Here is a 250374-nt window from a genome sequence, read left to right as displayed (position 1 = left end):
TAAATACATTTACTCCAGTACCAAACTTAAGTACAATTCTGAGGAACTTGTACTTTATTAAAGCATTTCTATTTTCTGCTACTTTATACTCCCCTACATTTCAGAGACACATACATATACACACATCTGACAGCTGTAGTTACTGTTTTTTTTGCAGATTGTTTTTCATACAAAAATATAATAAGCCTTTAAAACATGATGCATTGTTCCATGAAAAAAAATCCCTCTTATGAAGTCATTTTAGGTCTTAAAGTCTTATTTTCTCTTCTTTTTTTAAGTGAAAACATCTGCCAGTGCAGTAAAAATCTTCCAACCTGTTTTCAATGCTAATTAACTTGTTTCAAGAATTTTCTGTAATTAAGTTTCATTTTTCATTCATAATTATAGTGACACAACATTCTTTTTCTTTCTTATATCAAGATTCAGACAATCATTTCTAGAGCATTACACTAATAATAGTCAATATAAACAATATAAATAACACTAAAAGGGGCTATTCTCCATGATGAGTACTTTTACTTTTGATACTTTAAGTACATTTTGCTGATAATACTTGTGTATTTTTACTTACGTAAGATTTTGAATGCAGGATTTTTGCTTGTAAGAGTATTTGTACATTGTTTTACTGCTACTTTTACTGAAGTATTGTTCTAAATACTTATTTGATCAATGTCAACTGCTTTAATCATATGGTTGTCATTGTTGCGATGCTATTTGGTATAATTTAAATTCAGTTCCAGTACCAGTGCCAAGTACTGATACCCAGCCTGGTGTCCATGCAGACAGGGCTTTAAGCATGACAGGCTTTGATTTGCTAAACCACAAGATGCTTATGAGTCCATTGCTGGGTTGAAAACCTTTCTTAAGATTGTGTGTGCATGTGTGTTTGATGTTAAAATCAGCAACCTTTATCTTTTTTTAAACAGCAGCTTATAGGACGCTGTGTTGTCTTCTGAGCTTTGTGTGCAGCTAGTTTACCAATCTGTGTGTTTGCATGATTCGTTGACCTCTGTCAGGTGCTCTGACCCCCTCAGCTGTGCTTCTGTGGTGAATGGTGAGACCTCTTTAGCAGAATACTGCTGTCACTTTATTTGGTCTGGCGTCGAGAGGCTCCAAGAGTCTGGAAAGACTCTCTAACCCCCCTCCTAGTCAGCCCCACTCCTTTTTAATATTCCACCCGCCAGCCAGCAGCAGCCACTCCCAGAAACTCCACATTGCCCCGAGTGAGGGATCAGGGTTGGGGGGAAGGAGAAGACAGGAGTTTGGGTGTAACAATGGGGGAAGAAAGGGTAAAATTGAGGGGCGAGGAGGTGTTAGCACGAATATGAAAAAGCAGCAGATTAATGGTAATGCTGGCAAGGGTAGGACAGGAGAGAAAATGAGGAGCTGACAGAAGGGAACGGCAGAGTTTTGGAGCTCTACAGCCACAAGTTTCAGCACTTTGACATTTAAGACGGTGTAGTCCCTCATTCGTCCAGGAGTGTTCTATCGTAGAAAAGGTTTCAGTCGTAGTCATCTGGACACTGTTTTCAGAATCAACAGAATCAACTGAAAACAGTGTCCAGATGACTACGACTGAAACCTTTTCTACGACACTTTGACATTTGCATGTTGGCAATTGGGGGTTAGTGCGCTACACACCTGAGGCAAGGGGAAGCTACAGAGGAATTCCATTGCTCAATACGAATGCATTTATTTGAGCTCTGCTTGAGGGCAAATGCATTTTCAGTTTGCACAACATTTTAAGAAAATAAGATTTATGCTTGCTAAGACACATTATGGCATGAAAAAATTTATGATGCCCGAGCTCTTGATCTTTTTTGAAATATTTCTGCAATGGCAAACATTTTAGCTTCTGAATTCTCACCAAGGAAGCTGTAAAGTTCAACAGAGTGACTCAAGTGGAATCTTGGTAAAAGTAAAGTTCACATGTATGATGTCTTTTGAAGATTTCCTCTTTGAAAAGGAAAAAACTATTTGAACTCAGAGGACATTTCACAGGTACTTTCATTAATTCTCCATTCCTTCTGCATCATAACCTGCTGTCCTTTCAAACTGGTGTTTTTTCTACATTAAGTTTGTCATGTAGGCCCATTCCAAGCACACTGAGAAGCACCGTTTGTTTAAGATAGTGGAAAGTCTATTGGTATTTTTAGTCTCTGTGGTCTTTGTTAAAAGTCAGTCATCTTTCATTCCTCAGACTCTGTTTTTGGAGGATTGGTATGAACACAACTGAAAGAGCTGGTAAGATAACAACAGCTGTGGAATGATGCTGTAGGCACACACACTCACACACTCACACACATACATCTACAATTAAGCACACATGCAAACTTTCAGTCTCTCTTGCATGCACACACACACATGCACAACAGACACATACACACACAAAAAGTGGTAGATACAGACAGGTGAAAATTGTGTCTGTCACACAAACCACATCACTGCATCATCTGCCATATCAACTAGCAGACAAATTAATAAAATAATGCCAGTCAGAGGGAAACATCCGCCAAGAAACTCACGGAGTATCGAGATTTAAAGGAACATTATCTCTGAAAGCATATTGATTTAGTAATTGAAACTGGCAACATCTGATATTTGAAAATGAATAATAGGTAAATGGAAATCTTAGAACTGTGTGAGTGTGTTTCCATTTTTATTGCGACCTGCAGCAGGTTGACATATGAGATCCAATGCTCATCATCAGGATTTGGAGGTAAAAACTCTAATGCTAGAGGCAAGATATTACAAACACACAGACACTGCACACATATGAACCAAACTACTAGAAGATAAAGAGAAAATTAGGTTTTCAATATCAAAATAAAAAGTGAAACTAAATGCATATGTTAGAACAGGAGGCTGTTAGATTGCCACACACACACAGCTGCTTTATGGTGTTTAGGCCACTGATTTGTCTCATCTCCATATCAGGTTTCATTCTGGACCCCTCAGGCCAGAGGTATCAACTTCACTTCATGGTTAGCTTCTGCAGGACACTCTTATCTGCAACAACTAACTAAATGTTCATAACTGTTCTCTGACCTGGGGTGAAGGAACATTCCCAAAATGCTACAAAATTTAGATATGCTTAACTACTTTCTTGCCAAGAGTTAGATGAGAAAATGCACTGTCATGTCTGTATGTTCAATATGAAGCTACAGCCAGCCCGCCAGTTAGCTTAGCTTAGCATAAAGACTGGTGGAAACAAGGGGAAACAGCTAGCCTGGCCCTTTCCAAAGGTAACAAAAATCCACCTACCAGCACCTCTAGAGCTCACAAATTAACACATTATATCTCATTTGTTTAATTCATACAATAACAAAAATGTAGAAACAACAAGTTGTGGTTTTGTAGTAGATTATGTGCCAGACAATTTCTTTTGTGGACCAGTAGAACCAGTAGAGACTCAGGAAGTAGTACCAAGAAATAGTAAACCACATAAACCACAACTTATCTTTTTTACGTTTCTGTTTTTGTACGAATTAAACAAACAATATATAACATATTACTTAGTGATCCAGGTTAGCTGTTTCCCCCTATATCCAATCTTTATGCTAAGTTTAGCTAATCATCTGCTGGCTATAGCTTTACATTTACCGTACAGACATGAGAGTGGTATTGATCTTTTCATCTAACTTGTATTTCCCAAAATCTGAATATTCCTAAATATTCCTAAATGTAGGGAGTTTCAAGTTTCTACACATAGATTTTTCTTACTGTACTGGCATGAACTAAACACTGGCTGCTGGGGAGGTAGGAAATCAATCTAACCGAGTTCAGAGAGAAAATGAGTCAAATTTTAGATGCGGCGCAATTGCATACAAAGTTAATGGAAAGAAACACTACATGCTAATTCGCCCAGGGCAAAAAAAAAAACTGCACTTTTCGTGGGGTTTTATTAATGTTCTTCATAAACATACAGAGACGAGAGGGAAAGGTGAAAATTTGCTTTCCTTTCTGTCTGAAGACCTCTTAAGACCACGCGGCAACCTCCAGGGCTGAATGAAACCAAAAACTGTAGTTCCTCCAATGACCACTTGAGGCTGGCTCCAAAAGCGAGTCATATCTCTCATATCTCCATAGGCCTCCATCTTAAAATGCCCACAGCAGAAATAAACATGTTTACAGCCTGGTACAAAAAACAGTTTTGGTCTCTACAGCTAATTTCACCCTTCATGTCAACTGTGAGAGGGGGAATTTTTATATAACTCGCCTGTTTAAATTTTATTAAGTTATGCTTAATTAGGGATGTGGCCGCTTTGAGTGACAGGTGGGTGCCGTCACAGGGGGCTGGTTTCAGTAACCAGGCTTCATTCGGCCCGCCTCAGCCATTTTTGGATTAGCCAGGAGCCGGTGGAGTCAGGCACTGGCCGGAGCCACCACACTGAGTTTCACACTGGCTCTTCAGAAACCTATGGGTGACCTCACAGAGACTACGTCCATATTTTATACTGTCTATGCTTAAGACCTATGCCTTTGAAATGGTCATCAAACATTTAAAACAGCTGGTTTATATAGAAAGGCATACCATAAAACACATCCATCTCACAGTAACTCAAAAATCTTTCAAAAAATGTCTACCCTGCTCAAGTATTCTTCAGCTGTATCCCTGCCAGCTCGAGCAACATTATGAGTGAAAAGTTACTTTGGCCAAAAAGAATCAGTGAAGCATCGAACATCATATCATTAGTAATTTTAATGCAAAATGTATATCTGCCAGGTGAGCTTGCGCTGTCCCCCGTAGCCTCAGGCCCCTCGACACCCTGGAGAAAAGAGAAAAGCTGAGCCTGATATTTTGGTGAAAATTTCCTGCAGGCAGTAATACTACACGCAGGCAGTGTGGGTTCACAGCAGATACAGTACAGCTCATATTCTCCACAAAGAGACATGTTATTGCCGGCTGGCATCACAACAATCTGCTCTTTATCTCCGGCAGAATGGGACGCTGTTGTGATTAAAGGACAAAATGTTCCTTAGTGTTTCAATTGTTTGTATGAGTCAAATGTAGGTGCATGATTTTTTGGGTGTGTGCCTGTAGTTGTGTGTGTCTATACAATCTGTTACATGTCAGCATGCAGTATCAGTGTGTATACAGGCATGAATGTTCACTTGCGGGTCAAAGTCAAGTGGAAGATGATGGCAGCGGTGAGAATATGTTTCTGGTAAGTGACACCCATTCAGGCGAGTGTGCAGGTTTGATCAATTATCATTCTTAAATGAAGCAGGAAACACTTCTCTACACATCCTTTCCTTTCCCTAACGATAAACATCTGTCTCTCTCTTCCACCCTCCAGTCACCCCTCTCCATCCCTCCTCCTTCTTTTCCTCATCCACCCATCATCCCTCTCTGTCCCTCTTCCTCTATGGATGAGTGGTGAAATTCCCGTGGGATAGTGGAGATGGAGAGCTTTCCAGGGTCTGTTGTTTCATCATCCCAAATAAAGCAGGGAACATGTTCAGACCACCTCACCCTGGGTTCAGTGATGAAATCCTCAGACAGAAACCCTTTTTTTGCAGGCAAGCCCTCCTTGTACACATATTTCCTCTTTTTTTTTGTATAATGTTGTTTTGCACTTGTTCATTGTATCTCTCCTGGCACAATTCCCTGCATCTTCTTATTTTTATGTCACTTTTTTCTGTCCTTCTGCTTCTTGTGCATTCTGTAAATGCTGTGATTTACAACAAAAACTAAATATAAGGGTGTAAATATCAACTTTTTATTTGCATCGCTTCTGTCATTTTTCTTCTATATATTTTCTCATCTCAAAAAAGAAAAAAAACGAAACATATCTAAATAAAAAGATTAAAATATACCACTTTCTGAATAAAGTTTAGGCTACTTTGACTTTCACCCAGTGAATTATTTTTCCATGTTCACCTGTGATACTTCCCCATAATCTATTTCTCTGTCTCACCCTCCCTTTTCCTTTCTTCATCTCGCGCCCAGTTTCAGTCTACATGTCTCGGCTCGTCTGAGATTTAGAGGAAACATGCACTTCTTTTCTCCTCAGTCCTCCAGAACAATCACAGCGTGCCCTGCTCAAGGGCCGCAGCAGGGTGCGTCCCAGCGCAGGCCGGGAACAAGGAAGATTGACGTAAGCTATTGGTGCACAGTCCCTGCGACCTCTAGGCTTGGTCCACAAGTCTGTTACCATAGAGATACATTTATCTGTTTTTCACTGTAATAACCTACCTGCTTGTCACTTAGGGTTTTTTTTACAGAAACCTCCTTCTTAGGTCAAAAGTTAACATATTTTGAGTCTGAATTTATTTATTTTTTTTACTTTTTTCAAATTATTCTTCAAAATTTAAATTTTTGTTTTGACGCAGTGTTATTTTTCTATATTACTGGTGGGTTATTTACACAAACTAAAATATGATTATTTTGACACAGTGTTAGACACAACAAGCTCAAGTTTTATATTAAAACTGTCACAAATGTATTGTTAGTTGTACAAATGATGTGGATGTGACATTTAAAACTGTAAAGGATACATTATTAACAATTGTTAACAAATAGTGACATGAGAGTTTAATTTAGTTTGGGCAAATAACCCAACAGTAATAAATAATAATAATAGACCAACACTGGGTCAAAACAAAGCATTGTCTTGGGTCTGTTTTGATTTTTAGTGTGTAATTTTCTCAATTGACTGAGTAGAATCGAAGTAGAAATTTATATGAATTGTAATGAAATACAACAGTCTGAGGATTCTGTCTCTTTAACTGCCTTCCATCTGTTCGACGTCTCATTACTGAGCTTGGTGTTCCTGGGTATTCCTGCGTATTTGGGTCTCAGAGAAGTAGAAATGATCTAATGACATTTAATCTGATGTATAGCAGCATTTTATATTGATGGGACATATACATTTTATTTATCCCCTAAATTGCAGAGTCATTATTGCTGCAAACCGCATAAATTACTTCCTGGAAAGTGTCACGTTCTCAAAGAAGGAAATGACCATTATTATTGGTGAAGTGTCAGATAGTGCGGGAACTGTGCCAAAAGCAAAATGAGCAAAGGTGAAATACTACTCAGGAATAGAGATCTGTCAGAACAATTTTAGGGCACAAGTAAACTGACGTTATTTGCAGCAGTAACCGGCAGCAGGAAACTGACTAGGTTTGCATGCAGAAAGGTAGTGGTGTGCGCAACAGATTCACTAAATGAAAAAGTGGAGAGTATCCAAACACTGAATTAAAACTTTTCGCTTTACTGCTTTAATGTTAAGTTCAGTCATCAACAACATGTAAATGGGAACATTATATGCAAGGATAAACAGCGTAAATGAAATACTGTTTCTTGTTAGACTAGGGTCAATAGTGGGATTATTTCAGTCTATCTAAACAGTCTTTTTGAGTCGTATTCGGCAGACATGCACCTGCTATTGTATGACTTTAGTCTCTCCTGAAAGAGAATTCACCTGCCAGTGCAAGGGGGGAGAAATAGAAGGACAGAATGAATAGAGGAGGCAGGGAGAGACAGTCATGCCTTCAAGACAAATGCGGCTTGTCACTCGTTTAAAAGAAAACGCAAATCAAGGAAGAAGTGTGAATGGAAGACTGGAGAAGATGTGAGGACGAGGTGGAGAAGATGAGGAGTGTGCAGGAGACAGAAAGAGGGAGGGGGGGAAGGAGGAGAAGGAGGGAGGAAGGGAGGGAGTTGTCTCCTGCAACAAGTTTAACCTGAATCCAAAGCTAACAAGATGCCGTGATTGCAGGGTGCTGAAAATATGAAGGAACTACCAAAGACAACAGGCAAAAAAAAAAGAAAATTAAACACAGGCTTTTGTTCGCTCTTCTCTCCTCTCTCTCCTCAGGTTTCAGACAAACGAGGCCTCTCTCTCCCCTGTCTCTCTCTCTCTTTGACACAAACAGACAAACCCTCACTCCCAAAAAAGACCAAAAAAGAAAAGGTTTTTTAGGCCTGAAAAGAGATGTGACAGACAGGATAAAGTTGTGGGCAGTCGCTTGCGTCTCAGGTCACGCTGCATTGCCAGCCAGTCAGGAAGTATGCGGGCAGCATCTGTAAGGTCAATCTTCATGAGCAATCCTATACACACACACACACACACACACACACACACACACACACACACACAAAATCGTCCTGGTTGAAGAGGTACTTAAGTAAAAGGAGTAATGAAAATGTGAAAATCCTGCATTCAAAATCTTACTTATGGAAAAGTTCAGAAGTAATATCAGCAAAAGTAAAAGTATGCAGAATGACGCCTTTCAGAGTGTTATCATATTATCCGATTATTATGATTGATGCATTAATATACAAGTAGCATTTTAATGTTGTTTCTCTACTGTCAACTATTTAATAATGCTAAACATGCCAGAAAAACAGCCTATAATTACACACTGATGCGGTTAACTAAATCATGTACACTCAGAACAACAGAATTAAACTAAGTCCTCATAATAATCCAAAACAAAAAGTGTACAGTTATACACATCCACGCATGCACACACAGTAATTCAGTGCGACACTCTGGGATGTGTCACGTACACAGTACATCAGGGTCAACAGTTGATACAAATTGTTATCTTACTTTTCTCATAACTGCGGGTGAGAGACACAAACCATGAGCAGTGTTGAATGTGGGTTCTCACAACATTGTCTTTATGTCACTGTCTCAAAGTTTGGTATACAGGGTTTGGGTCAAATACATGAAAATGCACACTGTTTATACTGTACAATAACTACTGAAATAATAGTACTGTCATTTTACATTTTTGATCATCATGTGTCATGGAACATGCTGAATACAAAACATCTAGGGTAGAATGATTCATTTATCATTGCATGACCATCATAATGCATCATGAAGCATTATGACTCTGGTATGAAGCTGTTAAGAGATTGTTTAAAGTCAAGCATCTGCTACTGAAGCCCTGACTCATAATAATGTGTCATCACGCAAATATGCTGTCAGAAAAACTTATATAAGTCATTAATGAAGTGAAATTTTTAAGTGCAAATTACCTTGTACAATTTATAATTTGTACTGTCAAGATGATTTGGGATTTATTAGGAGATGATGTAATTGATGATGTGACTATTAAGCAAAAATGATACCTTGGTAGTCAATTTTATTTATATAGCCCAAAATCACAAATTTGCCTCAGAGGGTTTTACAGAGGGATAAGGACTACAGTGGACAGTAACAATAGTAAAATCATACTATGGAGCAAAAGAATGGCAATATTAGGATATATATAATAGTTTATAGCAAACATGGAATCAGCGACAATGTCAAGGATCTTCCAGGTGCAGCCAAAGCTATTAAAAATGTATGTGTGAGTGAGAAATATAAATGTCTAAAATGCTGTTAAAGTCATTGTGGGGGAATAATCATCATTTATGTATCTATGTCATTTTTATGTTATATCTGAAATACAAATAATATCATCTTAAATTGTACTTGAAGGAAGAAACACAGTGTGTGTGTGTGTGTGTGTGTGTGTTAATCAATGATGACATTTGCTAAAAAACAATCACATTTTCTTGTCTCATTTTGGAATAGATTTTAATGGCTGTATAATGTCCCGTGACCACAATTTAAAGAACCATATATGATCTATATTTGTATCCTGATTATTCTTGAATTCCACTCCATCTGACATGCCCCCTGTCTAAAGTCTTAAATGGAGTTGAGGCAGAAACGTCATTTACAGCCTTTGTAATCTCTCATCTGTGCTCAAGCTTAAGAAATCCCTAATTACAGAGATTAGCACACAGTAATTCTTCTCTCACACATAATAGCCAGGTATGGCACACAGAACAACAAAGGTCTGACTGAGCTGGGCATGCACAGAGCCACTAGGAGGTAAGACGGACACAGTTTTGTTGTTTTGATTATTATCTCAATAGTCCGATGTTTTGGCGCACGCTTCCTTCATGAAAGTGTCTGTACATTTGACAGAGTTTGGAATAATCCAGTTGGCTAAAGCGGATAATCACTGTGACTTCAAACAAAGCTGGAAATTGTTTTCATGTAATAGGCGGAGGGCTGGTATGAAAGAGGATTAGTTACAAGAATTGATTCTCTTATCCTTCTAAATTTGACATTAGAAATTGTGCTTGAGATGCCCCTCATCAAGGAATTACTGTTTCACTAATGTGAACAACTTGTCACATGTAAAACATGTGGGCGAAATTTTTAAATAATGATATTTTCTTCCCAGCGTTAAGCCCAGCAGAGACTCCAGATACTCATGACAGCAAACAGGAATGAGAATGAATGAAAACAAATGAATGAACAACCTTTTCTCATTGTTGGATATTTATTTTCACCTATCCATAATATATCACTATGTTATTATTGTGACTAAAAACTGATTCTGAGTGTATCTTTGTCACACATCATTTCTTCACCCTGTTTGGCTGATGGTTAAAAGAACACACAATGTCATCGAAACCAGTATTCTGGAGGGATGCCCAAAAATCACACTAGTAAGTTGATTTGTTAACACAATCGGCATTACACCACCCACAGTCACAAGCTGTGCTTGTACTTAAATATTCACTCCAGCATGTATTTATAATCAATAATCATTGTCACTTAGGACTCATCGCTAGAAATGTTCCTGACAAGCCTGGACTTGCAGAGGATTTAGGAAAAGCCTGCTCTTCCACCACCACTTTATAACGTGTTAACATTCCTTCACGAGAGCATCAACTAATGGAGAAATTACTTCCTGTTGCATGGTGCCATATAGTAATGAAGACATTCCCTTCATCCCCTGTTCCTATCTAACGTACACACATTCTTCAGTCATTACAAATGGATGCTGGTCTGTTTGGTTTTTAGAACAGGCCTATCAGTTATTAAATACACACCACCATGCTTGTTGCTAACGTTTGTGCATTCCTCTAGAGATGGTGGACGGCACCCACATATCACAACTAACTGGTAGAAGAGACAGAAACTACAGATATTTTGTTGATAAACAGAAATTAACTATAAAATATATAATCTTTATGGGTGCCGAGAATAACGTTCCTTTTTTGGGTCAACAAAATGGAGTTGAAGGTAAGAAATGTAAATTATAGGATGCATTAGCTGAGAAAGCTCCTTGTCTCTTGTAAATTAGAGGATACAAAGGCTTTTTTCTTTTAAAACGCAGGCAACCCAGAGGTGTAAAAGTTTAACAGAATCAAAAGATGTCAGTTGAAACTTCTTTGTAACCTGAAGCAAGAAAAAAAAGAAAAAGCCTGTGACTTAATTTCTTCTTTGACCTGCAACAGACACCGAGGGAAGATAGGTTGTGTTGATGATGCTGAGAAAAACAATTAGTCACTTAAATGATTAGTCGATCAACAGAATATTTAGCAGCTACAACTTTGATAACTGATTAATCGTTTAGATCCTTTTTTAAAACAAAAGTTCACTGGTTGCAGCTTCTCAAATGTGAATCATTTCTGGTTTTCTTAGTTGTCTATGATAGTAAACTGAACATCTTTGCATTGTTGGACAAAAACTAAACATGAAGATATCATCAGGGAGTCTGGGAAACTGGGATGGCCGTTTGTTGACATTTTGTAGACTAAATGACTAATAATAACTAATAATAATTAGTCAAGAAAATAATAGGTGAATCGTTAGCAGGACTGAAACAATTAGCTGACAAAAAAATAATCAGCTACAATTCTAAAAGCCAATTAATCACAATTTTTCCAGCAAAAATGCCAAACATTTGCTGGTTCCAGCTTTTCAAATATGAGGATTTGCTGCTTTTCTTTGTCTTATATAATTGTAATATTATATATGATTGGGTTTTGGACTGTGGACATTTGAAGATGTCACCTTGGGCTCTGAGAAATTGTAAAGGACACATATTACTATTAATCAAGTAATCAAGAAAATAATGAATCAAGAAAATAATTAGCAGATTAATTGATTCTCAAAATAATTGCTAGTTGCATCCCTATTGATGCTAAAATTCTTACCATCAACTCTGCTTCTTCCACTGATTTATCCACACAACCACCCACACATCAGCCTGTTAATCCAGGACACACACACACACACACACACACACACACACACACACACACACACACACACACAGGTGGCAGTGAACAGGTCTGTCCACTATGCAGGGTGATCTAATGTCCTGAGGAAGGGACACACCTTTACCTGACAGGACTTCATGAGGCATGATAAATAACTGTTTTATAGTAACAGTGTGAGGGTGTGATAATTACTCTAAAGGGCTGTTTCTAATTTAAATCCATCATAAACAAGTGTTTATAAAAATATTACTGAAGTGACATTAAAACTACAATTCATCAGTATGTACTGATGATTCTTTATGAGTAGTGTGTGCTGACTGCAGTTCTATTGTGGGAACAGGTTGCATCAATTCACTGGGAAATGTTTTTTTTTCTTCTTGTACTGTTTTCCGCATTGTTGTATTTAGATATTTTCTCTGAATTTCATTTGCTTTTCCTCAAGTACCGGTTTCTTTTTCTTTTATATATTTTGATGTTTTCAAAAGAGCCTTACATATGTATCTATCACATCAATGCATTTGTCTTTTTTAAATTAAATTTATCATCACACTGTATGTAATAGCTCTGCAATTAAACTGAACTGCATAAAACAAACTAAATTACAACTAAATTAATCAAACTCAGTCAACATAATTCAATTAAAACTGAAACTAAACTGAACAAAAAATCCAAGCAAAAACTCTTCTGAATGTTAAAATAAAAAACATTTCTCAAGTTTTGAGTTAATTGAAAAGCAAACTATACATTTACAACCTTATGCAAGGTTTCAATGCCATCATTTTGTTTGCTATTGCTATTCTTGACACTTTGATACTGAAGTTAACTGAAAGGTGTCTTCACCTTGAATAACTATGATTCATATTTATTCACTTCATATGAGTTAATGCAGTGGAAAAAGACATTCACCTGCATACCTCCACACACCTGTTAACACCCTGAGGAAGAAGCACCTGTGTCTCTATTTATCTCCCCCCTAAACCAAAAGCCAGTGAGCTGTAATTGGTGTCTGTGTGATAAATATCTACGGGCCATAACGCCACCTCTCATTCCAACAAGTCGTGAAGGACATCAGACTGTAACAGGCGGGGCCAGCAAGGAAGGCTTTGTAGTTTGGAAGGAGATTATGTTTTAATGACACCCATATCGTCTGAGACATGGTCTGCTTTCTGTCCCCAGAGTCAAAACTAAACAGAAAGAAGCAGCATTCAGTTTTTATGCACCACATACCTGGAACCAACTCCCAGAAAACTTGAGGTCTGCCCCAACTCTCAATTCGTTTAAATCAGGGCTTAAGACTTTTCTGTTTGTCACTGCCTTATATTAAATCAGTTTGGGGCTATGTATTCATATCTTGCACTGCACTGTAGCTGTGTCTTTTTATATTGGCTTGTGTTTCTTTTACATCCTGTCCTAATGCCTTTCATGCCTTACATAAGATACTTTGTATTGCCTTGGTGTTGAAAGCTGATATATAAATAAACTTGCTTTGCCTTAATCTACAGAAGTAAGCTTCTATAGAATTAAACCAGCGTCTATAATGCATTCATGAATGATCTGTATACTATGCTGCATATTATGCATGCAAGACCTAATTGCAATCCTCTTGAAGAACATGCACAAGTTGTCCTGATAACTCTTTTGATGAAAGGAAACAACAGGTGCAACTGTTGTCACTGGATGTCATGACAATCTTATGGGCTTTCTGGATTCTGGAAGAAGAGGGAGAATACATCAATTTCCAATCAAAAAGTATTTAAATGTATCTTTTGATGAAAATGCAATCTTCAGCAGATCATTTGAGCAAACAACTGCTCAAGACAAGCTCTTGCAACATGCCAGTCAGAAAAAACAGGGACAGTTGGCCAAATATACAGACTTTATCTTTCATATTACTTTCATAAGAAACATGCATTCAGGTATTCACAGTGTCAGATCATTGCTGGCAAAGAGCAAAATTTAATGCCAATCAAACATCAAATGACACTGGAGAATTTGAATGAGCTTTGATTTGAACACAATGGGACTAGCTGACGGTTGTTTCCCAGCTGTGGTTTTTCGCTCCCTCTGCTGGTAAATGACATGTGAAGAGCAAATGTTATTTCAGAGTTTGTGTCAAAAATGAAACAGCTTATTTTTGTTAATTTTCCTTATATCAAGATTGCGTTATCAAGTTAACATCTGAGACTGTACTACAATAATAAACAACTTTATTTTAGTTGTCAACTTCAGTTTAAGTTCAATCTTGCCTAAAGCAGTGATGCATAGGAAACTTTGATAAATCACTGCTCGCTACTGTCACGCACAGCTACTGCACTTTGCCATATTTTTTGCCCAAAGCCTATTGCATGTTGAACCAATGACTCATCAGTTGCTCACATGATTTCCATCTGCTTTTGAAATATGAAAAAAACTGCTGTCTTTTAAAACAGCAGCTAACACCCTTCATTGATCTACCATTTGTTTTGTTCCACAGCCCCTGTTATAGAATCACTGTTGCTGACGTACTGTACTGTGTACCTCTTTCACTGCTGCAAACAGAAAATACCATGAGTGTTAGTCAGGATTATAATATGATGCTATGGTGAGAGAGTAATTTTTTTTTTTTTGGGGGGGGGGCTGCCTTCATTCAGATAAAGATTATTTTAGAGATGACTGTGTGTATGTGACAAAATAGCCCATGTGTCAACTAATTCATGAGCATATAGTCTGATTGTGATGGATATGAAAGACTTAAAAAATAATTAGACTTGGATATGTCCTAATTGTGTGGCTAATGACACCAGGGCAGTGCTCTAAATGAGACCTAAGAATTTACTGGCATTTGAGTACTAGTTAAATTGATCAATATCTTCCTCCTCAACGGTAAATGCTCTTGGATCTATCCCAGCTCAATGGTACAGCCTACTGTCCTCAAGTGGTACTGCAGAATACAGGCTACACTGCAGCAAACAACAGGAAACGCATTAAAAATTGAGGAATACGTTTGGAAGTCAAGTCAAGGATTTAGACATATAAAAAGAACAACACAAATATGAGCTCTCCGTTATGTCATCTTAATTATCAATTGTGTAAATAAAAACTCGTCACTGTCCACGGTCACGTGATTCAAGCGTAACTGTCGTGCGTCACGGCGCTGCCTGAAACAGGTGGAATCCGGAAGTGAGATGCTTCTTGTCCCAAAGATGGTGTTTATCTCAGCGTACTGCCAGATCAAGACAAAAAAATGAGTGATGAACACATACTGTCACAGCGACAAGATGAAATATCTGGTATTTGAATGCCTGGTTACTGCTGATAATTAATAAATTGCCTCTGAAGTGGAACAGGATGGATAACAGCAGAGCCGACGGAGGCTCCTACACGGTGAGACACTTGTTATAACGTTACAGTAGTTTACCTTTTAATCGTATGTTAATGCTTTAGTTTTACTTTTTCTTCTCTTAGACGGTGTTAAAACACTAATAATGATGTTTTGTGTATCTGTATTCTGTCTTTTTACGTCTAATAATTCATATTGTAGCAAAACTTTGAAGATACCATATCAGAGAACGTTACTGTAAGTTAGAAGCTGATTAGGGTGATAGTCAACAAGAAATACCAAAATGTCCGATTTTTCTCACTCTCCATTCACCACAGACAAAATGCGAATGGGAATACAGAAGGGAAATCTTTTATTATGTAAAGTTGTATAAAGCTACAACTAAGTATTACATATAGGCTAGTAAAATGTTATTTAATATAACTGAATTCAATGTTTCTGTCTTTCTTCTTTAGGATAATCTCATTGGGACTTTACTTGCTATTTTTGGAAATGTGCTTGTCAGCATCTCCTTAAGTATTCAGGTACAGACTACAAAAACTTCTTTAATGCACTTTGTTTTGGTGTCTGATAATGTCATCCAAGCACCCTAATAATAAGGTGTTAGTTTAAAAGTGAAAGTTATTATGGATAACTGTATGGAATAGTTTTGTTTCTCTAATTTCTGTGTATCATGTCCTTTTATTAGAGCTCTGAGCTGTGTGTCAACATAGCATTAGGGTCACCTTGTTAGGATAACACTTTAGAGCTAAGCTGTCAATACAGTATTGTTATTAGCCTTCAATAGAAACTGATATGGATGAAATAATACAGTTATCATCTCGTCATGGTACATCACTGTCATTGTTTTTGTCTCTATTACTTTGTACCCTATTATTTTGTCACTGTGTTTTGCCTGCATGCTTTTCACTCGCAGAAATACAGCCATTTGACGTTAGCAGGAACCAAGGACCCGCGTGCCTTTTATCGCACTAAAACCTGGTGGTGCGGTTTTGTACTGACCTGTCTTGGGGAGGGAGCCAACTTTGTTTCTTATGCCTTTGCCCCTCTTGCTCTCGTAGCACCTCTAAATGCTGTGTCTGTCCTTAGTGAGTAGTTGTTCCACGTTCCCTAATATTTTAGTAGCAGATGTTTGGAGATAAATGATCGGTATAATCATTGATACACAGATTAAAAGGAAAATTTCTATTAACATCTTGCGTTATGTTTTTGTTTTCAGCAAGCTCAATTTTGGGCCTTATTTTTCTGCGTGATAAATCGAAGCCAAAGGACTTTGCAAGTAAGTTCAGCATATGTGTGTAACTGAAGATGTAGCTGCAGTGGCACTGACACTCACATGCAAATAACATGGAACTTGTGCCATTGTATGCTCATTTTTAATTAGCCTCAAGGCACTTGGCAAACTACATGCTGCCTGCACAGCTGCTACAGTATAATGACTGAATTAACACAGTCAAAAAGTTTGTCCATGCACAGGCCATATTTTGTTGAAAATGTAATTTTGTAAGACCTTGAAAGTAAAATTGTACTCTTTGTATCGTAAAAAGTACTCTATGTTGAGTTTCACTGTGATATCCAATAGTTTTTCTACTATATCATGTTATATTAAATGTCCCAACACATTTCCGACGTCACTGGCACTGAATGCATGTCATTTGTATACTGTGTGTTATTTCAGAGCGCTATGGACTGTCCTTCCTGGGCTGTATCATAACCATAGGCGGAACGTACCTCTTTGTAGCATTTGGACCAAACTCTCATGAAAAACTCAAAGCAGAGAACATTGTGAAGCACATGGTTGGATGGCCTGTTCTCTTGTATCTGGTAAGATATTTTCATCTACTCAAGAAGTTCAGAAGGTTCAGTAGTTGACTCAATTCGTCCCTGCTTTCACATCTACTGTGCTTAATTTCCACCCCACACTCACTAAACAAATATAAAACAAGTGATTCAGGTGTAGCAGCCAAATGTGACAATGTGTGACATTGCTAAATAGCACATTACATATAGACATATTGTATATCCTGAACAAAATCAAAAAGTCTAACTGCATAACTCCCCAACAGTTACAGTACTGTTAGAAATGTTCTCATCATTTATGTTCAGCAAACATAACATAAAATGTTACAGAGGTAAGAAGAGGCCAGATAGTCACTCCCTGAATTGCTGGTGCATCAGTGACAAACACTGCATCATTATTTCTTGTGGCAAGGGGTAAAAGTCTTTAAAACCATAAATAAATACAGTAGGCATTAATTATTTGGTCTTCCCATTTAGGTACAAATTGTGTTCCATAAACTTGCATTGAAGATGGGAAATTTCCTTCTTGACCTGTGTTTATATTCAGCGTAAATACTTGTCTCTGGCTATAAGATTAATCGTGCCATTATTGAATCTGGCAACGACTGCAGTCAGTGCTTCCTGTTTTATTTATTTAATATTTATTTATTGTTACTTATTGACAGCTCTTGGAGATCATCACGTTCTGCCTGCTTTTATACTTCTACAAACAGCACTGTGCTAACTACCTCGTTATTATTCTGCTGCTGGTTGCTCTACTGGGTGAGTGTCCGACATTAAAGCCAGTCACTTTCAAGTCAAGCTATTATACGTTATTAGAATACGTTGCCTCGTTTCAAAAGGCACCTAAGCTGTTTGCTCTGTATTTAACTGTGCTTTTGACTTTGGTGCACAGGCTCTGTCACAGTCATTACAGTGAAGGCGGTGTCAGGCATGTTGGTTCTCACCATCGAGGGCACCATGCAGCTTCAGTACCCGATATTCAGTGTCATGTTCGTGTGCATGGTGGCTTCAGTGGTCTTCCAGGCCAGGTGAGTGACAGGAACATCAAAGACCATTTACTGAAAAGAGGGGAGAGTGTGGTTAGCATGGTGGCTGCAGTTGGCTAGAGTGATGTCAAAGATATATATTCTATTCAAGCTGTTATTCTTTACAGGTGAACAAAATGAAGTCATGGATCTTTCAATAAGTTTTCTTAAATAGTCATTGTTAACCATTTTTTGTGTGTTATGGTCTTCTTAGATTTCTCTCCCAAGCTTGTAAGCTGTATGACTCCTCTCTGATTGCCAGCGTCAACTACATCCTCTCCACCTTCTTTGCAGTGGTAGCTGGTGAGTTATGAGATTCTTTGCTGCTGGTTTTCTGTTTTGACATGTAGTTTTCAATCGGACCTGGATTGACCAGTCAATGCGAATCACCACCGGGCACAATAGAAAAAGAGTAGTGCTCTGGAGCCTGATTAGCAGCCTGCTTTGCTCCTGCTACACCTTTTAGAGTCACAACATAGTAAGTCATCAAAGAATTATTCTCTTCTGGTTTTCAGGAGCTGTGTTTTACTTGGAGTTTAAGAATGAAGATGTCCTTCACATCTGCATGTTTTTGTTGGGGTGAGTTATCATCCACCATAGGCTTTTCTGACAAACATTTTGACACGTCACGGTAGGAAAAGCAAAGGTGTAAATAATAAAATTAATGATGACTGAATTCCATTTAGCTGCTTCAGTTTCAGGGTCCTGGTATTGTGCATGCTGGCTCAATGTCACACTGTCATGTCTCACTGGGACACTTGAATAGAGCAGAGCCATCATTTATGTTATTAGTAGCACCTGCATTTTTCCAACTACAAGTCAAAATGTCTGCTGTGAAAAAGACCTGTTACATTATTTGTAGTACTGTACACAGACAGACATTTGGATATGCACATATGAAGCCTGAGTCCTTACCGCAGCGATCTGGATTCGAATCTGGCCCCGGGCCCTTTGCTGCATGTGTTTCCTTCTCTCTCCCTCTCCCCACCTTTCCTGGCACTCTCTATCCAAATAAAGCAAGAAAGCCAAAGTCATTTGATGACTTGCACTGAAATATTGTAAAAAGCAGTTGAACATTGTGATGTTCTTTTGAGTAAAGGGTGTTACTGATTATTTTGTGCTTTGTACAGATCTGCATTCTGTTTCCTGGGGGTCTTTCTCATCACCAAAAACAGGAAAAAGACCAAGACATTTGAGCCGTATGTCACTATGGATATGGCTAATGGTTTGTATAAACTTTACATAAATACTGAAAATTGTATCTGTATTGATTTAAAGCTAGAAAGGGCAAGATTTTGAGATATTTCTTATGTAAAACAACAAAATAAGTGTGGCTACAACAGACAAGACTCTGAAACAATATCAGCTGAAACTTCATCTTATCTTTAAAGTTTTGAAGAATGAAGTTATCTTTTGTTACAAGTTGAAATTGTTAAACCTGCCTGGCTGACCTTTAAACACTAAACATAAGGGCCAATACACATACACCATACATACTCAAACCTTATCCTACCTGTCCTTTCCATCATCAGGTGTCCCAACTATTCATGACAAAGGCGTCATTGTGCAGCCAGACTTCAGTGGTTCTTTCTCCTATGGAGCTCTGGTCAACAATGATGGAGTGGCTCCTGCTACTCTACCACCCAACCTGGAACAACAACCAGGCAGCTCCACATCCACTGATGCATCTCATGGCCTGCCTGACCTAAAGAAAGATTAAAACCAAGTATTTCTATTGTTTTACCTTTACTCCATTCAACTATAAACAACATTTAAGGACCTTGAAAGGCCAAGGTTTGTATGTTCAGTTCTTTTCACATATACACAAAACCAACCTTCAGCCCAGTAGGGGTTGTCCACTGGGTGTTTTTAGATGTTCTCCCCACATGCTTTCCTTTCTGAAATCTCTAAACCAAAATGTGACCTTGAGAAGCATTCCTTTTTTTTGGGAAGATGTCAGCTGTATTAATTCCAAAAATGAACGCAAGAAACCTGAAGTCGCTGGATTTTGTGGTGGATTCACAAACATGGCTTCAGAAATGTGACAGCAGAGACAGTGTTGTGCCTTGAAGCTTAACTGCCTGTTCTCTGTGTTAGCTTTGAGATGTAAGGACTCACTTTCATGACTGTTAAGCAATTTTGTTCCCATTCACTCATTAATGGGAACATACAGTGATCTGTTCTTCCATCAAGTTACTCATCAAATCCAGGTTGTTACCAACAATGTTATATAATGTAGCTGCAGACTTTTTCAGAGAACTTGCCAATGAACATTTTGACTTTCAATATCTGTCTTATATGAGCGGGTTTCACTCAGTTTTCTGCCTCTTGTTCTTGGAATTTCATTGTATTACTGCTTTTCCTGATGACCAAAAATATGTTCAATTGTCCTAATTTATTGTAATGTATTTATTAATTTTCAAGTTTGCTTTTAGTGTGCCTTAAAAAGTAGCCGTACACTGGATAAATTAAGGCAATACATAACTCAGGTAGGTGAGTAAAGCATCACTGTAGCAGTTATAAAAAGGCAACTGTAATCTGTCAGTGCCTATTGGAATAAAAATCTGAAACCTTTGAAAAGAAAGATGATAACACTTTGGATGACTCAAATAGAAGGGAATTGAATCACGCTTGCATCTTGAAATTACTGATAAACTGTAAAACTAGTTAAATGTGTACTGTAAGTATAAAAAAGTAATTACTATAGAAAGTCTAAATTTTGTTTTTGCCCAAATAACTTAAATACTCTTCATTTTACTTTCTGTTTCTAATGACAAACACATCAAGAAATAAATCCGAAAGTATGTAGTAAATGTTGCTAAATTGTTGCTAAATGTTTTTGTAGTACAATGTTTTTCAAATGTCACCTTCCTGTCAAATTTTTACAGGCTGAAAGATAATGCAGCAATAAGCTAAATGTCTATTAAGCGATCTATGATTAAATACTCTATAATAAATGAATGGCTGCATAAATTGGATACACTCCACCTCAACATGTGTGGCAATGCATTTCTACAGTGTTAATAAAACAGAAAGCCTTTCCACTGTATTCAGTACATAGTTATTTTAGTTAAATGGCCTGTGGTTTGTTGTGTGTGTATAAGCTCAACATTAGCATCACTGTGTAAACCAACTGAAGCTTGTCTTGTTATTAAAACTGCCTTCTAATGAAACCAGAACAGCTTTTAGAACAGTTCACTGATGCTGTCAAGACTTTTTCCATTGTAAATTATATGCAATCTTGTGTCATATAAAGTTTATGTAACCTAGTTTTAGTGTATTTGGAGTCATGCCTCCTGTGTTTGGTTGGTCAAACTTTGCAGAAACGTGCATGAAAATTTGCAGTGATGCTTGCTCTCTAGTTTTGGATGTGATTTGGATCTAGTGCTCACTGTGTAAGATGAGCCAAAGGCACGAGTTTGGTGTTAATATTAGGTGGTCAAACCTTGTTTTCTCAGTGTTTATAATCCTAAATCACACTGACACCACACCAGACAGGACCTGGCTTTTGTGTCTTAACTGCTTATATCTTTTATGAAAGGTGCAAACAATAAATGTGCATTAATATACTGCACTATCAGAGTATAGTGATGAACTGTGTCATAAGATATTGGCTCGTTCTACCAGAAGGGAAACCTCCAGCTCTTTGAGAGGGATAGGGTGATAGAGTACGGTCTAGAACTGCTCTATAGGAAAAGTGCAATGAGATTACTTCTGTTATGAATTGCCGCTATATAAATTGAATTGAATTTAATTGAATATCTACTTTAGAAGCTGCACACAGCCAGTATTGGAAAGTAACTAGGTGCATTTACTCAAGCCCTTTACTTAAGTACAATTAACCCCAGTTGGGGTCCAGATGTCTATGACTTGTTAGTAGTTCCACCAAAGAGAGATTTCCTCTTCAAACTTCTCAAATGATTGCATTTAAATAATTGTTTGAGGCTCACAGAGGGAAAATGATCTAATATTTTACAAAAAAGCAAAGATCTGAAAAAGAAATACAAATTTGCGTTGTAGAATTAGTTTTTTTCTTCTTAATAAATAATAAATAATAAAACTTTATTTATAGAGCACTTATCAAAACAAAGTACAAAGTGCTTCACAACAAGAAAAATAAAATAACACAGTGAATGACGAAATATAAAGAAATAAAACACATGAAATACAGAAAAGCAATAAAATAAATAGTAAAATAAACAGCCAGTTCAGGTAAAATCAGGATATGCTTTCAGATAAAAATGTGTTTTGAGACGAGATTTAAACGAAGACACTGACTCAGACAATCTAATTTCTTCGGGCAAGTTGTTCCAGAGCCTCGGGGCCCTGATAGCAAAAGCTCTGTCCCCCTTAGTTTTCATCCTGGACTCAGGAACAGACAGGAGACCCCTGCCCGAAGATCTCAAACTACGTGAAGGTTCATAAGGGATTACAAGGTCTAAAATATAATCTGGGGCCAGGCCATGAAGAGCCTTAAAAGTAATCAACAAGATCTTAAAATCAATCCTAAAACCAACAGGGAGCCAGTGTAAAGAGGCTAAAACAGGTGTTATGTGGTCATACTTCTTGGTCCTGGTTAACAGCCTAGCAGCTGAGTTTTGTACAGTCTGCAGTCGTGTCAGAGCTTTTGATTAAGACAAGTGAACAGGCTGTTACAATAATCAAGGCGTGAGGAGATAAAAGCATGCACAACAGTTTCTGCATCACTAAGATTTAAAATAGATCGTATTTTTGCAATGTTTCTGAGGTGATAGAAACATGATTGGACAAGCTTAGTGATATGTTGCTCAAAACATAAATTGCTATCAAACAGGACACCAAGATTTCGTGCAACAGGCTTGATATGTTGTGACAGGTTACCAGTGGATGGCAGTATTTGTTTAGTGATGTGTTGGGGCCCAATAACAAGGATTTCAGTTTTATTTGAGTTTATTTGAGTTATTTGAGTTCTTCCCTACCCCATTAATCATCTCACGACCCCTCAGATTTATATTGTGACCCTTTGGAGGGGCCCCAACCCCTAGGTTGGGAACTGCTGGACTAAACTACCTCACTGTATATAAAGTAAATAAAAGTAGCTCCACCTCGACCAACTAGGCCACAACAGTACTTATGTGTAGATGCATCAGTATTAATAATCTAATAATATAATATATCAGTCACAGGGGCCATTTTATTGTGGAACTTTTATTTTGTTACTTTTTGCTGATAATATCTATGTGCTTGTACTCAAGTAGGATTTTGAATGCAGGACTTTTACTTGTAATTAAGTATTGTTTACATTAATGTATTGGTACTTTTACTTAAGTAAAGGATCTGAGTACTTCTTCCACGAATGCACACCTCTATGCCCCAGAAAGATTTAGGGATGTTGATGATGACGATTTGGAAGTCTATTCTTTATTCTGTGACCATAAAACAATACATTTAGTGTTTGTGGAGTCGTTATTATCCTATAATCCAGTATGCAATTTGGTGCGTGAAAAATCCTACCTGGCTTGTTTTTGAAAACCTGTTGCCTCAAAATATATAAAACATTGCACAAAAAAGCTTTTTAAAATGAGGAACTAAAATTCAACTTTAAACTGTTGATCAAAATTGAAGTACCTTATTTAGTGTGTGCAACAGGTGGATCAAGAGAACTGAACTGTGATCTATCTACTGTAGAAACATTAAATATATGTAGAAATGTGACCACCTCATTATCTTTACACAGTGGGTGAGATAGTTGATTGGTACACACACTGGGTGATGTGGCTCTCTGGGACGTCCTTGTCAAATTAAAGCGCAGTTTTTACAGCAGAGCCCTCTGTGCCACTTTGCTGTTTAGTCGCCACCAATCTTGAAGCGGAGCATCCTCCCCTTGCTGCAGCCTCATTGGTCGCTGCGAGCCTCCGACGGCATTTCATTGGCCTCACCTGCGGGTCCTGACGCCGGAGTAGGCTGCATCAAATAGTGTCCAATAATCCAGTACTAACAAACGCCGACGCATTTGACAGCAGTCTGCAAAACATCAGAGCTGCTTCAATCTGTGTGGTCAAACAAAGTCACCTGAAAATCCTGCTTTTAGTCCCCTTGCAATGTGTCGTTTCGGCCGCTGTCACTGACAGTAGTGAGGTGAGTAATACACACACCAATTTTCGCATTTGAACCGGTTAGAAAGGAAAATTAAAACAATAACTTCGTCCGTGCTCGTGCAACCATGACTCAGTGCTAACTTTCGAATGAATACCCTCTTTATTATAGCTTTAAAAACAGTACTTGGCTTTGGAAACAAAGTGGTTTCGCGAGACAATCCGTTACTTTTATGAGAAACGCCCGTGCAGCAATCTTGTACGAGCCCTATACGTAATATCCAGGGGTTTCCTTGGTGTACACGCGATGCAAATTTTGATGTGACGAGCCTATATTGTGGACATGTGATGTTATTGGTGTCATTGCCTTCGCGTGTTCTATTTGCACGTCATTCTACAAAGATCAGATAACAATAGGATAAAGTTTTTGGTCTATAATCAATATCGATACCGTATTTCTCCTATATATTTGAGATAAGGTTGATTTTCAGATGGTCTTGTGATTAATATATGAATGAAAAGCGTCATTCCGTTAAATGCCCCACTAGATGGCACTCTATCCCCAATAAAATGTTGGAAGTTTCACATTAGGGGTCAGTGTTAACAATCAGTGTTTTCATGTTTTCCCACGTGTTGCTTCATTTTCCAAGTAAAATGATTAAAGCAACTGTTTTCATGATTAATTAATAGTTTTTTTTAAGCAAATATGAAGAAAGTCAATAAGAATATTAATTACTTTCTCTTAGCTGTCCATTAGATTTTGGACTATTGGCTAGACAAAACAAGCAATTAAAATACATCACCTTGGACTCTTGGAAATTTTCTGACATATTATGGACTGAACAGTTAAGTAATATATCAAGAAAATTATCAGCAGATTAATCTAAAATGAAAAGAATGATTAGCTGCAGCCCTAAAAAATATTTTTATGACTTAATCTATAGGTTTGTTGCACAAATATTTTTGGAAGTGAGGCTGAGGCTTATAGAGACTGGGAGCAGGTGGTAGATGTTCTCATAGTCACCAGCAAATGGCCAGTTATAATTGAACCATGAAAAAAGACAATGTTTTAATCAGGAATACGGACCTACAAGTAGATCTAAACATGAAACTTCCACCTTTTTCCTCTCTGTTTTATATTTCTTTTTCGTTTGCGTCATTTTTGCTCCTGTTTATCTTTCTCTGTTCTCGTGATCTTTAACTGTCACTTCATCTTCCTTCTTTTCCCTCTCCGTTCCTCTCTTTTATCTGTCCCACAGCCTCTGTAGTATCATTAGTAACACTTTAGTGCAACCCTGTAATCTTCATGCTCCAGTGTCTCACTATCACATCATTCTCTCTGCCCTTTTCTACAAGCATCCAGCCAATATATTCACCTTATCTCCCAACTTCCAATCTCTTAACCTCCTCTCTCCCCAGTTCCCAGCCTCTGTAGTCCCCACCTGCCTGTCAGCTGCCTCCTAAAAGGCTTTAGCATGCTGAGAGAGAGCTCCAAGGCATGGAGCAATGGCTCAGAGGCCTACAGCAGCGATCCTGAGGAGGACGAAGAGGAGGAAGAGGACATGGTGTTTGGGGAGACTGATCAGGACGGCATGGCGGAGGAGATGATGGATCTGAGCGACCTCCCCACGGCGCTCTTTGCATGCAGCGTCCATGAAGCCGTGTTCGAAGAGGACGTACACAGGGTGAGCACTCACATTCTGGGTCAAATTGTGGTGTGTGTGTGTGTGTGTGTGGGTTGGTGCGTCAGTCTGTGTATGTTTGAGTCATCCTGCTGAATGTGTCAGCATGTCCAAGATTCAAAGCCCAGCAACTTGTGCATGATGTCATCCACAGCTTTTGCTCCTGTCTTTCGAAGTCCAGTCACGGTCTGAAGCAGCACTGCTGATTGCTCAACCGCAAAGGCGCACACACACACACACACACAAACACACACACACACACCTGATGCTTGTCTATATTTACCAGGGAACATGAATGCAGGGCAGCAGATCATAATATGACTTGCACAGAATCGTGAGCCATACGCATCACCTCATGCAGTGTGTTATTCATGCCCATGTATGCTTTATAGATGTGGCAACAGGCCTCATACAAAGCCGCCCCCCCCCCCCCACACACACACACACACACAGAGTAGAGTCTCCCTGTAACAAAGAAAAAGAATACTTGGGATCACTGGATCCTGTTTGCTGGATGGGTATACAAAGAAAATACTTTTAATTTTCCCTCTAATCCAGTTTTACTATCCTACCATCCTTCCACCCTTCTAGCTGGCATATCCATCCCTCTCTACTGTACGTCTCTAAACGCTATCCATACATCCTCTTCATAACATTGTTCTCTCCTCTTTCTGATCATTTGCTTGTTAACTTCCTTCTTCTTCCTCCATTCTTTTAATACTCAGCGTCTGTTTCCCTCCTAAGCGTTCTTTATTTATCCTCTGTATGTATATAAATGCAAAGCAGAGAGCAGGCTAAATCTGGCGTATACACAAAATCCCTTTAAATGAATCACTCCTGCTTTGTGAGGTTGCTGTTTGTACACCCGTTGCTCCCAGCGGTGGAGTCTGCCCCCTTCCCTCCCTTTCGTTTTGCCTCCTCACTTCATTAAGATTCACTCGCCGGCTTTTAAGTGGAAATGCCACCCACGCACCCTTCAGTCAGAGCATGTCAATGGATTTTTCTCCATATGGCTCAATTAAATGAGCTTCACTAAAAATAGAACTTTTGACATTTATTTAAACTCAAAAATGAGGTATGAAATAAAAAAAACAAAAAAAACGGTTGCTTGTGATATTTTCAAAGCATGAACAGACTTTATGAGGTTGTTTCTTTGCTTGTAGCAGTACTGTTTGATGCTGCACACGCACATACACCCACACAGTCTGTAACTTATTCTAAAATTGCAAAATTTCAGCATTTTCCTAAATGCTGAAAACTTGACATCTCTAAACTCAGTGTCTACATCCTCAGTGAAGAAACAGGGACATGGCAACCTACATTTTTGTGTCTTTGGGCTCTTGGCTCCCTCCCAACACCGACATTACCTTCTGTTTCTGTTCTCAAAGGCCTGCAGGAGGATGGGCTGTTTCTGTAATCACACTGTGCTGAGAGAGAGAGAGAGAGAGAGAGAGAGAGAGAGAGAGAGAGAGAGAGAGAGAGAGAGAGAGAGAGAGAGAGAGAGAGAGAGAGAGAGAGAGAGAGAGAGAGAGAGAGAGAGAGAGAGAGAGAGAGAGAGAGAGAGAGAGAGAGAGAGAGAGAGAGAGAGAGAGAGAGCTCTTAGCAAGCTGTAAAAGCCTTTTCCTTTCTTCTGCATTAGTGAAAAGAAAGTAAAACCTAGTGGCACACTTTTCTCTTTTATCTGCAGTATTTTGTTCCCTTGACCAGCTTTTAGATAAAATGGAGAGACGCCTTAAAAGCGCCTCCTGTTTCTTTAGGAAGTTCAGCTGAGGTCTGGTCAGATTAGCCCACCTCTCCTCTGAAATGATTGGGTTTATTATTCATTTACTAATTAAAATTAAATTACCATCATGATTTGAATGATCTCTCATAGAGTCCAATATATCGGTCTCTTAATTAAAATATCAAATGGGTATTGTTTTTCATTTGCCATGTGTCATTATTACAGACAAATGCAACATTTAAGTGAAGAGTAGTGGCACACTTTTCTTTTATGCTAAATCTCAAAAAGGTCAGGAGCATCATAAAGACTATTTAGCTGACTATTTTTAAAGCATATTGAAGCATTTAAGATGAATGAATGTGTTTTGCCTATCTCCTTCTCCACCATTCACGAAAATAAAAACTTGCCTGAGAAAGATCATTCTTCACAATGAAGAGCACATCAGCATCATCCTGTTGCATATAAAACACCTTTATAAATGAACTGTACTTATCTAGTGCCTTTCTGACTACTCAAAGACTATTCACACACAGATGGCAGTAACTAAGCATTCACACACCGAAAGCACAGCCCTCGGGAGCAATTTAGGGTTCAGTGTCCAACCCAAGGACACTTCGATGTGTGGGCTGGGGGAAGCCGGCATCGAACCGTCAACCTTCCGATTGGTGGACGACCCGCTCTACCACTAAGCCACAGTCATCGTAAATCATATGGCATTCTTTGAAAAAACTTCACACTGAACATATCGTTCATTTTATTTTCCTTTCTGAAAAAATGTATTGATTGTTTGAACATGATTCAATTATGAGATCATAATCATAATATTGCAGACCAAGTTTGAAATATGTTGTCATTTATGAATTATTAGAATGTTGTCATTAACCAAACCAAACTGGGGAAAAAAATCTCCACCCACCCAAATCAAACTGCACTGAATCTGAGACATTTCAGATTTGACTTGGAAAATGCTGAGTCGCCTATACCTCTGATTAGCCTCCTTAGACTGGTTCTCATTGTGGCCTGAGGCATGGTCGACAACATTCAGTAAATGAATGTGGTTAACAGCATTGCATAGAGTGAACACAGCTGCAGCCAGTGTGGCTTCTAATTTTGACATGATTCATTATCTATTGCCCCCACAGAAAACAAGTGTGTACAAGGAGTGAGGGAGGTGTGAGTGGGCAAAGTAAGGAGGCAAAGTGGTTGTCAAGAGTAAGGTCAGAAAAGCCATTATCGTCGTCCCTCATAGTGCCCAGTGTATATCAGGCCTAATCAGCACAGACCAAAGCTTTCATCGCTGATCCTGCTGCTGTCAGACTGAGCTCTCCTCAATCCATAACCAGTGCAATCAAGCAAGCACCAGCTGCAAGCTTAAAACAACGCCAGCAAAATGTTTTTATCTTACAGGCAGAAGAAAACCAAACTAAATGTTTTTATCTTACAGGCAGTAGAAAACCAAACAAAATGTGTCTGCACCGTGTTGTTATAGGATGATGCTAAATGGATTATGTCAGCTTAAAGCTGCACTAAATCAATATTTTTATATTAACAATGTGTGAATTATGAGTTGACGCTGCAGTTCCTTTCAGCTCTACAGAGCATTTCAGCATCTTTCAGGTAATTGTTTTGTTTCACTTTCACCTCTGTCATCAACCTCATTTCCAACCACAGTATGCAACTGTTGTCTGCTAAAATAACTCATATAAACCCACTCCACGCTACCTGCCTAGCACCATAGCTAATGTTGCTCTGTCTTCTGGATGTGGAAATAGGCAATATGAACCTATATGAAGTAAAGGGGTATATCTCTCTTTTTTCAATTTAACACAAGCAGATGCACAAGAACTTTGTCTAAATAAAATAGTGTATACAATTGAAAACATTCATTTAAATCAGCAATGGTCTGATCCAAGAGTAGTTAAAAAAGAGATTTGATGTCAGCTTGCAGTTGGTTTCAGTAGAACATTCTGTTGCTAGTAGCAACCACTACTGACAGAGTTCCATAGCAGTTGCTGTTTAGTTAAATTACATTTTTACATCCACCATTTTGTTAGATATGTGACCAAGCAAATATTGAAAGGCATTCTTTAATGTACTCCCCTGGTTGGAGCTTTATCTGTAGGTACTATTTTTATTGTAGCTGTTTTGTGATTACTGATTTGTAATTTGTTAGCTTAGTTTTTTCTGATAAGTTTACTGCTAACCAAGCTAGCCATTATACTAGCTGTCTGAGGCTAATGTGTTGCTAATACAGCATTCTAAGCACCTGTTCGGCTAACTGTTATGTATTCTCTTTTTACTTTTACTCATGTGGACTCTGTGTATTTTTACGAGATTAATTACTGTGTTGTGGTTCCTATGTGGACTTAATGTTGATCTTTTTCTGATGCTACTTTGTTTCTTCCTGGCATGGACAGAAGAAGGTACTTGACAATTTTCAATACTCAGTACTATAGATACATTTTGGTCAGGACCAAAAAAGCATTGAGTTTCGATTCCTAGTCCTACTTAGCAGCAACACTTTCTGTTTTTTCCAGAAACAGTGTCCCCCTTGCTGTAGATAATACACAGAACACTCTTGTCAACAAATTTCACAGGGACTATTTCAATCCACAGTGTTGTGTAAATAAGCACATTAAACCAAAACTACTGCAGTAGCCACTAGATAACTTGTCTTTCATGTTTACTGCAGACAAACAAACATTTTCCAAACTGTCCCTTTTAGCAATGCATTAGCAGCGATACAGTGCTTGCTGTAAGTATGTGAAAAGTTCAACTGCTTTGGTTGACACAGCTGTCCCACTTCAGTCTAATGTGTTTGATAGTGTGACTCATACATATATCGGATGATAAAGTAAGACAACCCCTGCGCAGAGTGGAGCAATGAAACACATCAGGGACTAAAGATAGCGTGATAGAGGATGTGAAAAGTGAGATGTAAAGTGAGTGTCAGTGTGTGTGTGTGTGTTGTATGTGCGCACATGATGCATGTACATACAGTGTGCATGCATGCGCGTGGTAGTGATATGTTTGCATGTGTCAGACTACAGTCTTTTTTTGGGTGTCGGTCCCGGGGGTGAACGTGAGGGAGCGGGTGCTTGGCAGGCTGAAGGTCAGACATGATGCAGTGCAGAGTGAGTGAGTGCTGCAGGCCCCTGCTCCTGCTGCGGCCTGGATATTATTTTGGTACGGTGAGACAACACCGACCTGGTGTTAGTGTGCTTGTTTTGCCTTTATTTATCAGAACAGAAGAAAGCAAAAAGTAATTTAAGAGAAACAGACAACAATGAAAAGCACAGTTTGGTTAAATTGAGCTGTTGTGACACTCAGGGTGGCAGAGAAAGTATTTTGCACATTTGACAAAATGACTGTTTTCTTCTGCAATGACAACTACATTACCTTGCATTTCGATGAGTATGTCAAGTTGAAGTCAGCTACTAGGTTTTCCAGTAAAATCTGACCGCATATATAACCGAGCAAGCTAATACTGTGACATGATTGTGCGACAAAATATCTGTATTATCTTTACTATCTGTATTATCTGTAATTATAATTTCTGTGTTTACATAACATTGTTGATCATTTTCTGCAGATGTTGAACACATCTATTAATAAAAGGTCTTTGTGCCTGTGCAGAAGTACTGTAAGTTAAACAGGAAGGGGATAAGGTATGTACGGTAAATGGTAAAGGCCCTGCACACCCATTGTGAACCCACACAGGTGATTTTGATTATTTGAACTGATTAGGGCTCCTCTCAGGACGGTATGGGTTTGTACATATTGCGCTTGGTTGACATCTCCCTCACGCTCCTGTTTTACCTGTTAGAACAGAACAAATTACACCTTAATAATTGGGTGTGCACAAAACCCAACCGGCGAAGTGCCGGTTAGTGCCAGTCAGAACTGGTTTCCACTTCATTTCAGTTCAGTATGCAAAACAGCCTGGCAACATGCCACTTTTGCCATCTTGAATTGACAGTGCTGTGTAGCACATTAACAAAATACCACGTGTACCAACAGCATTGTAAACAATAGAGACTAATAAACACATATTTGACATGGCTTGCTGTGGCTGAATCCAAATGGAAAAAGGTACTGTACTGTCTTTTCCAGAACTTAGCAGCTGTGAAAAGATTAAATTAAAGTTTACCACAGCATCTCCATTACTAGCTGCTGTTGATTATCAAATGATAGAGATTCAACGTCATACCTGCTGCCTCATATGCAGCCTGCACTCCATTTAACCAGGTTTCCCACTCTCGCCGCTATGTAACAAGCTGCATGCCGGTGTGGCCAAATGGAGGCCTTTTTCACACAAGACATTTTCAACAATGTATATTCACTGGAATCATACATATATATATCAATATAGTGATAACTTCCATTTAGCCAAAAAAAAAAAAATACACTTGATACCTTTTATTCAATTCAAAAAAAAGTGCTCACTACATATATTATACAAGTCTGGACAGACATGGATGTAAACTGCATCAAATAGATTTGAGACATCAAACATCCTTATATCCTCATCATGATAAAATAGTGTTTTTTCTTATACTGATACTCATGCAGTACCACTCCTACACCTTCAGTGTTAGAGCTTCAGGGAAATACATTTTTCCTCTTTGATGTGTTCTTTTGATTGGTTTTGTGTACGGTTGCTTTGATAAAAGAGACATTTTGCCCACAGACTCATCTTGCCCCACCCTTGCCTACTACACAGGGGCTGATTATGAAACTATAAGATTTAGGATGCTATGTACTGTAAGCCACTGTGTTATTTGTTCTTAGTCGTGCTCCTGTGATTCTATTTAAATCAAAATTATTTTCTGGTTCAATCAGTCTAAAAAAAGAAATGTTCTGTGGGCGCTTTCAAGAATAGCAGCTCACAGTACAACAGAATATGATCTCTTATTTGACTGATGCCAAGTATAAATTGACTCCCATTTGAGGCATAACTGCAATCATACAGTCTGTGAAATAGAAAAATGTTCTGCAGATGATTGCTTTTAGGTATGAATGTGTAAAATTAAGTAGCTGAAATGAACCCACAGGAAACAGGAAGTTTAGAAGATCAGACTGGTGATTTATGAGAACCAGTTTTGGATCTGTCTGTCTGTCCATATTCTACTTGTACTTTATATATTTTAAAATTGGAAAGTTTATTTCTTTGCAGAGAGTAGGTTGCTCTGTGTTCATCTAAAAGTAGTTACTTGTGAATAGACATTGTACTTCACTGTATAGTACTAGCTCCACTTTGGCTCGACTCCTGCCCTTATTTCTTTCTTTTACCTTTCTGTTTACTTACAGAACTTTGTTGACGTCTTAATGTTGTGAGTCTACAAAGCCCGCTCCCCTGTGAGGCTGCTTCTTGGAGTTATTTTTGAGGTGGGGAGACTGGCATCCAAATCAATTTCTGCCTGTTGTCATTTACAGAAAAGGACTATTGACAATCTGTTGTTGTTGCTGATTTTTCTCATTTTTCACTGTTGTTGCTTTGCTAGAAAAGGGAAATACAATCATGTATGTGACTCTCCCTGATTCAGTTTGGTTTACTTTGGTTCTTGTTTATTCCTGTTTTTCTTTAGATCTTTCATTTTGTTCATTTCTCCCATGAGTGCTTTTCTCTCCTGTCATTTAAGTCTGTCTCTGTGTGCATCTCACTGTCTCTATCATGTTGCTTATTGACAGTCTATACCCAGTCTAAGTTAATGGCAGTCTGGTGATCTAGAAGCTATAGCATAACCCTTTTTTTCCTTTTTCATTTAGTTTTCTTATGGGCCAGCCTCATCCTTTAAAGTTTGCAATCTCATCGCACCATTTCACCACTTGGTCTCATCACAGTTGCCATGAGGATCCCATGGCTTTAAATTAGATCTGTTTGAAGTGAAAGAAAAGGGAGCTCTTCCTATCCTCTGGTGAAGAGTGTCAATCATTTCTTTCTCCCTCTTTGTTTGCCTGCCTCAGAAAATGGCACCCACTTCTCAGAGCCTCGTGTTCGTCCCTGCCCCCCCCCCCCCTTTTTTTTTTTTTTGGTTATGTCTGGTATTCAAGCAGCGGTGATGCCTGCATGCGGGTCGGAGAGTCCTAACCCATCCAAAGATTTGGCCTGATTTTAAAGCAATCAGTGGAACCATCGGCACGTGTCGCTCTGTGCTTCCTCGTCCATCCCCCTCCTCTCCCTCTGTCTCTGTCCCACTCACACAGCTATAGAGCAACTCATCTCTCCAGCGCCTAAGCTGCTGGACTGGGTTAAAACACTGAACAGCTGCTGGTGGCCCACCAGATGTGGGCTGTGAACCAAAAACATACTATGCTGTCAGCTCCCATATTTGGACAGTGTTTGTGAGGCTGTTTGTAAAAGCACTCTGTGCATAAAGCAGCATTTTGGTATTTTATTTATTTACTTATTTACCTAAATCCATATTACTGAAAGGTATTCTCACAGCAGTTTTTATACCCTACAAAAAGCATTTTTTTCCCCACTATACCCTACAAAAACATTATATCCAACACATAACTATGAAACAGCCATCATACCTTCTCTATATTGTTAGGTCTTTTTGGCAATAACACTAGGTTTGATTATTTTGTTTAAGGTGAAGTTTTTTTAACTTGTAGTCGGGTCTGGACTCCATATGAGGTCACCTGATTTCCAAACTTGGGAGGCACTGATACTGATAGGACTGCAACAGTTTTCTTTATTGATGAAACTAGTTTTGTGTGTTTTTTATGATTAATCAAATAATGATTTAGTCCATAAAATGCCAGAAAATAATTAAAAATTCCCACCGCTGTTGTCCCAGAGCTGAGTTGACCTCTTCACATAACTTGTTTTGTCTGACTCACAGTCCAAAAAATAAATATATTTAATTTACAATGACATGAAGACAGAAATAATCAACAAATCCTCACATTTGGGAAGCTGGAAATAGAAAATGTTTGTCATTTTTTAAGAGAGAGAGTTATCAAAATTGTTAATATTTTTTTCTGGCGATCATCTAATTGATTAATTGACTAATTGTTTTATTTATTTAACAGTGGATCAGTATCAGTTTGATACTGACCCTGTTCAACTGATTGGGGATCAGACTGACTGATCCGCATACAGTTTCTTAGTGACTGTCAACAACAAACTTATATGAACTTTGAAATCTTATAGTATTTCTCTATAACCCTAAATATCATTCATTAATATTCAGATTTTGGAGGAAAACATCATTAGGTATTATTTATTTAGAGTTAAACTCTCAAAAATCAGCTAGCCTGCTTCATTAGGACTGTGAGGGTGTAGTTTGATCAGATTTGACGGACAGTGGATTGGCAATGTAAGCAAACAACAACTGTCACCAGATTTTGATTCAAATGTTGCTAAATCTTGATTGGTGCTTAAAAGTATGTGACATCACCTTTTTCCACATGAGCCCTGCACGCTTTAAACCAGTAAGAAGACCACAGACAAAATTTCTCAATTGAAATAACTAAATCTGTTCTAACTTTGACAAACGTTTTGTGATGTCATAATAATAGTCTGCAAGTTTTTCAAATAGGAATATGAGACATTCTACTTGTACACATTTCCCATGATAACAGACTCGTTTTAGTTAATTAGGAGAAAATAGTTACAGTCAGAATTAGCCTTTGGGAGTTGTCTGTCACTATTAATTAAAGCTTGATTGCCAGAAGTCATGTAAAACTTATCTGTCAACATTTTTCACATCTAAATCACTAAACGCTGCAGCAGCGACAATCCCTCCCTCACATTTCATCCTGTCAGCTTGTCTGCAGAATTCAAACCACCAGATAAAACAAACTTTGGCACTTTGAAGGAGTGTTGATTGAGGCTACTTGTGTTGTGTCTTTTACAGTTGATGGCTGGTGTCTGCTCGTCCTCAGGTATTCATGCTGTCCTTTGCACCTTACTGGACCTCTCTCTCTCTCTCTCATTCTGTATCTCTTTCTACTATACTTTCTACTTTCACACACCCTCTCAATACTTTTATTCCCTCTATGCCATACCGCCTCGCTGTGCTTCTGTTCTCCTCCGCACTTTCTCACCTACACTCTGTAGATCTGTGTCTCTGCCCTGTAGACACTCTTTTATCCTCCCATCCCTCTGTCTCCCCCTGGCTCCCTGCGCCTGTACTTGGCTGACTGCTTTATAAATAGCTTGGCCTAGATTACAGCAGCTGCATTGGCGCTGGCACCAGGGGTTGGTTTGGCTGGGCCAAGTGAGGTAGCCTGGTGTGTAACAAGAGGTTGGCAGTAAAGGGATGGAGCATGCTTGTTTGTTTGTTTGTTTGTGTGTGTGTGTGTGTGTGTGTGTGTGTGTGTGTGTGTGTGTGTGTGTGTGTGTGTGTGTGTGTGTGTGTGTGTGTGTGTGTGAAGATCATGAGCATAGTGCAGCCGAATGCCTGCAGTGGCCAAGCTCCGGAGTTTATTTTCATTCCTTCCATTCTTCTGTTGTCACATCACACACACACACACACATAAATATATATACAGACAAAGCTCATATCACTCGTGTGTCTGTGTGAACTATATTTTTATGCATTTGTATTTTGGGTGAATTTTACTAGTACTAGAAATTTACTTGTGTGTGTGTGTCTATGTATGTGTTCAGTTTGAATTCACAGATATTATAGCACAAATACAGTATATTTTTGCATCAATGGGTTTATGCGTTGCGTTGTTTGGTTCTGTGTGAGCGGGCGTGCATTAACATACGTGTGTATTTTGAGCACGCGTTTATCAGCCCTGCGTGATGATCCACTGCCCTGATTTCCTCCCTCCTGCTCCTCTGCAGAGCTCCACTTCAGAATACAAATTCTGCTCGTCAGTGATTCTGAGACACAGCGTCTCACCCTTTGAGCATCTCTGCTGCCTCTCTGCCTCCTCCTCTTCTCATCGCTTGTGCATCATGCACGTTAGAGACTCTGCAACACCTAGATTTCTACTATTCATTTAACTGTTTGCCTTATCTGTGAATTCATGCTGCATGTACAGTATATTCATTTATTTTTACATGCACATGAAGAAACAGCAAAGATTTCCTAAATCTAACCTTCTCTTTGTGTTTTTATTTGCATTTACAAATTTTAAAACCAAAATAAAAAAGGCAACTTCACTGTGGCTTTCACTGCATCACTACAAAATTAGTTACAGTGTACAGCAGAAACTTCTGGGTTATCTTTGAAGGAATAGTTCGACATTTTGGGAAATACACTTATTTGCTTTCTTGCCGAGAGTCAGATACGAAGATCTAAAGTAGGCTTTGGGGTGCTGGTTGCCTTTGAACATGCATATACAGTGTACTGCAGTACACATTTTAAGTGTGTATATTTATTTCTGAAATAAGATACCAACCACTTGAAAAATTTACATCCTTCTATTTAAAATAATAAAACACGTTCTAATGCTGTTATTAACAAGTCTTACAAGGTAGCAGCATTTGAAAGGTTATAATCATCTGCTCTTCGTTACAAATTCTTATTTGAAATGGCTACAGAGTGTGTTATATTTTCCTACATGGAGTCTTGTTCGGGGCATGCTGACTGCGAGATCTAACAGAGGGAATTGTGAATGAGGAGTAGAGAATTAAGAATGAGGAGGAGGATGAGAAGAGCTGCAGAATGAGGCCAGAGAGAAGGAAAAGTGCTTCATCATCCACAGCGATCCATCCTACTTATCAGCACCGACAAAAGAGATGCGAGGAGTGCATCGACACGGTGCTTTGATAACCGAAAACATTCAAGTATACATCCAATGCACTGTATGTCAATGTCAAAGTACTATACAGCGGTGGTTCCCAACCTTGTTTTTTTTTTAGACGTACCCCCACAGCCCTATTAGATGAGCTTGATTTTAATGTTATTTAACACTATTACTTATATAAATGTAGATAATGTTACAGTTTATTTATTTTTTTCATAAAATTGAATTGTCAATGTTTAGGTCAGTTTGTTCAAGTTTGCATTCGTACTACAAACACTTGGAGTGGCAGAAGCTGGATGTTGAAATCAGTTGTCTATTACTTTTAGCTAACTATTTCAACCATCTACCCATTATTTATGGCTATTTCAGTCATTTATTATTATAATAATAACAATAATCTTTATTTATAAAGCACTTTTCAAAATCCATATTACAAAGTGCTTCACAAAGCAAAAAATAAAACAAACAAGTCATAAAACCATCAGGTTATAAAAGAGAACAGATAAAAACATTTATATCCATTAACATGAAGCAGCCATTTCTTTTAGCTAACAATTTCAACTTTTCTGCTGGCTTGCTAACTTCATGTTTTTTTGCCCTATGAATCCCAGCACGTTGTGTTCAGGTGTTACAACTGACTCAGGCGGAGGTTTGAACTGTGCAGTCAGCCTCTCGTAGCTATAGCTTGTTATTGTGACAGTAAATTTACTAAAGACCAGCATCACACCAATTTGTAATCTATTTGTGTGTTTATTTACCTCCTAAACAAAATGAATGGACATATTTTTGATTAAATCCAGATTTTTTTTTTTTTATTATTAGCTGACCTATCTTTCCACATATCCTATGGCAACGGCGGTCCCCCATGTTGGGAATCACTGCTATACAGTGCAGCAGTAACACTTGAGAGGAACAGGCTAGACTAGATCGTTAGACTAAATTAAACTAGTCCAGACTAAATGTGAGGTTAAGTACAGGCAGGACTATGCATCAGTAAAGCATCTGCTCAGCTGAAGTTTCCTTCAGCAAGATAGTGAATCTCTACCATCTTCTGTTGACCCAAGGCTTTGTAAATAGGTGCAAGTGAAAAGAGAATTTTCCAACAAGCCATAAATAAATGATCACAGCGTTTGGCGAGCTAAAACAACATTAGATTCCAGAAAGAGTGGATTTAGAAGAAAAGGCGACACAGGCGCACTGATTTATCACTTCTGAGTTTGTGATTAATGAGCTGTGGGGGTGATTTTGAAATAATATCTAGACCTGTCAAGTAACATCTTATATACTGCCTGCTCTTACTACCATGACTTGAAAGAATTAAACAGATGACGCTGTACGAGCTCAGGCCGACATGTTACAGTGTCTGATATGTGGCTTTTTTGGCATTTAGAGGCGGATTGTTCCAGACTGGGTGACTGACTGATGCTGTCTGGTGGAGGAATGTCACAGTCATCCTCACATATCTCACTCATGTTCTCCGTCTGCACAGCGTGGACAATGCCTGACACACACAGACATAAATAGCCCTCACCGCCTAGAGCCTTAATATTAATGGCTTATAGGGGACTTAGCTGTCTCGGCCAGCCGGGCAATTATTATTATGAAACGGAGGGAGCAAGAGAGAGAGAGATGGTCTGAATGATGGAAAGAAGACATGGTTTGTTAGGATATTATGTAATGGTCTAATGTCTGTGGGAATATTTTAAATGATTGGTCTTTAGCTGAAGTGGAAACTCGCACTGTATCATCATAATTAAGAGGAAAGGAGCTGTGGCAGCTGCTTCACTGTGAGTGATAAAGAGTCACAGTACAGTTAATCCCCAATCAACAAGTCAGCACTAAAAGTACAGCACAGCTCACTTAGAAGTTCTTTTAAAGTTTTCATATCGGAGTCTTTCTAGTATCAACAAGGCATCTGACCTGAAGACTCTAATGCCCGATTTAGATGTCTATTAATTTTTGGTATTTGCTAACAACATGTAGGGAGACTGTATAACCATGTTGTTTGTCTGTTATTCTTAGGCCCATGAAGCCACAAACCATGTCAACTGAAGGCAGCACTAACTCCGGAGCATGCACTGACAGGCATGGTTATGCAATTAGTGTGTGCTGTAGATGCCTTCACTGGGCATTGTATTTTTGACGCACAGTACTGTGGATGTCTGTCAGTGAGCCAGGAATTTCAGCTCATGATTATACAAAACAATATTTTATGGTATATGTAATAAAACAGCTTTTCAGATATAGCAACCCCCCATCACAAGGTGCGTGTCTTTAAGTTGTGAGCAGTTGAATCAACGAGTGATTTCCGCTTAGTGTTTAATTCAGTTACTTTTTTGAGGCTCAAAGAGATAAAATATCACAGTATGACATAACATAACATTATGTAGCAAAATTTAGATTTTTTTATTACACAGGTTGGGAACCACTGGTCCAGGACTGATATGATTAATCGATTAGTCGATTGACAGAAAATGAATTGCCAACTATTTTGAAAATGTATTCATCATTTTAGTTTAAGTACAAATACCATACATTCTCAGCTTCTCAACTTTGATTTGCTTCCTTCTCAGTTTCATATAATTGTAAACTGAATATCTTTGTGTTTTGGACTGTTAGTATGACAGAAAATGTATGTGTATATATGTCAACTTCGACTGTGGAAAATTGTGATGTGGATTTGTCACTCTTCTAACATTTTGTAGTCTGAAAAATGAATTGATTAATTGAAAAAATAAGTGACTAGTGATTAATCGATAATAAAATAATTGTTATTTCCATCCCTACACTGATCTAAGGCAATCTAATAAATATGAACTTGTAATGTTCAATGTTTTTGAACATTACAATGTTTTTGATGTGACTGTGTTGCTTAGGTGTTGATTTAACTTGATGGGGAAACTGTAATACATCTTGTATTAGGTTGCATCATTATGAGGTGTTCTTATTATTTTGTCCACGTATCACTGCAAACTAGGCCCCCAGAACTGCCTCCACACCTCTCTCAAACAGCCTACAAAATTCTACATGATCTATTCTACAGCACAGTTATTGTAGGGCTTTTACACAAGACTTCAATCATGTGTCTGATATTATGTTCACCCCCCGGAAGTGTTGTGTTCAATGTACTGTATGTATATAAGAGCACCATTCAAAGGCATGAAAGGTAAATAACTGGCTCTTTGACGGAATGCAGGGGGTTATTCAGGGTGACACTGATACTGATATTTCTTGATGTACCCATGTACAGTTTGGCTAATAAACTGAATTACAGGCTGTGACACATTTTTCTCCAGCAACTCGGTGAACATGAAACACACAAAAATACGAAAAAATAAATAAGAAAAAGCGGAATAAACCGGACCGTGAATTCTGCAGTGCCCCCTGCCCGGTTCGTCAAGCACTGTAGTGGCGTAAAACACGACGAACGTGAGGATGGTAATGACGTCAATGTGGAGCCGGAGGGGAGGGCAGGCGGGGGGGTGCGTGGCTGCTGCCGCAGCATCACTGTCGGCAGCGCGTCAGTGCAGTGAGCAGTCCAGCAGCAACTCTGCTGAACCAGAACAGTCTGTGGACTTAACCTCAAGTTTCTGGAGGAGGAACCTGATAGACTCTTTCTCTGTGACCTGCTAGAAAGGAAGAGAAAGACTTTTACTCCATTTCGTTTTTTTCCCAACCACGAAGGGGAATGCCATCGATAAATATGAAACTGGAGATGGTGACCATCATCGCCTGCGAAGTAGACATCGAGGTGTTTACGTCAGACAAAATGCAGGTACGGTTTTCACCAAAAACGCACGTTGCAACAAACCATTATGGTTGTGGAGCAATTTGTTCAGGACTGGCTGCATGCTGCCCTGTAGAAATGCGTGCATGTCCTGGTGACGTTGAATGCAGCCCTCTATCAGACGAGGATTTTTATCAATGGGAGCCGCAGCTCGCCAAGACGCACGTCCCGCGCCGCGCGCACCGCACAGTGATTGACGCTGGCTGAATTGCAGAAATGGGTAGACACGGCAAGAATGGGCCACACAAAAAATATCCTTAATGCGCCAATTGTTGTATCATTGTTTTAGAGCGTGAGGTGTTGGGAGATGATGCGCAAGTTGAATGGGAGGGTGTGATGAGTTGAATTGCCCATGCAAGGCACAGAAGTGAGGCAGTGTTAGACGCAGTGGCGGACAGATCCTCTTCTCCCTCTCTTTATCTCTGCTCTCTCATCCCAGCAGCATTGCAGGTGCACTAGGTTAGATGGGATAAAGAAAAAGAGCCATAACAATCATCCAATTAATATTTTCAGAGAAATATTATACAAACATCACATTAATGCTAAAATACTGTAGTATAAATAATCTGTAATAGACCATAATGGTCTGAAGCGTTGCAATTGGCGCCATTCGGAATAAAAATGCAATGCAGGTAGAGTTTTTTCCTCTGTAAATAAAAACTGACTTAGCTCAGAGTACATTTAGGTCACTATAAACTCAGTATTGACTAACCTAAACACTACCCACAGTAATACTTTATTGGGCAGGTACAGGTATTCGATATGCTGCCTATCAGTCACAGGCCAGGAAAGCAGTTGCACCTAAATGTGTTCGTGAGCCTGGGGACCCCACCTTTGGCACTGCAACGTGCCAGTTATAGGGCTTAAAAGGCCACACAGATGGTCTGCCAAAGCTTGGCTCACCCACTAAACCCTTTGGAAATTCCATGTCAGAATATATTCCTTCACCTGCTGGCTGCTTGTCTGCCTGTCTGATTTGACTCATCACCAAAGAGACGGAAAGAGACGCAGGAAGCGAGTAAGAATGAAAGCGAGCTACAGTGCAGCTCGGGAGTCTGACACATGTTGGATCACCTGAAACCATGATCAGAGTATGTTTTCAGAGAGACACATACACACATGGTTCATCACAAGCAGCCAGTGTATAGGTGGAGGGACATTTTCTGGTGTGGACACACAAACACACAATCATATTCTTCTTCCTCTGTGCTACATGCTCCTCAGTGCTGCTCGTGTGGTGAAGGCTGAATTCAGCTATTGCAACCAAAAGCAGCAGCTGCAGGTTTTAAGCACCCAGTCACCCCACCCTCATCCCCACAACACCTTGGTCAGCCATATTTTATCACTTTTTTTGCAACTCCATGTGTATAACTAACCTTACACTAGCTGCCCAGAGGAATATGTGTGTCCATATGAGATGTCCTGCTTCTTGTGTCTGCAAGAACGGCATGTGATTGTAATTTGATGTTACTGAAAAATGTCCTGCACATATGAACACAACAAACAATGCATGTCAACTACTGAGCCACCATGTGGGCTGCGTCCCCCAGCGAGCCAGGCAGCTGCTGTGTTTTGCTCCCAACTCTCATTACACTTTCTAACCACTGCAGACCAGCCAAGGTGAAAGACACCAATGTGTCACCCTGCAGTTGTCCTGTAATTATAAGATAGCGGCCATCATCTTTAAGATTTCCCAGGGACTCTGGGTGAAAGAATATAAGAGTTGTTGACTGTGGAGGGTTTCTGCTGTATACAACTGATGATACTCCTGATCATGACATATTGTGAATGTCTCTTCATTTACAACACAGGACTTGTGCTAGTTTGTTGCAAGTTGAGACTCGGGGCACATGTGTCATTTATTTCTTTGTGATTTACTTTTGTTAATGAAACCTGGTCAGCGCTTTGAGATCAGCCATCTTCCCCAAACAGCCTTGACAGTTTGATCAGGTCTTCACTAAAGCTTCCTGTCGGCTCTTATCAGCCCATCTCTCCCAGACTCACCCAAAGAAAAGGTGGTCTGTGCACAATTAAAAGAGCAGACAGAGGGCTGACTTTCGAATGACACAGAGAACACCACTAATCCTGGTTTCTGGCACACAGAGAGCGATGGAGAGCGCTGGGGGAGAGGGCAGAATAAAGCAGGGCACGTGGGGAGCGGCCTCTGATTGAGCTCACCTCCCTGACAGCCCCACTCTTGTTTTTATTATCATTCAACAAGATCTGAGCCCGTCTAAGGCCCCTGTTATTATTAATATCTCCAAATTTGAAGATGCCAAACAATAATCATAAGAATCCTGTTTTGTTGCGAAGCACTTTGGGTGAACCAATATGTGGATTGCTGCTATTTATAGACACAGAAAAGATTAGGCGATGGCAGTGGTGCTTGAATAGGAGCGCCATGAAGAAAATCAGCGAATGGTAGGTTTTTAATTAGAGGAGATGCTGTGTGGCTGGCTGTGGTGCTTTGGAGCCATTGTTTTGACACAGTTGAAATGGCTTGCCCACGCCTTGGCTCAATCCCTGCTGGTTACATCATTAATGAGCCAAACACAGAGGCTGTGGACAAGGCAGGTTGTTGTTGTAATAATGGCAGAGCTGGTGGTACAGTAGGCTTTCATACCAAAGTGCTTTGTATCAATTTTGGAGAAAACAGAAGGACCATTGAGGTTTAGTGAGGCCAGAGCTGTGGGCAGACACTGGCTTATGTGTATGTTCATCACAGCACTATCATTACCTGTAAAATCTACCAGCATCAGCAGATGATAGCACAGGACACATGGTGAAGGTCATAGCACATTGGCAGGCAGTGAATGTATTACAGAACACAGAGCGTGACGCAAGGCTTTACAGTTACCTCACATGCTTGATTTGATGCTGGTATTTACATCTAATTTATTTATTTATTCACTCGCCAGTTTGGTGGTTGCCCATGTATGTGCTCTTTTATATATGTATAAATATTGAATCAGCCTGTCAAGCTGCTCTTTCTCTTGATAAGTGGCTCTCTGGCTTCGGTCTGTCACTGAGTTTAATGTGTTTTAATTAGGAAGCATTGGGAACAGGATTTCCAGGACATTATGACCCATTCACACTTTATTATAGAGAAACTTGTCATAAAACACTACAGAGACTGCATTGAAAGCCACAGAGGACAACTATTTTCAACTTAATCTTGCTCTCCCACACACAGAACACTGTAGTAACACTGACACAGTCACACACTCCAACCACAACAGTGAGTCAGCAGACTCACAGACCTACAGACAAACACCTCTGTCAGCAAACACACACAACTCCTCGCCGAGGACGCCTGGAGAAGTTTCCGTCCACCTGGGTCACTTTCCGTTCGTCCTCCTGTCTGCCTGCCTGTCTGTCTATCTGTTCATCTGTCACTTGTGTCATATGTCTGTTCTCAGGCTTTATCATCACAGAAATTATGCTTGTTATGAGGAAGGAGGAGAGATTTGATGACTAATCTGCTATTTGTATTTCAGCAAAACGAGCAATGTTTTCAGTCTTTCCCTCTGCCTTTTTTGATATACAACCTTATATAACATGTTGCCATTCCCTTTAATTTGTGACAGTTATTTTGAGCATCTTAGCAACAAAGCAACGTTCAAAACAATGCACCATTGTATCATTTTATGTTATTTATTATAACTTATCAAATGTGGAATGTTTAACACTATTTTGCAATCTGGGTAGAATGAATTAATGGCTGTGTGGAGGGTAAAGGTTAGATGAATGAATATAATTTTTTTTATTAATCTGCAAGTTGTAAAAAATGCCCATCACAATTTCCTAAAGCCCATGGGTGATGTCTTCAAATAGCTTTTTTTGTCCGACCAACAGTCTGAAACACAAAGATATTCAATTTAATATCACATAAGACAAAGAAAAGCAGAAAATCCTCACAATTGAGAAGGTGACATTTTATGAAAAATGACTTAAAGATTAATCAGTTAACAAAATATTTGCCAGTTCATTTTCTGCAGATGGACATTGATTAATCGTCTAATCGTTTCAGCTCTAGAACACACATTTTCTACATTAAAATCAAGTTTAGAGCTGGGTACTGAACATCGAAACTTTTATGGCACCAACCAAATTGCTAAGATACTGTCGAGTATCAAAAAATGCCTTGTCATTCGGTACCAAATTTCGATACCTAGGGAGTAAATCTCATCAGCATCAGTGCGCCAATAAGCATGCAGCATGCATGTACCAAGATCTAATAATTCTGGTGATTGGCTGTGTAACGTTACACGTCATAGAGGCATGCAGGAAAAACATTAAATTACGTCCAGAGACGGGGCTCACTGTTTGTTTGTTTGTTTGTTTTATCGCCTGCTGTTTATCTGCACAGATAGCTAAGTGAAATTTGTGCACGCTGCTTGTTTGTTAGGCAATGCAGCTAACCTGTATCTACTTGTCTGTGAGTCTGTTCACCACATCATCCACTGGGATGAAAGCCCCGGTGCATCCTCTCCTCACCACCGCAGGGATGAGTATCCTGGAGCCGAGGTGGAAACCGTTTCTGACGACAAACCATGCCGTTGCTTACCACCGCTTATACCGGCGAGAGCTTCAGAATTCGAGATTTGTGGGCGCTCTGACGTAGATGAAATAGGAAGCAAAGTGCGTTTGAATGCTTGGTAACAAAATACAAGCGCAAGACTTCTAAATTCTGATTTGTTGCATTTGTTGAAAATGAATGACTTCCGGTCACTTTGACACTCTTGCCGGCAGCGGTCTGAACGCCCAGACCGGCGGATGGTTGTCAGACCCAGGCTAGCTTCTCTTTAGCGCAGAGAAAGTAAGAGGTCTCACTCTACCACTATTTCCTAGTACCACAAACGTACTTCACCCACACAGTCATTCCTTTCTTCTTTGGATTAGGCAGACTAGATGCTACAATGGTGTACTGCTGCTATACTGTTTGTTATTAATGTTCCTTTCGACATTTATTTATATTTTATATAGTCTAATAATGTACAGATATTCCATCATTTTCTTTATTTTAGTCCAGTTATCCAGGTTGAGTAAAGTGCGCAGAGTAAAAACTGTTTCTCCAGCTGCTCCCAGGTCCTTGAACGGCTTCCTGCTTTGAAGTGAGTAATTGTACCGTAATGTGTATTGAATTTTTGTTTCGTTAAAATGGATTTTAGAAAATTGGTATTGAAAAAGGTATTGATCAGGAGCCGGTATTGAAGTCAAAGAACCAGTCCCGATATCGGAAATTTTTGAACCATACCCAGCCCTATGTTTAAGTATCATCCTAGTTGAGTCTTGACAGATTTATTACCTGTCTCAGTTGATTATCTGCTATTATCAATCATTTGCCATTTAGTTAGTAACCCATTTTTTCTGCAATGTTTTTATTATTTAGAGAAAGGACATCGACAGACCACTCCATACTCATCAAACATAAATCAGGTCTGAATTTTTATATGATCCAAGCCCATCATTTAAAAACACTGTTGTGAAGCACTCCAGTTGTTTGGGGTGAAAGCAAGAGGCAGAGGAGCAGAGGCAGGACAGACAGGGTGGATGTAGACGATGACAGTATCATGTTCTGTGCTAGGTAGGAAACAAGATCTGCATCTTGGCGAGGTTGAGCGATCCTGGGCCAGAGCAGTGGGCTCAGGTGTGCCTGCTCCCCCAGTCTGGGCACTAGGCAGGTGGAGATGGCCTGAAACCCTAGAGAAGTGCCGGGGCTCAGGTGTCAGCTAAAGGTTAGTGCTGCGTCCGTTAGGGTGACGTAGAATAAAGGACAGTCTCCTGGGTGAGGTGTCTGGTTACCACGTGGCCAAGATGACACGACTACAAAGCGATAAGATTAGAAGCAAAGAAAATGGCCTCGCAATGGAATGTAGAGGCCCACAATTTACTCACTAAGGAAGAAGATGGGGACACAGCGTCATACAATGATTGGCCTTTGTTATTGAAATTACTGGTTGAACATAATTTCCAAAACAGTTTCCAGTCCAAACAGCTGTAGAAAGACAAAGCAGTTTTAGTGCCTAAAATAGCAATGCCAAACCAGTGACCTTAAAAGAATACAGTAGGGCTCCAGACCATTGTGTCTACAGCATGCTGCAAGCTGAAGGTGAACTTTATTAATGTTGTGTAAAGCAGTGTTTTTTACGTGCATATATAAATATATATAAAAATGATAAGTCAGTTAGTCAATCCAAAGAAAATGAATCGACTACAATTCAGATAATTGATTATTCATGTATTAAATCATTTATCAAGCAGAAATGACAAGCATTGGCTGGCTTCAGCTTCTACAAACAGGAGAATTTTCAGCTTTTCTCGGTTTTATATAATTGTAAATTGAATATCATTAAGTTTTGGACTGCTGGTTTGACAAAACTAGTAATTAAGATATCATTAGGTTCTGGGAAATTGTAAGGGGCATTTTTCACAATTTTTTGTCATTTTGCAGGGTTATCAGAAACTTTTGTTTCTCAAGTAGTGAAGAAGAAATGACTTACTTTTACAAAAGTAATCAAATGAATATGTATTAAGTAACAGTTAACTATTGTATACAGTTAAACCTGGACAGTTTAGATATAGACTAGATCTATATCTATCCATATCTATCCATATGCAGTGGTGGAAGAAGTATTCTGATCTTTTCCTGCCACAGTGTACTCTGCATTCAAAATCATCCTTGAGTAAAAGTACTTTCATCAAAATAGTATCAAAAGTAAAAGTACTCATTATGCAGAATGTCCCGTTTCAGAGTAATATATATTATAATTATTGATGCATTAATGTTCATATCACCATAATGTTGCAGCTGGTAAATGTGGGACTAATTTTAACTACTTTATATACTGCTGGGTAATTTAATATTTAACAATACATAATAATGTATTACTTGATTATATTTTGTTTTAATAATCTGAATCTGCAAAGTAACTAGTAACTAAAGCTTTGAAATAAATGCAGTGCAGTAAAAAGTACAATATTTCCTCCTGAAATGTAAAAAAGGAGTAGAAGTATAAAGTAACAGAAAATGGAAATACTCAAGTAAAGTACAGGTACCAAAAAATTTGTACGTAAGTACTGTACTTTAATAAATGTACTTATGCCTGTACGTTCCAATACTGAAATATGACGTGCATTACACTTTGCAAGCTGTGCTCATGCTCCAACCTTTGCTCCATTAATGCTTAATTATCATTAGAGCTGGGTGCTGCATCACCACCAAGGTGATGCACTGATTGCCAACAGACAGTTAAAGAAAGAGGGTAAAATGCAAGAGAGCAGTAGGGAGAGACAGTGGTGAGTAAAGAGAGAGAGCTCATCTGTCTATATGCTGTGGTGGCCTAAGATAAGAGCTGTAGCATCTCTTAGCCACCTTGTGTAATGTTGTGTAACTCATTGGACTACCGTCGCCTCTAAAGTGTGTGAATCTACATGGGGGACTGTGTGGACATACTTGTTAAAAGTGTGTGATGGAAGGAAAATGTGTGTGTGTGTGTGTGTGTGTGTGTGTGTGTGTGTGTGTGTGTGTGTGTGTGATGGAAGGAAAATGTGTGTGTGTGTGTGTGTGTTCAACTGAGGCCTAAGTGCTGCTGACTAGGAAAAGCTCCTGCCTCAATAAAAACCATAACGACCAGATTGGTGGTAATAGGATTAATGTGTCCCCTCATGCTGTAAACTGATTTCAATCTCCCTGCCGTGGACACACTGTCCTCGAGGGAGCGGCAGTGTAGCGCCGTAGCGTCGGCCCCTGTCGATACCGGTCGCCGCTTGAGCTATTGATCCCCCTGTAATAACACTTGCCCCATTCACATGCCTCCCCGGTGCTTATGCAGCCCTCACAATGCACACAAAGCTATTAATCATTTGTTTTGTAATACTGAGGATTTGCTGCTATGCTAATATTAATGGCTGCTTTGACAGAATCCAAGTTTGCCTATGTGTCGTTAAGTTTTGGGTCACCACACACAAAACCTCTGAGTTTATCCACTGGTATTGAGTCTGTGTTTTTTGTGACAACATATTATCTTGTCCTAAGTAGTCAGCAAGCTAACTGTAGGTTACAGTCTTTCCTAGTGCTAAACCACTGGTCACAAACTTCCAGGCTAAGTGTAGAGCCAACAGTTGTGTAACATCACTGAGCAGACTATCTGTACATGCCAAAAGCATATTTGTATTACTCAATACAGAGAAGTTAATTACTCTTGTTGTTCCAAACTCTTTTAATAGCTCTGGGGGTCTTCTGAAGAAATAAAATGTCAGGAAACGTAAATACATAACCAGATATTTTTGTAGTAAAATTAAAAATAGTTATAACTCAGCTATTTCTGGAGTTAAATTGACTTTCAAGACAACATTAATTAGTTTCTTCTGCCCTCACTATGCATGTAGGACCACAGCTATGCAGCAATCCAAACACACTTAAAGGTTGAAGACAGGAGTGGTGCTTTTAAAATTTTTACTGGAAGCAATTGTGAAAGAGTGAAAACCATTGGACCACCAATGACAGTGATTACACATCAGAAAAAGATGATACCATAAACAATTGTAAGACCAAAGCTATTGTCTAAGCTAGCTGTCAAATCAGTTGTGTTGTCCCTCATGCCGGGAAGAAACAAAGTATCATCAGTGAAAGATCAACATTAAGTCCCCATAGGAAGTACAACACAGTAATTAATCCAGTACACACAGAGTACACAAGAGTAAAAGTACAAAGAGTAAAATACAGTTAACCAAACAGTAAAAACAGTTACTTAGAAGGTCTGTTCAGACAGAAAGCAGAGCGATTTTTCACCTTGCGTCATTTGCACAAATTTCACCGCTTGCCCGTTTGTGTTTACATTTATTATACAGATGTTAGCTTTCAGCTAGCTTACAACGGACTCACCAACTGTGTGTGTTTAGCTTAGCCTCTAACTGAACTCACCAGAAACTCTGGTTCTTTCTGTTATTTCCCTCCAGTCTCTCTCCTTTTTCTTCTTGTCCCTGAAAAGTTTATGAAGCAGATTCATGAAGTCCCTGGATAGGTACAGATTTTTTGCTCAAGTTGAAACATTTTCAACTCACATAGACGCAAATTCGCATCTAATCACGTCTTTCCATTGTCCTTGTATGTAATTGGGCCGCTGTAAAAGTACAAATAGTAAAATTAGCAGTTAACTGATTGCAGAAAAACAAAATTAACAAATGACAAACTAGCTATAATAAAAAGTGCACCTACAGATAATGCTCTAGAATGGGTATTTGGGGAGTAGATACTTTAGATGCTAGTCAATATCTGCTTGGTCACAGATCTGACAAAATCCTGAGTGTAACAGTGTCAGTTAAACTGCTATAGAACTGTAAGTAGTCGGTGCTTTTAGCAACAGAACATTTAACTGAAACTACTGGCAGAATCCAGTTAATGTGAAGTTCCACATTAACCACTCAGTGACAGGTTGATTGAGATGTGTGTGGTTCTGTGTTGTAGAGCAGGGCTGAAAACCTGACAAACGTAATGGAAACATCTTCATATTATGAGTATTTGTTTTACTTTTCGACAGTGTTCGTAGTAATGTTTGGCAGCTGAAAGGTCTGCTGTGTTTTAAACATAATACATTTTCATGTCACAAGTGATAGTTGTAACTGCACACAGACATGATTGCAATGGAAAGTTGGCTCTGTTTTATGGAACAGTCATGGAAAAAATGTGATAAGCAAAATGTGCTGGAGCAGACATGCAGGTATGAGATTTATCATCCAACTCCGTCTGTTATCTCTACAATCTGCCTCTCTTGTTCGGCCTCATTAGACTGGTTCCAGTTTGGCCCTTTAGGGAGGATGGTAATTAAAAAGGATGGTCCACACACTTCAGAAATTAATTTTGTTGAATTATTCCAACATGATGTATTTTTGGTGTAACACTGTCACTGACTCAACCCGAGGCTCCGTGGCCTAGTTTGTTGGTTTTCACCCAAATCCCATTCAAGCACGAGGGTCTGGATTAGACTGTGCTAAAGCCATGCACGTGTCGCAGAGAAAGATGAGTGATTTGCCAAACAGGGGCGGAGGGGGCAACGAATAACCCTTCTTTATGTCCCAATTAGGCTTGGTTAATCTTTTCATTGTGATCCAAAATGCCAAATGGTGTAATTCAACATAGAATTGAACTAGCTTGTGGACTACAGTCGTGGATTTTGGTATCAGAGTGCCAATGTGATTTAAATACTGTACTAGCTTAAATGAGAAACCAGATCAAACTCAGTCAGTGACTTTAAATGCTCAGGCTGCAGATTTCTACACAGGCAAAGCATGCTTATAGATATGGAATTAGGACTGCAGCTGGTTATTTTCATTACTGTTTAATCTGCTGATTATTTTGTCAATTAATTAGTTAACCATTTGGTTTATAAAATGTTGGTTTGTGGAAAATTGCTATCACATTTTCAGAGCCCATTCAGTAGAATTAAAGACTAAGAAAACTAGCAAATATACATTTGAGAAGGTCAAACCTGTGAAATTAGGGCATTTTTGCTTAAAAAGATTCTTAAACAACTACTTGATTAATTTTATGTCGATCAATGAATCAACCATTGGTTCATCTCTATGCTGAATGCTTTTTGGACTTGTTATAATACTATTATACAACATTCTACAGTATATTAGATCTCTACATGCTGGCCGCTCGCTCTGCCCATAAAATTAAAAGATTTTTTTTTGTGAGTGTTTAGTGTATTTTCAGACACATGGCTGATCAAAGGAATGATGGGACATGTCAGTGTTTTTCAGCTGATGTGACTTGTTCACTCTCACCAGTGACAGAGAGCAAACAGTTGAATATGTGAGCCTTATTTAACTCCCTAAGCTGCACAATGACTTGACAGCGTCAACAATGAAAGCCAACAGCATGTTGGAGCTTTTGTAGAAGATCACAGTTTGAGCACAATTTGCTGAGAATACATTCAGAATCTAGTGTTTGTGTTGCAACTGAAGTTGGATTCAGTGCATGTTTAACCGTCATTGTGTTTACCGCGCTAACAGAACAGGATGGACCTGAAGCTCCACTAATTGACAGTGATCGCTACACATTGAAGAAATTTAATCCTTCCTTTACATAAGATGATAACACTTAGGCTGTATTCAGACCAAATCAGGCGTTGCAGCGAAAATGCCAGTCCTCCCATTCATTTGAATTTGGGTTGTGCGTTTAGGCTGCGGCGGTGGGGGCCGCACCCAATAACCCTGCGACTCATCCCTAAACCGAACCGACCTGAGCTGCTGAATGTGAGTCGTGCCCACAGACATGTCCTGTTGCCACCATGATGACAGCCTTTCCAGTACCGTCAGGAACACAACTGCCGCATTATCCAAGAGGCAAAATGCTGAAGGATGGTCCTGCAGCCACCATCGGAGTGGCTCAGTAGCATTTTGCAGTTCAGTTCAGGAGATGGATCCAAGAGCAGATACGACTCACAGGGACTGGAGAAATAAACAAAAGATGTTTTTATTTACCTACTGAAACGGAAAATGACACAGCAAAAGGCGGCTGAGAAGTCCAGGTAAAAGTCCGACAAAGAATAAAAGAAGTCCAACAAAGGTAAATCCACAGCGAATCCAAGAACACAAGGGAAAGGCAGGAACACAGGGGCACTGGAAAAATGCGGGGCTGAGGATAAAATGCAGAACTGGAGGTAACAAATGCAAGATAACACAAGATACTAAATACATAAGAGACTGATTAACTGATGTAACACAGGTGACACAGAAAAGACTGCGTTTAAAATCTGTGGCGCCCTCTATGGCCAAGTGCAGTCGCTCCAGAAAAGAGCTCACCTCTTTAAGCTCCTAATGTCTGCTGGGTCCATGTCTGGTCAGATCGTACTATTGCAGTTCAGTTCTGGAGATGGACCTTCACTTTCTTCTACCAGAAGCATTTTGTGAGCTATCAAGAGGACTTTGTTTACTGTAAACTGTGGTGATTATGGCATTGTACTCTTGCAGCAGGAAACATGACAGCTTTTTGGGTTTATGGGGAAGTAATATCCAGGTAGAAATGACTCCTTTGAAAATAAATCTTGGTGAAAATCTGTAGAAACTGAAAACACAGAGCTTAAAGTATAGTATATTTCCCTCCTAGCATTACGCTTCACAAATAGTTGCCGCTCGCAAATTTCAGATACATTTGCGAGTTCTACCAGGCTCTCGCATGCTCATGCATGGGTCGCAAGCATGGTAATTGTTTTGATTAGTGAATGTTTCTAAATTAACGAGAGAAGAAAAGATGTCATGTTGCAATTTTGGTGAAACAGGCCCCAGGCTCAGTTGTGCAACAAAAGGGCCGAGATAAAGAGACCATCTAGGACAGGAAAGGAAGGGAAGGGAATTTAGCCTGTTGAGATACACCCCTGGGTGTTATGTAAAGGTGACATGGAGAAACTTGCGGTCAGCAATAACGACAGCACTTGCCGTTTCAATCAAGCCAAGTTGTCTGCTATTTGAGAGCTGTGACTTAACACCTCCGCCTCTCGACTGTCTCCACTGTAAACACATCAGATTTCTCTTGTTAGGTAAACAAAGCCTGTGAGTAAAACATGGACTTCAACATGAGAAGGAATCATGAGGATGATGTTAGGTGTATACATTTCTGTTACCTAGCTACTCTATGTGAGATAAATCACATTTTCTTCCAGCTTCTTCAATAGATGTTGAAGATCTCCTTGTTGATAATGAAAAACAAGAACATGCTGTTCTCTTCTCCTCTCTCACCTGTTGTCCTAAGAGCTCTCACTCACTGAAGATACAGTAGAAGCAGGTGCTGGATCAAGCTGTGTATGTGCGTGTGTGTGTGTGTGTGTGTGTGTACATGTGTACATGTGCGGTTAACAAGACTATCTCTGCTGATAAGGGAACAGTCGTCCTTCAGTTGTGCTTAGATACTAATGGTGCTACCGCTCACATTATTTTATCATGCAGATATGCCCTCTGTGTGGGTACAGTGTGCATGTGGATACCTACAGAAATATCAGCTAACTAATTGTGGAAACACTGAAAAGAATCCTGAACACACAACTGTGCACATCACACACATGCTTACTCACTTGATAAGTCTCTTTCTCTCTCTCACACACACACATGCACTAAGAGAATAAAGGGAGTGGGTCACCACAGGGAACATTGCGATGGCAGATGAGCAGGCCACTTTTCAGCCCTGTGTAACTCAACACCCCTCTCCTCTTCCTCATTTCCCCTCCTCTTCCTCCTCTCATTCCCTCAGGATGTCCGCTCATAGAGACCACATAAATTAATGATCAAGCACACTCACTTGTTACACACCAATCGGCCGTGGGTGTATCAGCGCCAGTGTGCCAGGTTAAAAACAAACAGTACGTGTTATTATGGAACATGACCATGGCGCTTTCCCACATCTCCCTTCATGCCAAAACATCAATTTAGGTTAAGGAAGTACCCACTGTGTGTGTGTGTGTATGTGTGTATGAGAAAGACTACCTTATCGGTTATCACACATGGAGTTTGATGACATGTGAGTCATAGTAGCTGACTGAGGCTCATGGAAAATTCACGGTTTGAATAAGGGCTTAAGTGGGCTCTGCAGATAGGCCAAACAAGTGCTTTGTTGTCATTCTCAAGCTACTTATGATTAAACCCAAATCAGAAGAGTTTGCAAACAAGCAAAAGCTCTAAAATTTAAGTAGGAGGTTGATTGCAATGCTGCTACATAAGCTTTTGATTTTTTTTAAATATTATTTTTATATTTGAGAAAATAGCAAAACAAGCAAATACCAACAGAATTTTGGCCAAGATTGTACAATGATATTTTTATGCTCCCATGCACAGACCCAGACTTTTTCCCCCCAAATTATTTATCTAAAATCGTTAAAGCTGCACTAATCTATATTTTTATATTAGCAATGGAAAGCAAGTTTCACTTCACAGTTTTGGTTCACTCTCACCGTTCTCATCAGCCTCCTTTCCAGATGCAAAAGGCAGCTGTTTTCAGTAAAAAAGCTCTGATAAACTGGCTGTACGCTACCTTCCCAGCACTAATGAGTTAGCAACTAGCCGGTGACTAGTGAACTTAGTGGAGAATTCAGCAGCTAAAGAGCCAAATATTTTTGTCAGGACTTGGGGGAGAGCAAAACAGAGCTAAAAAGAGAGTGAATATTGCATCGGGGGGACAACAATACGACTTCAAATGAATGATAATGTTGCTCTGTATGTGCTAGACATTCAAATAAGCAACTGTTTGCTAACACGTTCTCCATATCAACTTTTTAAGCTAATAATATGTCAATGTTGTGTTTAGAGCTTGTTGCACTTCCCCCAAGTGGCCAAAAAAATCAATTAAAACAGATTAAACAGCAAAACTGTCCATTTTAGATAATGCAAAAATTAAAACTATGTCTTATTGGGTCACTGAAACTGCTGAAAGTCGCCCTTTAACCTCTTTAATACAACATTTTGACATTTTGTTTCTTGTTTCTGCTGTTTACACACAATTGAAGAAAGGGAGCTATTTGGTTAACTACTATTTTGCAGTTGGCTGTGTTGTCTGTGGGGGTGAGAGAATCAATTTTAAATGAGCACACTTAACACTTGGCTGTCCCTGTATCATGGTGAGTCACACCCTTCCCTCTCCTCTGGCTTTTTGGGATTGTAGCTTTCTAATTGCAAAGTTAGTCTGTAATTCTAAAAACGCATAAAAGGAGTCAAGATAGTCACACATTCCTGACTTGACCTCTTTTCCTTGCTTCTTTAGAATGCACCTTGTATGGTGAAGTACAAACCTGACTAAAAATGGTATCACGGAGCCTGGAGGTGAAGTAAGCTCTGAGGTTTAGCCAGCTACCCCGAGGCGTTTAGCACGGGAGGACCAGATGCACTTACATGGGGAGAAGAACTGGAAATAAAACAAAAAGGGAGGGAGGCAGGGATTATTATGAGTAAAGGCGTTAATCTGCTTATTCTTTAAATGCAAATTCTTTTACCACAGTGTACACCACACTACAGCATAACCGTGGTTCACAGCTTGCTCAGTCAACATCTCTGCATGTGTCAGACAGGGTGATGATGTGATTTCTCTGCAGAGATGCATACTAGCTATTGCTAAAAGTACTTAGTACTTAGCTGTAGTGAAATAGACATTCATCAAGAACTGCTAAATAGTAGTACCTTAATTCATCATTGTAAAATGTTTTATAAATAAGCCTATAGCATGGCTTTAAAACATATTTAATAGTTTAGTAATCACTAAGGATAAATAGTGTTACATCTGTTTGGATTTTATTTCCTTGACAGTAGTAAAAGTGAGTATGTCATTAGGTGATGCACGGTATAATAATATACAGCTACTTCTAGCTTCTTACATTGCATCTTACTTTTAAATGTTTTTTGTTTTACATTTAGTGCTTACTTTACTTCTAATCCTGAAGTAACATATTGCAATGTAGTATTAAACAATTAGTTGATTAATCAATTAATTGTTAAAGTCCAAGTAAAATTGCCAAACAGCTTGTCCTCAAATGTGAGGATATTCTGCTTTTTCTTGTCTGACATTATAGTAAACTGAATATCTTATATATACTGTATATATACACTATTTTGATGGCCATTTTTCACTGTTTTGTGATGTTTTATGTTTGTGATTAATATGGAAATCAAGGCACGTGTACCCTTTGATTACAACTTTTGATTATTTATTATGACTTTTACATCCGTTCATATGATAAGCACACACAAATCTTTGCAATGTGTTTCATGATGTGCAGCATTAAATCCTAATAAGTGATAACGTTATCAAATAGAATAAGATTCTTTGAATCACAAAATGTCAAACAAGTTAAGACCAGATGAATATGTGCGAGAGGTTTTTATGGATTCATCAAAAGGACACAGGACTAACAGGACACACAGTCAGAACCGAGCACTCATTTCAATGTGCTGAGTTCACAGGTACCTGGTGTCTGCCATCACTAAGCTGTCACTAATGTGCAGCGGCAGATCTCACAGCCAACATGCTGCCTGTGTTCCTCCAGGTAACACGCACCCTTTCCATCCTGGTGAGAGGTGCTGTGTCAGCCGAACAAGCCAAGTGTTGTGGGAGTATTTCAGTCTTATGTTTCTCACTGCCTGAAAGAGAAAAGAAAAAATATTCAGACAAACGCTGTCACGCAATAACACAATTTGATAGGCACGCTTACCAGTTGATATTGATGCCACTGACTGCACACATGTGGCTCTCAGGGCACATGAATAAATTAAAGGGAATAGGAAAAGGAAACAGTATGATCATTTGCTTGGTATACTGTGTATGTCTTTGCATGAACAACTTGATTCTTGGAAAGAAGACTTGGTTTCATAGTCATATTTCTGCCTGTGCTGGGAGATGGCTGGCTAGGAGACAAAGAATAGCGCTACTGATTACTCAGAAACTAGCTCTCCTGGCAGCCTTTTTCCTTTTCCTTTCGCCCTCCTACTGAGCTGCTTGATTGAGTTCACAGCTGAGGAGGCCAATTTGGTGCCCATGGAGAGGATTGAGTGAAAAAACATAGGAGATGTGTATATATCATGTGGGTATAGTTAAAGACAAAGTGTAGTACATAAGGGGGGGGGGGGGATTATTTTAAAATAATGCAGAGATGACATCGTTTGTGTTGGATATTTACACAAAATACACTTATTAAGATGGTTTGATAACATTTTCTTATGGAATTGGAAGTTTTATTTACAAAATAAAGCATGTAAAATAGAACATGATATTGACTGAGCAGCTCTAGGGGACATTTTACCAGAAAGCAACCACTCAGTCTGTCAGTTAGCCTAATCAATTGGGCGATTCAACAGAAGCTTAATCAACAACAATTTTGACAATCGACTAATTGTTTAAGTAATTTATCAAGCAAAAATGCCAAAGATTTGGTGCTTCCAGCTTCTCAAATGTGTTGATTTGTTACTTTTCTCTGTTTTATATCTGTGTAAATTGAGGGGTTTTGGACTGTTTGTCAGACAAAACAAGCAATCCGAAGATGTCACCTTGGGTATTTTTGGACATTTTTCGCCATTTTCTTTTAGAGAATACACAATTAATTAATACACAGATAAGACGGTTCTTCAAAATAGAAAACAGTGTCCAGATGACTACGACTGAAACCTTTTCTACGATAATACACAGATAAGTCAATAATGAATATAACTGTTAGTTGCAGCCCCATTTGTCTACTTGCTATTGATATCCTTTCACATTAGTATTCACATAGTGTGTGTTTTATTCAGAACAGATAATGGGAAATTTCTCCTACAGTATCTTCACGAAATCTTCAAGACACAAAATGACAACCTGCTCAATCATTAAACATAAATATCTTCAAATCTCTTATCACATTTGTACTTTTTTCTGTTTTTATTCTCTACAGGAGAGGTTCGAGGCATTGTTTAGGATCTATGATGAACAGACGACTTTCCAGATGTTCAAAAGCTTCCGGAGAGTCCGGATCAACTTCAGCACCCCAGAGGCCGCTGCCCGCGCTCGCATTGAGCTGCACGAGACTGAGTTCAATGGCACGAAGCTCAAACTCTACTTTGCCCAAGTGAGTGTCAGTGAAGGGGTCTGGAAAAGGGCAGGCAGGGGGCCTGGGACATGGACCATCTAAGGAAAAGCAGTTCTTATATACATGTGAAGTTATGTTATAGTGCATCATTCAACTCCTCTCCTCTTCCACAACCCACCAACCCTCCTGTCAAACCTCATCAGTCACACGACTGAACACATGAACACCTAAATTCTTGATTTCTCTTCCATCGTAGCTGCGTGTATGTGTTTGTCTGTCTGTTACCTTTGGGGGAGAAAGTGAAATTAAAACAAAGTGAAGTGTCTTTCTAATACAACACAAAATAAGAAGAGCATATATCTTCAGTACTGTGATGATACATATTATACATATGCACTCATATCTACAAAAATACGATTGGAGTAGGCATGGATTTCATAATCTGTAGGTGAAAAGATAGATATTTCATTTTGGTTAAAAGTGGACTAAATTTGGTTGCAAAAGTTAGCAAAAGCAAAAGTTGAGATATCTAACTGGTAACATATAGCCATTGTTTCAACAGCATTTAAATGACTATATTTCATTGTGTAGCAAGTCCAGACAATTCATTGAAATGTAGTCATCAAAGGTATGTTACACAGTTATATGCAAGCTAGATGTCTTTAAAAGAAGTAATTTAAATACATAAAAGCCCAGATGCCTATACATCATTTGGCCTGCAAATCATCAAATTTCTGCTTCCTGGGAAACCATGAGTCAACTTATAATTGATGCCCGTTTCATCACAAATACATCACTAGCCATGACCCCTGCTGCATCTCTCAGTACTTTGATGTTAGAGGATTAAGGATTTTACTGCTCAGGCAGATACCACATGTAGGTATTGTAATTATGGCAATTGGCAGCTATCAAAATGCCAAAATCCCTTCATGGGAAGGAGCCTGCAATTTGAGACTAAAAGACTGAAGCTGTAACTTTTCTTGCTCTTAAGTATCAGGATTTCATATGCGTAAAAAGTACAGGAACTTCAACAACTATCCCAATGTGACCCATCTTTGTAGAGCTTTGCGCAATTGTTTCAAAATAATCACTTTGTTTACTCCCTGTATAGAGATCCAGGCTCTTGTCACTTTCCACAGGCAGTATAACATGAAGTTAGGTTGCAGCCATGTCCTCTATCCAGTGTATTGAACCAGTGAACCATGAGACAGGTGTACAGATTAGAATTGGATACATGAAAATTCTTCCAGAGGAATTTAACAGCTTCACCCACTTCACTTCATTACTTTGATCTCCTCTTTGGAGCATTACAGCCTTTATCATTTGTCATCTCTTCTCCGATAGGTCCAGAACGGCGACGAGAACATTGACAAGTCGTACCTGGCCCCTCCCCAGCCTGTCAAACAGTTTCTGATCTCGCCGCCTGCCTCGCCACCTGTGGGCTGGAGCCAGAGCGAAGACGCTACGCCCGTCATCAACTACGACCTGCTGTGTGCAGTAGCCAAGCTGGGACCTGGTCAGTACTCAGTAACTATGTTCAACAAGCTTGTGCAGTATACATTAAATACGTGTCAGTCATCTCTGAACAGTCACCCAGATACAAACAGGAAATCATTTCACACTTCTCAGCAGGGTGTTATAAAAGGTCTAAGAAGCAATTTGACAAAGGAATTGAGGTTGACATTGTTGAATCAACACTGTTATTCTTGACTTTAAAATCCACAGTGCTGGCCAACATTCATCAATGTCAAGGGTGCTTAACCCCCACTTGCTCTATTCTGACATCTTTAAGGAAATGTGCATCGATGCCAATATTTGTGTGCCTGTGATAATCAGAATTTAAAGAGTTCGTGTTACAGTACAGACAGGCAGGGGACACCGAGATGGACAAAGAATGTTCTTTATTGAATAACAGCCAGATATAGTGGGTATAGGGAGATCGCTGAAGACAGGAGAACGCTGGAGACAGGAGAACGCTGGAGACAGGAGAAACGCTGGAGCCAGGGAGATCGCTGGAGGCATGGCGAATAGGCGTAATGCCGAGTAGTGTGGAGAGTCCTAGTCATGAACGAGGTTGGACATATACTGAGGTGAGTGCAGGGCTTTTATGCTGCCTGTGATTGAGAACTAATGTGGAGCAGGAGTGTAACTGGGAGCAGGTGTGGCTAATTACTGGGTAGTGGAGCCTGGAGTATCCGTGACAGTACCCCCTCCTCCACGGCCAGCTCCCGAGGGCCGAAAAACCCCACCGACGTGGTGGTCGTCCTCCACCATGGCGAGCGGGTTGATCCGGGCGGCTGGCCGGAGCTTGGGCATGTATGGAGCCGGGAGTCTCGGGCTTACGCCCAGGAGCTTGGACAGGTGTGGAGCGGGGAGTCTCGGGCTAACGACCAGGAGGTTAGACAACCCAGGGACTGGCCTGGCACGGGGTTGAGGACTTCCGGCAGACGACCCGGGGACTGGCCTGGCGTGGGGCTGAGGACCTCTGGCGGACGACCCAGAGACTGGCCTGGTGCGGGGCTGAGGACCTCCGGCGGACGACCTGGGGACTGGACAGGCACAGGGCTGGTGACCCTGGGCGGATGGCCTGGCCGAGTGCTGGTGGCACAGGAGGAAGGTCACAGGAGGCCGGCTGCGGTAAAGGCGGGCACCTCCTGGAGGTCTGCGGTAAAGGCGGGAACCCCCTGGAGGCCTGAGGTGAAAGCAGAAGCTGGGACCCTCTGGAAGCCGGAGGAGGGAACCCTCTGGAGGCCGGTGGCGAAGACGAAAACCATCTGGAGCCGGTGAACCAGATCAGGGGCAGGACAGCAGGACAGGACAGCAGGACAGGAAGCCGGCGGCGGGACAGCAGGACAGGGAGCCGGCGGCGGGATGACTGGCTGAGGAGCGGGCTGGACCGGTGGTGTCCGGGAGTCCGGAACCTGCTCCTCTGCCTGAAAAGGAGGGTACGGCTGCTGCTGTGACCTCACCGATGATTCAGTGGCTTGTTGCGACCCAGCAGTCAGTCCTGCGTTGATCCAGAGATGGTTGCGATCCAGCATCGGCCAGGGATTGGTGCTGCTGCGATCCAGCCGGGAAAGGAATCGACTGCGATCCAGCAGGGAGTCCAGGGAGCTGCTGCGATCCAGCAGGGAGTCCAGGGAGCGGGGAGCTGTTGCCACCCTGCAGGGGTTGCTGTCTGCTGCGATGGCTGCTGCGATCCAGCAGGGACTGGAGGCTGCTGCAGATCTGGAACTGGAGGCGTTGACGGAGCAGGCGAGCAGCTGGGCGGCGGAGTTCCGGTGCAGGGAAGTTGTGGGTTGCTAGACTGAAGACTGGCCGGTAGAGGTGCAGGCTGAGGACTGGCTGACGAGGTACTGACTGGCGTGCCGAACTCTTTCCTGAGGTGTGATATGAAATGGCGAAAAGATTGTGGTCCGTTGCCGGTCCAGGACACCAAGAAGGTCACCTTGGATCGCTCGGTGGGGTACTGGTGTGGATATAGGCCGATGACCAGGAAACACCGCAACAAAATCCCTCGCAGTCCTCTGCTGAGCCTGAGAAGGTCTGTAATTGATTAATCATCCTGATAGCCAGAGGGGTTGAAGGAGTGTCTGAGGAAGCGCTGGTGGGAATGAGGTGAGGGTGAGGAGATATCGCCAGATAACATCCTCCAGGTCCGGGAAGGGGTCATTGGGGCTCAGGGCTGTCATTTCGGTAATGGTCCGACCTTCTGTTACAGTACAGACAGGCAGGGGTCACCAAGATGGACAAAGAATGTTCTTTATTGAACAGCCAGATATAGTGGGTATGGAGAGAGTGTAGTCTGTAGGAGGGAGATCGCTGAAGACAGGAGAACGCTGGAGACAGGAGAAACGCTGGAGCCAGGGAGATCGCTGGAGGCATGGCGAATAGGCGTAATGCCGAGTAGTGTGGAGAGTCCTAGTCATGAACGAGGTCAGACACATACTGAGGTGAGCGCAGGGCTTTTATGCTGCCTGTGATTGAGAGCTAATGTGGAGCAGGAGTGTAATTGGGAGCAGGTGTGGATAGTTAGTGGGTTGTGGAGCCTGGAGTATCCGTTACAGTTTGGAGGATGGTGTCTTCTTTTTAGCCTTTCTAAAGCCAAAAACACAAGAGAAAAAGTGTTAAGAATTAATTAAACACTGTTAATCTGCTCTAACACTTGCTACAATTGTTAGTATGTCTAGCTAGCTAGCTTACTACATGCAATATAGCAAACAAACTTCCATGGCCAAGGAGCACACCATTAACTAACTACATTTCAATCAGGAGAGACAGGTGAATAAATTAAAGGTAGTGTTTATCTAAACAGTTGATGTGAGATGTTAATGTTTACAGTCCACGGGGAGACTTTGGTAGTGGAGGGCATCTGCCTTGAGCAGTGGCAGAATAAATCCCCCCATGGAGTCTAGACACTGGTGGTGGCGGCTGATGACTCTGCTGAGGCTGATGGCAGAAGAGGTTGATGGAATGATGAGCTGATGGAGATGGAGAGATGGAGATGGGGAGGTGGAGGGGTGCGCAACCGTTGCATGAACGTACTGAAGGCAGAGAGAGAATCATATTTAAACAGACGGTAGTAGAATGATAGGTTGACAATTAAAGTGTGTCACTGTGCTATTGGATAGATGAGACCAGCTGATGGAACAGCTGATGTCCTGATTTGACAGCCCCGGATAATGTCAGCAGGAGATATAAGTGAGCATGCGTGAGAGGAGTAAATGGCAGAATGGTATGAATATTACTACACGTAAGCATGCAGAAGTCAAATCTTCCAGGCTGAACTTTCTCTAGTGCTTCATTCGAGCTTCATTTGTGGGGTTACAGGTTAGCCGATCCTGGACACTGTCAGAGTTTATGGTAATGTCAATTTGGGGACATTTCAAGCAATTCCAGCAAATGTTACCCGAGATAGCGCTGCTTAATCTTCATTCTAAAGGCCTTCTCTGGTAATGTTAAAACTGAAGACATACAGTTTGAAAATATGAACAGGTTTGTAAACTTAACTCCAACAGTTAGAATGAAATAACATTTTTCCTTATCATACATAATACTAGGACTAACTAGTACCCTTCAATACAAGAACAATGCTGATTCTTTAATTTCATGTCTTCTACATGGATCATCAACTGGTTTAAGAAGCAAACTTTTTGCCTGGGACCTGTTAGCTTTAGCCTCACTCTTTTAGCATGATGCTATGTAGGCTACAGTATGTGGCCATTACATAAAAACACGAAAGGCCTAATCTGTGTGCTAAATCTGCCACTATTATCATTGTAAATGGTGTATTGTAAGTAATTTGAAATTCAAAAATGGGAATCATGACAAATTTATGTAATGATTAAAATGTAGATCAATTTCACTACAGATCTTTTTGCAGTTCCCATCCTATTACAATTTTAGCAAGCGTATGAAATGTGTAGGCATCTCAGCTTGGCACAGTTACATTTTGAAGGTTTTAAGATCTTTTTCAGCAACCTCGCTCCCTGGCAGCTTTTCTGCTCAGAGATAATGTCACCTCTGTCTGCCTTGTCGACAAGATTTTAGATTGCAGCAACCTTTATAAAATGTCACCTAACACACATGAAAAGGTGTGTCAGGTCCACAATGTCGTTCCATGTTTGTGTATGTGGGTATGCTCATGCTGATAAAGTGGAAAACATTACTTCTAAGTCTGTATTCACTTGAGCACTATTATCTTTTTTTATCATCAACAAAAACATGATTAAACTTTCCACATACTTACAAACATACACACACAGTCCAGCCCAGAGGATCACTTTTGACACATTTGGCTGTTATCATAGCAACATGAGGCATCAGGAAATGGCTTTGTTCTTCGCTTCACATCCTGGCATCTAAAATCAGATTAGTACTGGGCTGCAGCACAGCGCGCTGACTCCCTCTGTCAACTCTCTGCGGTAACAGCACGACTCTATTCACTGTCCATCTTTCTGTTTGGCACCACAACGAAAAGCTACTATACCAATTTCCTCCTGTCTGCCAGCTGTCTGATCTCATCTCCATGGCAACTGTGATACAATCTAGTGTATGTTTTCAATCTGAGTCTGCCGAGTTCGGCATCTGGACAAATGGCAGGACAATTCCAAGGCAAGTCTTTTTGTTTTCTCTTGAAGCCATGTCCTTCCACCTGAGTGCTGACCTGATCTTCAATGCAATGGACAAACAGTAGATTATTTTATGCTGTAAAAAATATCCTCAATGTTTAATAAATAGTAACAATAAATAAATAATAAACTACATAGGCATATTATTTCAACCAGATCTGCTCAAGCCTGTCTCACTATACTCCTTTACAGGTAAAAGTAATAAACAATATTTTACTTTAGTTGAAGTAAGCAACTGATAATACTCAAAATTTTATTAGCAAAATGTACCAAATGTACCAGAGTATCAAAAGTAAAAGCACATATGCAGAATCTTGGATGATTATACATATTATATTAAATTATTTTTAATATTACCGATGCCTTGAATTTAAATGTTCTAACTTTATGTACTGTTGGGTAGTTTAATATATAACTGATCATCATATTTTATAAGCTGATCAAAGGTTATAAAGTCCTAATCTGCAAAGTAACCATTGACTGTAGCTGTTAAATACATGTAGTGGAGCAAAAAGTACAATAATTCCCTCTGAAATGTAGTGGAATGAGTTTAAGTACCATCAAATGGAAGTACTAAAGTAAAGTGCCTCAAAATTGCACTGAAAGAATAAGGCTATTGCTATACTATATTTTTCTCGTTATCGGCAAATTCCATAAAACGACCAAAATCAACAATGTGGCAATCTGTCTCGAAATACTTTTCAAGAGGAGAAAATGTTGGGGACTGTTTTCAGACATGTATTAATACACATTTGGTGCTCTAGTGAGTAATAAAATGACTCAAAATAAACTACAATGCCTTTGTTTGTTGTTGTCTTTTCATGGGATATGTTGACAATAAGATAAATAAGACAATAATCTTATTCTTTAAGTACAGTACTTGAATAGATGTCCCGAGCACCACTTGCACCACTACCTCTTAAATCTCGTATGTCAGATAGGGGTTTTTAATGTAGAAAAAAAATATTTGTAACTCCTGCTCCCTCCCACCGTTCCCCTCCCTCTTTCCATCCCTTTCCTCCCTTCTAGGTGAAAAGTACGAGCTCCATGCGGGGACAGAGTCCACCCCCAGCGTGGTCGTCCATGTGTGCGAGAGCGAGACGGAGGAGGATGAAGCAGCGCGGCCAAAGCAGCAGATCGTCCAAACCAGACGTCCCGACGGACCCCCTACAGTCTTCAATTAGAGAGGCCTCCACCCTGACACCGGCGCGGCCCCCGACCGCCCCTTAAACCCGCAACACACCTGCCCTCTCTCTCTCGTCTCTGCACTCACAGAGAGCGTCGATGCCCCTCATTTCAGTTCAACTACAAGCAAAAACAAACCAACAAACATTGCTCGAAGACGGTGTTTGTGGGGAGCGTGGCGATGGAATGAGGCGGCTTGAAGGGGATGGATGAGAATCACACACACACTCATCACATTCTGCGGACAGCATGGGGAGCAGCGGGCATGCTTGCCTCCACTCCACCAACCCCCCTCGTTTTCAGCAAGAGGGGTGGAAATACCTGTCCCAACGCAGGCACCTGTCACTTATCACACACACTCAGCTCTCATTGCTAGTCCTGCTCAGTAGCTTGCTAGTTAGTTAGCTTGTTAGCTTTTACCTCTCCTTTTGTCTCACAGTTGTGTGTACAATAATCTTCAGCTGAGGTATATGCGATACTTCTAAACAAAGACATTTTTCTTCTTTTTTTTAATAATAAATTGTGTTTTCAGGATATATATATATATATATATATATATATATATATATATATATATAGTTTTTCATCCATTTTCACATCTTCTGGTTTGTCGCCGCAGCTTGCATCAAGATTGAGTGTGTGATGTTCCCGCTCTTGTCTGCATGTATATACTGTATTACAAAAAATACGTACAGAAACACAAATAATAAAAAGATATATCAAGAAAAAGGAACCTATTTAACATCACACACAGCACGAAGCGCCATATGTGACTAACAACGTTGTGGTGGTTGTTTGACTCTTTTCGTTTTGCTCGTTTTTGCTTTTTGTCTTTTTTATTTGGAGAGGTGTTGTTTTTTGCTGAACTACTAGATGTGTATTCTTACTATGTATTTGATACCCCAACACTTTTTGCATGCTTAGTTACTTCTGTAGATGAGGAGCTGAGGTGTTTTTTTATTGTTATTTGTGATGACAGGGAAATAGTGTGACGCTTTTGACGCAAGTGCATATCCCCGTGCAGAGTTTAAAGTGACGTCTTAGGGGGAAAAAAGCTGAATGGTTTTTTCGTAAGATTGACAGTTCAGTCTTCAACTTGATGGCAAATTTGCATTTGTCGCTTTTGTTGGAATTTGATGGATCAGAGACAGTTCATCCCCCTCATTTTCTTCAAGGGGTTTGGGATGTTGATTTTATTTTTTCTGATTCTGTTTGTTGTAATTCACATCTTTAATGTCTTGGTTATGTCGTTTGATCAAACCCACTTTCTATGTGTCAGGTTTTCTTCTGAAACCTTATACTGCTTGTTTTGCACTGAGTATCTCTTGATATCTCCACGCAATTGCGGGGCTCTCGACCGTCTCCTGCTGCGCACCAGAATACTGCGCTGCTTCTCGCTGTAAATAGCTGAGTAGTAGATTTGCGGAAAAAGTCCTTTTAGATTTTGTAGTTTACCTAAAAGCATTTTGCTGAGAAAATGTAAAAGTAGCTAGCCTCATGAGATATCAACCAAAGCATTCAATCACCTCATTGTGTCATGACAACATAAAACGATTTTTCTTACTCTGAGACACTGATGTATATTGTTAAAGTGAGCAGAAAGAAATCACATTTTCCCAACACAACTGCAGCACAACTTTTTATTGCATTCTTTTTTATTTCATATTGGCACACATACTTTTTTGGAAGAATGAACAAATCACCACTAAAATTCATAAACTCCTTACTTAAATATATTCCTTTTTTTGGTTAATTCTCCCCACGGTCCCATATCATATCAGTGTTTCACCTACTTATTTAATGAAATATTTCAGTGCTTTAGAAGCAACATGAACAAATGTTCCTAACAGGGCTTTTTGGGTGTCAGCGTTGAGTCTAAACCTTATTTGTCACTAGACAGCATGAAATCTAAAAAGACTTTTTTTGCTATGTAACAATATTAGTAAGCAAAAGACAGTCAGTCTGCATGTGAGCACTTTATTGTCAGTGTTTTGTTTATTTCCTTCACATAAAAATAGTCTTTCTTGAGACAAAGTAGGAAGCACATTGCATTTCTTCTCTGTTTCTTTCTAGTGTTTTTTTTTCTTTTATCTCAAGCTGAACACCTGGTTAGCCTTTTCACCAGCATATTGCAGTGAGTGAAACACTCCACTTCCTTTTTGCTAGTGTGAACCTCGGAGAATTTCAGGCCTTTTGGATCTATTGGAGTGTACTACTGTAAAGATGTAAGACAGCGCAGTACAGTTATAGGTTTTAAATGAGGCAGGATGACACTGCAAAACAAAATCAATGTCTTTGTTTTCGTGTTTGTCAACAAGAAACATTCATCTTACCTTCTGAGAAAGTTAAACAGCACCATGTTGGCAGAGTGCAGTTTTATTGGCACTGAAGTAAAGCTGTCACAGTTATCTAAGCAGACAGCAGATTGGTGGAACTACTGAGGTGGATTATGATAAAGAGGAAGCAGCGAGCAGCAGGAGGAAGACACTCGTGAAGATTTTTTTACTCTCTGTGGTCATGGTGTTTAAAACTGGGTGCATTTTGGTCACAGTTGAAATGAAAATGTATATTTATGTACATATGCCAAGTGTTTTGTTTTTTTTTGTTGTTGCTGAGGCCAGTCCCAGTGTGCAGTTTGTTACGGCTTCTCTTGGCAATGTTGTAATGGGGGAAAAAAATTACAAAAATGTGTAACAATAAGTCGTAAAGATGCTCAATCAAAACCAACTGTCATTGTGTTGTGTTCAACATGGACTCTGTTTGAATGTTTCTTTTATTTCTGGGGAACGTCTACTAAAAAGGTCAATAATACCGTTTGTCACTGTTGTACTGTTTCTGTTGAAATATGAATATTGTGTCTTGTATTGTAGGAATCCAGAAAACAAAGTAGCAAAACAAGCAATAATTTACAGTTCTATACCGGTATGTGTATTTTCATGTTCTGTACTTATTTCTCAGAGATGGTCTCTGTCTCTTACAGTATCCGCTTCTATTTGTGTAGTATAATAACCATTTGTTTCACATAGAGAAATACATAAAGACTTATTCTTAAAAGCCACGTTTAGTGTTGTTTATTTTAGGGGTTACACACGTGGGATGCAAATATAGGTACAGGAACAGAATCTCAAGCTAAATGTCCAATGTAGGCTATAAACATAGCACCTGCTAGATTTAACATGTTCGGATTGCATGACATATATTCATCCAAAGATATTCCACTTTTAGCACAAGCCCTCGTTTGTGCCTTTCAAAAATGATCTTTACATTCGAGTCACAGAGCTGAGCATCCGTTTTTTTCAAAAGGTAAAATCATGAAAATCTTTGAAAATTCTACGTTATAAAAAAAGATTTTAAACTTGTTTAGCAAGTTGTGGCTATATTTCCCAGTCCAAGATAGTAGTTGGAAGTGAGCTATATCTCTTTGCTTGATTTTTACCTGAACCAAAAAGTTCACAAAGTTCAAGTTCAGTTAGTTATCTAGTAAATTAATGTTATTTTACACTATTTTATATTTTCATACAAAACTAAACTTTATATTCAATATAAGGATGTCACTTCGGGCTACCATATTCTTTGAACTAGGAAATAAAAAAAAAATTAAGCAACTGAATATTTTTTATCCAGATGAGCAGAAGCGTCTTCACAGATTGAAATATCACCAAAACTAACTAACTATTGAAAATCAACCTTCTTGTTTTTTAGCAACATGTGATTAGGTTGCGTTTAGCACTAATTACTAAATATTAGCATGCTAAACTAAGATGGTGAACATGTTAAACATTATACCTACCTAACATCAGAATGTTAGCATTGTCATTGTGAGCATGTTAGCATGCTGACGTTAGCATTTCTCTTTTCTCTCATTTTCCAGTGAAAATGAAAATTGTGATGCAAAAATGAACATTCCCACTAATGGTGCAATCGTAATATCTGTCAAAATAATCACAATATGATTTTTTTTTACCATATCATGCAGCCATAGTCTGAATTCCCATTGGTTTGGTATTGCCTTGTGTTCCACACAAGGCTATTAAATACACAGAAAAGCCTTCATCACCTCAGTGACATGTATTTAAATCCTGCTTTATAATGCTAGAATGGGGCAGTGGTGCTGCCACTTGCACTTTGCACCTCATATTTCCCCCAAGGACCTAACAACAGTTAATATTCTGTCTGGTCGGAGCCTTGTTTCAATGGTAAAGACGCTGACAGCAAGGTTGAGTTAATGATTCTTTGTGTGAGCCACACTGGACATGACATTTATAACATGAAAGGTGAGTTGACTGTGTGGCAATACAGCCATGACCTACCACCTATTGAATTTCACGGCTGCAGTTTCCTCATGTCAGCCATGAAGAAAAGACAGATGATTACTCATGAATCCATTAACAATAGATTTCTCTCATCCATTTACTTCTGACAAACTTTACTTCATTATCATGTGAGGGGAGAAAAACAACAAAGCCAAAATGGTGGCACACTGTCAACCCTGACTTCACAAAAACAATGTTTTGCAAATACAGGTTTGCGCACAAAGGACAAAAAGATATCTATCTCAGTAAAAAAAACATTGATTATTTGTGCTTCCTGACCTGTACAAAACACTACATATTTAACATTAAGACGCAGGTATGCAGAGGATCCAAGGTCGTAAAGGTTACCCGTGTCACTGCTGATGTGCTTAATGGTCTAAAGGTGAAAACAGTGGACGGCTGTCAGTACTTTACAGGTACAAAGGACTGAGCAACAGCTGCGAGATGAGGCATACTCTGTGCCTCCCTGTGTCTTCCTCTCCATGACACAAAAAGGCCTCTCTTCACGGTGCTGGGAGCGGGGAATTCCTCTTCACAATGACCCTTACTGTTGAACGTGATGATGTGTGTGCACCTGAGGGGAACAGATCAGGTTACATGGCCCTTGTGGGTGTTAATGGGGCAAGTAGCTCCAGATTCCTTTAAAATTTGTAGAATTGTCAGTCTGTCAGTCAGTCCATGACTTTGGTCCAGACTGAAATATATCAAAAATTAAATGGTTTGCCCTGGATAAGTAAATTATAAACATTTGTGGTCCCCAGAGATTGATAGTCCAGTAATCTGTGGTTTTATCCAGGGAAAATTGCAATAGTAATCATTCAAGGTTTTATGTGATCCCTAGGGACATCCAAATAACATATTAAAAGTATACTGTTATATATTTAGTGGATCAAGGTAATTCCAAGGGTCAAAATTTGGGGCCTTCATGTCACAGTGTCACACAAAGAAGTGCGTATCTCTGCTTCTGAACATACGTTTTTCATATAATTTTTGTCTATACATTGGTCTGCCTTTGTAGATTACTATCATAGCCCTTTCCCCTGCAGCAGCAATCCTTAGCATCCTTAGTAGCAGATTTTTTTTTTAAATGCTGGCCTGTACTCTGAATGAGTCGCTTTCTCAAACAAGACGCAGAGATACCCCTTTCCCAACTCCAAACAGTCTCTTTCTGGCACATCATCATGAGGCACAGCATGTTGCTTTTGAAATTTGGGGTTTGTTCGTTAATATTTGTGAATACATTGCTTTGAATTAACAAATACGATAATGATAAAACGAGTAAAGATGCTCAAAGTTGCCAGTAGAACCAGTCAGCCCACACACACACTCTGCATCTCTACGTCAACCCAACCCTTTGTCTCCCCCGCGCCGTGATCCCCTACACCAAAAGTAGTACTGTAACTCTGCTAACGAACAGTCTTGTCACCCTGCCAGCTGGAAGACTACATTGCATTGCCAGCTTCTCTCATTGACTCGAATACAGAGCTGCAAACACTGGTTGATGTCACTGCAGCTAGCTGAGGGCTGATAAAATTAATATTATTAATATAATTAAAATAACATAGTTGTGTTTACAGTGATATATTGGAACAATTTATACCCAGTGTAGTTGCGGATACGCCCATAGGAGCAGTGTGGCACAAACTGTAAGTGGAAAATTGTGTGTTGGGGTAGTAGTACAAGACATTAGAATATCCTCTGAAAAAGTGTTTTATTGGAAAGATTGACCCCGAAAACTTAGGAAGACACCAAATATGTTGGATAGGTGTACACAGACCCTCCAGTCTTAACATAATTTTACCCACTCTGAAACATTGAAACTTTGTTTTTGACCTTGAAAAAGTATGTTCCACTAAATCCATGAAGGTATACTCTTAATATATGATGCAGGAGGGTATTAGGACCAATAAAAACTATGAAACATTACTATAGCAATTTCTCCTGGGTTGGGGCCCAGATTGACTGGACTATGACTGGTTTGCAACTTGAAAAATTAAGGACATTCCCAATAGCCTCAGCTGTACTTTGTGTTTAGAGCTATTAGCAGATGTTAGCATGCTAATATGCGAAACTAAGATGGTGATCATGGTAAAGAATACACCTGCTTAGCATCAGCATGTTAGCACAGTCACTGACATGTTAGCTTCATGGATGTGGTTAGCATGCTAACAGTTAGCCGCTGTGCCTAAGCACAGCCTCACAGAGCAAGTCTTGTTGAAAACATCTTGAAGCTTGTAGACATCTAGAGAGCATTTAACCCAACAGGTAGGGAATATCATTGTATCAGTCCACAAGCTATATACAAGAATTAATTATTTTCTGGTAGACACAAACCTCATACCTCATAGATTGTATATTCAAAATACCATAGTATAATTATTTCAGACTATGGTCACAGTACTTTTACATTACAACTGGACGTAATAGGAAAACTGACAAACTATTGAGACCAGACCCTGTCTTTACTTTCAGATAAGGAGTTCAATAAAAGGACACTGAGGTCTTCATTCTGACAAATGAAAATGTGAATACAATCCTTATGTGGGAAACTGTCAAAGCATATATACTGGGCAGTATTTTCTTTTATACTAAGCTACCCAACGAAAGAAAAATTTGATGTAACAGACAGACTTACACAATTAGACAACTCAGGAGGAACATGAGAACATTCTGACATACAAACCAAATAAAAACATGACATATTTGTAAGTTTTAGATAGTATTCATTTTTCTTCACCTATTCTAATTCTAAGTAAGTAGCCTAATTAACAAATGATGATCCAACTGCTTTTTCCCCTTCAGTAAAATCAAATACATTTTTGCACACAAGGTGTTTAAACCATTTGTACTGAACTGACACCAATACAATGCCGGGATGCCATTTTGAAAGACGTCTTCTCTATGAGACTTGATCTCCAGCTTTCAGACTTATGTAATGGTCTTCCACCAAAGCTGAACGTAGGGACATGGGGACACCAGCATTGTGCACGTTTGCAGGCCATTGGGTGAAGCAGAACAATGTGTGTCTGCACAAAAGAAGTTTAGTTACACTTTCTCACAAAGGCACAACACTGACTTGCTTTATAGTCGAGGGCACCACCCATCCTGTGGAGGTAACATGAGGCGAGATCCTGACAACTTGTTTGGGAAAGACTACCATGACGGGGGGTGTTACAGGAGCTTGTGTCCTACAATAACAGTAAGACAGATAATAGGACAGTGGGGAAGATCATTGCCAGCAAAAACATTTTTCCTGTTTAGTGGACAACTTTCACACAGATATTGCCAAGTGTTAAAACGGAGCTCATTGTCATATAATAAAAGAAAAGGCTGTTGCATACTATATCTTTTCTTCAAACACACCCAGCACCCTTTGGACAAGTATTGTAATTCACATTAATTAATTTTCAACTACATACATAAAACGTGTTCGTGCAAAGATGAATGGATTTGTGCTAAGTTCTGAAACCACATACTTTGTCTACACACTCACACAAAACATGCACATACATGCAGTCTTATTATGCTCCATAAATAAGGAGTAATGATTTGATATTTTTTTGTTCATTGACCACTACATGAAGAGACAAAAAAAGGCGCACACACACACACACACTCACGCATGCATACATGTATTCAACATATATCCTGGATTCTAGTATATGAGATGTTGTTTTTGACTTATTGTCATCTTCTTTGACAAAATGCACAGAGCCCCACCCTCTGCAGCTCATGTCCTGTGAGACACAGCAGATCTGATGGTGAGAGCCAAGCAGAGCAGACAAACTCTGGAGAGGAGCCGAGCTTGTTGATCAGTGGCCACAGCACGCCTAAGGGCCAGGCAGTAAGACCTGAAAAACCAGCTGCCTGAGATTATTACTCCCAGCGAGGAGCAGCTCTAGAGCAACAAGTGAGCAAGCGTGGAGCCTCCTCCTCCTCTTCACTCTCCTCCTCCTCTTCACATAAACACTGATTCCCACAGAAACCGCACACATAGAGGCATCTCTGCTTTTTAAACTCTTTGATGCCTTTGTTTGTCTCTGTCCTGTCTGTTTGTTCCTGTGGGACTGTCGCTTTAGCAGCACCTGGGACTTATATTCCTCTCTTAGAGTAGCTCACACACTCGCTCGTGTTTATCTCCCCAGACCTGCTGTGACTGTCAACCCTCCACCAGTGGACTATGCCCCCCTCAGTCAGCTGAGGGAGGGAGTTCTGCACTGCTCAGGCTCCCATCTGGAGAAGGCTCGGACTGACATCAAAGAGGAGACGGTTAGGTAAGTCACAAGACAAATCACTGCTTTTTGACTCCTTCTCGTCAGTCTTTTGTGTGTGTGTGTGTGTGTGTGTGTGTGTGTGTGCACTGTGATTGTGCCAGTGTGTGTGTGTGTGTGTGTGTGGATTCTCCCAGACAACATGGCGGGACAGCAGGTGAGTCTCAGGTGAAAGAGAATAGCTCACATTTCAAAGAAATCCACTGGAACGACACGGATTTACATCTGAGATAGCTCCCAGCACTATCTGCCTGTGTATCTCTTATTGATTAGTGACTGACACCTCTACTTATCATCTCATTACTTGCTGCTACGTTGTAGGAAAATATGACTGCGTTTGTACAGTACTGCTGCACTAATTCAGAGCTCACCCGTGTTAGTTCTCATATAATGTGAGGCATGATGATGATGCATTCAGCATTTTGGACCTTTTTAAACATCATCATTTGCAGTTGATCAGGGGGGTTATCTGTGTAGTTCTAAGAATAAAAAGTTTACCTGTTCTTCTAGTGTGTTTTTACTTTTCTCTCTTCGCTCATTAAATCAGGCTGCACTCATTCCTGTAAAGGTTAATGACTATGTTTGCATACCAGCTGCACCTAACCAGCTTAAGTTGAAATTAGGCTAAAATTAGACTTTGGATCATTTTACACAGTATGTATAAGTTTTAATTTTTTCATCAGGTCTACAGTAGGTGTTTCTGTTTGAAAAGTTGACGTAAGAGTTAAAAGACAAATGTGAAAAGACAAATTTAGCCCCCAAAAGAGCATAAAAAAACATAAAAGTATATTAGAGTGCAAAATACAATCAAAAGGCTTTTCACTCCATCAATGTTAAACAATATAATATCCATTCATTTTAACTATGAAATTATGACTATATGAATGCAGTTTGAATGAGGCTAGATCACAAACTACCCAACCTAAGAAGCTGAAATGAACAGATATTCACATGAAAAAGAAAATGATCTTCTGGCTGGCTCTGTAGATGATAAGCAGAGTGCTATTGTATGTACTTTCTTTTGTTAACATTTTCAACTCCGATAAACATTGTTTGAAGATATGCTTTATTATCCAGCCTTAGAAAGCATACTGTACATACCAGCAAACAAACTTTTAGATAAAAAAATACAATGCGAAAGAGTCTCAATCTGCACCTTTTACTTGAAATGAGCAGGATGCTAAACTCTACATGAAAAGTAGAAATCTTTTTTATCAAATGCTAATTGGAAAATGGGGGTTTTAAATGCATTACAATGAGAAGGGCAACTCAAAAGGAAACCCAGCTCTACTACATAACTTTATTCTGACTAACATGATGTTAGTCATTTAATGTGGTATTTAAAGGATTAGTCCTATTATTGGATTATAATACTCATGGGAAATCAGAATATCCTACTGGAAAATTAAAACCCAGACAATTTGAGCAGGTTTCTGTCACACTAATATCTATATTAAAGGGGATTAATCAGACCCCATCAGGTCTATAAATGCATTCAAAATCCCTGATCACAAAACCACTTCACTCCAGTCTTGTGTCCTTGTGACACAATGGTAAATGTCAGTGAACACCATCCATTTTATTCCAGTCTTTTGTGCAGACGCTTTCTAACTCAGCCAGTTTAGACAATGACTGGCCATCACACCACAGCACTTTTATTTTTGTTGCCTTTCTATAAATATCATTTTCATAAACGCACAAACAATACATTGTGAGCTAAGAAGCTGTTGTGTAACCCCACTGCACCCTCAATGAAAATAGTTTTCTTCTTCCGTCTTAACCCTGTTGTGTGATTTTTTAATATAATTATTTGGTCCTAAAAATCATACTTTTTATAACCCAGTTTGGTACTCAGATGATCGTTGCACATTGAAATGTACATGTACAAATCATGAAGGGAAAAAGTCCCTTCATGATTTGTAGATATTTCAGGGACAATGCAGCCTGTGCTTTCACTACTACACGTCAAGTTCAACTATGACTTAACTATACACTATGAGCTGAAACACAGTCATCAAATATTACCTCTTTACTACACACATCTTTTTAATTAGCTAGTTTTTAAATCTCTGATGTCACTCCATCATTTACGTGAATAACAGGCCACTGTACACTGTGCCAAAGACCTGTCAGTGCTGTTCCAAATCCCTTGGCAACTGATGGAGATCGATAAAAGTCATAGTTCAATCCCTCTTTAGTGTGACAGCTGGAAAACAAATAACATGGGAAATTTACATCTGACGTGATACAGATGACCTCTCTGCTGTGACTGTATGCCTGCTCTTCCAGGGAAAGATGAACTAATACCTCCACCTGTGTCTTATTAACCTGCTTCAAATTGACTGCTCAAATATTGACTCCGACCGTCATTTGATGAAGGTCATACTTTGAATGTGTTTATGAATGTGTGTGCGAAGCCTGTGTTATACCCGATGTGTGGACGAACACGTGTAGAGGGGAAAAAGTCGAGCCAGTCATCAGCTTCGTCTGGTTTTTCCTCATATAAAAAAAGAGGAAACTAAATTGTTCCTGTTCTGCTTTGAGGGTCCGCTCTCTGAACAGAGCAATAAATGATTTATTTACTGAGGGTGGAAGAAAGGACATTGAATCTGCAGTATGAGCGAATAACTGCAATTTGTGGAACAACAAACAAACTATTGTTACAGCAAGAAGAAGACCAATATCTACTTCCTCCCCAATGAGGAAGTAGATATTGATGTCAGAACAAAGGGATATGATTAGTTGTAGTTACAAATTCCTTTGCCTAAAAACATAAAAAGTATCTTCTATTCTGCATATTGATGATATCTTTGACTGTAGTTAGCAGAAGCAGGCTAGTGATGAGTACTATTACATCACAGGAAGAAGATCCTGGGTCCAAATCTGCATTTTTGTGTACAGTCAAAGTTGAAATGTTCACGTGGATTTTAACAATTTGTTTCTGCCATTGTCTTTTCTATTTCCTGCCATTGTCCTCCACCACTGGCCTTTACTGGCACTCACATTTGAATTTCCCTTCTGTTATCGTAACAATAAAGGATGTATGTTTATTGCTTATGGCATTTCCAATCTGTGGCTAACTAAGTTGATCAGTTGATTATACTGTTTGGTTAGTACCCTCCCTAGCTATGTAGCAGTTGATGTGATTCTGTGCTGTGTGGTTGAATAGTTCGACATTTTGGGAAACATGCTTATTCGCTTTCTGGAAGAGATAGATGAGAAGATTATTACTACTCTCAAATCTGTGTGGTAAATATAAAGTTACAGCGAGTAGCCGGTTTGTATAGCTTAGCTTAGCAATAAGGACTGGCTAGTCTGGCTCTGTCCAAAAGTAACAAAATACGCCTACCAGCATCTCTAAAGCTCACTAATCAACACGTTATTTCTCTTTGTTTAATCCATAAAAAAAACATGTAAAAACAAGAGTTCAGTGTTTTACGAGGGGTTATTTGCTGGACTATTTGTGGGCTGGAGACACCAGGAAGTTACTGCTCCCAGCCAAGAAATAGTCAGACACATAACCCCCCAAATCGGCATTTTTACACGTCAAACTATTCCCTTTAAGAAATCATAAAAGTATCTACTTCTGTCTTATAGGTAACTGCAAACCACACAGCTTGTCTTTCTTCAAAATCATTTGTGATCTGGTGAAGTGCTATTATACATGTGGGATTTTCTCAGAGGTCTGTGTGTCCAAACAAGTGTTTTCTTTTGGCTGGTTGTGCCAGGTCAGATTTTACTGAATTTGAAATTTGAACGAATGTGAAGAGCAAAATCAATTGGCAACCGGCAGCAATTCTTTCTAGTCATCTTTCACATAGTTTTCCACTAATGTTAATGTGGAGCAAAAAAAATGTCTTTGTACGTTATACAGATGTAGATAGATGCCCACCTCGCCTCCCCTAACATCTAGGAGGGGGTTGAATGCAGCGGAAACATTTTGTGTTAAAATGTAGTTAGCCAATGAAGTGAGCCAATTCTCTTTTAACTACATGCTTAAAAGGAATATCTTTCAAGAATGTATTAATTAGCTTATGTTCATGTGTAACACTTTTGGCAACGTGTGCTGCTCAGGGCAATCACGGTTTGTGCTAACTAAGCAGCACCAGGCACAAGTTGTTTATTCCAGGAAGTCCAGTTGAAGTCATGAAGTCAGGTAGGATGCAGGATGTAGGGTGGTGAGCAGTACAAGGGTTAGTCGCATATTGGAGTATGAGGTTTGTTAACTGAAGGTGTTTCCTCAGCTGAAGGCTCTTCCGATCATTACGTGACCTATGTCACACATGTATTACCCACCTCTGTCGGCACACCCCATTCTGTGAGAGTTGACACACCCTCTGGCACATGGCTCTGCCAGGGCTGCAGTTTGCAATGCTAATCCATCTCTGTACATACCATGAAGAGGCTGGTGATTTTCTATCCAGAGTGGTTCAATCAAGGAATTAATCAAATATTTAGGTCAACATTTTGTCTTAGTTACAATAACTGTGTCCTACTGCAGCAGTTTCATGTTGACAGATAATGAAGTTTTTAATAACTGAGTTTTGCTAGAACACACTCAGGCTGTGAAAACAAATATCCCTCTTGGTACAATAAAGACTATCTCTCTCTCGTTTGCTTACTCCAATCATGCCCTCACCTCTTCTTGATAAAAGCTGGTACACATAATCCCTGGCAGAATCGTGTTGCACTGGCCAATATAGTTTTTGTTTGGAGACAGCAGTGATGCCCTCTGCAGAGGCAGCACTGCTACTGCTCCGGCACACAAAACATGAGATGAGCAGCTCAAAGTCAAGCTCATATTAGCTTGATAGTTTCCAGCTGGCTTTGGGTGTTTTTTTTTCCTTATGGGATAGCTTGTTCTGTCATCCTGTTATACATCACCAAAGGTTTGGCAGAAGTAATGATAAAAACGTTCTTGTAGTAACAAGGAACATTTCTAATATGATCATATATACCTTTTTGTTATAAGAAGAAAACTGTTTATCAATCAGCAAATTAACTGCACCTCTCTTCATGAGACATGCTGCTGACCGTGCGACAAGATGATCAAGTATTGTCCCAGCGGTACTGGTCTTTACTGCCATAAATATAAAAAAAAGGTACAATATTGTCCACCAGAATTCTAATATTGTGAACATTATGTATCTTGTGCACGTAAAGTTATCAGCACAAGGGTACAAAGTCCCTTTTGTCTGTACAAAAGTGAATCAGGTGCCCTTTATGTAGTAAATTGATGTCTTATCATGTTTTGTTCGTTTTCTTGTTGGTTTGTTTTATTCCTGCATCCATCTCTGTGTTTGTTTGGATTTTATGTTTAAATGCTACATTCAGCCTGTTAAACCTCAGGCTTTATATATTCATATTTGCTGTACATTTACTGTAAACAACTGACAGTGACTACAAATTCAGGTTTAAATATCTGATAACTGTACTGTAAATATAGGTATAAATAAAAATACATAATTTACTGTCCATATTGTGCAAAGCCCTTTAAGGCAAATTTGTGATTTTAGATTTTGGGCTGTATAAATAAAATTGACTTGACTGTTAGTTACATAACCTTGCCAACATCAGCTGCATACTGAATCCTCCACCATGTTACCAAAACAGTGGTGTTACCAACCTTACACAGCATATGATCACTTATCCACTTATCAGAAGCTGTCACCACTGCAAAGAGCAACATGATATATGTCACTACTAATCTCGACGCTCAATAGTATGTCAATACTGGGAGAGTTGGCTGTGCAATGTTTGCAGTTGAGCAGGAAGCTGGATAAGACGTACAGTGTACACAAGTATCGAGTACTACTTCCAAGTGTCAGCCTGTAATTAAAATTCTGGTTCGGTTTTTCATCACATCTCAGTGAGAAAGAGTCAAAGTCCTAGTTTGTGGAATATTTTCTACAAATCTTATTACCATATCACAGGAAAGTGCTCTTTGTCTCTGTACATTGTGTCACATGCATGGGGTTGTAAAATGGTCCTTTCACAATGCCTCCAGGATACGCACAGCTTGGATGCGAAATGTAAACTTTTACGCTTCATTAATGATTAAGGCTATGTACACAATCCACTGTATTTGTCCATACATTACATGCTGAAACACAGTATCCAGATATCATACAAAAAGGAGCCAAGAATGTAATCTCATAACCTCTGTGAACTGAAGTTGTTACAAGGTACATTTTGAGTGAAAATTTATATTAAAAAGCAAACTCTTACAACATAACCTTAATTAAAAAAACATATATGGAATGAAGGAAATAATGTTTTTAGAATAACTGTTTGATATTTTGGGAGTTAGATGAGAAGATCAATACAACTCACATATTTGTCTGGTAAACATGTAGCTGGAGCGAGCAGCTGGTTGTCTTAGCTTTGCATAAAGACTGGGAACAAAGGGAAACAGCTAGCCTGGCTCTGTCTGAAGGTAACAAAATCTGCCTACCAGCACCTTTGAAGCTCATTAACTAACACGCTATATCTCATTTGTTTCATCTGAACAAAAACTAAAGCTTTAACAATTCACGGGAGCAGTTGCCAGGCAACCAGCGGAGATTCCAGGAAGTTACTCCTCCTAGCCAAGAAATACTCAAAACCTAGCATAAAACAGCAAATTGTCATTTTAATGCTTTGGTTTTTCTTTGGAGTCAATAAACAAGATATATTGTATCTATTACTGCGCTTTAGAGGTGCTGGTAGGCAGATTTTGTTATCTTCGGACAGTGCCAGGCAAGCTGTTTCCCCCTGTTTTCAGTCTTTGTGCTAAGCTAAGCTACCCGGCTGCTAGCTATAGCTTCACATTTACCGTACTGACGTGAGAGTGGTATCAGTCTTCGTATAATCATATTTTCCGTATTTTGTATTATTGAAAATTATGAACTATTCTTTGAAAGTGTGTGTAAAAGAGAAAGTGTGTCCACTTATCTTTCATCAGCCATTCATTTATAATAACAGGTTCTTTGTAACAGCACCAGCTACATGAACTGTAACAGTGAAGTTTGTAATCTTTTATTCTGCCTTGTTCATAAACTTTATCATGTTCAGTGGTTTCTTCACAGGCAGTGATGCTATAGAAGTAAAGGTTTTGCATACTTTCTTGTGAATTTGAATATCAAAAGAATCAAACTTAGAGAAAAAAAGACAGTGAGGGATGGATGTGTCTGGGGCTGCTCTTCCTTTGGCCAGGGTTTCCAACTTTTTATAGCTGATGCAAAATTTGTCCACTTGAAGCAGCTGCTCTCAATGTCACTCTTAACTCATGTCTTAATTGTAACAATGTTTTAATGTAATGCCTCTTTCTCCATCTGTCTCCTATAATTAAAAAAGTTATTTCCAAAAGGAGACATCCAACACAATTGTAAAGCCTGTCATTTCACTGACAGTTTAACAAAATAATGTTAACACAATGGGTTATTTAAGGATTAGTCATTGAAGCATTGAAACGAAAGTGAATAAGCACAAAAGATGACTGACCACACACAAATTGTAAAGAAAGATGCTTTTGGATAGAATCCACAATTCTTTTGTATTCTGGGGTGACAAATCAGGTGATATAATTAAAGATGATCATGATGATGATGGCAGCTTTTCTAATTAACGACCACATTGCTGAGTCACGCTTGAATGACTCATTATCTACCCTTTGTTTTACGTCACACTACGTGAAAAGAAGATGAGGAACTCCCATGATTACACTTGTACGGCTCTAGTGTGGTAGAGGTGGAAACTGAAGTGCAAGTGACATTTTTAAAACAAAGGCGTGACCCCAAGTGTAATGTGTTTTATGTGAAGTTTGCATGAGTTTCTGAGCATGCGAATTCGTAGCATCCAGACTCAGGGGAAGTATCAGTTATAGGGGACAGCCCTGACCTACAGCTGTGTGTGGATTGTTACCTGAACACTATCAGGGATTCTCTTAAATGACAGAGGATCTTCGCATGACACAAAACAATTGCGACACAGTACATTAGATCAAGATTACAGTGTGTTAAGATCTATGAAAACATAATGAAGCTGCCCTGAATGTCTGCCTGAAGCAACACAACATCTGAGAATATGCATTGTTGATGTTGCATGATTAAATGAGTCATGACTGAGATCACAAATCACTACATATTTATATTAGGACATGATTAATTTCCATTATAGGCATTATTCGAACAGTATGACTAAATTTAAGATACATTTTTAAGGAGAATGTGCTGCCTTATTGCACCTGCAATTTTTCTGTTAAGATATGTATGTGGTATTAATTTAAAATAAAACACAGTGCCCGTTTTCATGGTAATGAAAGAACATGTCACCCAGAGCAACAGTGTGGCTCACTGATGTTTTTAATGTTTTTTGGACAACAATGGAGGTCTATGGCACAGAGGAATAAGTTATATTAGGCTTTGGCTACAAACAGAATACATTAGTATGATCAATTCATTGTTGGTTTTGGTCTTTTCATGGGATTTGTTGACAATGAGAAAAAAGTGTCAAAATATGGGGCAGAAAAATAAAATATTGCCAGACATTCTTTTTAAACTACGCCGGAAAATAATTTATCCCTTTTAACAACCTATGAACTTATTGCTTCAATCATAATTGGACACTTGAAACATGGTTTGTCCTGGCTTGCATCAGTCTGTCTGATATATACACTAAAACCACAAATGTTTTTGTAATGCTTTAGCAGACATGACAATGATGTGGGGACCTGTTGTGTGATCTTAAAGTCAGCTAAGAAAGAGCAAACTCAAAGTTGTTCAATTACATCTTTGCAATCAGTTTAAGGTCAGTCGTATGGAAACAGGTTTGTCATTGCATGCACGATGATTGATGTAGGCATTAACACATGTTCTGCTTTGATTTTTTTTAAAAGTGTACAGTATAAACTGTACTTAAAAAGATCTTAATGATAGCTGTAATCTGGTCAGCACATCAGTCCCGTGGTAGGAAAGTCGGCACTGATTAGTACTTCCTACACAGTGTACTGGTGAGGATCCTCATTCCTGTGGTTTCTATACAACATTCATGCAGTGGTTCCACTCCCTCTGCTTTAATCTTCAAATCTCCATATTCTTTCCTCAATCTATTCTTATCTCCTCGCTTAATCTGTAGTATGATTGTGATCGGTTTTATCCTGGAAAAATATTTCCCTCACATATTTTTGTTTTTCTGTGCAGGTTATTGCTGAAGATGCAAGCCTCAACTGTCTCACCTGTGACCAACACTACAGTTCCGTCAAACACAACCAACACCACAAAGTCCAAAGAACAAGTACTCATCCAGAGTAAGGATATCGCAAGTGTATGTGTGTGTGTGTGTGTGTGTGTCTGCATTGTGTGCAGAGTTTCGCCCTCTTTGTCGACTTCAGAATCAGAACAAAAACTTTATTGATCCCCGAGGGTAAACTCTTTTGTTACAGCTGCTCACTATCACGTCAGTGCACACAGGAATAGAAGAAGTACTAAGCAAATCAAAATATAATACACTATAATACAGGTAAGATAAATTAAGTTCAAAGTGGATATAAGTATAAAAGCTAAAATAAGTTTAAGTACCAAGTGGATTTAGAGGTTGATAAACATGTACAGTATAATACAATGTAATAATATAAATAATAAGTAATAGTGCAATAATGAGTTCTGTCAAGTTAAGTGTAGCTTATTAAGATGATTATGAGACGGTGGATATTGCACAGCAGTAATAGAAGTATGAATAAATATCAAATTTAAACTGAAAACAGAGTATATTGCACAGAGTATTAAACAGAGAATATTGCACAATATTTCAAGTATTGCAGTGATGTTAATGATCCAATGTCCAGTTTAGTGACTTAGGGTCATATAGACTGACACTTAGAGGGAGGAGTTAAAGAGTTTGATGGCCACAGGCAGGAATGACTTCCTGTGGCACTCTGTGGTGCATTTTGGGGAAATTAGTCTTCCGCTGAAGGTAGTCCTTTGTCCAGCACGTCATGGAGTGGGTGGGAGACACTGTCCAAGATGGCATGTAGTTTGGCCAGCATCCACATTGGATATCAATAAAACTCACCCATGAATGAGGTGTTTGTTGTGGACACCATCAGATCTTAGAGTGTCCCCTATGGCAGAGATTAAAATCCAAACAAATATGATATGATTAGCCAAGCCTCATAAATAACAACCTATTTAGTCATGCGGCCTAATCTAGATGGTTTGTACAGGAGTGGCATCTATGCATTTAAGAGGAAATATTTGCCACATTCTGTTTGCCTGTGAGTGATGCCGTTGCCAAGCTACTACACACTACTTCTGGAGGATACACAAAATAAGTGCCACCGCATGGAGACAGGGAAATGTGTAAAATGTAACATGCTAATTTTTAATGAAAAACAACTATTCAACATGTTAATCTCTCATTCCTCCTCTCTCTGTGTCTCTCAGGTTCTGGGGCGATGATCGCCATCATTGTCATAGGTATCATAATCATTCTCGCCATTCTCCTGATCATCCTGAAGACGTACAACAGGTAGGGCCTCATTCCTGTCTGACAAGACAATTCCTGCATAGTGAATGTCACAAGCGGTGAAACAATCTATTGCTTTTTGTATCCACTTTAAAAGGAGGACCAGACACCGGCTGCTGCTTTTAACCTTTTTATCAGGCTCTGTCTGTGAAATTGTGTAGACAAACAATCACGTATATCAGCATGTTCTTACAGTTTACAGCCTTTATAGCTTGTGACTACTCACAGCCCCATGTTCTTACAGTTCACAGTCCCATGTTGTTACCTTCTTAGATTATTATTTGAATCATTTTAGAGGTAAAACTATCCAGTATTACCACATACAGTATTATCTTTCTGTAGAAGTATAAAGTAGTATAGAATGGGGGTCTTACCCAAGGGGTTGTAGCCCACCATAAATCTGAGGGGTCACAAGATAATGAACGCGATAGAGAGAATTTAAAAACATATGTCTTCTACACAAAATTTGATACATTTTTTCTTACTTTTCTACAATAAATAGTTTTTCTTTGCTCTTGCAGGCATCTTAAAGTTATTAAAAATGAAACTGTTCAAGAAGGGAAAATCACTTTGGGTAAACTGCTCACAACTAATAGACATATTGAACTTGATATGAGACATGGAATGATGAGAAGTCATATGTAGACAAGGCTTCATTTTATGAGGAAATAAGCCCAAAAGGTTTGAACTTAGGCGTAAATGAATGAGTAGAAGAATGGGTTCAGTTATTCATTATTTTCTTTCTTATTTGTCTTCTTTTTGTCATTTTATTACTACTGTGCCTGGTACCTTTGGTGGTTGAAGTAATAGGCCTACAAGCAAAATTAGATTAGAAGGAATATCTGCCATATTTCTATGTAACTGTTGAGTACACCTTATGGATACACATCACATGCTCATTTGCTAAATAATAGCCTACTATATGGTATGTGAGTGAAGTGAGAGTATTTTTTAACATCATAGTTTAATCGTTGCCAGGCGGACACATGTATCCAGAGTCCTGGGAGCCAGTGGTGGCTCTAAACCCCGTGCAAAGATGTCACAATCCACAATTCAGAGCAGCATGCCGCTGAGCACCATGGGGGTCAGCTCTGTGTCGGGCAGCATCACCAATTCAAACCCAGCCTCAGGGAACGGCTTCCGGCTGCCCAGAGCGGAGCTGAACAGTGTGGAGGAAAACCACATATTGCAGTTCAGCACCACCAGTGGACCCACTGTGGTCACCATACATGACGCTCCATCGTTAGGAAACACATAGCATGTGGTCTAGTCTCACAACAGGCATTGACTGATGTGTTGCCTTCGTCCATGACCACATACTGTGTCCTGACTGAATCCTGTGGAAACTCAATCTGTGACGATAGTGTTGTCACTGTCAGTCTCCATTAACTGAGCCACTGCTAGTGACTACATGGATAACAAGATGTCCTTTTGGTGTACAAAATATACAGCATGAACAAAATGGTATTGTAAACAGACACAACAGATTGCATGAAGGATGTTGCATGACAGAAAACTGAAACTTTCCTGTGAAGAATTGCTTTTTGGCTACAGTGTTCAGAGTATAGATGCCTTAAGTTTCTTACTGTTTGTACTATTTGCAGATGTCCCATCACTACTAAATTCAAGGAAGATAATGTGTACCAAAGACTGTATTGGCTTGACAACATTTATCTTAAGTGTGTACATTTCTGTATTAAAGAGGACCACATAGGTTCATGAGTAGATGTAGAATTAGTATAAACTTCAGAGAAAACAAACACAGTATGAAAGAAGCTAACTCAGTGTGAAATGGATGCCAGTATGTTTGAGGAAAATATATTGATATTGCAGATTTTACAGTAGGGTGAGTATTGTTAAATTGGGACACCTGACAAATTGGGGCCGTTAAGCTTTGCAATGCATATCTTTTCAAGGAATACACAAAATGACCCAAAGGTCACATGAATATGACGTCATATAAGTGGGGGTAACATCACGTGCAGTGACAGTGATTCCAAAATCACAATGGAAAGTGAAATGACAGAATATTGATACAAAAATGGTTTGGTAATGGTTAAGTTTCTAAAAAATTTAAAAACAAATACTCACTATTTTATTCCAATACATTTTTAATGGGATGTAATTGTGTATCAAAATTACTATGAATCAATTCTATACTCCTTTCACCCTTTTGAAAAATGTACATTTTGATGGTGTCGCATTTGGCCAGTTGCTTACTGTCAAAATGTGTCACTGCTATTAGTCATTTTGACAGGAAAAAATGTTTTTCAGGATCACGAAATACATGCTGTCTTGAGAGAAATCAATTTTCTAAACTGGATCAAATATAATTTCTCTTAAATAAGTTATCAGCTAACTTGCTGGAACTAAGTTAAGAAGAGCTAGCATAGCTGTGCTTTAGCTAGTCTACTTAGAAAATATTACCACACCAATATAAGCTCTAGCTAGCTATTCCTAGCTACTTTACTTGTTCTCCTATCATGTATTTTGATAGATACTAAATATATAAATATTTTTAAAATAATAAATAAATAACCTAAAACACTTACAACTTAAACTTAATATTTCACATACGTATCTTAATTGTGTTGTTGTATTTTCATTATTTGAAGACATTAAAATGTTGAAATTATTTAAACTCTTCAATTTCTCTCTCTTTTTTTTTTTTACATCAAAATATAAGGTGTCCCATTTTGCCAGTAGCGCCTGTAAAAAAGTGTTCTCAGGACATATTGTGTTTGAGATGGAGTAATCGATTCTCTGATTACTCTTTATTTTTTCTGTATGTGGTAGTAAGGGGGTTCATGTTTACAGAATTGCATCAAGTTGGGAGCTAGGGCATTGGGATGATTCAGTCAGTTGTCCCATTTAGTGTCAGTTAGTACTCACCCTATTCCTTAAATCTGGTTAACCTTGCATTATACTGTCTTTGTCTTCTGGTCACAGATTCACTCAGATTAGTTTTTAAGAAATCTAGAAAATGTCTGTCAGTTTTTTTAAATGTTGTATAACAAAGAGACCACAGAGATATTTTGTGAAACATCTGGGTATCAGCCTAACATGCTGATGTAAATTCTTTTTAGTTTGACACCAAAGGATTTTGCACTTTATTTTTGTTGCTCCCTGTATTTGTATGTTTGTGGTTCTTTAAATAAAAAGTAATATTTCTAATTGCGGCTGACCTGTCTGTCATTTGTACAGAGGATGAAATAATATGAAGTTGAAAGGAAGTTTAAAGTCATATGAAACCTCAGAGGCTTAGAGTGAGCAAATGAAACAAGAAAACAAAAGAGTGAGGTGAATGTTGCAGAATCCTAAATACGGTATTGTTGAGTTATTTTTGAACAAGTTATTGCGCCCTCAGCTGGTACCCTTTGATACCATAACATTGGAAAAAACCCGGAGCTGCATTCAAGATGGCAAGAAAGGTTGCAAAACCCTGCAGTTTACAAGTGAGACTGTCGTCCAAAAGATCGTTCGGTGCTTGGATTTCGTTTTAATTCATTTTAAGTCCTGGGATAACTTTAATGAATAAATAGGTTTGAAAGTGTTTATTAATCTGGCCATTTAAATAATGTTCACTAGTAACTGAGCTGAAGAAGAGTCTTGAACGCGACTTCACAGTTACTATTTACATTACGATGGTGACCGTAGGTAAGTGGCTAATTTATCCTCTCAAATCACGACAATATTTTAAAGATTGCTTTTGTATTTTGAGGTCGAATATATATTCTTAAGTATCTGCTTCATATTTAGCACGAATAACACAGAAGCAACCCAAATATAACTAATATCATAGAGCTAATGCTAAGGAAGTAAGCTAGCTAAAAATGATCAGCGGCAACAACCGGTATTTATAGCTCAGGTGCTACCTGCACTATTCTGCTGTTTGCCTTGTTTTTGTCGGGTCTTGGTCATTGTTAAACAGATGGATTGTATAACAATATTAGCAGCATATATAAGTAGAATATGAGGTGATTGTCCTGTGTTGCAGTGGAGCTACTGAGTCTGCTGCTGGTGTCAGTACTGTGGGGCTGCACTAACCCTTTCCTGAAGAGAGGCACAACGGGAATAGAAAATGTGACAAAGACCAACAGAGTCTCACAGCTATTGGCTGAGGTCAAGTTTCTTTTCCTAAACCTCAAGGTAAATCCTGAGATTCGTTCTTGTTTGCCAGTGTGGATGTTTGAAGTTATTACCTTTCCTTACAATTGGTTTCAATTGATCCTCCTTCCTTATGTTTCTGCCCAGTACCTGGTGCCATTTCTTCTGAACCAGAGTGGCTCTTTGGTCTATTATTATACACTTTCCACCACAGGTGAGACACACACTTCGAAATCAACATCGTCACTGTCTGATGGTAGCCTCTACAGGGAAGAATGAGTTCAGTTGTAACACAAGTTAATAGACCTTTTCACAGCTGCTATTTTAACTCATCAATGCATGCAGAGCACAGGTGTAGCTAACAACATTAATGATAGCTCAGTAGTTACATTAAGTGTGCCAGCAGGCATAATCCTAGAGGCCTGGAAGTGGCCAACATAAATGCAATGCAGCCATCATTAATGTTATTATTTACACCTGTGCTTTTCCTGCTATGCCAAACCAAAATGTCTGCTGGGACAAGGCTCTGTCACTCAGCCCATATGCTCAGGTGTATGTGCTGCTTGCCCACCCAGAAGTCACACATTTTATTGATACTTTTTAAAGAGACAGATGCATTTTAGAATAGCTGCTCTTTATGAGATAAACTTATGAACATTTTTATAAACTAGTACTAAAATGTTAACTCTACATGCTGCATAACTTTCATTGTGGGAGAAAGCAGGAGGGAACCACTCTGCACCACACCTTATTTGTGCAGTAGGCCTGTTTCACAGCAGACATGATTTGTCATGGTAGAAACGTTACTGTTATTAGGCGTTACGAATAACAGTAACAGTAATATTGGCTCTGTGGTATTCATGTGTCCCAGTAATTCATGACAGTGTGACAGTGAGCCAGCATGCACAATGCCAATACCTGAAATTGAAGCCACTAAATGGAACTCAGCCATCATTACAATTGTATGATTTTCATCTGTGCTTTTCCTGCTATAACATGTCAAAATGTGAAAAAGGCCTATGGTGCAGGTGAACTATCGATTTACAAACATGGGTCTCGTTGGAACTGGGTTATATGTAAACAAATTATTCTTCATTAAGAGCACAACTTACTCTTCTGGTCATTTTCCATTTTGTGCAGAGATTGGCATCATCTGTGCATAGCAGGACACACAGGTTTTTATGTTCATTTGTTAGCAAATACTATATCCAATTTTCCCCACTTTTCTTATCCAGAGTTATCGCTTGCTGTTCCTGTGGCCAACTCTCTCACCTTTCTTTGCACTCTGCTCACTGGCAAGTTACTGGGTGAAGAGTTTGGAGGCAAACGTAAGTGACTCATTTTCGTGATGCACATACATTAGCTTGCTTTTCAGTACCAGAGCAGCGGCACAGCAAGTGATACCCACAAGGACAAATCGAGGATGCTACAAGCTTCAGGATCAAACATTAGACTACTGGCACACATTCAGAGATTTCAGGGAACGATTCAGCAATGTTACATAAGCAAGACATTACTTTACTGGCATGCCAAGGCATTATGGAGCATTTAATTCCCTCCTGTGCCTTTCTCGTCTCCTTTCAAAAACACTGTACTGGTTGTGTTCTGTCTTTTAGGGTGTGCTTTTTTTAACTTTCATTTTCTTTCATATCTTCCCCCACACACCTAACTCTCTGCAGGGGATGTAGCGGGAATGTTCCTTACCATGGCTGGCATCACTCTCTGTGGTATAAGCTCCATTGATGACAAAGACACTGGGACACAGAATATGACTCAGGTGGTACACTAACGGAGATCAGGATTAAAGCAAATTCTCCTGTGCCTTCAAGTGATTCCTTAGCAGGGCAGGAAAGAAGACCAAAGCAGAGTTGGAGCAGGACTAGAGGGGGCAATTAAGATTCAGACAGCAACTCCTTAGAGCAACGGTTCTGGTGGGAGAATTGTGCCTAAATGAACTCAGCGTGAGCTTCAAAAGACCTGTCCAGAAACTCTTACACCAAGTTGAAGGGGAAGTGGGTTCATGCAGGGTTCACCTCAAGGCTAGACTAGATTTATGGCGCTTGCATAGAAGTTGGTGGTTGTTAACTTTTACTTTTAAGCACTCTGCTGCCCAGCCATGTGACTGGCATCTGCATAAATGCTATAGAGACCACATACAAACGGGCTGGGGTTTGAAATGGACCAATTAGATCCAACCTCCTGGTTTTACAGTGGCATTTTACTGCAGCTGCCTTCTGTCCGCTGTGGTGTGTGTTTGGGGAAAAGCAGGACACAGGAGAGGACAAATTGCTGTTAGTTTGAGCATACAGCTGTTTTTCATTTACTTATATTATACTTCTTCTCCTCCTCCTTCTTCCCCTGCTGCCTTGTATACATGATGTATTACTGAGGTAGATATACCACTGTTATTTTCTAAAGTTCTTTGTGAGTGAAGAGTAACAAGGACTTAGTTGTTAACATTCAGTGACCTTGTTGCATGCACTGTAAACATGTCTGAACAAGTTGTACAGATTTCAGTAATGAAGAAGAACAGTAATGTACATAGTAATATATATTTTTATTGTCACATTATTTAACTGACACCAAACACTGTACAGATGACTTTGTTATCGTTGCATCTATTCAGCTTGTGATGTCTGATATTTTATTATTAAATTGTTGGCAAAACACAACTCTTTGCATTATGATCTCCATCACTGATCCCTGCAAATCAAAATAAATTTAGGCTTAAAATGTCCCAAAATATTGTTTCTTATGTACATATATAAGGAATAAATTGCATCATTGAACATCTACACAATATCTGTATCAGAATTTTCCAAGTAAAACAGGTGTACAATACAACAAACATTACCTTTGGGCAGCTTATAATGTCAGAAAAGTGTTGTTTTGACTGTGTGATCATTTTTGAGTTTGGTTTACTTGAGCTTATGATTTGCATGTGAGTGTGTTCATCTCCTGTAGTGTTTGTTCTTCTTTTGTCTGAGCCTGTTCACATTTTTGACTCTTACAACATAAGTTAATGTTGTTACTTGGCTCATTACCAAAGTAATTGGTAGTAGTAAAGTACCAAGTACTACCAATATAATCAAACTTTCAATTAGCCGCATAGGTCATTGTAGAAGCAGTAATCGCCGGGTTATCTGCTGTGCCCGTGGCTGTAGTGAAACTGTTATGATGATGATTTTTCTGAGCTCACCAGTCCTCCTGATGATGGTTCTGTTCTACTGTAATCGATGGGGCGTCCTGTGGCCTCTTCTGTTAGAGCAAATTATTAAAACAGTGTAAAAGAAGAAGCAATCAAACACACACTTTCATTGGGCCTGGTTATGGGGATGCCAAGAACTTGCCATGCATGTTTTATGATGTGAGGTGGGTAAACTTGCCTTTTCTTCCCTGTTCTTTGCCTGAGAGGTGGATGACGAAGGTCTTGACTTTAAAAATGTCTGCTTCAGCTCAGGCTCCTTTTGAAATAAGACACACATTGATTGCCAACTATATTTTTGTGTCCAAGTACTACTGAATATAAGCTACGACAAATTGTTATATGCAGTTGGTAGTGTGTGTGTACTGTACCAGTGTTTCCGCAGCAGAACCCTCAGTCCTAGCAGAATTTTCCTCCTGTTTCACACCATCTTGCTCAGATGGAGGTGCCTTTTACAGGATATAGTATATTACATTCTGATCCCATTTATACACAAAGAGAAAACTGAACCTTTTTATTAGAACAAATGTATTATAATTATGCAAATGTTTGTGTGGGTGTTCTCCCTCATTGTGCTGCTCACTATTTTTAATTTGTGCATGTCTCTTGAGAAGAAGTTTTAATGTGTTTTTTTCCCACATGCAGAATACAGTATCATATGTGTTTGTGACAATGAATAAATAACTGCACTTTGTACACAAATGAGAAAAATACATTGGCTGTTTGTGCATTAGAACACAGGAATTTATGGACTGTTGCCGTTTTTGAAAATATGTCACATCACTCATATTTTAACTATCAACTGTATTCTAGGAAAGGGCACCATAATGCATTCATACATGAATTCATTTCTCATCCAGACCATCACGGATCCATTTTCTGGAATCCATCATTTTCTAAATTATACCCTCAATGTCTGTCCGTTATGTAGAAAGATTGCCCTACACCGTACATAAGAATGAATGAATGTGACAGATGGTGTTTTTTCCTATTTCTTCACTTTGATTCGGAGCCACCAGATTCACATGAAAAATTGTTATATTTATGCCTACCTGCTGTGTGTTGTGCACAGGATCATTTTGGTTGTTTAGTTCCTCATCCTCCACTATTTCTGCAACTCTCTTTAGACAGAGAATGAGAGACAGATTTACCTCTGCTGTAAACATATATTTTCAGCAATAAATTTACGTGCTTCAGTGATATTTTAATATTTAATTATAGCATTGTTCTATGCAGTTGTGAGGCTGAAAGGAAACCGAGAGGATAGTAAAGCTAACCTGGTCAACAGGAAGCTCTATCGCTGTGTTTTCATCCTCGTGCACCTCCTCGGCCCCTCGTACCTCCTCTCTTCTTTTCCGTGCTGCTCTTTTAAACACGCTGGGCTGGACTGTAATAAACAGAAATCAAAAAGCTGCTGCTGCTGCTACGATGATTGACACAAAATTAATTACACTTATTGTGAATGTGAAGAATTTAGATTTAGAATTAGATGTAGAAAGTTGGGGGTCCTAACCAGTTCCATTGCTGAGGGGTGGTCTTGGCTGTCGTCTGTTGTTGCGGATCTTGACCGGCCTGGCGAAGAAGGCAGAGGTCTTGTCTTCTCCTTCTCTCCTGCTCCTCTGCTGTGTGGCTGCTGGAGCTGCAGCTTCATCTCCTGTCGACTTCACCCTCCGACCATCTGACTGAAATTCATGGGATATAACTGAATAAAAGTCAATTCATGTATAATGTATTACATTAAAATACCCTCTGCACAGTTTGTCATACTGCTGGTATATTGACTGTTAGGCAATATATACCAAACAAAATAACAGTCCCAATATAGCTCTTGTAGTATGAATAGAAGACAGTGGAGGACTGTTTTTTCACCTCTGGGGAGTCGAGGAGAGCTGAGTCACTGTACTGGTCTTCTGGACCACGTCCTGCTTTCCTGTTCTAAGAGAAACACATAAGACACATAGAAGACAGCTGTCACTCAGACCTGACATGTTGCAAATGAACTTCAGGCTGCAGAGTAATAATGCTAAGACTGTATTTTAAGACATGAAAGTAAAGTGAGCAAATTACAGTATTAACTGACAGTACCTCATTTCTCCTTAACAGCCTTCTCTTTCCTGGGTAATATCTACAAAATAAAGAAAACCACTGGAATGTGAAGAAAGTGCGCAGTATTTTTTTTGTTCACCTTCTCTCTTGTCTGACAATCATTATTTTATTTTAGAAAGCAGAATAGCCAGCACAGATGCACATACACACAGCTTTACACACACTCACAGAGGACCTTGCATAACAATACCTCTGTGTAGCTTTTGAGACCAACAGCTCCACATATGGAAGTTTCTTGAACCTCTCGGTTCCCACGGCAACATAGCAGTGACCAGTCTCCAGCTCAACAGCTGAGGACACAGTCACTCCTTCCAAAGAGCACAACCTGATAAAGCACAGGGGTTAGGGAGATATTTACCAGATTTCTCTCTCTATTTATATTCCACAGGGTGTACATGTATGTGACTATGTGTCAGTGTCACTGACCTGCGTACAGCTCCGGTTCGTAAGCTGACCTTCTCTGTGACCAGACTCAGGATCTGCTCCAGGTCTTGCCGCATGCTGCGAGGAATGATGAATCGGAATGGTGGACACAGGAGATCTCCATTACGGAAAACACTGAACAGAAAGGATAGGTTCACATTTTTAAAAATATTTTTAAAATTCTGTCTTAAATAATACTTAAGTAATACATGCCCATATGTAAGCTGATTGGTGTAATTGTTCCTCCTGTCTATATTGTTCATGACAAGATCCTTTCCTAATGTTATTCCAATGTAAGAGATGGGGAAAAAAAATCTACCATCTTTGTTCTGTGGAAATATGCATCAGAGGGAAAGTCAGGAGATCACCAAAGTCAGTAGGATTTATCCTCTGGTAACCATGACTATCTGTACCGAAATTTGTGCCAATCGATGTAGTATGTTGAGATTTTTCACAGGACAAGTGAAAGCTTTGACCCGAGTGTCTGTACAAAATTTCGCATCTCAATCTGTTCAGTAGTGTGAGATACCTCAATCTAGACCAAAGTGGCGGACTGTCCGACCGACCGAAAATTGTACTAAAAACAGAGCAAATTTGGAAGATACCCATTTAATTTGACTAAGTCAGACTACTGAAGCCTCAAATTACAGTAGCTTTGGTTGAACCTTGAAATGCATTTTTCATAGTGCATTCAAAAAATGTATCTAAATGTACTAAGGATAATTATGTGTGTATGACTGCATGTAGTATGTCCAACTCACTGTATAATGCAAGGTACAGGTATAAACTTCCTCCATTTGGCTGAGACATTGGGTCTCTGGGTTAATTTGGCCTGCAGAAGACATTCAGAACATCAGATGCATGGTACTGCGAAACATCATGTTATAATTTTCTCAGCAATATTGAAAATTCCCTCATCAGTTTTACGTCATCCATGTCCCGCACATCAATTACACTGCATGTCCATCACAGTAAAAGCAGTTATCCCGAATGTGTAATGACTGACTAACTATTCTGCTCATGTCAGCTCAAGTGCTGTAGCCATGGAAACCAACGTCACTCAAAGACTTCTCCAATGGCACATCCATACGCCGTGTCTGATCTGAGGGGTCCTCCAAAGCTGTTACCCATGTCGTCCCATATCAATGAAATCTGAAGCCAATGTTCGTGTCTCTGCCTCTGATAACGTAGCTGGACTAAATCAATCAACTCAGAACAAACCAGATATTGATAATCTTCCCTTATTGTTTTTACTTTGAAGTGGCAGACATTTAATGCATTTACAGTGTCTCTGAGCAGAGGAGGAGGCGTGGGGCAGTGGATATGAGCATTAGGCCTGCCCAAACATGCACATAGCCCTGATAACACTGTGTGGAAGCACAACTCTTTGTTTCACCAGCGGGATCACACACAACTCACATACAGACACACTTCCTGCATTTCTCCATAGCAACCACAACACAGGCATGTACCAAAGACTCAGCTTCCCAAATGGCAGACACCCAAGGCACACACAATTACTCTCCACTCCTTTTTTATGTTTTTCAGAAAAGTAACACCGATGGCTTAAGAGCAAACTCTGTGTCTGAAAAACCAAGCGGTCACCCCTGCCAGCTGGTAAGAATACAAAGCGAGCACTTGACAGCATGAGTGGCTCTGAGTGTGTTGCTTTGAAATGATTTTTGTGTGAATGTTAATAGAGCTTCTGCCTGCATAATACTGCCATCATCATCATCACTATGCCCTGCCTGCCTTTCAGTGTACAGAATGTTTCAATTCAAACAGCTAAAGAGAAAAGAGTTGAGTTCAGAGTCATTCAGAGAACTTTCTTGTTGAAAACAGTCACAACCTCTGATATACTCTCTGCATTTCTGATCTCTGACGATATCCAGCTGTAATTACGGAATCTAATGTCACACAGGAGCCTTAAAAGGGCACCCTGCAAGGCCTGAGTGACTGTTTGATGGACAGCACAATCATTAGCCCATTGTTTCCGGTAATTTACATGACAACCAGTGACAACAGTGGGAGGGTACGTACAAAGGGTGACCTGTGCACACACACACAAAGTGCATCTAATCTAACTAATGCTAACATAACAAAGTATCGTCACATTTATAGGCAAATATCAGCTTGTCTCTGTAATGGAAAATCCTGCAGTCATTTTCATATTTGACTTGGCAGGAGTTCAAATGGATTAACTTGATATGAGTACAGTGCGGCCTGGTGCATTCCTCCTGGTTAGACTGGGATTAATGAGTGCTGGACTGTGCTGTTGGCATTAAAAGCAAGCTGTCCACATGAGAAAATAAAAGCCTACCTGGGTTTCTTCACGGGCAGCGGGCAGCTTTTTCGCTCCTGTGTTCAGGTAACTATACATGACAACGGACATGATAAAGAAAAACCTTCCAACAACTCTTCATTTCTTTTCAAAACACCAAAAAGTATTTATTCTAAATTCATTTTTCATCATTCAACCTCCTATTAGAGGAACTGTACATTAAAATGAGCCTTAATATCAGTGCAGTAAATGGCTTTTGTACTCACTCCAGTTTCTTGAACCTTTCAAAGCCAGCAGCAACATACTGGGCTCCTGTCTGAAGGTCCTGGAGGTCTGAGACCCTGTGGCCCTGTCTGGGGGTGTACAGAGTCCTGATGGCAAGTGAAGCACCGATGCTCTGGGTCACTTCATTCAGAAAGGCCTCCATGGTGGCTACCTGTCGCTGGTTGACCACAAACCTCCGTCCATTGTAGAAGGGGTCTCCATTCCTATACACCACCACGCTCTTCACTGGAGGCAGGAGAGTCGTGGCTGCGGTGCTGGCAGCCATCTCTGAGCCAGCTGTTACTGCAGGAGTCCACAGACACATATTGCTGCTTACTGCTAAGTGTTCTTGAGTTCTCTCCACATACATATAACTTCACTCACTGAACCTAGAGTTGCACTTACTGACCATCTTCACACACCAGATACATTCACATTCTTTGGGTCACACTTGCTCAACAGCCACACATTAATACAAAAACATATTACATGATCTATACAGACACTGCTCTGTCACTCACAAGCCTGGTGGAAGATGAAGCGTGGAAATCGTAGAATTGAAGGCAAAGGTGAAAATCAGTCCCTTCTGTTGTTGTGATCCGTCTGGACTCCCAGTCGCCACGTTCTGCTCTCTATCCCCCAACACACACACACACACACACACGCACATTTACACACTACTCCACTGACGGCCGTGAGTATTTCCTGGTTGCTATGGCAGCGTGACAGCAATGACTGGCTTTGTGGGCTAAACCATCAGCAGCAACCACAACAAAAGAGACAGACAGAGGAGGAGAGAATGGGTGGGTTGCTGTGTTGTAAGTTGAATCAATAAGATAACCTCTACACCCACTTGTCTGTATTTTCCCCCAAAAAATAATTGCCAAATATATATTGCATATTATCTTTACCAACCAAGTGCAAGAACCAGCAGGTGACAGAACTATTGCTGAAATTTCACTAAAGTGGCCCTTTTTAAATATTACATTTAAAATAAAACAAAGACTTAAATATATAATTTTAAGAGCAGGATAATTACATTTATCTATTTGTTTTAGCCTTTTAAAGCTTCTTCTCGTGGGTGCTCCTTAATGACATTAACACCAAAAGACAACAGCAGCTTAACAGGAGCTTAACATATGAATATTTGTAGGATGAACTTCTCATGTGATGAGTGAGAGCTCTTTCATTGTGATCCAAATGCGAAGTTTGAGCTTCTGTGAGTCACAACATAAACTTGTTAAGAGCCAAGGACCCTCTGAATTCCACTGAATGAAGCTTCTTCCTACAAAATACTAACTAACCTCTCACAATTTATGCTGTGAGGACAATATCAATGCAACAACTGCAGTGGCAACAACAGCAGTAGAAAGAAGACTTTTTAGAAAAGTATAATTTATTAATTTTTTACATTAGCAAATAACATACACAGCGTACAGGTTTCAAACATTTCAAACACATGATAATTACCACTGGAAAAAAATGTATTTACTGTGTATGTATAGAATAATAGCTTAAACAGATGCCACTTGGTTCAGTTGACTGACCGCAGTCAGGCCTTCAGTCCCACATTATCAAGTCCAGTTAGATTACTTCTGCTGTCAGGATATGCTCAGCCTATCCTTCAGTGACAAGTACTGTAGAGGAGAAGAAAGAAGGGAAAAACAATCATTAAGTCAGTTTTCTGCCAAGTTATACCTTGTAATCTACGTGGTTGGGTGAGCTAACTCCCAGTGCATGACAACAAATCTACAAAAACTTTTGGATTATATAGTTAAATATAGAAATTATTACATTCATATACAAACATGTTTCAGTCTGATTCCTCTGAGGTTTTTCTTATCAATTAAGATTGTATGCATACAACTGCATTTGATAATCACATTAGTAAATCCTGCTTTCTCTGAGTTCACTTGCAATTTACAATAAATGTTCTTTGTGCACATTACTCTGCATCTTGGCACCTTTACACCCTCTGGAGCTGCAGGGTGATGCAGGATTCATGAGGACATTAAGTTTGTTAAAGATAAATTAAGGGATACAATCGGTACACAGTCTGAGTGCAATAGGTGCAGGAAGCTGAACGAGCTAAGAAACAACATTATAGATTTATGCACTTAATACACAGGTCAGACTGTAGGAAAAAACAGGCTGAATCATTGCACATAGCTTCTGTCTCCATGTCTGTAAGTAAAAGTTGGCTGCCTTCTGGACATGCTGATTGTACTCAATAAGTAGCTACTGATGCTGCATATATACTATGGTTATTATTCATACGGATACTACGGAGAACTGATGTTTCTTGGACCCACTATACAGAATTATTATGGAGGTCACTAAATAAATTTAGTCTTGCAGCAGAGGCAATATTCTTACAGCAGGAGACTGCCACTGCTGAATTTATAGTAGGGAAACACTACATCTCCCACTTCCTCCGTCTTACCTTTTTCCTGCTATCAATGGCCTGTTGGAGCCAGAGCAGCTCCATGGTCATGGTGTTTCTATGGAGACGCAGGGCCTCTGGGGTACAGGGCACCTCCTGGGCCAAGCAGTACTGCCGGGCACCTGAAGGGGGGATGGCAAATTCAAAATGACAAATAAGGTCTTCTCACTACAGGAGACAAATCTATTTGCAACCACACAAGTTCAACATATGCTTTACAAAAAATGTCTACTTTCCTAAATCTTGTAGGTAAATACTTCTTTTTGTTTCTTCTTTTCTTATTTTTCTTAAACAAGTGAAACACCTCCCAATGAGGTAAAATAATTTAACTTGTATGCAACTCTATTTCTCCTGTTTGGACAATTTTCTTGAAGCTATTAAATATTTTTTTTTAAATAGTTTTAACGTAAATCATTAAAACAAAGTCACAATGTCTGTTGTTTTTTTCATCTATCTTAAGACCAAGACTTAAATATTCCATCATAAACAAAATGTATGTTAAAGATGGATATCATTTGTAGTGCTTACACACCAAGGTAAGTATTGAAATAATTCATTTTGTGATGATTAACAGTTTTGGTAATTGATTAATCATTTACTTCATTTATCAAGGGAAAAATGCCAAAACACTTGTTGTTTTCTAAAATATAAGGATTTTCTGCCTTTCTTTATTTCATACCTTTGTAAATTTCATATATTTACGTTTTTGACTGTTGGATGGACAAAACAAGCAATTTGAAGACATCTCCTTTGGAAATTGTGATGGGTTTTTGCAACACTATTTCTGAAATTTCATAGGTTTAAGTGATTGTGAAAATAATAGTTGAAGTTCTTTGGTTGAAGCCCTAAACAAGATACAATCTTGAACCTCTATTATAAATTAATAACGGTAGATGCTGACACAAATTAAAAGTCGTCTCATTTCAAAACGCCTTGCACACACGAAAAATAAGATGGGAGCACTACCATCATATGCACAGCTCTCACCTTTGTGAGAGTGACTATAGTTCATGTCCAGCTCCAAACTGCTCCAGACGGTGGTGGAGTCTCCTGTGCTCTCCATCACCGCTCCATCTTTATCCCCCATAGTGCTTTCTTTCTGTCCCTCTCCATCCTCTCTAACATTGCTGCTGGGGAAATAGTCCTTAGACAGAGAGGCCCGTCTGTTGGTTTGTGAATCATCTCTCTCGGCTTCTAGCAGGACACGATGATCTCCTCTCTCCTCTGATAAGGGTGATGTTGATAAATTCTGGGGACTGGCACAGACATCTAGTCCTGGATTTGAAGGCTTGCTGGCAGAGCTGCTGGGTCGTAGAAACGGGCCGTCCTGATGATGCATGAGCAAGAGCATTAGAAAAGTGCGAATAAAATCACACTCTCATAACAGTTATAGTTACTTACAGTGTCTGTAAAGTGGGGAATGGGGATAACCGTCTCCCTCCACTCTAGATGGGTCGAGCCTCCATCAATCTCTTTCACGATGTCTTCAAAGTCTTCTCGTGCACGACTGACTTCGTTTCTCACCAAGTATCCACGTGCAGATGCCTACCGAAGATAGGAGAATTACAGTAACTATAGTAACGGTAACTTATCCCCGCCGGCCTAATACCTGACTTTAGTTACGCCATTGCTAACAACGATAGCTACTATTAGCAGCCGTCTTCCAAAGTTAGCAAAAACAGCTGAACAGCCCGAACTAGCAAAACAAATTTTTACTGCAAATAACTGCAGCTATAAAACCACACCTTGGTGCATTACGACTTGAAAGAAGGCTAATTAGATAACGTCATTACCTGAAAACAGGTGAGTATCTTCTCCCATTTACTTCTGTCCATTGCTATGGTAACGTGACGGCGTTGCCCCGGAGAGCGGGAGATGAACTCGAACTTTTGATTTTGTTCCGGTGTCACACTCAAAAATTAAAAGCCTCCTTGTAAAATTTTGTCACATACCGGCTTAGCCCTTAACTTGATATATTGGCAATCAGTACAATACAGTGAAAATGTTACAATTCAAACTGTATTCAAATGACCGAAACAACTCTGGAGTAAAACCGTTATATATGTGGTGTTATATTTTGGTAAAACGTGGGCGGAAGTGATCCTGTGTTTATACATTCAGATTGCAATGTTGCTGCGCCTCGCGTGCCACTTTTTCTCAAAGTTTTTCGCCACAACTCGTGAAAATGAGTAGTGGTTCAAATCAGAGGACTTTGTTCCAGACTTGGGGAGCATCCGCTTCTCAAAACAAAGTTGTTCAATCGAAAAAAGATGGCAAGAAACCCGCTGGACGGCGCAGAATAACCGCAATCAACACTCCACAGGCAGCTCCAACACACCCTCCTCGAAATCCTCTATGGACTGACATAGGTCAGGGGTCCACGTACACATCAGAGAACCAAGTGAGGACAGAGGACTTTACACCTGTGGCTGAAGATGACGACGATGATCTGATGCTGATCGCTGTTTATGAAGCTGAAAAGAGCCTGCAACTTGATGATGCAAACTCTTTTCAATATGACAACCCTGAAGGAATAGAGAGCACTGCCCTCTCTCCCATCCCGTCAGGTGGGCAGACATATCCAGACTTCCCTGGCTTTGACAGGTCCTCAGCTAAGGTATGGATTTACCCCACCAACTATCCCATCAGGGAGTACCAGCTGAAGATATCAGAGGCTGCCCTGTTTCAGAACACACTGGTGTGTCTTCCCACTGGTCTGGGAAAGACCTTTATAGCCTCTGTGGTTATGTACAACTTCTACCGCTGGTATCCATCAGGGAAGATTGTATTCATGGCTCCCACCAAACCTCTGGTGGCACAACAGATCGAGGCCTGTTATAAAGTGATGGGGATCCCTCAGGCACACATGGCTGAGCTGACAGGTAACAATAGTGCCACAAAAACCATGACAATCATCTTTCCTCTGTTAGCCTTTACTAACAAGTAGTCCATTTCCTTCTCCGCAGGCAGCACAGCAGCAAAGCAGAGACAGGAAGTGTGGAGGACCAAGCGCGTCTTTTTCCTCACCCCTCAGGTCATGGTGAACGATCTGTCCAGACAGACCTGCCCGGCCCAGCAGGTCAAATGCGTGGTGATCGATGAAGCCCACAAGGCTCTGGGCAACCATGCCTACTGCCAGGTACACAAACCTGTCGCTAATGATCACTGCTTGCCGTTCAATTCAGTTATATTTCACTGCTGACTATATTTCCAGGTTATATTTTACTTGCCAAGTCCAATTCAATAAAGTGACTTAAAAGTGAGAAATTAAACTAAATAAAGATTTAAAGTAACACTCACTCTTATAAACTTGAAAGGTGGTTGTGAGAAGTCTGTTGCAGAGAATGGAGGCTACGGTCATACTTAAGGAGCAAGTTATTACCAACAGATACTATTTTTGTTCTCTCCTCTTCATCTTCACTTTGTGCATCACTGGATGTTCACACTGACACTGGTGAAAGCACTGGAGCGAGAACTGTAGCTAGCTAGAATTGTGATTTGAAACAGTCAAAGCATTTTGAGAGTAGTATGGCACTTTATTCACTTTTATTAGTTTATTTCCTAGTAGGATCGGGTGATGTAACAAAATACTGTACACCAAGGTAGCTATGCCCATAATATCTCTGGTTGTACTACTAGACCATTGTGGGCAGCGTTGCAAATCAGTGAGCAGGGCAATTTTCATAAGATTTTTGCTTCAATGTAATGGAGTATCTAGATTTGTCAGGTATTTAATTAATTTTAATCCAGTTTTTTTCATCTATTTAAGGACCAAGACCTAAATATTACATCATAAACAAAATGTATGTTGGATATCATTTGTAGTGCTTAAACATCAAAATAAGTGCTAAAACAATTAATTTTGTCGATGATTAACAATTTTCATAATCGATTAATCATTTATGTCATTTTTCACACTATTTCTGAAATCTTATAGGCTTAAGTGAATGTGAAAATAATTGTTAGTTGAAGCCGTAAAGAAGATAGAATATTGAACCTGTATTATAAATTTTTAAAGAAAATGATACAGTGGTGTTAAAAAGTGTTTGCCCCCTTCCTGATTTCTTTTGTCTTTCTTGCCTAGTCAAAGTCCTGACCTGAATCCTATTGAGATGCTGTGGCATGACCTTAAAAAGGCAGTTCATGCTCGAAAACCCTCCAATGTGGCTGAATTACAACAATTCTGCAAAGATGAGTGGGCCAAAATTCCTCCACAGCGCTGTAAAAGACTCATTGCAAGTTATCGCAAACGCTTGATTGCAGTTGTTGTTGCTAAGGGTGGCCCAACCAGTTATTAAGGTTTAGGGGGCAATCACTTTTTCACACAAGGCCATGTAGGTTTGGATTTCCCTTAATAATAACAACCTTCATTTAAAAACTGCATTTTGTGTTTACTTGTGTTATCTTTAACTAATATTTAAATTTGTTTGATGATCTGAAACATTTAAGTGTGACAAACATGCAAAAAAAATAAGAAATCAGGAAGGGGGCAAACACTTTTGCACACCACTGTAGATGCAGACACATCAATTAAAAGTAATCTCATTTCATAACGCCTTGCACACACACAAAAAGAGCTGGGAGCGCTACCATCATGTGCACAACTCTCACCTTTGTGAGAGTGACCATAGTTCATGTCCAGCAGTTACTCAATTGATTTTACAGAAAATGTACTATATAATGATTTATATCCACGTTGTGATATTAAATTACATATACTGTGAAAGAGGACTTTATCTAATCGCTCACTTGTATTTTCTAGGAGGAGGGGCTTCTTTAGGTTTGCATTTTAACACTTTTAGTCTGTTAAATATTTGGACTATTCAAATAAAGTGCTAACAATGACCTATACTTTATCCTCTCCCTGTTACTCAGGTGATCAGACAGCTTGGCAGCCAGACTTTACAATTCCGCATCCTGGCCCTTAGTGCAACTCCAGGGGGAGATACCAAGGTAAAAACAATATACATTAAATGTTTATATACTATAAATCCCCTTTGTCTCTCTGGCCTAATGTGACCTAAAAATAAAAATTCTCCATTTAACTATTCTCAAATCTGATTGAACCTCTCCTCTCTTACTCCATCCCTGCAGTCGGTGCAGTCGGTGATCTCCAATTTGCTCATCTCACACATTGAGCTGCGTTCAGATGAGAGCCCAGACATCCAGGCCCATTCCTACCAGCGCAGTGTGGATAAAGTGGTGGTTCCTCTAGGGGAGACCCTTTCTGCTCACCAGGCGCGCTACCTACAGGTAGGCACAAGCAATCTTGCATCATATATAGCAAAACTCCTCCCTGTCTTTACAGCTTTTATTTTTTTCCTACAAATAAACTTCTGACATAACAGTCAGGGTTTAGGGGATGTAAAGAAGGTCACTTTTTTTATACAATGCCAAGCACCAAGAATGGATTTCTTTCTTGTTGATACCAAAACTACTTAACTACTACTTAATGTTTTCACTGTCAGATTCATATCAGTAATAAATACAAAAACACACATGCAGACAAGTACATTCACACTGAGACAAAAGGTATGTTGAGCGTGTGACATTTGTTTTTTTGGTGCTTTGCTGCCACCTTGTGGTCACGGTTTGCTTGCTTCTGTTGTAAAAAATCCTCAGCTGTAATCCTTCTCTCAGAATCACATGTCTTTCCTCTGGCTGTGTGTTTCTTACTGGGTCAGTTAATATTAAATGGATTGATTTGTCTTGAAAGCAACATCCTGTCACACTTGGTGGTCTGGCTTACAGTGCTGGTGGACTAAATGGTTCTGGATTATTAACGGACCCTACAGGCTCTCTCCTTGTCATGGGTTGCTTCACTGTCTGTGTGTACTTTATTGTAAATGTGCAGCTGCACTTCATCTGCCTCAACTGGCTGGACAACTGGAATGTGACGCCTACATTTGAACATTTAGACCTGTTTTATCTTGTGTATATAGCTCTGTTAGGTCTTCTTTGTGTCTTTTCTTCCCTCCTTTCTGATTCTTTTTGGATTGTTTGTAATAATAGAGCTTTTCTTGTTTGTTCTTTAATTGCTTTGACTTTCATTTTTCATCTTCTCTTCATATTACCCCCTGCCTGGATGGCATCTGCAACCTGCTTGTTAAGCGCCATTTCCCACTGCTCTCCCTTAATTTGACCAGACAGTACACAAAATAGAGGTAACGCTGTATTCAGGTGTAAAATGAGCAACCCAGCAGTCATTCAGGTGGAATTTAATGATTGTTGAGCAAATTAGAAAAATGAACCAGTCATGCAGACTTGTTTTTTGGGCTCAGTTGTGTGCTTTTCCTTCAGTTTTTGGCCCATTTTATCTCAGACATTAGAGACCAGTATTCGCCCATATAACCAGAAAATAGCCTTGTTTTCTTGTGTCTCAGCATCGTGGTTTTGATTGAGCATGGGTGGAGGTTTTATAGACAATACGTGTAATGTCACTGAACATCTAGGCCACTGTGTTCAAGCCAGTGCTGAGATATTCGTCTTGAAGTTTGCACCCTGTCTTGTGTTTTTAATGAAAACAGATGGTGTAATTTAGGGCGGAAGTTTTAGTGGCATTCCACATAAATTAAAAAAATCTTTATTTTCAGAAAAACAGATGTCATGTTTAAACACACAAGTTCTGTTTTTCACATTTATTACAATATTATGTTTACCTTTGCCTCAGCTGCAAACTAAAGACTGTTAATCAAATTCTTCATGTTAATTTCCATCAGCTTGTTGTTTCTCCATCAGACACTATATACAGTTTACTGTATTGTGCAAGAGGCTGCACTTTGATACACTATAATGTGTGTGTGAGACCTGCTTGTGAGAACTCATCATGTTACTATGCTTCAGTAACTGAGCACCAGTTCTTGTGAAATGGGTTATGCCATATGTTTCAGAACAAAGTAGGGTGTGACCCCTTTTGCTTGCCACATTTGATCCCATAAAAAGGAAGAAATACCCTATAGGTATATTCTGTAGTAAGTATACAGTACTTGTTGGCTGGTACAAACGCAGATAACTAGTCTGAAACACAGCCTAATACACTTGTCTTGCATCTGTTTTAATGCTGAGTATAAAGCTGAAATGAAATTTTCTCAACAACTGCTCAGTTGTTTCATTATTAAGAAAGAATATTACTTGTTAACTACATGTATATTCCACATATCAAAACTGGGGGGGGATTTCATTAATAGCCTATTAGAGGATTTGACATTTGCTGCAGATAGCACTTAGCAAGGGATGAGGTTAATCATGACCTCCTCAATGCCATATGACTGGACATTATTGTTATATTGAAACACATCCCAGAACTGTGTAGAACTTGTGTATTGTGTATATGAACCCAACAAAACTCAGCATCACTGTACATTTCAAAAGACAGAAGACAAGCACATTTTTATTGAACAAAGAAAACCACAGTAGCTCTTGTTGTTGCACTTGAATTTTCACAAAACAGTACACTTTTGCAAAACACTACAAAAATAAGCAAAAAAAAAGGAAAGAATTTAAATCCTCACACTTGATGTTCTATATAACCAGGCTCTTAAAGGGAAAACCTACCCACATGTATCATGGCTTTGCAAGTGAACACACTACAGCATATCAACTCTACAATCATTTAATGCAAAATTAATTCTTTGCATTTGGTATCTTATCAACCTGCTTGACTTTCTTAACTGTTCATTTCTTTGTTTTACTTTTTTTGTGTGTTAAATAAAATAAAACCAATTTGAGCTTATAATTTCACTTTTAATTTTACACATTTAATAGGTCTCAGTAACTTCAAGCCTAAGCATTTCATAGGATGCCCCTGTCCTGATAAAAATCCTCACACAGTGAGGATTTGGCTAGTTCACTTCCAGTTTTATTTCACTGGCACCCAAGCAGTAAATGTACATTTCCAAAGCAGAAACATTCCTACATTACTGTGAACCCTAGGTGTAGCTAGTTTGACGCATTTCACTTAGTTTATGTTGCATAATAGTGAACATAAACATACATACTTCTTTCACTCTGACTTCATAGACTCTCTTTAGATTGATGATAGAACATTAAAAACAGTTTTAACTAAAACAGAATTGAGCTTTCTTCTACTAAAAACAAAGTAAATCACAGTAGAGATATTCTCTGTGCTGTGTCTTTTCTTGGTTGCATTGTCTCTACCCAGCAGCAGTGGTATTTGAATGAGTGAATGCATACTCAATAACATTGACACAGAAGAGCATGAGAAAGAGGTACATAACTAACTATTCCTGTGTGTGAACAGACTTGAAACACGAGGAATGCATTGACTTGCATCAAGGATGTATATAATATATAAGTACTTTTATGATTGTCCTTCAGCAGTAAAATCTGTGAGTTTTTCAGTGTTTGGTTTGTAGAAGTAACATTTGTTTTACCCTCTCCCTGTAGCTGTACATTCATTCTATATTAGTGTCACCTATTTTGTTGAGTGTATTTATGGTTGAAGAAACCAGTTCTGGTTCGGGTTGTTTTGCATGCTGCACATCCCCTCCCCAACCTGTCATACCAGCCACTCAACACACCCTTACATTGGTTCAGGTTAGTGGCCCAGGAACTGTAATAACTTAGTTGCTGATTGTTGGTTATCAGGTAAATATTGCACTTATTGTTGAAACAAAATAACTGTTTATGCAGTGTGACTGGCATCACATAGACTTGTAACCTGTAGTGAATTATGAAGTACAGAAATAAAAAAAACAGTGGCTCAACAGTGACAGTTGAACTCACCTCAGCAAGCTAGAGGATGTCAGAGAAACTATATTTTTCTGCTGTGCAACAAACAGAAAAGGAGCATGTCCACTGGAAACCTGTTTCCGCTGTGGAAAAACAGGCTGCTGCATGTTTCTGACAGCACTCAATGGTCACCGTGTTCACAGAGTGCTAGGAGTTAAAACTACTTCAACTTTTAACAAGAGAGTACTGTGTTCGAAAGCTTTTTTAGCCATCTCAGTGTAAGAGCAGGAGATGAATGCTATGCTTCACCTTAGTATCTGGGTTGTGTCCGAGAGTATGGCAGTGGTTTAGTTCAGTTCTAAAGGGTGAAATGAGAATCTATCTAAATGAACATGAATAAAAATTCACTGAGGGTAAAGAAAAGGCTGCATTTTTTTCAGGCCCCAACTGATCTGGAGTGTGCTGGGCTGGTGGTCATTTCAGGTAGAGGTGGTGACTAAAGAGGATTTTGCACCTGAGGCTGTAGCTGGGCTGCGGCAGTGTTAAGGAAGTCTTTATGAGGCTCATGGGTCACATATAGGATGCTGCTTAATCCTCTCGTCCCTCAGGGTCGCTCTAGGAACCAGATCTCATTCTGACGGTTGCTGTGAGCAGGGTTGGTATAGCCGGCCACGATGAACGTGCCGCTGACGTATACACCAGGAGAGTCGAGCAGCTCGGCCATGGCATTGATCTGATTAATGATGGTCACTTCATTGGTGGGCCCAGTAAAGGCCCTGGAAGAAGCAGGGAGTGGTGCATGAGTATGAGATATCAAATTACTAATTATTGCACCATTGGTCATTGATTAAACAGTAAATTTAGGAATAGTACAAGTGGTAATTTTTATTTTATTTTCTACTGACCTTGTGTATACAGTAGTGGCAGGCCAGAGCTCTATGATGATCTCGTTGTCAGTAGGTTGTGGGGGCTGGGCCTGATGCTCAGCGGGAAGGAAATATGCCACAATGACATCATGGGAGACCACAGAATGGTTCTCATCCGTGCGCACCACTGTGACGATGGGGAGCGTCATGCCCAGGTATTCATCTACAGATGTAAAGGAACGGCAATTGAATTGAAAATGAAGACAAGGCAGCACTTTATTGTGTGTATTAAATGGCCCCTTGCTTGTGGACTTACCTATTGTATTCTGCTGGCAGATGTACCTCATTATCCTCATAAAACCATAGGCGATGCTCTGTTCATATGTGTCCTTATGCATCGTTATACAAGCCCAGTGGCCCTTTTCGTATTGGCGTTTCTCATACAGCAGCTCCCCACACTGAAAAAGTACAGATGACGAAAGTATTGATTTAATTGACTTAAGTCTTCTTATGAAACTGTTTTCTGTAACATGGGAGTTTTTCCCTCTACACATTTACAAAGCTCTATTTGGGCACAATACATATTGTACAGTCACCACTGCAGCTCAGGTGTATGAAATTCAGTTTGTATATTGCTTGCTGTCCATGTGCTGTCCTTTTAACAAGGCACTGAAACCTGCTCTAAGAATAGGGTGCCACGACTGTCCTTTGTTTAACCGGAGTCTCCAGCCCAATTTTAATGAACTAATTAACTGAAGTTAAACCAATTAACCCTCTTTATTTATATGGTCCCCGAAGGAGTTTAGACGGCTTATTGTATTGGGTGACATGATCATCTTGTCGAAAATAAATAGCTGACCCATACTCGCACAGAAGATCTGCATGCGATCGTAGATGGACAATGATGCTGTTGATTCTTTATGTGATGAGACGCCTGATTTATTTGTTTGTTGTTGTATGTCCATCATCATCATCCAGTTTTTAGAGGTGTTCTGTGCATCTCAGTATTATCAAATCCATTTGTTATTGGTTAGAACAATAACATGAAGCTTTTTATGTGGGCATCATAATCTGCACTGTCACACTTAAATAACACGTATATGTTCACGTGAAGGCAACAGCTGACCTAAAATGAACTAACAACCAATTCAATCAAATTTAACAGAAATGGCAGAAAAAGGGAGCTCTGGAATAGTCTGTTCCTCCAAGAACATGTTTAATCTCATTATGTAGTTATTTCTGTATCCTTGTTGATTCATGTTATTCAAAGTTGTTTTTATCAGCTACTCCAGTTTGGACATTTTGTTATTGATGTGAGCTCCTTGCATCTAGCAGTTGACTGTCCTTGTGGTCCTGTAGTGTAGACTAAGGTTTCTGACTGCTACTCTTCAAAGATTGGGTTGTCATGCAAGGTCTTCCTTTGCAGGTCAAATCTCTGGTGCAGACACACTTATCTACTTTAAACTAGGTTATTGCTAACCAATTTAATAGCTTTTACCTTTTTTATATAGAATATGAAAATGTAAATATAAAAGACGGGGGTTACTCAAGCTGAAAGTATGTAGATAATTTATCGTGGTCACCTTCTCTTTGCGTGCGAGGAGAGTGAAAGGAACGTGTTCTCTGTGACTGCGTCCTTGGTTGTTGCTGGTTAGCTGTTGAATGGGCTCTGCCATATCTGTCAACAGACAAACAATACGTGATCAGTTTAAACCGTTGTCCAAAAATAAAGTTGTTTGCATGAGCAAAAACATGTTTTATAAGAGCAAACAAATAAACTAGCACTTGCTTTCTTCCGAAACAAATGCCACTTTGGCTGCATACTGTTTTAGCCATTCACAAGATGCAATTATGCCTCTTTTCTTGATACTGTGTGTTTTGGGCCTGCACGTAAAAGAAATTAAAATATATTAAAGCAGAAGCTATGTGTGATTTTTACATACTGATTGCGTATATACAGTTCATATACTTCCATACAACTATTTCCCTACTCACATCATATCTACACTTGCAGCCTCCTGTCTCTAATTTGTAAAATACATCCTCACTTCCAGTAATCTGCTGGCTGGCAGTGTTGGTAGTTCGCGTGAGCAAAGGCTGCCAGATGGTCAGAGCACTGTGCCAGGATGTCGCAGAGTGTAATGTTTATTGGAGCTGATAGGGAGAACACTGACTAAAGCTGCGTAAGGCCAGGTATAGTCTGGTATTATCACAGGGGGACTACAGCAGTAGCCAATGCTTTTGAAAAACTGCAGCATATTTTACCTATTACCAAATATTTCATGAAAATTAGCAGCATTTTATGTTTCAACAATGTAGTTTGCCCCATATGGAGCTGTAACAATTTTTATCCAACCATAGGAAATCAAACCTGCTATAAATTCTTTTATTAGGCGCATGTTACAGGTATAAATTTAGCTGCACATGCTTAAACTGTAGTATGGACCATACTGCATAATACTACGAGCAGACCATAGGAGCAACTCATCAATATAACACAGACCCTTTTAGTCAGATTAAATAATAGCATTATGTTCCATTGTCAAACTGTCAAATACAAGGCACTCAATGTGAACCCAATTCAGTCACATTTTGTCAGTCAATACCGTGGAGGATATCTGGGTCAGGGGGATCTTTGGTATGTAGGTGATCAATCCTTTGACAACAAACAAAGCTGTGGGTTGGTGTGCCTGTGAGAGAGTGTGGACATTTCTGCAGTATGAAACTCATTCAGCAGGATCTCATGGAATCAGGGTTGCACTATATATCACTGATTAGGAGGAGTGGCTTGGCGTGGATAACTACCATGTACAGTATGTGACAGTAAAATATTACCTCCCATTTTGTGTGACTTCAATAAGAGAGACAAGGAGGGGAAGAAAACACACCACAGCTTTAAACCATATTCTTATCCAAATGTTTTACATTGCATCTATGTCAGACTGTCAGCAGTAGTAGACCTACATTTAGCACAGAATTTGAACAGAATACCCTGATGTAATGTCTACTCTTTGCAGAAAGATTGATGGAAAAAACATTTTTGCAAAAAATACAGTACATAGTGCAGCGCCAAATCCAGAAATAGGGTTAGAGTTCAGCTCCCTATAGTAAGTGGTAAGTGTGCATTCTATTTCTGGCTGTACTTGTGTGTAAAATTACATAATGCAATATAATGCAAAACAGACAGACAAGTGCGGAGAAGTAGGAAACTGTGTAAGAACTATTGCACTACTATCAATAATCACCTGTGTACCAACTTTACATCACCAGGTAGACTAGCTCCATACAGAAACTAAAATCTCTTAAATGTGTCAAGACTGGGGCCTATTGAGTTTCACAGTCATGCAAGTTGACTGACTTCAGTAAGTTGAACCCAAAGCCCTTTTGCTTCAGAGACAATGTGGGGTATGTGTATTTTTGCATGCAATTATAAACTTTGACAACCACTGCTGGGAAATGTTAATGTGTTGACTGGCCTGTGATATTAACAGTGGCACTATACATCAATGGGAACAGACCACAGAAACATGCTCATTCTTGTTTTCATTAATCTGTTTAAAACACACTTACTTAAATAGTTGAAAAATGTCAGCATTGTCACAACAGATTGGTGTGGTAGAAAGATCATCATGCAATTATGTAGGGTTTGTGTTTGGCATAAGAACACTGATGTTTAATTTGTTTTTCATTTCTTGGGTGTGCTAAGGCACTTATTATTGTCAATATTTATGAAGGGAGACTAAGACAAGGTCAACTTTCTTAATTAACTGTTCATTTGGGGTTCACGGATGTAAAGTTAAAAACACACCAAGCTAGCAGTCCTTCATGCATCCTCTTCAGTTGATAGTATCTGCTCCTCTGAGCTCATGAAAATGAGGCATGAAAATCATACAGTCAAAGTGTAAAGAGCTTTTATACTGTACCAATAGGTTTTACTGCAAGAGTCAAAGATATAAAATAGTATGGGTGTGTCTTAAGTGTCTTGTTACCATGGCCACCATTTAAACAATATAGGTGGTATCTCTCTGTGGAGAGCTCCCACCTCACTGCTGTCCATCCAACTCCATCCCAATTAGAGCAAAGGAGTTTAATGAGGCCTTGGCTTGTGTCCTTAGCTACAGTAGTGTAGTCCAGGACTAATCAGCCACAACCTCAGTACCAGTACAGACAAGGCAGCTAATCCTCCCTGAGTCAGAAAGCCCTCAATTAGTGCTGTGGTCTGGGGATGTGCAAGTCTGTGTTAGTGGATTCTCAGTGGGAATCCAGTTAGACGACAAATAGCCTAACCAGGTGGTTCCCAACTTGGGGTCAGGACCCACCAAAGTGATAGCGGAGAATAACAAATGACTTCTACACTAAACTATGTTTTTTTTTTTTTACTTTGCTCTAATAATTATTTTAAGTAAACAATTTTATGAGGGAAAATCACTTTGGTTAAACTGCTTATGACTTACAGGCGCACGTAGACAGTGCTTCATTTTAAGGAGACACAAGCCAAAAAGGTTGGGAACCCATGGCTAACAAGTATTACCTTACACAAGTTGAACTAATAAAGAGGGCTTTGATATTCATTTTGTTTATTGATGTGTACCCTACAAGGTGAAGTTAGATATCTTAAGTGTGTTTTGAAAATAGCATTTATTTGCTGTCAAGCGGGAATTAAAATGTTGACGTTTAGCTCATCTCAACGGGTGTATTGTTCTGGTCTGTAGCTCCAGAGTTCAGAACAACTGCTGTTGTTGTCTCCAGCTGAGCGCAGTGGCTGGACTTGTATGGTAAAATCAGACTCCTGAAGCCAAGTCAACAAAATCAATCATTGATTGTAGGCACAGAAAAACTCAAATTAAATTTGGGTACTTTTGAAGTATATTGGTCAACAATTTTCCAGAGAAAATGCTGGAATAATGGTAACAGACTTTGGAGATGAACCCATGAATGAAACCATTAACATCATGAGAGACAATATCCCTGACTAAAATGGCGGGCATAGTTGTCTCACAAAATCATAGTCGCTCCTTGCTTTGTTTTCTTTTTTTTTGACAACAGGGCACTTTGTATACCTCACGAGATGCCAGATAAATGTCCATTATCCGGTTCTGACTGTAAGAGCAATATTTGAATATCATTAATGCAAAAAATATTAAAAATTGATTTATTTTAGGGTGTACGTTTTGCTGTCCCTATTTTTGTGTATGTTAAAAAGTAGGGGTGTCACAATTCTCCAAATCCACGACTTGAAACTTTTTTTTCCCCCTGCACTGACGGCTTTGCCATTTTCTGTATCTACACAAGTTCTCTGCTCAGTCGAGACTTTCTTGGTTTCCACAATTACTCCGCAGAATTGGAGTTCCCATAATTTAGACGAAGTGAAACCTTTTCAGAGTTGCAGCTTTGTAATTTGGCCCAGAAAGTTACCTCCTGTACTCCGGTCCAGACGGATGAACGGATGGCTAGTGGGTAAATGGCGTGGTAGGTGAAGAGAAGACTGATCCGGCCTAACAAACGGCGGACTTTTTTGACGCGCTTCCAGGCGTTGGCAGGCTAGCGACGGACACTTTCGGACGGACTGACCGCTTCCCTGGGTGTGTCCCTGGGTGTCTCAGCTGCAGGCTACCGGTGAGCTACGCGGAGTCTCTTTTGAAGTGTTTTCTTCCGACGCGCGCGCGCAAGTAGGCGGCGGTGGAGAGAAAATAAAAACACCGGGAGAATCACGGATCCTGCTTTTGATTTCAAAATCTAAAAGTGGTTGCTATGCCAAGAACTGGTTGCCAAGCTCTCAGAATGGTTGCTAATGGCAACCCTTACTGTCGAGTCCTGCTATTACTTCATTAGTATTAGACCATACTCCTACAATAATAGCACTATCGTTTTGTTATAATATCTGTGATATTGTTCTGTCCTATTACAATATTTAAACCGACAAGAGGAAACAGGGATTTGCTATTATATGCCTGATAGAATTAATGGTGATACTTGACTATCTCTCATCTCATCATCAAACTAGAAGTCCCATGACCACACTTGAGCAAACACAACTCTGTACCTTGTTGTTATTGTTGTGTAAAAGTACAACCTGTCTTCATGCTAGGAGTTGAGCTGAGTGCTCCAAGGTTTGGCCTTGCATTTAATGCATTAACGTGTTTAAAAATTATACAGTTATATACGAAACGTATGTTTGCCTGAAGGGCAGAGAATGCGTTGTCCTGGCTGGGAATGGTTTATGCCTCACTGCAAACTAGGTCAATGTACATGGTGGTATGCTTTGAGGAAGTTGAGCCATAGTACCTTAACTCAAGTCAAACATGTCTTTAGTTGTTTTTACTTGTCTGTAAACTTCACGTGAAAGTTTATCTCAAAAAAGGAGGCTGGGCCAAAACAGAGGGGACTAAAACCTAAAAGTTATTTGTTTGCTAACATTAGTGCGTTGTAGCTTATGTGTCTGTTTGTTCTCGTGGTATTTATTATTTTTTACCTTGAGAAACTTCCACTTGGTGTCCCCTCGCTACGTCCTGCCAGTAATGCAGCAGTCGGTCTTCGTATTCCTCCGTGGTTTCTCCATCTTTTTTGAGGCTGCCGTTGTCCGAGTCTGACAGCTGGTCTTCGGTGAAAGACTCCAGGTCCTCCAGGGAGATCATCCCGTGTTGGTCGGGCCCGCTGCGGTCACCACCGCCGCCGCTCATTTGGCAGCCACCTCGGTCCATTTCTGTTTGTACGACTACACTAGTACCTACCGAGGAAAAATACCTCTAAAAGTTACTTATGAATCGCCGTTGAATTTGCGCTTCGTTTAAGTGTTTTAATAATCTTAATCTTTTTTCCTCGGACCTCGGTGAGTTGCTCGTCCGGATTAGGACAACCGTTACTTTCTGGACAACAAACCAGGCACTACGAAGCTTTCCAAGACACATGTAGCCATAATCATATTCGCAATGTTATATCTGACTTAAACGAGCCATTACTCCTTCGCTGGGTGTACGTTTCATTCGCTAAAACACGAGAAAGAAGCGGCGCGACGCTGCCCTCCTTTTAGCCGAAGGTGAATGCGATGTTTACAGGAGAAGAGGGCGGACCACGTGACACTACTGGCTCACGCAACCTCCTCCTCCTCCTCCTGCTGCTGTTGCTGCTTCCCGAGACGATAAATACCCGAGACCCCCCCACACATTTCCTCCAACAGTAATCCCAGAAGGGGTCAAGATGGCAACAGTAACAAAAGGTGCCCTTTGACAGTCAGCATTGGTCTTCAACAGCATCTTAGCAGTAGTTTCCAAGTGCCTTTTGTGGTTTTTATTTCCTAATTTACCTGTTTATATGTGAGTACAGGTGCCTATTTGTTATGTGCTGTAGCCCATAGAGCTGTAACTGCAAGGGTTAGACATTTTAATGGTGTTTTTATTATGCCACTAACAACTATAGATGATACCAACAAAGTAAACAAACACCATTTTGATTTTGGGACAGTTTACATTCACTTCGCGACGGTTAAAATTGTTTTTCGGGATGGTTCTGGGACAGTGGTGAAACAAAGTTAGTCTGGAGCCCTGCCTGTTTGTAACAGTGACACCTGGTTGCACGTACAGGTGTGATTATTTGCACTCCAACCGTTTAAGAAATTGATGAATGTCTTTAACAGTATGGACATCCAGTGGTAGAGGGAACAGGGAGTAAATTAAAAGTGTGTGTGCATCTACACATGTGCCTGTGTGACAGCCATGACTATCTTGTAAGTTTAATAGGAGAGGGAATACAGACCCACTGCAACATACTTTAAAATATACAACAATCTGCTCGGACACAAACACCAGAAGACCTGAAAAAGAGGAACAATAATGCATTTAAAATAATAATCTCTTTTGTTCTTTGCTTAGCTTTTTTCATGTCTTATTATTTTAATAATTTGTCTTTTATTGACGTTGATGGTAAACAAATATTTTCCTTGCAAGGATAATAAACAAACTTGAACTTGTGCGCTCGCTAGGGGACAGGCTAAGCAGGATTTTCTCTGATCTGTGTCACTGCAACAGCCAGCCACCATGTTGCACCCGTCAACACACACGTAGAGAGGACATTATGTAATCCTCTATAGTCTGTGGGGGAGTCTCCATGTAAATACACACATGCAAACACAGACACACGTACACTAATGTACACACACACACACACCCTACAGTACTCTACACTCAACATTTACCCACCTACACCATTACTTGGTTTGTGTTTGTCCTTATGTTTTCTCTTTATAAAGGAGAGCAACTTGTAATAAGTATTGATGATGACAAGGCAAGCTTTACCATGCAGACACACATACTAATAAGTCCCTCCAATGTTGACATGCAGGAGTGAGAGTTCAGCTTAGTGTAGGTTCTGTTATTAATGGCTGCCTACAGACTGGCTTTTTCACTGATTCCCCGTCACTTAGCTCCATGCCCCTCAACCAATCAACTGGTGGCCCCCACTGAGCATGCTCAGTGAAGCGGCTGTCGATGTTATTTGGCACACGTCCTCTCCTCTCCTCTTTTTAATAATCTTACTGGCTTTGGGAATAATCCAAATGCACTTCATGTTTGTTTTTCTATTTTTATGAGACCCTGACCCTAACCTCAATTTACCTTCATCTATATCAGAATCAGAATCAGAAATACTTTATTGATCCCCGAAGGGAAACTCTTTGTTACAGAGTTTCCCTTCGGGGAGGTGGTACATTAAGTTATTTTAGAAATCTGTGTATCATTATAATTTTGATTGTGATACATTACTATTGTTACTGTTAACAGATGAGACCATGGCCAAAAAATGGTACCCTCTCTCTGTCATATTGTTCATGGTAGTGTTTTAGAAAGTGATCTTTCCCTTTTTATTTTTTTAGCTTTTTACGCTCTCCACTTCCATCTGCCATTGCCTGGAACTCTTTTGCTTTATTTTCAGGGGAAGAACAGTGTTTGTCTTCCAGTTTTCTGCATTAAAGCAATAACCTTTTCTGCTTCAAATTAATCTTGTTCTAATACTATCTACAGTACAATGTCAGGTATGGTAGGTGGATAAAATTAAAAGATGTAACATGTTATATGGTATCAGCAAAAGCAAAGACCCAGAATGTTTTACTTCCACTTCATGCTTTTCTGATTTCATGTATTCCTCTGAATGAATGAACAAATAGATAAGTAAGCAAATAAACAAATAAGTATATAAACAAACTGGTAGACTCATAGTTACACCGGTAAACAAAGAGTAATGGTCCGATAGTGCTAACTGCCATGCAAGATGAAGGATACTGCAAATATGCTTCATGACGTGATAAAAGTAGAGCAACGATTAGTCGAATAATTGATTAGTCGATCACAATTAGTTTGAAAATAAATAAATCATTTAAGTCATTTTTCAAGGTTCCAGGTTCTCAAATGTGTTTTTGGTCTTACATTATAGTCAACTGAAAAAAAAATTTTGGGGGGGCGTTTGTGCTCTAGGATATCATGATGGGCATTTTTCATTGTTTTCTGATGTTTTATAGACTAAACAATTAATCATATAATCAAGGGAAAAAATTGTTAAAGTGAATCAATAATGAATATAATCCCTAGTTGCAGTAAAACTGTAGAAGAACTAGAGCAGTTTTTCTTTCTGCTCATTTGGTCATTTCACTCCACATTTCTATCGGACAAAAACGGCAACTTCACTAATCTGTTTCCGTGTAATCTCATAATCTGGTCCTGACCGCTGCGTACACATTCCCTCATTGAGCTCCACCTGTTAATTAACTAGAGAGAGATTTTGCCTTGTAATCATATTGTGGTCCTTTTCTCTCAGTGCTGTCTGCTTCTCTCTGCCACGCACAGGCACTAAAGATTAATGGGGCTGTAATTATTATACTGTACACCAGAAAACAAAATAGTTGAGTGGATAAAACAATGTAGACACAACTTTGGTCCTGTTAGAGTTCTCCCGCTAGTTGTCCTGAGGGTGGCGCTAGAGAAAAGGCCATGATGTTGTCGGAATTAATAGAGTTAATCCTCTCTACAGTGGCATCTTACACATGGTCAGACTCTGATCAGTCTAAACTGTACGTTTTAAGCATGCTAACATGCTAACATTAGCATCTTAATATGCATATTACAAACTAATAAATGTTGACATCTAGCCCAAAACATTAAGCATGCCAGCTTGTTAGCATCCATACAGTTACTGTGGCTTGTTAACATCTGGACATGCAGTGTTTAACATTTATTAATTAAGTTAAGTGACTCTAAATTGCCCTGCCTTGTGAGTGTGAATGGTCGTCTCTGTATATGTGATAGACTTGCGACTTGTCCAGGGTGTACCCTGCCTTTCACCCAATGTGAGCCCCCTTGATCCTGAAAAAAATGAGCTAATATAGAAAATGGTCAGATGCACAAATGTTACTGTGTACAGTTGGCGTGGGAAAATGCTAACTATGTTAGCTTTAATCCTGTCATGAACTATAGTGTTGTTGGACAAGTAGAAATATGGTTGGTGGTGCTAAATGGAAAGTCAAGGGATCACCAAAATATCAGTCATTCTCTAGAGATCAGGAATAAAGATTAGCCTACACTAATATTATTAATATTATACTATTTGTAGAATTAGATTCCAGCATAGGATTGTTTCCGACTGGTGTGATCCAAACATTTCCAATAACTCCAGAGCGTTGTAAAGTCCAAAAGTCAAAATTTATTGAAAAAAGATAAATGTAATAATTTCCAAAATTCATAACATGTTTTTTATCTAACAAAATATTCTGCTTCAATCCATATTTGTTTGGCATTTAGCCTCTCAAAAACAACAGTTAAGCCTAGGGGTACGATTATTATTTCATAATTATTTTATGCCCTTATTGGATCGTATTTGGATGTATTTATGTTGACGAAACTGACGAATTAAATTCATTAAAGAAAGTTGATTTAATAAAAAAAGACTAATTTAATCTGATGAATCATTTTATTTACATTGAGGATTTTGTTAGAGGATTTGTTTTAGGGTGATGACATCATAAAATATGACGACTAAAGCATAATTTGAATGAAAACCTCAAGAGAAGCTTTGAGTGTAAAAAAAATGACATTCGGTACAGCCTTAATTTCTTCTATTTACAACTTTGATTCCTCAATGTGAATAATACTTTTTTTCTTTTCCTTCTTTCTTTGTCTTTTGTCTTTGTCTTTTCTTGTCTTTATGTCGCATGCAGCAGTGATGGGTTTGTGTTTTTTCTTATTTTGTTGATTGTGATGCTTGATTGCCAACAAAATTAATAAGCATTTAATAAGAAAAAATGTGTCAAGATATTTTGAAAAAATATTTTATATGTAATGTATGTGTGTATGTTAAAGTATACTATGCTCTCTATTCTATTCTCTTAAATCATTAACACTTGTTATCCCAGTGGTGACTGTCAAGGTGTTTTTAAATACCATATGAAATATAAAATATATGTCAATATGTCTTAAAATTTGTTTTATATATAATATATACAATATTTGTATAAATGTTGAAGTATAGCCTTTATTAATATAAAACTATTAGTATTATAAAACGATTAATATGGAAAATGTCAGATTTGTGTAAATGTAGGCTAACGTCATTTGGCCTACTTTGACATCATATTATAAGCTTTGTTTCCACTTCATAATACAGACATAATTTACAAATCAATACAACTAAATTGCTTGTCATCTGTTACAAAATCTTTTTTTTTTTTTTTTTTTTTTTACCAATTAATTTCAAAGGGCAGCCCACTTCTTCTTTCAGAGTAGCCTTTTATTCTGTTCGGTTTCTAGAGCAGCAGTTCCATACAGCTGAAATTGAAATTGTAATGACCCAGCTTCCCATTATCTGCGGTCGTGAGGATGAATAGATATTGTTAAAATTGTCTGTTTGAAAAACTGCTTCCATCTCTCCTCCAATTCTAAGGACAAAAGGAAGAAAGAATCTAGCTCATTTTAGTGTTATTATGTGTCGCTTGTTCAAGTAAGACTTCTGTTCAGTCTGTGTGTGTGTGTGTGGATGCACTTTCCACCTGCAGGGTGTTAGCTAGTCAGTCTGATGCATTACCCCTTAACACAGGAAATAGCCTATTATCGATGACCTATGTATCTGTTTGTTACTCATCCTGCTAGGTGCTGGAGAAATTCATGTCTCGTCTGGTCCAGAACCGGGTGATGGCACAGAAAGACCTGCGGACTCTCAGCAAATACCAGCTTATCCTCGCCAGGGATCAGTTCCGCAAGAACCCACCGCCAAACATCAAGGCACGGACTCTGCTCTATGAATCCTTGAGTGCTATTGTGTTATAGACTGTATGCTATAATATATAATTTTACATGATATGATACATAGCCTTTCAGAATTACTGGGGCTCCTTTTAAGGCTGTATGGAGCCCCGAACCTGACAAAATGTAGTAAAAAGTTATCAAACAAGTTAGAAATATAAATGCATATATCAGTAAATAATATTGTTAGTTTAATAATTAAAATGCCGTTTAAAAAATTTACAGCGTTATACTTCTCCTTTACCTCCAGTTAGTTTTTTTAAAAAAAAGCAATGAATGGTCCTTGATGAAGACAACAGACATGCACTTGAAGATGAAGATAATGTTATGAAGATAGAAGCATGAGGTCTGTTAAATTCAAGTAGTATTTGCTTGCTAACTTTGTTAGCGTTAGCTGACTGAAAAGCTTTTGCTAATGTTACTGAGTTTATACAACGATGCAGCAGTATGCAGTACAGTGTATGAATGATTAATATTATGTGCACTGGCTGGTGTCATTTTATAAAGAAAGTATAAAGCTTTATATTTCTTTTTACGCTCCATTTTAATTATTTAACTAACAGTATTATTTATTGATGAAATCATTCATCATTCATTACTTGTATAAGTTGTATTATTTTTACTTGTCCATTAATCATTTACATTTTGTCCGTTTCGGGGCTCCATAAAGATGTGCCCAAGGCTGTAGAAAATAATCAATCACAAGGTTTAGACAGTGTATAAATATGACCTGTCTAGATTATTGGATTTGTACTATATTTTCTTTTAAAGCCTTTTAGAGCATTGTCTGGTAGTTGAATGAACATTTTGGATGGATTTTCTGTCCAAGTTTAGATATGGTGGTAGATATAGTGTTTATGTTTAGTTGGAATACATTAGATGACTCTTCAATTTAAATACCATTTTAGAATTCAGCTTAATAAATAATTTACATTAATTACATTTTATTTGCAGATGACAATAATGTATTAACGTATTTTGTAATACAGTAGAAGCAGTGTAAAATATGTTATTGGAACAGTTGATAAAGCTCATAACTTACAGATATTTTATTTATTTAAAGCCTTTATTTAAGTCAAATTCTTACCAGTGGTCTTACAATGATCTTATGGACTCACATCCTCTCCTGCTCTCTGCAGGGTCCGCAGCAGGGAATGCTGGAGGGCGACTTTGCCCTTTGCATCAGCCTGTACCATGGCTACGAGCTACTGATGCAGATGGGGCTCCGATCACTCTTCTTTTACATCCAGGGAATCATGGACGGCTCCAGAGGTCGGTCACCTTACCTTCAGGCATTCATTGTATTTCGTTGCACTTTATCCACAGAAAAAAGGTTTTACTGAATGTGAGAACATTTCTTCCTCACATATGCTTGTGTTGCATATTTCAGTTGAACACCCTTTCATATCCCAGATTGTCCATCAGTGCTCCTGGGTGTATGTATACTCAATAATGTGTAAGATCTGTGTATGATTCGTAAAACAAGTGTTTGATATGTGCACTCTCCATGATTTCAGAGATGTCCAGGGCCAGAAATGAGCTGCAGAGGACTCCCTCCTTAATGGACCTTTACCATGAGATGGAAGCAATGTTTGTGAAGCCATCTGCTGGTACCTGAGCACTCATTCATACCATATCAATCAAATTTCTGAGCCTTTCTTATGTACCGGTAGTTGGATGAGGCATTTTGATGGCAGGTATCTCGATACCACTTCTCTCCAATTTGGAAACAAAATGCCTCAATTTACTTTAAAATATAGCATAGAATATACAACATCTATCTGACTAACATCCTCTACAATTGATACTTCTAGGTCCAGATGAGCCTTTCATTTACAGTCACCCCAAACTGGAGAAACTGGAGGAGGTGGTGCTGCAGCATTTCAGAGCTGAGAGCTCACCAGACAACAAAGGTGATTTATTTACTGTAGCAGTGCTATCCTGTGACTCATACATGCAGTGATTGTTCTGAGTGAAAGTTGAAACCTATAATTCTCTTCATGTTCTCACTACAGCAAATAGAAAGCATCTAGCATTGTGTTAAAGCTGTTTAACCTTGTTGCTATGCTTACATTAAATATTAGAGTTTTATTGTTTCATGTTTACCTCTCTAAAATTCCTGGTAAATTAATATCTGAAGATTTGAAACATTGTTTGGACACTGTTGTCCAGAGACAGAAAGCAGTAAAAGTATCCACAGTACAGCATTTGTTGCAGAATAACTCAACCTGTAAGAGCTAATAATTTAGCAAAATTTTTGATGTGGGTATGTTGATCACAGAACAAAGTATTCCAGCATCTGAATCAAACAGGCATACTGTAAGTTAAAGTACTGTAATAAATCAGCTCATGGTTACTGAAGGAAATTTTAATCTGTCTCTTTCTCTTCTGTCTCATTAATGTCCAGGTTCAGGTCCTCAGGAAGTAAGCACGCGTGTGATGATCTTTTCATCGTTCCGTGAGAGCGTACAGGAGATCGCAGCCATGTTGAACCGTCATGCTCCGCTGATAAGGGTCATGACCTTTATGGGCCAAGCCTCAGCAGGGAAGGGAGTCAAAGGCTTCACCCAAAAGGAACAACTGGAGGTAGAGACTAGATGCCTTTGTTTTTTGCCAAAGGCAGATTTACAGTAACGTGATATGGTGGTAAAATTCTCAAGAACAACTTATTAAAAGCCTACATCAAGCTAAACATTTAGCTGCATCAACTATAACACTACATAAAATAAAATAGGCATTTTATAGAGAGTAAAATGAGTATACTTTTACACCCGTCTACTGTTCACCCTTCATCTGGGGATTTAATATAAACTTTTCCCTCTCTTCCTCCTTGTTAGGATTAAGTTCCATTTTCAAGTTGAATGCACTCATTTGTGGCACTGTGCAGTAGAAGTGTACCTTGTAAAGCAAAACTGCTGTTGCATTGATTTCACTGCTGGTTGCTTAGCATTCAAATTGCTCTGCAGACATCTGTGCCAGTTCCTCTAAATAAATAATGCAGGAATATCGCTTAGATGTAAATGTACATTGTGTCCTGTACACACATCATTTACAAAAAATATACCAGATCTTTAATATGTAAAAGGGCATTTTATTGTACATGCACACAATTTAAGTAAACTCAATTTAAGTAGCTAGCACAGATACGTATTTACATACTACATTTGCTGTATATCACAATGGGTAGACACACACAGATTAGAATACTTTAACTGTTTATAGCTTTGTTTCTACTGTTCACTTGTGTTTTAGGTGGTGTACAGGTTCCGTCAGGGAGGCTTCAACACGCTGGTATCAACCTGTGTCGGGGAGGAGGGGCTGGATATCGGAGAGGTGGACCTCATTGTTTGCTTCGATGCACAGAAGAATCCCATCCGCCTGGTGCAGCGAATGGGACGTACTGGACGTAAGCGGCAGGGACGTATTGTTGTCATCCTGGCTGAGGGACGCGAGGAGAGGGTGAGAGTTTGAGTCGCAATTACAAAAGCAAGATGAAATGAGCCATCAAATTAAAAGTTTGATGCTCTACCAAATGCACTTAACATTTCTCTACTCAGAGCAGATTAACCCCACACAGATCCACAAAACCACCTGTACCAAACTTTTAACCTTTGTTTTCCTCAGACCTACAACCAGAGCCAGAGCAACAAGCGCAGTGTGTACAAGTCCATCATCGGCAACAAAAGCAAGTTCCACATGTACCCCAACAGTCCCCGCATGCTGCCCGGGGGGGTGAACCCCACCCTGCACAAGATGCACATTGTCTGTGGCCAGTTTGACCATCGGGAGAGCAGCAGGCGATCTGTCAAGGGTCGACGGTCCCACTCTGAGGGACGGGCCTCACTCATCCACCCTCAAAATCTGAGTGAGTGATAAGGCAGGAGTAGATTTTGGTTATTCAAAATGGAGCTGGAGGGGAAAAAAAGTTTCCTTGATTGGAGAAGCTGGACGTTGGTTTCTGAGTTTGTGTGTGTCTAATGTGGTAGTTTGGCAGGGCAGTGCAACGTCGGACGGGTTTCTGAGCAGTGCTGAATATTCCCTCTGGGAGTCCACCATGAGGCTGCAGGAAGATGAAGCTCATCCAACCCTGAAACAGTCACACTTCATGTCCCTACCCAGTGATCGACCGCCTCAGGTTTCTTTCTCTCTTTTTTCTTTCTTTCTTTGTATGTTTCTTGTGCAGGTCTGAAAAGTACCAGACAATGGAAGACAATGTAAATGAAGATAAAGCCACTGGAAGCCCATTTTGCCCTTCCATGCCATGAAACCCAAATACAGTATATGTTTTTTTTAATAAGACCCTTTTAATAATGAAATAATACATAAAAAGAAATATAAATAAAACAAAGTATAGTTTACAAAGAAGTTGCTGGAATGATTAGCTAAGACTCCTGTCATTCAAGCATTTCAATTGTAATATCTTTTAATGAAATAGATTTATAGTGACATTGGAAGTAGCGAAATTGAATTGAGACCATAATATCTTTTAAAAAGTGACTAAAGTGACCTAAATTTGTATTTTAAATGCATCTCTAGAGATTTAGATATTGTTAGGAGTCATTACTGCATCTTAGTGCAATTCTGCGTTTGCTCCCGTTTTTGCTCCAGACACTTAATTTGTTGTGATTTCAGGTGGCTAAATCTTAACCCCAAGGTTGGAAAGTTATGTGTAGAAAGACAGGAATTTTTATGTGATATGTGCAAGAACCTTGCTATATTCCTTCCTGTGCGTCTTTTGTTACTGGCTTGAATATAATGTTACTATTTTACCAACGCCATATATTTTTATGATGTGATTACATGTCCCAAAGGAGGAAGTTTCCAAAAGCGGACCACCACCCAGAGAGCTATCTCTGTGGGAATGGAGACACTGGCAGCACAAAGCACTTCCTACCCATGCTGTTGATAATTCCCTCCGCTGCCACCACTTCATTAAGGTGATGGAGCTCATAGACGGCATGAGAGAGGAAAATGAGGTGAGAACAGGAACAACTAATAATGTATGATAATATTGCTGTGTATTAATTCTGTGAGCATCAAGATTGAAGCTAATGTGGTAGACTCTGTGGCATGAAGGAAAATAACTGAACTTGGGTCTTTAATACGTCAACAGCTCAAGTTAATCAGATGACCATGTAACCACTAATTCAAAATATACACCAATTTATCAAAGTTTCATGATGTTAGGCAAACTGCCTCAAGTATCTTGCATAAGTTTTGCTCAGTTTAATGAAAGAAAGACAGTAGTCTGTGTTTATGACCAAACTATAAATTCACCAGGCTGAAAGAAGTCAGCTGAGTTGCATGTGAACCTACGGCTGTGATTCGTGTTGAGTTACTACATTCATCATTTTGACCTGGAAGGGAAATTCCTGGCATGATAAACAGGCTCCATGGTGTAATTGTGGTTAAATTTATTTATTTATTTTTTTATTCATTTATATTCAACAGGCTGCTTCACCTCTTGTCCTCTTTCTCTCAAATTAGATTTAACAAAAAAAAAACAGATAAAAGAAATTAAATTTTACAGTAGCACTCGGAAATCTGAACATGTAGCACTGAAAATGAAATGTTATTTTTGATTTACTTTTACTGATGTGTACCAAACTATTTTTATAGACAGGTGAACTAGTTTTTCTCCCTCAGTCATAAAGCTGCCAAAACAGCAAGGCTGGATGTTTACAGCTTCAAAGCTCGTAACTACCAGTTTTTGCTGTCACTTTTTTGCTGATGATAGCAGTTTGGTTCATGGTCTTAGCTGCTAGTTGATAGAAATCTTGTTTTTCTGGTAACTTGAATAGAGCATATATCAGCAAGGTCATCAGATCTACTTGAAACAGTCACACAACAGTTGTCATCGGGCTGAATCTACAGAACATCTAGCAGGGAAGACTTTCAACAGGAAATCTGTTTTACAGATTAAAAAACCGCACTGTGTTGTTATGGTTGTGGTTTCATAAACAATATTAGACAGGTAATTTAGTCACAAGACTCTCTCATTACTCTCTTCTTGTCCTTGTTTACATTTTACCAATCCCTTCCCATTACACACCTTATCTGTTCTGAAAGTGTTCCAGGGCTCCCATCTCACCATCTGCTATTTCACAAGATTGTGCCATCGATAAGACCCCTGAATTTGTCCAAATCCTTGAAATTGGGTCAGAGATTATGGTAAAACTGACTATTGGCTTAACTCAGAAGTGGGCTCTTATTACCTTTTTTTCCCCCATCGTGGATCTTGACCATACTTGGCCACCAGTAAAAACAAAACTAGATTACAGGGTGAGATGGCAGCTAATGTCTCACACGCCTCCATGACTGAATTCAGGTCATGAAATACCCAGCAAACAAAAGAGAACTTCTATTCAAACATTTGATCATACACAACAACTTAACACAACAACTTAGTGTCCAAAAGTAAAAAAAACAGTATGCTACAACACAAAGTACATAAACCTGAACCCTAAGCAGTGTAGTGGCCCTGCCTGTTTTAAGGCAGAGGGATACTATGTATGTTCTTGTCATTCTGCAGTTATTTGTACATACTGTTCAATAAGTAGGTCTAATTCCTTTGACTTTGCTGTTTGGCTAGGTTTGCTCCGTCATAAATCATACATCTTATGTTAGCTTTATTTGATATACACTAAATCATCCCATAATAAAGTTAAATGCACTCAGAGAAGACATACTGTACCTCCACTAAGCAGGGGTGGAGGAAGTATTCAGGGCTTTTACTTAAGTTTTTACTATGCAGTAGAATGACCTCTTTTAATGTTGTATTATACATAATATGTTGTTATTACAGATGCATTACTGGGTAAGTATAATTTTCATGTTGTAGCTGGTGGAGGTGAAGCTACTATTAATCACATTATATACTGTTAGGTAATTTAATCTGTAACAGTACATCTTTCTATAAACTAATCACCTATTTTTGTATGTAAAATCTTAATCTGAAAAGTATCGTGGAACCACAGCTGTCAAATGAATAGTATAAGGTATAGTATAATGGAATACAATATTTGCGTAAAGTAGCAGAAAATGGAAACACAGTTAAGTACCTTAAAATTGTACATAAGTATACTTGAGTCAATGTACCACAATTCTAAAGCTGCACATGCTCTAAATCTGTTACTTTAATCATGGTTAATGTTTAGACATTTTAATCAGGATCTGCATCAAGTTATGCATAAATAATCATTGGGGTCAGTTTTTTTTTTTTTCATTCAAGTGAGTGCTGTCCTATGATGAAAATAGCCACACAACAAAAGCAAAATCTTGCAATGTCAAGAAAAAAAATGTCCTGGGTCCAAACCTGGATCTGCCAAAAAAAACAATCCATAGTTTAACTCACCACCAAATTAAACTAAAATCTGTTTTCAATGTCTGAGAGACAGACAAACAAATGGGACCAAAACAAAACCTCCTTGACAGAGGTAAGTAGTTTATAATTTATCCAACATTTCCAGATTTTTTTTTTAATTAAATAAACAAGTCTGTTGTGGGTTTTTGTATATTTCAGTTTTTTCCCCAACCCACAAATGTGTTTTTCACTTCAAATACTACAGTAGCTCATGTCAGTAACATGTTTTTAAGTCCACAAAGCATATTTGTCTGCCCCTGCAGTGTCTTGCTATTTTCCTTTTAATTTGACATATCCGCAATCTTAAATAATGTTTACTCATTTCTCAACATGGTTTCTAGAAACATTAACTCTCCATTTAGTGATGATGAATTTAATTTATTATAGCCCACATGACATCGACATTTTGTGCAAACAGATGTTCCCATTAGTACACAAGCAGTGTCTCCCCCAACTATGTTCTACACTCATCTTTACTCTGGGAAGGATAACGTTAGCCACGGCTTACTTGCTTGGACTGAATTTGCAGAGAGGCCTTCTGACCAACAAAAAAACAAAGCACCTAAATGAAAGTCCAAACTTTATTTTTCTTTTAAATCTTGCCCATTCATATCCCCTCCCCTTAATAGCGTTGCGCTCCAGAAGCCATTAATCTCTTTTGGGGCCATTTTCTGTCTGGGTAAGTTCAGAACCATGCTGTGTTTTTCATTGAGTTGACTCTTCTCTTTATGATGAGGAGACACAGTTCAGGCAAGCAGGCGTCCTCTCCTGTGATTATGTAACGCTTCTCTGAATTGTTACATAAAGCCGGGAAGCTGGAAGTAGGTCAGGCCTTGATGACCTACATGTATAGAGCAGGAGATCAAAAAACAGATGCAAAAAAAAAGATAAAAGAAGTCAAATAGGAAAAGAGCGTTAACGTGACCATCAATTATAGACTTCATTATGATTATTAGCATACATGATTGATATTTCATGTAGAATCCTTTAAATTTGATTGTGCTTGAGTTGTTTTGAGTGCAAGACAGTTCCAGTATCTCACATTATACCACAGCTTTAAGTACATGACTGCTTTTATACAACAACTTTAATAGACCATTTTGCAAACAAAGACAGAAGCTCTGGGTTTAATATGATACATTTATTTTGGGGGGGGAAATCACATTGCAGTGCATTTGTGTGACCTTCCAGCATAGGCGTTATGTCTCACATTTCATTTTTGCTCATTGTGGACGTTTGAACATGTTCGAGCTCGACATTGTTGCACGTCTAGTATCACTGGCTGAAGTAAGAAGTAGATTTTTAAAGGCCTTTTACTTTTCCTCTGCCTTCAGATCATCCTTTTATCTTAGATGTATTCAGATTTACTGATTCTTGAGCTGTCATATCAGGGCCAAATAAACTGAAATTTACATGCAAATCCATGTTGTTTTCAGCCTGTAACTATAGCGGTTTCTCTTGTGTAGCAGCTTTATTGCAACTGTTGAGCGTCATTTGAATTAGGGCAGCTGGTGTTGGTCGGTCAATCAGCATCTACAAATCTGAGGACAAAGAAACTCTAGGAAATCTTATCCCGAGCCGTAGCATGTTTGGAAACAAAGTCCAGCAGACTGATTAATACGGATGATGCATTCTTTGTGTGTGTTCATGAGCATCAAATTTGTATGATTATTGTAGTGCAATGAGATAATTAACAGAGAGGAGTTTCCACTTTGCTGCTTCCTTCATCATGCAGTCTGAACCAGCAGGAACCCTCTGACCCTTCCAGCCTCTGCAGCACTCTCTGTCTCTTGGTCCTCGTCATCAAGTTTATTTCGGTCTGCAACATCTTTAGATCTAGAGACTTAATTTGATCATTAATTAATTGCGTGCCAGGGGTTAAGGTTAATCCTGTATGGATCAAGTTCTATTCATTATTTTTCAGAATGAAAGTGTGTCGAGAAAGGGTGTCAAAACTCACTAGAAACAAGATATTAAAATTTATTTCTAACATGATGATGCATTCCCTCAGTGTCCAGTGCCACTAAATCATTGAATACCTCTGTTCCATTTTTCATCAGGATTGTGACATTTAAAGAACGTGCTGCAGCCTTGGTCTTTGTGCGAAGTGGACAGCCATGAGCAAAGCTGTGTCTGAGGGATACAGGAGTTTTAAAGGGACAGTTCACCCCAAAATCTAAAATACATATTTTCCTCTTACCTGTAGTGCTATTTATCCATCTAGATTGTTTTGGTGTGAATTCCCGAGTTTTGGAGATATCTGCCAGAGAGACATTTTTTTTATATAATGGACCTATATAGCACTTAACTTGTGGTCTTGAGTAACCGGGTCATGATTTCTGGAAACATTGGAGACATTGCTGTTGAGTTTTTCAAATGCATATTTTTGGCGCTTTGAGCACCACAAGTAGTCCTATTATATTAAAAAAAAAAAAATCTGAATATTTTATGAATACATTTGTTTTCATACTCTGCTACCAGTTCGGCATTGAAAGCCTACAGTTTATTTTCAAGCCTGTTAAAAAAATTAGAAACGCACTGAAACCACCGCCAAGCTGTGGCTTAGTAGCCTATTTATACTACTGACATTACTGTATTTGTAAATAGCATAATTCTGTTTTAGGCTATAGGCTAATTATAATTTGAACTACAGTAAGCTATATTTTATATACAGTACTGTATTAGTGTATAGTGTTTTTGAATTATACACAGTACAGTAATTTAATTTGTACAGTAATTTGAAAAGCATTTCAAAATACAGTACAGCTGTTTCAAACAGTAAAATTCAATAGCGATGCTGTCCGTTTCATTACTTTACATTAATTTAATAAATATACAAATGTCAATTAGATGGTAATCTGCATGAGAAATAAAGAAAAAGAAAAACTAATTGTTATAATAATCATCCGCTTATAGTGATCAGTTTGACCTGGACAGACATGATCACTATAAGAGGTTTCCACTGTATTTCACAATACTAACAGCAGTACAGTAACATTAATGAGTGTAAAAACTCTTTCTGTGGAGACCTGCAGTTCATTTCTGCCTGTGGTGGCTGTGATTTGTGACAGCTCATGAAAGAAGTTCTGTGTAGATGTGTTTTGTAGAAAAATGATCAGTTCAACAGTAAAACAAAATCAAAAACACCCAAGATGAAAGGAGTAACACAAACCTCTTACAAGAACATGCACACTCTCATGCATATAGCGAAAAGAAATAGATTAATTTTGCCTTTAACAATGCAGTTAATAACTATTAGAAAATAATAAAATGATCATTAAATGGGCAAACAAAGTATCTGTTCAAAGGCACAATTCATGATACAAATTTGAACAAAAGGGCAGCGCCACTATCAAAATTTAGAGCACACAACTGGAAACTGCTGTCTCCAAAACTGATTGACGGGTGTTGTATTACACACACTAATACTAGACAACAACTAAGTCTAAGTAATTTGTATTTTCTGATGCTGTTATATTATTATATTAGTAATGATCATTAATACAGGTGTAAACATGCCTGTATTTTTAATAATGATCATCCAAGGAAAACACAATATCCTGATCTAATTTTATTAATTTACATGGTCAAAAAATATACATTGGGACTTTAAATAGTTTTTAAATGGATTGGTAAAATGTAAACTTAGAAGCCTATATTTTTAATTATGATAAGCTAAGAAAAACATTAAATCCTAATTTTTCGTCTATAATTCAAAATTTTATATGCGAGTATGCCAGTAATTTAAATGTTCAAAAAAATGTATTTATTAATAAATGATTACATTTTTTTATGGTTAGTAGCTAAACAACATTTTGCAATAGCATGTGTTTGTTCTCTTTTCAAAATATAATAGCTGTTAAGTAGTGTAATTTTCCATCAGATTTTGTTGAACATGAATCAATGCCTCTAACGATGTTAACACAGTCCTGGCAGCCAATTAAAAAACTCATGTGGATTTTTTTTTCAACAGGGAAACACCATTGATAATGTTTTTATTGTATTCAGTTCACACTTGTAAATAGATTACATTTTTTCAGTGGAAAGCCTTGCGTGTCTAAAGTATCATGCCCTCATTGAGAAATGCTGAGTGTAACAGCTCTCATGATCCCACTGCACTGAGTGTGTCGTCTGCAAGCTGCTCAGTGTTTGCCTCCAGGTTTGTTTGTCTAATTAGAGGATTAAGGGAAGGGGTGAAGAAATAACTGTTCAGGTTTCGTTGTGATAATAAACATGATCACGTGTGCTTCTCGAGATTTCAAAGTGGAACATAAGACATGTTTTAAAGTGAAGTGGTTGCTTAGTTAACATATGTCACATGTGTTTCCAATATATGTTATACAGCCTATATCATGGCTTACTGCCACTGTTTGTCTTTTTGTGGGAGATGTCTGTTTCCCAGAATTAAATCTCACACACATTGTTCACTTAACCTCTTATGTATCCATTTGCTACGTGTTGAACATTTCAAAAGCTCTTTTTACAGAAGTACCGTATGTTAGCAAACATTTAACAAACTAAGCTGGACCACAATAGCGTGCTGATTAGGTATGAAAGACGTGTGAACAAATGAACAATAAAAAACGATGAGGACACTCCACCCTTCGTACTGGCACCAGGTCTCAAAGTAGAAACCTGCTGATCAAGAATGAAAATTATTTAGTTCACTTAGTAAATGCCACATAATGAGAACAGAATGTCAAACCAACATTGCCATCCATAGGCAATGTTAAGTGTGAAGCTTTGTTTAATATATTGACATAAGGTATCTTTTCATCTATTTTTTATTGCGCTCTATCTAGGCAAAACCACTATTTTGCTCACTACACACGCTCATGCCTTTTCTTGCTGTCACTCTACATTAGACATCTTTTTCTTTCTTTTCTGTTCACTGAGCATCTTCATCCTGCTGGTCACAGGTTCGATGGCACCCCGTCAGCCCAAGCAAGATACCACTCTAGATGAATCACTTCCATGTCATATGGTTTGCACAGATGACAGGTGCTGGATGATTATGATGTGTGTGTGTGTATGTGTGTGTGTGTGCTTGTGCGTAAGGTACAACAAGGAAAAGATGAACAGGTGGGAAGATGTTTTAATTTTGGGCAGATTTATAGTGGTATTGTCCTTTTAAATTATCGTTCTGGGGAACAATGTCTGACTGTCTGTCTTCCTCGATGTTTTAGGAAAAACAAATAAATGGGAAACGTCACATCAGACTTTTGTGTATGCTCAATGTGTGGCTGCAATGTGACGTCTCTTCATAGGATACTTCCTGATTAGATTACTACTGTTGGCAAGTCCAGAGGCTGATTACAACTTCCTGACCTTGGTTCTCCTGCAGAGGGTTTTCTTATACAACTCTTCTGTGTTTGTGTGTGTGTGTGTGTGTGTTTGTGTTTAGGGGGAATGTCATTACGAGCAGGAGCTTCTTCCTTACCTCCACAAAGCAGATGGCCACGTGAAGAACCGACCGAAGAAACAGAAGGGCACAAAAACCTGCACTAAAACTACCAACAACGAACCCGAACCATCTCACTCGATGTCTTCTGATCTGGAATGCATCGACGAGGAAGCAGAGAGGGAAAATACGCCAAGAACAAGTTTAGTTTCCACATTGACCGTGATGAAACAAAGACTTCCTGTTGAACATGATACTGAGGCACCTTATGATGACATCACAGACCACCCAGGACCTGAGGCGATTTGTCCTCTTCCCCCAAACAATGACTGTCCAGAAGCTGACATGGATGATGACTGTGCCATTATTAATGTCATAAAATCAGAGCCTGTAAATTTTGACAGAACTTCACAGTTTATTGCTAAAATTGATGATGTTGAACTTCAGGCCATGTTCTACCTTCCCAAATGGAGTTCAGCACCTCCTCCCCCCTCTGCCATACTCCCTCCAGGACGAGATCAGAGTCTGAAGGTCATCCTGGCCAACGTGGCGGAGCTCCTGTCCCGATCTCCACCGTCACTGACTGAAGATTTAGAGGCCAACATGGCTGCTCCATCACTTCCTCCCTCTCCTCAGCGGCCTCATCAGCCATTCAAGGTCAGCTTTACCCTGGATGTGGACAACGACGATGATGATGATGAAGTGCTGATGAGCAATGCTGACAATGTCTCCCCGAGGGCGTACTCAGACGAGCCTCCAGCCGGTAAAGAGGACAGTAAAATCTATCATGATTGGCCTTGTCAGGAGCTGCGGACTGTCAGCAGGGGCAGCATAGCAGCAGACAGTCCGACCTGGGATGAGGTTTTTGGAGAAGAATTGAATGATAATTATGATATAAGAGATAACAGCGAGGAGACGGATGATGAGGTTTACAAGAAGGAACGGGTTGGTAAGAAAAGTAAGAACGATGGCTTGAGCAATGAAGAAGAGAGTTGTTGGGATGATGTGAGGAATGAGGAAATGCCAGACTTGAGAGATGGTGGTGTGAAACACAGCAGGGACCCTCAGATGGACGAGAGCATGGATCTGTTTGGGGATGACGAAGGCTTCCTGCAGATGACCATCCCAGACATCTCCACTCCTGGCATCACACCCAGGACATCCCCCAGTGCTGGAGACATTGCTAATAGCACAAAAAAGATGTCTAACACTTTACATATGCACACCCCTACAAACACATGTAGCACTACACACACAGCTGAAACCGCACATAGATTAAACACAGCGCACACAGATGATTTAACTCAGGCCAAGCTCATAACTCAGGACCCAAACACCCATAACACTACAAGACAAAATACACACACAGCAGCAGAAAGTAAACCTGTAACAGACAATTCAGTAGCAATTACAGCTTGTTGTATATCTCCCACAATGCAGCAAAATTCTGAGTCATGTGACAGCTCCCATGAATACTTCTCTGTCAACTTTGACCTCGGCTATTCACTGGAGGACTCTGAGGAAGAGAAAGTAGAGGATGTTCCTGCCCAATGTATGTCGACCTCTCCACAGCCTAAAAAGCAGGCTGTGTCTAACTCCTCCACTCCCCATAACAGCTTCCCTAGACAGAGAATGCCTCTACAGTCCAGTGAATCTACACCGCAAATGCTGTCAGAGCATAGGAAGAGAGAAACGTCCTCTCTTCTGGATGGTGCACTCCCATCTCCAATCACATCACCAGTAGCTAGGCGAATGCTCTTAGTGGAGCGCAACAGTGACAGTGAGGATGAAGTTGTGGTTCATAAAAGAAGACATCAGAACAAGGTCAACCCCTTGATGTCCCCGGAAATGGTGAGCAAGGCCTGTCAATATTAGGGCTGCAACTAATGATTATTTTTATTAATCTGCTGATTGTTTTCTCGATAAATCATTTGGTCTGTAAAATGTCAGAAGATTGTGAAAAATGGCCATCACCAGAGCCCATGGTGACGTTTTCAAATGTCAAAACCCAAAGATAGTCAGTTTAGAAGACAAAAAAACAGGAAATATTCACATTTAAGAACCTGGAACCAGTGAAATAAAAATAGCTGCAGATTGATTTTCTAATAGTTGCAGCTTCAGCTGATATACATTTCTTTCTTTCCTCTCGTAAGGTTAATGAGATGTATACAAAAAGATGGTCGCTTAAATTAAAATCTTTTTGTTTACATTACAAATACACAGTAAATAAAAACAACAGCCAAGCTAGGAGATATCAGATTCAGACGGCTCAGTCTGCCTCTGTGTCCATCATTTCCAAGGTACCTGCAGTTGTCATGGCAGCCGGCTTGCAAGCAGTGAAGAAGCATTTTCAGCTCCTGAAATGTCTTAGCAAAACATGTTTTATATTTCAATATATATGTAAATCACATAACACACACTGACTACTACTCACACTGTTTAGAAGTATTGAGTACAGACAGAATGCATCTGTATGTATGTAACATGTTTTGTTTCTGATAGTCAAAGATCTCCAGTGATGTGGACTCCCCGGTGGTTGTGAACAGGAAACGTGCAGCTGCACTTAATATTGTAAGATTTTCTTTATTAGCAGTAAAGAATGCCACGTTGGTTCAACCTATTCAACACAGCCGATTTGATTTAAATACTTTAACTCCATGCATTACTGAAATACAAGTCCTCACGGTTTAATAATATGCAGCATCAGACACCATTACCTGTGTACAGTATTTAACTAATTTGTTCTCCTCATTGGTCTCCAGTCTGATGAAATGGAGGGCGAAGCGGTTTCTGATGACGATTTTCAGAGTGAGTCTGTGTTCACACGCAGAAGCACAGTACACGGAGCTGAGAGGCAACGAGTCCAACAGCACAAAGCCAAGGTCTGTGTGGCAACAGGTGGCTCTGTGGCTCTGTGATCTGAATCTGAATTATATCATTTCTCATGTTTACATACAAGCGCAGCTGTGGTTGCTGTTTGTTTCTGGTGACAGTGTAAGTGGGAAAAATTAGAATGTGTGTTACTTTTTGTGCAGAGTTGCTAGTGCAGAAAATGAAATGTACTGTCACTATATAAGGCCACTTTAAAAACACGCAAAAAGTAGCATGACCTTCCTCCTTACATAAAAATGTCAAGTCTATAAATATCCGTCAGTTGCACGGACAACTTCAGCATCCGTCAAACCTTGACATTTTCCATCGCTCCTTTCTCAGCACGCTGTATGTCAAAAAGGGCGTCAGTTCCTGGATGAAGAAGCGGAGGAGGAGGAGGAAGAGGAGGGGGCAGACGTGTCATCTGATGAAGAGGATGGAGAAGACCAGAACCAGTCTCTGGAAGGCTTTGTGGTCGACAACACACACTTCTCACAGGGACTGAACGGTACTTGGTTATTCCACGAAATGTGTTTTTATTGTGCCTCCAGTGGATTATAGTTAAAATCTAATTCACTGAACTGAAGTGTTTGAGCTTAAATAGGCTGAAGGAATTGTGCCGTAACGTTTAAATTTCTTGGCCTTCCTGTCTGTTCTCCTCTTTGTCAGACTCGGAGATGCACGGTGTTTACCTGAAGTCAGTGAGAAGCCCTGCAGTCCGAGGCAAGTTCAAAATGTCCTACAGAAATCATCACAACATGGACATATTTTCCCAGGTATACTGTATATTTCATTCTGAGCTTTTGTTTACTCAGTGCAAATAAACTTGAGTTACGAGTAGTATAGTTAACTTTTAGTCTAATCATTGACTCCAGTCCATGTTCCTAACCTGTGGTCCCAGGTGCCTGAGATGGATGAAACATATGCGGAGGACAGCTTTGTGGTGGGCAGTGAGGTGGAGGAGGTGGAGGAGCTGGAGAGCAGCGAGGAAGAGGCTGAAGACATTGAACTTCTGCCTGAGGACTCGTATGTGGACGGGAAGAGGCAGTATGCCACTAGGCGGCGTGTTTTCCTGCACGAAGCCAGAGCAAGAGCTGGAGCCTGCGCTAAGACTACAGCTGAAGCTCCACCACAGAGAGCTGGGGTGAAAAACAAACGCGCCCGTGTCATACGCCTTAATGATTCTAGTGAGGAGGAGACAGAGGAAGTTTGTAAAAAGAGAAGTCCCACAACAGGAGGGGGTGTCGCTGTCCCCTTGTGGCCAAAGGCGGTACAGCCGGAACCCAGCAGGCCTCTGCGGCAGCAGAAACCCTCCTCCTCCTCGTCTTCAACTATAGCATCCAAGGTCTCATTGCTGAGCAAGGCACAGAGACGCTCAGTGATTGAGGACCAGCAAAATGAGAGGTAAAGAAATTCTCATGCAGTAGCACACAAACACAAACAGTCATCAACCACTAGAGCATCGTTTTCTTTCTCCTTCAGGTGTCGCCAGAGGTTAGAAAATCAGCATTTGCTCTCTGATGAACTGGACTTTGTAGAGTCAGCGCTGGAGTCCTCCAAGAACCCACCCCAGGTACGAGCAAACAAGATGACACACCTGTCCATAGGGACGTACAGTATGTGTAAAATTTAAAATGACTGCAGCTACTTTGAGGTTATGTTTTCCTTTTGTCCAGACACTCCCCGCCACCTCCTCAGAACCTCAGATGTCCACTGCACAGGATCCATCAGTCAGCGAGTCCCCTGCTGCATCCGGACCTGTTTGCATTCTGGTGGACAGTCGCTGCATCAGCAGCGGAGTGGAGCTGATGGCCAGCCTGCGTCAGCGCCACGCAGCCACCGTCCAAGTTTGCTCACTGGACGGCAGCTACTTCATCGTCAGCAACCGTATGGCAGCGGAGAGGCACAGCCAATCAGATTTGGCTGCAATGCAGAACCGGAAGCGATTGGCTGAAAGAGTGAACAGCTTGCAGGGATTGTTTGAGCGTGTTTGTCTGATAGTGGAGAAGGAGCGAACCAAGCCAGGTCAGTCAGCATGTTGACCTGATGACTTAATATTAAGCCTGTGTATTTTGAGGCTTTTGTACAGGTTCATTGGTAACTCCTGTAAAATGTGGTGACTTTAAATAAGGTTTGAGTTACATAAATATACAATATAAATTTAGCTGAAACAATTAGTGAATTCGTTATAATCGTTAAATCATATAGCTAATAAAAATAATCATTAGCTGCACGTCTAATATGAGTAGATAGTGTAAACACCTGTACATACTATGTCATTGTATAATGGATACAGTGTTCTTCATGATCTTTGAAGGTCTACATTACAGGAACTTTTCATTCTCACTTTGTGAGATCACATTATATGTTTCTTTATGATAATTGTCACTGTCACAGGTGAGGCGTTGCGTCCCTTTCAGCGAACACGTTTCTATGACAGCACTTTGACAGCACTGGTGCGTACCGGGGTGCGTTTGCTGTGGAGCGATGGTGCTGAAGAGAGCGCTGGCTTGCTGGCAGACCTGGCACGGCTGGAGCAGCGTAAAGGCCAGGGCATCGCTGTACCGCTGGAGGTCAAAGGGCAGCACAGGCAGCAGGCCCTGCAGCTGTACTTGAGCCTGCCCTCAGTCAGCTATGTCCATGCCCTCAGCATGAGCCACAACTTCAGGTCAATTGCCCAACTCATGAACAGGTAAAGGAAGTGTGTGTGTGTGTGTGTGTGTGTGTGTATATATATATATATATATATATATATATATATAGTAGCCAAACAAGAACAGACAAGAACACAATACGTTCTTTCCCGTCTTGTTTACACAGTATAACATTCCCTCTCACCCCCTTTTGTTCCTTCTGCAGCTCCATTGAAGCCATACAGAAGGGAGGCTGTATGAGTCGATCCAGAGCTGAAGAGATCTACCGCTTCCTGCGCTACTCCTGTGACTCCTTCCTCATGAACACATCAAAAGCAGGAAAAAGCAGCTAGGGAGAAACACTGTAGGAATACCAAAAATCTGAATCTGAATCTCTATTTCTACCATTCATACTTTGCATTTCTCTCTTCCTTCATTACTTTCTTACTGATATATCTGTACTTCCCCTGCCCTTCTTTTGGCTGTACTTCTTTGTTTTCAGTCTCACCAGGGACCAGATGACAGTTACTATGCTACGTACAGTAACTGCTCTAACTGATGTTGTATCTCAATGAGAGAAGAGCAACAGGATATTGCTTCAACCTTCTTGCACAATAAGTTGAAGGGGAAACACCACTCAACTCAATTTGTGTTATATAATACCACAGGTTTCTTGATATAAGACATACTATTTGTTTTATACTGTTTTTTAAATCATTTGGGTGAGAAGTGTTTCCCTTAAGACTGATGTACTGGCATTAATCTTATCAGACGGTGTTGTGGCAATACTGTGATCATAAGAACTCAATCAATATTTGATTGACACTTGAATAAGTTATTGTTTTTGTCAAAATAATGGATACATTGGTTTATAACCTTATTCTGAAAGAGGTAAATATGGAGTCAAATTTCTTTAATAAAATATTTTCGTACATTGTTGTCAAAGTGCTTTTGTGTTCCCCTTGAAAGATTTGAAGGAGTCTGCTCCAAGCGCCAAATGTATGTCAAACCTGTGATACCCATCTCTAACCACTAGAGTTCAGTCTTTAACTAAACATTTCTGGATGTCTCTAAGGTCACTTACTTGACTCACTTAAAACAACTCATCCAGTCATTCTCCCGTTTGTCCCATTTGGGTTCTGGCAACTCATTAAAGTGTTAAAACTTATAAATATCTAACATATTGGGGCGATTGCTGTACCAAGAATTGTGTCTTTCAGAAAACATGAGAATAAAATGTAGCTTTTATTTCATCATTCTTTCAGAGAACTACATAATTGTGCATGCTGCTTTGGTGCAAGATATTCTACATAAACAAGTACAGAACACACAGGCAATATTAGACAGTTAAAGCAGCCCTTTTACAAAGATATCGGCAATCATGCATTATCCACCTGTACAGTCAGACAAACCTAGACGAATGTCCATTACAAAATAGAGAACTGAAGTCTTGAAACAGGAAAATACAGGATTGTAATTAAGGTAAATCTAAAGCCTAGTGATTTCACACCTTTATACTTACAGGATGACATGAAAACAAAAAACACCAAATTCACAGTATGTACAATATTATGTCTATTATTTAGTTTGAGACCCTGCAGTCCCAGTCTAACATATACCACTCATCTGATAAGTAACAGCAGCAGCAGTTTAGAACTGCAGATGTAGAAATGAAGATGTGTGCCATCTACACGTAAGGAAAGTAGTAGCTTCAGCTATTTTGATACATGTGTCACCTGCAGTTAGGTGTTACAAGTGCATTTTGGAGCCTGCAGTGTCTGTGTTTGACATGTTAATAGTTTACATTTTAAACCTGTGAAGCATTTGTTAACTCAGTTAGCTGTCAACTGGGTAAAGTACAGAGGTCACATTATGACTGACGTGTGTGCTCTCTGTCCTATAATGGTTAATTCTGAGGGGAAGCAGAGGGGTCCTAACCAGATTTTGTTTGTCCAAGGATTAAAAAAAAAAAAAAAAAAAAAAAAAAAAAAAAAAACTTTGTGTCTGATTTAGAGGCTTTAAGACAACAGAACCATTAGCAGAATAGCAAATAGTTTGGTTCCATCTTTGGCACTGAACATTTGACTTAAATGTGAGCATTACCAAAATCTGTTGTTTTTTGGCAAAATAGTAACCTCGACAAGTGACTTTCCCACAAAAATAACACTTGCATCTGATGGTCAAATGTCTGAAAATGTCAATTGTTATTACAGGTTCATAAATGTTTAGAGAATCATTACCCAAAATAAAAAAATAAAAAAAATAAAATCACATCAGGCATTTCAAGCCACAAGCTGAATTTTATTTCTACTTCCCCCATGTGGAGACTGCTAAACGTTGTGCTTCACATCTACTGACAGGAAGCGGAAGGTTTAAAAATACATTTTGGATTTTAAAAAGCCCACTTTTAACAAGCCATCAGTTTTGCTCGACACTAACAGAATCTTGCATTAGTGGCAAATACAACTATAAAATCTATTGTAAAGTAAAAAATGTAATTCCCAAAAATCTTTTTTAACTGTACATATGCTTAATATCATACCATAAGGTGCTTTTGTTGGACACTACGATGTCCAAGACAAAAAGATTAAAAACTGCATCAGATTTGGTTTTAGACAATGATTGTGTCATTTAATTAAACATTTTTAAAAGGAATTATCACACGTGATTATTTTGTATCTGACTTTTTCTAAACCATGTTTATGTCATACTGCAATGGGCCAATGTCTGAGCCTGTAAGATTTTCATTATGAACTTCAGAATCTAATGCAGATTATTAAAGTAGAGAAAGAACTGAAATAAAAAGATGACAGTTGTAACCTCACACTTGATTAAAACTTCAGACAGCATCCACAACTTCCTCAAATTCCTAGGACTTCTCATAGCAAAGTTTAACCACAGTTGTAACCTCAGAAAAAGAATACAACAATATCCACATAAATGTGCATGTACAAAAAGCGTATACATGCACATTTACATGTACAAGGCTTTCTTTGTATTTGTAACCGTTACGATAAGATGCTGAAATGGTGTGCTCACACCATATGGAGGAAAATAACAAGGACCTTGACCTGGACATGGCGAGATTATGATGGATTGGTTAACCCGCTTAAAATTAATACATTAAATCTTTAAAATCGCATTAATTTCACTGATGGAAGTTTGCACAAAGGAACAGTAAAAACGTTGTAGACTGTTTGGTAATCAATAACTGTCAATGAATGCTCTAGGCATGTCTAATAGTGGAGACTGGTTGTTAATATGAATTCCAAACATAATCCATTTTGACCTGAAGCATTTCTTTGATTCTAAATTTTAGGAACATCTGTAACTGTACAGTAGGCTACAACCTTCAAGCTTCCTAAATTACTTAAAACTCAAAAGAAAATGTGTACAAAACCAAGGACTTAAAAAAAAACAGACCATATTTACAAGTGCAGCTTTTATCTCAAAATATATATTATTTAAATACTACATGTGGTCACTTTGCTGAAGCACCATGGGCAGATGCTCACCTAAGATCAGTACACCTTTCTCATTATGGACACCATAGACCTACATGCATGCAAATTCCATCTATACTCGATAGATTTGCTGTTGACTGTAGTAATGCTCACTGCTGCACAATAGCTTACATGCTGGTTGGCTGTGTCTGTGTCTTCAGAGGCTGCAGCTGGACAGACTGTGGCTCAGAGTCCTCAATGCTACACTCTTCTCCCTCACGCATGTACAATAAAAATAGAGTCACAGTGGCAAATGTGGTTGCATTCACTGGAAATGCGCGGAGCAAAGTGGACGTGAGTCCACGCGAGAACACCCTCCACCCCTCCTTCTGTAAGCTCTGCCTGACACAGTCCATGATGCCATTGTACTGGTTGACACCGCCGACCCCGTCCGCCTGAAGACGCGACTTGATCACATCCACGGGATAGGTAGAGATCCAGGAAGCGATGCCAGACATTCCACCAGCAAACAACAGCTTGGGGATCATGTAAGGGTCTTCTGGCTCACAGCCCAGGGAACGTGTCAACACGTCATAAGCGAGAAAGTACACACCGAAACCAGGCGTCTCACGCAGCAGGGTGGTCACCATGCCGCGATTGATACCTCGGATTCCCTCCTTATTGTAGATTCTCACCAGACAGTCCAGGGAGTTCTTATACAACTTCCTCTTTGACTTCTTCTCTCCAGTCCCTTGCAGCTGCATGCGTGTCTTGGCCAGCTCCATTGGGCAGCAAATGACACACTGGATGGCTCCAGCAGAGGCTCCAGCCAGGAACTGGTTGAGAGGTGTGTCGCGGCCAAGTTTGCGCATGGCGTTGCCCTGGACACCAAAAACTATGGCATTGATGAAGGTCAGGCCCATCATTGGAGAGCCGATGCCTTTGTACAGACCGAGCATCTACAGACACAAAGACAGATTACTGGGACCACTGAGGAAACACCATTGCAGGCAGTTAAGTTTTTGATCATTTGTGCACTTGGGAACAAATTAGTAATTAATTCCTAGAATTTAATCATTTGTACCCTTTAATTATTGAATGACTCCCTTAAAATCACTTAAATTCTTCAAATTAAACTCATTTTGTAGCAGAGGGAATGAAAGTTAATGAATGTTGTGGTCAGTCAAATCAATGAGAGAGGAGCAGTGACAGCCTGCATTAATGACAGGCTAGTAGCTGTGTTTTAATGTAGATGCGTCCTCAAAAAAACTTGATTCATTCTCTAAAATTAATAGCAATCATTACAGTTGTCCTGGTCTCCTCACTACTCTCTGTGTAATGCATTGCAAGATAAAGAAAGTTGTCAGCTTATGGACAATCTAAATAGACATTGTTTTTGTTCTATGAATTAATGTACACAAATATTAATCTGAGGGAACACATTACTATTTTGTGTTCACAAATTAATAATTAATGCACACAAATTGGTGTAACAATACAGTCAACTCACAATTTGGTTTGATTTATGATACAGGGTGCAGAGCACGATAATCTTGAAACATTTGTAAAAAAAAAAAAAAAAAAGCTCCAAAATCCCCTAAAACTATCAAAAAAGATTGTCTTTGTACTGTAAAAATTAACAGTTATTAACAGCAGCTTTGCTTGTATTTCCAGTCACAGTAACAAGAGAGGAACAGCTCTCAGAAAAGTTGAAAATTACGAAACCATACTAATAATGCTAAAACAAAAACATTCAAACAGTGAAATATTCTTCTCTAGTCTGCTGATCCCTTTTAGCCCCAACAATTATAATGTGCCAATATTGACATCTGTCAAATAAATCTATTATGGCAGCTAAATAAACAAAGAGCAGGAAGTAAACTTTCACATTTTAATATTGTAATGTTAAGGGGAATACAATCCAATACCTCCACGTCAAACAGCCATGAGGAATTCACTGAGACTGAGCATACTCCACTTAGCTCAAATGGCACGTTGTCCAAAGCTTTATTTAGCCCATGAAGGAATAAGGTCCTCACTGACCCTGGCTAACAGACACACCACCTCCCCCTTTCACCCCATGTTAGGAACATGCTGGCTGATGCCTGTGTTTAGAGATGGAACTGTAACTGGACACATTTATTAGAGCAGCAGTTACCATTCTCCACATTGGCATAGTAAGCAGCACATGGCGAAAGCTACACACATTACTTATGACATGGCATTTTTTAAATGCAGCCTAAGACAATTTTGATATAAAAAGCAGTAAAACATTGACAGGCAAACACAGAACAAACAGAAGCTTACCGACTCCTGGCGTATGATTGACTGGAAGCAGTGATATGTCCCACGGTACAGAGGTTTGTCTACATTTTGAACTTGAAGCCTCACCTGTGGATGACAGCCCTCATATTAGAATCGTATAACAGAGTGCTAAGGCCAAAGACGGCCGCCACAACAACTATAAACCACATACTGTAATACAGGTTTAATGGGAAACAAGCAGGCAACAGTGCTTTGAAATGGTTCTTTTCGGGGTAAAAAAAAAAAAAAAAGGATGCTTAGGGGGTGCAACATGAGGGAAAATTTACCGAGAATGAAGTTGTACAAAAGAAAATGTCTTCTGCGCTTTTTTCTATTTCTATAGCTCAAGACAAGACATTGGGTGAGAGGGAAAAAAAAAAAGACCTTGACCATACTTACTAGGTCACATTTCCATGGAGAGGTTGTTTATTTCTCTCTCTCATCTACAACACAGTGACACTGCTGCTGTTAAAGACAGCCTCCCCAGACACCGGCTCAAGGAGAAATGACATTGAAAGCAACGCATAAAAGAGCTACAACCAAACCATTCACCATCTCTCTATGTATGTAAGTGGTGGCTGTTCTTAACTTCTTTGTACACTGATAAAAAGCTAAGCATACAAGTAACTATGGATGTGGAACAATACTGCTAACTCGTTTTCTGGACAACAATATAAAGTTATCTCTTTTACAATCTGTTGGAGGTGTTACTCTATACTTTATAGATACTTTTAAGACATAAGACATTTAAGGGGGAATTTTGAAGGCACGTGTATAAAATGATCTGTCTAGAAATAAAGAAATACACATGACAGAAAACATGATCTACATAGATAAAATGAAATTATATGTCTTTAACAGTTCGAAAAATATCTTTGTCCTAATAACATACCTACAGAAATCAGATGGCCCATTCCTCTAGTTCAGTTACCTCATTGTCCTATTGTAGGCTGACTGTGTAACATTAGGTTATCTGGATTTAAATTCAGGCTGCCAACAGAGTGGACTGACTGAATCATGTCATTGCCTAACATGAGTAAATAGTGAAGAGGATGGAAAAGACACCCACCTTCACAGTGTCAAATGGATGTCCGACCAAAACACCAGCAGCGCCTGAAAAACAAGAGACGGGATTTAAAATCATGTTAGAAAATACCAATGAATTAATTATCAGTCATTGTCTTCTTGGCACGCCTAAAGCTATATGGTACGGATACAATGTAACTTAATTATCGATTAATCACAGACGCATTGCAAATACGGTTTAATTTTGGGAAAAGAAAATGGCTTATGATCAGGTGGCTCATCTCGCAACAGCAAACAGCCCGTCCCCCTGAGACTGAGAAAGTAATCAGCTGGTCACTGCACTGTACCCTGTGACCACAGCTTAACGGTGCCCTGTCCTTGACTTATGCCAATGAGCCAAAAAGCCATTGTACAACAGTATTCAATCATCAGAGGTGTCTACTCTTCAAATGTAACACACTCATACTACATTGTAAAAAGACAGCATGTTATTATTGATATGACTATAATTTAAAAATAAGGGAAACTATAATTTCAGTTTCGTAATCAATCATATCCACCCTCCCCACACGTCTGCAACCTTGTCCATGACCTGAAAACTTATGCACACACTCTGCTGGCTTTAACTGATTAACCACTAATACTGGGCACTTCAGTAGAGTCTGTGTACTCGCAGTAAGTGCACTCATGATAGTGATGTCACTGAATTAGAAGCAATCATCAAATGCTGTGTGATGGTTAACCTTACATATCCATTATATGTCATGACTGATATAGTAACGTTGAATATAAACAGTGGAATACAAAAAGCTTTTCAATCAAATTATTCTAATGGTGTTGTAGCACTATTGCAGGGATGTTCATAAAAGTGTATTGCAGTCCTAATGTTCTAGTCTGGAGTTTATGGTTTCAAATTATACATACACCTCCTGTTATTACTTTGGATTGGATGTTTTGGCATACATGAATCAGTGAATGAATAACAAAAATATTGATGAATTTGATGAGCACAAATGAGATTTCTGCACCTGGTATCTAGAAATAAATTACTGCAATTAGCAGTCCTCTTCATGTAAAATGAAGATCTGCTTAATTAAAATGAAAATTCAACCCCAGTCTCTCAATTTACAGTAAAGGCAAAAAAAACTTAGACCAGATCTCTGGACAAAACCTTTATCACATCAGGGCCTGTGCTCTAAAGTGAGACTATCTGGGGTACTGAAGTCCATGAAGACCTGGCATTGGGAAAAGACAAAACAGCTGACAAGACTCCCAAGGGTTTAGGGTGAGGCTTCACAGGCCCACCTCCACTCAAACAGAAACTCAGCTGACTTTCGGTATCCTTTTTCTCTAGAGGGTTACTCCCTAGGAATGGTGAGAGTTATTTCACAATGCAGGATGGAGGAGAGATAACAATCCTGAGAAAAGATGACTCCAATAATTGTAGTAATGTTTTGACACTATAAAACGAAACTGCCCCCCACCTTCATTTTCATTTTCGGTTAGCTGGACGTGTGTAAATTGAATTTCCACGAAGCTATTTCCTTAATGGCAACACAGATTCCCTGCGTGTGAGTTACAGGTATGGAATGTAACTTCACGAACTTGGGGGATTTCCACGTTTAGGAAAAAACACCTTGGATTTTGAGTCTCTATTTTGTCATTCTTGTTTGTTTATAATGTTTCTCATACGTGGCAGCTGGGGACAAATCACTAACTTTGCAGCTTGAGCTGTCCACGCGTTGCTTGACGACGGAAAAAAAGGAAAGTATGCAAATGCTAATCGTTAGCTTCAACTTATTTACCTGGCTAACGTGGCTAGCTAACGTCAATACTTACTTACCTCCTATGCAACCCGCAGCGAAGTCCAATGCCATTCCCTCAAAAGTCTAACGGCCGGAATTTGTCAAGCTAAGCTTCACAAGCTCTTGGTAACTACTTTGTTATAATTGTTGTCTGGAACCTGTCTGAACTTGGGTATGTCCGGCTTGGTGTTCAGCCAAGCTGGTTAGCTCTTTCCGAAATGTGGGTTTCAGACGTTGCTGATGCTGAGCAAACGGAAGATAACGATTTCCTCCAGCTAATGTCAACCACACGGACTCTGAGCCTGGTGCCTGGTGCCTGGCTGAAACTGTGACTGTGATTTGTCCTCACTCTCACTACCACAAATGCTGCTCTTTCATGCCAAACCTTTTCTATTTCTGTACGGCAGGTGGAGGCGGGGCGGGGTTCAAAGTAAAGAAGAAGCGTATTTGCCCTTTTTTAAGGTGGCCCAATCAGATTACTTGGAAGTAGACAACTCCCCTAGCGTGTACTGTCCGCCCCTCACACCCATTGGCTGCTGCCGGGTGGAGCAGCAGTGGAGAGTTTGAAACTATCACTGCTGGTCGTCCCCACCGTCAAAATCAACAGCGTTATCGTGGGGGTCGTCATCAGCTTGCATGAGTCTCCAACTAGGCAATGGTGGAGGAAGTATTCAGATCCTTTACTTAACTACTTAGTACTAATACCACACTGTAAAAATACCCTGTTACAAAGTCCTGCATTGAAAATGTTACTTAAAAGCATTTAAGTATAGTCAGGAAAATGTACTAAGAGTATTATAAATAAAAGTACTAAAAATACTAAAACTATCCCCTGTGACTTATACTAATATATGTTATAGCATTAGATTACTGTAACTTGTGCATTTGTGTAAAAGCAGCATTTTACTGTTGTAGTTGGTTGAGGTGGAGCTCATTTTGAACTCTTTTGTATTGGACTGTAACTAATGATTATTTTCATTATGTAATCTGCTGCACTTTCTTGTGATGAGGGAGGTGCAGCCAGAAAACAATAGGCCTGATTACTGGGCCATCATGGAAACAAAAGAAGGTTAGTTTCAGGTGAAACTAGGCAGGGTAAACAGCATACACTCAGGAAGACTCCTCCCTGAGGGCAGGGCTTAAGCAACACAGAGTAGCTCAAATTTCTGAGTTCTCAGACCATTTTCACAATTGAGAATGACTTCCGGATGGGAGCCGAAACGTCTTGATTCTGAAAACATTGTCCAGATGACTACGACTGAAACCTTTTCTACAATGGAACACTCCTGGACGAATGAGGGACTACACTGTCTTATTCCTATGTTTTGTATGCAAAATTTTTTTTATTGTAAATTAACTAGTAACTAAAGTTGTCAAATAATTGTATTGAAGTAAAAAGTACAATATTTCCCTCTGAAATGTAGCGGAGTAGAAGTAGAAAGGGCATGAAAAGAAGTAAAGTACAAATACCACCATAGACTGTATATGTGAGTACCACCGCTGCAACTAGGATACTTCAACAGGGTGATTAGGAAGCCATGTACAGTGTATTGTGCCAAGTTGAGGATATAGCATCAGACACCTGTGCAGTGTGGTGCAATATAATAAAACAGCCCTGCAACAGATATCTGAAGTCCCTCTATGGTCATTTTGAGTGCATAGTTTGTAGTATGTAATGGCTGTAAAGCATGCTCTCTCTCCTCCATATACATTATAGAGACAAAACAATTAAGGAATCTAAAACTGGATTACTAGCTAGGAAAAGAGGGCAATTGCCTCAGGGATAATCCCAGCACTCCAGGGGCCCCGAAGGCTCCACTCTTACTGTGTGTCACCTGTTTAGAGCTAATTAAATTGAAAATGTATTATTATTAATATTCACCACTTACACACACTAAATTACATACAGCAATAAGGGCCTTAAGTGCATGGGTCCTGTCATGTCTAAATCTAGCTTTAAGGCCTTCATTAATTCAGTTTTGTTCCATATTCCTAAATGAATGTGATGAATTAAATTGCCACACAGCAAATCAAAGTTTTTCTATACTAGAAAAACTGTACACAAAGCTCAGAGAGTGGGAGGGATGGGGGGCCTCCTCACAGGTTAATCCACCCATGAATCTAATACAAAACCAAAAATAAGTATATGTGTTCATCATTAAAGTGTATTATATACAAGTATAATATGATATTGTTTAAAATACATTTGACTTATTTCCACTTTAGATGTTGGTCCATTAGGCTCTTTGGGACACCAATAACTGGGAACACAAAACGTTAATTTCAAAAACGGTTGTTTCGACACCAAAGTGTAATAATACAACACCACATGCATGTGCACACCCCTTGTTTTGATGTTTTAGATCATGTCATGGGGCCGTAATACAGCCAGCTTTGGAGCTCTGTGAGAGCTCATTTACACTAACTTTTAACTTGAAAACGTGAAAAAACGTTTGTTAGACATTTTCAGACTCTACAAATTATATACTGACAATGGGTGCATATGAGGTGGTAATTTGGGGTATTTAGTAACAGTGAGTTGGTTGCTAGCAAAGCATAAGAAGAAGGGATCTTATTGCTGGATCTGCAGGAGGTATGATAACATTTTTAAAGGTTGAACTTTGGCTAAAGGAAATGACAATTTAATGTTTTTCATTTTTTACAGCTTATATTTGTGTTGTTGGCTGACTTGTACTGTCAGGCTGTGTGTTTATCATCTGATCTGACGCTTGTGTTTGCAGGAGCATCTGGTGTTGTAGTTGGGTACCCTTTTGACACTGTAAAGGTATAGCTGAATACACACAGTCCTTACTGCTGCTTGATGACTCATGCGTCTTAGAAATTTGACATTCAATGGACCATCTTTTTCTCCTTTATAAACTCTTTGGTGAACATTCAAAGCATGCACAGAGGAATTTGACATTGTATCCGTTCAACATAGAAGAATGAGGGGTTGAGTGCCTTAAACTGTCACATATGGTCAGTGACACTTGCTTTTTCACTTCTGCAGCATAGTTTGAACTTTGTGTGTCTATAGTATTGACAAACAGTAATCATGGTGAACTCTGCCTGCAATCCCACCACCTACCCACATAAACACACATCTGGAACACTATCATCCAATTATTATTGAGCTCGCTGTGCTTAAGCCTGTCTTCTCTTAGGTGTATGGTTTCTACAAGGCCATGGCGATGCCAGTCACAGCTGAGTCCCTCAGCGTCTCTGTGGCGTTCGGGACCTAAAGGAATGCCCTTCAGTATCTCTGTAAACTTTGGCATTGGAGCGCTGATGCCGGGCCTGCCAAGCGTGACGTCTTCCTCTCAGGCCTGACTGGAGGAATTGCACAGGTGCTTTAAAAAAAAAAAAAGTATTTATTGAACTGAATATACGATAACACTGTCACACTGATGTCTTATATTGAGTAGCAGCTGAGAATAATTCAAATGTTTCTTAAACACGACATTTGCACACATGTATTTAGTGTTTTCTTTTGAAGCACGTCTCACGTGAAGCAAACACATTTAAGTTTTTACAGCCCTTAAGAGACTTTTACACGTCCACCCTTTGAATGACTGAAGGCTAATTTCCAACACACAAAACAACCAAAGCAAAGAGGCCAAAACCTGTCTAGTGTCATTGATGTATTCTGTTTTTTAAATCCTGGAACAATGTTGACATGCACTGTTATGCTGACTTGTAGGAGTTTAAAATTTCAGATGGAATCCATATCTTTAATTGTCAAATACTCCAACAGCGTCATTTATTTTTCTCAGGTTTTATTGGTGTCCACAGCTGACATGGTGAAGGTGCGTCTGCAGTGTCAGAGGGTTGCCTATTCGAAATTCACAGCAGAAGCCCCAGAACCTGGTTGGCTCTGAGAGATGGACCCTTCTTTGCCAGCTTTCTTTCTACTTCTCATATCATCTGTGAACAGCTGTCGACCCCGGGACAGAGCCAACCAGTTCAATCCAAACACAACTTACCTGTAAATTATATGAGCCTGATCAAAGCTCGTCTCCAGATGGACTGGATTGGTGAGCGAAGGTACCGAGGCTTTTTCCACTGTATCGCAGATAGAGTACGCCCTGAGGGGCTTAGTGTCTTCCTAAAGGGCCTGAGTCTCAACTGCATGCAAGCCTTCCCCCGTCTACATGGGCAGTCTTCTCCGTGTATGAAATAGTGATGCACTTGCTCAAACACTCGACTTAACTCTACCTACAACTTTTTTGTCTCCCCCTCCTCCTTTATGATAAAAGTGGATCACGCCAGAACTGTCTTACTTTTCACCTTTGCATGAGGTAATTCTCTCATAGTTTGACAGGGGACATGTGAAAGAAAGGATACTGAAAAATTAAAATAATGCCGGAATTAAATATTTTTCTGTAAAGCTCTGCTTTATTTTATATTTTAATATTTATGTATAAAGTATGTATTTAAGTAAGCGATATTATTATACAGAAAATTATCTGGGGCTGTAGGTGTGGAGTATAAAACTGATGCTGACAATGTTTCTGTTTTTGCAGTGGTTTTCAGGCATCTTAAGTACTTGTTTAAAGTGATATAAAACAGGTTTCAGTGTTAATGTGCATAAGTTTCACTTTTTAGGGAGTTGTCCTTCCCGTAAAACAGCACATTCTTCTCACTGCATTTTACTGTATCAGTACTGAAAAATCTGAAATAGACCAGGATTTGCACTCTTTGCAGTAACATTGTGCTGTATATGTTAATAATTAATTATGCAAATTATTTCAGTTATTCAATTATAATTAATTCTTTATTCATTAATTAATTTTTTGCAGAGAACACCTGGGCAAAATGTCATGTTTTAGAAATGGCATGTTTTCACAAATTTCCCTTTGAGTGGTTATACTGTGAAGAAGTTGATATGACTGCTCCCCGTCTTGAGAACCCCTCCCGAGTCCAGCAGCAGCAGATAAAAACGTCCATGTTTTGCTCAGTATTATTTTTGAAACCTATCTCTATAAAAAATTACGTTTATCTTTATTATGACCTTTCAGTTTTATTTGCAAATTCTCGCACCCACCTCCATGTTACTGACATATACAGTACGTTAATACTGTGTCCTACTTGGCTGCATTATCATCATTAAAGGACCAATAATATATTGTTTTATCTGAAATTATTGGTATATTCAATATATGCAATCCTAGCACCCTGAAACTGAAGCAGCTAAATGGAATTCAGCCATTGTTCATTTTTACCTATGCTTTTCCTACTGTAACATGTCTTTTGTGAAAAAGGCCTACAGCATAGTTATTATATCACAAAATGCCAATCTTGATATGTTGGGGTCGGATATTATGGGAAACATTTATACTTTTACTGTGTGACCATAGAAATAATAAAATAATATTATATGCATGTACAATGTGGCACTTACATTAAATAAAATACATATTATCCATATGGAACTTAATTTTCACATAAAACGTGTTTTCAAAAGATATGGTTTTTGTTGTTCAAGTACAGTTTAATGTTTAGTCAAGTCCCTTTTGCTGATAACAAACACATTTGCTTTAGTTCCCTTGAGTAAGACACTGATGGCCTACTTATTGGTATGCGCTCAAACTCCTTAGAGATTAACGTCTCATAATATATTTCCTATTATCTCTTAACACTATATACAGCACATATGATGCTTTTCATAATTTCAAAGTGATAGTTATTGTTCAGAAAGCTATTTTTATCAAGTAAAATAAGACTTCTTAACCAACATTTTTCAGTGGTTGTTGTTGTTGTTGGTCACTAAGCAGATTTTGCAACAATATACATTTGTCTTCTGCTTTAATCATCATTCATTCATCCTGAACTGATTTCAGGGCGAGGAGTAGGGCTCATGTGACATTTCAGCAGCGCTGCAAACACAAACACTTGAAGACATATGAAGATAAATGTGTACATTTGGTGCAGCATGACAATTAGCATGAAGGTGTGGGCAATGCCATGCTTGGTTTGACACAGAGAAGCACATCATCATCATCCAGTAATTTACATACAAAATTTTCTCCAGTCCGGATGCAAACTGTATGAGAAAATGTCCCTCTTCCCATTACAATATGTTTAAATGGAAAATTGGATTAATGATTTGTTCTTCTCACTGAAAATAATGACATGATGAACCTTGACATCTCAGGTGCTCAAGCAGGCTATAAGTTAAAATTTAAAGATCTGGGTGTCATGAACTGCTTGACTGTCTCATCTGTGACTTGTTTGCGTCGCTCTTGATGCTGGGAAATCATGGGCTGCAGAGTCTCAATCAAAATCTTCTTCAGTTCTCCTGTTAGGAGAGCTCCACTTGCGTAGTCCTGTAGACAGGAGATTGAACGAGAGAGGGTGGATGGGAGGGAAGTGTAGAAAGGAAGTTGAAGAGGAGGATGAGAGAACAGAGAAGAATGACAAACAAGATAAAGATACAGAAAGCAGAATGAAAGTCAAAGTCATAGAGAGAGTAAGGAAAACAAAACACAGTGAAGAATGGGATTAGCAAAAGAAATAAAGTTTAGAAGGAAGCTATCATTTGTTTTCTCTGTTCTCCACACCCTCACCTGTCTGATCTTCTCCAGCTGTTCATCATCCTCCAGGAAGAAGGTCAAGTACATGAACGAGACATCTATGTCTGGGTTTCCACCATACTTCCTGTGCTCTTCCACTGTATCTTTTCCTCCAGAAAATGCATGTTTGTTGATCTGTGAGCAATGGTTCCATAGGTCACACCAGTCAGTCAGCAATCATAGGCATTATAAATCTGACTAGTGACTATTGATAGTATTAACTAGTAATAGCAGCACCTTGTTTTTGATCTGCTTGGGTGTGTCAGTGAGGAAGATAGAGGAGTTGGCATCACTGGCGCTCATCTTGGTCTGCGCACCCTGCAGGGCTGGGAAGAAGGTGGAGTGCAGCAGGGCGGGTTTGGGATAGCCGATCCTTGGAGCGACATCACGGGTCATCCTGAAGTAGGGATCCTGGATGAGCGAGAGGATAGATACAAATACGTCATTGTAAAATATGACGCTAGTATGTAGTATTATTATCTATTACTGTATTGCTGTCTTGACCTGGTCTATGGCGCAGGGGATGAGACACTGTATATCCTTTCTGCTTCCGAAGATCTGTGGGAAAGAGTTACTGAAGGACGGGGCTGCCTGGATGGCTGGGAAGCTGATCTTTCCTGGATGGATAAAAAATAATAAATACCATAAAGAACCAAAGTATTCATACAATTACATATCAGAATCAGGAAATAGTGCAATAAAACCAACAAACACAGGATTACACTGAAGTATCTTGTACATTAAAACATTTCATATGAAAACATAAGTAGTTTTTCAGCTGCTTGAGTATGAAAGCAATTTGAAAACATCACTTTCTACTCTGGCAGCCAGTTATGAGCATATGGCTTTTTAATATTTTTCAAAGTAAAGCATTAATTAAAAGAGAATGAATCAGTTACCAAAAAGCAGCACATTGCACTCTAATATGGGAAGTATGGGGCAAAAGAATGGAAACTGCTTTTCCTGCATTAAACACTTAATTTCATGTTTCTTCCTCTTTCCAAAGTATTGTGAGTAGATTCAATGATTGCTCAAAGACTGTTCTTTTTTTACCATTAAAGCTTTTTCAGTTGTCTTACCGATGCAGTCACTGTCTGTAAAGCCAAAGATGCCTTTGACCTGGTTGAATGTCACATGCTTCTGAATCTTTACCACATTCCTGTAGAATTCAGGGGATGCACTGCAGAAAGAAATGTTGGAATTAACACATAAGTATTTCAACTGTTTTATTGTATTTTGCATGTAAACTAAACAGATGGACCAAGGTACATTAGTATGCAGAGGTATAAAGGGATGAAATTAACACATTAAAAAACAAAACAATTCAGACTAAAATAAGAAATTTCTACGCTGACTCAGGTTATATGAACAAATATGGTGATTTTTCCCCTAATAAATACAGCAGGGCTTCTATGCATCCTAGGAAGCCTCAGCAGTAAAGTCTGCCAGATAAGAATATAAAGATTTTTTTTATTTTTTATCATATTTTACCCCATGTAGTCGAGGTCAGAGAAGATGAAGGTCTTGTTGACGTCAAAGCCACAAGCAATGATGTCCTTGGCATTTTCCACAGCGAAGCGGTGGCAGTCTTCCAGTGTTAGATCTTTCCACAGGTACTTCTCATCATCAGTCAACTGGATCACCAAGGGGATGTCAAATACATCCTGCAACCATCTGCAACGTGTAAGTAAGTTTCAATTATAATTGGTAAAATCTAAAAGTAGTGTGATGGCACCTTATTGATTTAACACTTACACCTGCCTTTAGTTAGACAGCTCTTTGGTATTAATACATTATAGAGGGAGAACTCACTTAGTGAAGATGAAGGGGATGAGGTGACCAACGTGCATGGCCTCTGAGGACGGACCTCTGCCAGTGTAAAGGTAGAAGGACTTGTGCTTCTCATACGCATTCAGTACCTGATACATATCTCTGCCAGAAACAGTGGTAAGAGGAAAGTGATTTATTGATGTGTCATTCCCACATAAACTCTAACCTTTGCACCACCATCCATTTTACTTAATAGGGAAATCTAAATGATGATGGCTAGATCAAAGGTTCAGAGTAGATTTTTTGTTTTCTTCCTTAAGTTTCAGAATTACTGAATGACTACAAATGACGTGCCACACAATATTTTATCAAACACCCATACACTAGAAGTCAAGACTTAGGAACTATAAAACATGAAGAGGTCACACTGATGAAATATTTTCAGTTTCTAAAATGCCGACCTGTGTGAGAAGAAGATTCCTCTTCGTAGAAAATGGTGAGGTTTCTGTCCCGTGACTTTTTCTATTCTGTCCACTAGTTCCTTGTCAATTTTATTGCTGCCAAATCTCACTAAGGAAAGACATGACACAATGTGAATTATTAATATGTACAGCTTAAATGACATATTTCCCTTAAATTATCCCCATGGTTATAAATATATCACTGACATTCATATTTGAACAAAAACTAAAAATATATGTTTGCCATAGAACTTCAGCTCTTCAAGCAAAGGCCACACTTCTTACCTATGAGTTTGTCGTAATCCACTCCCTTGGCGCTGGTGGTGGAAACGTTCCATGGGTCAACTGTGTCTTCATCATCAGCGCCATCTGCTGCTGGCCCGTTGTCAGGGGCAACAGAGTTTTCTGAAGGCGGACAGCCTGCTTTGTAATCCTGACCTGTCACCTGTTTGTAGTCCACTTTCAACTTTAGCAGCGACTGGATGGCAGCATCAATTTCAGCCTGGGGAACCCAAACACTGCTGTCAGATAACACACACATCAAGTGGCACTATAAAAACTATTCTCATTATATTTTAAAGGGTCAGTTCACCCAAATTACATGCAGGTAGTTTTGGTTTTAGATGGCATATCTGTTTCTGAGATTTCTGCGTCCCCCTAGTACAATGGAGGTGAATAGAATTTCATTTGCAGCGCTCACAACATTAAAAAATTATATTTAAAAAAATTCAATAGCTATGTGTCTTTCCAGAAACAATGCCCAGGTTACTGTGGATAATCCACAAACCTCACTATGGAAGGTTTTCAATGGAACTACTTTCTACCAGAGAAATTATTCCTATGAAAACTGTTGACAGCGTGTTCTGTGGATTATCCAGAGTAAAGGGACACTGTTTTGAAATAAACATTTTTTGATGTCACTTTTTAGTGCTGTAAACTAGGTGTGGTCTATATAGATATCACAGTGTATGTAACTATATAAATGATATTGATATATATTATTATATAATACATTTTCTGGAAAATCAATTGACAAATTATTAATGGGTAAAATAACAGACTGGAATGTCTGTTTTTAACTAATCCAGTCAATTAAATACCTAACAAATAAAAGTACATAAATCATATACAAATCTAATCTGACCATAAAACAGACCAGCTCACTGATTTACAACATTGCTCACAATGGTCTAATACACCCAGAGTTATTAAAAGGGATAGCTACCATGGTTTAAACAGTATGCCAAAATCTCTGATGGCACACAAATTTATATTGCTTCATGGTATATATTGTCATACTGCACACCTCTACTGTGAGCCCTCCAAACGAAATTCATCACATTGTATTGGGGTAGTAGCAGAAATCTCAAAACCTGGGCAATTAAATCCAAACCTATCTGTAAGGATAAATACCACTGGCAGTAAGTGAGAAAATATATTTTTTAATTCAGGTTAACCAACCCTTTAATAACCAACCCATAGAGTCGAATCACTGTTTTTACATGGTAGTTTACAAGCACTTACTTTTTCAGCTTTAGCTGTTTTCAGGGCCCTGACTTTGTCTCCTTGTGCTGTCAGTTTCTCGTAGAGCTCCATTGGACTCTTGGCTCCTTCCCCGTCTCCCCGACAGTCTGTCATCTTCTTCCCACTGGCTAGGTAATAGTAAGGTAATAATAATAGAAGACGTTAAAAGTAATTACTGACCAATTATATAACATACACGAAAGTTACATGTTCTAAATAGACTTTAATATGAGGTTAACAGAATTACTGGGACTTTATCTGCTCTAGCATTACTGCATCTCCTTCCACAGCAGCTGAGAAGACTCCCATATGTGAACATACCACAGCTAACTTGGTAGAGCTATTGAGCTAGCTAATCGTCAGATACTACCCCTAGATCTACCTCACGCTGCCGTGTTTCATAAATGATAAAAAATATTGAAATTGCATTAAATAACTGAGTAGCTGAGGTAATCATGATTAAATACAGCCAGCATACCGTACAGTATTCCTCAAACACAGCTGACAGCTCGCTCATTCAACTTGCATCAGCCTGTGTGAGAGTTTGGACCAAATTCTTCCCAGGCAAATAGGATTGTTCAAAAGTTCCGCTATTGATTTATCAGTGAAAAAGTGCCATCTTTGACACTCTGTTATTTACATTTAATACGCAGAAAGTTTTCTATATTTTTTCAGCTTAATTTCACAGGAAACCAACGACTTAAACTCAATGTAAATACATTTAACACGATACATATCGGAGGAGTGAGAAAGACGGTTCTTTTTCCGGCATCTTTCAAAATAAAAGCCTTCACGCGTGGGTAGAGTCTGACATGAGTGGAGAAATGAAACATTGATTTTATTCTGAAACTCAGCATTAACTCCAATGATTTTGCGGGATTTTGGGCCTGAAGTGTGACTGTTTTCACGCTCAGAAGTGGGATATTGATGGTTTAATCAGGTTGCAGGTACAACAGTTAAAGGCAGATTCACCGGGTAGCTTTTCTTTGTAGGTTATATTAGGCTTTGAGTCAGAAATGCAAACGACCAACGTTAGCTAATTTTGCTATATTGGTGGCAGTTAACCTAACGTTAGACGCAAACTTCGGGATTTAATTTAGGGTTAACGTTAATTTATGTGCCAGTGACAGCGTCCTGTCTGTAAGTTACGTTTATAAGCCAACTAACGTTAGCAAACAATATAAAGGTAATTGCTACAGTGACTTTGCTCTGTCCGAAGGCTGTAAGTTGACTTAGCTAGCCATTACTGTCTTTCTGTTTTCGCTATGTGTTGACTGATAGACTGAACAGGACTTCCCGCCCGTCCTCTTTTTAAATAAAATGAACCTATAGTGGATTTTTCTTCTTCGTATTTCTCTCCCAGTCTGCCTGGCTGGTGCATGCTGGTGGTTGCTAGACATTTCACCCCCACTAGTGACAATACATTCCCAACAAAACTTTTGTAAATTTGTGGTTAAACTTCCAGGTAAAGTTTTTTTAATGTCAAGGCTGCTGTTGTAAGTGAGTCAGTATGCTACCTTTAGGTGCAGAAATTCAAGCAACCACTAGATGTCACCCTTGGGCCTCTAATGCATTACCTACACTGACATCTCACCTATTGTCCCTTTATTTTCAAACAGAGTGTCATCATGTGAAGATGTCTTCATTAGTGGCCTACGAGGATTCAGAATCAGAGGATGGTTCTCTTGATCAAAAGGAGGAGGGAGCATCAGCTTCTGACCAAACTGGATCTTGTGAACAAAACCAAGAAGTTAGGGTGTTTAATTCCTCTGAGGTAACGCAGAGCCCTCACAGCTTCACACCTGACTCTGACAGGTCAGTGTTGCAATATCATGGACATGTCTTAGAAAGAAGCAGTTCTTCACTACACCCACATTCAAAGCCACAGAGCTGTTTTGACTTGGAAAGAAAATATTGCAGTTACAGGACAGCACAAGAAAAACATTTTAGAGATACTACACCTCCTTTGAGTTTACCTGTGACTCAGGGGAAGATCTCACCACTGCAGACTCTTCCTCACATGCCACAAAGCTTTGGCGATGGGCTGAACCCTGCAAAAAGACATCACACTGTCCCGTCTGGTGTCAGACCGTACATCCCCAAGAGACAGAGAATTGCCACTTCAGTAGAGACAGTGGATCCAAAGCACCCAGCAGAGCAAGTCCCAGGGAATCAGTCCAGGGAAAGCCAAATTCTTTCAGAAGTGTCGGCGAGAGTAAAGCCATATCTAGCTAACAAGCATGGCGCTGCAGGGATACCGAGGAGGCACCTGATGAGCCTGGGAGGCCACCAGGGCCCAGTCAACACAGTACAATGGTGTCCTGTGCCTCATCTCAGTCATCTGCTGCTGTCTGCCTCCATGGACAAGACTTTCAAGGTAATGATAGCTACAGTGAACCTATCACTGACTTCAGAAATGATGGACATTGATACTTAGCCTTGGAAGCTATGAACTCAATAAATAGGGTATTCAGTGCTTATGTAATGCAATGCTTCCAATAATGTGGGTTTTTTCAATTTTTGTTTTGTAAAAACTGACTAATGCAATTCAAGTTTTAGTTATCATTCTGATGTTTGTGATACAATTGGTCCTCCTTTCTCAAGTTGACTGCACCATATACGTGGTCTGGTACAGTTTTTTTTATAACCCGAAAATCCATTCATCAGTATAGTTTTAGGCAGGTGCCAAGTGCAGCAGGGAGGTCTAAGGGGATAATCATTTACCTGACAGTCAGTGTAATTGGCACAGTGTTACAGTCAGTGAGATAATATCTGCCCTGCTGCCTCAATTTATAAATGTACCACAAACCGCTTTCTTTAGAATCATATCTGTCACTGTCAGCTGAATTTGTGTCAGGACCTATGGGACTTCCTATCTCTCTCTCTCTCTCTCTCTTTCTCTTTTGATTCCCCCTCCTTTTCTGTATTTCACACCAGGAAAACAATCCCTAATTTCCCTACCGTAAAGGTCAAGTCATGCAGGTGTCTGCCAGTCACTAAATATTTCTCTCCCAGTACAAAGCCACATGCCTCACGAATATCCTAAGAGGACTCTGAATAATTAAGTATGTAAATATGCATTAGAAAATTTGCATAATCATACCTTCCTTTGGCACCTGGAAAGGGCAGTTTGGACCAGATGGTGGAGACGTGGAGAGAAGGAGAGGAGAAGACTTGGTTGTTTGTATGCAAGGATTTCTCTTCTTCTCTATCTCAGACTGTGAAACCAATAGATAGAGGAGCATATCAAATACTTATCCGTGCAACAGGTAATTTTTTTCCTCTAAATGTTCATACTGACTTCAGATATCTTCAGCTTCCATACAGTAATTTAAGTTAGCCCAACTATTGGCAATGTATGGAATCAGACATGATTTAGACCAGGAAGGTTTTATACTACAATTTGTCATGATCGTGATGTAATCCTCATGATTACTCAGTCCTCAAATGAAATTAAAACATAGAGGAATTCACTGACTTAAGAACATGAAGTATATAAATGTTTTAAAACCGTAAGCGTAGTAGTTAATTTCATAAAAATAGTAAATATTTTTAAGTAATCAGGTTTTTCCACAGAAAAGTGCATCTTGTTTTTTTAACTCTGCTTTACCTTTCACTGTGTTTAATGAGTGAGTGGTGGGATTTGCTCCTCTTCAAGGTCACCCTCAGTGATTTCATTAAAGAAAGTTATTTATTCCAAACTACAGAAATCTCTGGCTGTGTAATAACTCTAGATGTTTTTATACCATGGCCACAGAAAACACTATTTGGTTGGCAGGTGTTTATTAATCTTGCATAATATGACACAGCAAAATACAGTATAATAAACTGCAGGTAACCATAGCAACAATACTTAAGTTTCACACTGTATTACCAGTTAAGTGTCATTAATAAAACCTAACCTTGGATTAAACTAACTACAAACTTTGAAAAAATGTAGGGCTGCAAGTAACTATGCATTATCAATATCAATTATTCGTAGATTTTCTCGATTTATTTATTAATCATTTGGTCTACTAAAAGGCAGAAAATAATTTTTAAAACGTGCCCATAATAATTTATTATAGCATAAAGTGTTTTATTGCTTGTTTTGTCTGATCAATAGTCCAACACTCCAAGATATTCAGTTTACTATCATGTAAGGCATAAGCAGCAAATACTTACAGTTGTGAATCTGGAACTAATGTTTTGCATTTTTGCTTGAAAAGTAACACGAGCAATTAATCAATTACCAGAATAGTCACACAGGTGTCCTCCCTGGTGGCCTAGTGGTTAAGGTGCATTCCACAGTCTAACTTTTTTGTTTGGTAAGTGTTATGGTATACTTCAGGGTGTCCTGGTATAGAAAATTATAGGCACACGTGTGAAAATGCCACTCTCTATGTTGTGTTGTTTATTTTCTCATATTATGGTAGCTTGTCATACATTACTGCTTATTTATTGACCAACTGTACAGCTGTATTGATAATGTCTTTCAGCACTTTGACTACACCTATTCTTTTCTATTCTCTATGTGAAGACACAGAGGGGATGTACTCTATGAAGTCTTAACACTTTCCTCTTTGTGCTTGTGTTTCTTCACCAACACCCTTCAGGCTTCCGCCTCCTCTTCCTCCAGACTGTCTGTCAGTATCTCTGAGGCAGAGTCAGACTATTATTATTCCAGCCTGTTTGCAGCTGTTGTCACCATGGCTACGGCAGGTGTAAGGCAGCAATTTTAAGTTGATAACACGAATACCAATTTAGTTTTAATTACCGAGAGTCATTTAGGAAGCAGATTACCCCACTGAGTCGTCTGCAAGGATCCGCTCTGCGTGTCTGTTAAGTGGCCGGTGAAATTAAAGGGGACGCAAATAAACAAACGCTCCTTTTCCCCCATGCCCAGGTCGCACATTGTAGGGGATTATTGCAATTGTGTGAGCACTGAATGGTGTTGTTATGGTGCATATCATTAATTCAGTCAGTTGTTGGAGACAGAGCTCAAGCAACATGCCACTTTGGCAGACTTTTTATGTAGAAGCCTGTGTTTAGTTGAATATTTTGAAGCTTTTGTGACTATAGATGCTATCATCTTGCTGTTTAACAGATTTTCATGTTACCTTGAGATGGCAGTGTTTCCCTAAGCCTAAGATCGTACAGAGAAGTGGCATGTCCTGTTGCACAATGAATGGGAATATTCTTAATAGATGCATCGCTCCAATATTTAGCTTTTTGCAATTAAAAGTGTGAATCTCTGTCTCCGTCTCTCTCTGTTACTTTTTTTTCTCACCCTGAAGGCATCTCTGGCATTCTGTTTGTTAAACTACTGCCTGCTGGATTGATAGGTTACAGACTTTCTCAGTGTGTTTCTTACGCTGTATGGAGGAGTCATTTTTAATAATGAAACACAGAGAGAGGCAGAGAGGGATCTGCAGCACCCCACAGATCTTCAAAGTTCCTCTGTGGCCCTGGCAATGCCAGGGAAGCAAAAAATACTTCATCATTAGTGTAATATACCTCACCTCAGTGGGCAACACACCAGACCACCCACTGGATTTCAGGCTGGGTTTCAGGGAGAGACTTTTGTCTTTTGACATGTCTGACAGAAAATCATACTCTTTATCAACAGGAAATGATGAAAAGCATGTCACAATATTGACATGCCTTATATGCCTGTGGTCAACACCACAACAATGACCAAAAACAAAGCCAAAATCAACAATGAAACAATCAGGCAGATTAACACGTAATTCATAAATCACTGTCTGCTTTTTTATGCCTCTTTGCACTTTATTCGCACTATGATATCACATTTCAAACCAGCCAGATACTGTAGTCATGGCAGTCGCAACTAACAGAAGGCAGCTGGGTGCTTTTCTCTTCTGCTCTGTCTATAATCAGAAAAACGTCTAACAATACAAAACCATTAAAGCCATTAGGCCCCATGGGGAATTGATTTATAGGTGCACTCAGAGGTAATTAATTTTATTAATTCATTATAAAGCTTGATTTTGCTTTTAAATCCAGCAAATAAGCTTGTTGTGTATGTGTGCCAATTTATCCAGCAGCACTTTGCTGAGTAATTTCATTTTGTTTCATTACAATTGAATTTAGGAAGGCTTAGATCATATCTTTCTCAGCTTTGAAAAAGACAGACTACATTGAGCAATTCTCATTGACACAGGAAATATTTTCATGGCTGGAGGACTCATTGCATTCATCATCTGAAAAGGCATGGCACCAAAATGTCACTTTATTTCCTCTTTTCAGTCGGGAGAACAGTGGCTGTCAAATGAGCTCTGGACGAATTCTCAGTAAACTGCCTTGAAACTTGTCCAAAACATGCAGATCCTTTCCTCTTGTTTGTTTGAAGGCAAGCACAGTGTGTCAGTGCCATCTGATGTCTCCACTTTTTCTCTGCTTCTCTCTGTCATGCATGTTATTTCAATTGGGTTTTTGTTTGAGGTGTAGGGGTCAGCGTCAACTTTTAGCCTTTCAGCACAACCACAGTACCTTTGTTTTCTTTCATAGAGCATTTTTTTTCTTTTGTATATCAGTGATGTTATGAGCAACTTACAAAGACTGTGCACAAATGATATAATCATGTGTTCTGGATTTGACAGTTTAAACTCATTAATCAGTTCCTGTCAATACAAGTTGTTCTATAGCACATAGTGTATATCATGAAAGCTTTCTTCCAGAACCCAGAGCTTGTGTACAGTCAGTAAAAATGACTTTGTTGCTGCAGTCTAGGTGTATTTGTGACTTTGTCTTGATGTGATCATGTGCCCATGTCTGGCAGGTGTGGGATGGAGCCGAAAGCGGGCGATGCCTGAGGGTTTACACCTGCCATTCGGGAGCTGTGCGTGATGCCTGTTGGACCCCCTGCGGGCGACACCTTCTCACTGGCTCATTTGACAACACGGCTGTGATCACAGACGTAGAGACAGGTGAGCAGCAACACTTCTTTCTGTAGGTCTGATGAACACAATGTCACATAACACACTACACTAAAGTTACACTAAACTGTGGTTTACCTTTCCTAAAATACTGAGGAAGTTACAGTCAAACCGCATCACATTTGCTTAATTAAAATTCAGTTTGAGCTTATTTTCTCTAAGCATATTGCTGGTGGGAATTGTGGGAAAACAAAACGTCTTGGCAATTTTACTTCTTGCTAATTTAGTGTGTTTTTTCTAACTCACATTTAAAGTTGGTATAGTAATTTATGTGTGGAGTGACTTTAAATTGCCTTGGGCCCCAAAACCTGTTATCCACTGAAACCTGTGTATATATTGCAAAGCGGCTTCTCTCTCTGTGGTCATGACCCATTTCAGGGGCAACCTTCAAAATCCACATTTCTGGAGCAAATGCATCATGACCGGTCAACTATCCAATCCCAAAGACTCCACCAAGTGCATCCAAAAAATGCTGCTTTCTTTTCCCAAAATTTAAATGAAACAACCAATATTTCCTTTAAGCCTGTAGTATCCCAAAATCCATTGGGATTTACCCACTTTTAAATTGTGCATTTGAACCACGTCAGCTTATAAAGTCGGACATTTCCGAGTTTACTGCAACAATATCAAAAATATGCAATCCATTACTCTATCATAATGTACTATGTAAATTATTTTAACAGTGTACATAAAGTGAATAACAAAATATTGTTCTGGTAGTTATCATTTTATTATAATGTATAATCATAAAATATGCACATTTGTAATTATTATTTTCATTATTTACACCTTACAGTGACATTTTCATTGCCCCATTGGATTGTTTGCTATAAAGACCTCATTTAGGGCGGAGGTCGATCCTCTAAATTAAGGTCTATGGAGGCTACATGTCCGCTTCAATGGAGATGGTCCCTAAAATGGGACACCACTCTCTTGTTTTTTCTTAATCTCTCTCTCTTTGTATCTCACACACACATCACACAGAAAAACTATAAATATAAAGTATGTGCTTAAGAAGAAACACAAACATAATTACTTTCTGAATATTGCTGACATTTTCAGTCAAAATTCAGTTTGAACTAAATCTGCTGGCTCACTGTGTTTGCTGGCCCTTTTTTGTGATCATACAAACCATTTTCAAGGTAACATTTACCAAGAGATCAGTCATTTTGTTTGCTTCGGAAATGCTCTGTTTTCTGGCAAATCTTACATTTAACAAGCATGAGAGCAACTCATATAGACAATCTACAACAGGGAGACTGCTTGTTCAGCAATTCACTTAATTTCCTTCATCTGAAACAATTCATGAATTTCTACACAACTGATATGAAAAATATTAGTAAGAATTCATAGAAAAACTCAGATTTCTGCTTGAATTGATAGGTCTGAAGAGTTGCCAAGAATAATTTCAAATTCCTTAAATTTGTCCCTTCTGTCCATTCACCAACATTTAATGGAGTATGTTGCAGGTTTCTTATATTTAACAGAATGAGCCAACATACAATAGATATTGTTTTGAAGCCCCTGTGGCAACTATATCTCTAGGGTCAACACATCGCTGTGATGACTTGCTGCCGTTTGCACTTCCCCTCTCAGCATGTCTGTCAATACTGCCAATAAAGCCTACGGATAATAGGTTGGCCAGCCCATTAAACACACAGGCAGCTCCAGGAAGGGGATCAATAATGGATACATCACCACAGGAGCAGCCACCATGACCTTACACTAGAACGTCACAAACCACAACCATAAACAAACAAATGTTTATTTTGGTCTTATACTTTGGTAGCTACCGGTGCCTTGCTCAGCGCTGTAGGATGTCCTAGTGGGTTCAAACTAAAAGCTTTGAAGAAAAGAGCCCTCACACATCAATCCTGCAACTCTTTATGATTTTTAATGATATTTTATTATTCTTATTTATTTTCTTACCACTATTATTATTTATTTGTATGAAAATTTAATGAACTATATTGTTTCTGAGGATGAGGGTGTGCATCTGTGTGCTGGCACTACAGAGCAATAAGCATACATACAAATGGCAGCACGAGATGAAGAAAATTTAATTTAGTTGCATATTAATATGGGAGTTGGGAATTCCAGCCCAGTTTCTGCACAACTGGAGTTTAATGTGTTATAACCTTGGCACTGACACTTTAAAAACAATCATATTCAAGCAGTGAAAAGGACATAGAGGCTAAGCTGCATAATTTTCCTCATAATAATTTAAATACAGACTGACATAACTGTTACAACTTGGTAAGCTATGGCTCCCATCTTTCCAGAGGATTTATGTTTCTGACACATATGACACACTCACAACAGGGCTATACCAAGGTGTTGGCATGATTATGAAGCTCCCAACATTCATGCAGCATAAGTGTTAACACTAGATCTACCAAGAGAGACTGGAGACTGAGGGAGCTGAGTGTTTGCTACGTCAGACTGTAATCAGGATGAATGTGATCTTTACGCTCTTCACAGTAATGCAGAGCCTCTCAGCTCTAACAAGGAAGGCAGCTGGGCCTATTCTGTTCAATTGAGCTCTCTTTGGAGATGTATGCAGGCCCTTTAATGATCAGACAGAGTCTTGTAGGACACCTGACCCCATTTTTCATCACAGCATAACCTCACCAAATGCTTCACCTATTGGTAAGTTTACAGACAAATGGAATTATAAAGGAGCCTATGCATTCAGAATGGTGTGTGGGCCCATTTTCCATGGCCATCTTTGCAGTTGTTCCTGTGTCAAATTTAATTTGTACAATCTTATATCCACTCCCAGTGGGCCACAGGCAGGCTGTCACAGCTGAATAGCAATAGCATAGAGGAGGATATAGGGAGGGAGAGCAGGTTAAGAGGCATAATGCAGACAGAGAAAGGGAGAGGAAGAATGCAAGAGAAAGAAATCAAAAGATGCAGAATAAATTCAGAGAAAGAGAAACAGAGAGAGCAGGAGTTGGGGAGTGGAATAAATTAATTTCATCTGGAGGGCATTAGTGTGAAGTGGCAGCTGTTGTCCAGTGTCCTTGGAAAAGCTGATTGGCGGAGGCTGGCGGAGAAAATATGCCTGTATACCCACAGGCTGCCACAGGTTGATGTGTCTGTTCGTGCATGTGTATGCAGAACTTGAGTTCTCTGTCCATATCCCTTCAGGCACTTTTGCTTTCCAAAAACCAATAATACACAAAGACAGTGGGCTTGTGCGTTGCCCTTCCACCTCACTTTGGCTTTGCAGAATCATATTTGATGAATGTAGCTAAAGGCTCCAACAAAAGTTTAGTTGTAAGATGGAGTTTCACACTATTGGAGTGCATTATTGTTCAAAGAAAGAGCTACAAGCTATATGTGCCAGTAGTCCATCTACCCATTAGCTATACCTGCTTATCCTTTAGAGGGTTGCAGGGAGGACTCGAGCTGATCCCAGCTGACATTGTGCGTGAGGCGGGGTACACCATGGTCAGGTGGCCAGTCAATCACAGGGCTGACACATGGAGACAGACAACCATTGATACTCGCAGTCACACCTACGGGCAATTTAGAGTCTGTGCCAGTAGTGCTAGGGCAAAATAATGAGCCATATTGGGGGTTTGAGACTGGGGGTCATCCCACAGAAAACAGTTTGTTTTAAAACATAAGTATACATCAAATTATTTTACACATCATTGTTTTTACTCATTTAATAGTTATAAGATATACTCAGAAAAAAATACTAGTAACAGTAAGTTTAAGTTATTTTCTGTATAATATTTTATTATTTAACAGGAAAACAGAATTTTTGGGGGATTTTTGTCTCCAAAATTACAGTTATAATCTAGGTTGGCATCCATGAGAATGATTCAAGAGTTAAAAGTTAAAAGTAGCAACTTGTTTTTTGGGGGGAGGGTGTATCCTTAAATAATTTTCATTTTACCTCCTTAACACCACCTTCACACATTCAGGGAGGTAACCAGTATAATGTGGCTGTATAAACACAGGAGCCTGAAGCACTGCATGCCAGGAGACAATGAATGCAGCAGCAAACACACAGAGGCATTTACTCCAAATGCCACCGGCAAGCATATCTGCATTTTGACCTACTTTGAAAGCTTCATTTTACAGCGGTAACCTGCTAGGTTAACACAGGTTTCACCCCGTTATGTGACAGAAAAAAAACAACACACCCTTGTTTTAAGAGGAAAGTAAAGGTGGCCATTCTGTGGTGGCCATTACATTTGTAACTTACTTTAGTGTACATAGTGCACACAAAAGACATTTATTATATACACTGTATATGCTACTGTGATGATATGATTCAAAAGCATCCAACATAAGGGTCCCATCTCCTTGTCCCCTCCAGGAATTATGCTTTAAGCCCGAGTGAATGTCTGCAGTATTAAGTATAGTTTGCAACACTTGTGTCATCAGTAACCCTTGATGGGAAACAAGAGTGATAACTGTCACAAAAATCCAAGTATGCAGACTTTGTATTCTCCTTTTATGCTGGTTTATCAATTGGATACATGATAACTGAAACAGATTCAAGCCTTAATTATCAAGGTAAATTTGCTATTACAATGCATAAACACCTCCTAAATGTAGCTAGATTTTACTTTGCGTAAGAGGTTAGTCAGTGTTTGTGTATGCATGTTGTGGCAATATACGATCTTCCCAGATACTGAAGGCTTGACACTTCCTCACCGTTTTTCCCGTTGGACTTAGATTTCAGTTGAGTTTTGAAGATTCATTTAACACAAGATCCACTTACTTTGTGTTTCCAAAGCTTTCAACCGCATCTCAGGGGCCTTCCTCAGCAGATGGAGTTGCTTAGTTGTCATGGAGACGGTTTAGTTGTCATCATGTGAAGTTTTTTGGCCATGTGATAACAGGTGGTCGTATGTTTTTGTCAAGCTAGATTTCAGTTGTTTTTTCGCTTCCTGTCATGTCATTATCTTTGGTGTCGGGATCATTAGCTGTACAGAGACGCATTAAGTCTTGAAAGTCACTGTAGGAAACAAATGAAAAACTTTAATTAAGATCAATTTAATAAATTGCGATTCATGTTGAGGTTTCTTACCTTCTCATTTATCAGGTCACTTTCTTAACATGAAATGTGTTTAAAACATCGAACTAGTTACAAATATGGCTTATTAAGCCTATTTCCAAAATATTCTTTGAGATACGGCTTGTCAAAACCAAGTAATGTGTTTCTAAACTTTGCTTATGTTGCAGTGACAGCACCCTGCTTTGGTGGATCCGGTAATGAGGCAGAATATCCATTTCATCCCAGCCTCCCTCTGCTCTAAGGGGCTCGTCCCTGCCATCCCAATCATCCCTAATGTCCTCTGCACGGTAGTCATCCACTGTGTGTCAGCTCTGCAGCATGATCACAGTTCTTTCAGGACTACAAAGTAAACTATCATGCGGCAGGGACAGATCACTGCAGCCTTCCCTTATCTCCCCTCTCAAGCAAGCTAATTAATCTTGCTTAATTAAAACATGACAAGGCCCTATTTATTATGAGGAGAATGTTGATTTCTCATCGTCTTGCCAAACATGAGTTTTAAATCTCAATGACAGATCTTCTCCATACTGCTGCGGGTAAGCCAATTAAGAAGGAAGCGTGAGCCCCGATGAAATCGCCTGTTAAAACTTTGCACCAATGCAATCGAAATTGGGAGCAAGCTAGTCCACCATTAAGTGAAAGAAGGTCCATTTTTGCTGCACTTTATTAGCTGTGACTCATCCCCCCCTTCTGAAATAACTTGGTAGGAATATCCTGGAACAAGTGTATAATGAAGTGCATTTTTGTTGTGGGCTAACTGCCTAAGACTGTTTTGAATGGGGTCTTTGTTGTTTGTTCGATGAATTAATGAGGAGCCGTTGAACCCTCCCTAAGGTGTTCTATTTTGCGTAGCCTTTGACAGAGCTGCTGGCTCATAGTCTGGCCCAGTTCCTCATGTAGTCTTCTTCATCGTTTTCCCAGGAAACAAAATTTTTGGTCGTACCCTGTCAGGCTTAATTATATTTAAGCCCCTCAGTGTTTTTGTTTTGTTTTTCAAGTATGACATTTTTTAATTGATTTTAGATAAAGCCGCCTCTAGCCAAAACAGTGTTTTATATTCTGGTTTCTCTTCTCTTCATCACTGTGTCTTTCTCAGTTTGGATTATCTTTTTGTCTTTAGCGATGATTAAATCAAGTAGCTTTTTAGAGACTGATACGTATGATGTGTGGCTGTCTGGAAATATCCCAGACACGCTCTCGCAAACACGCTGCAACCCGCACACAAAAACTGTGCTGTCTTACAGATTTCTGGTCAGTCTCATCACCCACCATCATTAAAATGAGTTAGAGACCAACAGTTCAGTTGTTTTGGGGCATCCAGTGATAAAAATAGAAGTTTCATTTCATCTCAAGAAACTGTCCATGGTCTTGTGTGAGACCATGTGAAGCTTTTTTTAGTGACAGAAGACATGTGATCAAAAACTGATGGATGTAGCCTGTAAACAAACTCACACGATGCGTCTGACCTGAAATGATCACAGAAAGCTTCTCATCCTTTTACTTTAACACCATTCCTTCATGAATTTCAGAAGGTGCACTGAGTTGGGAACACTATCTTTGGCGGCAACTTACAGCAAGATTTACTTGTTTTCGAATCACTGTTTATAATCGAAGGCGATGGCACAATTTAATTACACACAATGTTTACTGCACAGGAATCTAATGGCCGCTTCACAAGTAGGACTGGATCCTCGCAGTGGCTCAATTAATAAACCAAAGAGAAGTTTCAGCAGAATTTGCATCTCAGAGGAAATGTAGTTGAAATTTATTTTGTGTTTAATTTAGTCATGACAGAGAAAGACAAAATGTCTAATCAAGCTTTTCATGCAGCGCAAACTGCAACAGTTTGTTTTAATTCATTAGTTTAATGGTCTAAATCTTAAAAATCTTTTTGAACGTATAGAAGAACACACACAGAATGCACTTGCTCTCTTTGGGTCTTGCAAAATTACTGTATTTTGAACACACACAGTACATCAAAGAAGCTTACTGTAACAACACTTACAAACTCATTCATGCAGAGTATGTTGGTTTCTTCGGACAGAAGTGTGTAGCAGCAGCAGGAGTGATGCTCCCTGGGCATAGATTAAACAGCAGTAAGGGGATTGCCTTGGGATAGAAACCAGCCAGGGGTCAGAGTACTGTGTATGTCACAATAAACTTATTTTGATTTGAGTATTGTTTATTGTTTTATAGTATTGGCATTTGACATTGAACAGTGAAGTTAAATATTTTTTTATGTTTTGTTATTATTTCTCAAATATCTGACATGTAAGGGAAAGCGTAATTATCATGTTGGACTAAAACTTATTTGCTTTTGATTCCAGGGCTGCAATTTCTTGTTTAATTGAGTAATTGTTTTGTCTGTAAAATATTAGAAAATAGTGAAAAATTATAATTATAATTTCCCACAATCCAAGTTGCCATCCTCAAATATCTTGTTTTGTCCAACTAACAGTGCAAACCCTATAGAGAATCACTATATATCAATATATGGCAAAGGAAAGCATCAAATCCTCACACAAATATTTTTTCCGTGAAAATTGACAAATGATAATTCGATTATCAAAATATTTGCAGATTCATTTTCTATCATTAATCACTAATCGATTCACCGACTAATCGTTGCATCTCTACTTGATACTATCCATCATACTGGATGTGAATATATTTTGCATCCTTACTGGGTGAGGTTATTTGAAAAAAATTCAAAGAAAAAGAAGATATTGATGCTCTTATTGTAAGAATCTTAGCTTTTAGCACAAAATGTATATATGTATATATTAAACAGATAACTTATTTCCTTACTTCAGTTTAGCAGCGTGTAATCCAAGAGTTTACTACTGACAAAAGATGTAAAGATTTATAATTTCAGAAGGAAGCATCTTGTTCTCTTTTCTCTCTCTTATTTCTTCTTGTCTGTAGGACAGCAGGTGGTGAAATTGGACAACCAGTTCAAGGTGATGTGTGTGACCCTGCATCCTTGCAACCCAGAGGTATTCCTGTGCGGAGGTTACAGTTCAGTGGTCAAGGCCTGGGACTCTCGCAGCTGCAAGGTCAAACTTATTAACCTCCTTAGAGTGGATTCATCATTTGTATTGAGTCTGGTTCACTGACTGTTGTTTGACCTTTTATAAATATATGGCAGGTAGGCTCTGAACATGCTCCTTATCCACAGCTCCCTCCTGCACACCCTCAGTTACACACTAGTGCAAACAAGCTAGTAGGTATATTTGGCCGTGCACAAAGACCCATGCTATATTTCACTATAAGGATAATATTGCCACATGCATAGAAGTAACACTGCAGATTATCTCACTAATTGTTCAAAGCAAATTTTTATTTCATTCGGGACTCATAAATTGTTCCCATGAAGCTGCAACCTAATATTGCTATTAAGTTTAATGGACTGTTTTATATGATAATCCTTTTCACTTCCTCAGAATCTGAGTGATCTCATGTAATTTTTCCCCATGGCTAACTGAATCGTTTCCCTGCAAGGTTTTAGATTTAATACAGCAGGAATTGCCTCTGCCGGTAGGTGTCAATGTGAGTTGCAGAGTGAGTGTAGACCAGTCCTGAGCAAATAGGTTGTTAATGCTGTAGCGTCCTGGCTGCCCGTCAGTCTTAGCACTAGGCTGTGTGTTTCTTGCTCCGGGGTGAAATTACCCCACTAGATAAAAGGGCAGAGACCCACAGGCACAACATTAGGCCATTAGTCTGAAGTCTTTCCAAAGGGACTCATGAGGTCGAACTGGATGCATGAGATTGCTCTACCATGTTATGTTAAAACTCTGATAAGAGCAAGACTTTGGTTCAAAGCAGAAGGAGAGCAGTTACAGCTCGGGGTTAAAGGTTAAATTGTCCCGTGGAGAGTAGCTGCTAGCTGTTCACTCTGAAACTAGCTCTGAAATTAAAACCTAACCCAATCAAACACCCTGTGAAAATGTGATCTGAAAATAAAAGTATAAATATAGTATAAATTGTTCTTTGGATCGCTGTCGACTGTGACCATTTGATAGATACCCTCTCTCATTTACTGCCCTTTAGCCTAAACCGGTTTTAAGATTCGAAACATTTTGTGTCGTCCATACAGGCTTTTTTGGGGTTAATTTTTATTAACCTTTTGTCCCTGATGTCAGCCCTTTCTTCTCATTATGCTATTCTGATCCAGCCTGATCTGCACAAAACTATTTGGCCTCTAGTTTAAGGGCAGGAAATTGCCGATGGCTGCAAATTAACGAACAATTAATTTCATTAATCTGCTAATTATTTTTTTTAATTACTCACTCAATCATTTGGTCAATTACTTGTCAGAAACAAGTTAAAAAAAAAAATTAAAATCCCTCAACCCAAGGTGATGTATTCAAGTTCCTTGTTTTATTTGACCATCAGTCCAAAACCCAAAGATATTTAGTTTGCTTTCATGTATGACAAAGGAAAGCATCAAATTCTCACATTTCAGAAGCTGGAACCAGAGAATTTTTGGCATTTTTCCTTACAAAAATTACTGCTTATAAAAAATAGCTTGATATTTATGTGATCATATTCATTTGTTATCTAATCGATTAATCAACTAATTGTAGATGACACTGACTTTCACTCAGGTAATAATGATAACCTGTTAGTGTCGGGATCTCAAAGTGGTATACTGTCGCCATAGATTACAATCTGAAATAATCTAACTAACTAACGTTATTTTAGCCTGATCATCTAATTTTTATGTTTTTATTTCATTAAATATTAATAACTATAATATGTCGTTGTAGGATACTGCTTTACCCAAACACTGCAGATTCAAATTATTACATGTATGTTCTAGCAACAGTGTTACAGTGTTGGACGCACTGTGATCATCTGGCACAGCCGGGCAAGTGACTGACAATGGGTCTTTATAGGCAAGGACCACAGACACTGTAGTTGTCATCTTGTCATTCCGCCTTAAGGGCAGAGGTCCAGATGTTCTCCTCCTTCCTGTTAATTTCTCTGCTGAGCTGAGGGCCATGAAAATTGTGTATTCAAACTAGAAAGGACTGTGCTATAAAAGCATCATGGATGGCTTCAACATTAATTCTAGCTAAATTAAATGTACTAAATGTGGTGTATATAACTACCTGAGATTTCTCATACAGCAACACTTCCCATTACATCGTATGACTGTGTGTGTGACAAAAATTGAGGTCCCCATGGGTAAAGACTGCTTTTTGAGGGTTAAGACTTGGTTTTAGGGCACAGGTTACAATTGGGTTAAGGTTAGGCATTTAGTTGTGATGGTTAAGATTCGGGTAAGGTGCTAGGGAAAGCATTATTTCAATGACTGTCCCCCACAGGGATAGTGAAACAAACGTATGTGTCTGTTTCCAGGCAGTGAAAGTGTACAAAGCAGGGGTCCAGCAGACCTTGGACATCCTGTTTCTGAGAGATGGTGTGGACTTCATAACAAGCTCTGACTGTGTGAGCAGAGACTCTGCGGACCGCACCCTCATCGCCTGGGACTACGAGACCACAGCCAAGGTCTCCAACCAGATCTACCACGTAAGGGAAATGTGTGTGAGCCAATGAGGAAAAAAATAGCCCCTGAATAAATATAGTTCTGATTGGCACATGATGATTAAATTACCGGCTAAAAGGCTTAAAAGCAATTTGAATTTTAACAGGCAAATCCCATTTAAGGTACATTCCTGAAATGTGTGAACCTCTTGATGTGAAACACGTTGGTAATGAGGCATGTGGAACTGGCATATTTGACAGTGGAGAAAGTGTGCGCTCTATTGAGTGCCGCCTATTTTTAAAATGTATTTTTTATCACAGTTGTGCTTTTTTGTATTCTATTTTGTATAAATTCTCAGCCCTGAATGCAGTTGAATTGAGCATTTATTGTACAGTGCAGGAAGTCAATTCTTCATACTACTCTTAATAAGAACGAAAGGATGGACAAAATAGCAGGAACACCGTATAATACAATCCAGTTGAACAACACAAACTGTGGCCTCAGAAATGACCATGGTAGATTGATTGTATTATATTATGAAGCGTTTCTGTGACTTCATCCACCCGCTGCACATCCGAACATAAGGCTTTTTCCAAATAATGGTCTAGTTGACATGCAGCTGACTTCATGGTTAGTAACAGCAAGAAAAGGTCAAATAATGAATTAATTTCCCCTCTGGATTTTTCCCTCCACTCATTTGGCCACCAGGAGCGGTACACGTGCCCCAGCCTGGCTCTCCACCCAATGGAGGAGTCCTTTGTTGCTCAGACCAATGGGAACTACATGGCAGTGTTCTCCTCCCAGCGGCCCTATAGAATGAACAAGAGGCGACAATACGAAGGACACAAGGTCAGTAACAACTGTGGCCTCGGGGGCAGGGTAGGGGGGGTCTGATCAATACAGAATGTACACGCACACAAATAACTTCATCACCATCCCACAATCACACAAAACTGTGCAAAGGCAGCAGAATAAACCTATACACCACAGCACCTTCCCCTAAAACAAACACACTAAGTACAATACAATATTTCCACTGAGGGAGGCAGAAAGAACAGAATATGGATGTCAAATATTACTGAAATCATGTTGAACTGCTACAGTGTCGTCTGGTTTGTTGATTCACAAGCACATCTCACATTCTAGGTCCTGTTTTTTCCGTTGTTGGCCCTGAGGTGCAAAACACAACAGCATTTCAAATCAACAAAATCAGAACAGAACATTCCAGAAAACACAAAGACATTTCAATTCTGAACCTTTTTCATGCTTTCTTTATTATATACTGCAACACTAACAGAGTACATATGTCAGCAACCAGTCAGTGTATCACACAACCTTTATTGTGATTATAAATACTTTATTACAGCCTGAAAGCAACAGTCATCACCAGTCGTCTTTTGATGACTATTGTGATCAAAAATACCTACAAACACAAGGAGTCAAGTCTAACTCAATACAATACTCATGTGTTCATATGTACATTGACAAAATTATTGGTTGCTGTAAACATTCCTCCTGTCCATACTGGTCCTGAAGTGATCTCTTCCAAATTAGTTTTTAATGCAAGCGATAAGGGACAAAATCCACAGTCCTTGTTCTGTACCAAAATGCATTCTTCAGCTAAAGCTAATGAGGCCTCAGCATTCTGAGTTAGACAAATAAAGTGGTCATCTTCCAAAGTTACAACCATTTTAGCATGAAATTCCCTGTTTTACACATGTACAGTACACATTACACATGGGCTTGTGAGTATTGTATTAATATAGATTTGAAAAAGCTGTCCTTTATCTCAATGGTCAATGTAATTTTGTGTCATCCTACATCAACAGTGGGGCAGACTGCTAAGGATTTAATTTGTTGATTTGTCAATTTTACCATAGCTATGTAATTTTATATTGCACTATCAATATATATTGATTTATGATATAGTATATTTCCTGGAAAGTCAATTGAGAAACAGTTTATAGATAAAATAACCACATCAGAATGTCTGTTTAACCAGTGAATTAAATTAAATAACTCTAATACAACCAGAAATGTTAAAGAAGAGATAGCTTCCTCTGTATAAACAGTGAAAACAATAATTCTATTGTATAAAATAGAAACAAATATTGTCATATAGCCCACCCGTAAACCAAAGGTATAGTCATTGAACATGAGTGCATTTTTCCAGGGACACCCCAACCCACAGTCACATACTCGCAGACACTGATAAGTGGAAGGGGCTCAGTGCAGTCACAGTCTTGTCAAAACCACTGCCCACAGCAGTGGGGGGTTAAGTGCCTTGCTCAAAGGCACACTGTTGGTAATAATAAGGCAGGAGCAAGTACTGCTGTTTCACTTCCCCCTCACAGATTTATTCTGCTTCTGAATCAGCAACTTCCTGATCACATGCACCCTTAGGCTACCTAAGTCTGTAATCAACTGGATCACAATCCAGTTATTATGCTGACATTTTATTATGCTAATGTTAAAATGGCTCTTGGTGGAAGGTTAATGCATCATAACTAATGCATATATTCTTGTTCTAGGTGGAGGGGTACGCAGTTCAGTGTGAGTTTTCTATGGATGGAACTATCCTAGCCTCAGGAAGCTCCACCGGCTCTGCTCACTTCTACGATTACCACAATGCTCGCACGCTGCACACCCTGCACGCCCACAGCCAGCCCTGCCTGTGTGTGTCTCAGCATCCCATCCTGCCTGCGACTGCGGCCACCTGCGACTGGGCTGGTGAGATCAAGGTCTGGCACTGAGGACTCTGAATGGACAAGTAAATATAGACTTTCAAGTTTGAAGATGTAGCGTGTTGGCCAGGACCATGAGATGGAAGACCGTATTAAACTGAAAACTCGTGCACATCTATCTTCAAGACTTTATCTCCCATAATCTCTTGGCATAAGATGATAAGAACTTGGAAAAATGCTGGAAGTCAGCAAATCTACTATCTACTGATGCCGTTATAAAATTTTTTTTTTAACACTGTGTATCTTGCGATGCTTTCATATTATTTTAAAAACCACCCACATCTTCGTTCCCATTGGTATACACTGGCTTGAGAACAACAGTCACTATTGTGTAAATCTTACTGTGAACATGTTATTCATATTTGGCCCATTTTACATTGTTTTCACATCCTGAAATCAGGGAAAGTTACACTGTGTGAGATCAAAGAAAGTTTTTTTACAGTTCAAAGCATGAACTACTGTATTGTTATGAGTTTTATCTAAAGTGGTAGGCAGTAGGAAAGCAGTCTAGCAGCGCGCACACACACACATGACCTTAATGCTTTTATAGTCAGCTTTTCACTCCAAATACAGCTAGGGAGTTCATCACCATCGTCATGGTCAAGTTTTTTGCCAAACAACAAATCAATAATAATAATCAGTGGTGTTTTTCATTACCACATTCTGCATACACATCACTTTCCTCTATGCTTTTTTGTTTTCACTGGCTCTGATATGACATTTCCTTGCACACTGACAGCTTAGAGCATCACAGAGAGATAACTAGAGAACTAAAAAAAATACGCAGACATCTGTCAAAACATTGCCAGGTTCTTCCCAAATCCTGCCAGTCAACAACAGAGCAGTAAAGTGCACACAGATGCTTGTGATCTTTATTCAGTATCTAGTAGAAACAGGCCTTAAAATACACTTTGCTGTTTGGCGCTGAGGGAAATTTTAATGGCTCAGTACTTTTTCTAGCCCCTGTGGTTGTTTATACTGTAGTTAATAATAGTTAAATTGACATTGTTATTGTCTTAAAGGACCACTAAGTGATTTATGGAGGCAAATGATAATTTGCATGTGCTAAATGATGAAAGCTTGTTTGTCATAGTCCTATGTTTTTTAGCAAGTCAGGTATGGAAGATCATTAACGTCAAAACAAATTAAAGAGGATGAAACAATAAGGCCTCAAAAGGGTGAAAAAGACCAAAGAATAAAGTTCAAGACCAGCAACAGCAGAAAACCAGGGTGAACATTGGAGGACCTTTTCAGGAAAGACATCTTTGAAGATGTTGCCTGTTTGGTGTTCAACAGGTAAGTAACCAAACTGTTCACTTTTAACTTACCACATGAATCTTCTTGTTAACCATTATGGGGATAGGTATCTGTTCAGTGTATAAACAGTGTCATTGGGTGTTTAAGACAGTAGGGAAGAATCTTTGGGGAAAATCCATGCCAAAATCACTTAAGCTATTTCTAGGATCTGACAACTTCCACCTACACATCTACAAGTCTGGCAATTTCAGAAAAATCCTCTCCATGTCGCCAGATTTTAAAAGGTACTTAAAAAACGTGTCCTAAAAGGATTAAAATGAGTTGTAAGACAAAAGACAGGCATAATAAACTCAAACCAAACCAAAAAAAACCCCCGAAAACCTAAAGACCTAAAGTCTTAAAGGTGGGATTTAGTGGCATCTAGCATTGAAATTGCAGTTTGCAACCATTTGAATACCCCTCACCTTTTCCTCCCCTTCCAAGCGTATAGGAGAAACTACGGTGGCCGCGAAACTCGCAGAAAACGCAAAGGGCCATATCTAGAGCCAGTGTTTGGTTTGTCTGTTCTGGGCTACTGTAGAAACAAGGTTGTGCAACATGGCAACCTACGTGGAAGGGGAAATATATAGATATATAAGATATAAATGGCTTATTCTAAGATAATGAAAATACAATTGTCTTTATTGTCAGGTGATTATACACTAATGAAAACACATAATATTATAAATTATATATTTCTACCAGTAGCTCCTCCTAAATGTTACACACTGGACCTTTAACGCTAGCACTAATGCTAATACTTCCCTAGCTGACCTCTGCTCCCTGGCTAACACTAACCTTTGCAACGAGGAGGTGGGCGACGACTTCTTGAACTTTGACAAGACACCAAAAAACTACTCGAGGATAAGATAAATATAGCTTAAGTGAGGCTACATAAAGCTGAATAATGTATAACGAATACAGAGGAGTGGATTCAATTAGTTGAGGAAGTCGTGACGGAATTTTTAAGTCTTAATTGGAATTGCAACAAATGCACCAAGAAGGTCGATTTGGACGGAATAACATCAGGATTTAATTCATAGCTGAAAGATCAGTGAAGAACTCACTGTCCATGATCAACTTTGTTGAAAACTGTCCCCCACTGTGAACCTTCAGATCAAGACATTTCAAGGATCTTAAGGGTTTAAGTTTCTTGAAATAAGTAATGTAAAACAACCAGGATGTATTTCCCAACACCCAACTTTATTAAGTAAATAAACATACAGCAAAAATATATAACCATGCATCAGACAGACAAACATGTTGACATTTAGACAGCTGGCCTGTTGTTCCTGGAACAGGGCTGGAGGTAGGACAGAACAGAATCGCTTTAGCCTCTTCATTCAGGGTCAAATAAGGGTTGATAAATATAACATCAACTGAAAATGGATAAAAAATAGTCATAGTGTAATAAAAATTGTGTATGTAGTATATATATCTCTTTTTATACATTATGTCCACAACAAAAACACCATATCCTCTCAATCCCTCAGTACATTGGTTAAATTTAATTCCAAACCTTTTCAATCCTTCAGATACTTATACATTGTACCAAATAAGAATATGATTGGCGACTTTTTGTGGCCTGTGAAGTGCAGTTTCACCTTCATAAACATGACAAGGTCAAAAAGAAGAGATGCAGTTGAAATATTTAAAAACAGCCTTTAGCCAGTTCCCAGATCTGCAGGAATGGGAGAGGTAGAAGCATGGCCTTCCAGAAAAATCTATTCGTGACTACTCGAGGCCAAAGCTGAGTTCCCATTATTTAGCTTATCCCTGTCACCATTCCTCTCAGATCTATAGAGCCACGCAGGCAGGAAGAAATCCTTCAAGATCTATCGTGCCAAAGGGCGCACAGATGTTGGAGCATTGTCGTTTTGTCCCCATCTATACTCGTAACAGTAGCAGATGGCAGCATGTTTGTGGGGCAGCAGGACAACTTCTGTGCAACTCTTCATTTAACATAAGGCAGGGTCTTACTATAATTTGTTTTATTTGCCAACAGGACAGCATGTCTTTGCCACTTTCTATGTACGTATATATACACGCTGTCTATTTTCACAGTGTTTTCTCTAGAATAGCCTAATTGAGCATGCTGGTTTAAAAACAACACACTGACTGTACATTTTTGTCTTTAATCAGTAGTTTTTAACTACCGTCTCAGTACACTTTGCTATGAACCTTTTACGCATACATTGCAGAACTGCCAGTTTTCCTGGAGAATTTTCCAATTAATCTCTCCTGAAAGCGAGAAAATCCAGCACTTTTTGTTTTGGTTTGTGCAACTAGTGCCAAGAGTTTGTGTCAGGGTAGAAATTTGGCTGCGTGTGCCAGATTAACAGACAGGGATTAAGCCTCGTTGTCTTTAAATAAAACAAATTTCAGTGGAGATCTGCAATGAACAATATCCCCAGTGTAAGACCAGACTTAATCCTTTTCCAAGAAACTGGGTGTGTGTGTTATGTCTAACAGGAAGAGCATATGCTGTAACAGTAGTGTATGCGTACAGTAACAATACATCAGATATACAGTAGTTAGATGCTGTAAAAGAGACCATTCTGTCCACTGAACAGGATTAAGGCAAGTTCACAAGTGTCCTGGTATGAGAGTAACTATGCTGTGCAGTATAGCCACAGATTTCATCATCTCATTTTGATACAAAAATAAGAAAAATTCCAGCTGAGTAACGCGAAAAATCTTGCAGTTCCGTTTAATCATTTCTACTGAATGTGTAAATTGTTTAGTTGTACGTTTCACCTGGGAATACATTGTAATTATTCTATAGGCATATATATATATATATATATATATATATATATATATATATATATATATTAGAGCTATTATTCCAACAAACAAAATCAGGGATTTTTAAATTTCATATTAGTGTGAAATCTAGAATCAAGAAGTAACTCTCTAAATCTACAATCAAAATGTTGTGTATTGCTATAAATATTACATAGCATTTGAATAAAATCCATATTTTTAAATCTTTTTAATTTTAAATCCTTTGTTTAGCCAATTACAGATAATGTCCCAATGCTTAACAATTTAGCCGGAAATGTGTTTTTCCATTTTATTTATATGCATTATACAGCATGCAGTTTAGAGAAAATAGAGAATGAATAAATCTTTAACAGCTTGCAGTCAGCAGGGTCCACTATACATAATGGATAAACTTCCCTCTCACAAACATTGGTAATTAAGTCACCCCATTACACACGCTTTAGTCCTTTATCTATACTGTATATATATTAGAGCAGGAATTAATGGTCTTTTGCTGGTTTTACTAACAGTACTTAACACTAAAAAAAGGACCAAATAGCACAGTACGTTCATGTAGCCGGGTCTGTGTTGTATTTCTTAGAGAACGTGGTTTTATCCCGGTGGCTCTAGTTATCATCATTGAAACAAAGACATACTGAATAGCTGGTCTCAGGTAGCTACGCCGTTGCATGACATACAATAAAAAAAACAGTTGCAGACTGCATGAAACGTGCCTTGGCTAAGAGATACATAAAAACAACAACATCTTAATACCCCACCACACGAGTATGTGTTTGCTGCAGGGAATTTTTGAGACATACAGTACAGTAAGTTAGGAATCATCATCATGCATAAAATGAAAAGCCCTCTCTCCGCTCAGTTCAGCAGTGTACCATACAGCTGTGCCTTGGTCAAACTGTCCTTCCTCGTCAGTCCTGTGCTGCCAAATTTTTGGTATCTTGGAGAGGTCTTCTTTGGGAGTGCAGGACCGACACTGAGAGCAGAGCTGGAGCTCGGGCGAGGCCGGACACTCGGCCTGGGGCTGGGGTAGTGTTGAAGACTTGAGGCTTCGAGGGAGCTTTGGTGTAAGGACTCAGCCGAGCTGTCTGCACTCAGGTTTACGTAGTCCTTGGCGCTGCTTGCCGCCATTGCTCCCCCACCGCTCTCCTTCTCTTTAGAGCTCCCTGAGAGGAACAGACTGCACTCGGAGTCCTGACTGTCATCCTTGGCTCTATACAGCACAGACGTTTTCTCCTGCTTACGATGCTCCATAGGTTTCGAACTGCGGCTGGGTGAAGGGGGACCCATAGCAAAACACTGGTCCAGCAAGCGGCTGTGGAAGACGTCATCTCCTTCATGGAAGCTGCTGTAGAGAGACCCCTTGACCTTACTGGAGGGGCCCATGGCGAAGTGGCGCTCAGAGAAACTGTACGGAGAGACCCGCCCTGTGATGTTACGGTAAGAAGATGAGAACGTGTTGATGTCTTCCACGCTGAGCTGTCTCCAGCGGCTGCTTAGGTCGTCCTCAGGGATCTGGACGTCACCTCGGCTGTCCTGAGCTCCTCCACGAGCCTGGTCCAGTCCACTTGTGGACCCCATGCTGTGAGAGGAGGCCAGGCGGGGGGTGCTGGAATGGTATGGTTCACTGAAGCATGAAGCCGTCCTTGTGTATGCTGGTGAGGTGCCCTTCTGTGGGCTCCTGGGGGCCACCATGTGCTGGATGCTGAGGGACTTGGGGAAGCTTGGGCTGTCTTTATCATAAGACGACATGCTTTTGCGCCCATAGTCCCCAGTGCCACCATCTCGCCAGTCCATATAGAGACCCTGGTGGGAAGAGGATAAGGTGCTGCTAACAGTGCGCCCACAACCACCACTAACCCCTCCCTTCTCGTCTGATGCAAGGCTGAAGCTAGAGTAGGAACTGGAGGCAGGGAGGCTACCAGTGCCGAACTCATCGTGATGGTGGAAGGAGGATGGAGGCTCATGGTGGGAGAAACTTCCAGAGTTGTAGGCATCTTCATCTGGGTTGCTGTCAGTGGAGTTCTGGGCGTGAAGCTGGAGCAGGCTGGTGCCGTGGAGGTCGACGCTCTGCCTTCGCTCTGTATCTTGCCATCGTTCAGGGCAGTAGAGGGCCGTATCGCTGCAGTACAGGTCAGATGTCTTATATGCAATGCGGCGGTTCAGGTGATCAGTGCTTCCTGTTCCTGTAAGAGAGTCTCCATCCTGCGGCTGTGGGCTGGGTGAGCGTGTTACAGGGCAACTGCTTCCTGGTTCGGGCTTTTCCAGGACCTTGGCAATTAAGGCTGTGGGCACGGCGTCAGAGTAATTGGAGTGGCACATTGCCATGGTGGCTCCGCTACCCCGATTATGTTTCTCCATGTGGGAACTGATGCGTTCCTGGAAATCCAGTGGCAGCTGAGACAAGGAAGACAGACATGCAAGGAGACAAAATATGCTTGATGAAGATGGGAAATTTACGCAAACCGCTACACAGATGTTTTTTGTTACTATTGTGACAGCTGCTGAATTATTTATACAATCAACTTGAATCTCTTCCTAAAATATAATATATGCTTTCTGTGTCTGCACTGAAGGTATTTTTAGAGTCATTACTCAAGGATTTTAATCTATAGTTCTGGTTTAGAAAGTATTTCATTCTCGCAAAGCTCACACAGTCCAGACCAGTTAGTGTATCTCAGGGGAGTTTCTCCACTTGGCCCCTCTAATGAACTTGTCAGAAAATTGCTGAAAACAAGCCTTATTTATTTATTTGTTTGCTTTCCTTTTCTCCCAACACAATCCACAAATGTTTCTGTTGTTTACTTATTTCAACTTTGTCATTATATTGTTATATTAAAATGAATTAATTGGGACATTAATAAAAACATTTTTTTGGACAAATAATTCTCTGTCCTCACTCCCATAATCTGTTTGATTGGCTCATGTTTGAGAAAACTGTTCCTGTCAATGACAGCCTGGTTCTTTGTGTCTGTTAAAGCTGGTCAGGGTCAGTAGGAACTGTTCCTGCCACACTGAGTTCTCTCTTTGCTCCTCCCTTTCTTTATCCTTTCATCTTTCTCCTCTTGCTCCACGGCCTTCTCCACCAAAAAGCCCTTATTCCCTCTCTTTTTCTCAGTGTCTCTTTATTCTGTCTACCATCAAACACATATCAGTTCCACAGGGAATGACTTAGATTCAAATTAAACCAGTGCTGCGGGTCTCCAGCTGGGAATAGAAAAAAAGATATAAGACTGACTTGGCTTTGTTAAGAAATAGAAGCTCATCTTGGCATAAAATAACCTGCATCTTTTTAAGTCAGGCTATTTTTAGCAACAGCTGCCTCTCCCAGAGGGAATAGAGATGGAAAGTAGGTGAGGCTATGGGGGGGGCATATGATAATATACAGTGTGTGCTCCAAGTAAGCTAGCTCAGCATTAGCTGCTATCTGAGGCAAATCTTAATTAAGAGTCACACAGTTTTGCAGTGTTAATTCACGTGCCAGCAAACAGTCTACAGGTCTTGTTCCATTTATTGAGATAAGTGGTTTAATGGTGTATGATGGAACTGGCACTTATTATTTTAGTCATTCTAGCAATTCACAGCCACTCTGTGAAAGCCATGTCCTCAAAACTTTTGGAAGAGATTTTACATTTCTGTGTTTTAAAACATTTTTTATTCATTTAAAGTGAGACTATCTAACTTCAGAAAGAATAAAAAACAAATTCTTCTTCTTACAAATGAAAAGTTTAATTCATTAGCAATAAATCACACCCCTTCTCAAGTGACTGCTTGCTGACCCTCTCCCCCCTTAGTTACTGCTACTGTTGCCTGTTAAGCTTTCCGTTTTCACACGGCACATCTCCAGTTTACAATCATAACAGTGGCAGATTTACCCCTCCAAAATTTGCAGTAATTAAAAAAAAAGGGTTTTCAATTTCACAAAAGTAAACGAAAGCAACTGTCATTGCTAGCTTGTGGATTTTGTCGGTCACTAGTGAATTTTATCAGGTGTAGCTAGCTAGCATAAGCTAATGCTGACACTAAAACTCCATGAGTTGGTTGACAACATTGCCTCCAGCTGACTTTTTAAATGTTTCCAGGTTTTGTTTTGTTTTAACCAAAAGCCTGTAAAAGGGTCTTAAATATGCACTATGCACTTAAGATGACTTTAATGCTAAAAGACAGGCTAAAGCTACATGTCCCAGTCAGTGAAACATCCTCACCAGTTGATGATCTATAGAAGACATGGAAATAAAAGCGCAGCACTGTTCGTGTATTGCAGGGTAGCGCTAGTTAGCCATAGTATCATAGTACAGTATTTTTTTATTTCAGGGTTCTTTACTCGGTCTCGTATGACCAATAACTTATGATGGTTAATATGTTAGCAGCTTATGTTAGCAAACTAAAGACAGATAGCCTATTGCTGTATAATGGGCATTAAATTAGTTTGCTGACTTTATGACTATTCTCTTCTTGTGCTAGCAATACACTATGTTTTTAGCATTTACTGTTATCCCATAATTGTCATTTGTGGCCACAATGGCTGCTGTTCAGCAAAAGTTACATAGGTTTGCTTTAAGCTAGTACACTCTTCCTCCATTTTTTGCCTTCTTGTTCATGTGTTTAAGTAAAACCATAATTGTAAGAAAAACAGAAACCATTATCTTTTTAGAGGTTTATGAAGTTGAATTTATTATTGTACCATTTCATATATAATTATAAATGATAATTCATATTTAATAGTATACATATTTGTATACAGTACTTCAGTCAATTATCAACCCTGTTGTTGAGTATAACTTTTATTCTTTTGTGCATCAGGTGTCGTCTCAGGCCAGGCTTTCATTCATTCATTCTTTCATACATTCATTATGCACAGGCTGGATGCGGACAGATTGTACTTCAGACAGCAGACCTTCATCAGTCTGACTGAAGAGGCCATGAGCACTGTGACTCCGTCTTATTGTGAAAACCACTCACCAAGGCTTTTAATGGTACACCGACACAACATTGGGAACCTCTCTTCAAACAGAAATAATGCATCAAGAATTTCAACTTAATTAGTACACTAATTATATACAGCATAAGGTCAGTGATGGATGGTCTAGTTTTATCCATCAAGCTCAGGGCTATAGCCAGGATTTTAGTAATATGAATCCAAGTTCTCCCAAATGCACCCCACCCCCCTAAAATTTGTATTATTTGGATGTTTTATGTATTCAGTCAACAGTGAAGTTATATTTTTTGTAAATTATATTTCCTAACACGAGGGTCTAAATGCTGTTTACGAGCCGTCTCCAAACAGACAGAAATAAAATTCTGGTGGAGAAATGCTGAGCCCTTGATGGGCTGGGTAGCAAACCATAATACATTCTGAGTACCAACTCGAAAACTGTCAAGTATTTAATACTTGGCCAGTTTCTTGGCTTGTGTATGTATTTATTGATCAGATATTTCCTGATTGAAATCAGGCAACCTTTCTAACTTTAAGCTATATTTCATTTATTTTTATTTAACACTGATGCATTGAAGAGTGTGATATATTTTCTTAAATTTCCCAGTTCTTTATTTATTACTTTTTTGTTAGCCTAAAAGTAGTATATCTAGTCTAAACATACTGGAATCAGCTTGTAAAATACCCACCATGAGAAATTGTAAGTTTGCTAAAACCCCTGAATTCCCAGAAAAACTACAGTGGATATGACCTCAGTATCCTTAATGCTAGCTACAGCCATGATCAAGCTGGTCGATTTTGACAATTTTCATCTTTCTGCTATTATGGAGGAATTAAAACACTAATAATTCTATCTAGTCTTATTTTGGATGGAATTTAACCAAATGTAACATATTTGCAATTCAAGTATTTCTTCTTAAATGGTTTAAACTTAATTTTAAAACCCAAGTCAGCAAACCTTTTTGTTGCAGCAGAGTTTTGAATAGACACATTGATGCAGCTTTATTGCAGCAGTGTTGGAGAACTCACCTCAGACATCTTGTGTGCTCTGTAGTGAGACTTGGAGCACTGCAGCAGCTGAGCTGCCATGTTGCAGTCTTTCCTGTACAGGTCCTGTAAGAGGCAGAAAGATTATCCTCAATTTCCAAATTCATGCTTTTCTTGTTCTTGTTTTTGGCAGCCTGATGGTTCAAGTAAGCTTTTGACCGAGGGGGATTATGTTCGAATACCTCCTGGGAAAATTCTGTAACACTTCACTTCTTGGGGAAATAATTATACTGTAATGTTATGTTACAGTGGTATTAGCAAAAACAAATCTACTATTTACTAACTATTTATGAATCAAATCAAGAAGTCTGCCATGACTGGGGTAACAATTTTTAATAATGAGAAATTTATAGTATAGCAATATGTAGTATACATAGTGGGCCCTTTTCCATTGGAAAATTGGGATAATTTGCCTACTGGATTAGGCAATTCATTGATTTAGTGACCCGTCAAATCAAAGGAACAAATTCATCCATTGAAGCTGGTAGAGTTTAATTAGTTAGCACGTATTTTTCTCCTTGGCTATATTATTTCACTAGGTTGACATCAGGGGTTTGAAGGAGCTTAATAACACCACTGAACTTTTTCATTTGTAATATATCTTCTATCTGCACAGTACAGTCTGTGCTAATTTTTTAGAAAAATGCATTCACTTATCTGCACCTTCCAGCTTAGGGAAACTAGTGCAGCATTATTTATCTCTTTCGCTGTGCTCTCTTTTTATAATGGATGGTTTTTAGATTTTTACTTACATTTCAGAGCAGATTGAGGGTGGTCTACTGGCACAGCAGATGCTCGGTTTAGTTGTTTTCTGTGTTTCTGAATGCACGTGTTTGTGTGGGTGGTTAGCAGGTTTAGCTCACTTTCTTTTCCTCTCCCTCCTCTGTGAAATCCATCCACTCATAAAGGTCAGTTCTTCCTGCACTGTAGCCTCCCTGTGCTTCTATCACACCACAGACCTGACAATACTTCCCATAACATCAAAGCCTTCTCTTTGACAGTTTCAACACCCCTACCAGTTAACAGTGACTGCTTTTTGAATCACTGTATTTCTTTTCATTTTGTCGCCAGGGGACGTTTGGGCTCCCTGTAGTTTTTGTGGACGGTTCAAATAAACCTTTGAGACCTGGTGATGTTTTAATTAACGTGAGTTGTGTGGTGTGTTTCTCCTGGGAATGTCAGCCACTAGAGGGTGGCGAGTCAGTTTTTGTGAGGTCTTATGATGAGGTCGTAACATGTTGGCTGTATTCGAAACCAGCTCCTATGCTAGCACTGCATACTGATTTGGCCAAAATGTAGCATGTAGTATGCAGTATGCAAAAAAAAAAGAGGCAAAATCTGCAGTATGCCAAAAAATACCCAGATGTCGTACTGATTCTGAAAAAATCTCCAGCATGCATCGGACCAGTTTATCTTGCCTACTGTGTCCCACAATGCAAAGCGCTGGATCGGTGTCAACAACCGATCACTGATGAAATGGTGGACAGCAACATGCCCGCGTCAGTGGTGGACAAGGAGGGATATAAATGGAACTGGGCCTGTGTCCTGCTCTGTCCATAATAATGTTGTGTTGTTTTCTTATTGACAGCTCGCTAAGATTAACGTTGCTGTCTTTGTGATATCATAGGTTAGCATAGCAGGCTTAACTTAAACGTTATGGCTTTGTTATGGGTAGTATGATAAATGTAGCTATACGTTCATTACAGATAGGCTGTAGCCTAGTCACAACTGTGAATTGTTCTCCTTACACAAGATTAAATTTGAATTTTTTTAAATAAGTGGTACTTACATTTATATTCCTCCTATTGTTTACTTGCGCATATTGCATTCATACTGCAAAATAAATCGATTCAGTTTCATACTGCATACTAAGATGAACGTATGTAGTGTGTAGTACACACTGCGGTCGTCGGTAGAATGTAGTAGGCGGTTCCTACTACATACAGTCACTGTGTATATTTCAAATGAGGGGGAAAAGGAGTTTTCTGTCTCACCTCTGACTATGTGAATAGAGTAATGACAGTTTCTTGTGGCTTTATATAAACCTGGTATTCATGCAATCTAATAAACCAGTAATAAACATGGGCGGATTATGAGACAGTGGGCCCCACAGACATGCTTCTATGTAGAAGCGATGGGAGGCCCTCTACATAACAAGACCCAGACTGAAACAGACACAAAACGACTACAAATGACAAGGCCACATCTGTTTTGCATCTCTTTGTGGGCGCTTTGTGTTTGCAGTTGTTTTGCGTATCTTTGTAGTTGTTTTGTGTCTCTTTGTTGTCATTTTGCGTCTTCTTGTGGTTGTTTTGCTTTTCAATGAGGTCTATGTGTGTCTCTTTAAGTCATTTTGCATCTCTTTGTGGTCATTTTGCATCTCATGGTAGCTTTTTTTGTGTTTCTTTGTAGTCGTTTTGCATCTCTTTATAGTTGTCTGACTTTCCAACAAGAAATGTTAGCAGTCACTTCAAACAGGCAAACCCTGGCCCTTGGGCCCCTGGGCCTGTGCCTGGTAGGCCCGTTATGGTAATAACCGAATGTAGATTGAATGGTTTTATCACTTAAGAGTAATACAAATGCATTTTATGCAATATGATGCATTTGTTTTTCAGGTCTCAGACATGACACATTCGAAAGGTTATTTACTTTATCCCATGTTATAAGCAGTAAATTCAAAGCTTGCTCTCTGGATGAAATCCCTGCTTCACTGCTGGCTCTGATGGGACAAATTCTCCTCCCACTCAAAATGAACCCTGACTCCAATCAGCCTGGCTGGATCTGAGGGGATTGTCAAAGTATTCTATAGCTCAGAAGTGCTAAAAAACTGCCATAGACCAAAGAGAAAATCTAACCTAACCTGGAGCCCCCAGTAGAAATACCAGTAAAATCACTTCAAAGAAAGTGAGGCACCAGATTGCCACATGCCCCTGATCTCAGATCCACACAGCCCCAGCTCCAAATTCTGGCAGCCCTGAGGATGCCCACTGATTTCAGTATAATCACTATAAAACACCCAGTGGCTTAGAGTTAATTCCTCTATCTGCTGTGGCTCCTTGAAGCACAAATATCCAGGATGTTGCAGAAATACAGTGGATATGAGACTTAGAAATACAGTAGTTGGTTCACAGAGAAGGCTTCCATCAGGAAATAGAGTTTCTTGACGAGTTGTCATTTCAGTCTCCCAAGCCAACTGTTGTTTTGATGCTTACAAGGCTGGATTACTGACCAGGCAAGGAAAGCAACTAACCCAGGGCCCCAGATCTCTGTGGCCCTGAATGCCCCAGACTACTGCTTCATTTGTGGGCTTGCATGTGAAATATAATGTCCTCAACTGGAGTCTCATCACACAAAAAAGTTCAGATACTGTGAGCTGACATGCACAATGATGACAGAGATGTCAGTGGGAGCCCATTATATGATGCAGCCCTGGGTACTCACGTTGTCCTCTCTGAGTTTATTGATGGTGATCTTCGCCTCCATGAGGTGGTTGTTGAGGACGATGATTTCCCGGCTGAGGGCTCTCTTTTCCTCTTCATGGTGGTGGGACTGCAGTGTAAGAGAAGGAATCAAAATGGGAGAATAGAAATTGGAGAAAACAAAAAGAAAATGTCAGAGGTAGAGGTTGTTGAAGTTGAAGAAGCAACAGAAGAAAAATAAGATGATAGAAGAGGGGAAGAAAATTTTGAGAAAGAAAGACATAAGTCACTATCAGTCTGAAGCCAGAGCCAGCAGCAGGTCTTAATTAAAAGAAGATTATACTTGCCAGCGCTCATATCATATCAATTACTCTGGGAGTAAGAGAAAGAGAAAAAGAGGGGGAGAGAGAAAAATAAAGAGAGAGAGAGAGAGAGAGAGAGAGAGAGAGAGAGAGAAATGAATCACTTGTTCTATTTTCAGTGATGACTGTCAAAGAAATGCAAAATGACTGCCGGAGTGACATTTTAGTCCTACTATCAGCAGAGCCTAATGATGGTGATGTCTGCTGGTTGGCTGGTCTGTCTTTCTGTCTGCCCACTTTTGTCTCGACAACTATTGGCTACATTGTCCTGCACTTTGGCACAGATATTCATGGTGCTCCGAGGATTATTCCTAATGATTTTTGGTGGCCCAGACCTCTCGTCTAGCATCTGCTAAAATGTCAAATGTACATATGAAATTAATGAGAAAGATTGACTCAATGAAATTTTCTGTGGACAGTCTTGCTCCTCAGAGGATGAACCATTTCCATTTTGAACATGCTACAAGCTTTCCTGTAGCACCAACCTCAGTTCAAAAAGTCAACTTCACAAGCAAGATATTTTATAACCTAATAAACATGGATGCCATGGAATCAGCTGAGCACATTCGTGGTCTCAAGGGGATAAACCCTTTTGATTTCAATGATGCTATGGACTTTAGTACTACCCTCAGGATAGACTTTGTTAGTGGCCTCATAGTCTGCTGTATCAGCCCAATCCCTTGAATTATGCTGGATGTTTCCACACCTCATGATTTACATCCAGTGCCATTGCAGCAAATAGTGTGCCCTTTACAGTGTGGGAGACGGACTGCTATGACGTCACTAGGCTAGTTATTGGTAGCCTTGCTAACCAGCCTACTTGTACTGTGTGAAAAACCACACAACAAAACTGTACATGAAAAAGTAGTGAGACTGTACATTACAGGGAGAAAAAACAAAGCCTGTTAATGAACCTGCTGACTCTGTTATGTTTTGACAAACTGTGATTCAAATTTGAAAAGGGAGAACCAAACTCATGAGTGACTTGTAACAAGTCAACCTCACTCCCAAGTATTACATTATAACTTTCATGAATAATCATACAAGTGTATCCTTCTATTTAACAGAATTAAACCACAATTAATGATCCCTTCAATATAATTTCACATAATTCTCCCTCTAGAATGTCTGGCTGAGAAATAACCAATTAATACCAATGTAATGAAAAGTCAACAAACGTAATTTTCAATAATCAAATGATACTGAAATGTGTCCATTTTAACATTTTAAACATAGTCAAACCTTCAGCCATTGTGGTCTATTCAGTTATTATTGTAATCATAGCGTGCATGCTAGCAGATTAGCTCGCTAGCCATAGTGCTGGCTCAGCTACCCCCGTCAGTCATGTGACCCTCGCCTTGAAGGTCTCACAGTATGTAGCAGAGTGGACAGTAAGGGTGTGGAGGTCGAGGCTGTGAGTTGCCATGCACAGATATTGTAGAAAGTGAGAAGTTAAAAAACTTTGCCATTGCACTTAAATAAACGTCAATGAACAATCTAGGGTTTTTCAGAATAACCCAATATCAACGTTCTTGTCTGGCAATAGGGTTGGCTGGTTAGGACTTGGTGATACGGATAAAAATAATATTGCAGTTTTTATAACAGCATTATCTCAACATCAAAATGTTATAATATTTACTAAAGTATTCAGAAATACATAATAAAAAGTTAAACTTGTCTTTCCCATTAAATCACAGGATATTTTTGCATGTCACTGGAACAAAGCCTTTCATTTTAAAATATAATATGTTCTCAAATATTTAGGCTTTTCTTAAAATGTAATTTATTCTTTTGACATGAGAACCACAATGTCTTGATATGACAATTGTGTCACGATAAACAGATAGATAATAGTCCTGGAGGTGCTCAGAATCATGAAAACTTAGAACATACAGTTCATGGCAAACGTAGCAAACTCAATCTGCTGATGAAGACCCTGTGGTACAGTCGAAAGCTCTAGAGCAAGTGATTAAGCGGACCTTAAATTGTTTGTTAATTGTTCTGTCCAACATCTTTATATCATGAGCTGCAGTTAACATTGCAGCCTCTAGGGGCCAGTAGTGAGTTCTGTCGGTTAAGAAATTGTGTTTTATTTTTCTCATTCTCTCTCTCTGGCACATACACACACACACACACACACACACACACACACACACACACACACACACACACACTCGTAATTGTTAAAACCTGCCACACAGCACCAGCTGACAAATGATACAGTTCTGAGCACTCACTTGGCCTCCCACCCTCCTCTCTTCTAATCTCTCAATGGCGGTGATTGTTTTGAAATACAGGGGTGCAGAGCCAATCTAATAGGTGGCAATTAATGTCAGTTTAAGCAATAGGCCAGCATTGATATTCAAATCCAATTCTGTTAGGGTCTCATTAATCTGCTGTCGAGACATGCAGCTCCCTGGCACTCTTTCTCTAGCTCATTACTCTGAATTTCTATTCATATTTTGCAGTGCTGACTGTGCGGAAGACCACATTAGGGCATTTTAAAGCTCAGATATGTAATTGCACCCTGTTCTGTCTTTGTTAAAATGATGTTTTATTGGATCAAAGACAATTTCTCACTCAGATGTTAATATACATAACAGCATTGAGGCTTAATACATTGCTGCATTATATGTCATAAAGGCAACAATGGACATCAATCTTATAAAAAAATATCTTACAAAGAAACCCACAGAGGAGAAGTTGATCAGTTTTGATAAAATTTGCACCTTTAAAGATACATTCACCATCTCTGGTCTTGCAACAGATCTTTCGTATATAAGTAGAGTAGAAAATATACAGTGGTGGAAGAAGTATTCAGCTCCTTTACTTGAGTAAAAGTAGCAATACCACAGTGTAAAAATACTGCAATACAAGTAAAGGAGGTCCTGTATTAAAAATCACACTTAAACCTGCATTCAGTCATTTTTGTCCACTTGGGGGCAGCACAAGTTTAAACACAACTTGACATGTTATCAAATTATTAAGTTGGTATGGCTAACGTGTTAGCAAATAGTTGCCTATTTACGTGTCGAACAGACATGTAGCAACATTATCATTGATTTGGAGTTGTGTTTATGTCCACCTGATGAATGTAAATTCAATATTCACTCTCCTTTAACTCTGTTTTTGGTCTCCACCAACTCCTGAGGGAAATATCTGGCTCTTTAGCTGCTAAATGTGCCAATGTGCTGTTAGCTATGCTATATCATCAGCTAGTCATTAACTGTGTCTGTCTACCATTTAGTGCCGAGCAGCTTTTCACATCTTTTTTGCTGAAAACTGCCTGCTGCATAACAGTAAAGCTGCGGGCCGTAAAACCAAAACAATCAGCTGAAAGACACTTAAATGCTCTGTAGAGTTGAGGGGAACTGTTGTGTTATAATTATCTGTGGGTTCATCACACCAAGCAACACATTTCACATTACATATAGTAATTTTGATCCATTGTTAATATAAAAATATTGATTAGTGCAGCTTTTAAAAAAAACCCTGTCTGATCGACTAAATGCAGGAGTTTCTTGGCCCGTTTGACTTCTTTTTTGCGATGTTGCCACCTTCCCAGATCTCAGCAATTAAATTTGAGTACAATGTTATTATCACTGATAGGAATGATGGCCAAAACTACAAAAATAAGACCCAAGTTTTAAGGAAGTTGTTAATGTAAAAATATTGAGTAGTGCAGCTTTAATATTGTCTCTTTCTGCTTGTTACTTTAATCCCAAAGTCAAAACAGGCAGGTTCAGCTTTAATTTTGGATTATTCTCATTTCTAAAATCTCTCTTGTAAAAACTGTATATCAAACTTGGAGTGATGTATGGCGTACTGCCAGCTAATGCGACCTTTAGTGTTGCAAAGTGTGAAAACATTGTTGTACATTTTCAAAAATAATCTGCCACTTTGAAGCCAAAAGTAATCTTTTTACCTCACCATAGTTGTTGACTTTGATAACTTTCATATATCCTGTAATCCCATGGAACTTCTAACATAGTGATGCTCCACTTGCACATGATTAGAGGCAAAACTGAAAAACAGAGTCTGCCTATAGATTAAAAATGAACAGAGAGCAATCTTAATAGGCTTGATATGATGAGCATGATCTTGTGCTGTACTTTGGAGAGAGGGAGGACGTGCAATTTTAATTGCAGCGTTATGGCCAGCAGAAGAATCACAGCTGTGCACACTGATTTTTGCTATCTCCCCTAGACACACTGCGTTGGATACACAGGCTGTCACCAAGATGTTCTTATCAGTTGGTGCCACACATGTAAGAGAACAGCATCAAGGAAAATTAATATGCAAATTTTCATATCTTAAGGAAATTGACCCAGTAGAGGAGGAGGGATATTGTTTCTCACCAGTTCAGAGACTCACTGCCAGCCTTTTTTTTGTCTTTTGACCATAAATATATGCACGTTTCTTCTAATTGCTCAGCAACTAGATGACCATGACATTTGACCACACATTTAAATCCTGACTCAGCGAACAAAAAGGTTCAGTTCTCTCCTCTATAATGCAGACATGTAATGAATAAAACAATAACAACAACAATAGACAATAGAAATGAGTGTACAGTGTATAAAAGTGAAAAATCTATCCATTTTTCTAAGATGCCCCCAATTTGTTTCACATATTCTGCAAGAGATTCTGCCTCCTCACTGGACAACAAATGAAGCCTAAATCTCATGAGATGCAATTACTGAAGACTGTGGTTCATAGAGGAGAGCAGAAAACTCCACTCTAGTTAAATACAGTCTTATTGGGGGATTAGATTTGCTAACCTCATTAAAGAGGATTTTCAACACCAAAGACACCAACTTCCTGAACAAATCTTGTGAGTAACAGGTTTCAGAAACCAGGAAAATGTTGGTCACCTCAATGGACACAGTGGAGGCGGAAGAAATTTGCTGCCAGACACAAAGTGATTACTGTCCAAATCAACTTCCCATGTGAGACTAACAATATTTACTGCAAATACCCCTCAGTTTGTGCATGGTTGAGATGAAAGCTGACATTGAGCCTTACAGCCAGGCCCGTTCTGGTGGTTTTACAAATCACATATACCTCACATGACTGGTGACCATTTTCTAAAGCAAAGTAAGTTTTTATTTCATTGTTTTACCTTTCAGACAACCAGTAGGTTTAGCTCCTGCAGTACAGTATGCATATCAACAGGAAAAGCATAAACCTGGCTTGAAATGCTTGAGATACACAAGGTAGTCTTAATTTGGTTATTTATTTTGGAGGGTTAAAGTTATGTTATTGATCCAGGTGTGATCACAGACTGATACTCTTCCTTGGTGATGTGCTATTGCTTTGCAGATGCCAAAAAGCATTGCATTTATGAGCTACACTGTTGGGAAATCAAACCTAGAAGACTAAAAATAAGCAAACACAGACTTAAAAAAAACAAATTTAACAATGGTTGTTGTTTGCTGCCAACAGGTACAGGATAAGGCTGTTATTCTATATTTTTCAAGTCAACAAATCACACACCACCAGTATCTTAACAACAATAAATGCTTCTTTGCATTAGGTTTCTATGGCTACTATGTTCACCAACCACACACTCATTATTGAACCAAACAAAGTGTTCATATTCTGTTTATAATCTCATAATTCTCCTCTATTTTAAATATTCCACCAGCATAAATTACATCTTTCCCTGTTTTAGATTTATTTGTCAGCTGCACAAACAATTACTGGTCTGATGTTGCCATGCATGATAAACTAAGCAGCTAAAACACATTGATTCTGAATCAAATAATATCGATCATCTTGAATTTTTTTTTAATAGAGGCTTTGGCCAAGAAAGAACCGATCAGAAACCCCAGAGATTAGACCGAGCCTCTGTGTTTCATGAAGAAAACACATAAATAATTCTGATTGGTTATAACAGGCGACAGATTAATACATCTGGATAGAAATGTGCTGCATACCGAGAACAAAGGTAAACCATGGAGCCACTTGAGGAGATGCTTTGAGCAGGGCTGCAACTAACAATAATTTTTCATCATTGATTATTCTATTAATCAAACCTTCGGTTGAGATGTTATTTATTTAGTCTACAAAATATGAAAAATAATGACAAATGCCCATCAAAGGTTACTGAGTTTACAAATACGTTAAAAAACCCACCTCTGGGGAATTTTAGGAACAAGCTTTAAATGTCAATGTTTTAAAATATTTTATATATGTTGCTGTTTTTGATACCTTGTTATATATTTTTTAATAATGAAGTTAAACTGAAAGTCCCCCTATTTACCATTTATATGCAGTATATAAACATTTAATAAATGGTATTGTAACTGTAAGCAGATATAAGTGTTTATTAAGGTATTTATTTAACTACTATAACTCCTCATGTGGGCACCCATAGGTGGAGGCTGCTGTATAAACAGCTAACTAATGACAACATAGTAAAACACAGTTGTAATAATACAAAATGTCTTCATAGGAGGAGTTATAATTGCTGACAAATACTGTACATACACAAACGTTTGCACAATGCTTAGAAAATGCTAAATAGGGGGACTTAAAGTGTAGTGTTTACAGTATGAAACTGAGAAAACCAGATTTTCAGCTTTTCACGTTACACCTCACATTTTAGATTCAACACCTTGTCATGTTTCTTCCAAAAGATCACTGATGACTCCTCAACCACGAGGAGGATTAGTTAGGACTTAGAGCAGAACATTTTGCTGGACGGTACAGATAGAATTATTTACAACTCTATATCAATAAGGTACAATACGAGCACTGGCCCGTGGACTCCCAACAGAGCAGGAAGTGATTTGTCAGCATACAGGGTGAGAAGCTGGAGATGATGGAGAGCTAGAGGTTCACATTAACAGTAAACTGAACTAGAGTGATGACATGAGAGCACAAAAGTGAGCAGAGAAAACTCGTTCTCCTTTAGAAGGCTCAGACTGCAGCAAACAAGCAGCAGTGGTGGAAGAACTACTCAGATGTTTTACGTTACGTTTTAAGTAAAGAGTAGCAATGCCACAATGTAGAAATACTCTGTTACAAGTAAAAGTCTTACATTCTGATGTACATGAGTGAAAGTACAAAAAGTGTTAGCATCAAAATATACTTAAAACTGCAATAACTGATTTATTTAACTGATTTATTTGACGGAAACACAACACAACACAACACTGACATATCATCACCTTTTAAGTAGATATGGCCAACTTGTTAGCAAACAGTTGCTTATTTCCACTTCCAGCAGTTACAGAGCAACATTATAGTTCATTTGGAGTTGTGTTTCCGGTCTCCTGATGTATGTAAGTCCAATATTCACTTTCTTTTTTTACTCTGTTTTTGGTCTTCACCAATTCCTGAGGGAAATATCTGCTAAATGCTCCACTATGTTCATCAGTTAGTCTCTAACTGTGTTGGTGCTGAGCAGGTAGTGCACAGTGGGTTTTTAGAGCTTTTTCACTGAAAACGATGTTGTGAGAGCAGTGAGAGTGAACCAAAACAGTAAAGTTGTGGGCCGGACAGCTAAACAATGAGCTGCAACTCCCTATAAAGCTTCGTAACGCTGAGCAGAGCTGCAGATTCAGGTGATAATTCTCTGTAGGTCACATTGTCATTTGATACATTCTTATTATATAAATATAGATAATAGCCGCTTTAAAGTACCAAAAGAAAAATAACTCATTATGCAGAATGGTCCATTTCAGAATAATATATATTATATATATAATACTGGATTATAATTATTGATGCATTATTATGTACATCACTTTAATGTTGCAGCTGGTAAAGGTGAGGTTAATTTTAATTACTGTATATACTGCTGGGTAGCTTGTGAATTCCTCCCTGGGGTCAATAAAGTGTTAACCTATAATAAAACACCATAATTTATTTGTTGATTATATTTTGTATTATTAATCTGAATCTGCAAAGTAACTAGTAACTGAAGTTATCAAGTAAATGTAGTGGGGTAAAAAGTGCAATATTTGCCTCTCAAATGTAGTGGAGTAGAAGTATAAAATAACATAAAATGGAAATACTCAAGTAAAGTACGGTTGAAGATAGATACAAGTAGGATTAACACATTGGTAGAAAATACTTATTTATATCTTTGTTTTAATGTTTAATTGTTAATGTTTTAGCTGCTTCTGTTTCCTGCTTTACAACCAGATGTCCAAGATGATTGATAAATGTTAATGTTACTGTATTGTAATTCATGGCAGGACTGTGTTTAGTGTGGTGACACTTTCAGATGAAGTGGACATCACTCTTATTTGGAGGACAGTCATTGGGTAAGCCCTTGATTTCCTGCCAGTTCCAGGGCGGCTGTTAGTTAGCTGAACCTGCCAAAGACTCTTCTGAGGATTAAGGGAAACCATAACTTTCAGCACCACGGACAGCTCCGTCACAACTGAAGTACTACAGGCCAACATCTTCTAACAGAATTGTATTTGTGTAAAAAATAAGATAAAATACTATACATAAATAACCCATATCATATTAAATAGGCTATTATACAAGTAGTAGTTTTTGTAGTTTACTTTGTAGTTTTTGTTTATTACAGTCTGCATTCAGTCTGAATCTTTAAAATTTCATCTACTCTAATGCAGTCCGTATGATATATTTTGGGTACCGCAGACAAAAAGACTACCTGACTAACAATTGTATGCAAATATGTATTTTCTGCTTTCACCAGCACTGTCTCAGCAGAGGCTCAAAGATTAATTTGAACTCTTACTAAACAGTCTCACAAGCACAAACTTGTAACTAGTCCATTGCTGACATTGCATTATATTTCAGCCATGTGATTTTTTTTTTAGGTGAAGACATAATGTATTATTTCATCTATACAAACAGCTTCATCTGCAGCACTGTTTATCTACAGATCAAAACGTAGACGGTTTCCTCTTTATGCACAGTGAGTACGATTACTCCAATGTCATCACAACGTGCATCTGTCAGTTCCTCCAGGTTTTAATCCCTTGCTTTGCTCTTTATGAAATAGTTTTATTCTTCGCTGTTTTTCAGTTGACCTTGCCAGTTCGGGCCTCTCAGAACTTTTAATTACGTGTCTGATTTGATTGGAGCTGCTTGTGTCACTGCCTGTGTCACTGCCTGTCTGCCTGGACTGTCTTCTACAAAGGAACATATTTCTCCCTTGAAATGCCATTGCATGACATGACATCAAAAGAAATGGCAATCCCAATGAGGCCTGCCTCTAAAAATAAATAAATAAAAATCCCATACTGTCTCCTGCCATGAAGACTGATTTGCTACACCAAGGCTCTCTAATAGACAGACAATCGCTTTGAAAAGCCAACAGTTTTCAAAATCATTTTCACATGACTAGAAAACGTCAATGTGTGTGTACTGAATGAGAGGAATGATCCAAGATGGGAAGACATTTTAGGCTCTCGGTGTATTTATGGTATGACAAAGCAAGAAGGATAACATTGAAGCATCACAAATAATAGGCTGCAAATACCGCTAGACAGATGCTGTTGTAAATGGCACACAGTACTGAATTTCCTGCTGTGGTGATTTATTACAATTTTCACGCCTCACTGGACCACCACCATGCATGAGTTCAGAGAAAAAATTCATCCAGCAAATCTCCATTATCTACTGCAAATAAAAATATTCACTGTAGCTTCTGCTTTTAAAGGGTCAGTTCACCCAAATTACAAATTACTCATTGCAGTATCTTGTAGAGATGGGTACGGGTAATAGATTTATCAATTACTAAACGGACACGTACCTATCTTTTTTTCTTTCCCTAATCAATCTTTTTTCCTTCAGTATCTATCGATCGTGAACACACGCACAAGTATAGAAAAAAACGTGGATGTTAATGTGCATTGTTTGGTACACGTAGTGTATTGCATTCTAAAAATAATGAGCTCAAATATAATACAACATTTTTAAAGCGGGTTCGTATTATAGTCGAGGACTAGACAATTACGTATTAATCACAACACCAGATTTATTTTTGAATAGAAAGAGTACTAGTGTAACAGCGGCTCCTACAGAGAGTGTTGCATTATGGGTTGTTCGTATGGAAAGCAATTTGCATTAGTAACGTCTTAGAGATTTCTTGTTTAGACTACATTAAAATGCGTGTTAACATGTAGAGTTTTGTAGTATTGACACAAAATATTTCTACACGTTAACACAACAAAAATTGATGCCTTAACATGGCTTTTCTGGTTGTGGCCAATGAGGGACCCAGGTTCCTGTAACAATTGCGTAGACGCCCATATCAGAAATTTATGCGCATGGTACTTCCTTGCTTTGTTGTTCAACATCATTAATGCCACCTTGCTTGTGAATATGTATGAACACCTTCATTCAGGGTCCCTCATTGGCTGCAACTAGAAAAAATACGTTAAGGCGTAAATTTTTGTTGTGTCAATGTGTAGAAATGCTTCATGTTAATACGACAAAACTGGCTGCGAAAAACAGGAACGGCCGAATCTAGAGCCAGTTATTGATTTGTCTGTTCTGGGTTACTGTAGAAACCTGGCGGTGCAACATGGCGGCCTCCGTGGAAGGGGACCCGCTCTCTCTGTAGATATAAAGGGTTTATTCTAAGGTAATGAAAACACGATTCTTATTTTCAGGTGATTATAAACTGAAAACATACTTATAAATATTATATTCCATTTCTGCCAATATCTCCTCGTAAATGTTAAATACTGGACCTTTAACATGTATTTTAATGTAGTCCAAACAACAAATCTCTAAGATGTTACTTGCGCAAATGGCTTTCCATATGTTCGTAGCCTTTATGCTGCTACGCTAGCGAGTTTCTTCATGTCAATTTATAGTGTGACCTAACAGTGTTCAGGAAGCCCAGGTAAACCTATGGGAGTTTCTGAGACACGTGTAATGTGTTTTATTGTCAAGGAGGAAATAAATTCCTGATGAGTGAAAACGAGTCGACCGAATCATCTGTCAAGCAGCTGGAAGTATGTCATGTTTTGCTTTTACGTCTCAATCAGGGTCGTCTAATATTTGGGCCTTCTCATCTAACTCTTAGCATTAAAGTGAATAAACGTATACCACAAAATGTCATGACACATTTGCTGTTTTCAATAGAAATAGACATGAAAGCAGAATCTTCTTTTCCTTTCGGCTGTTCCCTTTCAGGGGTCGCCACAGTGAATCATGTGCCTCCATCTAACCCTGTCCTCTGCATCCTCTTCACTCACACCAATTAACTTCATGTCCTCTCTCACTACATCCATAAATCTCCTCTTTGGTCTTCCTCTAGACCTCCTGCCTGGCAGCTCCAACCTCAGCATCCTTCTACCAATATATTCACAGTCTCTCCTCTGAACATGTCCAAACCACCTCAATCTGGCCTCTCTGACTTTATCTCTGAAACATCTAACATGAGCTGTCCCTCTGATGTACTCATTCCTGATCTTGTCCATCCTCGTCACTCCCAAAGAGAACCTCAACATCTTAAGCTCTGCTACCTCCAGCTCTGCCTCTTGTCTTTTCTTCAGTGCCACTGTCTCTAAGCTGTACAATATTGCTGGTCTTACCACCGTCTTGAACACCTTTCCTTTCATTCTTGCTGATACTCTTTTATCACACAACACACCTGACACTTTTCTCCAACCGTTCCAACCTGCTTGCACTCGCCTCTTCACCTCTTTTCCACAGTCTCCATTGCTCTGAACCGTTGACCCTAAGTACTTAAAGTCCTGCACCTTCTTCACCTCCACTCCCTGTAACCTCACCGTTCCACCTGGGTCCCTCTCATTGACACACGTATTCTGTCTTACTGCAGCTAAGCTTCATTCCTCTGTTTTCCAGAGCAGACCTCCATCTCTCTAGATTTTCCTCCACCTGCTCCCTGCTCTCACTACAAATCACAATGTCATCCGCAAACATCATAGTCCATGGAGATTCCTGTCTAAACTCATCTGTCAGCCTGTCCATCACCAGAGCAAACAAGAAGGGGCTCAGAGCCGATCCTTGATGCAGACCCACCTCCACCTTGAACTCCTCTGTCACACCTACAGCACACCTCACCACGGTCTTACAGCTCTCATACATGTCCTGCACCACTCTAACATACTTCTCTGCCACTCCAGACTTCCTCATACAGTACCACAGCTCCTCTCTCGGCACCCTGTTGTACGCTTTCTCTAAATCTACGAAGACACAATGCAACTCCCTATGACCTTCTCTGTACTTCTCCATCAGCATCCTCAAAGCAAATACTTCATCTGTTGTACTCTTTCTTGGCATGAAACCATATTGCTGCTCACAAATGCTCACCTCTGCCCTTAGCCTAGCTTCCACTACTCTTTCCCACAACTTCATTGTATGGCTCATCAGCTTTATTCCTCTGTAGTTGCCACAACTCTGCACATCTCCCTTGTTCTTAAAAATTGGCACCAGTACACTTCTCCTCCATTCCTCGGGAATCCTCTCACTCTCCAAGATCTTGTTAAACAAACTAGTCAGAAACTCTACTGCCACCTCTCCTAGACACTTGTCAGGACCAACTGCCTTTCCACTCTTCATCCTCTTCAACGTCCTCCTCACTTCACTCTTGCTAATCTTTGCTACTTCCTGCTCCACACCAGTCACTTCTTCTACTCTTCGTTCCCTTTCATTTTCCTCATTCATCAACTCTTCAAAGTACTCCTTCCATCTTCCCATCACACTCCTGGCACCTGTCAATACATTTCCATCCTTATCTTTAATCACCTTAACCTGCTGCACATCCTTCCCATTTCTATCTCTTTGTCTGGCCAACCTGTACAAAGCCTGTACCTGTACAAGTCCTCATAAGCTCTTTGTTTGGCCTTTGCCACCTCTACCTTCACCTTATGCTGCATCTCCCTGTACTCCTGTCTACTCTCTTCAGTCCTCTCAGTGTCCCACTTCTTCTTAGCGAACCTCTTTCTCTGTATACACTCCTGCACTTCCTCGTTCCACCACCAAGTCTCCTTGTCCGCTTTCCTCTTTCCAGATGACACACCGAGTACCCTCCTACCTGTCTCCCTGATCACATTAGCTGTAGTGGTCCAGTCATCTGGGAGCACTTCCTGACCACCCAGAGTCTGTCTCAGCTCTTATATGTCACCCTATGTTCCTGCCTCTTCTGGAAGAAAGTGTTCACTACAGCCATTTCCATCCTCTTTGCAAAGTCTACTACCATCTGTCCTTCTGCGTTCCTGTCCTGAAGACCAAACCTGCCCATCACATTCTCATCACCTCTGTTCCCTTCACCCACAAGCCCATTGAAATCTGCACCAATCACCACTCTCTCACCTCTGGGGATGCTCTGCATCACTTCATCTAACTCACTCCAGAATTTCTCCTTCTCTTCTAACTAACATCTTACCTGTGGGGCATAACCACTCACAACATTGAACATCACCCCTTCAATTTCCAGCTTCAGACTCATCAACCTGTCTGATACTCTTTTCACCTCTAGAATATTCCTCACAAACTACAAACTCCTCTTTCAGGATAACTCCTACTCCATTTCTCTTCCTATCTGTCCCATGGTAGAACAACTTGAACCCTGCTCCTAAGCTTCTAGCCTTGCTACCTTTCCACCTAGTCTCCTGGACACACAGTATGTCCACCTTCCTTCTCTGCATCATGTCAATCAACTCTCTAGCCTTCCCTGTCATAGTCCCAACATTCAAAGTTCCTACTGTCAGTCCTACATTCTTAGCTTTCCTCTTCTCTCTCTGCCTACGAACACACCTTCCTCCTCTCCTTCTTCATCTTTGACCAACAGTAGTCCAATTTCCACCAGTACCCTGTAGGTCAACAGCACCCGTGGAAGTCATTTTCACGATTCGCATTTTTAATTTGGCATGTTTTACGTCGGATGCCCTTCCTGACACAACCCTCTGCATTTATCCAGACTTGGGACAGGCACAAGAAGACGCTGGCTTGTGCCCCCTTGTGGTTGCATTAGACATGAAAGCAGAATACACAGTGAAAATCAGTTGACTACAAAAAATGCCTTTTTATTTCACTATTTAGCTTGCCATGGGTCAATATTCTAGCAACTTGCTGCTGGTTCACCAATAACTTCACATTCCATTTGTCCAACTTCTTCCATTTGTGTGTGTGCTGGGCAGACAAGCCCTATGGATCAAATTTCTGATGAGATTACAATCCTCTTGAATCAAGATACTGTAAGTCATAAGGTTGGACCTCGCTGTAGAGCTGGCTCATCTTCTGGCTGATAAATCCTAAAGGGGGAAAATGCTCAAGGAACCTCCCAACCTGATGTGATTGGACAGCCGCTGCTGAGGTGACCAGAACAGCAGTTAGCCATAATAGTTTTCTAACGGGGTTGCATGGCAGGTAAGGCGAATTACTTTGGACATTGATTGCGCTCCCTGTCTTTGATCATGTAATTGCTTTTAGAGAGATGAGAGTGTTTCTGCTGCTTAACAGGTGTGTTCAAATCGATTATAGTAGATTTCTCATTTCTTAGACAAGTGACAGAGAGAGAGAGAGCAGAGAGTAAGAGTTGTGGTTGTATTAGACCATAGTTTATCATTGATCACTGTATCTGAGGATCTGAAGCTTGTGTATTTATTGATGTTTTGTCTCTCTTCCTGCCTCTCGGCTTTAAACTCCAGTCTGGCACTTTTCCAGTGATATTATATTCCTTTTCAATAGAGGCCAAGACTTCTCAGCATGGTTCCAAACACTTAATACAATAATTGATCCATATGTTTGAGTGTGTGGGTGTAGATTACATTACATTACACTCATTTGGCAGATGCTTTTGGCCATCTACAGTGTAAAAGCGTTTCAAAGTGGCAGACGTGTTTTTAGGTGTTAAGGGGTCGGGCAGTAAAAGTCCTGTTTAATTTTTGCATGTACAGTTTTAGGTGACTGGCAGTTTGGAGCACTTCACAGAAGCTTTCCTCGTTGAATCATCAGATGAGTGTGTTAAAAATGCAACCCTGTCTCGCAGAAACTTGACAGACCAGCAGCAAAAGCACTCTGGTTGAGATTAGGGACAGATTGTCACTTTGCTTCATGTCACTGTTGATTTTTTCAATATTTAACCATGACCAAGATCTTTCCCTTACCTTAACCAAGCGCTGTGAGTGCCTAAATATAATCATAAAAACACTAATCATGTTGCTATGAGTGGATATTGTAGGATAACAAATGAAATGCATTGTTAGTGAACATTTAGCACATATGTGCAGTATAAACATTTTGCGACTTGGCAAATACATTTTTGTTCTTCAAAAACGTTTCCTCAGGGTTGTGAAATATCAGTTTCTTTGATAAAAAGTCAAAGGTACAAGCTTATGTACATAAAAAAAAATATGGAAAGAAGTAAACTACAAGTCACATGAAGCATTTTGGGAAGAAACATCCAACCACTAATCTTAAAATCTGCTAGGTCGCCACTGATGGTGGGCTGAAGCTAAAGACTACACTTTGAAGAAACCGGATAATACATCAGTTTAAATGTGTTATCTGTCAGATTCTGGGTCATTTTCAAGCTACTTTTCAAATGTGACCTGCTGCAGTTTTTAGACTCAATTCTAATGTCTCTTTTCTCTTGGATTTGACAGAAAAGTAGAAAGTGCAGAGCTGAGGACACAGTTGCTGCCAATGACTTTTCCTTGGCTGTCTTTGTTCAACAACTGGTGTAATCTAAAAGGGAAAGAAGAAGAGTTTTGTGCAAAAGCAAACTGTAAGTAATGGTTTCCTAGTAACTACAGGACTTCATGTTCTTGAATAAATGATTCCAGTTCAAATTTTGGGTTACAAACTGTTTAGCTCTGTGTGTGTGCAAGTATGTGGCTGAGTTCACAAATCCCCATCACCTTTATACATCTTTTATGAGAGTCTTAGTGAGAACTCTGTAGCATGTACAGTACAGACACCTTTAGGATTCTGCACTTCTTGCTTATAGCAATACGAACAACCACAGCAGTCAGGAAATGTGAAAGCTCAGACAGTGAGGCTAAAAGTGTGACATCTGTGACACCTACTAAGTGGTGGCATCGTTTACTTAAAAGTGAGGTAAAGTAGTAATACCATAACAGAAAAAATACTCTTGCAAGTATATTCAAAACATTCAAAATGGTACTAACTTAAAAGTACAGCCAAAAAAAGAAGCCAATCAGCAAAATGTACACAAAGTATCAAATCAAAAGCACTCATTATGTACAGTGCCCCCTTTCAAAATGTTATATTATTATACATTCTACAACTGGATTATAATTACTGTGGCATGAATGTGTAAGCAGCATTTTTATGTTGTAGCTGGCTGAAGTGGAGCTAATTTTACTACTAAATGTACTGTTAGTAAATCACATGTTTTAGATCAAAATCTTATTCCGCAAAGTAAATTTATATGTCAAATAAATGTAGTGAAGTAAAAAATACCATATGTCCCTCTAAAATGTAGAGGAGTAGAAGCATAAAGCAGCATAAAATGGAAGTACAAGTTCCCCAAAACAATACTTAAGTACAGTTCTTGATTAAATATACCTAGTTGCTTTCCAACACTGCTCCTACTGTATAGGTGCAGTGCTATAGAAAAAGACACTTGAGGAGAATACTCATTTATACCCTATTTACAGCTGTGTAATTTACCTTACATCTTGCTTTACTTAGTACAGCATGATACATGTAAAAATACTTTTTCGAACATGTACTTAATTTAGTTTTAAAATGTGATAATGTGTAATTGATGCCCTGGATAACAATAATAACAGAAAATAAAATAAATGTAGGTTGTAAGTTGACATGGCTTTGATGGTTTTCGTGATTATTTCTTTATAGAAACACTAAGAACAATAAGATGTGATTCCAACACTAATAAAAATGACCACAATTAAATACAATAACCTTTGAAGGCCACTGTGATGAAGCTACTTGTGAAAGTTGTTTTTCATACAGTAACAGTACAGCAAATGGTTTCAGTTAACGGTTAATAAAACAAATATTACCATTTAACCCTGTCCCCCAACCCCTCCGAGTGTGGAAATGCACAAATGCATTGCTGAGAAAGTGCGTATATCAGGTAAAGGTTGCTTGATTTAAAAAGAAACATCTGGTAATATCAGTGTTTTGGTATTTGATCATCAGTCAAGCTGTTTCTTGTAGCTGTTTGTTTTGTCAGAGAAAATGATCTCTTGACCACAATCAAGAATATTTTGAACCCGAAATGTTTTCTTTCACCTGAATTTTCCAAATATATGATTTTGGTTGTGTTTGCGCGTTTATCAGTTTGTTGGAAACTGATATCATAGTTTCAGCATAGGGATGTTAAAACTGCAAACACCTCAGCAGGAGCCTCTTACCGTCCTGTGCATCTTGTCCTCCAAATCCTGGTTGATCCTCTGAAGAGCTGCATAGCTACTCTGGATCCTAAAAAAACAGAGCAGAATTATGGCCTGTTAAAAATGCAACTCACAACATATGATGACTAAAGAGTGTTTTACTGTTCATACAGCTGAATAAGCACCAGTAATCGCTACATAAATTTAGACAGAGAAGTAAATAAATTACTGGATCAGGGCACCAAGGGAGACTCTCGGAGGGGATTTGCAGGATATTTTAAGTTCTGACTCAGATTTAAAGATCACTCAGGATAAAAATCTGCTGAGCCAAAACACAGTAAAAAGGGTTGATGATATGTTATTATGTGATCATAAAAAACTTTAAATCCTTAAATATTTTATGATAGAAAATCTGTAAATGTGCATAAGCAGAGCCGTAGCTCTGACTCTGCAGCTGAAGACTTCTCTTTAAATTCCCTTTCTTCCTTTTGTTCCTTTCTTCATGACCTTCTCCTCTTTCCTCTCCTTTTATTTAGCTTGTCACTATTGCTCTTTGGTAGACTTCCAGTGCATTTGTGAGCATAATGGAACAGGACCTCGACTCTCTATTTGTTAACTTGTTCCTGGTGTTTTATCATGTCACCTCTCAGTTCAGTATCACATTTTCACATTAGCTCTTGTGGCCTAAAGAGAGTGTTGATAAACCAGCATTTATGGCTCCATTAACCGGACAGATATGGAGAGTGTGGGCAGTGGAGACAAAAAGCAAAGACAAATCATAAAACAAAGACCTGAAAGAGATTTAAGCGGGTACAATGGCACTGGAAGAGAGTGGTTTACTGATTGATGAAGAGCAAACAAAACCGGTCATTACGAGCACCATAATGCTGTTACTCATTTAAGAGGAACATAAGACCTGAGTCTGTCAGGCAGCACTTTCTGTCGTCAACCAATCATCCATATGGTTAAAATTAGGAAGAGGGGGTTGGGATTGGGTTCTGCCAATCACAACAAAAAAATATGGATTTGTGCAGCATCCATCACAGAGGATCAGACTCAGGGCGAGAAAGTCCCCTGGGCACAAGCAAATGCGTGGTCCACCAGGCGGCCATACTGTCTGCTTTCCAAGTTTTTGACCAAAGACAAGTTTCAAGTTTATTTAAACAGCATGTGAATCATATTTATTCATACCATGGCCACAGAGAACATTCTGTTCTGTCTGACCAGAAGGTTTGCTCTATTTGCAGAAAATCATTGCTCTGGGGTTATCATCACGCTGCTAAAATGAAATGAAATACTTGGAAGGCCACTCATGTAATTGTTACTGTGCTACAGCTTCTTTTACATGTTGAAGTAATAAATTAAGATTTATTCCAAATTTGTCAAAGATGCCAAAACAATGTTTTTATTTAAGGAGTATATTGCCCTAAAGTATGAATGAATGCATTGCTGGCAAGAGGCCCTGGCATAAGTGGGACGATTCACTTCATCACATGCAATGAAAAATATGTACTCAGGAGAGGCTGTTATTTTTCTTATACTTCATCAAGTATGTGTAACAATCATCATACAAGTTCCATATACATATACATACATATACATATACACAAGTTCCATGTATTTATGTATACATGTACATAAATGTTAATTAGCTAATCAGATGACCACAGAAATAAGGTTAATTGGTGCGTCCAACACCTTGAGGAAACAGCAACCCTATTGCCTTACAAGAACCTGAATACTGGATGATTCTGCAAATCCCAGATTACAGTAAATGCAATGTTTTCTCAAATTCTCCCTTTTTACAATATCTGCACATGGCAACTACAGTATGGTTAAGGTCAGAGAAAGGGTTAGTTTTAGGAAGCAATCATGGTTACAGTTAATAAAAAAGGCCAAAGTTCATTTCAGGTCTGTAACAGGGCATGAACTCTGGTCTCCTGCAGATACACTAGAGGGCACACTACTTCCTGCGCTGAATGTGTGGAATCGTCCAATATGGACTTAATTACTTGGGATACTGGGCTCCAAAAATGGCATATTTGCTGAAAAATGCTGAGAAAACATCACGTTGTCAAAATCTGTGAAAGAGACAAAAGGTGAGCAAAAATATCAATATTTATCATAAATGGGAATCTTTTTTCATCATACATAAAGGATCACTTCAAAAACGATGTATTATGGAATAATATACAAAAACCTGAGCAGTCCTTTGACAGGACTAATGGGGTCAGTATGTTTTTACTGGCTTGTCGGATCGTCGAACACCGTCTGAATCCCTTACCCTCACACCTCTCCGATGTCAGAATTGGGGGGGGGGTACGTCCCTTTTTTGTTCTTCACACAACTACCTCCCATCACTTGTTGTTTATACAGACGAGTGCAACACTTTGAGGAAACACTGCCCAAAAGTGTGTGCTGTTATCCCCATTTGAATGATTATTGCCCCTCTTGGTTTATCTCGCCATTGAGTATGGCTGTTAGAAACAGCTTTAAACACTTTAGCCTTTAGATGTGGTTGGACAACACATTGCATGAGGTAGTTTGTATACTTCATTGCATGAAGTATACTTGAAACGGCCTTAATGTTGCCCATGAGTACCACTGTCATGGCCTTTAAATTGTATGTTACAGCATGTGAAAACACTCTTCATCTACCCCCTTACCCAAATTTCCTTGACATCACAGGACGACTTTGGTGGGTTTGTTTCTGGTGGGGTATTGCATACATAGAAAGGCAAGCTGCCCACAGAGTCAATTCCACATGCACACACACCTGCGTAGTTTCTCTGTAAATTTCTCCAGTTCCTCCTGGGCCCGGCGCAGCTCTGTCTCGAGGTACTGCCGAGTGGAATCGAACTCTGTCTCCACCATCTCTAGTTTGTGGGTGGTGTACGACAGGCGCTTACGGAGGTCATCTTTGTGGTCGTGGAAAGAGCTGAACATGCAGCAGAGAGAGTTTAGAGAACAGGATTTGAGACAAGACAGTCACAACACTGATGTACTTCCATTGCTTTCAGAGTGTGTCAGATTCATAGAGCCAAGAGAGAGAAAACAGAAAAAGTAAAGTGTGTATGTGTTTGTGTGAGAGGGAGGGAAAGGGGTGAAGTGTAGCTGGAGTGTAATTCAGTTTCAAGTGAGAGAGGTCCCAGGCAGGGGGAAGGCAGTGAGGCACCAATGGGGAGGAGGAGATGGATGGAGGAGGAATATTAATCATTTCTCATTCACAGGGAGGGAGCAGAACTGTGAAAGGAGCTCCCATCGGTGTAATGGTGAATTCCTTTACACAGCCCCCCTATCGAATCCCTGAAAGAATAGGAAAGGATTTTTACCCCAGACAAAGACCATGGGTGATTCATAGAAGAAGAGGTGAAAATATAGAATGGACCATGACTTTGTGTGTGAGTAAGCTTTAAAAGAGAAAGAGCATGAGAAAGAGTGAGTGAGAGGCCAGAATAGCACCATTTCAACACCATCAACAGTAACAACGCGCAGGGAGCAATATTTTGGATGTGCGTTTGATGCAGGTTTGAGTGTGGGGGACTAAAAAACACACAGACAGCACTGACTGAGGGAATGGATGTGGTAATGAAAGGCTAGAGATGGGGAGCAGGGGCAGTGTGCGCTCTGGGGGATTTAGCATTTTGCCAGACTGATGGATACTTGGCTCACGGAGAGGTTCAATGGCTCAGCGCTGCCAGCCAGCAGGCGCAATGAGTGCACCTCCAACCACCTCACCTCAGCCCAGAGCCTCAATTAGTAAGCTGGCAGTAAAGAAGGAGAAAATGGTGTCCACAGAGAGACTTATAGACTGTGTTGTGTCAATACGTGGGTGGGGCAATGAACTACCTTTAATGTCTGGGTACTTGGTTGAAGATCTACACTAATTAAGCTTTCATCACGCAGTAAGAAGTCAGTATATAAGTATCCAAGCAAAAATATCCCTGGCATTGGAATAGCAGATAAACATCTGACGTTGTACAAAAACAGCCCCTGTATGCACCATTTTTTTTAAAGAAACAGATCAGCAATTTGAAAAATACGGTTATTTGATTTCTTTGTGGAAGTGTAGTGTAGTGATTGATACCACTCTCATCATCTGTTTGTTAAAAGACATAGTTCAACATTTGGGATTCACTTTATTGCTGTTTTATAGCATTAGATAAGAAGATTTATGCCACTCTCATTGTCTGTACAGAGCTGGAGACAGGAGACAGGAGACATTTAGCTTAGCTTAGCAAAAAGACTAAAAGAAGGGGGAAATTTCTCTGGCTGAAGTTAAAAAAATATACCCACAAACACCTCTAAAGCTCACTAAGTAATATCTTCTCTCTCGTTTGTTTGTGGTTTTACGAGGAGTTACATGCTGTAAACAACAGCTAGGAGTGGAGCAGAAACGCTGCACAGAAATGCTGGCCTCAAAAACAGTTTGTAACAACTATGTAACTGGTTTTACATTACTGTTTGTGTACAGATTAAAAAAAACATACAACATATTAATTAGGGAGCTTTTGAGGTGTTGGTAAGCGCATTTTTGAATTTTGGTAAGAGGCAGGCAGGCTGTTTCTCCCGATGTTAAGCTAAGCTTATCGCCTCCTGGCTCTATAGCTCTGTACTTAGTGCATACACATGTGAGTGATCTCAATCTTCTCATCTAAATCTAGACAAAAGAGTGAAAACTATTCCTTTCAGTACAGAGCTGTATCAGATTGTTGTTAGCCTAGCTTAGCATAAATACTGCAAGCAGGGGAAGACCTATCCTAGCTTTAGGCAAAGTGGATATGCCAACCAACACTTCTAAAGCTTTCCAATTAACGTTTTATCTTGCTTGTTCAACCTGCACAAAATATATGTAGATGTGAATGTAAAAATGCGTGGTTGTAGGGGGAGTTGAGAGGGAGCAGTGACTATGTGCTGAATCCCAAAGACTTGTTGTAATGAGGTTGCCATATAGGCCATATCTGGTAACTTGTGCTGTAGCCAGATACTACTGAGACATTCTAGGCAGATGAATGAACTGTTTTTCATCTTCAAATATCACTCTTGCAAAGAAAGCAAATAAGTGTATTCCCAACATCTTAAACTATTCCTTTATAAATGTTTGACAGACAGACTGATAAGTCATTTGAAGAGTATCCAACATGATGAGGCTTCACGTTCGGCCTACTCTGCTGGCCTGGCGCTACAACAAAACAAAATCTTTACAACCTCTCCACGGTCTAACAGCTGCAAGTGATGTGGTAAAATCATATGGCAAGGAGCCAGAGAGCTATTGTAAGTACATGTGAAAATTGCTCTGGGCTCTTATCACTATGTAATGCCAGTTTAATTAAGTCTGAGCTCACAGTCATTGATTTTTTTTTTAGGGTAAGACTGTTGTTGGTAAAATGCAGGGCAGTGTTAACTTGAATGTAGATGTCACCTGATACATGACAAGAGATATGAAGATGAATGATGGGAATGAATAGATGCTACATTATGTTTTTAATGGCTTTTTAATGGTCATGACCTCCCAATGAGAATCCATTTCCATTAGTCAAAATGAATTAAATGGATTCCCTGATAATGAGGCTGATGTTTAGAGTTTAAAACACTCCCCAGACTGACTCATCTTACCTTCTTTTCTGATGTTTGCAACCATTTCTCTGTGTTTTGAGAGCAGTTTTGCCAATATATATCTTTTTCATATTTTTCTCTCTGCCTCGGCTCTCATGTGTGTATAGCTGATGCCTCTGCTGCTGCTGCTGGTCGGCTGAATGTTGAAGCCAAGTTTGAACTCTAACCACAAACCAACAGTCAAAGCTCTAAGTCTTGCCTGGGGAGGCAGATAGGAGTTGGCTATCTGTGATGACCCTGGCAAGAGAGCAGAGAAAAACAGCTTTGAAGTTCCACAGATTTAGCAGCACATTTAGTTCTGTTGACTCCGGAGAAAAACAGAGATTTTGTGTGTATTCAGAAAATGAGCCAGTTTGGTATGACGAAGCAGAGCTGGGGGATCAATTAGATAAGTCCAGTAAACAAACTTAAATAGTATGCAATACTTTAAATTATTGAACCTTCAGATGAACTTTGCACTTCCTATTGAAAGATCAATGCACAAAGACCTTTTAAGCTATTTCCCATAATTCTATAATCCAAACAAATACAATACTGAATGTAGAAAGATGAATAATATTTCTGTTACCTGAGCCTCCTTTTTCATCATTACCCTCTCTTAATGGAAACAATTGAATGCAGCCACCACAATCTGCAGGACCCTATGGAATGGTGAGTTATTGACCAGCTGACCGCAGAGGTTATTCCTTAATAAATCAGTGTTATGATGAATGCGCGTGTGTTTCCATTTCCATCCTTCATCACTGTTCTGCAGTGCTGGGGCTTGAACTCAGATCTCCTGCACCGTAAAAACTTAATAACCTGCCACTAGCAAGCATAAAATGCCAGAATAAACTTTTCCAGTTGTACATCTTTCTTTATGCAGCTGCATTTGATGAATCTTGCTTATATCAGTGCTCATAAGCTTTCAATGTGATGTTACAAATAATAAAATGTCCAATAATTGCAATTATTTATTAAGAGGAAAACAACTGAGCCTTTGCTAGAGCCCTCCCCTGAGCATGGTCTCTCAAGCTTTGGATTTCTCTGCATGTTGAAGCAGTGAGAATTGGGCTATAGTAAGAGATACTCTGTATTGTCCAGCTAACTAGCTTGCTGCAGTAATCGAGTGTTACTTTCAAGGCCAGGAGCATTTAATTAGCTAACTTGTGTGGTTACATTTATGTTAAGGGCCCATTCATAACTAGTACATCCACTGTGTAGTATTTCCCTGCTGTGTGGAAGCTGGTCCTGGATGCTATCAGAGTTTAACGTTAGCGGCTCTGTCATGTTATATTTTATTGGATTTTGGTTAGATTTCACTCCAGCAACAGCAGTCAAACTCGTTATCCGAGGTAGCGTCATGTTTGCCAAACACATCGGTTAGTCCTCACCCTAAAAGCCTTTTTTCTTGTAACATTAAAAGTGAAATATACTTTCTGAAAATATATACAATCAAGAATAAATGTAACATCTGCTTTGCTTTTCCAAGTATGTATTTGTGTTGAACACAAAATAACAATCTGATCTTACATTTTTTCTTATCTTACGCAATACAAGAACAATGCTGTCTCTTTATTTCCATGTCTCATGGATCATCAGCTGGTGAGGGTGCTAACTTATTACCTTGGATTAGCTTTGGCCTCAGTCTCTTTGCATTTTATCAGGTATGTAGCCATCATATGCATATTTAAGACCTTTTTGCAGGCTTTTTGTTGGGCTAGAAAAAGTCAGGTAGTGACAAAATCTTTTAACCAACTACACAGTTTTAGTGTTAGCATTAGCTTACAATAGCTAGCTACTCCTGATAGAATCTGATTGTAGCAGTCGTCTTTATAGCTGTACGCAGTCGTCAACTAGAAAAGAGAAACCTGCTTTTGTCTTCTTCCATATGAAATTGAAGACACGTTTCAAAAATTAGTAGTAGTAGTAAGTAGTAAATCTGCTACCACTGTCATTGTAAACTGCATTATGTGCTGTAAAAGGTTGACAGGCATCGCAACAGTAACTAAAGGAGCACAAACATATCAATAAGTCCATATATTTGCCTTTTAAAAACTACTATGTCTTGTCCTTAAGAGCCAAGTAAGCATAAATGCATGGAGACAGGGGTTGCCAGCAGTATAACTTTTATCAGTCCCAGCAGAGCGGCAGGGTAGCAGTTCAACAACAATGAATGTTTTGTCGCCTGCCGCCACTTGTTATGGCACCACTACTTATTATTTTTAATCTCCCCTCAACACTGGTTCAGGAAACAATGGCAGTTTCTGAAAACACTGCTGCTATAGCTGTTTTTCTTATCTGCAAGTCTCAGAGGGAGAGAGAGAGAGAAATAAGACAGAAATAGTTGCTGAATTGGTAAGAAAGTGCAGTTGTATAGAATCTATCCTCACATGCACAAACATAAACACACACCTCCCTGTAGTGCATATGAAGTACTGTACCCTCACTGTATCACAACACCTCCCCCAGGGGGATAAACAGCAGATCTTGGTGCCTCAGGTGTTGTTTGGCAAGGTAAACACTATCCACATGAAGGCACAAATCTAAGTCCTCAGAGAACCTCATGATAGGCTTACTGCTGCTGTTTCTACACTGCCAGAGAAACTCAAAACAGCAAAAGATATGTAAATCAAGCACCCTTTCCTCTCTATAGTGTATCCTCCTCAAGTATTAAGAGGAGTCTATTGTGTGGACGGAAACAAGAGTAAACCATGTTTACCTTTCCCCATGTGTTACAACTTTTCATAATGATCAGACAATGCACACTACAAGGAGTACAACAAATGGTTGTTGTAACGCTGCAGACTATAACCTACTTCAGACAGCTTCCACCTCCCACTTTGCCTGTATACTTTTCCTCTTTCATGAGAATGGCTCCAGTAGCAAAAAATTTAGAAAAAACAAAACAAAAAAACCTTAATCCAAAACCAACTAAAGGTCACAACCAGCCAGCATCCATCTTGGATCTACAATGGGGAGCCCTTATGGTACCTGCAGGTTGATTTACTAGTAATGAGCCATGGGAGGTGAGCAAGGTAGAACTACTGCCTGCCAGATATACTATTCACAGCGACCAAATGAGCATATTAAACTTTAATGGCCACAGTGCCATCCCTCCTGAAGTCTGTTATTAAGTGAGAAGCACACAGAGACACAAGCACCTCATCTAATATAAACAGTAAACCTTCAAATTCCAGCTTAGAAGATAACTCTGCAGGTGTTACTTTTGTTGTTTTGGCCATCATTTCTATTGGTTGTGATGACATTGTAGTAACCAAAGTAATTGCTGAGATCTGGGAGCATGGTGAAATGAGACGTTAGAAGATAGGACAGGTTGTAAACAAGCCAACAGTTTCGCAAACTTTTCTAAACCACTTTCAACAAGTCCTCCAAACAAAAAAAAGATAGTTTGTTAGTGCCTTCCAAAACTGTAAAAAAGACATTGATATGACAGTTTTCTGACCTGCCACAATGTCCAAACTAAGTATTACAGGTCAAAGCTGAACCTGGACATCTGTCTGGGAAGCTGTGATGGATGATTTGGGTAATAATTTTACCGTTTGCTTTTGTTTTCTCTTCCAAATAAGTTTGGCTAACCTGGGGGATTGTGTGATTGTCTGACTGACCATGCTTCTTGCCCCGTTTGACTTATTTTTAGCAATGCCGCTGCATTCCCAGACATTAGCAATTAACTTGGTGAGTAGCACATTGTTATTACTAATAGGAATGATGGCCAAAACTACAAAAAAGGACTAGAGTTGTAATAAACCAGAACTATTCCTTCACATGCATCTCAACTGCTGCGTAACTCAAAACGTTGTGACTCAAACAGCCTAAAAGCCAAAAGAGACCAAACATGAGCAGAAGTGGTGATCATTAGCAACATTATCTTACAATTTTTGAAACTTTTTTCCCTTGGTGTGATCTACCACAGTGGTTGAGTCTTTACTTGAGAGCCATGTGTTGTGTATTTCTTCTGACGCAAGACTCCAGAAATACAACAGTCTCTTGTGCATGCTCCACTACCTGCGGCCAGAAAACACAGCTCTGTGGATTAAGTCACCAGAGCAATGATGATGACTAGTCAACACAGTTTGCTGCCTGAAGACAACGAACTGCATCTGAGGAGTGATCCCCGCACTGTTTATCTCTTCTTTAGTTTCTATCTACATATCAAAAGAGACTCAACCTTAAGTGGGTGAGATGGAAGAATTTGCTGGCCTTGAAACTAATAAAAATATATAAAGCACACTAACTTATAATAAACGGCTGAAATATCTGTTTTATTTGAGCTTGAATCACATCATCTAAAAATGTCATTGAAAACATTTGCATTGATTAACTGTGGTTGTGATAGGGGTCTAAATCAGGAACTTGATGTACAGTAACAGACAGAAGTATCCTGACCATGCTGCTGCAGGTGATGTCAAACACAGTTCAGGGCCAGACAGCAAATGTTTAAATTCATGGTCTTTGGAACCATAATGCTGTCTTCAAACACAAAAAGCTCCTGGGGATAAATGAACAGATAATGAATAGTTTCCCCTGCTGCGTTATGACTCATCAAACTCCCTCCAGCTCCTTCATGTATCCTTGGCCTTGGCCTTAAACGGTACATCAGTCATAACAATAAAGTTTTATTTGTGTGAGTAGAAGAGTGTGTGTGTGTGTGTGTGTGTGTGTACGAAGCTTCAGAGGAAACAGCAAGTGTTCAATCAATTTTGACAATTTGTAGGCATATTTCACACTCTTCCTGATCAGATCAGGTCACATCAGGGGGCCACAGCAGGAGTTGCAACAAGGGATCTTTCCCATATAACGCTGTAGTGTGTGTGTGTGTGTGTGTGTGTGTGTGTGTGTGTGTGTGTGTGTTGCGCAGTTCAGGGCTGGTGGGCTCTCTGTGCTTTTGTGTGTTTGTGGTTAAAGGATGGGGTTCACAATTTTTCAAGTCAAGGACATGAGCGCATTTTGTACTAAAAAGATACCTACTTGATTTGACTAATTCAGAAAGTGGAAGCTTCATATTAGCTTCAGCTGAGCTTTTGAATATGTTTTTATACAGAACAAAGATTATAGATTTTGTCCCCCATCACTTACAATGAAATCACTGTAGGAAAGGAACTTTGAATGTCCAGTATAAACGGGGAATGATTACAGCAAGCAGCACCGGTTGCAATGTTCATATGGCCACCTGTTGATTGTTTAAAGACAGACTTGAAAAATTGTGAACCTATCCCCTTAAGTTAACAAATAGGCGTAAATTTACCAATAAAATAAACCCCTGATTAGTGTGTTAATTTCTTTAGTTGACAGTCCTCAATAAGTGAGTCCATACCATCTCACAACAGTCTCTTTAAGCAAAGTAACATAAAAACCATTTTGCCTCTGGAAAAGCTTCACATAGCAATAGACTGTGCTAAACAACAGAGAAGCTTTAGACGTACTGCACTTTAAATGGGGAGTAAATTGCAGCCCCATCTGTAACTTACTGCTGCCAAACCATACTTTCTACAGTTTGGTACTGGCAGCTCACAGCTCATCATAATCCAATTCAAACCTCCTTTATTATGTTGCATAGCACAATATATCTTTGCATTGACTGGATCACCATCTGTCACAGCACAACATAAGATGCTGGATCTGACTGGTCCATCATGACAGAGGCTAAACAACAGGTTTAATTGTCAACTTTACACATTAAATTGCTGGACTACTCTTTAAAGTGATCAATTCTTCCCAACTTTCTGGCAGTAAATTGGTTTCTGAAAGTGTAAGCAGGGAAATCGAGTTTCCTTTAAAGGTTAATGTATTAAGAAAAACCTGACTGACAGGAGAAACGATGGTTTGTTTAAGCAGGTTTCATAAAGTTTTTTTAAAGCTCCATAATAAAAGTAAAGCTCTTTGCAGTTTTCAGTCTCTTTCAGGTCACTTTTTTGGATCACAGGTCTGTATGATTGAATCCCTCCGTATAAGACTGAAGGCAGTCTTGTCAAACAAACAAGCTCCCAAAAGTTGACTGTATGCTACCTGCCCAGCATGAAATGATGGAGAGTTAAGTTAAAGTTTGTTCAAGCTTCACATTGATGATTTAGACAACTAATTACATAACCCCACAAATGAAACAGATTCAAATGTAAACCTTCTTTTCTAGTTTATAGTGTCCTGACAAAGTATCAGGGTTCAGATCGGTTGATTTCATGCAATTGTTGAACTTGGTTTGGGTTTGGGTTTGTAATTTATTAAGAAATTTCTCTCTTTACCTCTTTGAATTTGCTGATTGTATGTGTCAATGCATGTAATGTTTTGCAAGTAGATATATAAAGTCCAGTGGGAAAGAGACACTCAGTAATGGATGAAATAAAGACAAAATATAGCTTCGGATCATGGGTTGTGTTTTAGTCTCAAATATGGCAGTACCAGTTGGGTTCAGTTGGGTCTCGTTTGGGCTCTGGTATTTAGGCCCATGAACAACTCTAGCCACTGTACTGACAGTGAAAAAGCAGTCAGCAGGAGATCGGCCTTGGGCTAAACTTCATCTTTTTTCTGTGCTGCTCAACAATTCTGTCAAAATATAAAATAAATTCTACCACAAATGTTTTCTGGAAAGACTACATACTTCAGAGAAAGAGCTTTAAATCACAATTCCCCTTCAATTCAACAAGCTTTTTCAGAATTCCACTTCTGACGAGGTTGAAGAAGATACTAAGAAAGAGCAGAGAATTACATACAGGGGCGGATTTGAAACACGGATAATGCAGGTTCAGCTGAACCAAGTTGTTTCCCTGAATTTCACTTTTATCTTTATCCCTAACATAGAGGTACATCATTATGTTCAGAAAATATTCCTTTTCCGTTTGTTTATTACTAAAGGATGAAAAAATCCTTCATTGTCTGCTGGAGATCAACAAAAATATTTGCCAGATTACCTTCTGGGCAACAACTTGGACAATGTAATAGACTTCAGATTCATCAGGTCAAATGAAGTTCAAGTCACCTATAATTCCAAAGATGTTACCCTTATCAAGAAAAACAACTCCAACCCTCCTAAATTGAATTCCTTTTTTAGCCGAGGGCGCAATACTCAATACAGTACCATAAATTTTGACTCCTATTTTTACAATAGCTGCCTGGTAGTACAAACAATGGTGGTTAAAAAAAGGTGAAATTAATAAACTTGATAAAGATTTTATGTTTCATATTGCTGTTCCTGTATGTATTGACAACATGTCTTCTTTGTCTCTCTTTCAATCTGTGTTTCTGGACATAAGTAGACTCCAGAGCTACACAGTGCTGCAGGCCAGCAGTTCACTGTGCTCTTCACCCCTTCATAACCTTTCAAACAAGCAACAATACTCAGACACACACACACACACACACACACACACACACACACAGAGAGAGATAGAGAGAGAGAGAGAGAGAGAGAGAGAGAGAGAGAAAGGTAGTGTACTGAAAAAATGATTCACACAATTCATACGTTTGTGTGTTAAGACCACAGCCTGAGTTAAGATTCCTCCATTGTTAAAATTCTGGGAAAGAGAGTTCAGTCCTCACTGAGGTTGCCACGACAACACAGTCGTGACATACCTGTGCTTCCAGCCTGGCGGAGGACAAGAAGTAATCGCCTCACAGACTATTGAGATACAACACTATGTAGACAGAGAAGTGTTTTAAAGATTTATAAAGCAACTACTCCTGATGGTTTAATAGTTAATATTTATGTTTGGTGTATATTGTATTTTGCTCATACCGTAGTACTCTAGTTTTTAGCCATGCCAGCGGCATAGCTCTAAGGATGGCAATGTCGGTCTGTCGGTCTACCAGTTTGGTCCAGACTGAAATATTGTACTATTGGATGAACTTTGGTACAGACATTCATGTCCACCTCAGCTTGAATTGTAATAACTTTGGTGATCCCTTAACTTCATCTAGCTCTACCATCAGATCACAATTTTAATTTGTCCAATAAATTGGTTTATGACCAAATAACTGCTAATGACATTCCCATCAGCCTCAGTTGTACGTTATGTTTAGTGCTAATTAGCAACTAAACCAACCAACTGAAATGGTGCACATTAGCATTTAGCGCAAAGCACCACTGTGCCTTAGTACAGCCTCACAGAGCTGTTAGTGTACAGTGGGTTTTTAGAGCTTTTTGGTTGAAAATAACTGCCTGCTGTGGCCAAAAACAATGCTAACGATGAGAGCAAACAGCACATTAACATGTCACACTCTGATATATCTGCAAATTAAACTCTTTCGAAAACTATTAATTTAATCACCTGTAATGGTTGGATATAGTTAACTACTGAACATAAGTTCTGAATCTGAATTCAGAGATTACAGTTTATAGGATCCTGTCCCTCCACAGCACATGTTGTACAGTAGCTCAGCTCAGCACAAAGAGGTACAAAGGCCCATGACAACCAAATTTAGCCTTTGAAGAAAGAACCCTGTGCTTTTCACCTCCAAGCCTTTTCTCTTTATCATCACAGCCCAGATTGGACATCTGGCAATCCACCATGCAGGAGGTGACCAGGGCTTGATGAGATTGTGTGCATGTAAGCTAAACATTCACGGCCCTCCAGGGTGCAATGAAGTATTTATTAAGGTGTAATGGGTGCAATAGGTGCACAGTTTGTTCAACACATAGCGCGTAAGAATGCCATGTATGTTTGTTTTTACGTGCTTGTCTGGTGAAACAGCATGTTTTTTGCAGCCCAACACACAACAGAGGCTGTATCAACAAATTATTGTTGATATAATAGGAGCAGTCTCTGAACCATGACCCTGAACAAGAGAGATCAGGACTGAAGCTAATGCATTAATGAGCTGCGAGAACAAAGAAAAAATAATTAATGAGAGCTAAAATAGCCTGTGTGGGGACATTGAGATCAAGTTAAAACCTATGTGTTGAAGAGCTCTATCCTCTGTATTTTATATGTGGCATTAAAATGCCACACATCATCCTCTTCTGACATACAGTACATAGAATTTGTGTTTAAAAGGCACTCGAGGTCCACTGTATGGGCGCTCCAGAGGCTTATGTTGCCCAGCTGACCCTGTCCTGCCATATAAATGCTGTGTGGCAGACAGGCGTATCTCCAATAGTCCAGGGAGCAACGAGGGTGGTGAGGTGGGAAGTCAAAGACAGAGAAGGAGGCTTAAGACTTAGACATGTGATTCACAGGGGTCTATATCAGAGAATACGGATACATGTGCACACTCAAAGACAAAGCCAACCCCTTGAGTACGCTCCAGGGCATATCCCTCGTCAACCACTTCCAGATGCTACAGTAGTCCACCTTCACAAATGGCTTCTGCATAAATCTCTGATCTCATCGTCTCGGAAATAATTAGACAGAAGAATGAGAGAGCGGGGAGGTGGCAAACTGCTCCAGGCTAACCTGAAGGGAGCCTTAGTATAGCATCTGCTTTTTGGATGCTACGTGCCTAGCTTAGGGAAAGACAAGAGAGATGAACAAACAAAACCTCTTTAGGCATATTCCTCAAAGTCTGAATGAAGCCCAGTGGGCTAGTGATGTATCCCAGGGGCTGGTGCAGGAGACAAAGTGGATCATGGGTAGATACAGCTGATGAAGGTAAGCTGAAACATTTGTAGAGACCTAATTAAAAGTCACAGCAAGTCAAGTGAAACCAATACAGCTTTTTTATTGAGCTGGCTGTTTGTATTTTTTAAATCACTTTTATGTCCTTGGTTTATCCAAAACTAAACTCAGCAGCTATGACTGTAATTTGATGTGCTCCTACATTATGTATACAAAGAAACTTCCACTACCCTTGGACTCATGGAAACTCATTGGATTCTTTGACAAAATGAGTTGGCACTGTGAGAATCTTTTTCTTGTTTACAGAAAGTTGAACTTTAAGATATGTAACCTTTTCATCTGTCAGTAAGCAGTTATATTTTGACTTAAGGGGCACAATATCCATTTTTACTCCTCCTTTGAGCATCACCATTTCGGCTTTCAATTTTACATTGACAGTGACATTTTTATTACACTTTTTTTTGGAAAGTTCAGCATTTCATCTGTCTGTCACAAGTGAACAGGCTCAACAAATCACCTCATAAAGACGATATTAATAATCTAAAAATAAAAGAAGATAGCAATTACAGCAATCTACCTTACACAGAACTTTGAAGCGGAAAATTAGCACAAGATGGAAAATATGAGAATTACCACAAAGTTTCTACGTTAAAATCTCATAAAAACATGAATCTAATATTCTCTTTATGTGCTCTTCTTATCTGTGTTCTTCATATTGTGCATTCTGCATGTGAAGACAGTGAGTTTGTAATGTTTTGTCAGTGCACGATGATCTCAGTTTAGTTGGCATCGATTTAATTCAGCTTACAAGTAAAGAACAAAACAGCCTTTGGTGATATGCTTTAGCTTATTATCTATGACAAGAATCATTTCAGAAAACTGAGGAGGAGCAGAGCATGGCATGCTGCTGGGGTTTGGTGAAGCTGATGATTTGTTTGGACAGCCTTCAACACTTATTTATTCTAATTTTGAGTTTTGCTTGTATCACCAGAAAACCTCTCTCTGTTATGAATTATGCTTAAAAATTTTCCAAATTGACTTGTTATGATTTCTCTTTTGACAAGACAGGTTGACTATATGTAATATTTGCAAACTAGGATTGCCTCTCATGCCATGTACAGTACTGTAGTAGAGCTTAAGGTACTGGATTTAATTTTACTGCCATCTTTGAAGTAATGATACATTAATTAATTACATGCTGTCATAACGCAGAAAAACAACACTGTAGTGACGAGAGGGTTAGCAATCATTGTTCATTTCTCTTTTTTGTTTTTCACCAGATTAATTAAAGCTCTTTCCATTGTACTGGAAGTTTGAAACTCACTTCAAAGACATAAAGTTTCCCCCTGGACGGCACCTTATCTGAGGTGCTGTTTGCTTTAATTATGTAACAGGAAGTAGGGATCATCTCCAAAAATCAATGTTTCCTCACTTGCTGGAGGTTAGGACTGGAGGTGAAAGCAATTAACTTCTAGATGTTGTAATCATAATGTGCTGACATGCAGATTATAAAGCCACCTGAAGGCAACATTTAGAAGAAGACTTCATAATTTACTCCCTGAAATATAAAGTAATCGCATCTTTTCTCAACTCATGAAGTAAAATATGGATTTACCCTTCTTGCTCTGTCTGTATCTCTCTTAATCTATACAAGGTGAGGAGTTTGGTGTAATGAGAACAACTTTCTCTCTCATGATGTGCTTGTTCAGCCATAATTGCCTCTCTGTGGTATCATCTTGTCCAGTGAATGAATATGAGAGTTAATTGAGGGCTCTGAAAACATTTGGCGCTTCATTATTCTGACGGCAATAAAATCCAAATGATAGCTGAATCAACTGGGCAGAAAAAACAACGCAGATTTACTTCAACTAAACCAAACAGTCTTCAGTAGCTTCACTTCCTTTGCTGTAGAGTAACAAAAAGCTTCAGTTTACTCAACCACGCTGCACAACATGTATTCATATTCTCCAAACAAGCTGTACTGTTGAATGCACAGCTGTCTACCCAACCCTTTTGTGAAAGCACTTAGACTATCCAACACATGGACAGAACGGCACAACAGCTGCAGAAGAGCACTCACAACATTCATTAGTGTGGCAAAGCAACTACACACACTTATCTCAGAGCAACTAATAAAACCAGCCATGCACTTCTCCTCTTTCTTGCCTTACCGTTTATATGCTTTTCGCCTCATTTTCAGCTGATAAGATCACAATATTCATGTGCCTGTGCATCCCCTCAGAGCGGCATGCATTTAGAAAAAGCCTCCTCTAATTCTGACTGGAGACAGGCTGGTAGGCAGAGGGAGAGAGAGAGACAGAAAGTGAGAGAGGGAGCTGGGAATTGAATGGAGCAGGAGGAGGTGTATGAGAAGAGGAGGGGTTATGGGAGTGATGGAGAAAAGAAGGAGAGAGAGGTGTGATGGTGGTGTCACTGCCGGGAGGACAGGAGGGAAACGTGAAAGTGGCTAACCTCGTGTCATGCTGCATCTCTTCATCAGATTCCTGGAAGGAAGAGAAGAAGAGAGGGTAAAATGATTAGATTTATTTATCAAGCAGATTTATCTGGCGCCGCTGCTGTGGAGTACCTCTTATCTGGTGTTTAATGAGCTCTCAGAGTGTCTGTCTCAGCAAACAAATATATCAATTATATCTCACTCTTGGCACACGCACTATATCAGTATTGAGAGCATTAAGTGAAAAGGGGAGGAGGGAGAGAGACAGAGCAAGAAATGACAGATTAACAGTGCAAAAGAAAAATGCTGTGTGCTGCAGAAATGGAGAGAAAGTGCCCAAGGGTGAGAGGCAGACTTACATACTGTAGTTGTTGAAAGAAGAGAAGAGAAATACAAAAGATGAATGATAGAAAATGGAAAGTTTTAGCAGGAAAAGTAAGAAGGTAAACAAACCTGAATAATTGTATGCATGAGTCAGTTTAAAAGAGTAGTTCAGCATTTTGGGAAATACACTTCTTGGCTTTCTTGCCAAGAGTTAGATGAGAAGATTGATACCACTCTCATGTCTTTACATACAAATATAAAGCTGCCAACAGCAGCCTGTTAGCTTAGCAAAGCATAAACACTAGAAACAGGGAAACAACTAGTCTGACTCTGTCTAAAGATATCAAAAAACCTGTCTACCATCACCTCTAAACCTCACCAATTAATACATTATATAATTTTCTCAAAATGACAAGTTGTGGTTTTACAAGGGGGTTTGTGTGCAAGCTAGCTTCTTTCCCCTATTTCCACTCTTTACGCCAAGTTAAGCTAACCTGCTTCTGCCGTTAGCTTTCGGTTTATTGTACAGAAATAGGAGCCTTCTCATTTAACTTGAAAGAAAATAAAACTAATACACATATATCCCAAAATGTGCATCCCAAAAACTATTCCTTTAAGACATACAACATTTAAAATATCATACAAGATGGAGGTGACACCCCACTCCACTCAGTTTTGCTTCATCATGTCTTCATATGTGAAAAATCGAATAGAGATGAATGTGAGAACAGGTCCTTGTTTGCACACATTTGTTTGTTGCACATGAATTATGCATGACATGGATTTCACAAGAGCATTTACCATTTACATTTTCACTTGGGCTTAATTCTTTGGTGCAGAACCAATTACTCAATGCATCCCCTGGACCAGAGTTGACATTCCACAGCATGTATGTGCAGCCAAGGTCCAAAACAATTTTTTTTGACATTACTGCTGTAAAACTCAAGTGATAAAACCCTCTGAAATTTATGTTCATGATCATGAACTTTATAGAGCTCAGGAAATCAGATATTGTTTCTGTGTGTTGCTGCAGGAGGTTAGTGTGTTTGCAGGTGTTTGTCTGTGCCAAGTTGCATGCATTTCAGGCCAGCCTCAGGATTTATAGTCGAGGATTCAGTGAGGTATAATGAATGTCACAGGTACACAGCTTCGACATACGGGTTGTGAGAGTACAGTGTGTGTTTGTGAGCATGTGTATGCTGTGCTTCGTGGTGTTGTGTGGGTGTTACAAACAGTGTGAGTGATACAGCAGGATGACTCATACAGCTACTGAATGAGACAACGCTCAGTAATCCCCTCTGTCCATCCCTCCATCCCAGCATCCCTCTGTGTGGGGAGGGCAAGCCTAGAGAGAGGCAGGAGGAGGAGTGGATTGGCATTCCTGGAAGGCATCACTGAATGATAATCTACAGCTGTTGCTACTATGGATGTACACTCATTCAGTAAAAAACGTAACATGTTAGCCTTTATTTTACTGTTGCTAAATTGACCCCACCACCACCATCATATGCTGGTTATGGTTAGTTTACTTCAGTAATGGTTGTAAATACCATAATAAAACATGGACATATTCTCAATTATGTTCAGCTGACAAACACACATTTTTTTTTCATCATAACAGAGCAATTTAAAAGCAGCTGGAAATCTTGTTTTTGATGACCTTCAGTGGTTAAACTTCCCACCCCCCCACTTCCCACAGACTTTTCCACCAGAGAGGACAGTAAAACACTGATTAACTTACTCATTACAGTTATATTTCCTAACATTTTCATTATATCAAATCATATTTTTGATACTATTTATGGACAGCATTTCTGTAGCAATAGCTATTCAATGGACTTGTATTCTGTAATTGCCACCGGGCGGCTCCCGGTGGCTCTGGCTGTCGTCATCATGACAGTGCCTGACTCCGGCTAATCCAAAACTGGGCAAAGAGGTGGAGCTGAAGCAGGCCGAATAAAGCCTGGTTGCTGGACCACCTAATGGCAAGCCACCTGATAGGGCACCCACCTGGCACTCAAACTGCAGTTTTTGGCACTTTTCTGATTTCTGATTCTGAAAGCGGCCCGCCCTTGATTATGCATAACTTTAAGCCTCAATATAATTTAAACGGGTGAGTTATAAAAAATTCCATCCCCCTCACAGTTGTCATGAAGGGGGAAATTAGCTATAGAGACCAAAAATGTTTTTTGTACCAGGCTGTAAACATGTTTATTTCTGCTGTAAAGTTGGGCATTTTAACATGGGGCTCTATGGGGATTGACTCACTTTTAGAGCCAGGCTCAAGTGGCCATTTGAGGAACTGCAGTTTTTGGCACTTTTACATTGGCCTAATTTTTCAACCCCGAGGTTGCCGCTTAGTTGCACCATATACAGATACATAGTTTGCTCTTCCTCTACATCCCCAAATCAACCAGGATTAAAATCTTGAACCTGCATTAACAGATTCTTTAGCTACATTTTGGCCAGCTAAAACAAGCTGTACACACAACACTGACATATTATCAGCTTTAATGTTGATATGGTGAACTCGTTTGCAAGTCGTTTCTGGCCACCTGTTTGAAAGTAAGTCCAATATTCACTCTCCTTTTAGCTCTGGCCTGGTCAAGTCTCCACATATCCACTCAAATCCAACTGTATGAAAAGCTGCCATACAGCAGTTTTCTCTCTAGAAACCAAATGTATTCCATTCAATGCTCACACCCACTCATCAGCTGAACAGTTGCTAGGGAGCTGCCATCCAGTGAATAATTTCTAAACAGGAAGCTACATCCCAAACATCTCCCTATTTCCTCACTGATGTACCATTGGTCAAGGTCCACCCATTTAGCAGCAGAGTATTTGTACAATAGTGCAGCATGGTGTGAGAGGCTATAGTACGGAGTGGCATTTCTATGCCTGGGGCTCAAAAGATGGAGGAAAGTGTTTTAATTATTAATGTATTAGCTACCTTCACACAGGAAGCCAAGCAGGATAGTGAAATTTGTTTGAAAACCAAGCAGTAAATAAGGGTGGATGTATTTTTTAATAATGCATGCCAAAGGGACCAATACTTTTTCTTTGCTATCTCTCTGTTGGATGTTTGGAGGGCAGAAAGATACTAATGCATTTAAATGAGAAGTAATATAGACATTTTCCATAGCACTACTTTGAGAACATCCTGGCTATGAAAATGCACATCTAGTGAGAAAAGATTCATTCAAATTGCAGGTCATGCTTTGATTTCAATTCTGTTTGAAAAGAAGAAGTAAAAGTGAGGATACGTTTTGCACATGCACTACATTCCTATGCATGTACAGCACAAAATAATTCAGATTCCCCATTCACCTCACGTTAATGAATAATCATGTTTGCAGATTTTGTTTTGTATGGTAAGTGGGTGATGTGTCAGATGCAATTAAGCAAAACACCAAACATAAATGATTCATGTCTGATAAGTCTTAGAAGAGTAATATTAAGCTAACAAGGAGGAATGTGATGCAACTATATCAAAGCCTTGAATCAAGACTGAGTGAAATCATCAGAGGCTTGTGTAATTTTATTCATTTGGCTCCTCATTTCCAGCAATCTATGTCTACTCTTACTGCGTGATGAGAAAACAGGACATACGGCCGCACAGAGGCTGTATGTATAATTTCTTAAAATGATCACAGCAATTATCCTTACAATAACACATAATAAAATAACTGTGGGTAATAACTGCATGTGATGTAATAAAATTCATGTATCTGTATCTGCAGTCCTGTTGAAGGTTTAAAGTCAGTGATTTCAGATTTTGTAATATAGGTGAACCAACTCTTTAAATATAGTTGTACTCACAGTGATATTAACAGGTCTGGGTAATGAGGTAGACCTGTAGGACATTCTGGGAAATCCCTCTGGCCAGCTGAAGACAGGGCAGGGGTTAGTCCTTCCACTGGATGTTGACTGAGGAGGAGGGGGCTCAAAACTGGTAAGTACCACTTTCTTCTCCTTCTCCCTCCCTCTTTCCATTCTTCTGTCTTTCTCCCAGCAAGGCCTTTCTCTCATTGTATCCTTTTCCTTCCCTTTCACCATTCCTCTGTCTCTCTCCCAAGGGCTGTCTTTTCTCTTTTCACTCTCATTCCCTTTCTCTATCCCCAAGCTTCCATTTCTCTCCCATGTAATCCTGTTTTCCCTTTCCTTCCCTCTCTCTGTACCCTTCTCCAGCCCTTTCTCATTCATCTCTTTCCCCAGAGTGCCATTAGCTACCAGCTCATCAAGTTGCCTTACTCTGTCAATGTCTGTCTCTAGATAAAGTCTTCCAGTGGAGGGCTGCGTCTGGATCTTTGTACATAGCTCCAGGTCGTGCTCTGGGTATGAGTGACTTTCCTCTTTCACTTTCCTCAACATATCCCCGGGCTCTAAGATCTTACAGCTGGGTAATGTCTTGCTCCACTGGTGGATGGAGCTGGTAATGTCCTTTGAATCATACTCCTTGATGGTCTGGAGGTTAGAGCTGGTTGGGCTGTACCACAAGTTTGTTGCTGAATTAGATAGTGGTGGTGGCGGGATTGTTGGTGTGGAATGTAGTGTGGTGGTTAGTGATTGGTGAGATGGGGTTGATGGCGGCGGTGGTGGAGGAGACGGGTAGTGATGTCGAAGGGCGGACTGTTGTTGAGGAGGGCCACCGTTAGATTTCAACACCCTACAGGTCACCTCATTTAGAAACTGTGAGAACTTGCGTCTGCTGTTGGTCTTCTCGTCCAGCTGATGGGATGAGAATGTAGCAGCATTCTTGTTCAGGCTTGACAAGGACCCACTTTGGGTTCCCGCGTCTTTCCTTAGCGCTGTGGAAATCCTCTCGGGAGCACAATCTTCTTTACTTTCAGTTTTAGCAGCAGGATGTGAGAAGATAAGATTTTGGTAAATGACTTCAGGCTCAGCCATGACAGAAGTTGACACCTGGTCAGTGGTGCAACACTTTCCACCCAATTCCGCTGATGCCTCATTGCTATCTTGCTTAACAGGAGTCCGTAGCAGGCAGGTGGCCCCTGAGCTCCAACTATTAGTGTCCCAACTGCCATCATCATCACTGGAGCTGCCATTGCTGCTCTGTAGGCTGGGGCTGGAACTCCTCTCGCTGGGGCTGGGGCTTGAGTTGTCCAGGCTGCCTAGAGACCGCCTCTTCAACCGAGAGACTGAACCCCTCAGACTGGATAAAGAGCCCTGGAAGCTGGGCAGAGATCCTCTGAGACTTGGCAATGATCCTTGGAGGTTAGAAAAGGAACCTTTGGGGCTTGGACTGGTGGAGTGTAGACTGGAAAGAGAGCCTTTGAGTAAAGGAGAGGATTGGCGGCGTAGCGGTGGGTCTTCTTCATGGTCACTGTATAGTCCAGAGAAGACAGGGCAAGACACGGTGGAAGAGCAGGACCCACGATCCTGCCGAGTTGAGGCTGTTCTGGACTTTGGTTGGTGCCGCAGAGTAGCCATATCAGTCGCCTTATTTCCCCAACTTCGCACTGTCTTTGGTGATCCTTTCTGTACAGACTCGAGCCTGAGACCATCATTTGAAATGGACACACACAAGTGAACCATGTCAGGCTCACTACAACAGATTTCCAATGGTTTTCTGTCCTCTGGCTTTGCCCAATTTCAATTGTCTGCCCTAGTTGTCCAGGCCACCAACAGTGCACCCAAGCTGTTGCAGTGTGACACACTTTCACTGCTCCAGCTCAGTACACAATGAGATCTCAAAGAGGTTGGAGTCTGATAGTCATTTGGATGTCATCCAACCTACTTTCATTACCATTCACACGCTGACACTGTCAATTCTATTTTTTCCTTTTTAAAATAGCATAATAGATCAACAGCTGCATCACCAGTACTTTGTCTGGGCCATCATCAGTAATGAATTTGTGTATCGACAAGGATGGTGTTGGAAAGCAGCTGGATATCCAGGTCAGAGATATTGACCACAGCTACCATGTGAAATCTGCTTTGTGGGCAGCAGGCAAGCAAAGTGGCCACAGATTGATCAGTTAGACGTAGTATTTTTAGTGGTTTGTTGTTGTGTTTGTTATGTGGTGTAGAGATGAACTTACAAGACTACGTTCATTAACTTTAACTTGTCCCTCAAGACACACTTGGTATCATTAATTTGTCCCTCCTACAATCTATTTAATCTTAAGACAGAACATCTCTATGGAGGTGGTGCAGTGCAGAGGCAGCATCTGGTGCCTCTTGCTCGAATGAAAAGGAACCTCCCCAGCAGATGTTACCTTGTCCAGACACCTGGCCTTTAAAGATGCTGCTCTTATTAGAGGCATCAGCTTTCCGGTTTAAAGGATAATACAGGTTGGTAGTACTTCAAAGTACTAAAAATTTTTTCCATGAACATATCTCTCCCTGGAGTCTTTCACAACTACCTAGTTTGAGAGTCTCTTATAACAACCAAACAGTTAATTTCTAAAATGTACTGTATATTTATCTTGTAAAACACATCATGTAAAAACCACATAACAACATAATTTGACATCTTGTGCTGAGCCTAAAAACTCAACAGTACAGGATATACAGAGGAGAGAAGAAAGAAAAGGACAGAACAGAAGAAAACCAAAGATGATACGGGAAGAATTGAGAACAGAACAGACAGATCCCCTCAATCTGTGGCTTTTCTGACTCTGTATGTGCACAATGTGACCACATGTAGGCTTTGGCTGTGGTACATCAATGGCACCCTAAGTAGTGCTCCAGTCTTGCGTAACCACAGAGCAACTAAGAGCTACTAATTGCATTGTTACATTTTCACTCATCTGATTTTCATTCTTCAAAACCAGTGCAGGTATTACAGAACTGAATTTAGTTACTTGAATTTAGTTAGGTTAACTAAAACTGAAATCTGTTCAGCTATAAACATAGACTGAATGGCCATTTTAAGTTAAGTTTGCATAAAATAGCAAGTGAGAATGCATGTAATCAAACTTACTTTGGCACCATCCAAGTGTGCTATCAAGAATGAACATATGGCATCTCTCTATATAATGCAGTCCTGTATAACACCACCACTAACTATGACCTCAGCGCTAAAACATATAACTGAATTAACACTTATATGAAAAAAACAAACAAACTGAACATTATAGGCATCATAAAAGTAGAACTTGTGGCAGAACAGTTGTATTGGATTTCCTTAGATGGTACAGGTGTACTTAATAAACTGGCCACTGAATGTATAAATCAGGCGGTCAAAAAGAGAAAGAGTTCGCTGCACTAAATTCATTGTATCAAATTTCATGGCAGTCTGGCAAGTAATGGTTAAAGTCACAGATCGACAGGATGGACGGAACGACTGACTGATCGATGACAGAGGGAGGGAGGCACAATGCAAAGACCACATAGAATTATTTTAAAAAAATTAGTAGAATAGTAATTGTAGTGTTAATATTAATAAATTAGTAATAATAGGAATGACAGCTATAGGAAAAAATAATGTTGGTACTAGTAACAGAGCCAATAACAACAACTGTAGTAGCAGTTGTGGAGCAGGAACACAGGGACAGCAGGTGGCCCACAACCACAGATCCAGTCTCTGCAGCTCTGGAGGCAGAAATACCTGCTGAAAGCGACAGAAGGATAGAAACGAGAAAGCACAAAACTACGGGAGAGAGAAGATGTTGAGTTAGTAACATGCAGTAATGGGATAAAAAGTGCATACAGATTGAGAGGGAGAGAAGGAGAGAGGAAAGAGGCGCATAATGGGAAGTCTCCCGGCAGTCTAGGCCTATAGCAGCATAACTAAGGGATGGTTCAGGACTCACCCAAGCCAGCCCTAACTATAAGCTTTATCAAAAAAGAAAGTCTTAAGCCTACTCTTAAATGTGGAGATGGTGAGAGAACCTCAGAGTTAGAGGAGCTTGATAACCAGCTTGATTTGATGAAGGCTCATGCTCCCATTCTACTTTTGGAGACTCTAGGAACCACAAGTAACCCTGCATCCTGGGAGCACAGTGTTCTAGCCGGATAATATGGTTTTATGAGATCTTTAAGATAAGATGGTGCCTGACCATTAAGAGCTTTGTAGGTGAGGAGAAGGATTTTTAATTCTATTCTGGATTTTACAGGAAGCCAGTGCAGAGACGCTAATATTGGAGAAATCTCTTTTCCTAGTTCTTGTCAGTACACGTGCCACAGTATTCTGGATCAACTGGAGACTCTTAAGGGACTTATTCGGGCAGCTGGATAATAAGGAATTGCAGTAGTCCAACCTAGAAGTAACAAATGCATGCACTAATGTTTCGGCATCATTTTGAGACAGGATGTGCCTGATTTTTGCAATGTTACATAGGTGAAAAAAGGCAGTCCTTGAAGTTTGTTTCATGTGGGAGTTAAAGGATAAATCCTGATCAAAGATAACTCTGAGGTTCCTTACAGTGCTACTGGAGGCCAGGGCAATGCCATCTAGAGTAACTATATCTTTAGATAATGTGTCTCGGAGGTGTTTGGGACCAAGTACAATAACTTCAGTTTTGAGTTTAATATCAAAAAGTTGCAGGTCATCCAGGTTTTTATGTCCTTAAGGCATGCTTGAAGTTTGGGCCCTACTACTGGAGGTGTCAGTATATAATTTGAATGTTTACCTTACCATATCATTCTCAAATTATTTTTTATAGTTTAGCATCATGGCTGCACAAAAAGAAAAACATCAGTAAGATTTGTTCCTTGATCTGCTTTCCGTGTCTTCGTTTCATGTGTCCTCGGGTACAATTTCCCACAAACCGTGCAGGACTGATTACTACACAAAGGAGGGTACTCAACCAAAACAGGAAGAGGACTTCCCAGCTCCGAGTGAACAGTATAAAGCTACTCTACATGGCAGATGGCAGAACCATTGAAAAAACACCACTCCCAACAGCTGTACCCTCTTTAGTAAAATGTAAAAAAAGAGTGTTTGAAGGAGGAGGCGCACAGAGTGATGATGGCGAGACAGAGCTCTGGGAAGAAAAAAGTAAACCTTGGAGGGATGAGATCTGGAGGTTATATTAAGAGCTTTTAATAAGGTGCAGCAACTAACTTTTCAACATAAAGCATGTCTTCATCAGAAAACTATTAACAACAAGGCAACATCAGAGTAAATAATGGAGTGATAATAAAATGGCCATTCAGTTTGAACATAAGTTTATAGCTGAGTTAATTTCAGTTTCAATTATTAAGTAACTAAATTACATTCTGTAATTCCTTCACTAGTTTTGAAGAAAATCAGATGAGTGAAAATGTAGCTATTCTTTTTTCAATCTTTAGCATGTATTTAAATAGGTTAGATTTGAATGCTGGTGTTTCCATTAAGAGTCTATTAATACAGGCAAGGTTTCACCTTTGCACCAACAATGCAATTAGTTGCTCTGTTGTTACGCAAGACTGGAGCACTACTTAAAATGCTATTGATGTCTCACTGCCAAAGCCTAAATGTGGTCACGTTGTCGTCGTACAGAGTCAGAAAAGCCACAGATTCAGAGGATTTGTCTGTTCTATTCGTAATTCTTCCCATATGTCTCTACTGAAGACATACTTTGTCAAAATGTTAGTTGGTGAACCTTTTTTAAAAGCTCCTACTATAACCGTATGCTCCAGATCTCATCTTTCCATACCCTGCCTCAGTTGTCCTGTCTGTTAGGGCACCAGTTTGAGCTTTAAGTTGGCTGATACACAGAGACTCCTTCAACCTTGGAAAGGGTTAAGTTGTTGTCTTTTTTTCCCCTACTGGACAACTGAATGATATAAAGTTAAGTTGCTAAGTGGATACAAGTCCAAATCTGTTACTGTGACTGTGATGCTGTTAAACACTACCTCTGAGGGGCTTTACTTGTCTCTAAGTAATCCAATTTAAAATTCTGGTAGCAGCTTTAATTACAATTTGCTTATAAGCCAAGAGGTAGTCGTCCATCACCAATATGCAGAGTAGCTCCTCTGTGATCCATCTTGTCCTAACCAATCTTCACACCTTACAGAAACTATAACTCCTGCAGCAGGTTGTAGCTTAGGCAGCGTTATTTTGCCTCATGGTTGTGAACACAAATTAAAAGTTAGGAGAAAAGTTAAGTTCTAGACCAGCTGATCCTGTTTCTTTTTAAGATGGGAGTTATTTTGGGGTGAAAAAGTCAGTTGGTCCACCACTTTGGTCCAGACTGAAATATCTCAACTATTGGATGGATTTTGGTACAGACATTCATGTTCCTGAGAGGATGAATCCCACTGACATTGGTGATCCTCTGACTTTTCCTCTAGTGCCACCAAAACCAATGACAGCTTTACATCCTCACCTGTACTGTGCTTAGTACTAATTAGCAAATGTTAGCATGCTAAGAGCCTAAACTAGGGTGGTGAACACAGGAACTATTACTTGCTAAACATCAGCATGGTAACATTGTCACTGTGAGCATGTTAGCATACTGAAGTTAGCATTTGGCTCAAAGCACCACTTTGCCGAAGTACAGCCTCACAGAGCCACTTGCATGGCTGAAGACTCAGTGTTGTTTCAATACTAAAATCACATTAAATCATTCTTTGGTAGCTCTTCACCACTCTGTATCTAGCAGGAAGATTTGTCTCAGGTTAGCAAGTAAAAATGGCTTCATTTTGATGGTTCTAAGCCAAAAAGGTTTAGTATTTCTGTTCTTCCATTGTGTCCTGACGTTTAACATCCTTTGCTAAAGAGAAGCTCTAGTTGTCAAAACTCAAATCAAATTCAACAGGATAATAATAATTTAATCAGATGCAGAAACACATGCATCCCCCAGCTCTTTGAATACTGGTTTGTGCTAATAAGATCTCTGCTGACTCATCATATCATCTAAGTTTGTCCTGAATCCCCAAAGCCTCCACAACTGAAACAAAAAGATCAGATGCGTCATTTCATCCCTTCAAGCATCTGCCTGATGAACTCTTCAGAGATATGCTTTGACATCTTGCTAACACTTTAGATTCACAAATTGGGAAACACTGCTTACTGTGTAGTATTTGGTGTGCATTTTAAGACTTGATTACAATACCATAAATCAAACCTATTGACATATAAGACAAATTGCCTTCAGGGAGATTAACAGTCAATTCTGTTGTTAAGCATGAAAATGACATGGTGTTATGTACATATGTTTTGTCAGAAAGTGTTTTTCTATCCACTGTTTGCTCTTAATACAGACAAGGCAGTTTATTTTTCAGCTAAAATCAAGAGCTGACTATTTGCTATGGTTTTTATGTATGCATGGGCCTACAGTAATCTGCATTAGGATCCACTGTGAGCACTCCCTTATCAAACACACTTAAGTCTGTGTGCATTAATACTTGCAAGTCCGTCTGCTCAACTCAGCATGAGACGATTTCCCCCAATTGCTGCTGAAGAAAAAACAGCCAACTGCGAGTGTAGCAACACTCAGTCATTCAACTTAAATGTAATTTCAGCCACTTCCATTCTGAACTCACATGCTGTTTTTTCCCCTTCTTATTAATGAGCACTCAAACAATTGGCAGACCCCCGTTTCCCCCTGATGTCAACATTGATGTTGTCATGGAAACAGTGATCATGATCTGGATCCATCTTTTTTTCTGTCTAGCTATGTGCCAGAGAGATCTGTATAGCTTTCCTTATAAATGCCAAGGCAATAAAACAGACGCTTATAGGAAATGTCAGCAGCACTGTCTGACCAAGGATATGGAGTCTGACAGCCATGACAAGCAATATTTTTCATTTCTATGTCAAGGGGAGGACTGTGGTGGTGCATCTTTTTTATTTATGGGGAAAAGTGACAGTAAGTAGCAGCAAATTGAAACAAATGGCACCGCTGTACACTGAAAGCTTTGGATACGAGGTTACAGGTCAGATTAACATAATTGAACCATACCAACTATTGCACACACATGTATATGCACATACACACACATATTCGATGTGCACATGCAGAGTACTCCCTTCTTTTGTCAGTGCAATTACACTTCCATTGTTTATGTATGCAACAGCGCTCTCCAGTGGTCACACACAGTAAAACAGAATTATTAGATCCATTTTTCTCAGCTGCTGTATTTCATTGTGAAGTGTGTCTCTACTCATTCACCTGTGTGCCACTGCTTATTGACACAGACACAGTCAGATGGGTGCAAAACTATTGTTTGATGAGACACTCGTGCCTCAGTTTGACAGAGTCGCAGAATATATCTGGGTGTTCATGTTGATGATGATGTTACTGCTGTTTTAAAAAGACAAAGTCCAGGTTGTTTTCCCCCCAGAAAACTAAAGTCTTTTGGAGGTCAGTGGGAAGCTTTTAAATGTTTTCTATCAGCGGTTTGTGGCCAGGGCCTTGTTTTTATGCTGTTGTATGTTGGAGTAACAGCATTACTGCCAATGATAGCAACCGGGTGAACAAGTTTATTTAAAAAAGGCTGGTTCTATAATAGGTTTGACTCCCAATTCATTAGAAAAGATTTTGAAAGAAAGAACAAGGAGGAGAGTTACCTCCTGTTTTGTGTTTTTAGTAGTCTAAAAATTTGTACTCACAGCTTTAAAACTAATGAATGATGTGATATTTGCTTGTTTTTGGAGGTATTGGTTGTATTTTTTTTACACAACTTTTAGGGTTTCATTTCATGTGTATTGTCTTTCTTATTGGTCTTGTTTTTAGGTGCATCTTTTACATGTATGAGCCCCGTTTTATTAATTGATCACTTGTATTGATATATTTTGTTTTAATTTAGTAGCTAGGCAGGCTCCTGAGCTACACTAAAATCCTCTTGGAATATATGTTAGTTTGTGTATTACTGTCACTACCGTAGTGGCACTATGTCTTTCATATTTTGTCTGATGTGACCTGTCAGACTGTGGTAACCAAACACATGCTGCTCTGAGATTATTTACCCATTCAAAACAATGGCCAAATGACTAAAACATGGGAGTCCAGAGGTGCAACTACAGGCTGTTCGCCCACAGGTGTGTGTACATGTGTATGATTTATCTGTATTGCAGTGATATTGCAGAAAGTGACACAATACAGGCTTGAAATGTATACAATTCTACACTTATTCTTCTGGTGTGAAGGTGTATGTGTGCGTGCGTACATGAGTGTTAATTTGTTAAAAGGTATTGTAGGAGGATAAATGTGCTGCAAAATGCATGGGACCTCCTTTTCTCTCTTTCTTCATGAATCTTCTCCCACTCCTATTTCTCCATTATGGTTTGCAGTGTGTATGTTAGAAAATACAATATATTCAATTTAAGTTAGCAAGACCCACTCTAATTTTATTCTGTTTTTTTCACTCAAAAAGAGTTAAAAAACATGTAGTTTTCTGGTAATAAAGTGCAGAAAAAAGCAAGCACCGCACCAAGAAAAACACACGTGTTAAGTAATGCAATCTGCAGAAGATGGAGATATAAATGTTAAAAACAGAGCTGTCAAGAGTGTTTATTGCTGTCTTGTGCAGCTGGTAATGGTTAATTTATATGTCTGAACAGGATTCATAAATATCAATAATAAAATTACTCACAGCATATTCACATGAGAGAAATGAATACGGCAGAGATGGAAATGATAACGCTGTGACGAGAATCTAAAGAAGACAGATTGTTTGTTTTTGCACAGCAACAACATCAGAATCAGAGTGCATATGAGGGGGTTGAGATTAAGGATGTTTTCATTATTCTGCACAAACTATCAAGTGCACCCGAGCCTCATTTATTAAAAAAACGGCTGGCACACAAATTCTGTGCATAAGAAAATAATTCAAAGGATTTACGAAAAATTGTCAGAGAATTTCAGCAACAAGCTGTCAGTTGAAGGAGATAATGTATATCTGTATGAAATACTGCACACTTACTCTATACTAGGATACCATGTTTAATACTTTTTAAACATTGGGAATGTAATGCTGAGCAATTTAAATATTTCAGTATTAAAATTCAAAACAGGTGTCCAATGCTAAGACTTTCTCCACTCCACTAATAGATTTTAGACATTTCATCTTTTAATCTCACAGTTTTAAATGACAGTTTGGTGGATTCAAACATGACGCCAAAATCCATTTTGTAAATGAAGCAAAAGGGCAACTGGTATCTTCTGGCACAGGGGAAAGGAAATGGAAATTAACGATTAAACGGAAATTAACTATTTTATTACAATAACCACCTCTAAGGGACTTAGTTTATACTCATTACCTGCACTAAAGAGACAAAATGGATAAATGACAGTAAAGCAGCACCTGATGTGAAACTGCACTTCTCCTCATGGCGTTTTTATCTTGGAATTCCTCAATAAATGAGAAGTTGTTTTTTACAGCCCACACAACACAGATTTTGTACAGGTACAGGTTTTGAGCTCAAATCATCAACTGTCATTTGAGCTTACACTGGTATAATACATGCTTGAAAGGAATCTTCCCATAAATCTAATAATGTTCCCTGTAACTTCTTATAGTAATTTGATTTGCAGTGTCACACAATTGATTTTTTACTTTTATGTACATTTTTCTTGCATATCACTAGCTGGTATGTAATTTGCAAAAAGTGGGCCACACTGTTGTTTAAGGATGAGTAAATATTCTATAAATAGTGATATAGCTTATTCTTCTGTGCCAAAGAGCCCCATTGTTGTCTAGAAACTATTAAAAACATCAGTGAGCCACACTGTTGCACTGGGTGACAAGATCAATATGGACATCAATATTTATTTGAATCAATTCCACATAGACTGTCCAGGTGCTGCAAACACTCATTAGTGCACTAAATGTGTATTCATCTGCAACTGAAAGTTATTGTTACCTAAAAACTACAGAAAATTACTGAGCCTATTTTTGAATTAAATGCTATATTTGAGATTTTTTGAGATTTACATCTTCAGTAGGAACAAATGGGCTTGGGGCTGAGTACTACAGACTGGGGAAGCTGGAGAGTAGTGGGAGGTGAACTAACACATTGTTGGGCTTTTTGTGGTATTTGTTGACAATAAGAAAAATGTAGATTAACACCAGCTGACATGTTGTGCTATTCACATGTGTGAGACAGCACATACTTCTGTTACTGTTTTAGAATAACATGCAGTATTTCTCCAGTAATAATAAGTGATACAAATATTGTACAGATAGAGTCGACTCAAACATGAATCAAAACATTCCCTAACTGCTAGATTGTTCTTTTAATTGCACAGTTTAACCTGGCAATCATCCATCCATCCATCCATTTTCTACCGCTTGGTCCCCGTTAGGGGGTCGCGGGTGACTGGAGCCTATCCCAGTGACTTCGGGCCTTAGGCAGGGCACACCCTGGACAGTGGCCAACTCGTCGCAGGGCGAACACAGACACAGACAAGGACAGACAACCATTCACTCACACATTCATTCAATACGGGCAATTTAGAGTTATCAATTAACCTACACATGCATGTCTTTGGACGGTGGGAGGAAGCCGGAGAACCCGGAGAGAACCCACGGTAACACGGGGAGGACATGCAGACTCCACCCAGAGAGATTGTGTGATGTTGGTCCGGTCCGGGAATCGAACCCACGAACCCACGATCTCCTTATTGGGAGGCAGGAGCTGTAGCCGCTCTGACCTGGCAATCATTATTAACAAAAAGAAGCACACTGGTATTCTTACTTCATATTTTCTGTTGAAAAAAAAAGAAGTGTAGTAACTTTAATCACCTCAGTGCTAAAGTGAACGGGGCTCTGACTGAGTCTCTTTGCTCATCTTACTTTGGCTTCAGCAAGATGACCTTCAGCTCCACAGATTGTGCAACCTACATCGAGCAAGTCAAATCATTAATATCTAGATTAGACCTCAGATCTACATTTAGCTTTTTTTTTGTTGGGCCAGTGAACATGTTACTCTCTACAATTTTTTCAAGCAAGTTTTTACATAAAAAGAGAAGAATTCTAAAAAAAAGATGGACACAATGAGTGTGCGAGCTTTGCAGAGAGTGAGGGTTGCAGATACAGAGAGAGAGCGACAGAGGGATCTAGTAGCTTTACTGTTTTATTGATGTATGTTTGTTCAAATAAAATTGGGATATCAATGCAACTCTCAGTTACCATGGCTACAGAGCCACCCTGTGCATATATAGTATGACGGCTGGTGTGCAGCCACAGAGGGACCAATTATCTCTTTCTGACTAAGGAGGTATATGCTGTATCTTCTGTGCATACACTGATACATCTTAAGTTAAGTCCATAAATTGTAATTGTGCAGATTACGAGAACATTTCTGGAATGAGAATGATAAGGAGAATATATGGAGGGTAACATTTTGAGAGGATAGGTTTAAGTCGGTCTTCTTCATTAGAGCTTGTGCATGAACAGTGTTTGATATGTGAGAACGTAATAATCAGTTCAGTTGTTCTGAATGGTTTCATTTACATAAAATCTTTAAATGCAACTGCAGCTGCATAACAGTCAACTGCATTACTCATAGAAATTGAAATATACTTTTGTCTTCCATTCTAGTATTTTTTTATATGATTTTTAATGGTAAATTATGATGTGAGAAGTAATGATATACTATTTTCCATATACTGTACTATCCCATAAATCAGTTATACTATTTTGTTTGGTAGGTGTATATTATGAACATCAGATAAATAGGTAAAAAAGTCATTTTTCAATTCATTCCTGACCTTAAAGGCTTTAACAATGTTGGTAACTTTAGGTTTTAAACATGACATCTGAATTACAGTATAATCATTACCATGAAGGAGCCAAGGTACATTTACATTGCCTCTAAAGTATAATTATGGGATTATGGGATCAAATCATAGCATTTGTCACAGAGACCAGAAAGTGCATTGTAGTTGGAAGAAAATGCTTGTGAATTGATTTCACATTTATACATCATGAGTTTCTGATCAAATGTTCTCTGTCCCTAATATAATACATTTAGTTTTTGCTACTTTTGCATATAAACAAACAAAACTGATAAAATAAAGTCATGGCTGCACATTAATAAGATTATGTTATTTATTCACATCATTACCTTCCACCACTGAGAACATCATACCTATAAAATAAAAATCAAACTCATCTACACTCATTAAACACTGGGGGTGCAACATGATATAGAGCAAAAATGGAAACATTCACAGGGACATGTCTGAGTAATTATCTCGATGGCTGTTTTATGGAAATTACATGTCGTATTTTGACAGCTACTATATAAATCTGTTGGAAAAACGAGACTAATTTAGAGGCACAGCTTAAATTTTCCTTGCAGGTGCGTAAATCGTGGATGTTTGTACCTCTTAAAACTAGCAAAGCACTGCTGGAATATCTGGTGGACTGTAAATGTATAACACAGCTTTAGGTTATGCTGAGTCAGTCCTAAAATTGAGGACCATCAGCTAAACTCTTTTCCTTCACTTACTGCTGAGAAATATTTTGAACAGTCTGAACTTAAACTTGTTGATTCATGAGGTTTATGTAATTGGACATATATTATACATTTGTTATACTGAGTAAATCAATAAGTTATTTTACCTTGGTGGAACTTACTATCAGTGTAGTAACTCATCTTTCTATATATCCTACACTGAAATATTTCAGTCTGGAACAAAGTGGTGGGCCGATTTAGGATAGATTTAAGACGTGTAACAGGTCAACATCAGAGGATTAAAGAGGTTGGCAACAGCACATACAAACCCTTCTGACTGTGGACCATTAAAGCTCCCAACTGAATTGGGAGCTTTGATGGTTGCCATCCTTTCCTGCTGATCCCTCATTCCATGCCTTCTTTTCAACAGCAGGTTCTCAGGTAAAGTATCTGGACACAAAAAGTACTATATGGCAGCTTTTCCTTCAGCTTTGAATAGTGAAAGCGACCGACCAGAGTTCGTGAACACCCAGAAAATCCTCCCTGCTGTTATCCTGGAAGGCATCTGGAGTGCCAGTTGCACCAGACAAAGATTGGTGCCAGCCTGCTGTCACTGATTGGCCTGTTGAGAGAAATATCTGATTAAGATGTTAAACTATCTTCTTCTACTTGGAAGGTGGAGGTTTCCAACTTCCAGACTAGATTGCAGAATCTGGAAAGAACTGCATAACAATCATGTAGGTGGGATTTCCTGCTGCAGATCATCCATCTTCCCCTCCACTCTGATAAGATCAAAGACACCAGAGAGAACTCTTTGGACACACCACCACTGCACATTGACACTTGATGGATCAAGGAACAAAGAACATTGGCTCCTCTGGGCTGTGAGGTCCTCTGCAGAGGCAATTGGTCCTGCACGAAGAGCCAGGATGTGACAGCCAGATGCCAGTAGTCTCAGTAGCCAACTTTATTACAGTTGGGAAGTCCTAGCTGCCTAACTGATAAGAGAGGCACATGATGCTGCCTCGGTAAAAAAATCTCTCAAAGGGCCAGTAGGAGTAACTGGTCTATTAGAGGGACAGATGGGCAAGCCCCCAAACTGGACCTCTCTTCTCTGTAGTGTAGAACCACAGAGGAAGATTAGTGGATGTTTGTTCAGTTATTGGTCTTTCTCTACACTCTCACTGGATGCAGCAGTGTTTTTGGTGCTGGTGAATGTCAACTGTGGTGACCAAGACAGAAAAGTCTTCTCACACTATTGTCATCTATCCCTGTCTTCTGCTGTTACTGATGACAAATTTGACTAGCTAAGATCAAGTTTTAGTATTTATGAGGAGTTGTATGGGTACAGCCTTTTTAAAACTGGCAGCCCTGCACACTGGTACTGAACAGCCTGATCCGGATGCACATGCAAATTTTCCAATGCACAGATACGAGCGGATAAACCTGAAGAGCCCCAGTAGAGGCTGAAGCCTGTGTGAAACAAAAAGAGCTATAATGTAGCCTACTTTTGCAACATCACAGCACTGAAACAGAAGGAACTTCTGTAAAGGATGAAGACATTTATTTCACATCACTCCCCCTGGATTACCAGTCTCATGAATTGTGCAGAGCTACAGCTGCAAAGCGGCGACATTGTGTCTGTAAGTGACACTCAATCGCACAAATACAACAGCAGCAGAGAAGCTGAAAGCATACGAGGAGCAGCATGTGGATACATTCAGTTATGTTGTGTAATCTCTTTGCAATGTGTTTTCTTACCAGCAAGAGTAAATCTGCTTTGGATCTTTGAAGCTTGGAGTGTAGTATTTCTCACAGCAGAGGTATGATGCCATGACTGTGAATACACTTTCACTGATGGCTGACATCAAAGAAGCCTCACAGCGAGGCAAATTCACAACTTTTAACACAGTGTAACTTTTTGAGTAATTTCTCAGCTTTCCCTGCGAAATGTAATGCTTATGAATCATGCTGGATTTTTTCTTCATGACCAAGATGAGGACAAACTAATCAGATGTCTCATTTTCCTGAGGCATATACCTAATTAGATATCTTATTGCTTTTTCTGTTTTTTTCTCCCACACACCCACATCATCATACAATCAGCCGCTAATTTCATGAACACACAGTTGCACTTGAGAAAAGCAGCAAGCATATTTATTGTGTGATATTTTGTCTGCTTGAGTTGACAGCTGAATTTGTTCTTTGGGAAATCAAGAATGCAGACAGTTTCTGGTCTAATTTGGGCATCAGTTTGTTGGGTGGCATTTCTGTCCTGAGGGGACAAAGTTTGTGTACAGGCAAGCTATAATGAGCAAATCCTCTCACCCACAAGCAAACACTACATGACATGTTATCACGCTGTAGCAATTACACAGAGGTGAGACTTGGCTTCTTAAACATTTTGTAGGCTGACTTGCAAAAGTGTTTACGATTTTACTTTCCTATGAGCACTTTAGTTATCACAATTTATATTTGAGAGAAGTCACACTCTTACCTTCACTGTATATTCACGTGAAGGTGTTGTGACGCAGCGCCCCAAAGCTTTAACTTTGACACCTTTTCCTTTCACACAGGTGTGATTAAAACCAGCAGAATTATCTCTCCGACTGTATATGGTTATTGGAGTTGACAAGGCATTCTTGACACATAAAGCTGGCTGTTTCTAAGCAACAGAGTGAAATGGTTTCAAATTTACAGGGATTATAATTAGGGTGCATGTCAATCAAACCAGTCTTTTCATTCTGGTCACAACATGTCCACATGACAAAGAAAATGACGTAGCGTTGAGCTCTCTATTTTTCCTCTTCAACTGTGATTCATATAATCACATCACATGAATTATATAGTGTAGTATATATTGGAAGATGGAGGCAGAATTTCAATTGAAGGCAGTATGTGGGTTCAGTGGTTAGCAAGAAGGATCCTACCTGTGTTACTGCTGTGATGGACTTTCTTCTTTCATGCTGGGATTTGTTCATGTAACCCTGTAAAGGATTTAAAAATTATTAAAAAAAAACTACTATTGCTACAAGAGTGTTTGTTCACTTGATTATTAATCAAATTTACAGGCAAGGCGATGTGTTTTCTATGCCTTGTCTGATGACATAAATTTGTTAAAAATATAACAGTGTCTGTGATACTTGTGAATTAACGTGCCAGTACAGAGGAAACATTCAAAGGCCACTCAGTGGGATGCACTGCCAAAGATATGCATCGCTCGCTGTGAGGAAAACATGATCACAGAGTCAGAAATAAAAACCAACAAGCTCATTGTGCACCTGATGGATGTTCATGTGAGCGCTGACTCTGTACCTTCATAACCAATGAGGCCATGCTGGAGTATCTGCTATAATGAGGAAAATTGAGCAGAATGTTTGGGTTTGCAAAATTGAAGGCCTTCCAAAATGAGACATCTACCATTTGGAAAAAGATGACTTCTTCACTGCCAGAATGACTGCTGACATGAACATAAAACCCACTTTGAGTCGCTATCAACATTATGAGTCATCTTTTTTTTCTTTTGATTGAATCCATGAAAACTGAAGAGGATAAATACCATTTTGGAAAGAAAATAATCACATCGAACAATAAGAAGTGACCAAAAAAAAAAAAAAGAGATAAAAGCTTACAACTCTGAGGACTGGGAATTATTACGATAAACATCCCTTCAATCAGTGTGATCAGTGATCCAACTATATGTGGAATTGTTCTATAGAACTACCATTAGGTTTCTAAGATCAAACAGTGGAATTAAATAAAAATGCCTTCAAAATGGACTTATATGTTGTCATTCTGAAGAGGTAGATATTTTTCCCAGGAGATTTTATGGTAACTTTCTTTAGTACAGGTCTATAAAACATTTTCATATGAAGTTTTGTGGAAACAACCATGTAATTTGGCATTAACTATTAGTAAAGTAAAGTAAGTGGTACACTTCCAATTAATTAATTCCAGTTAATTGCTTAAGATAGTGTAACCTAGATTATTTTAGTCAGTGTACAGTAGGTCAACATGCAATGTTAAATTCTTCTGGAAATCAACAACTGCTTTTAAACCCAAACAAACTAACAGAACGTCATTTGTATTTTTCTTCTATTTGTAAGAAAATACATAGTTCTTTTCCAGACACATTATTAAGAAATAAGAGACTTGTAAACTCTGTGCCATTGTGTTGACTTTAATCAGTGAAAATTGTACACACAGTCATGTTGCCCTCCCTACATTAAGGATACATCTTACTGCATTAGCGGCGACCATGTTGTTTGGCTTAATAAAGACTTTGAATCTGAACCAGCCTCCTGAACTGGAGCACAGCTTTGTAGTACTCCAGAAGGTTGTCATGGAGCTGGAAGGCAACACACTCTCCAGGAAAGCCCAAGATCTCAAAAACAGACTATAAGAGAGCTGTTACCAAAGTGTTATGGCGAGGCGAACAGGTGTCTGTGTTTTCCATGTTTGCCTTCTTGGAATAGGGATGCTAGAGCTCCCTCCATACCTCCATTACACTGAATGTGGATGTCATGTGTTATGCATTCTAAAGCCTTTAGACTTGCACTTAAGTACATCTCACTTGGACCGCCGTTTTTTCCTTTTTGTCAGATCTGTTATTATACAGACATGTAGTGTTCCTTTTAGGTTCTAACTGTAGTGGATGGTAATCATGCCCTTGTAATATTGTCCTGCTTTAGTGACTGCTTTGGCATATTTATTGTGCATCAGAACTCCCTTTGTGAGGATTTGCTGTTTCTCTTGGTTTTATTTTATTGTAAATTGAATATCTCTGCGTTTTGGACCGTTGATCAGGCAAAACAAGACACCTGAAGATGTGACCTTGGA

The 250374-nt window shown here is 39.4% G+C and overlaps 14 protein-coding genes across 25 annotated transcripts; 7 read left to right on the top strand and 7 right to left on the bottom strand.

The window, feature by feature from the left end:
* Positions 1 to 15145: 15145 nt before the first annotated feature.
* On the top strand, positions 15146 to 21357 carry nipal3 (NIPA like domain containing 3). Of its 2 annotated transcripts, XM_044166936.1 has the most exons (11): positions 15148 to 15394; positions 15806 to 15874; positions 16267 to 16438; positions 16570 to 16629; positions 17029 to 17174; positions 17816 to 17912; positions 18046 to 18181; positions 18393 to 18481; positions 18694 to 18757; positions 19309 to 19403; positions 19711 to 21357. In XM_044166936.1, exons 1-11 carry the CDS (start codon positions 15359 to 15361, stop codon positions 19896 to 19898), a joined length of 1152 nt encoding a protein of 383 aa, XP_044022871.1. In that variant the 5' UTR covers positions 15148 to 15358; the 3' UTR covers positions 19899 to 21357. The 2 variants fall into 2 exon arrangements, with proteins under 2 accessions (XP_044022872.1, XP_044022871.1); XM_044166937.1 differs by lacking the exon at positions 18694 to 18757 and having other exon boundaries at positions 15146 to 15394.
* A 2691-nt stretch (positions 21358 to 24048) lies between these two features.
* rcan3 (regulator of calcineurin 3) lies at positions 24049 to 69075 on the top strand. Of its 2 annotated transcripts, XM_044166932.1 has the most exons (5): positions 24049 to 24295; positions 25672 to 25937; positions 58567 to 58740; positions 60046 to 60217; positions 65862 to 69075. In XM_044166932.1, exons 2-5 carry the CDS (start codon positions 25728 to 25730, stop codon positions 66014 to 66016), a joined length of 711 nt encoding a protein of 236 aa, XP_044022867.1. In that variant the 5' UTR covers positions 24049 to 24295; positions 25672 to 25727; the 3' UTR covers positions 66017 to 69075. The 2 variants fall into 2 exon arrangements, with proteins under 2 accessions (XP_044022867.1, XP_044022868.1); XM_044166933.1 differs by lacking the exons at positions 24049 to 24295; positions 25672 to 25937 and adding an exon at positions 40864 to 41146.
* On the bottom strand, positions 60225 to 65183 carry LOC122861896 (acrosin-like). Of its 2 annotated transcripts, XR_006374595.1 has the most exons (3): positions 64451 to 65183; positions 63041 to 63245; positions 60225 to 62799 (listed from the first exon to the last, which is right to left on the bottom strand). XR_006374595.1 is itself a non-coding variant. In XM_044166934.1 (2 exons), exon 2 carries the CDS (start codon positions 61740 to 61742, stop codon positions 61320 to 61322), a length of 423 nt encoding a protein of 140 aa, XP_044022869.1. In that variant the 5' UTR covers positions 61743 to 63245; positions 64451 to 65183; the 3' UTR covers positions 60225 to 61319. The 2 variants fall into 2 exon arrangements, 1 of the variants encoding a protein (XP_044022869.1); XM_044166934.1 differs by having other exon boundaries at positions 60225 to 63245.
* Positions 69076 to 74097: 5022 nt separating the features above from the next.
* Positions 74098 to 88278, top strand: LOC122862340 (non-compact myelin associated protein). The gene is made up of 5 exons (XM_044167762.1): positions 74098 to 74240; positions 74476 to 74604; positions 83781 to 83887; positions 85023 to 85107; positions 86083 to 88278. Exons 3-5 carry the CDS (start codon positions 83794 to 83796, stop codon positions 86360 to 86362), a joined length of 459 nt encoding a protein of 152 aa, XP_044023697.1. The 5' UTR covers positions 74098 to 74240; positions 74476 to 74604; positions 83781 to 83793; the 3' UTR covers positions 86363 to 88278.
* A 240-nt stretch (positions 88279 to 88518) lies between these two features.
* Positions 88519 to 91883, top strand: tmem234 (transmembrane protein 234). The gene is made up of 5 exons (XM_044167763.1): positions 88519 to 88761; positions 89102 to 89253; positions 89359 to 89425; positions 90447 to 90539; positions 90891 to 91883. Exons 1-5 carry the CDS (start codon positions 88749 to 88751, stop codon positions 90998 to 91000), a joined length of 435 nt encoding a protein of 144 aa, XP_044023698.1. The 5' UTR covers positions 88519 to 88748; the 3' UTR covers positions 91001 to 91883.
* On the bottom strand, positions 91750 to 98745 carry dcdc2b (doublecortin domain containing 2B). Of its 3 annotated transcripts, XM_044167755.1 has the most exons (15): positions 98012 to 98745; positions 97493 to 97793; positions 97266 to 97317; positions 95707 to 95777; positions 94949 to 95080; positions 94713 to 94847; positions 94502 to 94541; positions 94286 to 94351; positions 93930 to 94098; positions 93694 to 93803; positions 93469 to 93537; positions 92788 to 92865; positions 92598 to 92675; positions 92411 to 92469; positions 91750 to 91914 (listed from the first exon to the last, which is right to left on the bottom strand). In XM_044167755.1, the coding sequence occupies exons 2-15, from the start codon at positions 97774 to 97776 to the stop codon at positions 91905 to 91907; spliced, it is 1353 nt and encodes a 450-aa protein (XP_044023690.1). In that variant the 5' UTR covers positions 97777 to 97793; positions 98012 to 98745; the 3' UTR covers positions 91750 to 91904. The 3 variants fall into 3 exon arrangements, 2 of the variants coding, with proteins under 2 accessions (XP_044023690.1, XP_044023689.1); XR_006374675.1 differs by having other exon boundaries at positions 92411 to 92675; XM_044167754.1 differs by having other exon boundaries at positions 91750 to 92675.
* Positions 98746 to 98866: 121 nt separating this feature from the next.
* On the bottom strand, positions 98867 to 101872 carry iqcc (IQ motif containing C). The gene is made up of 5 exons (XM_044167759.1): positions 101727 to 101872; positions 101335 to 101478; positions 100921 to 101260; positions 99934 to 100055; positions 98867 to 99127 (listed from the first exon to the last, which is right to left on the bottom strand). The coding sequence occupies exons 1-5, from the start codon at positions 101766 to 101768 to the stop codon at positions 99092 to 99094; spliced, it is 684 nt and encodes a 227-aa protein (XP_044023694.1). The 5' UTR covers positions 101769 to 101872; the 3' UTR covers positions 98867 to 99091.
* Positions 101873 to 101968: 96 nt separating this feature from the next.
* On the top strand, positions 101969 to 140973 carry fancm (FA complementation group M). The gene is made up of 23 exons (XM_044167750.1): positions 101969 to 102815; positions 102900 to 103072; positions 104809 to 104886; positions 105028 to 105186; positions 121619 to 121750; positions 122911 to 123043; positions 123289 to 123381; positions 123586 to 123684; positions 124179 to 124357; positions 125024 to 125230; positions 125396 to 125636; positions 125758 to 125906; positions 126583 to 126747; positions 134539 to 136386; positions 137038 to 137106; positions 137298 to 137417; positions 137749 to 137914; positions 138076 to 138182; positions 138308 to 138810; positions 138889 to 138979; positions 139083 to 139431; positions 139804 to 140098; positions 140266 to 140973. Exons 1-23 carry the CDS (start codon positions 102119 to 102121, stop codon positions 140390 to 140392), a joined length of 6180 nt encoding a protein of 2059 aa, XP_044023685.1. The 5' UTR covers positions 101969 to 102118; the 3' UTR covers positions 140393 to 140973.
* On the bottom strand, positions 107292 to 116587 carry soul3 (heme-binding protein soul3). The gene is made up of 5 exons (XM_044167758.1): positions 115963 to 116587; positions 111074 to 111168; positions 109807 to 109948; positions 109530 to 109713; positions 107292 to 109400 (listed from the first exon to the last, which is right to left on the bottom strand). Exons 1-5 carry the CDS (start codon positions 116189 to 116191, stop codon positions 109229 to 109231), a joined length of 822 nt encoding a protein of 273 aa, XP_044023693.1. The 5' UTR covers positions 116192 to 116587; the 3' UTR covers positions 107292 to 109228.
* A 292-nt stretch (positions 140974 to 141265) lies between the features above and the next one.
* On the bottom strand, positions 141266 to 149055 carry LOC122862336 (mitochondrial basic amino acids transporter). Of its 2 annotated transcripts, XM_044167756.1 has the most exons (4): positions 148656 to 149055; positions 146856 to 146899; positions 145790 to 145873; positions 141266 to 144441 (listed from the first exon to the last, which is right to left on the bottom strand). In XM_044167756.1, the coding sequence occupies exons 1-4, from the start codon at positions 148687 to 148689 to the stop codon at positions 143671 to 143673; spliced, it is 933 nt and encodes a 310-aa protein (XP_044023691.1). In that variant the 5' UTR covers positions 148690 to 149055; the 3' UTR covers positions 141266 to 143670. The 2 variants fall into 2 exon arrangements, with proteins under 2 accessions (XP_044023691.1, XP_044023692.1); XM_044167757.1 differs by lacking the exons at positions 146856 to 146899; positions 148656 to 149055 and adding an exon at positions 146186 to 146229.
* A 966-nt stretch (positions 149056 to 150021) lies between these two features.
* slc25a47b (solute carrier family 25 member 47b) lies at positions 150022 to 153773 on the top strand. Its single transcript, XM_044167761.1, is given in 4 exon segments — positions 150022 to 151964; positions 152391 to 152478; positions 152481 to 152758; positions 152761 to 153773. Coding segments are annotated over 4 exon segments (594 nt in total). The 5' UTR covers positions 150022 to 151802; the 3' UTR covers positions 152827 to 153773.
* A 632-nt stretch (positions 153774 to 154405) lies between these two features.
* LOC122862334 (tryptophan--tRNA ligase, cytoplasmic) lies at positions 154406 to 159660 on the bottom strand. Of its 2 annotated transcripts, none has more exons than XM_044167753.1 (11): positions 159423 to 159660; positions 158945 to 159068; positions 157706 to 157922; positions 157421 to 157529; positions 157002 to 157121; positions 156681 to 156863; positions 156269 to 156369; positions 155694 to 155806; positions 155427 to 155600; positions 155184 to 155324; positions 154406 to 154943 (listed from the first exon to the last, which is right to left on the bottom strand). In XM_044167753.1, exons 2-11 carry the CDS (start codon positions 159056 to 159058, stop codon positions 154785 to 154787), a joined length of 1431 nt encoding a protein of 476 aa, XP_044023688.1. In that variant the 5' UTR covers positions 159059 to 159068; positions 159423 to 159660; the 3' UTR covers positions 154406 to 154784. The 2 variants fall into 2 exon arrangements, with proteins under 2 accessions (XP_044023688.1, XP_044023686.1); XM_044167751.1 differs by having other exon boundaries at positions 158945 to 159072; positions 159423 to 159658.
* Positions 159661 to 159762: 102 nt separating this feature from the next.
* On the top strand, positions 159763 to 179396 carry wdr25 (WD repeat domain 25). Of its 5 annotated transcripts, none has more exons than XM_044167042.1 (7): positions 159763 to 159891; positions 160564 to 161321; positions 165726 to 165873; positions 173849 to 173979; positions 176288 to 176458; positions 177123 to 177263; positions 178946 to 179396. In XM_044167042.1, the coding sequence occupies exons 2-7, from the start codon at positions 160581 to 160583 to the stop codon at positions 179165 to 179167; spliced, it is 1554 nt and encodes a 517-aa protein (XP_044022977.1). In that variant the 5' UTR covers positions 159763 to 159891; positions 160564 to 160580; the 3' UTR covers positions 179168 to 179396. The 5 variants fall into 5 exon arrangements, with proteins under 5 accessions (XP_044022977.1, XP_044022980.1, XP_044022978.1 ...); XM_044167045.1 differs by having other exon boundaries at positions 159805 to 159919; XM_044167043.1 differs by having other exon boundaries at positions 159826 to 160084.
* A 2240-nt stretch (positions 179397 to 181636) lies between these two features.
* LOC122861994 lies at positions 181637 to 233942 on the bottom strand. The gene is made up of 7 exons (XM_044167139.1): positions 232059 to 233942; positions 227933 to 227964; positions 213070 to 213231; positions 210315 to 210381; positions 192663 to 192770; positions 189204 to 189287; positions 181637 to 185635 (listed from the first exon to the last, which is right to left on the bottom strand). The coding sequence occupies exons 1-7, from the start codon at positions 233793 to 233795 to the stop codon at positions 184097 to 184099; spliced, it is 3729 nt and encodes a 1242-aa protein (XP_044023074.1). The 5' UTR covers positions 233796 to 233942; the 3' UTR covers positions 181637 to 184096.
* Positions 233943 to 250374: the final 16432 nt, after the last annotated feature.

Source organism: Siniperca chuatsi, linkage group LG15 (assembly GCF_020085105.1).
Source record: "Siniperca chuatsi isolate FFG_IHB_CAS linkage group LG15, ASM2008510v1, whole genome shotgun sequence".
NCBI classification, from domain to species: domain Eukaryota; kingdom Metazoa; phylum Chordata; class Actinopteri; order Centrarchiformes; family Sinipercidae; genus Siniperca; species Siniperca chuatsi.
The sequence above is the reverse complement of the archived record's forward strand: the minus strand, read 5'-3'. Positions and strand labels throughout refer to the sequence as shown.

What these genes read in the sequence shown, in the direction of transcription:
- tmem234 (XM_044167763.1), top strand. An exon ending in TTCTTTTCCTAAACCTCAAG is followed by an intron (nt 89,254 to 89,358) that starts GTAAATCCTGAG and finishes GTTTCTGCCCAG; the next exon opens with TACCTGGTGCCATTTCTTCT. An exon ending in TTATACACTTTCCACCACAG is followed by an intron (nt 89,426 to 90,446) that starts GTGAGACACACA and finishes TTTCTTATCCAG; the next exon opens with AGTTATCGCTTGCTGTTCCT.
- LOC122862336 (XM_044167756.1), bottom strand. Translation starts at nt 148,689, where the DNA reads ATGGCATTGGACTTCGCTGCGGGTTGCATAGGAG. An exon ending in ATCCATTTGACACTGTGAAG is followed by an intron (nt 145,874 to 146,855) that starts GTGGGTGTCTTT and finishes TGTCATCCACAG; the next exon opens with GTGAGGCTTCAAGTTCAAAA. An exon ending in CAATCATACGCCAGGAGTCG is followed by an intron (nt 144,442 to 145,789) that starts GTAAGCTTCTGT and finishes TTGTGTCTGTAG; the next exon opens with ATGCTCGGTCTGTACAAAGG.
- iqcc (XM_044167759.1), bottom strand. Translation starts at nt 101,768, where the DNA reads ATGGACAGAAGTAAATGGGAGAAGATACTCACCTGTTTTCAG. An exon ending in TTCCCCACTTTACAGACACT is followed by an intron (nt 101,261 to 101,334) that starts GTAAGTAACTAT and finishes ATGCATCATCAG; the next exon opens with GACGGCCCGTTTCTACGACC. An exon ending in CTATAGTCACTCTCACAAAG is followed by an intron (nt 100,056 to 100,920) that starts GTGAGAGCTGTG and finishes TCCCCCCTTCAG; the next exon opens with GTGCCCGGCAGTACTGCTTG.
- wdr25 (XM_044167042.1), top strand. Translation starts at nt 160,581, where the DNA reads ATGTCTTCATTAGTGGCCTACGAGGATTCAGAATCAGAGGATGGTTCT. An exon ending in GGGACTCTCGCAGCTGCAAG is followed by an intron (nt 173,980 to 176,287) that starts GTCAAACTTATT and finishes GTCTGTTTCCAG; the next exon opens with GCAGTGAAAGTGTACAAAGC. An exon ending in GACAATACGAAGGACACAAG is followed by an intron (nt 177,264 to 178,945) that starts GTCAGTAACAAC and finishes TTCTTGTTCTAG; the next exon opens with GTGGAGGGGTACGCAGTTCA.
- LOC122862340 (XM_044167762.1), top strand. Translation starts at nt 83,794, where the DNA reads ATGCAAGCCTCAACTGTCTCACCTGTGACCAACACTACAGTTCCGTCA. An exon ending in AGAACAAGTACTCATCCAGA is followed by an intron (nt 83,888 to 85,022) that starts GTAAGGATATCG and finishes TGTGTCTCTCAG; the next exon opens with GTTCTGGGGCGATGATCGCC. An exon ending in ATCCTGAAGACGTACAACAG is followed by an intron (nt 85,108 to 86,082) that starts GTAGGGCCTCAT and finishes AATCGTTGCCAG; the next exon opens with GCGGACACATGTATCCAGAG.
- fancm (XM_044167750.1), top strand. Translation starts at nt 102,119, where the DNA reads ATGAGTAGTGGTTCAAATCAGAGGACTTTGTTCCAGACTTGGGGAGCA. An exon ending in GCATGAGAGAGGAAAATGAG is followed by an intron (nt 126,748 to 134,538) that starts GTGAGAACAGGA and finishes GTTTGTGTTTAG; the next exon opens with GGGGAATGTCATTACGAGCA. An exon ending in TCCAACAGCACAAAGCCAAG is followed by an intron (nt 137,418 to 137,748) that starts GTCTGTGTGGCA and finishes CTCCTTTCTCAG; the next exon opens with CACGCTGTATGTCAAAAAGG.
- LOC122862334 (XM_044167753.1), bottom strand. Translation starts at nt 159,058, where the DNA reads ATGACAGACTGTCGGGGAGACGGGGAAGGAGCCAAGAGTCCAATGGAG. An exon ending in AAACAGCTAAAGCTGAAAAA is followed by an intron (nt 157,923 to 158,944) that starts GTAAGTGCTTGT and finishes TGGGTTCCCCAG; the next exon opens with GCTGAAATTGATGCTGCCAT. An exon ending in CCAAGCAGATCAAAAACAAG is followed by an intron (nt 155,325 to 155,426) that starts GTGCTGCTATTA and finishes CATTGCTCACAG; the next exon opens with ATCAACAAACATGCATTTTC.
- nipal3 (XM_044166936.1), top strand. Translation starts at nt 15,359, where the DNA reads ATGGATAACAGCAGAGCCGACGGAGGCTCCTACACG. An exon ending in CCGACGGAGGCTCCTACACG is followed by an intron (nt 15,395 to 15,805) that starts GTGAGACACTTG and finishes TTTCTTCTTTAG; the next exon opens with GATAATCTCATTGGGACTTT. An exon ending in TCAGTGGTCTTCCAGGCCAG is followed by an intron (nt 18,182 to 18,392) that starts GTGAGTGACAGG and finishes TGGTCTTCTTAG; the next exon opens with ATTTCTCTCCCAAGCTTGTA.
- rcan3 (XM_044166932.1), top strand. Translation starts at nt 25,728, where the DNA reads ATGCTGAGAGAGAGCTCCAAGGCATGGAGCAATGGCTCAGAGGCCTAC. An exon ending in TCAAACTCTACTTTGCCCAA is followed by an intron (nt 58,741 to 60,045) that starts GTGAGTGTCAGT and finishes CTTCTCCGATAG; the next exon opens with GTCCAGAACGGCGACGAGAA. An exon ending in AGTAGCCAAGCTGGGACCTG is followed by an intron (nt 60,218 to 65,861) that starts GTCAGTACTCAG and finishes CCTCCCTTCTAG; the next exon opens with GTGAAAAGTACGAGCTCCAT.
- soul3 (XM_044167758.1), bottom strand. Translation starts at nt 116,191, where the DNA reads ATGGACCGAGGTGGCTGCCAAATGAGCGGCGGCGGTGGTGACCGCAGC. An exon ending in CCAAGTGGAAGTTTCTCAAG is followed by an intron (nt 111,169 to 115,962) that starts GTAAAAAATAAT and finishes GTCTGTTGACAG; the next exon opens with ATATGGCAGAGCCCATTCAA. An exon ending in CTGCCAGCAGAATACAATAG is followed by an intron (nt 109,714 to 109,806) that starts GTAAGTCCACAA and finishes TTACATCTGTAG; the next exon opens with ATGAATACCTGGGCATGACG.
- LOC122861994 (XM_044167139.1), bottom strand. Translation starts at nt 233,795, where the DNA reads ATGGTTCACTTGTGTGTGTCCATTTCAAATGATGGTCTCAGGCTCGAG. An exon ending in AGGACAAGATGCACAGGACG is followed by an intron (nt 192,771 to 210,314) that starts GTAAGAGGCTCC and finishes CTTACACTGCAG; the next exon opens with TCCCACCACCATGAAGAGGA. An exon ending in ATAAACTCAGAGAGGACAAC is followed by an intron (nt 189,288 to 192,662) that starts GTGAGTACCCAG and finishes TGCCTCTTACAG; the next exon opens with GACCTGTACAGGAAAGACTG.
- dcdc2b (XM_044167754.1), bottom strand. Translation starts at nt 97,776, where the DNA reads ATGGCTGCCAGCACCGCAGCCACGACTCTCCTGCCTCCAGTGAAGAGC. An exon ending in TAGAGCTTCCTGTTGACCAG is followed by an intron (nt 93,538 to 93,693) that starts GTTAGCTTTACT and finishes CTCTGTCTAAAG; the next exon opens with AGAGTTGCAGAAATAGTGGA. An exon ending in GTTCTGCTGCGGAAACACTG is followed by an intron (nt 92,676 to 92,787) that starts GTACAGTACACA and finishes TTATTTCAAAAG; the next exon opens with GAGCCTGAGCTGAAGCAGAC.
- LOC122861896 (XM_044166934.1), bottom strand. Translation starts at nt 61,742, where the DNA reads ATGCTGGATCGCAACCATCTCTGGATCAACGCAGGACTGACTGCTGGG.